At 41.3% G+C, this 278,576-nt stretch overlaps 4 protein-coding genes across 5 annotated transcripts in view; 1 reads left to right on the top strand and 3 right to left on the bottom strand.

Annotated features, from left to right (window-relative positions):
- SCRN1 (secernin 1) overlaps nt 1-22,786 on the top strand; it is a 39,963-nt gene extending 17,177 nt beyond the window's left edge. For both annotated transcript variants that reach the window (XM_072330670.1, XM_072330671.1), the window contains exons 3-9: nt 6,073-6,254; nt 10,122-10,324; nt 13,350-13,544; nt 15,120-15,285; nt 19,323-19,503; nt 21,617-21,776; nt 22,043-22,786. In XM_072330670.1, coding sequence (XP_072186771.1) covers nt 6,073-6,254; nt 10,122-10,324; nt 13,350-13,544; nt 15,120-15,285; nt 19,323-19,503; nt 21,617-21,775 — 1,086 coding nt within the window. In that variant the 3' untranslated portion in view covers nt 21,776; nt 22,043-22,786. The remainder of the gene's footprint in view (nt 1-6,072; nt 6,255-10,121; nt 10,325-13,349; nt 13,545-15,119; nt 15,286-19,322; nt 19,504-21,616; nt 21,777-22,042) is intronic.
- Nucleotides 22,787-24,367: 1,581 nt separating this feature from the next.
- On the bottom strand, nt 24,368-62,427 carry WIPF3 (WAS/WASL interacting protein family member 3). Its single transcript, XM_072330669.1, has 9 exons — nt 62,310-62,427; nt 51,872-52,071; nt 46,109-46,280; nt 33,394-33,526; nt 32,206-32,334; nt 30,219-30,944; nt 29,114-29,260; nt 28,366-28,467; nt 24,368-27,917 (listed from the first exon to the last, which is right to left on the bottom strand). Exons 3-9 carry the CDS (start codon nt 46,193-46,195, stop codon nt 27,877-27,879), a joined length of 1,365 nt encoding a protein of 454 aa, XP_072186770.1. The 5' UTR covers nt 46,196-46,280; nt 51,872-52,071; nt 62,310-62,427; the 3' UTR covers nt 24,368-27,876.
- A 34,852-nt stretch (nt 62,428-97,279) lies between these two features.
- PRR15 (proline rich 15) lies at nt 97,280-99,648 on the bottom strand. Its single transcript, XM_072329710.1, has 2 exons — nt 99,303-99,648; nt 97,280-99,146 (listed from the first exon to the last, which is right to left on the bottom strand). Exon 2 carries the CDS (start codon nt 99,128-99,130, stop codon nt 98,783-98,785), a length of 348 nt encoding a protein of 115 aa, XP_072185811.1. The 5' UTR covers nt 99,131-99,146; nt 99,303-99,648; the 3' UTR covers nt 97,280-98,782.
- Nucleotides 99,649-105,278: 5,630 nt separating this feature from the next.
- Nucleotides 105,279-270,276, bottom strand: CHN2 (chimerin 2). The gene is made up of 13 exons (XM_072328614.1): nt 270,043-270,276; nt 199,620-199,658; nt 191,463-191,518; nt 176,920-176,951; nt 173,782-173,895; nt 171,637-171,922; nt 129,921-129,998; nt 123,357-123,441; nt 120,418-120,591; nt 118,206-118,283; nt 111,570-111,707; nt 110,102-110,207; nt 105,279-107,203 (listed from the first exon to the last, which is right to left on the bottom strand). The coding sequence occupies exons 1-13, from the start codon at nt 270,089-270,091 to the stop codon at nt 107,032-107,034; spliced, it is 1,407 nt and encodes a 468-aa protein (XP_072184715.1). The 5' UTR covers nt 270,092-270,276; the 3' UTR covers nt 105,279-107,031.
- Nucleotides 270,277-278,576: the final 8,300 nt, after the last annotated feature.

Here is a 278,576-nt window from a genome sequence, read left to right as displayed (position 1 = left end):
TCATACAAGCACACACTCACATACACACACACTCATACAAACACACACTCACATACACACACACTCATACAAACACACACTCACATACACACACTCATACAAACACACACTCACATACACACACACTCATACAAACACACACACACACTCATACAAACACACACACACACTCATACAAACACACACTCACATACACACACACCCTCATACAAACACACACTCACATACACACACACTCATACACACGCACACGCACTCATTCACATACACACGCACACACACTCATACACACGCACACTCATACACACGCACACTCATACACATGCACACTCATACACACACACACTCACATACACACACGCACTCACATACACACTCACACACTCACACACTGACATACACACACACTCATACACACACACACTCACATACACACACACACTCATACAAACACACACACACTCATACAAACACACACACACTCATACAAGCACACACTCACATACACACACAATCATACAAACACTCACATACACACACACACTCATACAAACACACACTCACATACACACATTCATACAAACACACACTCATACGCACGCACACTCACACACTCATACGCACACACACTCATACGCAAGCACACACACTCATTCGCACGCACACGCACACTCATACACACGCACACGCACACTCATGCACACTCATACACACACACGCACGCACACTCATACAAACACACACTCACATACACACACACCCTCATACAAACACACACTCACATACACACACACTCATACAAACACACACTCACATACACACACACTCATACACACGCACACGCACATGCACTCATGCACATGCACACGCTCTCATACACACGCACACACACTCATACACACACACACTCATACTCATGCACACGCACACTCATACACACACACACACACTCATACACACACATACGCACACTCATACACCCACATACGCACACTCATACACACATATGCACGCACACTCATACACACATATGCACGCACACTCATACACACATACACACACACACCCACTCTCACACACTCATACTCACACACACTCATACTCACGCACACTCATACACACGCACACTGATAAACACACACACACTCATACGCCCTCACACTCATACGCCCTCACACTCATACGCCCTCACACTCGCACGCACTCGTACACACACACTCACATGCACGCACTCACACGCACATGCACGCACACAGACACGTACACTCACACTCACGTGCACACACTCACGCGCACACACTCACGCGCACACTCACACACACACACATACACACACACATACTACTGTGTGTGTCCCTGAGCACTGCAGACAAAAACTCAGATGAGGTTAACTATGGAGTCTGGTTTGATATTAGAAGATGGATATAAAATTTGGTAAGTAGACTGATTATGTTCAAGTTAGCTTTGCATTACGTGGATTTTTGTAACATAATCATCAGGTATCCTGTCAGTGCTGTAGTTCTGTTCTGTAGTACAGTTCTCTTATGCCTGCTGACTGGGAGGTTATCTGTATTATATCTGGGAGTGAGATTTTCAGACTGTGGTAATATAAACCAAGCAGCAACTGAATCTACTGAGAACTTGCTTTGCAGGTCAGATCAGCAGTGCAACACTTACAGTTGTGTCACTGCAGCTATGAACTTAAACTTGGGTGTCCCAGTGTGATTCCTTCAGGGGTAAGTGCTGGCCATCAGGGAGTCTTCATAAACATAGCAGTATCTGCGCCCATGGTAAAACTTTTAATTTACTTTACAGAGGTGCAAAACATTATGGTCTAAAGGGTTACAATTCAGATGCAGTTTAGGAAGCTGCTTTTTGCTTTTCAGCTGAAAGCCAGTGACTGTATAAGCAGTTGATCATGGCATGCAGTCAGACAGCTTATCTCAACCCACCCTGTTTAAGCTAACCTTTAGACTTCAGAGGGGAAGCACTATGCAGGCAGACAGCAACTAATGAAAAAGAGAAAGTGGTTGATGCCTTCAGCAGGGTCTGTTGCTTGGCTACTATAAGCCTTTTCTCTGTTCTGCTCCATTGCAAGCCACTGGCCTTTAAACTAATGTGTTTGACTATACTTTGTAACACCATGCGTGAGCCAGCAGCAGTTCAGAGTTAGAAGTCATAATTTCTTGGATGCTTCTGCCTTTTCAAAGCCTGTGTTTTGACTGTAGGAGTGCTGCTGCTTTGCTTCCATTTGTTACCGAAACAAAACTGGTTAGCTCAAGCTATGCGTTTGTTTCTGAGGGGCAGAGAAGAACTTATATCCTGTTTTGGCTCAGTATTTACTTGTGGGGAAAAAATAATAATGAGATTGTGTGTTTCAAGGAGAGCAAAAATAGAAATTAATTTTATGGTATGTGGGAATTCTAAGAATCTCTCTATTATTGCTTTGCTGAAATCTTTCTTATCAGTTTTAGAAATGAAGTTAATAAGCTTTGACCTACTCTCAGTTTTATTTTTGTTTAGAACCCATGAGAGTGTTAGATTTGTACCTTAGAAAACAAGAGATGGATTCTTGATTGCTAAAGCACTTCTGACGTGCAATGACACCCAAGGCTGAGAGCATGCTGGAGATGTGCTGCACTTGTTGAGTTGCACAGTGCTGGGGGCTCTGGTGGCTTGGTAGAGTAGGTCAGAGTGCATGTAATTCTGTGCTTTGCTAAGAGGATGGTTCATCTTATTCTAACTCTCTTGAACAACCATATACCATCTTTCCAGCCTCCCCTTCCCCATGCATGGGAATGCCCAGGATGCCCGTATCATCTGTGGAATTACTTCCTGCAGCTGTATTGCAGTAGAGTAGAAGCTGCACAATAATTTCTTTTCATAATGAAAGGAGAAGTGTTGGCTACATCTCTTGCACGTGAAGTCCCTATTCCTTACTTTGAGATTTGCCATTGGAAATTCACTGTCACAGGACATGGTGCAGTTATACTGCTTTCGGGACCGGAATTCTAGCAAATCAGCAGAGCCTGACAATTGACTCAGCAGCAGCCAGTGCCACCAGCTGTGTCACTAGTCTTGTGGTTATTAGCAGTCATGCTGTAAGAAAATTATTAGTGTTTGGAAATCCTGAGGCCGGTTGCTTCAAGAACTTAAGGACAGGATTGGTAGCAGGCAGACTCACAGCAGTACCTTCCGTCTGTTGGATTTGTCATTGTTCAGATTGGCACAGCTCTCGTTATGACAGGCTGCTATGCCACTGTGCTGGAGGGATTTGCCAGATCAGAGCAGCTGAGGGAAGGGGCTATGCTTGTTCTTGAAATCTTGTCTTCACCTGAGTTCAAGTTCTTGAGATCTAGTAGCCACTGAGATTTTCTGTGGATAATGTTGTCTTCCCTTAATGCTTTCTTCCATGTCTCAGATGTTATGAGCACATGTTCTGATTTGTGTGGAATAGAATGGTTTTCTGTACTGCAAATCCAGCGACTGGTTTTAACTGACCTACCTTTACGACTGGTGCCTCTTGGGTTGAGGTGGATAGCCTGGTTCCTCTCCTTCTTGTACCTTGTTTCTACCATGAAGATATTATTTCATCCAGAAAATAGTTTTCTGATGTTATTTTAAGGGGTAATATGAGTTACAAGGGGGGAAAATATTTAAGCTTAAAACAAACAACCTATTGTTGTATCTGGACCTAGATTTATTTATTTATTTGAAAGCTCATAATATTATTAACAAACATGAACCAAACTCCTGTTGACTGCCTACTTCTATCTGGTGAGGAGCTGCCTCAGCAGTGTAGAGTACAGAGGGATGATCATTTCCCCGCTCCTGCTGGCAGCATTATTTCCTGATACAAGCCAGGATGCTCTTGGCCTTCTTGGTCTTCTTGGCCACCTGTGCACACTGCTGGCTCATATTCAGCCAAGTATTGACCAATACTCTCAGGTTTGTTTCCCCTACATGATTTTCCAGCCACTCTGCCCCAAGTCTGTAGTGTTGCCTGGGGTTGCCTTAGGTCTTCTAAGACAGTTTATATAAATAAGATATAAACTTTGTGTATCTGTGTTGATTTCTTTTTTTTTTTCAAGCTGAAAATAACACAAAAATATGGCCTGTGTTTGCTTGTTGTGGGATGGCGGGTGTGGAGAATCAATGCAGAAAGTATTGATGTATTTTGTTTGCTGTTTCACATGCTCTCCTCTGTGCTTAGCCTATCGCCTTCCTTACAGACTGAAATATTTCTAAATGGAGGAGGTGCCTGGACAGGCCTCTGATTACAGTTACAAAGCAAAGGCACTTTCTTTTTTCTCAGGATTCTCTGTATCCTTTCAACAGAAGCACACAACTTCCTCTTTCTCCTTTACTGACTGCTACTGTTGACAATAAAATCTTCTTAATGAATTGCAGCTTTGGAAATGCTTGGTTTGGGGATGAAAACCAAAGTAATAAGTGTTTGGTGACATGGCATACCATGGTTTGTGAAGAAAAAATTGCAGCATTTTTCTCAGTGTATCACTTTTCAGAGTGTTCATCATTTTTTTTTTATCTAGAAAATTAAAGCTCTGATGTGTGCACAGTTCTGTAAGAGAATATTCAGTCAGTGAATGTTCACAGAGCTTACAGAGCACTGATATCTCCTCCTCACTGCCTTAGGTTTTTACTTTCTCCTCCAGAGCTGAGAAGGTTCATGTACTGTATGGCACTGCAGGATGGCTCCAGCTTGCTGACAGACCATCTTTGAGATTTAGGGAGTCAGAAATTGCCCTGTGTATGGATTGAGGTACCCCTGCCTGCAGACTGCCAGAAGTTTGCTCATCATGTCTTTGTGTGTTACACAGGAAGGTGCTTGGCCCAGCCAGCCCCTTTTCATACCAAGGCAGCTCTGTGTTCTCCTTTGCATATATTCAAGAGATACAGCTGTTCTCTATTCATCCTTGTGCATATACAAAGTGCTTTTCCAAATAATAGTGACCTGTAGCTCTGGATAAAATTGCCTAGACTTAGTTTTTGATGTAGACACATTATGTATTTTGAAGAGAAGCAACTCTGAGTTCACAAATCTTTTCTGTTTATCTTATGTTTTAACAAATATTCTTGTAAAATGGTGTGAATTACTTCCATCAGGGAAGGTGTTGCACCAGGAATGCTAGACATAAAGAGCTGTCTCATAGAAGTGACAGTTTCAGTTCCCTCAAACAAAAAATCTGTGGTCCTTGAAGAACTTGATGTGGCCTAAGAAATAAAATGTAAAACCCATTTCTTTGCTTTCTACAAGCCAGCGATCTAATGATGGATCAAGCATTCTTCCATGCTGCCTGGGAAAACAGTGCTTGTTTTTATATGTGGAAGATAATGAATGATTTCTTTCTTCTCCTCAGTTTCAGTGACTTCTGTGCAGCCTTCCTCTGCATCTTTGACTTGTCAGAATGTATCCATAGAACTCAGATTACAGTAGACCATTTCAAATAGCTGAAACATCGGTTTTAAGCAAAAACAATGCCTGTGCTTTTCTTTCTCTGACTGTTTATCCACTGAACGCTGTCAAGTCTTGGTTTTTCTCAATCAGCAGACTTAGACTTGATTCGGGGAAAGCACCAAGGAAGATGGGAAAGCTTTCCAATGTGTTTTGTCCAATTATTGTTATTACATCATTTTCATAAAATATAGGAGATGGTATTTAAGTGAGATGAGAGAATGTTTTGATGTTGTTATGCACAAAACATGGGCTGTACTGTTAACACTGAGAAACAGACCACCTAATTCTGCTTTCTACTGCTTCTAGCTCTTGGATTCTCTATGACTATCTGAAGCCTTCAGCTATCGAAATAGATGTCTTCTCCCAGTCTTCTGTAATATCAAGACATAAAGGTTCAAACATAACAAATATTGTTTTAAAAAAATAATCCAGCTCACACTCAAGAGGTGGATTTTTCTTTTTTCATGATGTGTATCTTGTCTCTACATTAAATCTTGTGCTAAAGATTGAAGTCTGTGTTAAGAGTCAGAAGATTAAATCCAGTGCTTGCAGCTGTTTTACGTTTTCTCTTCCTATTCTCTCTGCCAATGCAGTGCACATATATTGAGATTGAGCAGGTGCCAAAGACTCATGCTGTCGTGCTGAGCAGGCCTTCCTGGCTTTGGGGAGCAGAAATGGGAGCCAATGAGCATGGAGTATGTATAGCTAATGAAGCTGTCGTGACCAGAGAACCAGCTTCTGAATCTGAAGCGTTGCTTGGAATGGATCTTGTCAGGTGGGTGGCTTGCTGAGCTGTGAACATCCTTTTAAACGCCAAACATTTAGATGATGATAATGGGTAATGGCTTTAGTGGTGTTGGCATTAGAAGATTTTGAAACAAAAGGCACCAAATGAGTTAATGCTTTAAAGCACTTGGAATCTGAAGTTGGCTCCTGTCTATGTGCTACCTGTGCCTAAAACGAGTTTACTAAACCTACCTTGCCTACCTACTGTACAATCTAGCAGTGACTATTCCATTACATTGTTAGTTAGGAACTGCTTATTTGTAGCATCAGATTTGCTGATGCACCCTTCATTCTCCACCACTTTAAAACAGCTTACTCTGACCTAAAAAGCTTATTCTGGGCTTGTAGCCAACTGTAGGCATAAACAAACTACCATGCTTCACTACAGCCCATGCATTCCAACACAAACTATTGCCCTTTTTTTAAATTCTGGCAAACAAAACTCCATGGAAGTCTGTTCATTGAAGGCTGTCTGCCTGAAACGCTTGTGCTGCATTGTATGTCTCAGTCTGCATGCTGCTGCTACAGTGAAGAGAATTTAAAGAAGAGTTAGGTGGAGGAAGAAAGCTGAAAAGGAAAGAATTAGAGAAAATGGTGCAAATCCATCACAAAGAGCAAATGTTCAACTTAATTTAAAGGTAACATAGGATAACTGCTAGTTATGTAAGCAAATCAATCTCAGATCCAGTGGTCCTCCTGAAGTTTTTCCTAGGATGAAGCAGATTCTGGATCACCGGAAAAGGTTAAATGTTGTGGTATACCTAAAAGCATTGAAAAGAGCTGTTGGTGTAGGCCAACATAACTCAAGGGAAAAAAGGCAATTGCATATCAAGATGACAAATGTTCAGTACTGACTATTAGTCATGAAAAATCCTGTCAAACACTTCTACTTTGCCCCTGTAACAAGTTAACAAATTTTAATGGTAAAAGGTAGGAAATAGACACTTTGACTTTTACAAGGTCATTAAAACCTTGGAAGGTGTTCTCATATGTAAGCTGTGAATCGTGAGTCATGTGAAATTGCTGCTAGATGTATAGCTGCCTGAGACTGTAAATGTTCTGACCCTAATGTCTCTGCAGAAATACAATACTGGGTTCCAGCTACTACAGTCAAGAATAATGTGAGCCAGCTTGGGGGGAGGCAGTGAAAATGGGAAATACGATCTAGAGAATCTGATCAGTGGGAAGTTCGAGAAGGGATTGGTGTTACCTTCTTCTTTGGTACTTCTAATTTCTGTGTTACTGCAGGAATCTACAGAGAAGCTGTACATAGGTGGACTAGTGAGTTTGCTTTAAGGGAGATAAAATAGACTGGGGAGCTTTTTTTAAGAAAATGTATGACAAGCTTTTGTCAAGAGGAGGGATGTGGTAACTGATTTTCCAGCTCCACCTTTATTTTTACCCCTCTTACTATCATTCTCCAATTTTAACAAACCGGTGTTTTAGGTGCACAGTTCTGTTTATTTTGTTTGAGGTTATTGCAGTCTGGTTTAACACTCAAGTATGTGTGTTATCCAGTATCTCTAGGTTTATCCACTCTAAAATATTAGGAGATATCAAAATACATATAAATGACACAGCCTACCAGCGGTCCTCACCTGGAGATATTACTCTCCCTCTCTTCCTTCTTATCTGCAGAGGAAATTGTTTGTAGCTGTAAGGCAGAGAGCATTTGAGGCAAGGAGAACTAGGGATTTTGCAGACTACCATCTGTCTCTTGTTGCAGCCAGAGTGGTTCTTTCTTACTGCAAAGACTTGGCTGGTAGCATTAAGCTTAACTGTTCTGGATGCATCTCATAGAATAAAGAGAGTCATCAAGTGCAAAAATCAATCATACAGGCTGCAGTGAAGCAGCTGGCACCAGCTCTTCCTCTTGGTACCCATCTACAGAAATGGCTACCTCTGTCACTCAGGATTTATTGGAATGAATACTAGAGGAGGAATTTTAAGCTCCATTAAGAAGTGCACACGTCTGCTGGTCTTCCCCCTGCCCTCTCCTCTCAATGAAAACCCTACTGGGTATCTGTGAAGTTGCACTTCACAAAGTTCTTATCAGCAGCCATGCACTTAACAAGCTATAATGACCAAAACCAACGTGTTACCTACTGTACTGCTGTATGTAAGGGTTAAGACACACCTGCAGCTTTGTATCTTGACAGTATATCACAGGGCAGCATGTCAGAACATAAGAATGATTCTTCAGGAGCAGATGGAGTTTGTGCAGCTGACCTGAGGAGTAGAAGTTGGTTGTTCACACAGGCCAATCCCCATCCCAGTTTTATCTGAGTGGAAAAACATAAAGGTAGTTTTGACAGATGGAAATCGAGAGAAAATCGATTCCAGCGTAACTTCTGAAGAGATACTGTAAATGAGAATAGAAATTGAAAAGCTTAAGATAAGTTTTGACAATCTTATGTTTTTTCAGGATAGCACTGAAGCAGTAGGCTGTACTAAGTTGCAGAAAATTTCTTAATGGGTGATTCAAGCTGTCCAGTCTCAGTGCAAAGTGGCTTTAAGCTTTTCTTACGGTGTCCCTTAACGAGTGCTCTGAAATGTGTTAGAGGGAAGGTTATGCTACGTTGTGCTAGAGTCAGCCAGCGCGTTGATGCCAAGATAAGTAGCAAGACCAACAGTTTTGTAGAGATGTGTGGTTGCTGTGTTGTTTTTTTTTTACTCTTTATTTCCTCTATTCCTTGCAGCTGACAAATAGGAGCACCCAAACAAAAGCAAAGCCTAAGCCTTAGTAAAGTGGAAGTAAATGTAATATTAAAGCTATTTGCCATACAGTGATCTAAAAGAGATTTCTATAGCCTAAATCTCTGCTGGAGTTTTCAAAGAGAAAGCTAGGATAACTGTCTCAGAGGGAAAATTGCAGGGAGAAGTTAAAAGTTTTAGTGTGATGTTGTGTCTCTTGCCAGGTTTTGATCTAATTATAACCGAATGCTTTTGATCATAAGACGAGGAGAGGAGAATAGATTATCATTGAACTGGGTGACTGTAAGGGCATCAAAGTAGTAGTTATCAATCCATTAATTTACATGGATCACGGAAAGTTTGTGGTGTTTCTTTTAGAAAATAAGTAAGACGTGCTTTTGGACTGTCTTTTATTAGATGACGTACATAGTGTATGCTAAGATTGGCATTTCTGTCTTATGTAAATATGAAGTCGAAGGATGATAAGAGGAGAAATGGTCATTTTTAAGCTAGGATCTAAAAGTTTAGTTGGCTTTCCTTTTTCACTGAGTAAATGCTGCTGAAAGACTTGAAATTGTTGCTTTCAATAACTCAGACCAAATCAAAGCTAACAGTGGACTCTGCACAAATGCCTCTGTCCTGTGTGTAATAAACATGGAAGGATAACACACACTTAGCTTCCATGGCAAATTAAAAATCAGAGCATTCAGGAAGAGAGGTTGCAGGCAGGTGGAAAAACTGATTGCAGTCTCTTATCTCCTGTAAATCATCTCTAATTTCCCACTGTTCCGTCCAGAGCAGAGAAAACCTGTGTATAGATGTTACTTTAAAAAGGCCATTTAAAATTATTCTTCATTACATTCTGTCTGAGTGGGATAGAGCGCTGAAGGATTATAGTGCTTATAGTGCAGCTGAGGTCACTGGTTGGTGGCTGGACTTCATTGGCCAACTCTGATACTGAAAATATAGAAAGTGGAGTAGAAAATAATAGCTTGAAACAATATGTATTTTGTCTTATAGTTCTAGTACTTCATTGAAGTGAGAACTCTTATACCAGGCAGGCTGTGTTTTAATACCAAATCAGCGCTGCTGTTCAAAATGAATAACTTAGACATCTCGCTGTTATTTGTCTGCTTTAAAATGTTTTGCTCTTATCATACAGACTCGGCTTAGAAAGAGGTTCAACAGCCAAAGAGGCACTGGATGTAATAGTTGCTTTGTTGGAAGAGCATGGGCAAGGAGGAAATTACTATGAAGATGCAAGTTCATGCCATGCTTTCCAAAGTGCATTTTTGATTGTGGACAGAAATGAAGCCTGGGTGCTGGAGACATCTGGAAAGTACTGGGCAGCTGAAAAAATCACAGGTCAGTTCCATTAAAACATTGTTAATACCACACTGATGTTTATAGTTGCTGCTAATGGTGTGGTACAGAGCCAAGGCCACTCACAGTGAAGGGCCCAAGGAACTGGGATTGAACAGGTTATGGCAGCTGACTTAAACTGGCCAAAGGGATATTCCATACCATATGACAGCACATGGAAGGAGTTTTGAAGGGGGTGAATTGGGCTCCCTTCTGCTTCTCAGGGTCTTGCTGGGCATCAGTTGGCAGGTGATGAGCAATTAATTGTTCATTACTTATTATGTACACTGATCTTATAGTCATAATTATTTTCCTTTTTCTTTTTTCCATCATAGTAAATAGTTTTATGTCAACCCATAAGTTCTACTTTGCATTTTTGACTCTGCATTTTGACTCCCATTCCACTGGAAAAGGGGAGAATAAGTGAAGGGCTGTGTGGTTATGAGCCACCTGCTGGGTTAAACCACAACAGTGGTAAATTGAACGGTCTGCTCCTGGTTGCTTTACTGCAATAGATACAGACCCCTCATATTCCCATTTCTTATCTAACACTGCAAGACTAAAGCTTTTTTTCTCTTTAATAGGTCACTTGTTTTTCCCTGTGTGTGAAGCCAGAGCTTCCAAAGTGACTTCTAAATTTCATTAACTTTGTGGCTGCACTTACTTAAAACTCTGTAGAATGTATGTGCTGTACCAAGATCATCTAAAGCATATGGTTTTTTGATCTGGGTTATCATTTTTAGTTTTGAAGGGATTTTAAAGAGTTTTAAGAAGAGCTTTATAAAACTCACACGCACATTTGAATGAATTTAAAAAGAAAAAGCAAATGGTTTAAGAGGATTTTTGTCGTATCAGCTTTGAGCTATGACACATCCAGTTAGTTCTCTTTTCAGAACCCCTTCGTTGAAAGCAGGAGGTAGAAGATATGGAGAGGAGGGAAGTTTAATGCTATTGGATGTACGAAAGCAAATTAGTAACACCTGGCTGTGTAATGTTGTATGGTGGCCTGTTGTCATTTCATACCGTTAAAAATGAATCAGCTTATTTTGCAGGGATGATGTTTTGCCGAGCAAAGCTTGCATTTCAAGAATAGCTACAAAATGGAGGAAGTCGTCCTCCAGTGCAAACAGATCCCAAACCTGGAAGAGGGAAGATTGATAATGCTGCCCTGATGAAATCTGAATTTTGCACAGCTGTCAGCTGTTACTTGGGTTATGAAATGACAACCGTCTTCTATTGACCTACCTGGCTGCTGTCTGAAGTGTTTTTCACTTAGTCTTTTTAGCTACATCAGCAGTATATAACCTTCGTGCGTTCCTTGCTTCTCAGCAAGTAAACTGTTGACTTCATCTGCAGCTTGTGTCTTTTTGAAGTGGTACTGCAACTCTGTTCTCATTTTTACCAGCACATTTCTCTTCCAGGGGTCCTTGTGAGCAGCAGATTGAATTGACTAGTTTCCATCTCCTTCCTGCAGCCTGCTGAGGCTGACAGGATGAAAGGGGATGGCTGCTGGCTATGGAAGAACTGTGTATTTCATACGTGGTTCAGGAGGTTCTTTTCTGCAGCCATATTTATGCCTTGAAAAATGAATGCATGGATGCTGTTAGAACAGGGAAAATGTGTCATTTCTCAGCAGTGGGAAGGGATTTTTTTTCCTGACTCTTCTCAGAATTATTCTTTCCTAATTGCTGTAGTTTTGTAAAGCTTAAAGCACATGTTTGTCAAGCAACTTTTTGACAGAAATTTAAGGGTAAACACTTTAAAATTCATCCTGTTGCTATTCTTCAGTCTGAACAGATAAATTAATCTGCACGATAAACTTGTCCTCCTGAAGGGGATCAAAACCATGAAGCACTATTTTACATCAGTTACTAAGTGTAATAATTAAAGACCTAGAAGTAGCTTGGCTAGCTTGACATGAACTCATTTTTATCACAGAAGTCGAGACAGTTCTCTGAAAGGTAATGCTGCTTGAAAGCACGAACACGCTGTCAGTGAGCTAGTACAAATCTGAACTGAATAACAGTAACTTTCTCAGACTTATGCACATAACTTCCTGCTGTAGCTCCTCCTGATTATTTAAACAGAACGTATGTGACGTTAGGAAGGCAAGCTTCCTTTTGTGGAAGGCAGTATTAATTAACAACTTTTAGAAATACTGCTTTGGTTTCTGTTAAAGAAAAAGCTTGTGCCAAATTCCAGAATCTGGCTTTATTTTGGTTTACGGATTTGCTTTGTCAGCTCTTTCTTTGGCTTCCTATGCATTTACTTTATTCTCTCTGAGGCATAACTGCAGCTAGCGCCATTTGTTAGTCATGCTGTAGATATATGGATATGAGCCCTGCAGTATTTTTGAGCAAAGCTGTTTAAAAAAGGAAAATACAACACTTGAATATTCTTTGAAGGTCGCTCATGCTTCCTTTCTATTTCATGCCATTTTAAAATTTAAGATTAAAAATGGACTCCCTTAACTTAAGCTTATCTTTTGCTGCTTACAATAAAATTACTTTTCAATTGGGAAGCTTAAAGCAATCGGTAAGCTTTAAAGCATTTTCCAAATTATATTTTCAGTTTTAGGGTAGGAGACAAAGAGGGTTTATTAATCAAAATGAAGCTTGGCTGACATAGATTTTTGAATCAAATTAGGCCTCAAGTCTTATTGCAGCTGTGTCACTGGACAGCAAAATAAGGCTGGCATCTTCTTGGTGTTTCGGCATGCCTTGTGACATCTGGAGACCTCTTTCACTTCATGGTCCATGTATGTGGAATATGGAGGGACTGTGAAACTGCTGTCTGACTGAACAGTGCTATTAACCACGTGGCAGTGTAAATATCTCAATAGGGCAGAGAGAATTGAGCTTTGCAACCTGCAGTGAATGGTAACTGTATGTGTAATTATGCAGTCATATTAAATGTACATCCTAACTGATGCTTTCATTTGTTTCCTAATTGCAATTACTTTGTTTTTCTAGCAACTCCCATAAGAACTATATTAATACTCTCTTGTAATATGTGGCTCTTTCTGTAGAGGGGGTGAAATGCATTTGCAATCAGCTTTCACTAACTACAAAAATTGATGCTGAGCATCCTGAACTAAGGGATTACGTGAGAAGTCAAGGCTGGTGGAACGGAGACACAGACTTCAATTTTTCTGAAGTGTTTTCTCTTGCCGATGACCATTTAGCCTGTTGTTCTGGAAGGGAGAGCTTGGAAAAGCAAAGTGGTAAGCATGAACCAGTTTTTTGTTTGTTTTGTTTTCCATATATAGCAGGAATTTTTTTTCACTACTGCTTACTTTCCATTGTCTGTCCAGATCTACAGGTGACTGAAAAGGATACTTCTGTATGTAAACCATGTGGAAAGGAAGACCACAATTGAAGGCGATTCTTAAACTTGCCTCAGTTTAGAATGAAACCCTTAGTGTCCCTCACAGTTTTGTTTTAAGAGGGGGTTGAGATTACAAAATAGCTTGCTTTGCTCTTGTTCCACTGTGCATGATGTGCTTTAGTGCAGATACAGTGGCCTCATTTTATTTGTTTACATACTGTATTTATAGTATTATGTAGTCTCATGTATGAAAGTTTGATCTTAGGGAATGCTGTGTTTTGAGATATTTCGGATCCTGGGGGAGCAATTCAGGACATAGCTTAAGGAAGATAAACACTATCTAATAGTGAACTGAAGTCCCTTTTCCACTGTTGAGTGGAACTAAGCTGCCAGAACAACGTGCCAATTGCCTTCAGTCAAATAAAATGTTTATTTCCAGGCTGAAATTAGTGACTGTAGCTGGTCAAAGTAGCTAGAATATGACCAGCCTGTAGCAGTGCATAGCTGACAGGTGTCTGCTCTTTAATGTATGAAAAGTTGTACAAATCGTCATTTAACAAAGATTCCTTTAGTGAAGATGTGAGTTTACTATTCTTCTAGCATTTTCATATATTGACGAGTGTCAAGAATCTTGTAGAGTGGAGATGAAATGCTTATTGCAATGTAGGTTCCTGCTAACATTATAGAATTACTTGGAGTATAGTTTGAGTGTGAGAGGCAGATAAAACAAGCATGAAGGACTGTAGGCGAAAGGTCTTAATAAGCCTGGACAATAGTTCTGAGGATCTTGATGGACAGATGGCTGTGCCTGCAAATCTTGCAGCCTTGCTGGGACATCCCATGTCTCCTGGTGGACTGAGGCACTCACATGCATAAGGGGGAGGTTTGGGAAGTTGATGCGTAAAGAAGCCCTGCTTGCTTCTAGTGCAAGTTAACGTGGAGTTGCCATGGGGAAAAAGTTGTGATAAGGCATGTGTAGAAAATAACATGAAAATAGGAGTTTTTTGCAGGTTTTGATACAAATCTGTGTCTAGGCTAGACCTAATGAATGTAAGATAATTGTTCAAAATTTTGAATGAGACCTAATGGGAACTGATAAGAAGTGGAAGTTGTTACTATTCTGCCTGAGCTTGGATAGGTGTGGCTTCTTAAAGGAAAATTAGGTGTAATATGCAAGTAATCTTTTCACAGTGATTGCCGAAGCAGTACTACAGACAAGATAGCCTTCCTGAGAAATACCTTTAGATGAGATTTCTCCCTACATAGTCATTGTAATGCCTAATTAATGCTTGCTGATGTTCTCTTTTACTGATAGGTAAGCTCGTTCTGAATTTACATTGTTAAACTGTTAACTGGGATTTGGCCATACCAAGTGTCACTGGACAAACTAAGCCAAACCCCATTTGGACTAAAATCCTTCCCTGTGGTCCAAGCCACTGAACACTCAGGAATTTTTTCTTCTCTCATCTAGGTGATGTTTCTGCACGAACTATGATTGATGTCCTGCGTGACAAGGATAGTGGTGTCTGTGTGGACTCTGAATCTTTCCTTACTACAGCTAGCATAGTGTCTGTTCTGCCTCAGGACCCTAGTTTTCCCTGTGTTCATTACTTCACTGGCACGCCAGACCCTTCAAGGTAAGCTACAGCATTGGGGGTGCAGAGTAAATGATGGTGTGAAAGATATTAAACAAGCTTTGTTTCCAGAATCGGAATTGAATAGAGAACTATCTGTCTTCCATCCTGTCCTGTTTATTTGTTTGTTTCCAGAGACATTTTTAGCCAATAAGATTCCCAAAATGGAAAGCTGAGTGAAACAATAGGGTTGTTCTGAACACTAGAAGAACCCAAAGTTACAGTGGCACAATGGCAGCTTTCACAATAATTGTCAGTTCCTATTAGCTACTAGGAAGGTACATTTTATTGCACTTCCCTTCGTGAGAAAGCCAATGTGAAGTTATTTCCGTCACTTCTAGGATAGGAAAGATGTGTGCTGCCTTTTCAGTATTAGGAGATTTTCCATTGATTGGAATGTTTCCTGCTGCTGAAGGGTCTCTTTGCTGTCTTCCCTACCAGTTATCTGAGGTTGGAAGAAGCAGGGATGTAATGAGAGGAGCACCAGGTCAATAGTTGATAACAGAGAGGCTAATTAATGCAACTTCCAGGCTAGGCAGGCAGGATCGGAAAGATATCATGCTGTTACATTTCAGCTTGGACAGCACAAGGCTGGGACTGATGAATGCTCTCTGGAGACACAGGTTTTTTAATTTTTTTTTTGGTTGAAGATATTGAAAGATGATCTATTAGAATATAACCTTCAATTAACAGAGTCCATAGAGGACTCTTCAGTTTTAAAGCTTTCCTTGTGAAGATGATGAGAAACATCCTCTATACCAGACTGCAGCATGATACTTCTTTCTCTCTCTGTTCTTTCTGCTTCAAAAGAAATAATTTATGAGTAGACCTGGGGATTATTTCACATTGGAAGATTTCTAGGATGGGAGAAGGGAAGAAGGAGTAAGGATTTGTAGATAGCAGGTACCTACCTGGTGGCACACGGTGTTAGGACCGCCACTTGCAACACCAGAGGCCCGGGGTTCGAATCCCCCCTGTGGCGCAAGTGGTAGAACTGCCGCTCTGCTACACCTAGAGGGCTTGAATCCTGGGAGTTGGACTCGATGATCTCTAAGGTCCCTTCCAACTTGCATGATACTATGATACTATGATGATACTATGATGATTAGGAACCACGAGCAGCAGCCTTCTGACAAGGCAGAATTGCAGTGGATTAATTCCTCTCTAACACCCTGCCCATCATCTACTATATACTCATTCTGGTTTATGGTCAGATTTTGGGGTATATTGATAAGATTTTTCTGAATGTAGATAAAGAAGAAATTTGGAGTAGACAGTGAAAAACAAAAGGTGCTCTGGTTAATTTTTGGTGCATTCCACCCAGTTAGTCTGTTGATAACTTTTTATGTGACTTGATATTTCAACTTGTTTAGTGGGGCTGTCTTTGGTCATCAGAAAGGGATACATAATTGAAGCAAGGCCTTTTAGGATGATATCTTCATTGTTAAACAGGTGAATAAAAGACGTTTTCCTCCAGGTATTGATGAGCATCTGAATTACTTTGTTTGTAGTTTATAAAGTAATTAGTTTTTCCTGACTTCAAGGTATTTCGTTCTTAAAGTGAAATGAAAATAACCTAGGTGGTAACTCTGAGTTAGAATTACTTGCTTATATCCTGGGTAACTAATTGTACTTAACTTTTCTTTTGTCAGTTTTGTCAGCATGAAGGGGGTAATACACATAGGAAGAATATAATAATGAAAGATTTGCATGCAAATAAACTCAAGCACAAGAAACAGACATCTAAGTACAGAATGCTCTTGGATTAATGTGACACTTTCATTAGCTATTTTTGACAGGCTAGAGGGAGGAGATGGATGTCCTTGGAAAACCTTTAGTTTGTATCTGGCCTACAGACCAGCCAGTTAGGTCTCTGTGAAAAGGGTGTACTTTTGTGCCATCAGGTTAAAATCTGAATGTTTCTTTATCTGAAAACTAGGCAGCACTTTGTTAACAGCTGGTTTTTTTGGGTCAGTTTTTGGTCACTAGGCTGAAAGTACACCATGGTTACAGTGCTGCTTAGGAATGTTACTGTTTAAAAAGGCAAAGCAAATCTTCATGTGCATTTTCTAATATGCACCGCATGGTGTTTGTGTATTTATAGTATATGCAAGTGCTTCAAGAACATGGTCTAACCACAGATACAATCAATTATCAGTCATGTGCAGTTCAGACAGTCCAGTTACTGAACTGCATCTCACTGAAGGTTCAAATAGACCCCTGTGTTAAAAGGCCAGGTTTGAGATGGTGCTTGAATTCAGAACTTCTGGAGTAAACGCATACTAGGGAAGACCTAGGAGCTATTGCTCTAGTTGTTACAAGCCAGCTGGGTCTTGTTGAGACAGGAAATCTGTGGGGCCATTTACTGCTTCTCTTGAACAGATAGGTTTAAAACTGAAGAAAGTGCCTAACTAGTGAAGATGGGAGTTCTGTAGGTAGCCTTGTATGGCATCAAAAAGTGAACAGAACATATATAACACTCCCAAGCTGCTCCCAAAAAGTTACCCCCAAAAATCTTATTTTATTGGGAGCTTGAATTAATGATGTATTTTCTAGTTGGATGCATCTGAGAATACAAGGGAACTCATGGGCTGGATCATTAGAGAAATAATGTATTTATCTTCTGTTTTAAACAGAATTCACCTGGGAATCTCAGATATTGATCATAGAATCATAGAATCACCAAGGTTGGAAAAGACCCACAAGATCACCTAATCCAACCATCCTCCCATCACCAATAGTTCTCACTAAACCATGTCCCTCAACACAACGTCCAAACGTTCCTTAAGCTGTAAGCTTTAAGATTAAGCTATATTGCTTCAGTTATTCGGAGATTTGCTTCTTGCATTGAGGTAAAGAAGCTATAGGGAGAAGTAAATGAAAATGGTGTCCCCAAACAGATGATGGTCATTCCTGTAAGTGTGGTTAAGCATTATGTGCCACCAAGTGCTGCAGAAATCATTTGTGCCAAAGGCACTTTCCATCTGCCTTGCATTATGCAACTCAGACATTAAGGTTTAAGAAAATAATTCTAAGCTTGATCTCCAAAACTTTTATCTGACTTGATGCAGATTGTTTGGGATTAAAAGGAGCAAAGGCTTCAAATAGGTTTAGTGAGATTTCTTTCTTTTTTAAAGAATGAGAGTCTGGATGTTTAAAAACGAACAAAATAACACTGTAGAGGCCTTTATTGCTTTCCTTTGTACTCCAGTGCATCAAAGTGCATTATCTTTACTGTAGGTACTGAGTCAGGCCTCATGACATTGATGGGTAGAGTTGCAGCAATGAACCTGCTGAGTGTATGCAGGTAGCACTATCACCATTTTTGCACGTCTTGCACTTCTCACAGCTTCTCTGCAGAATGCAGGATGCTGTTTTGAGGTGCATATAGAGGGAAGGCATTTTCTCCTTGCATGTGAGAATACATTCTCCGCTCAGATTCTCAGGAATTAAGATCCTATTTCTTTTATTTCTTGTCTTTCTGAAGCTCAGATCCAAATGAAGTAGTTGAAGTTGCTTAAGGTGTGTCACAATATGGGTAGCCATGTCTTTTTCTTTTCCTCCTTACATAAAATTCACCAGTGCTGCTGGTCACATGCCAAGTCCTCTGATACTGAGCAAGCTGTGTAACTGACCCTGTTACACGAGGACACAAATGACACACACATCTGCATCTGTGTGATTTTAATGGAAACTCTGTCTGTAGGGAAATGAGGGATGGTAGCGTGAACAGAAGAGAAAAAGCCGATGTGGAGCTGAATGCTGAGATTTTTTTCACCAACTTAATACTACTTTTCTAAAGCAGCAGCAGGATTGGTGAGAAGGAGACCAGCTGTAGGTGAACCTGCTGAATGAAGTCTTGCAATAACTGGCAAGCTTTGCTTTTTTAAAAGCATAGAGATTTATTTTGCTTCTGGACAGCACCAACTCTCTGACCTAGTTTGTGGATGGTGCAGGTGAATTATCTATGCTGTGCCTGGTAAACATTTGAATGATGTTACATAAAATCCGCTGCAAACGGTAACTCTCGTTTCTTTCAGGTCCGTGTTTAAGCCTTTTATTTTTGTTGATGATGTAAAACTAGTACCAAAAGTACAGTCCCCTTCTTTTGGAGATGATGATCCTGCTAAAAAGATACCTCGATTCCAGGAGAAACCTGATCGCAGGCATGAATTGTACAAGGCACATGAATGGGCCCAGTCTCTCCTTGAGAGTGATCAGGTAAGAACTGTGGGACCTGGAAACTGCTATGATCTTGTATAGATCTCCTTAAAACTATGAGCTGATGGCTTATTTTGAGTTAGAGCACCACGAAAGTTTTATGCTCCACTCTCATCCTTTCTTGAAAACGTTCAAGTTTGAATTTAAAATACTAGCTATCTTTGTATAGTGTTGTCTAGGTATATGGAGAGGAGGAAGACAACAGTGGGATCACCAGGGCTTGCCAGCCATGGTGGCATCAGTATTTCAGGCAGTTTGTGTGAGATGTGCATAGTCATGCTGTACTTCCACAGAGGAGTTGCTTTTCTGCAGTTTTCCTCTGCAGTAGTCAGCTCTGCAGATTTGCAGTAGGTCAGAGTCTTGCTAAGATCATTACAGCATTCAGACTTGCTTGTTAGGGATTAAGGTACCTATGGTAACCTCTGCTAGTACAAAATCTATTTAAGTGTAGTTTTGGCTACATGTGGTTTTAATCCCTTGGAATGGTTCAGTTAGAAGCTGTGGCCTCTGTGGTAGCACTGACTCAGTATGCTGCCTCCTTCCATAACATTCATCAAAGTCTGTTCTATAAGGTGCTGATTTAGTGAAGACTTAGGAATACGTTTGTACTGAAATAAGAAGTCCCACAGTGTGGCACCAAAAGTTCCATTAAAAAGAATGTGAACTTTTAGCCACATTCATGGTATTATAACCGACCACCTGAAAGCTTAAAGCTTAGCTTAGGTGCAGTTTTTCTGTACAAATAGCAGTATAAACCCTGGAAACCCTCATTCATGCTAAACCACTTTTGTTTGTGGAATTCAATTTTGAAAGCTGCAAGCAAAACAAACCTCATGCTTCCACTAAGTATAAATCAATGAATAAGAGACTTCAAGCAGCATCTGGATAAAACAAAATGATACCTTCAGGAGTGAATTTTCTGCCCAGAAGCATATTGAGAAGTAACCCAGAATGATGCAAGCAGCCTTTCCTGCTATCTGGACTCTTACATTGTGCATTGTTTCAAGTCTAGCCGTTGTCTTGCAGGTGATGATCTGAGGGACAAACTTGCACATATCTGTATAATGCTCAGGGTTTCTGGTCTTGATTCTATATGATTCTGTATGAGCCGACAGTGTGCCCGGGTGGCCAAGAAGGCCAACGGCATCCTGGCTTGTATCAGGAATGGTGTGGTGAGCAGGACTAAGGAAGTCATCCTGCCCCTGTACTCAGCATTGGTAAGGCCTCACCTCGAGTACTGTGTCCAGTTTTGGGCACCTCAGCACAAGACAGATATGGAAGTACTGTAGCAGGTTCAGAGAAGGGCAACGAGGCTCATGAAGGGCTTGGAGAATCAGCCCTACGAGGAGAGGCTAAGGAAGCTGGGGCTGTTTAGTCTGGGGAACAGGAGGCTGATGGGAGACCTTATCGCCCTCTTCCAGTACCTGAAAGGTTCTTACAGCGAGAGTGGGGCAGGTCTCTTCTCACTAGTGACATGTGACAGGACGAGGGGAAATGGCCTTAAGTTGCGCCAGGGCAAGTTCAGGTTGGATATTAGAAAGAACTTCTTTACAGAAAGGGTGGTTAGGTACTGGAATAGGCTCACCAGGGAGGTGGTTGAACCGCCATCCCTGGATGTGTTTAAGAGCCGTTTGGATGTGGTACTCAGGGATATGATTTAGCAGAGGTTTTTTTTTTAGAGATGGGGTACTGGTTAGGCTGCGGTTGGACTTGATGATCTTCAAGGTCTTTTCCAACCTGGGTAATTCTATGATTCTATATTCTATGATTCTTCCCATACAGATTTGTTCACTGGTTTTCAGGCATAAGTTGCTTTACATCTTTCTCACACCATATACCTTCTTCCTCTATCCATCTTTCACTCCATCTACCTTCCATGCTTTAAACTTACCAACTGTTTCTTGGCTATTATTTGTAAAACGTCAAGTATCCAGCCCTGTTCCTTTTAGCCTATGACCATCCAAAAAAGCTATTAATGGAAATAGACTATAGTTTAAACAGGCTTTCTTACTTTGACAAGTACTTGGAAAGACCTCTGCTACAGAAGAGAATGGTAAATACTTTAATGAGCTGCTTTACTGGTTAATTCAGTTTGGTTATTTCATGCTTTTAGGAGAAGGGCCAGAAACTGATGAGCATTATGTTAGACCTCGAAAAGCAAGGCTTGGAAGCAATGGAAGATATCCTTACTCGTACAGAGATTCTGGATCCTGCTGAAGTAGTAGATCTTTTCTATGACTGTGTTGACACAGAACTAAAGTTCTTCAAATGAAGTAAGCAAGCACTTTAATTCTTTAGATACGGAATTTCTGGTACCAGCTGGTCAGTGAATGTGAAATATTGGATCCAATTCTGTTCATCCTCTTTCACATGAAGTTGAATGTTTCAAAATCAGGTCCAGAGCTACCTTTCCAGCTCAGTGCATCTAATTGTCTCAAAATTGACTCTTTGCCCTGTATTGAAGTGCAAGCATTTATATTTATATTTACGTTTCACTGTTGCTTGGAATGGATTTTAAACCAATTTTATCTCGTTTCAGCTACAGTGGCTACTGTTAGCCTTTTCACAGGAAGACTGCAAAGTTCTTCAAGCCTTGAGAGAAAGTCTTCACACTTATGAATTTGCAGGAAAGACATTTCTAGAGGGGAGAAAAAGATGTAACCCACTAGCTATATCTGGTTAACAAATTGCTTTCCTTTGTTCAATCTTGTGGTGTTCCTGTTTGTGTATGTATATAGTGAAAGGAGAAAATCACTGACTGGTCCGATTACTGTGTGCATGCTGGCTAATCTAGTACAGAATGTTTTAAAATGTATGCTGGGCAACAAATTAAAGCAAAGATTAACTTCATCAGGATAACTACCATATTGTCTTTGAAAGCAATCTGTTTTGGCTTTTATTTTTCCTCTGCTGCTCAGGTCTAGGCTTGCAGCAAAGCTGTCTTGCGTTTTTGTCTTTTTGCTAATTCATACCAAGAATAATAGATGTGAAATCCCAGTTTTGAGGGGGCAAGAAGGTAAGTCCTGTTTCTTGACCTTGTTGTACCGGTCTCATTTTAGCAGATCTGGTTACAGTGACTCAGCGTCTCACATGATTATGCCTGCACAAATAACCAGAATTAGGTCCCCCAGGATAAGTTTTGTCTTCATCTGCTACCTTGTTGTTTGTAATGCACCTGGCTAATACCCTAGTACTGAGGTGCAGTCAGGCTGAATGCCGAAGACATCTGAATATACCCTGTTGACTCTTAAGACTCTTAATAAAACAATGTACTTGTATACAAGCTATAAACTTGGAATATTTTGAGGGAATCGATGCTGGACATTCATCATAACTGTTTTTCCTCTGGGCCTTTGTAATGCTGAACAGTTACCGGTGATGTCAGTGATGAGTATACGTGGCTGATGAATCCATTAAGTACCAGTGAGTTACTGGTGGGTGTGGTTAAGCTTAGAAATGGTTGTGTTACGCTTCTTTATATGACAGCCTTCCTTTTTGGGTATTTTCTTTTGGAAGTCAGATGGGAGGAATACTTTTAAGAATTAAACAAGTAAACACTGCTTCCCATGTCCTATTAAGACAGCTGTTTTAACAGGAGGGATAGACAAGAAGACATTTTTCATAAGTGGACGTTAGCGTTTGGAGATATAAACGGTGTGTTCAGGGAAGGGATAGTGATGAATCGCAGGCTTTTGTACTGAGAAAATGAAAGCGACTTAGAAGGCAGCAACCCCTCAAATTGAAACTAAAATTGGGAAAGTTGCAATATTGGCACACTGGCTTCTCAGATTTTTAACTTTTTTAATGAATTTGTTCAATCGATCTCGTTCCCTTGATATTATACATTGACATTATACAACGAATGAGAATCGGGAAAATAAAAAACATTGGACTTCCACGTGTAGAACGTAAACGTGAGTTTTCTCTTAGAACCTACCTAATCATCTTCCTATTCATATTGTATTCCTCTGAAAGGTGCTGCCATAGGAACAGCTCTACCTGGCTAGATCTTTCTCCTTTATTTCAGCTCCTGTGCCTTGCTATTATAAAAATGGATAAAGAGGAATGAAGAAATAGCCAAGTAAGCTTGAAATTTAACTTCTCTCTTCCTGGCAAGAATAGTGACCGCAAGAAGCACACTTCATTCCAGAGACTATTGCACTGGATGAAGATGATATAAGAACGGTGTGCTTTTCCTAACCGCTGACAACTCAGGTAAATGGATTTCCCATGAAATCCATGTGTGAAATGAAAGGGTGCTTTGAATGAAAACACCCCTATCAGAATAGACTTAACACCCACCAATTGAACTTCAAAGCTGCTTCTATAGCTGTTGCTTGCAGAGCATTGTGTCCTGAAAGGAGAAGTTAGATATTTGTGAAGAAGGGGAGACCGGTGATAAAATGCTTGTCACAGCCAGAGGGCAGAGAGGCAAGATAGTGTTCTCGCTTAAAAAAAGTGACACATATTTGTCCTTTTGAAGGATCACAAATCTGCAATTATCTTGTGGGAAATTATGTATGCACTGGGAATTGTTTTTTATGATGATGTTTAGAGCACAGTGATTTAGGCAGTGTTTCTAATAGCTGAAGCAAAAGCAAGATATGTAGTAAATTACAAACAAATAAAAAAATCAAGTGTCTACAGCAACAGGCTTGGTTACAATCACTTAGAGAAAACCAGAGCAGCTCTGTGGCTTGGAACTTCCAGTGGTCCTGAGCACACCTGGGGTCTAGAACAGTGCAAAGGCACAGTGGTGCTAACCTGGGTCATTCTTTGTATCCAAGTGCTAGAAATTACTGAAGCTTTAATAGGTCTTGAACAACAAGGATTTAATATGTATTAAATAACTGCACCACCACTTAAAAATATGCAGGCTTTTTAGTTTAATTTCGATGTTTCTTTTTAAAACACTCCTAATCATAATAAAAACAGGAATAAAATTGGTCTCCCATTAGATATTTTCTGGCATGTGGTCTGAGCCATAAATAGCTTTCAAATATTTATGAAGATACTTATTGCAAAGTAGTACACAAGTTCCAAACCATGAAAATCAGCAGTACATCAACTTTTAATAATAATATAGCAAAATATTCTTTAATACAGTATTAAACTTCTTTTCCAGTTGTTTGAGAAGCAGTGCTGATTCCTGCTTATTACTATAGCCATGCATATTTATTAGTAACTATAATACTGGTAACAGAAAGCATTGTTGGTCAAAGCATTGCTAATTGGTTTTTTTTGTTTGACATGAAGAACAAGGTATCATAAAAGGCCAGAAAAAAGACTACTGATGCTTCTTTGGAGTCCTACAGGCAAGATGTTGAGGTGTTTCTTACCCTTACACCACCTCCACACTGTAAGCATGCATGTGTGTCTGGATGAGGTGCTATGAGGTATGATTTAGTAGATTATTGGGTAGCAATGGTGATAGGAGAACAGTTGGACTACTTGGCCTTGTAGGTCCTTTCCAACCTTGGGATTCAACGATTCTATGAACAGGAGTCACATTATAACTGAGCTGTTACAAGAACTAACAGAAAAGCAGAGATATCTAAGGGTGTAGTTACCTGTCTTTTCTAAATACTGTTGCCCAAAGGAGTAACCCAGGGGAAGGATCTTTGCCTACCACCTGTAATATTTTTTTTAACAGCTGCAGGTGGGGTAAGTTGTGGTATTTATAGAAATAAATAATAAAATACCCATAAATCACCTGGATGTTAAACGGGAATAGCAGTGCCGTTATTCACACTGCTGAACCCAAGAGAACTGTAAGAAGGGAAAATCACAGAACAGTGGAAGAAGGAAGGGAACTCTAGAGGTCATCTTGTCCACCCCCACCCGTGCTCAAGCAGGACCACCTACAGCACAGTACCTAAGCACATTCTGAAGACTGCTGACAAGGAGATCGCACAACCAGTGCCAGTGCTTTTTGTAACCCTTGCACTAAAGAAGTATTTCCTCGTGTTCCAGTGGAACCCCCCATGTTCTGATTTGTGCCCACTGATCCTTCTCCTGACGCTGAGCACTACTGAAGAGAGCTTCACTCTGTCTTCTCTGCAGTCACCCTTTAGCTATTCATGTACAGTGGTAAGATTCCCCTTGAGCCTTCTCTACTTCAAAATGAGTAGTCCTAGCCCTCAGTCTTTCCTTATAGGATCACAAGGGTTGGAAGGGACCTCTGGTTATCACCTATGTCAACCCCCCTGCTAAAGCACAGTCCCTAGAGTAGGTTGCACAGGAAGGCATCCAAGCGGGCTTTCAGTATCTCCGGAGGAGATTGTAAGCTGTTCCAGGGCTCTGTCACCCCCCAATAAGTTCTTTTTCATATTCAGATGGAAACTCCTGTGTTCTACTGTGTGCTTGTTACCCCTTGTCCTGTTGTTGGGCACCACCAAAAAAGCCTGGCCCCATGCTCTTGACTGAATGTTCCCAGGTCTCTCATCCTTTCCTCATTAGGGAGATACTCCATGCCCCTCAGTTCTCCACAGAACTCTATCCAGAAGTTCCCTTTCTTGATCTGGGGAGCCTGGAACTGGATACAGTACTCCAGATGTGGCTTCACCTGGGTGGAGTAGAGGGGGAGAACAACCTTCCTCAGCCTGCTTGCCACACTTGTCTTAATGTATTCCAGTATACCAATGGCCATCTGGGACACATGGGCACACTGCTGGCTTATGGCCAACCTGCTGTCTACCAGAACAGGTAGGTCCTTCCCTGTAGAGCTCCTTTCTAGAAGGTTGGCCCCTGACCTGTACTATGTGTGTGGTTATTTCTCCCCTGGTGTAAGACTCAACAAGGGCAAGCGTAGAACATCATCAGGTTCCTCTCTGCCTAACTCCTACTTGCTGAGGTCTCACTGAATTGGCAGCACAGCATTCAGGTGTGTCAGTCATTCCTCCCAGTGTCGCATCATCAGTAAACTTCCTGAGGATGCACTCTATCCCTTCATCTGGCTCACTGATGAAAATGTTAAGCGAGACCTTGGGAACACTTAATTACAGGCCTCTGACTAGACTCTCCACTGCTTATCAAAACTCTGAGCTCTGCCAGTCTGTTGATTCTCCATCACCTCACTGTCTACTTATGTATCCTACACTTCCTAAGCTTAATGGTGAGGATGCTGTTTGAGACAGTCGGAAGCCTTGCTCAAGTCAAGGGAGACAACATCCGCTGCTCCCCACTCATCTACCCACTCAGTCATGACATCGTAGAAGACTACCAAGTTGGTCAAGAATGATTTCCCCTTAGTGAATCCATGTTGACTACTCCTGATAAAAGACAGAAGATTTCTGACAGTAGAGGGAGAATAGACATAGATGACTTCTGACAGAAGAGGTGCTCCAGACCCTTCATCATCATGGTGGCTCTATGCTGGACTATCTCCAGTATGTCCATATCTCTTTTGTTCAGTGGAGCCACTGGATATAACACTCCAGATTTGCCCTCAGCCACTGCTGAGTAGAGGGGAGAGATCACCTCCCACAAGCTGGCGGCAGCTCTTCCTAATGCAATGAAATGCTGCATGTGTGTAATTCCTGCTGAAAGTAAACCCTGTGTGATCTAAACGTCAGTGAGCCAAACAAACATCTCACTACGGGCCACATCTTAAAAGCAGGAGCTCAAGTCTTGTCTCTGGCTGCATTGATTTTTTTTCAACCAATTTATTTGACAGGAATCACTACCTTAGGGACTCCTTATTCTGTATGGTGTGCTTTGGACAATGCATCCTTACCGCTGCTATGGCTTAACAGTAGTAGTAGCAGCTCTAGTTGCCTGTTTACAAAGCAGGCAACTTTAAATGATTTAAAGGCCTCTTAAATGTTGGGTAATGAGGATTATTATGGGTCTGCCTGTTCTTGAAAGAGCCACTCTGTTGCAATGTGAACACAGGTAGAATATAAGAAGTGAATAAGCGTACAGAAAGACTAAACATGTCATGTTAGTTTCTGAGAGCACATAGAAAAAAATGCCTGAATAATAACTGAAGGGTTACTAACATATTTAAAGATGGAAGAGGAAAAATGAACTATAGGCACATCATGCAAAACGTATTCTTTGAGGTAACACCAGCTTGATAAGAATTGTTCGAACACTCCAAAGATTTTAAACGTTATGCTTCTTCATTTAAAAAATATCCACATATATACAATATTTAAAAGCCTGTGCTAACACTTTTGTGGTGCGTCTGCCACAAAGTACTTCCAAAAGTATCATTTACATCTCTCTTCCAGCTTATAGAAATGGTAACATTGCAGCACTTGCGATTCAAACGTAATTTCTATCACTGTAACGGGGACCCTTCAGTTTCGTATATTATCTTGATGTTCTCCATTTTTTAATACCAGTCCAGAAAGCATCAGATGATTCTTCTCATCTCACGTGTGTTCTTAATGGTGGATTTTTAGAGGGATCTGTAAATACGTAGGACAGGTTAATTCAGAGGAGAGAGATAGTTGCATATTTTGAGAACGCATTTTGAATACAGTTCTACAGCAGTTTAACCAACCTAAGTTGTGTTTATCACCTACTGTTAAACGGCTACATATTGCTCTGTAGGCCTTCAGATCCAAACAGTGTTACGTACAGATGATGATTTAGGCAAACTTAATTGCTATTTGCTCCACAATTGCAACAGTCTGAAGAACACAAACTGCATGCAGAATTCTCTTTCTTTTTTTTTGCTACTAAGTCTTTACAGTATCCTTAATATCTCTTACCACTGTAACAAATCTCAGTCCTATCTGTCCTATGCTTACAGCCCAACTTTTCCACTTACTGTTGGTTTCTGCTCATTATTTTCTCTTACCCTCTTTAACGCTATTGGATAACTCTATGACGTTCCCATGTTTACACACTTACCTCTAGCTATCTTGCTGGGATATATTTTCTGAAATGGCTTGAATTCATCAGGTGGGGGGAAATCCTCCACAGAATGGAAAGTAAATTTAGATTCAAAGTCATCTGGGAAGTTTCAGGGAAACAAACGTTAGTTACTGTTAGACATTTAAAAAAAGAAAATAAATTGCCGCTATTAATCCCAAGGAAAAATGCCGTCTGGTTTTCCCTGGGATAGTGGCTTACTCCAAATAAGCAGTATTGAGCCAGTTGTGGGCCATACAAATTTTCTGGCTTAATTGCAAACACTGCTAGTAACTGAAGTTAAACTTCTGGCTGCCGTTCCAGTTTTCTGCACTGGTGATGTTGTGGTAACAGATCTATTCCTCCGTGGTTTTCAAGCAATTTAGCAAGACTGAATGGCCAATTGATCAGACTACAAAAGTAGCGTTTAGCAGCCTTTGCTGCATAGGATTGAAGCTACCAAATATCTGCAAACTGTTGTGAAGAATAATAATGTGAGCACAGTACAGCAGGTTCTCAGAATCTCAAATAGTTTTGCAGGTAGTTCCTGAGTTTGTCTGTTGAATTGTTCAAAACCTTTGTGGAAAGAAAACACCTTCATTTTCTCCTGGCAAAAAAAACCAACTATCTATTGGTCTAGTTATACTACTACGCTGTTATGAGAAAGATATGAATGAGGTTTTAAAGTCTGAGACACAAAGGCTCTTGTACTACAGTCTTCAACTAAAGCTAGTTTAGATGACGTTACCAATAATATGCATGTTTCCATTTTTGTGTGGTGCATAGGGCTCATGAACTGTTGCCCAGGCTGAGACTCCAGACTTGCTTGTGAGTTCAGTCGTTGGTGACCTGGCTGGTGGCTGTGGAGGAGTGGCCAGCTTCCCAGCACCAGCTCCTGAAAAAGAGGAAGCAGACCAGCGTATAAAGATCATCACGAATTAAGGACACTGACAGTAAGCTCTGCACTGAAGTGGAGAGTTATAAAAGGGGGTGCAGTATCTGGGACAAACATATCCATGTTGTAGGTGATTTCACACATCTTCTGGACAGACTGTGTGTAAAACAGAGGAAGCCTGAGGCCTCCAAGTTAGCTGCTAGATAATCAAAATGGAAATCTCAGAAGCTGAATGACCACAAGAAAGGCATCTCCATAAAATAATGGTTTGTCACACAATTCCCAAGCAGCATTAATCACTGTCACAAAGCAGCTGATCTGCTGTACTGAGAGCCTTTCCCATGGCTGTCGGAGGGAACCAGCAAGCTTTCTCTTGACATGTGGCTGCTGAGATACAGAGTACAGAACATTCTCTTCAAATGTTCCTTATTAAGTAGCTGTCTCCATTTCTCAAGCCCACACAGATCTAGACTCATTTTTTATTATCCTCATTATATCATGTCTGAAAAAAGTTCCTCCTATCATCTGCTCAGGGGAACATTAGCCAATATCCCCTCTGCCCTAATATGCAGGAGCCTCATGCTCTACAGCATGAGGTTGAAAAGCAGAGGTCTACATCCAAATTTGCCTTTACGCATCTATGGCTGAAGCTATACCATATGCATTCTATTCTCTCCTGTAAAGTTTCCCAATATAGCTCCAGTCTGCACAATTACATCAGAAGAGGGAAGTTAAAAGCAGTCTGGAATTTGAATAACTGCACATTGAGCAGACGTTATTGTCAGAAGAGCCTGAGGTCTGGCATGCTCATTACACACTGTGCTGATTGCATTCCTCCCACATTATGGACTTCATAACTGTATACTGTATCCATACCCCTGTGAACTCTCCAGCCATCAGTGCCACTTCCCTGCTGGCCAAAAAGCAGAAAACTGTGTCAAACAAGCACTGCTCTCACCTGGGCCTCGGCCTGGTCTCTTCTTCCTGGTCTCCACCACTGCTGCTGGCTGAGGGATGGGTGGGGTGGGAGGGAGAGGGAGCGACTGAATATTACTGGGTTTATGCAGATGGGACAGCAAGTGGGGAGACTTGGGGGGCAGTGGTGGGGGCACGTCACCACCGCTCACGGCGCTGCTGAAGGCTGGGGAGGGTGGGAAGGAAAGTCTGTTTGAGGCTGGGGGAAATGTGGGGAGTGGAGGAGGAGGTGGCGGGGGTGGTGTGGGTGGCGGATAATCCCTTGCTTCTGATGGAGAGGAAGCAGCAGTGGAGAAATCGGTCGTCCTGGCTGGAAATCCACAGGGGGGTAAGGGAGGAGGAGGAGGAGGCAGGTGCGAAGCGCCTACTGGTAACTTGGTGGGCTTGTCGGCCTGGGGAGGGAGAGGGGGAAGAGGAACAGAGTTGGAGGATCCTCCCTTGGAAGGCCTTTCTGCCGGAGGGGGAAGAGGCGGAGGAGGAGGGAAGGTGAGGGAAGGTTTGCTGGCAGCCGGAGGTGGCGGAGGAGGTGCGGGCAGGCTGGGCCGTGCGTTGCCAGCCCGGGAGGTGCTGGGAGGCTCCGGTGGGACGGTTGGCCAGGAGCCGTCGGATGGGTTTGAGGGGCTACTGCCTGTCTTTGCAGTGCTGTTCAGTGGGGCTGCGGCCTTGGGAGCTGCTGCCCGGACTGCAGGAACCTGCCCAGTCCTCCCTCCTGAAAAAAGAGATATCACACCTTACACACAGGCATTTTGTTCCGAGTCATCAGACAAAACAGAACAAAAAGCATTATTTATCTTCCTTCCCCAGTGGTCACACTGAGAGATTAAATGAATCCACTCAAAACACCTCATGTCCAACAAATCGTCCACGGAGCAAGGGGCCTGGGAGGTGATGTGTTGTAGAGGGCACTATGGACTCTGCATAGTTAAATGCTGACCTACTGAGTGGCCCTGTTCCCTTCTCTGTTCCTCAGATTCTGCAGCATGAAGCACTTGAAGGAGAAGTGTGTTTTTCTGTGGTGGCAGGTGGTCCTTCATAGTGACTCATCTGCCTGGCACAGCCAGCTGGATGTGAATGATCCATAAGCTTGAGGGCATCGAGGGTTGGGGTGAAAGGCCTCAGGGAACACCAGCAGATTGACACACAAACTCCTGCATCCTTAAATACTCGCTTATGGTTAAAAAATTCACACAAACGTTGCATAAATCTCAATCCTGTGGATTTTTAAAAGCTTTCCAGAAGATGCAGGTTCAAATGCTTTCTTTTCAACAGTAACTGCCCAAAGACACTTGGCCTTACGTTATTTGCCTAAGCACAAGTCCAGTTATTTCAGAAAGCAAGATGTCAAAAAGGTATCATTCTATATTCTGAGAAGTGTGGTCCTAGTTTAACAATAACTCAAAGCAGCTACTGCAGCTTTGTGACGAAGCCCTGTCACATGCTGTGCTGAGCATCTTGAGCTTGTCTTCCAGAAACAAACAACAACAAAACAGCTGCAGGTAGAGCCAAGTGCTATTTTTCCCTGCAAATGCCTGCTGCTCCGTCCTGCTCGAGCAGGTACCAGAGGTTGCTGCTGCCACTCCAACTCATCCCTTGCTCCTGTCCTTGTGAAGCATCATTTGCCTTCTTCTTCAGGTCAGTAAATTACCTTGCTGGATCAGAACTGTCCTTTATAAAACAGATGGCATAAGTCTTAAAAATTAAATTCTGAAGTAACATACAAACCTGTAACATCAAAGAAATACACAGTAATGGAGGGAAGGAAGTGTGACTTCTTTTTGCCATCTGTGTTGAAGGTGATAAACAGAGTATTGAAATCTGAGGTTACCTGAGGCACAGTTACAAGTTTACGTAAAGCTAATGTAAAATATACCCAGGTAAAATTCTGCAGAGTCTACTGAATCTATTTCTTACCCAGTGTACTAGAATTGCAGTTCCCCCCAGCTGCTCTTCAGTGCAAATGAAGCCCTCACCTGCCATGTCTCTCTGGCCTGCTGGTCTGAGAACGGGAAAGCCGCCAGCAAATAAGCCTCCCAGGGGTTGCTGAGAGCCACCCTTATTAGCGGCTGGGCTAACTCCATCTCTGTTAGTTCCTTTGGGTTCTGTTATAGGAAGAAAAGAAAGAAGAATAGCAGAAAGCCATTTATTTCATCAGTGCTCTCAGGCTGTCAAGACAGCACCAATAAACACAGTCAAGACCAGACTTCTTCCCCATTCCATTGGCTCAGTAAGGACAGTTACCGTTAATACAGTAAATGACCATTCTTCTGAAAGCTATCTTGAAGCACTGCGCCCTCTGGTGCTTTTTAGTCTCATGTCAATGATGGCGCCAGCAAAACATTGCTTTAGACTACATACAAAGATCTTCAGATCACAGATACTTATGTAATCCTTGTTGGAGATTCTCCAACAAACCTGTCGGGAGTGACGTAGGGTTTGGCACACCGAGATCTTTATATCCTTACCTTTGTGTCTTGACTCTTCCCCCCACTACTCCCAAGATACTTTCTTTTAGCATTATCACACTAAGGTAAAGAAGAAACTAATAATAAATGAAACAACTAAGCAACAACAGGGTTCCGCCATTAGCAATATGCCTGGGGAAGGGTTCAGGTGAGAATGAGCACCAAAAAGAAAAGGCTCTGGCAACTGCTGTAAGTTGTTAACAGCCTTTTCTTCAGTTTTAAATGACCAGGCACGTGTTTTCAGCTAAAAGAGGTTAAAAAGGTAAACATTCCTGTTCCAAAGGAACTAAGTTTATGCATCCAGGTTTTATTTATGTATTTATTTATTTATTGCATCTTCTGTTCCTTTTATCTAGTAATGAACAGCTCTTCGGCTGGAGGCAGTAGTTCCCATTTAAACAATCATTTCAAAAAGAAACTCTCATGGGTTTCATCATTCCTGGCTTCATTGGTCTTTTTTTTTTCCTGGAATGAGGAACGCCTGTTAAGGTGACACTCAGGTTCAGCCTTATTATGAAGTATTAATAGCTGTTGATCTCAGGACAAGATGTACGTTTAGAAAACTGAGCTCTCCCCTTTCACATCCTAAAGGTGTTGTCCATAGTTGAACTCCAAACCCACCCAAACCCTGCCCAGCTGACCTCCACCAATGGGGCTTCTACAGAGCTCACCCAGGGCCCTCCAGCAGGAACTTACTTTCAATCTGTGGTGCACTTCGGTCATTGATTTGAGTCACTTTTCTTAAGCGAGTTCCCTGCTGGATATCGGCCAACAGCGCGTTTCTTGCTTTCTGCTCATCCTTTTGCAATTTGGGTAGCTCTGAACTCACCTGGTGACGATACGAGCGTCAGACAGCAGGTACTGATACAAATGCATGCTTTGAAAGGACACAAATGTGACAGCAAATTTGAAATAAACCATCTCTGGCAGCTATCATTCCAAAGCCTTTGGATTCAGCCAACCAGAAGTGCATTCAGTTGTACAGAAGGCAGGAATCCTGAAATTTTAACCATAACACACATCTAATATCAATGAGGTTAGTACTGTTGAAAGGAAATTAAGGGGTCATGCTTATATGAAACGTGACCCCTTACTTGGTCATTTGGGGTCTCTGCCCCACCCCTGCAGCTTTGACTGTCTTTACCTCTTTTCATTCTATTTACAGGGCTTTGCAACTAAAGTTTTATATGCCTCCTCAGAACAAACATCCTTCTGTTTTACTTGTTTTGCCACAGAGAAAAAGACTATTATTTGCATATCAAACTTATAATTGAATTATTATTATAATTGAATAATTTAGATTCTCTGTACTGGAGAATTTAAGCAGTTTAAGTAGACAGTATTTACAACAACGCAATTGTATTCATTTCAAACCTATCACGTTGGTAACAGAGCAGTCTGACAAAGGGAAATCTTCGTAGCATCAATGTGCTGCATGTTCCCACATCTATTACAAATTCCCATAGGTTTCCACAGGTTGCATTTTCATAATGTGTTCAAGAAACATTTACATGCTGTACTGAGGGACATGGTTTAGTGGGGAAATATTGGTGGTAGGTGGATGGTTGGACTGAATGATCTTGGAGGTCTTTTCCAACCTTGGTGAGTCAACGACTCTACGACAAACCCTAATCTTACCATCACAGACATAATAAAGTACAATACTGTCATGTTTTAAATAAGCCAACCACGCACAACCTGGTTGTAGCATTCTGACAGCAAAACAAAAGCTTGAAAAGCAGATGCTAAATCATTAAGAAGACTAACTTGCTAATTCTAAATGAAAATTTGAGCTGTTATTATTTGTAGTTATGCTAGCTTAAAAATACTGCCCCACTAGATGGCACTCCAGATCGCTGCTGATGCCAGCTGCATTCCTGACATCTGATGTAAAAACTCTGTATTATACAATCTTGTGACTGATAACGTAACTATATATTCGTTTAAAATATAATGAAAAAAAACCACACCTTTTTACACAGTTTCCCAATCCAAACCAGTGCTACCTCCCCTTGTGCTTTAAAAGCAGAGAGTCTCATTTGCCCTTATGACCACCCTGAAATGCTCCACATACGGCGAAAGCAACATTAAGACCCTGGACGAACCAGAAGCCCTTTCCACTCACATTTCCTTAAAGCTGATAGCACTTACTGTGAAAAATGGAAATACCATAACTGGAGCAAGGACGACTTCTCTTTCCACGCAGCTTTTTACCAGTATCTTGAACTTCACGCCTCTCTACGGTTACGCGACAATTAGGATTGAAAGGGATCTGATCAGGAGCTATGTTTAAAATTAGCTCCAGCAGCTGCTTTCCTTTCCAGGTTCAAGTGTCCGCACACTCTGCCAGCTGCCCACTCCATCTCCCCAGCCTGCGTTTCTCAGCAGGTAGACTCTTGGAATATAAAAAACCATTATATCCACACAGCTATTAGATGGAAATGCCCCGCTTGTGGCAACTTATATTTGCAGCCAACGCAAGAGTTGATAGCATTGTAAGAGGGAGCAGATAGCAATTTTGTTCACAATTTATAACACAAGAAAGGAACGCTATGTTGGAGGCCCAAAAGACAAACCCCTCCCTTCAGGTCCCACTCCGTGCCTGGCCCCAGCTTCCTCCTGCAAGAGACACTGTGGTCAGCCTGGGTGGCTGATGAGCTGCTGAGTAGCTTGATACGGATTCTCTTTTTCCATCACAAAGTCAGGATGCTCTGGGTGTAATGTTGCCTGCCTGCAACCCGGTCAGAGCTCCTGCAGACTCCTTGTTTGTGGCCTGCTCTTTCACAGGGTGCCACAGTTCTTGTCAAGAAGCATTTCACCAGGGATCTCATCCACCCATACACAGCCCTGTCCTTGCAAATTCCTATTTTCACCACTAACAAGAACTCTTATTGGTGTTAAACTTCAAGTCTGAGCACATGAAATGGAAATAATTAAGCAAGAAGACAAATCTATTTTGAGTCACCGAGGGAAAACAGCTGCAAGATGTAGGGACATAAGTAAGTCTCAATCTTTTTCCCCTCACTGAAGGGCAGCCTCTCTTATTTACAGAAACACCTCACTCTTTCAATGAAAATCAAAAGGGAAACAGAGAATGCAAAGATAATTTATTCTATCAGATGCTAGAGCTGCCTGAGGTAACGCAGATTGAAATCAGATTCTATGCTTTATTTACACGAAGCAGTGGAGGAATGGTGGGTTCGCATTGTTTTAATAGCCACTGGGTTATTCTGTTACTAATTCAAACACAAGCCATGGCATATTCAGTATGTACTTTGAAATAGAAAGGAACAAACCACACATGTAACTAAATAGCCTGAACATAACGGAAGTACTTCCTCTTCATCTCAAACTCCACTACTTCTGTCTTTAGTGTCCTAAAATCAGGCTCTCTGAAATGTATAGGACCAATATAGGTCCCCATCCCTGGAGGCACACAAGGCCAGGTTGTAGGGGGCCCCGGGCAGCCTGATCTGGTGGGTGCTATCCCTGCTCATGGCAGAGGGTTGGATCTAGATGGGCTTTAAGGTCCTTCCAACCCAAACTGTGCTATGATTCTGTGATTCCATCAAAGTTTGGGCTACGTAACATGACACCAAAGCACTTATAAACAGGAAAACGCCATGAAAAGTTATGTTCCAGTGTATAAATCAACAATAATGGAAATAAACGTCTCAGAATTTACAGGTGGTAACAGACCAGCACAGTAGTAAATAATGAGGATAGGATACAGAGGCTTAGAATCACTGCAGGCTGAGGCCATTCAAAAAGAACAAGAATGCAAAACACCCTTCCCACCCAGCGGAGACAGTGTTTGGTGATTTCATGTCAAACACAGGCAACCTACAATTTGAAAGCAGGCAATTACAGAGTGACCATTCCTTGAAGAAAACAACTGGGGGCAACAGCAGATTATTTCAGTCTCAGTTTTCAGATTAAGGCTGGCCTCTCTGTGAATGACAGCTTTTTGTGAAGCACAAGCCATTGGGCTTTTTTAAAACCATGTCTTTCATCCTAGGAAAGTCACTTTATATCTTGCAAGCTGAATGGAAGCACTGACCTGCCCTCTGGGCTCCTACGACACTTAAAATATTTAAGAGGTGTATGTGCTGAGATACTAAAATGATGTAGATGAAGAAGGCACCAGGCACTTGGAAAAGTTCACTGAAGTACTAATTATAGGGACATACTAATTCCTACCTTTCAGATGTTGAAGAGCAGCCCTGCGCCCAGAAAAGGAGAAATTCTCTGGACAGGTAGCTCAGATCACAGCGGATGCATAAATTGCCCCATAAATGGCTTATATTTACTCTGATCTTTAAATATGTTCCTTATTGATTTTGAAAAGAAATTTGGGATAGTGTAGATCTTCATAAACATGACAGCTGAAGCACAAATGCATCTCCAGCCTTCTACAAATCCAGTAACCAGACAGAGGTTGACCTTTAATTCAGAACTAACCCATCACCTGATGGGGAAAAAAGGATCCCGTGCTCCATCTCTGTAGTGGGTAGGAGCCATGAGTAAGATAAAATAAAGGATAATTCCATGCAAAGACACTGCATTCTCTATTATTTCAGAGAATTAATATTCTGTATCCATATTCATAACATGCAATGAATGGCATCATCACACTATATTCCCTTTCTGGTCACTTTCCATAAGTAATACGCTAAGGAGAGACATGTAGAAAATGTATTTATTTATCTGAATAGGATATTAAAGAAAATCAAAATATATTTAGCCTATCCTTAACAGTATCTATCAGGTAGGATGCATGGCAACAAAATTAAAGATCAATCAATCAACTTGACACACAGTCTTTCATTATGGGCAGAAAGACAGCTCTCTCGTTTGCCGACAATTTCATTTATTTCTGTGAATCTGCTGTCAATCTTCCTTACTCTCTCCCATGCCTCATTTTTCCCTCGACAAAATAGAATCTGATGCAGAGATCAAACACAGACACTGGCTGGACACATGCGCACTGTGTATTTCAGTGAACGAAGAGCTGGAGGACATCCCTTAACAAATCCTTGCCTTCCTATTGCTCTCCTATGGTATTCCTAGCAGAACCTGTCAAGGCATATTCTGCCCTGAGCAGCATGTAACATCGTTCTTTCACCCTGTGAGGAAGTGGAAATGTATTGCAGCACCAAACAGAATGCTTTAGGATAGGGGACATCTGATCACAAAGACATATGAAAGAGCATAGAGCCTCCTCCAGCACCCAACCAGACATGATTCACAGACCAAACTTGGAAATATGAAAGAAAAAGTAAGGCTACAGATGTAGTAATGCACAGCTAACAGCAGAAGTGTGAGCAGCAGATGGGGTCACATCCAGCTCCAGCTGTGCAGGCAATGCATCCAGGGATGCACAGTGCCAGTCTGGGTGAAGGAACTTTGCACGTGCACTGCCAAACAACTGCGGCATTGAAACCAGAATTCTAGGAACCTATGAAACCTGGGGAAGAGTCGGAACAACCAGAGATACAACCAAAATAAATAAATAAATAAATAAATAAATAAAGCACAAATATTGTTCCTATATCCACAATAACTGGAATCCTAGTGTGGATGATACAGGCTGTTCAGGAAGGATGGCAACGAAGGTTAAGCTAGCTGCGTACATTGTGTATGCACAATGCTAGGGACAGCCAAGAACATCAAGAGGAACAGACCACATTTTTGGGTGTGTTGATTCCACTGAGGAAGGACCATTGGTGTTCTCACTGCCCATATGGCACAACGAGGCTCTACAAACAGTTGAACACAGAGAGAGGGGGGTGACTACATCCCCAGCCAGCTCTAGAGCTGCTGTTGACAGAAAGCCAGGCACAGGGCAGGTGCAAGCACAAAGGGCAAAGATGAGGTGTGATGGGCTGCCTTACAGCTAAGGTAAAATAGGCATAGCACAAAATTATGAAACTCAGCTATACTTTAGCAGTACAAAACCTGAAACACCTGAGGAACTTGTTTCTCTCAAAATCTATCTCCTGTTACCAGATCAGGATTATGCCAGGAATTCATGATGTTAAATTTGTAGCAGCAGCGGTTTGCTCGGTGGGCAGGAACATTCCTTTTACAGAGCATTCTCTGATGGGCAGCTGAGGTCTCCCACAGGAATTTGCTGGGAAACACAACTGCAACAAAACCCAGGAGCTTATTCAAATAATGAACCGAATTTCTAACAAGTTGCAAACAGAAGTATGGTAGAGAAAAATGCAGTCACCCTTCTCACGCTTAACTGTGCACCAGGTGTGGTTTTACTCGCACAGGGCCAAATGTAAAATAAGATAACCAAAGCATCTCCCTTTTCCAGCTTGAGGAAGAATCCAACATTCCTCAGGAACAAAACATAGCCTCTTGTATTTTAGGTATTCTAAAGTGTTGACTTACAGTGAAGTTCGTGAGATCCAGTACTTGCAAATTTTCACAACAGATCTTCTGATTTCAAGCTTCTTGATGAAGGAAACCTCACCATGGCGCAAGTTCCCCTTGTACTCTCAATGACAAGGTCAGAGCTACTCCTTGTACTCCCGCTCTGCAGCATAGTGTGAAACCAATTAATTCTTGGCACTGAGTCTACCTGCATAAACATGGCGATCTCACACACTTGCAGCGAGCTGAGCTCCAAGCACACACGGTGTGAGCGGTCATGATCCAACCCCCATTATTTCTGAGGGAACCCACAGGAGGGACCCGCCAAATCGCTTCCTGGCAGCTAATCAAGTCATTGTTTCAAGAGAATGACAAGAGCGGGGTTTCGTGATTCCATCTACACCCAGCTAAATAACGATTACTGTGATCTTGGCATTCATCACGCAAAGCTCTGCAATCTGAATCTGCAGGGTTGAAAAGGTCATCGAGCAATGTGTGTGCATAGATAGGCTGTGTCTACACCGCTACACCGTGTTCGATCCTCAAGCAAGGGAAGCACGGTGCAGATGTTTACTCAGAGACCTGTTCCAGTGCTTTAGCCACAGCCTAATCCCAGCATTAGCAGATCTCAGTAATGAAGTGTTCCATTAGCGTTCCATTAGCAAAGCCCTGTGCTCTGTGCTAGCATCCTACCTCCTTGCAAGGTACCACTAGATGCAAATGTGCTAGCAGACACAATGGTAAGGAACAAAAGACAAGAAAAAGCACAGTGGGAGTTACTCTCTCCTACCTCTCTATTCCAGTGTTCATTTCAATGGCCACCTGCAATCAATGCCACTGCGCCCCATAGAAACCCTCCTCGCTTTATGTCAGTGCTGCTCCATCAGACAATAACAGATTTTGCATTCTTAAGAGTTAGATTGATCCTGCTATGAACGAAACCGTGGGTTTATTAACGACGGAGTACTTAAAGTTTTCCTGTGTGGGTTGCTAAATTTTGTACCTGAATGCAAAAAAGGCAGCAAAATCAATATGACGATTTATACCTGCTGAGCCATTCAAACTTTCATGTATTTAGCTTCTCGACACCCACATTTTCAACACAAATTCTTTCACTGAAACAAAATACCCAGGAACATGAGCCACCAAAACGGAGGCACTGTAAAATCAAATTACCATTGAAGTGTTTTCCCAGCAGCTCACAAAGATCATGAGTCAGATTCCAAAAATACCCTGGGTCTGGCTTCAGAAATTCACCTTCTGATATTATATATAAATTTTGACAAATTTTTGGGGATTCAAATTCTCAAGTTCTCCTCTGCATAAGTTAATAATAATAATAATATTAGTGAAAATTCTTGTATAAAGAAGTAAACCCAAAGTCCTGGCACTACAATAAAAACATCACACTGCACAAGGCTGAAAATACTGCAGTGGGAATTGGTGAGACCACCTGCCCTACCACGATGGAGCGTCCAGAATGACAAGGGCTATTCTGAGTGGTGATAACAAAATACTCAACAACAGGTGGCAAGCTACACGTATTGCAACTTGACCTTACTCTGTTTAAGAATGCTATGCTATCCATCCAACCCAACTACCTGGGTTTGCATTTTTGCATCAATGCAGAATTATGGTCAGCCCAAACTGGAACAACATTGAGAAGCTAAGGTTTCTTGCCATGTCACATTCCAGCACAGGTGTTGCTGTAATTCTGGGTTCCATTTTAATTGAGAGGCTACAAGTGCAGCATGGATTGACGGATGGAATTTAACATGCAGCTACTGCATATATTACAGATGTGATTTTTCAGGGCGGTAACACCATGTGAGAAGAATGGTAAATTAACCCTTAGATCTCTGCAGCTTCTAGTGCTGGGGATCAACCAGTTACATCTACTTACGGCGCCTCTGTGACACACTGCAGTTTTCATCCTTTTAGCCATTAAATACGAGAAAGTGGTACACAAATCAAATGTAAAAAAACACAAAGCAAGAGTAAACTTAAACACTGTCCACTGCATTCAGACAGCATGTCTGACACAAGGCATTATGAAATGTACTGCAGAACAGATCTCACTGCAAAAGCAGTGACCAAAGAAGTCTCAAGGAAAGCAATGAAGAAAATTAGCACACAGGAGCACGTACAGTGCTCCTGTCCCTGTCCAGATGAAACACAAAGAGCAATGCCAATGTAGCACTCTGTGTCTTCCCCATCTTCCACAGCTCCTACAGATTGGTTCTGTATTCATTGCCTACAGGTGCAGAAAGCTACAGCAGCACAACTATGCGACACCATAGCTATGTAATCTCATGTTTACCACTCTCTGAAAAGAAAGTCAAATAAACCACATACAGACAGAAACCTAATTGCCCCTCACTTCTTGATGAAAGTAGACTGAAGTGAGATGCAACACATTATTAGAACATTGTAAATCAGTTTATTTTGGAACAAAGCTGGAATGAATGGCCGGAATGAAGTATCCTCAACAATTTCATCCATACCTTGTCCAGCCCTTCACACAGTCCCTGTGGTGGCCAGTCAGCAAATAGATCATCAGGCACGAGCTCCCTCTCACTTAGCAGCAATAAACATGATGATTTACTATCCCATGACCTAGGGACTTCATGACAAAGTAGCAAGTATCTTCTTACTCAAGGCTCGCAGAAAATTTTAATAAACACATTCCTAAACAGTTTGTAATTGGCACTATGCACGATTCTGTTAGCCATTCAGCATTATGTTTGCACATCTCAGGCTCTGAACGAAAACCTGAGAAGCGGCCTTCACTTCTATGATCAGGGATTAGCAAGCATGCATGCAGATCGATGCATACACATACACACACGTGTACATTCTTTTTCTCATGCTATTGTATTTGGTAGGACCAAATCAAAGTACCACCAATCATCATTATCTTCAGCCAAGCTGTTTTACATACGTTGTTTTTCTCTTTCCAAAGAGCAGTAGAACCAAACGTCACAGGAGCAAAACTGTCTCCCACACTCACTCAGATAAGCATTGTCATGCTCTGAATTCCATGGGAAGGTTGGGGTAAACAGCTCTACAAGGTTTGTACTCCAACGATTGCACAAAAGTGGGGAAAAAAGCATCCCCCAAAGGAAAACCATCAGCTGATGTTTTCCTTAATGCTGCAAACTCTATCTCTGTGTAAATTATACAGCTATCATGGTGTTATACCATGAGGAATTCTTCTGAGTTTTTTTTATTACAATAGAGAGTACGGCCAGAATAACAAACCTGGTAAACACTGACATGTGTTCATCCATAGCAGAAATTCTTTTTAATTTAACTAAATGAGAAAGCAGCAATCATTCAGATTAATTTACATACCAATTTTATATTCTGCATTATTCCAAATTTCACATTTCTCCCACTGACGTCTACTCTCTATATTTCTTTCCTCTTCTTTACTCCTATTTTTTTAGTAGGCCACTACGGAAAACAGGCTCTTGGTGCTGATTTACTGGCTTTAATCACGTGATCCATTGCAAATTCTGGGGTTCATTTCTACACTAAGGCTTTGTTAATAACAATTCTAAAGAGAACAGAAGTATTTTCTTAAGCTACACAAACACACAAATCATTAAATAAACATCTCCCGTGAATAAGTCTTGATTCAGCAAGCCCACAACATACACACACTTCCTTCAATATTAACATTTTAATATGTGATAACTGAACATAACTTTGAGAATTCTTATATACAAAGGCAGCACAGCACTGCACATAAAAAGTGAACGTGGTTTATCAAAGCAAAATTCTCTCTCAATCATCTCTTGGGAGCTTTACCTGAGAAATTTCTTGATCTGTCTCAGTAGTGGTCTCTACTTTTGGAAATATGACAACCTAAACTCACCAGAATGCCTCGTACAACTAAAAGGCAAAGGGGGTAAAAAGGAATTAAAAAAGAGATCTGAATTGTGAAAGCCAGCGCCAGCACATATATTGGGGCACAGTTTTATTCTGCCTACTCATTTCTCTCCTCTTTATCCATGACCCCCTGAAGGCAGGCAATTGAAGACATGTCTAATTAATCTAATTAGCTATATTTACATTTTGACTCAGCCACCTACATCTGCTATAGCAGATACATAGCATTCCCTCCTAAAAAATCCACTTGGTTTTCTTTGAAGTATGCTCTAGCAGTCAGTAGCTTTTCAGCTGTTGGGCACAGGTGGCTCTGAGCATGTCCAAAATACTATCTCCAAAATCACTTTAGTACGACCTTGTAACTATGTAAGAAGTGAGAATTCAGTACAAATACTTCTGGATATCTGCAAGTTCAAAGCTTCGAAAATAGCTGCATAGAACCAAACTTTCTTTTGTCTTAAGAGGGAATTAACAGTACAAGAATGTCAAAGTGCTGAGGCTTTCAGTGAAGTAAGGACTGCAAAATCATCTGGGATCAGGGCTCGCTATATATGCTAAGAAAACATGCAGAAAAAAATATTACTGCAATGACTATTTCTCTATAAATCTCTTATTACCGAAAGCCAAGGGAAAGCACAACTAATACCCATACAATTAGTAAAGCAACACATATCCATGGTACCCACGCAACTGTATCGTGCAAAATGACCATGTTCTAAAACCTTAGTCAACACGCTCTTATTTCTCTTTTAGCATAAAACAAGCCCATTAAACCAGCAGACTGCCTACACATCAATACAGCAATTAAACTCTAACTTTTATTTGCCAACATCTAAGTATTACTGTGGTTTAATTATATCAATATAAAAAAAATCACAAAAATCACAGTGCTGTGTACTTTGAAACATCTCTGGGTGTTGACCGAGTAAAACTTGCTTGTTTTGAAGCTCTGCCTATGAGAATTCTTATGCTTCCATCCTCCAACTGTAGATTTAGCAGCTGTAACAACAGCTGTGCGCATCAGCAGCTGTAAAAGGCAGATGCCAAGATCTAGAAAACAGCTTCACAGTAAATGAAAATAGAGCCTGCAGCAAGTTCTCATGGACTCCTCAATTAGAAGATTTTACCGTGCAACTTAACACCAGCTGGAGATATGATTATTGTACAGTGCTTCAGCTGAACTTGGACTACAGATCTTCCCAACATTGGCTCTCTCTGATTCCATTATGACAGTAAAAAATCCTTTTGCTGTTAAAGAAAAGCAATACTCTGTCACACTGGTATACTAACTCTCTACGTTGGCTCATGTGCTCAATACTTCCATTGGAAGGAAGGCTTTAATATCAAAGAATCATAGAACCCTTAGGGACCTTTAAGGTCATCTAGTCCAACTCCCCTGCAATGAACAGGGAAATGAATTAGAAATAAGTATTACTGGTTTGTATTGCATCAACAAGATGAAATTGAGTGTAAATTCTGTGCATCTTACCAACAGAAGATCATTTTAGTAAGAGAATCATCTAAATAAAATATGGAAATACTGTACAATTTTATCATAATGCTTATACCAAAACTCTATCATAGCAGTGGCTTTGGCCATCAGCAAAGGAGGATGAAAAAAAACAGAACTTGCTTGCACTGGTTCTTAGGGGTCCCTTTAGCTTTCTCAAGGCATTTACAATTCGGAACATGTTTTAGGAACCTGAAAAGTTCTCTAGATTCTTACTGAGCTAAATTTATTAGGATAAGAACACTTGCATCTTTGTTGACTTTGACTGCTGATGTGGGCATTAAGTTACTCACAAGATGCAGCCCACTTATTTCAGTATCTAACTATAGGTTGTGTACCAGATCAGTGAGCTAATTGAAAACACTGCTGATGGTGCTCAAAATTAAAGCAGAATGATAAAAGGAATCAAACGCTGCTGATTTAATGCACTGTCTCTGTCTTCCTCCTCTTCATCTCCACAGTTCATGGAGAGTTCTACAAAATGGCTCAGCCTGCAAAGTAGTAAAGAGAAACACGCAAGAAAATCTTCACCTGGATGAAGATAACATAAAGACACCATTTAAAAAACAACCAAACAAAAAAACCCAGGTCTTTGTGGGAACAAAACAACAGAGACACTGGAGAACACAAGACAGAAATAAACCTCTTGACCCTCCCGCAACCCAATAGATTGTTTGTTTCCCAAAAGAAACAAACAAAAAACCTTCTGAAATACATTTGAGGCATGAAAAAGTACTGTTCTGCTATAGGAACTAATGTACGTGACAAATAATTAGAACAGTGACAGAAAGATACATGAAAACATAAGGAGAGATGTCACGTCTTGAGCATAACCACGCCAGCTTTCACTTCTTCAAAAATAGCCTACGAATTTCAGTGCAGAAACAGGTTATGAACAAAAGATTATAGCATGCAAGGAACAGCTTAACCTTGTTTATTAATTGTGAAGCTCTGAAAATGTAATACCATGAAACGCCAAGCACAGCATCCTTCCCTTACTGCAAATGTGCTGGCAGGGCACATGTTCTACTTCATGGCACACAGAGTAATGATCTGTTACAAGCAGTAATTGTTCCTGCACGTGTATAAAAGCATATTGTACTGTATCCCCAGGAAGATGGCATGTGCTAGAAAGAGAAACAGCAGCAGCTGAGCACTTTGAGTCTTAACAGAAGCTATATGAAAGCAGATGAAGAAATTAAGACCTACCACCTGCAAGTTACCAATACAAAAATCAGTTCTCTGGCTGAAGAACTCACAAATGCCAGATTCTCACCACATGTACTTTAATGTAGGGCTCTCCAATCTTTTTAACTTTTTGTGATCATTCATTCCTACTAATGAGACATTTTTCAGCATGTACAACCAGTATACATATATTTACTGATTTATAATTGACACACATGCACTGCTGAAGTCCTGACATTTTCTTTCCTCACCTCAATGGACAGTGTTACTTACCTCACTCTGAAGACCAACGCTGTAATAGACAGAAGAGCAAAAGCAAGCAAAACAAGCTCTTGTCCCAGGTACTTGCTATGAACATAAACACCGAATTCCGGGAGCTCTGAGCTAGTTACCATACCTAAGATTTTGCTAATGGAGATAAAAAGTCAGCCTTACCGGAGGTGGTGGTGGTGGAGGGGGCCCTCCAGAAGGTGGTGGAGGTGGTGGAGGAGGAGGCGGTGGCGGTGGTGGTGGCACAGGCATCCCTTAGGTTTCTAGCTTCACACAGTTAAGAAAAATATCGCCAAAGTCTGTGTCCTTGACGGGAAGGAAGGGAGGAGAAAGAAAACTGGAAAAATTAAAAAAAAAAAAAAAAAGAGAGAGGAACAAATGTGTTTATGCACTGTAAGCTGAAGATCAGCCAAATTTCTAGCTCTCAGCAGACTGAAGACTTCTGCTCTGCACCGCTTCCAAGACTACAGTAAGAACAGCCTCATTACAGTTATCTGATGACAACAAGCATATAAAGACCAAGCTCACATATTTGGACAAGCGCCATGCATACCAAATGCATAGATGCCAAGCTGTCCAGCTTTAATTATTATGCCTTCCCTTAATCCAGCCCACAGCTCCAAATTGCAATTCTGCAGAGAACTAATCGCAGTCGACCAAATGTAGACACTCCTACTGGGACAAAAACTCTTGATGCCTTTAAATCAGAGGTTTGATGCTCAAAAGATCGAGTAATGAGCTTTGGAGCAAGTCCAGTGACTCTCACAATGTAAAAAAAAAAAAAAAAAAAGAGAGAGAGAAAATGAGACATGGTTGAATAATAAAGAAATAGTTCTACAGATTAGTTTCATTAAATATAGTTCTATTACTACATGGCAGCATATAGGGATCAGACACGTCAAGCACTAAAGTCAAACGTATGTTGTTTTCTGCCATTTAAAAATGTTAACTTTAAACAATTCCTTATTAATACACTGACTAAAAGGACAAATGTTTTCCAACAGACACTAATTTACAAATAGGAGATGGTGAGTATCAACACTCAAAGCTTGTGCAAATGTACCTAAAGCAACACTGGCAGACAGATCATTAACAGTTTGCAGAGTTTGGGTTAAGGACAGAGTTAAGGACTGTATTTCACTTTTGATACAAAGATCCTATAACCAGACTGTATTCGAGGCAAATTTAACTGAATTGTATTGTTTGAGGAAAGACGCAATTTTGCACAGTTTTAACTTTATTGTTAGAGTTTAGATCATTATAGAATCTTCTGTACATACCAAAATAAGCCTGAGTAGCTATTCAAGCTATAATATAGCAAAGACATCACCCAAGACTTCGGCTATCCTTACAACACTAGAATTCACAGTTACTAGAAGCAAGCACTATTAGCCATAATTTTACATAGTACTTGAAAAATTGATGAGACATTGCCACATGCATTGCAATAAATCATAAAAGTCAGGTCAAATGATCCCTGTTCTCTCCTCTTTCCCTTTTCCTCCAACACAAATATACATACATTTCTTGCTTCATGAAGAAGCACACGCTATATTATAGAATCATAGTCATTAAGGTTAAAAAAGATCAATGAGATCACCTAGTCCAACCACCAATGTATCTCACCATGCCCAATGACCATGTCCCTCAGTGCCACAAGCCCACGGTTCTTGAACACCTCCAGGGACAGCGAGTCCACCACCTCCCTGGGCAGCCTGTGCCGCTGCCTCACCACTCTATCTGAGAAGAATCTAACATTGAAACTGAACTTCCCCTGGCAAAGCCATTACCTAAAGTTTTATTGGTAGTTATCTGGGAGAAGAGGCTGACTCTTGCTATAACCTTCTTTCAGTCAGTTGTACAGTGGTGAGGTCTCTTCTGAGCCTCCTCCAGACTGAACAACCTCAGCTCCCTCAGCCACTCCCCCTGAGACTTGTGCTCCGGATACTCCAGCAACAGAAGCGCATCAACTTTGTTGCCCTTTTCTGGATGCTCTGCAGGGCCTCAGTGTCTTTCTCATAATGAGGGAACCACAACTGAACACAGTACTCAAAGTGAGGTCTCAGCAGTGCTTGGCACAAAGGGACAATCACTTCCATGGTCCTGCTGATGGAATAATACTGCATACTGCTGGCTCACGCTCAGCCAAGAGTTGACTAGCATCCCCAGATCCTTTTCTGCTGTGTATCTTTCCAGGGTTCTTGAGACCAAAATGCAGAACCCAGCATCAGGTCTTGTTGAACCTCATACAGGTTGCCTTCGCCTATCGATCCAGCCTATCTAGATCCCTCTGCAGAACCTTCCTCCCCTCAGGCAGATCGACACTTACTCCCAGCATGGGGTCACCTGCAGACTTCCTGAGAGTGCAGTCAGTCCCCTTGTCCAGATCATCTATAAAGATATTAAACAGGACTGGCCACAGAACTGAGCCCTGGGGAACACCCCAGCTGGTGACTGGTCATGCATGTTTTAACTCAGTTCACAAACACATATTCTGCAGCATCCTTCCAACACCAGAGAGAGCTTCCTGACCCAGATGTGTTCTTGTTTTCTTGAAACTCTTATTCACTTTGGACAGATAAAAGAATACATTCTTAGAACTGGTTGCCTCTGTTCCCTGCAGCTCATGTATTTAAAGGCTTATATCTCCCATTTGAGTCATCTCTACATTATGCCAAATGCCCTGTTTTTTAAAAACTACTAGTGGGTGATATTATTCCAGCCCCCGATCATTCCTGTTGCTCTCCTCTGAATACCTCCTAGCTGTACTTCTCGAGTTCTTCAACTCAACTCAAGATTAGGAGAGGCAACAAAATCAAAAGATACGTGCAGCCTTGTTCTCTATCCTAGGAAGTATATGTGAACAATATCCATACAATATGTGACTGTTTTCCTTCTGCTACATCTTGCAAAATCCCTTATGGGAGATCAATCGCAAATTAAATATGCAGAGCCTCTGCAACATTTGCTTTCACCCATGAGAGAATTCTATGCAAAGGACTAACATATCAAAGCACTTAGGAACTGTAAGAGAGTTGGTTGTAATCATTTTAATAATAGCTCAGTGAGGCTTTCCAAGAAAGAAAGCATCACCAGCATCTCCACTGTTCCATCTTCGTCATTGGCCTGTGCAAAATGCTATTATCAGAAGATATCGCTTTTCCTCAATTAAGTCATTCAAAAACATGGACATAAGGAGAATGAGTCTTCCCTCTTAATAACATGTTTCGGGTTACTATCTTCCTACCCTGCAGTACAGGCCTTTGGTCTTCATTAAGGATTTAGATTGGGAAATATGCCCTTAAATCAAATAAGAAAAAGCCCACAGCCCACGCTCCTGCAGCAGGCCATGTGCAAGGCAGCAGGAGGCAACGTACACTGGGGGCGAGCAGCAGTGGGAGAGAGGAAACGGGAATCAGATCTTGGTATTTAGAAGTTGCCCTCTGAAATACAATCCGATGACTTTGCTAGCTGCTTGTCTCACCAGCCCCAACACCAGAACTGATTCCATATGGCCACCAGCAACCCAAAATTCAGGGATTTTTACCATTCACCTCACCGTGTGTCTCATTCACCCAGCCTGAATTCTCTTGCTGAGTGACACAGGAGAAGAATACATTTTGGGGGACTATAATGCATGATCCCTGAATGAAATATTGGAGATGCCATACAGATTTCCCTCCCTCCATGCTGTTCCAAATCCCCTACAAATGAGCTATCCCTTCTTTCAGAATGCGGTGCATGGCATTAAATCCAGCTGGTGACTGGTCACAAGCGGTATTCCTAAATCAGTCAGTACTGGGGCCTGTCTTATTTAATATCTTTCTTTATTGATGATTTGGATGAGGGAATTATGCACACCCTCAGTAAGTTTGCAGGTGACACGAAGTTGGGGCGGAAAGTGCTGGTCTGCATGGGAGTAGGAAGGCCCTACAGAGAGACCTGTATAAAACAAATCAATGGGCTGAGGGCAACGGGATGAAGTTCACCAAGACCAAGAGTAAAAGTCCCGCTCTTTATCCAAAACACCACCAAGCAACGCTACAGGCTTATTGTAGAGTGGCTAGAAATCTGCACGGAGGAAAAGGATCTGGGGGTGATGGTCAACACTTGGCTGCACCAAGCAGTGTGCACATGAACCAGCAGTGTGCTCAGATGGACAAGAAGTCCAATGACATCCTAGCTTGTATCAGAAATACTGAAGGACCAGGGAGATGATTGTTCCCCTGTACTCAGCACTAGTGAGGGTACTCCTTGAGTGCTGTGTTCAATTTTGGACTCCTCAATACCAGACTGACATTGAGGTCCTAGAGGGTGTCCAGAAAAGGGCAACAAAGCTGGTAAAGGGTCTGGAGTATAAGTCTTATGGAGAGTGGCTAAGGGAAATGGGGCCAGTCTGGAGAAGAGGCTCAGGAGAGATGTTATTGCTCTCTACAACTACCTGAAAGGAAGTTGTGGCGAGGTGGGGGTCAGCCTCTTCTCCCAGGTAAAAGCAAGAGGACAGGAACAAATGGCCTCAAGTTGTGCCAGGGAAAGTTCAAGTTGGATATTAGGAAGAATTTCTTCCCAGAAAGAGTGACGAATTGCTGGAACAGCCCGCCCGAGAAGCAGCGGAGTCAGTGTCCCTGGAGGGGTTTAAGGAAGGGGTAGATGTAGTACGAAGGGACCTAGTTTAGTGGGTAGTTGGTGATCTTAGATGTCTTTTCCAGCCTTAATGATTCAATGGTTCAGAATTTGCTTACATCTGTAAAACTTTCCTCTCCCAATGAAAAAAAAAAACAACTTATTAAAAATATCATACGTGAACAGATACGTGAACATGCTGGATGAACCAATCCTCCTCCTTATTTCCACATTGCTACCCAAACTGCAAGAGTCAGGAAAGCTTATTTTAAATGTAGATGAATTTGTACTTGGAAGCGTGGAGTCTGATTTATCCCTGAGGGACATAAATAAAAAGATAAAGTCATTTGATTTTAAAAAGTTGGCAATAAGTAGAGGCGAGAAATCACGAGTGATTAACCTCACTTGCTCAGGCCAAAAGTAATGTAAATCCTCCCTTCACTTCCATGCCATCAAACAGAATCAGGCCCAACAATCTCAAAATTTATTGCAAAAAAAAAGGAAAACCTCAAGATCTGCCTTTTCTAGTCCACCTCCCTACAAAAGCAAGGTTGTACAGTTTTATAGTGTTTTCTGAAGTCTAATTTTAGATGTCCCAAATAATGTAGCTTGTATTATTTCCCTTGGGAAGTTCATTCACAGTCAAATAATTTTCAGTTGAGACTGTCTGACATTCAGCCTAATTTCTGCTTTCCTTAATTTGATCCTGTTTACACTTCACTGCAGATGGCTCTACCCTGTAACAAGCAAAAGTTTCCTCTACCCCTCAATATCAGTTCTGTGAAACATTAGAATTATAATTCAGAAGCACATTTGCAGGTACTTGTTATTCTTTTCAGCTGTTTTGCTCCTTACAAGTCATCCCATCAGTCACTGAGCATTATTACTGTTCTCTGATCTATAAATACTTGCTCTTTCTTTTGTCCTCTTGGTAATGCTAACACTAAAGTTGGTAATTTCAGGTGTCACAGACTGTTCTCTTCTTCTTTTCACAGTACATGGTTGAGTAACTGCTGGGTTTAGGAACCACAGCAATCCTCAGTGCACCAAATTCCTGATGTCCCAAAGTTATCACCCAGATTTTCCTTTTGAAATGGAAGACAAGACAGAGCAGATGCAGATTTTCCTTCTTCAGTACCTGCTCTCTCAGTTCTGTGTTAGGTTCACCTGCACCCAACTCAATGCACCTGCCTATGCTTTTATACAGATTTGGTCTCACTTTGCCTGCCAACCAGACATATGCAAGCTCTGATTCAAAAGCTTCCCAAAGATATCCTTCTAAAGTATCGCTGCCATTGAGCTCACCTTAAGCCAAAGTCCTCCTGGGATCCTGACACCATGAAGGGCAGCAGCGTGGTGTTTGGAGAGCTGCTGCCACCCCTACTATCACACTGAAGTCCTGCAGAGCATCATCATGGGTCTGTCCACAAGGACTGTACCAAAATATGTCACTGGTCATAGAAGGGCGAGGCGCAGAAGAGCCGTAACTCCACTTTAGAACAATGCTGAGAAGCAGAAAAGATAAAGGGAAAAATAACAATTATTTCAATATCTGTGGTACGCAACATAAAATTATTTCTAAATTAGTACCTTTTCCTTTTAAAAACAAACAGTGGTTATAGCCTTTCAGTGGTAAGGTCATTGTGATACAACAACACGGCTGGATGAAAATTCAACCCTTCCAATCAATATGGGAAAGAACTGAATAACAACAGAGTTACTATTACAGGACTTACAACCATTGCAACTGCGCATTCTGAGTTAGGAAATTCAGATGGGGGGAAATTTACAGGTTTTTGCATAATAATGAAAGCTAAGTTGAAGACTATATTGGTGTGTAGGAAAGTTCATCTATGACATTGATCTTTCTTTGTTGATTAAAAACCGAAGCATAAATGTGGACCACAAACCCTGCCTCTAACTTTTAGCCATCATTTACGCAGTCATATATGATTTCTCAACCATACTGTTCTGAATTCAGTCTTTTAAGTCCTCCAACCTCAACAAAAAATCACACAAGAGAAACAGCACCAATAAGCATCTGTTCAGCTTTCATGATCTGTGAGATGAATCGTGCCCACACTTGTTCTTCTCAAACATCACTGAAGAACAGCTGAAGTTCCTGGTACAAATACACCACAAATGTTTTAATTCCAGCGTAACACATGTAGAGGCAGAACAGGGAGGGAACAGAGAAGAGCATATGTGTGCTACAGACATTAATTTTTTAGCTACTACTATCATGCAATTGGAAATTACTCAGAAAAAGCTTCAGCTTGGGATGAACCATGTTAGATTTTAATTATGACCAAAATCAAACCAAGTCACACCAGTTCTTCCTACCGTTCTCAGTGTGAATGACTTTCTGTGCTTAGAAGACAAAACTAAAAGAGAATCAAAGCAGAGCCTCTGAGTATCCTCACAGCCTCTGTTCTCTCTGCAGAAACAAACCTGCCTGCAAAATACTCAACGGGTTCTGCTTTATTTGAGAGATTTAAGAGCTGCACAAAAGCATGAAACTTACAGTTTTCTTTTGTACCTTACTAGAAATGCAAGCTCTCATATGCATACCTAGCAGCTTACTATCCATACTTTAAGACAGTCAGAGGTAAATTTCCACAGCTGAATTAAAAAATACTTGAGTCTTTAACCATTTCCTAACAGACCATACCTTGGATTGTACAGTTTATGAGAAATTTTTGCTCCCCATCTCCATTTACTTTTATGCAACCAAAAGGAGAATCTGGCTTTTCCACTTACACTGCAATGCGCTAACCATGGGGACTCTTCCTCCATTTAATACCTGATGAAACACTCTTAGGAAGCATTTGCCTATGCAGGGTCTGTGGAATTGTCTGACTGCACATAACAGTACTTGGAATTTAAGCCTAGCAATGACAGTAAATCCTCCTCAGCATGGAATACTTCCACCAGGCATGATCCAAATAAGTGCTACATTCCAACCCCCAGCCCCCCTCCCCCTCTTCTTTTTCCTGCCCGAGAAAACAAACCTACAGAGTGCAACTCTTGTCCTGCCAGGAGCCTGATAACATTGCAACTAACCAGCCAGGACTGAGCTAGTGCAGATTACAGGAATCTGAAGACGCCTTGCTTCCATGTGTGCTGAGGGCAGATATCTCTGCTGGGTTCCCCATGGTGCTGAGGCTACAAATTAAAGTGCTGTGTCTTGACAAATCTTCCTTCATAGGCAAAGCTGCGCGTATGACTTCATATTCCCTATACATGACTGTTTTAGGGTGTAGTTTCCTGTGCTCCGTGGGGATCTACCATAGAAGAATGATTGCTGTAATACACCAGAATATGAGAATTTGTCATCCTCTTTAAATCTGGAGTAAGGGAACAGAACTATGTTTAAGAACAAAAAATGAATTATGCTCACAGTATTACTAACCCCAGGTTAAAGAGCTCAGAGAGACCAAGGTAGATGAGAAGCAATTAGGACTGGCACAAAGACTTAACTTTACAAAGGAAGCAATTTATACAAAGGTTTCCTTTAAATGCACTGTATCATCCACACAAAGACAGGCCGTATTTCGCTGCCAGATTTATAAACAATGGTGAATTTGATATACAGTCATTAGCAAAGTTAATCATTGGCCTAAGCTAAATAAAGAAAGTGCGACTCAGTTGAAGTTCAAGGTCAATGCCACATTATGAAGATGACTGGTTACTTTTATACTCTCCAAGTGTTTCAGTATGAACAGCCCTGGAGACCTTTCAGTACAGACAACCTCATGTTCCAAGTTACACCTCAAAATTCTGTGATCTCTGCAGAGAAGCAAACTCTATGTTTTAATAATATATATTAATTTACAATTATTCACGTAGTATTCAGAGATTTGAAAGGTAAACATGCATAATAAATGCTTTCCATCAAAGAAATTCCTACAGTTGTTTAATCAGTTCTCCTATCAGAAGAAAGTTTGGCCTTCTAATTAAATAGTTAGCATTAGAATAAAGGGCAGTATTTATAATGTTGCTTATTTAAAAGATTTGAAATATACAGCTCAACAAACATCTGTTTTCAAGCACCAGTCAAGCGAGAAGAATTTGCAAATGTGGATGCTAGAGGACTCCGGGATTAAGGAAATCCATGTCTCAAATCAATCTAAAGTTTAGTGCTCAACCATACAATCCTACAACCACCTAATTGTTAAGGTTGGAAAAGAACGTTAACATAATTTAGTCTAACTACAGACTTATTCCTCCACGCCCACTGACCATGTCCCTCAGTGCCACATCCCCACAGTTCTTGAACACCACCAGGGATGGTGAGTCCACCATCTCCTTGGGCAGCCTGTGCCACTGCAGCACCGCTCTTTCTGAAAAGAATTTTTTTCTAATATCCAACCCAAACCTTCCCTGGTTCAACATAAAGCCATTATATCTTGTTTTACTGCTAGTTACCTGGGAGAAGAGGCCAGCTCCCACTTTGTTATAGTAGAATCACAGAATCACCAAGGTTGGAAAAGACCTAAAAGATCATCCAGTCCAATCATTCAGCCATCATCAATAGTTCTCACTAAACTATGTCCCTCAACAAAACATCCAAACACTCCTTGAACACCTCCAGGGTCGGTGACTCCACCACCTCCCTGGGCAGCCCATTCCACTGCCTAACCACTCTTTCAGAGTAGTAGTATTTCTTAATGTCTGGCCTGAACCTCCCCCGGCACAGCTGGAAGCCATTCCCTCTAGTCCTATCACCAGTTACAAGAGAGAAGAGGCCAACCCCTAGTTCACTACAACCTTCGAGTAGTTACAGAGGGTAATAAGGTCTCCCCTGAGTCTCCTCCAGACTGAACAAGCCCAGTTCCTTCAGCCGCTCCTCATAAGGCCTACACTCCACATCCAGTGGTTCCCTCTTTTCCCTCTCTAACCTATTTTCAGTGGTAAAAATGCTAGCGCTGATGCACTGACCAAGTGAACTGCATTCTTACACATTCTTCCTTTCCTGCTCGTTCGCCAATCCTGCTGAAACCCCTGCTTCATTTTAATGACATAACTGACAAACTCATCTTAGATATTCCTCACAGCAATGCAAGGCTTACATACTCACATGTAAAAGGTATATAAACCCCCATGTTACTAAGGAAGACGAGCTAAACTATGTTGCAAAAGAGTTGTATTTTACATACTTTAATTCAGTGTCCTAAAATAAATAAAATGCAAACTGTTTTATGTCTCGTAAAGTGTCATGACCATATTTTTTTATAAGGAATAACAAGGTGTGAAGTCAACTCCCTGCAGAACTGCAGATAAAGGACACTTTGATTTGCCAACCCAGTTCTGAATTCCTAGTCAAACAAAGTTCTCAAAGGAAGCAATCTGAGTTTTATTAAATTGAAGATTTAGCCCTTCAGTTCATGAAAGGGCTTGAGTTACAACTCTTCGTTAAAAACATCACATTCAGAGCGGACAATGCAACGGATATCTACACATACATACAGAATAAGCAATGAATTCTAGACATCCAAAAATAGTCAACTTCCTTTGTTGCCTGCTGAGGAGGGAAAGTAATTGAAGGGGATTAACTGACAGCTGAAGATTATTTGAAATTGCACCTTCACAGGAATGAAGGAACAGGGTGTTTTTTCACAGTTTTCCCTCCTCTGAACAAGCAGATTCATTTACAGAGCAAAAGACTAATGACAGAAAGAGCTCTCATGAACACTTCCAGTGCAGCCAGTATCTCCTACCATCACTGTAAGCAGGAACAAGAGAGGACTCGCTTAAACTAACTCTGGTATCAAGTTTTATGCTGATTTGGGGCTCCAACATTTGCTTCAACCACTCTGGATCTTTTCTCTCTTGTTTTCCTTCTGCGAAAATCTCTCTTCTTTCCTAGTGGTTTACTGGTCTCTCCATTCCCCTCCCCACTTCTATCCTTCTTTATCTTTGCACCCTTCACCATTCACCTCCCCTGTTGCCTGTTGCTGATGCCCACCAGACAAACGGAGCCAATTAATTTACAAGGTTGAGTTGTCTGCCTTGGAGAAAGAAATACGGCACACGTTGCACAAGTAAATAACCGTGCACTGGCAACATCAGATGTTTGGCACTGATTGCTAATACTGAGAAATACAGAAGAAATGCAGAAGGCTGACCTGTCTGTGAAAGGGAAAAGTGATCCTGTCAAGTAGCAGAAATGTGATTTCTAGTGAGGAAATGTATCCTGAGTACAGTAGATAAGTCTTAACGCCAAATACAAAACTTTATGTGATTGTCCCATAGCAGATTGGAATACAGGAAGGAAAAACAAACAAACAAACCCAGGAAAGAAACACGCTGGGCAAAACAACTGAGACATACACACTGCAGCTATGCAGAGCCTCTGCAGCTCCTGCTACACTGCTACAGCTTTTTAAAAGCAAGCTCAGATATCCCTACAAAGCATGGCACTATTCTTCCGCCAGTTCAGTCAATGTAGATTCATGATCACTTGATCCAAGTTTTTTTGTTGTTGTTGTTGTTTTGTGTGTGTGTTCTTATTTTTCTCACCCCACAACCTACTTCTGTATAATCACTTTGCTACGTCATTATTTCAGGGCTAAAGAAGATTGCCTTCTGCAGTAAGGATCCTGTTAGGTCCACACCTGTCACTCCCACAGTACACTACAGTCTCCATCCACTCTGTCAGTTTACTGATTTAGGGACTAATCTATCCCTGGTTAATTTTTATGCTCAATTTTCCACTGTTTTCAGTAGGATTGATGTCAGTTCTTAAGGCTTCATTCTGAAAACCCAAGCAAATAACAAGCTGAGGTTGCACAAGTAACATCCCTAAGCACGTTGTGTTGTTTGTGCTTGCACAACTCATCATTCAAAGCATCTTTCTGACCAAATCCTAGATAGAATTGGGCAGATGTTTTTGAAGTGATTCATGCATCCCCAAGAGAAGCAAACTTTCCTCCCAAAAACAAGTTACTCAAACATGCGCTGTTTTCCTCATACGTAAGCCTGGCTTGCCTTCCCTCCTCCTCGTGATTTTCTACTCATAGAATCAAAGAACCATTAAATAATTCAGGTTGGAAAAGACCACGTTGGTCTAGCCTAACGGGTGACCCTCCACCACCACACTCACTAAACCGTGTCCCGAAGTGCCACATCTACTATTCAACTAACACAGCAGATCTACAGGCTTTGTACCGATACTGTGCTTTTTTACTTTTCTTCTTTAGCACACGATAAAGGCATAACTGACTTGGACAAAAGCCCCCAACCTGCCATGGGTATTTTATATGCAGTCAGCTGTGTTGGTGTATGAAATTTTCACTGTACAAAATGATGCCAGATAGGAAAGCAATAACATAATACCTTTTGGACACAAAGATTCAAAGGAGGAACAAAAGATCCCAAGACCTCCATTGTGAGCTGCTGCCATACTCTGCACTCCTCATTCTTCCTTTTTTCTTTTTCTTTGTTATTTATAATGAAGAGAGTACATGATATACTAACAAGAAAAAAGCTAAATGGTACCAAGTCATTAACAGAGCTGCTTATAGTTAGTGAAAAGGAATGACACAAAGGGGTTAGTATCTCTAAACCCATTCATTCACTTTGTTCCTCATTTGGAAGGAAGCATTTTCCCCTTATCTTATGAATCAAGCACAAGCACTGTAGTTTCTAGCCAACTCTTTAGTTTATGGAGAAGGACAATTGCAATTGCCACAATGTTAATGATGGATAAAGCATATCCATTACTTAAGAACTGCACGACAGACACGGGGTAGTTTTCTTAGTGTCAAAACTGAGCAAATGTTTTCCTGCTGAACTGTCTGTTTTTTGGATTTTAATGAATTTTATCTTGTAGGAACCACCCATCCAGTTTCCCTATGTTTTTCACTTTGTATTATCACTCATATTGGAGCTACAGAACAGCTATTTTGTTACTCTCCTCTGCTCAGCTGGGCTACAATATCACACAATCATAGAATGGCTTGAGTTGGAAGGGATGGCAACCATCATCCTGTTGCAACCCTCAGCCACAGGCAGGGCTGCAACACACCAGTTTAGGCTGCCCAGTGCCCCATCCAACCCGGCCCTGAGCACCTGCAGGGATGGGGTAGCCTGTGACAGTGCCTCACCACCCTCTAAATAAATTCTAACATCCAACTTAAATCACCCCTCATTTTGTTCAAGACCCTTCCCCTGTGTGCTATTACTGCTAGACCATGTGAAAATGCAGTCCTCCTCCTGCTTATAATCTCCCTAAATGTACTGGAAAGCTGCAATGAGGTCTCCCTGGAGCCTTTTTTCCTCCAAATTAAATAAGCCCAGCTCCCTCAATCTTTCCTCACAGGAGAGGTGCTCCAGCCTTCCAAGCATCTTCATAGCCCTCCAAAAGCTCTGCATCTTCCTTGAGCTGGGGACCTCAGGCCTGGATGCTGTTTTCCAGATAGCATCACCGATGTCACCACTCTCCTCAAGGTGACCTCTTAACAGTGGTCAGCAATGACACAGGGTCAATGCAAAGAAAAATCAGCTTTCCAATGATCTTGTTCAAAGGAGAGCTATTTCTGGTAATCTAAAGGAAATCCATCTCAGCTGTTGTCTGAATTACCAAGGCACGAAAACATGCTTTTCACATCCTTATGAACAGTCTTTAGTTGTCTCACATATTTTCATAGCAGTCCAAAGGTGTCTTTACAGCTGTTGTGTATAATACTGAATGAGGTCGCTTAATGATACTCAGAAGTCCACTTAAGGTGGACATATTCAAAAATATACAAATTGGTCCAAACATTCACAGTTGGTGATACAAAAGTGCAAGTCCAGAGAAGCTGTGGTGCTCCATCTCCAAAGGCACTCCAGACCAGGTCAGATGGGGCACTGGACAGCCAGAGTGTTGGTTGGCAGCCCTGTCCATGGCTGGGGGTTGGAACTGAGTGATCTTTAAGGTCCTTCCAGCTCAAGCCATTCTATGATTCTCTATGATATTCCCTTTCTGAGCCGGAAGCCCTGAGGACATCTTTCTGCTTGCTAACACAGCACAATTTACATCACCGGTCACCCTGGTTACAAAGGCACAGGACAATCTCGATGCAGAGATATCAGAGATTAATAAGTAACTGTGAAGTCCCATTAAGGTTCTGCTCCTATCATTTCATTTTCAGTAAGCTTCAGTCTTTCAAGGAGCATAACTATTTCCTGTAAGAGCACAGGCTGAGGAAGATCTCTAAGAATAACAGCAAGTACTGAAGACTTTTAGTCAGAAGAATTTATTAGATATTATATTTAATGTATATATTTAACTATTAATTTTACATATACTTTGGAAGAAGTCAGAAATTTACATCAGGGCACAAGAGAACCATTTCTCCACCATTTTCCTGAAGCAATCACCTGCTTCAATTTTTCAGCTGATTCATTAGACCTCTAAATGAATGGCTTCAAATACCTACATAACAATGTTCAGTGCTTACACACATCCAGGATCAATCAGCTACATATGTCCAGGGGAAGAGAGCTGAAGTGACCAAGACCCATCTCACCTGAGCAGAACTTGCTACCAAGCAGAGAGACAAAAAGCTTCCAGAGTAAGAGATTCTACTGAAAACCATCCATTTCCTGTAGGTAGGTTCTGACTTATGAAACACACAAAGAATTTTGATGCCAGTTCTTTCTGTGCTTCACTTTGGAGCTGGAATAAGCTTAAAATATTAAACCTCGGTTGATATTTTAATATCATTTAACATATTTGAAGTTAAGATATTAAATCACGTGTTACTTGGCTTTAACACTTTCACCACTCATGTCTTAAAATGTGCCAATACTCTATTTGTTATGACTTCCATACTGTTTTTAGTTCAAGGTCTTCCTTCCAGAGGACAATTATTTCCCAAAATACTGACCTCATCACCCCCTCCAAAAAGTGACTCTTTTCAAGTACAAAGAGCATCTATTAGCATAAATATACTAGAATCTGTTAAGATGAGATATTCAGCAAGCACTGCTGACTTTTATGGTGTGGTTACTGCCATGTTTTGATTTTACAGCTCAAAAAAGATATCTAATTACTTTGTGCAAGTCTAATAGTAATCATAAACACATCATTGCATGGCCCTTCCTGATGTACTGCAGCAACTGAAATGCTTCAGGATCTTCACGTGTTAGTTTATCTATATTTCCTTTTGGAAGAGCCATTAGAGACAGAGAGAGAGAAGAAAAAAGCAGTTGCTTTGTATTATACTCCATAGTTTGATAAATGCAGTGTATGCTGCTCTTTCCAGTGCAGAGTCAGAACTGCAAGTGCAAGTTGATCTTTCTCAGGAACAGAGTCAACCCGGGAACGATCTGAATGTTGATTTCAGCTCTGTACCTATCCTCACATGACCAAAGTCTGAATCTCATGACTCTAACTCACATTCTGGCATCATCTAAAGCAAAACATCCAAAGCACTGTCAGTGAAACAACACACACTTACGCAATCCTTTAAGCATCCTACACTGAGCTTCTTCTACATGGAAGCTGGTAACTGTCAGCAAAGCAGGCTGCATCCTTCCTCCTCAGGGCAGTCCCACAGCCGTGGGCAGCAGCAGAGTCTGCACCGCCCGCGCATTCCAGCCAGGACTGCTCGGGTCACAGGGCCACAAAGGAGCAGGATCTGTAGAGACACGTACCTAACGAGTGTCCCAGATCACCCTGCTCTAAGCAAGCCTGTGTTCATCTTCCTCCCTGTGACTTGTTTATCAGTACAAAGTAAGCGAGCTGAAGACTTTTAACAACGATTTCAGAAACAGTGGCACACTGTTAAATGAGTTTGTGCTGGATATAGAGCTGGAGAAACTGAAAATACTGATAGTATTGGGGGCAGCTCAGCATACTGTGCAGCACACGCAGTAACAAGGATAGCTGTTAGCACAATTGCAGCACTATCTCACTGTCTGAATCAGCAGAAGCACCCAGAAACTTTAGCCCATAAATCCAGACTGTTCCGTGTTGAAATTGCCAACCCTTATTCTATACCTCCATGCCTTTCCTTCTTTTGCTACCTTTCAGCCCTCTCACTTCACAACATCCTGAGTTCTGTGCCAAGCCCAGTCCAGCCCATTGGTCTGGGTGTGTTCTTCCCATCCCCAGAATCTCGAAGTCCACCTGCAGCCATGCTGGCTCTTGCATCCCTCCGTTTCTCCTTCCAGCCCTCCCTGTAGGGAGGATTCCTCCCTACACCGGTGGGCCGCACCGGACACTCCCACATGCCCTCTGCAATAAGTACACAAGCATTTAACACAGCGCACGGTTTACGCTTATACAAATCCCCCTCTTCCCGGCTCATCTATTCCTACACATTTACTTCAAGGGCACCAACCAGGAAAAAAAGTTCTTCCTGCGTGCAAACAGCCCTTTTGAGGGCGATAAACAAACAGCGCAGCACCGCACGAGTCCCACGGCTCACATGCAACCGCGCTCTTCCCATCCACAGCCCTCACCGCATCCCGCAGCCTGGGGCACCCCGACCCCCACCCTCCCCGGCCCCGCAGCTGCCCCTCCGGCTCCAAGTTTGCATGAGGAACCGTCCCGGCCCCGCAGAGCTGGGACAGCCCCGGCCGTCGCTCTTCACAACCCCCGGCCCCCCCGGCGAGCTCCGGCTGCCGCCCGGCCCCGATGCCGGCCCCTTCGCCGGAGCCTCCCCGCCGCGGCCCCGCGCTGAGTGGAGCGGAGGGGAGAGGCGGGACGGGCCGGGGGCTGCGGACAGCCCTCGCCTCCCTCGGCGCCCACCTGCTCGCGGTGCCGCTGCCGGTGCCGCCGGGGCCGGGACGGAGAGGCGCGCTCCTCCTCGGGCAGAGGGCGCCAGGTACGGCGCCTGCCCTCCTTCCCTCAGGGGAGTGGGGGTTGGTCGGGAGGCGGGGGAAGGAGGTGTGTGTGTGAGGAGGGAAATCTGAAATCTGGAAGAGGAGCTCGTCGCAGTCCTCAGGAGGGAACAACAAACGATCAAGTAACTAAATATTAAGTAGTCATGTAATACACACATACACGTGTACTGAGTGGGAGACAGACAGCGGTAGGCTGCAGCCAGCTGTTTCTGATGCCAACAGCCCTTCAGCACCAGGTGCCACCCTTTCATGTCGGCCCCGGACGGCAGATAGAGGCTTAGCACTGAGTACACGGGGCTTGTCCTCAGGAGGAATCCATGGATGCCTTCCAGGCCCATTCCTCATCCCCAACCCCATCCCCACCTGTGAAGCACCATCCTGCAATGCAGTGTCCCATTACTCAAGCGCACACCTTGGCTTCTCTTTTCAAATGCCCACATGGAACCCAAAACAGTGCCCAACAGCACAAAGGTGCCACTACTCCATCCCATCACCAAAGGCCATCCACCCGATGAACTGCATCCATCTGGGAAGGGGCTATGGGTGCAGCCAGATGTCTGCCTTCGTTCCTCACCCTCAAACCTCAGACTGTGTACACAGATCATACACAAACAGTCTTGGTTTCTTCAGGATTATTTAAAGGCAGTTTCCAGCTGGAAATGCCATGGCTTCACCTTCCTTGTTTCTGTTGAGGAGATAAGGATGTGACGCGGGACCATATCAGAGGCCTTGCAGAAATCCAGAGCTGAGAACTTGATTTAATATTTTGAAAATATCTTCCTGATTGCTTGTCTAAACCACTTCTAGTCCCAAGTATCTGTCCCAGTTGTTTCTACAGTGGTCAGGCAGCTCTAAACCCATTTCTGTTGCCCACTAGTTTCAACACAAAAGCACAAAGCAAAACCCAGAGGACCATAAGTAGTGCACCAGAAAAAAAAATAAATCTAAGCATTTACTTAAAAAAATATGTTTATACGTATATGTTCCAAATTTGAAAGTAGTCTTGTGCCAGTGTGCAGGAACACGATCTTGTTCTTCGGCCTGGTGATCAGTTTACTGAGCTTTTGACACCCTCTTTATTCATGCAGTTTAATCTTAGTATTCGTTTTTAGATTACTAATGCTGGAAACCTTTTGGTTTATATCAGAAGTGGATTTCAGAGGAACAAGCTGCAAGAAACACACAAAAAAGTTGACTTCTGTTCTTATGACTTTGCTTTTTGGTTCCTAAATCCCACTACTTACCAGCTAGATCCAACTAATGGCAACCAAGTTCAGCAGTGACCATTTCTACCTGTGCAGTTGCACTCAGCTGCTAATGTGTTTATGGGCTGGTCTAATCTGAAACAGCTCTACCCACGGGACACCATTCACATGCATTTATTACACTGAAGTATGCAATACTTGCCACTGGGCCAGTGGTAGCATGTTACAGGAAACTGTGGTTCAATAAATTGAATTTGAAGAGCCCTTTGGGGCTGCGTGCCAAGGGGCTGTAAAAGTCTTGCCTTTCATCTTTGAGGGGCATAGGTGGAAACTGCTCACTTCCCGGTACTGTACCCAAACAAGGACACTCCTGGAGTGAACAGAACTACTGGAAGAGGCCACAGACTGATATCCAAGCTGTTTTGTGAAGGCTGCTGTGATGAAGCCCAGTTAAAACAAATGAAAGAAAAAATGTGTATCACTCCATAGAGGACTCCTCCCATTCTTAATTTTTTACAATACCAGATTATGATGATTATTAGTAAATATATAATTGATCATTTATTTAAAAATATCTAGGAGCTAGGAATGTTCAGACTGGAAAAGAGGAGGATCAGGGGAGACCTTATTGCTCTCTATAACTTCCTGAAGGGAGGTTGTATTGAGCTGGGGGTCGGCCTCTTCTGTCGTGTCATTAGTGATAGGACTAGAGGGAATGGCTTCAAGCTACAGCAGGGGATATTCAGTCTGGACATTAGGAAATATTACTTCTCAGAAAGGGTGGTCAGGCACTGGAATGGACTGCCCAGGGAGGTGGTGGAGTCACTGATCCTGGGGGTGTTCAACGTTTGGACACTGTGTTGAGGGATATGGGAACTATTGGTGATAGGTGAACGGTTGGACTGGATGATCTTTTAGGTCTTTTTCAGCCTTAGTGATTCTATGATTTTATGATTTTTCTACACCAAGACTATGCTTATGGTATGGTTATCTTCAAGACTTCCTGATAATTCCACACAAGAAAAAAGAACACTTGAATTAAGTCAAACAGTTTAGGAGGAGATGAAGGGTATCCCATGCAGGGGAAGATGCTCTTTTATTTGGCATCATGGTTCAGTTTTTGAGTAGAAAGATCTTCAATAATGTGTGTCAGTGTAAGTACTTGCCAAATAAATTACTCTGAAAGATGTATTCAAGTTATTTGTTCTTTGTTGTTGTTGTTGTTGTTTTCCATATCCATAAAAAACCAAAAATGGAGGGTTCTGTTTGATTCATTATTTGGATACTTTTACACATTATTGGTTCTTTAAGTTGTTGATAAGATCCTAGCTACTAGAAGATTTATTCAGCACATGAAGGTGACAGTACTGCTCGTACAGATAGCCTCAGTCCTGCTACAAAGTAGAACACCATACACCACTCTACAGAGTAAAGAAAAACCCTTCCAAGGACCCAAACTGAGCAGGCAGTTGGCTTGCCTCAGCTGAGTTTTGTGCTGCCTTAGATCTGCTGCTAGCAGCACCCAGCCCAGATAGCCTAAACCAAACTCATTTCTCCTTCAGAACTTGACCCCAGAGAACTCTGAGCTCTTGAGAACAGCTGATGTTCCAGCTCTAGCTCAATGTCACTGCCACATGGGCAAGGTTTTAGGGCTGTTTTTGTTGCTGGTTGGTCAACAGAAACTGTGAAATCAGGCTTGATGCCTGCTGTGAAAATCCTCAAGTAAAAATGTCATGTTTCCACATTTCCTTGTCCATAAGCTTGTACGTTACTTAAAATCAATGGAGAATGTACACATGGGACATATTGAGCAGTCAGAGCAAACATGGTTTCTACTGGGTTTGTCTTTTGTTGTGTCATTTTAATTGCTTTAGGGAGCATAAATTTGTTCCTCTTTAATTAACTTAAATATTTAACTCAAGTACTTAAAATGCAAATGTGTCTGGAAGTTACTTTACAACATTAAGTATTCCCTCAGCTTTACTTCTGGTGTAGCTTGTGTTGTATCTCTTGATCACATCAGTGGTAAGTATCAATGATAATAATTTACCCTAAATCTAGGAGAAATGCAATACATTTAATACATTAAAATACCTTTTAAAGACATAACAAAAATACTGATAGGTGAAGGCATTTGTGCATAATCTGAAAATAGCTTTACATTTTAGTGCATAGAACAGAAAAGCACTAAGAGTAGAAGTAGAAATGTTCCCTGCTTTCTGCCTGCCATTTGATTACACTTCTGAATAGCTTCCAACACTTGAAAGCTGTGTTTCAAGAAGTCTCAACCATTGTGCTTGATGACTATGTTCACTCTGGTTCCACAATTAACAGAGACTTTCCCTTGTATTAACAGAGATATTCATCTGTATTTGTCTCCAAATCTTGATCTTTACCTTGATACCTGTACAAATTCTGTACTTTATTTTCCATATTTGCTCTGATATCTTTTTGCTCTAATAAAATCACTTTTCTTCTATTACATTTTGGCAGGAAATTTCTAAACGTGACTGGATTACTTGCTATAGAACAATGGAGCCATGTTTACAAATGCTTTTTAGACAGCAATAGTGAGGAAATCTGTAGACAAATAATTAACAGAGATGATTTCCCTAGAGGAAAATATTGGTGTTTACTTTTTTTGGGTGTTTTTAATCCAAATCCTAAACCTTTGCTCCCCATCTTGTTGATCAAGTTGTTTGCTGAGTTCTTTGGAAACGACATCTAAGTTTGTTCAGGCTCATAGTAAGTAATTAGTACCTACTGTGAATTCCTCCCATTGATTGTATTTATTTTGCTTACTTCTGTTTGTGCTGCATGATGTCTTAAAAAGTATCTGTTAGCAATAAAGCTTTGCATTTTCTTCAGTGCTTGGTTCTGCCATTCATTTTCTGCATGACCTCTGCGAAAGTACTTAATCGCTCTTAATAGCATGAGTGGAACAAGAATGCATTCATTAATATTTGTGAGGCTGCCAGACACTGTGCTGCTGCGAGCATTTACAGTACCTTACAGAAATTATAATTGCACAACCCAGCTGGTTAATGTTTATCCAGTTACCAAACAGCTAAACAAAAAGCAGAGAGGCAGGACTGCTCTTTTCTCTTGATCGGTACTGAATTTTAAAGGAATTTTTCCATGTCAAAGCTGTAGAATTAAGCACTGGATGAATTACCATTAGCAGGCCTCTCTGTAGAGAGTAATGAGCTGAAAGCATGCCCAGTGCCAGTCTGCAATTAGAGTGAGAAGTGAAATATGGAAAGAATCAGAACACCATTTGCAAATCTCACTTTCTGGAGCATAACATTTTCATCCCCACCAGGGGGAGCGTACTTGAAGATAACAATTAGCAAGCTTAAATGCTGTATTTGGAGCTGATGGTGTCCTTTGCCTCTTTCTTGAAATAGAAAGACACTTTGTGATCTTTGAAGAAGCAGTGCTAGTGTTTTCCTGCATCCTGGGCTTTGGACATATTTTGAACGCTATTTTTTTTGAGCATCGATGTTAAGAACAAGATTTATCTCAGGATTTATCCAGAACAGAATGCCAAACAGGAAGAAAAGTCTCCTACATAATGGCATACGCATCTATTGACATGGCACATGGAGCGTAGATACTAGCATAGTCAAAGAGCAGTGTGAGTATGCATCTGTTGGTATCTGAGTATCTGCTGGTCTTGGGTACAAATACCGCAGTACTCCCTGCTGTTTCTGAAGGTACTGCAGGCATAGCTTACTTTTCTCAGCAAATTACTGTCCTTTGCACACACAGCCTCTGGTCTGATCTTCTGCTCTGTCTAGTTCACACCAGTCAAAACTGAAATACTTTCAGCTATGCAGTCCTTAAAGTCATGCTGCTGTAGAGGCATCATTCCACACTGCCAGAAAGCGGAAGATAAGACAGGAAACAGGTCTCATAATTTATGTAAGCAAGCTTGCAGTTTCCCCGTGTGGATATTTCATTGTAAATACCTGAGGTATTCTCTGAAATAATTGGCGCTTTGTGTCTGAAGAAAGACACTGTCTCATTTGACACTGAGATTTGAACATATTTTTAGTAAGCGCCAATTCAGCTTTTCACCACCTCACGAGAAAAGATGAGATACTTTACAGCCTGCAGCATACGAAAAATATGCATGTAAGTCCCATTGGAACAAATGGATCCACACACAGTGTTTACAAGTGGTGCTATCAACATTTTTATAGGTATTTAAAACCATTTTTCTCTTTGAAATGCAGTCAATATCTCTCCCAGCCCCCGAGAGCACTTTAAGTACTTGAAGCCCATTGTGGGGATCTGAAGAAGGGAGTGCCCTCTGCTGCACTGTGCAGATAGGATTTTCAATCCAATTGTTAGCAAGGAAAGACTGCACTTGAAGGGCTATCATCACATTCACTATCAATAATCTCAGCAGCAGTTACTGATATTATTACTCTCTGGTTTTGTCCCAGATGACATTATTATTTTCAGTCATTCAATAAGATGAAATTAAATAATGATTTATTATCATGGAATACTTCTAAGTGAGGAGTTTATTCTCGGTAAATCTGAAGCAAAAAAATACAGTTTGGGGTGTAACATTCAACTACTGTGACTAGCCACCATAAGGTGAGTCTGAAGAAGATTATAACGGATTATTTCAGAGGAATGGCTGGTGAGGTGGAAATACATAAATATCATTGTCAGAACATGTATTGTAAGCTGGAAAATAGGAGACAAACTGTCAGCAAGAGAGAATTTTGCAGCTGGGAATACAGCACTGACCGTGACCTTGTAGCTCATGAGGAAGGCACTGACTTAGCAGAGTGTGGTGTGGTGGTAGGAAGACTCAAAGGAATGAGCTGCTGAGTACAGAAACACTCATGCTGGAAACCTGAGTGGATAGGACATGTCTAGATACTACTGGGAGGAACATTTCCCGTACATTTAGGTGGTTGCTGAAGGCACCATACTGCAAATGGCTACTGGGAGGAACGTTGTTGGAAAAGGAAGGCAATTAAATAAGCAAATGGATGGAAATAATACCTTCTGATTGTGATATTCATAGCTGCCCTTTCTTACTCTGTAGTTTTATCCCATTCAAACTGAACTTCTGAAAGTACAGAGCTGGGGAAATGTAGAAATGTAACAAATATCTACGGACAAAGATATTTCCATCTCCTCCGCCAATCCTGAGTTCACTTGTGCTGCAGGAAGCACATGGAGATCAGCACAGAGCAGCCTGCTGTGTGCTTTTTTCTATAACACCCTGTAGAAAGACTTCAGAAAAGATGTTCAGGGTCTCAGGTCTGTGGTAGGAACAGCGTCTGTTCTACTGAGATTTTCATCTCCCTACATGAAAACACCCTTTTTTTTTGCAGAACAAAATCTGACAGTGTATTAGAAATTAACATCAAAAGGAGAGGAGTGGATTCTCCTATTCATTCTCTTTCGTCTGTAATTTTTTTCCCTTCTATTTCTCTCTCTCTTAAAAAAAAAATAAATAAAATTTTCTATTTATGGCAAACTGACACGATAATTTCTGGGAGTCGGTGGTGTTCCCATAGAAACAGCCTTGATTTGATGATATCACTGCAAGTTGCTACAGTTACTCTGCTGTGTTCTAATTAAAACAAAATCTTCCTAGATAAACTGCATTTAAATCTTTGAACGTTTTTCTATGTAATTGGACTTCTATAATATCCATTTTTCTTTTGACTGTACCCGTGTAAGGGCCAAAAACCTTCTGTTGACCAAGACACCATTCTTTATGAAACAGTCTTTTTGTCTCAGGTCTCCTGTGTTCATAAAACCCTAGCGGGTTTTTATAGCTAATAATAGTCTATGTAAGTGGCTCTAAGTGATTTGTGGAGTAAGAGCTGTAACTATTACATGCCACCAAAGAGCTGCTTCTTTTATTCAACATTTAATACTTTGCAATAGCAGCAATCTTTATTTTAGAACCTCAGTGCACTTCCTGTTGTTATGTCTTAAGGCGTTAATGAATTCTGTATTAAAAGGCAGATATTTAAGTGACCAAAATGAAATTCTCCAGATGATGCTTTCAACTGCCATGCAGTAACTGTCCAGAACATTCTGTAGGGGGCACGGGGTGTCAAAACCACGCTTTTTTGTTTTGTTTTCATACGTGTCCCCAAACTGCAGAGAAAAGGCTTGATTGCCAGCTCACATTTTCCAGATGAGATATTAGTAAAATTCTGGACTTTTTCTTATTATGAAGTGCATGAAATGAGAGGATGGAAGGGCAAACAGAAAGAGGGATTGTAGCAAATAAGTTTCTTTGAGTCTGTATGAGCTTGAGAGAGAACCCCTGCAATTCTTACTGGTGCAGATTGAGGCACCTCATCTTCTCTAGCAAGAGAAAAATGCTGTCATGAAGTTTGCTTCTTAAGGAGACAAAACACACAGAGAATAACTCAGCTCTATATCTCAGACTTCTCATCTCTGTGGCAAATTAAGCCACACAACCATAACCGTCAGACATTCTCAATAAAAGGTGACAAGATTAATGCTACAACTTTCCCATCTCCCTAAGGAAATTACGATTACTTATAGTAAGTTATGTAAGTTGTGATTAGTTATATAAGTTATTTGCCAAGGAGATGGTAATTTACAAAAATGTAGAAGTCTCACCAATAGAAAACCCAGGAACAGAATTTGGGGCAAGATCTTCTTTTCCATTTCTCTGATATAAACGTCCCTTTCAAATCCCATCAATCTTTTCATCAAATTTGCTTTTATTTGGTGCTATTGTTGTGCTTTGTCACTTGCTTTTGATCATATATTTATCACATTGTTATGCTTATCCTCAGATAAACTCTCATGAATAAACTTCACATAAACACGAAGCGAAATGGATCAAAAAGACAAACACTTTCTTGAAGGATAATGGGATATTAAATGTGCCAGGACAGAGATCATCTTTACCTTCTGAGGTTGGAATGTGCTGTTTAAAAGGGGTCAGGAAAAGCTGTCTGAGCATCCTGGACATTGCAGCAGTAAAAAAACATTTTTAGAGGAATATTTGTTCCTCTAGAAAGTACTGCATTACCCATAGCCCTCCAATCAGTTCATTTCATAAGAACGACGTGCGCTCTAACTAAAAAGTGAAATGAACAAATAAACAACAAAAAAAAAACCCCACAGATTAAATCATTTCTCATTGAGCTTCCAAGGTTAGCAAAAACACACTGTGGGAGGAACAGCTCAGCTCTAATCTGACTAATTATTTTGGCATTTAGCATGAGTGGGCTGCGGAAAAGTCATCCCAAGAAGTCAACCTGGTTGCCCATGGTTTCCCGTCCCTCCAGAATGCTCCACAGCAGGGCAGTGCTGGGCTCTGTAGTTGCTCTGCAGGATCCCCCAGATGCCATTTTGTGCCTGAGCCAGCCCCAGCATGGAGGGCAGCACGACCCTATAGAGAAAGAGTAGCTAGTGCTGCTAGCAACTGTGCCATTTCTATTTACCCAGCAGGCAGCGACTTCATCTTAACAGATGATTTCGACTGTTCTGTTCCCTCTAGTTCTTTCCACTGTACTGAATACTTCCCTCTTCTCCAGTTGGAGGCCAATTTGAAGTCACCTCTAAAAAAAGGGATCTGGATGTAGAATTCACCGAAATCAGAAGTTTCACACCAAGAAGAATCTACCACAGCTACTCCTTTTACTGCAGTTAATGGACGTTTCACAGATCTCTCTATGCAGCTTTGAGGTCAGCTATGCTTCTTTCTCATTCTGATATGTAATAGATTGCCCACTCATCACTTACTGGGATTTGCAGGTTTTTGGTTTGGAATTTGTTGCAAAGATGGAAAAACAAAATCTTTTAGGTTGACTAGAAAACTACTTCTCGAATGAAATATTCACAACTATGTTGTGAATTAAACACTGCTTCTTTCTGAAAGGTGGTATATTTCCTCAGGAGTTAAAAAAACAAACAAGCTGTAGATGGTTTTGAAGAAAATGAAATTTATTAGGCAAAGTTATTGTACTTTCACCATAGTCAGCTCAAAACATCTTTGCAGTACAAGCAAAACTGAGTTTTTCTGTCTGGAGAAGAAGTTTGGGGTCTTCCTACCACAGGAAGGGAGGGAGGGAAAGGAAGACAAGAGTTACGACAAAAAGCAGAAAGGACAGTTCAGGAGGGTCAGACATGTTGCCAGTGGAGTGGGAGAGTATAGCATTCTGAAATGGCTCAGTTTCTGTCCTAGCCAACAGCCATGATATCATCATCATCATCATAGTATCATAGTATCGTGCGAGTTGGAAGGGACCTTAGAGATCATCGAGTCCAACTCCCGGGTTTCGAGCCCCCTGTGTAGCGAAGAGGCACTTCTACCCCCTGCGCCACAAGGGGGATTTGAACCCTGGCCCTTCGGTGCCGCAAGCAGCACTTTATACCACTGCGCCACCGGGGGCACATGATATGGTTTTCAGTCTCTGCCTCTGAATAAATTGGAAGCAGGGCCATGGATGTTTGCTGCCCATGTAGCTCTCGTTGTCTGTGCTGCTTATAAATTACCTAGAATCACCAAGTCGTAGAATCATTTAGGTTGGAAAAGACATTCAAGACCACTCAGTCCAACCATCAGTCTGACCTGCCAAGTCCTGTCACTAAACCATGTCCCTTAGTGCCACACCCACACATTTCTTGAATACCTCCAGGTCTCCAAAACTTCCTTGAGACGCCCATTGCAATGCCTGACCATCCCTTACATGAAGAAATTCTTCTTGAAGTCCAATGTAAGCATCCAGTGTAAGGATTCAGTTCCTCTCCTTGCCTAATTTAGTGAAAGGAATTATATTTAAGTCCGATATTTTAGGAGAGTACCTTGGTCACTGACTGCAGAAAGTGAATTTCTGCTCTTCTGAGTGTCCACTTTATTTCACTCCAGACATTGGATCTGGGACTCGAAGTCACAGATAAGTGCCTTGAACAGCACTTACTCACTCTTCAGCTCAAAACTGCATCTAACCTGTGAACTATATGAGGTACCTGTGTGGTAAAGGCTGTGAGGAATGTCTTGTTGCTTTGACTTTGGCAATGGATGTGGATGTCATTCCTGGTTTCCAAAGCATGATGTTATTCTTGATTCTCACAAAAAATCCATATTCTTTTTTTTTTTTTTTTTCATTCTGATTTTCACCCAGTTCACCACACAACTGAGATTTATATTTAGTTTTACATTATTTTAATTATTATATTTTCATGTTATCAGCTTTCACATTTATTGTTTCTGCAAGGTTCAGGTGTTGCATATTTAAACTGAAGCTTCCAAAGACAGAAGAAAGTGGTTTTCTTTTTGTTTCTGAACTGGATTCTGTTTTCTCTTCCTAGTTTTAATGTTCTGCATGTCTTAATGGAGCTCTGCCAGCCTGATTAGTCTATTTAGTGTCTACTTATGAAGCCTTAGGACTTAGACATGCAATTGAGAACGGGAGCAGAAGTTACTGCATATGAGTCAAGCCATGGCAACTGACCCGTGCTCAGGCATAGCCCACAGTAGACGCAATACAGTATGAGTTATCTTAAACCTCTTTCAGTGATGGGTTTATCTCCTCTATACCTTCCTGGGATGCTGCTGGGTATCATTACTCCAGTTATCCTGATTTATCTGTTTGGACTTTCCATCCCTCTATCCTGTTAGTAATTAAACTGCCTTTTTCTATACACTTAACCTTCAATATCTTTTTTTGTTTCACTTTAGTTGACAGTCACTGCAAATAACTTACCAAACTTCACTCTGCTGTGGATGTCTTTAGTAAAAATTATAGACTGATTAGAAACAGGCTTTCAGAGCAGGATTAAAAGGAATGAGAATGAATGCCAACCAGTCTGTACACAAAGGCACTGACTCCCTTTCTAAATGAGCACCTGCTGTATAACAGACCTCTCATCTTACCTCAGTACTCCAAAGGACTAACCAAAAAGGGCAGACAAAGGAGAACATATGAAGGGGATAACCAAGAACTATGAGAGATATGAGACCAGACTGTATGCCTGTTGCTTGTGATGACCTCGAGGCAGCCTTTCTTTGGTTATGGGGCAGATCTCAGAGGCAGTCAGGGCTGCAGGGCTGCGTGTCAGGAGTATTTGTATTGCAAATGCTAGAGATGCAGGCTCTGCAGGGAGTGATAGGTTAATGCAATGCAGAAAGGACCTGGAAAGCAGCAAGTCTAATTATTACAGTTGTGCAAGTAAAGGAAAGAAAAGAAAGCAGTGAGACTACTGAGGGCTCAGGTACCACACAAATAAGCAGGACGTCTGTAGTTCTTCCAGGGACTAAGAATGGTCTTCAAAAGATACCTGTGGTGTCACAGCTGTAGACAGAGACAAGCGCAGCTACAGTATTAATAGTGAGTACTCAGTATGCTCTGTGTACCCACCATCAATAAGGCATAGAGCTTATGTATGTGCATCCTTTAACCATTTAGAAAGCATGTGATGAAGGAAAATAGCCAATGATACACAACGAGATATAAGGAACAAAACAAATGTATGCATAAGAGACTTGGAGCTTGAAGGTTATGGGATTCAGGTAGATGGACAACTGACCGCTGCTTGATCTACAGTAAGCCATTGCTACTTGTTATCCTATCCTAATAAGGTAATTCTGATGACAAAGCTGGTGTCAAGTTGAGCTCTGTGGCAGAGCAAGAATGTGAGTTAATATAGTTCCTGGAAAAGGTAGAATTTGAAGTCAGTTTTTGGAGCATCCAATTGTGGCTGAGTAGCTGCACTGTAGAGCCAGGTATACGAGTGAGACCTACATGTGGGATGGTCACGGTGAGAGGCTGCAAGGGCAAGCAGGTGAGACAGCTTTGTTCTCATGGCATGGAACACCATGGGCCTGAAACAAATCAACAGGAATCTTTTTAAACCAGAATCTTCCATCCACATGGTTGTTGTATGGGGCTTTGGCTTACCCTGCTAATACACAGGGATGGAACTAAAGCAATCCTTACACCTAGTCTTTCTTCAGAATCTGAACTTGCTTTCCAAAAATGAGCTTAATATGGACAAAATGTGAACTAAATTTTTGCATCTCAGGGTCTTTCTTACAGTTACCTCTAGGAATGTGGCTCCCCCATCGTTTGTGTAACAAAATGCAACAGTTACTGAGTATCCTACCATAAAATGAAGAACAAGACCACCCACTCATGACTGGTGGAGCTGGGTACAGCAAAATCACCCTGCCAAGTCACCAGGAGGCTGCCACATGTTCAGAAGAGATTAGTGCAACCACAGGACACCTACACAATCTGCCTGGAACGTCTGCAGCCAGGTGATTGCTTTCTGCAAGTGTTTTTCTCTCTTTGACAGATTGTGCATTACAGCACTGGGTGTGCAAACGGAAGGCAGTTGGCCTACTTGACTATTTTATTACATCAGCATTAATGAAAGAGTATGAACACGTTATAATAAAGGCAGTTACATACATTAAATGGAAGCAACCAAACGCTGCCTTTGAAGTCATAAGTGGATCTTTCTATTTCAAGATAGTTGTCAAAATTTTTACTATCTTCATAAAGTTCTCTTACATGGAGCAATAAAATTGGTGCTTTATATATTAAATTTCTATGGATGTATATAAATATGTAAAAAGGAAAACAATTTGGTCTGACATAAATGCGATTGTTGTTACTGTGACAAGATATACACATACTTACGCACAAGAGGACACTGGTAAAAGAAAGCTGATCCTCATTTTCTACTTTAGTCTCTCAACACAGAATCATAGAATCACAGAATCATAGAATGATCTGGGTTGAAAGGAACCCCAAAGATCATCCAGTTTCGTCCCCCCTGCTATGTGCTGGATTGCCGACCACCAGACCAGGCTGCCCAAAGCCACATCCAGCCTGGCCTTGAATGCCTCCAGGGATGGGGCATCCACAACCTATCTGGGCAACATGGTTTGAGCTGACAAAAGGATTAATAATCTTGTCACTTGACAGGGATTGGAAGTCACAAATTGATGCTGCTCCTACTGCAATTATTGTTGAAATAAGAACAAAGGCAAAGAGACCAAGAAATCGTTTTGGAAGTGTTGATCATAGCTCTTTATTATAAAACCAGTAGAAACACACCAACTCATTGTTCAAACCATTGGCCACATTTCATCTGCTTGAAGTAGCAAAGTCTGCCTGAACTGAAGTGCACATCTCTTCGTTGCATGTGATACAAATCCCATCTGTGCTGAATCCCAGTGGTGTATTACAGCTCACAGCTGCACAGCTGTGACTCTTCAGCTCATAATGCAGCAGCATATAGAACCTTGGGGTTGCTTCCTCCAAGGTCCCCGGTATCAGTTGAGACAGCAGCCTGCACACAAGTTTCAATTGCAAACAATAAATTGCAGGCCATATAACTGAGAAAATAGCCTACTAAATATAATTAGACACCACATCCTAGACAGCCTACATCAGCAGGTTTTGATGTATAAGTTGCCCATGTAGTGGACTGGGGCATCAACTTTGGATGATATTTCTACTAAGCCAAGCTTTACACTAATCAAGGAATTGCAATTTTGTAATGAATTTGCAAAAACATTTTTACAACAATGTGAGAAAATCAGGCAGCTTAACATACAAACAGCCACACAAATAGAGGACAAATAATACAGATAATACATAGATACTGAGGTGCTTTATATTGTTATTCCCTACAGCTGGCCATCTTATCTCTAGATTTTATACCGCATAAACTATACCAGCTTAAAAGCAAGTACAGTTAAACCAATTAAACCAATACACACTAACCATCATCCAGGTAAAATAAAACTCATCTAGCCAATTGAATTTAGAAGTTATTCCCAACCAGTGTCCATCCACACTAAGACCACCGTCATAATCCAGTTTAATCCTTGCCAATTTGTATGAACCATGACTGCTGGAGCCTTATGTTTCCCACATTCTGTATGACCACATCTTGCTCTTTACACAACAAATCATCAGCTACACCCTGTTCCTTAAAGCAACAGGAAGCAGGAAAGTATAGCTCTGGCATTCCTCCCAGGTCTTAAACAAACACATACCTGGGTAGATGGTTTACTGAACATATTCTAACTATGAGTAATGTTTGTATACAGTGCATGATAAAGCACTGGACTATTTCAGTTTTGACACAGTATCTTCAGGACAGGAATTGTACATGCTGCACAGTGCAACTGTGACACTGGTAATGGCCATATCCTGAGCACACTCTGCTCAGATACTTACATGACTGGACCTGGAGCTTCCTGGAGGTTTGAACTTCCTCTTTAATTGGCAGAAGTTGGGCTTAAGAGTGAGACCTGCCCCGAAAGATAAAATGTCCACTGCCAATTCAATGTAAAATTTCCTTCAGGTTTGTTCTCAAGAGTCCTTTCAGCATTCCTCAACAGGAAGCCTGTTGGTATCAGCATCATGGAGAATGGCCTTTGCTGAGACACGAGCCAAGGCTCCCAAGTCAAGGTAGGTCATGTTGGATCATCAGCTCAAAACAAGGTGCAATACAATTACAAGAAGCTCTTTATTCCATGAAGAGAGGAAAAAACCATCTTGTATATATGTGTATTTTTCCATTTTTGCAGCTGATTGAACTGAGTGATATATGTGGTTGGTCACATCACAATGAATTACCTAAAGGAACATTTCATGATGATAAGGTTCATGGTTCACTGGAGACATAAAAGACTTTCTTTGTTTAAGTGCCCAGAAAGAAGTTGCTCTTTGGCATTTTTATTTTTCATTGAATAAATCATGTGAAACTGGAGACTTGTCCCCCACCTCGTGTGTGACATTTAAAAAAACTGGGATAAACAGGAGAGGATTAATGATTATGTAAGCACTGCATTTCACAAAGGGCAGGATCCCAAACATCCTCACTTTTGTCAGCTTGTTAGCTGGCAGATCTCAGCCTGCAGAAATGGGGGATAAAATTACTTCTTGCAATGTCCAGCACTGGGGGGGAGATGGTGGGGGGGTGGGGATGGGGGGGGTGTGGAAAGGAAGAATGCACCATGGACCAGGAGCTGGCCATCTCTGGTTCTGTAGCTGCTTCTAACCCCAGATTTTCTTGGGATCATGTTTTCCTTCTGTATAGATGTGTAGCTGGCTCTTATGAACAGCCAACAGTGTGATATTATAGAAGGACTGGTAGTTGTAGAGCTTTAATTCAAATTGTACTGAGGAACAAAGAACCAAATTGGTCTGGAAAAGCTACTTAAAGATGACTCAGAAAAAACTGCTGGTTGTAACCCCGAACATGAAGATAATCTAAAAGTGATATGAAAGTTGGCCAGCTATGTAGAACTAAAGGTACTAATTTTGTGCTTGATGTTGGCAGAGACCTCTGGGTCCATCTGTCCAACCCCTGCTCAAGCATGAACACTCAGAGCAGGGTGCTGAGGTGCATGTCCAGGTGCCTTCTGGAGATGTCCAAGGAGACTCCACAGTACCTGAGCAGCCTCTGTCAGTGCTCAGTCACCTGCACAGTAAAGAAATTGTTATGGATGTTTAGAAGGAGCCTTGTGTGCTACAGTTTGTGCCCACTGCCTCTTCCTGGCATTGGGATTCACCAGAAAAGACCTGCCACTTTCTTCCTTATACCCTCTCCTCAAATACTTATGCACATTTATGAGACCCCCTCCCCGAGCCTCTACTTCTCCTTGCTGAGCAGTTCCAGCTCTCAGACTTCCCTCATATGTGAGGTGCTTCATTACCTTCACCAGCTTTGTAGCCCTCCCTTCAGTGTGTCCATGTGTCTCTTGAACTGGACAACACAGAACTGGGAACAGCCTCATCAATGCAGAATAAAGGGGAAGGCTCACACTCCCTCATCTGCTGGCAACAATATTCCTAATGCAGCCCAGGGTTCTGTCGACCTCTTCTGCTGCAAGTGCATCTTTCTGGCTGATGTTCAACTAGGGTCCACCAGGACCCTCCATAATCCTATTTATGCTACCATCATACAGCTTACAAGTAACGTTAATTAGTCCAGAAAGATTGTGACTGAATGATAACATGCTCGCTTTAAAAAGACTTCGCTGCTTGAAGCTCAACCAATTAAAGAAGCGTTAATAGAATCATCTCTACTGAGTTTTATGAATGAAGATAAATACAGCCCAGGTAGCTCTTGTCTTCATAATAACCAGTGCCAATAGTTCAAATAAGAAGGCGCCTGCTTTCTGCTGTTTCTCACAGCAAGGCATAATAATGAAAGTTACATCATTAACATTTCAAAGACTTTAACTGCTTGATTAATCCCCTTTTAAAATTATTGATAATAACAATAATAATTACATCTTCCTTAATTACTGCGTTTACTATTACGGAGATATTTTGATGTGCGCAGCCATTGCTAAGCATTGCTGCACGTTGCTTCTGCCTCCTGGAACTGAAAAATGGCATCGATTCGCTTCTACCACTGGGTGGCGACCTCTTAAAAATTATGAACACCCGAAGTCTCTCCTAAGCTTTTAATTTCAGTGTAACTAAAGGAAAATGCAGAAATAAGACCTTACTACTTCTGTTTTGCAGCAGTGAAGTCAATGTAGAGGAAAGTAGTACCTAAAAGACTTCTTTCTAAGCAGATGACACCAAAGCAAATCTGGCCATATTGAAAACAACTGCATAATTTTATATTGTCGTATTTTATGCTATATGGAAATCAGAAGAAGGAAAGGGTTTTCTGTGCATCCACATGTAGCCCACAGTCTTAGAGAAATGCTTTCGGAGTAAATCCTCGTTGGCTGACATCCATTTTGAAGTGAATCATAGCTGGTTTTAATTCACTGGGTGTGAATTTGCTGATCCGGATACATTTACATGCAAACAGAACTTTTCTACATGCACCCTCGAGGGACTTTGTCATGTCTGCAAGCCCCAATTGCATACCTATTTATTACAAAGATTAGTGAGGATGCAGACACACCTAAATGGAACCAAGATTTCTATGTGCACCATTTCACACTAGCTTTAAATTTGTCTTTCCTTTTTGCCTTTTGCAAATGTTATAAACATAAGAGAGAACTGTGGCTGTCCTCTCACAAAGTAGTGCTGCTTCCTAAAGTCAAGGCCTTTCTGATTTTTGCCCTATTCGTTATTTACCCTACCCCTCTGCACCTATACCTACTCCTTTTGCAGTGGAGTAGGTGGTAAAAACAGATATTTCATAGAATTATAGAATCATAGAAAGGCCTGGGTTGGAATGGACCACAGTGATAATGGAGTTTCAACCCCTCTACTATGTGCAGGGTTGCCAGCCACCAGGCCAAGCTGCCCAGAGCCACATCCAGCCTGGCCTTGAATGCCTCCAGGGATGGGGCATCCACAGCCTCCTTGGGGAACGAAGCCACTAGGAAAGGCATTACCTTCAGCAGAAGCCTAGCAAGTGCAGTTCTACATCCAATCCTTTATCATGTCCTCAGACATAAAAATGGAGGTAGCAATGTAAGCAACAAGGCAATTAGGGGATTTAGTATAAAGAGTGCAAGTGTTGTCCGTGGACAGAATTTCTAAATGGGTTCATCACATAGCCTTAAAAACCATTGTCTGTATTGCTGAGCACTCCAAGTTCTCTTAACAAGTCGAACTGACACATTTTTTAAACGAGAATTAGGTGTAGGTTAGATACAAAGCTAGCTGCTAGTCCTGCAGCCCTAGGGTAGAAATCTGCCCTGCACGACAAGTGACAGTAGCAGGCATTATCGTACTGCATCTTCTTGAAACAGTTCTTGCAGCTTAAGCTTCTTGCAGCTTAACTTTATTGCTGACTAATATTAAAATAGGGCTGAACAACTCCTTTATAGTTACTCTTCTGTTACAGCTTTTAGACGCACTTTACAAACCCCTTCAATGAGCAGATCCACATTTGACCTGGACGATGCTGTCCACCAACATTTAGTTTTCTTATGAGGTGACCACTAGTTTTTCGTCATCCAATCAGGGGCCACAAGATGTGCCCAAGTCCTCCTGGGGACAATTAAATACAGAGATATGGTTTCCAGAGAATATGATACATAGATGGAGCCTGGACTCTGACAAGTGCAAATAAAAGCACATGAGCAAAGGTTGGCACCACACCCTGCTACCCTTAGTCCTTTTATTTTCACTAAGTCAGCTTAGTTACAGCTGAACAGCTTGTGATAAGCCTTCCTGCACTCACAGGACACACTGAAGAGGTTAACAGGACCAGGGTCTTTGGATCTCTACAGTCTTCCTTCTGTTGCTTCCCCTAATGAAATAAGTCTTGTTTTTGGATTCCATGCAACAGTGTTGGACGTGTAAAACCATAAGAAAGAAGTAAGGTAATCAAAAAGCCCCTAGCGTAGCTTCAGGACATTAGGAGTGCAGCTCTTCTAATGTTCCCAAAACAATTCTCCTTATGCAACGTATTATTAAAATAGTCACTTCTGCCATATCGCAGACGCACTCCTTCCTTGTTGGCTTTAGGATTTCAGCAGGAAACTTAACCCTCTGGGTGCTGTGGAAATGCACGGTCACCCTTTTGAGCAATCTCTTGGCCTATAGCCAAGACATTCTTGCCTTTGCTTCGTAAAATGGAAACGAATTATGACCACAATAAAGCATTCAGCTGACTAATTGCTATTTCATTGCCGCTCAGAATTTCCAGTGTGTTCATCAGCAATGATGGTGTTACATAAGCTCCTGAAAGCATCAGCTGAATCTTTAGGATGCAGGGAAAGTCAAAACCTGCGTGTGAATGTGTGTGTGCCCACGGGCATGTTCAGAGGTGTGTGTATGAGGAGGCTGCCCTGTGAGAAGACAAATCTCTCTCCAAAGGAACAGCCACTGGTTCCCTCCTGCAGGCTTGTTGTATCCAAAGGACATTCATATGTTCCCCTACCAGCTGTACAGGAACTCTCTGACAACAGCCCACCATTTTTCAAGTGAAACTCCTGGCTTTTTTTTGCTTCTTCCCACACCCAGATACAAACCCTTCATAATAGTGCGCTTCATTAGACGTGCACTTTGAGAAGGAAGACTGAAGAAAACAAAAACAAAGCGGAGAAGAATCATCATAGAAAATTGCTTGGTCACCTGTGGAAAATCCTTCCTGTCACTCCATCTTTTCCTTGTTTATGGCCGCTATGTGCAGACTGTCCACATGTGCAGAGTGGATCTGGAGGTGTTGTAGGCTCAGAGCAGGTAAAGATGCTTGCAAATGTTGTGCTGGTGAATGCATGGGATGTGCTGTACACCCTCCCACCCCCATCTCCTTGCAGTGCTGCTGATGCACAGGGAACTGCACATAAATGTGCTGTATGTAGGCATTGTGCTTCCTCAGCAGAATTCAGTCCTCGTAAGGAGGGAGCCCATATTTCTGCTGGCATTAGCACGTTAATAGCTAATTCGCACAACGTGAATCTGATTTTAATGTCCTCTGCAGGCTCTAATAAAAAGAGGGAACACTGATCCAGAAATCCCATCAGCATTGTCCCATCAGCAGCTGCAGAGTTGCCTCCCCTATTAACTGCATGCCTACACCAGTATTCGTCACCTCTGTGCACTTCTCCATCACCATCCTGCAGCACATGGAGTGAATCATCAGCATGGGGACATGGCAGAGGTCTCAAGACATACCCTCACTCTGTAAGCACATAACAGCAGCACGTCTCAGTGAGATGTGGATGAGATTTTGTTTAAGACTGTGCTAAGTGCTCTGCGTATTCAAATCCATTTTCTGCCACAAGCTTCCCATCTGACCTCAGCCTGATCACTTCATCTGTAAAATAGGGCATGAGATAATTTTGTTCAGAAAGTCTTTGTGGCATAGACACTGTTTTTGAGACATGGCTGTGTAGTATTGACTACAAAGGACTGTGGATCTTCTTTAGAGTTGATGGGCATGCTTGTAACGTATAATGAAATAATATCAGAGTAGTCCTGGGAAATCTTGGTAACCCAGAGATTACCTTGTCTGAGGGAATATTTCAGTTATTGAATCTGACTCCATTAGGAATTCAGAGGTTTTCATGAACAAATTCTTGCTTGAACCTAGAGCCTCTTTTCTTTAAGTGATCCTATGGCTAGTTTAAAATTTGAGTGATTTTATAAAAAAATTACATCTTATTTATAATCTGAGTTTGCTGCTGTCCCGGATCTTGTTACATCTTTCTTAGATCAAGAAGCCTGAGATCAAAGTTTTGTTATGCTGTGGCTCTTTTGTTAAGATAAATTGATTCAACTCCTCTTGTCTTACATTATGAGGGATATTTTCCAGTCCTTTAATCAGTCTTGTGTGATCTTGTAAGATCATTCTTCTCTCTAATCATTCTCAGATAAATGAACTAGACATTATACTTAGATGTTATTAGAAGTGGCTACGCCAGTGGAAAGATGGAAGCAATATGCCTTCCCCGCTTGTTCTCACACACACATCAAGGTTTATATTAAATACTTTGGTTGCTGCAAACTCACAAAGACGGCTTTCCCTTCATGCTCTGGTTGCCCTATGATCTTTCTAAGAACCCATTTTGGTGTGCTCTTTTGGATCGACCAGAAGGCTCAGTCTGGCTTCTGCCCATAACACATTCACATCATTTTGTACCCACACGTCCGGCCTTTCAATCACCTCAGGCTTTCAGTAATCATTAAGACTGGGAAATACTATTTCTTACACGTCACTAATAAAAATGCCAAATTACATGAAAATAAGAGCCAATTCCTGTGAGACTTACTGCCATCATAAGCACTCTTGTTTCCTACTGAAAATGATATTCTGATCCTATCAAGTGGTAGCTATTAAAAATATTATTATGCATACTTTCGATCCTTAATCAAAGACCAGTGTCTCCCCTTGAGGCAGAGGTACAGTTCAGAGAGCACAAAGATAGGACTCAAGCCCTTCTGTCTAGCAGGAAGATTGGGCATGTCAAGGGCATCTGGAAGAGTGCTCTTCTTATGCACTCAGTGATACCACATCTGTGCCAGACCTCTCAGTCCTTCTGGGAGGGATGTACCCTTCTGCACAGGGATGTGTTCCTCTGCCATCTCCCTCTCACTTGACAGCTTTAGCTTGCTCTTGTGCTATTGCTAATGCCACAAACAACTCCTCACCCTTGTATTTTGAAGTCTTCTTTTGGTATCTGGACAGAGCACAGATTTGTCCAGACAATTTTCAATCTGTTCTCCTTTTTGCAGATAAGAAGTGAGGAGTCTGTGAGGCCTGTTTACAAGTCCAGCAAGAGCTTTTCATCACAATGCTTTCAGTGGCCCAGCCGCTTCAGGGGCACAGATGAACTTCCCCCAGAACCAAATGGGTGGACAGAAAGTGCTGGTTCTCTCTCTAAAACTTCTCAGCCAAAGCCTTTCACTGCTATTTAATCACTGAGTGTTTGTTGCTAATCCCCAATCTGAGCTGGCAGATCTGCTGCTGCAAGGCTGTGCCCACTGCTGACAGCTATGAGTGTGAACGTTTGCTCAGTCTGCTCGACTTCATGCAGCTCAGGGTGGGTGGTGTGAAGGAAGCATCCAGTGGCGGGCACTCTTCTGTGTTGATACAAGCTGGTTTTGTGGTTTTCTAGCTGCAGACCAATAAATGAATGGCTGATGGTAGAAAAGGTAGTATTTGTGGGCAGCAGTATTTGTGGCTCAGCGCCCCCAGGGCCAGGTGGCTGCGCTCCTCAGTCAATGCTGGAAGAGTTTGGACTTTGGCATCCACAGCTCCTTGCAAATCTGAGTGCTGAGAAAGATCCAAGGTCTGCCTGGTAAGACGCTTTTCTTTACATTGCTCTGCCTTCCTCCAGTACATGACAGATAATGAGAAGGTGTTTATGGTCCTTGCTGGTATCAAAATGATTGCAGGTCCATATGGGGGCTGGAATTGTTCAGCATATTTACCAGGATGAAGCAAATATTTTCAGCAAGAATCAGTTCCGGATATATTTCTTTCCTCAGTGGGGTTGCCTATAGGAGGGAGGTTGGAACTAGGTGATCTTAAAGGTCCCTTCCAACTGAACCCATTCTATAAATCTATGATTCTATGTACTATGTAAGAGACTGAATGATGAATAATTATTGAATTATTGTGAATAATTCTACATTTCGTTTTATGGAGAGCATAATTCAGTCACACAAAGAGAGAAGGATTTTGAGGAGATGTGAGTTCACACTTCTCAGATGCATTTAGATCAACTGAAGATCCACATGAACACTTGGGAGCTAGGACTGAGCGTGCAGAAGAAGGTGCACTTTGGTCCTGTGTGGCCCATACCAACACACAGGCATCACGGTGTTGCAGGGACTGGAATGACTCAGAGAGGGAGGGAGACAGTGCTTACACTCATCTGGAATGGACTGCAGTCCTTTTCATTTCATTTTACCTCCCAGTGATTCATGATTTGGGTACTCAGGTTGAAAAGCAATTTAAAGGGACAACATTTTCAAAGAGGAGCTCAGCTGAACACCAGGGCTGCAGGAAGAGGCAGAATTTAATATTTCAGTCTGCCCTGTCAGCTCTGTGCATGTCAATGTTAAGTTCAGGATGGTTTTCATAATTTCTCTTAGAAGTACCCCATCCAACTACTATGAGGCCATATTCATTGCCACTTTGCACATCCCAGCAGACCACAGGTAGAGCTGTGTGGCTAAATGGGACGAGCTTTATCCTGTGCTCTCATCCAGCTCTCCCTCTTCCTTCCTTGTCCTGCTTTTATACTTCACATTTACATTCACAGCCTGCTTCTGCTTCTACAGAAAGGTTTGTTAGGTGATTGTAGTCATTTCCTCCTTCCTTCCTTCCTTCCTTCCTTCCTTCCTTCCTTCCTTCCTTCCTTCCTTCCTTCCTTCCTTCCTTCCTTCCTTCCTTCCTTCCTTCCTTCCTTCCTTCCTTCCTTCCTTCCTTCCTTCCTTCCTTCCTTCCTTCCTTCCTTCCTTCCTTCCTTCCTTCCTTCCTTCCTTCCTTCCTTCCTTCCTTCCTTCCTTCCTTCCTTCCTTCCTTCCTTCCTTCCTTCCTTCCTTCCTTCCTTCCTCCCTCCCTCCCTCCCTCCCTCCCTCCCTCCCTCCCTCCCTCCCTCCCTTCCCCTCCATCCCTTCCATCCCTTCCATCCCTCCACATCTTCCCTTTCTTTCTCCCTTCCTTCCTCTTTTCCTTCTTTCCTCTTTTCCTTTCTCTCTTTTGTTTCCTTCTCTCTCTCTCAGTTTAACGATTCATTGTCCCAAACCCCAATTTGCTAAACCTTCCCAAGTTTCTGATACTCCAGGTGAACCAAAACATGCATTGCATTTTCAGTAGCTCACAGCAGTGCCTGCAGCAGCCGCCAGCTTTGCTCCACTGTGATTGCCAACTTCCAGATTCCCAAAAACACTACACCTTCTTTATCCTTTCAAAATGTTGGTCAATGAGTAATGGCTTTGTGACGGCAGGTACGTGAACTTAATTGGTGGGAGATATTCTGGTTAAAGAGGAGATTTCTAAACAAGCTCTTATGATTTCAGAAGGTGGCACTGCCGTGACTCACAAGCTGACGGGGAGTTATTTGCAGAAGTGGAGTTTGGAAACAGGAATATGATTATGAAGAGGAAAGTTCAGCTGAACTCAGCTGTGGCTATGAAACTGCCTATTTTGCTACAAAATACAGAGTACAAAATGTTATACCTGGCAGTCAGATATCCCACCTTAAAACACTTATTATTTTCTTAATTAAAAGGAAAATGCAATAAAATAATGTGAAATACACCACAGCTGAGGCAGGAATGTTAGAGAAAGTTGGGTTCACAAAATTCACTTTGACTTTTAACAGAGAAAACTTCTTACAGCATTTAAAATTTTGGCAGTGAAGTCTCACGATAAAAAAGCAGTATTAAAATATTTGCCCACTCTGTAGCCCTCAGCAAATTAATGTTTATAAAGCACTTTGACTTCCTCAGATAATGAACTGTACTACAGTGATGGGAAAATGTGCTTGATCTTTATTAAGAATAAATCACCATCTAGTCTGGACTTCTCTATGATCATAGAAAAGAAAAAACACCTTTTCTCAGCTCTCTTGAACACACAGGCTCAGCATATGAATTCATTCAGGTTTACTTTATAAACTCTTAGTTCTTTGAAGACGTGTTTTATTTTCTGAGATTTATCTGAGACTGTGAACTCTAATGCGTCCCAGACCCATGGTTAAGTTTAGCATATCTAAGTTTATAAGATGATGCATATTAATTTATTGTTGAACCAGACTGATTGGTAGCAAGACCTTGATCTCAAAGCAACTATCTGACTTTCACAGAGAGATAACCTCTTCAGCTATCACAAATTCTGGCGCCAAGACTCTGTTATAACCCGTGTTATGAAAATAACATAATCTGTGGCAATATATGAGAACTGAGTTACTACTGATAGTCTGATAGAGCGTAGATAACGAGCACATCATGTCATTTTATAGTAGTTCCCCTGTAATTTATTTGCAGTAGAATGATAGATTGCTTGTATACTTTTTATGGGACTCCCATAAGATAGAACATATCTTCCAGCACTATCTGATGCATAAACTTCATTTCTGTGTGTTTGCCTGTCAAACAGTCAGACTTATGGTGCCTAGGAGGGTGTCAGCACAGTCACACTGGGTTGGAGCAAAGGTCCATCCACAACAGTAGCTGGCCTCTGATGGCAGCCAGTGACAGGATTGGGAGGGAAGTGTAAGCATAAAGCAAGTGTACTGCCAAATATGAATGAAATACATACAGCTGTCACTGCATATCAACTTAAAGCATTGGTTTGGCCACCTAATCTTACAGCCCAGGTAATATAGTCTGAAAATCACAATAAAGCACTCCATATGCATACTGATAACCATCTGTTTCCAGAAGCAGCAGGAAATCTAGATTTTTCTGCATACAAAAAGCAGACATACCTCATCATTTACCTGAGCTTGAGGTCAGCAGGAATTACTGGTGGTATACTTGCTAAATATCAGATGTCAACATTAGAGTCAGAAAGCTACTCTGTCCTTAGCTGATTTTCTCAATTGGGAAATGAAATGTCCTTTCATTTGCCAGCCAAGGATCAGAACCAACTATAGTGCATCATCACTTAAAATCCCAATAAAGGATGTGTTAACAGGCTTTGAGTCATGCTGGTATGACACAAAACCATAAAACATAGGCTGAGCGTTAGCCCTGCCCGCGGCTCCTTGCTGGGCTATTTCTTGGCCTGTACCAAGCCAGGCTGCCTGCCTACCCGCGAGCACACAGCATGCATAAATATTTACACCCCAACTGCTTTATAATGGATGTCACTTCTGAGGACATTCTGTCATGTCTTGTTCCTTTGGGGAAGGTTACCCTGCTGCCTCTGTAAACATCCCAGAGCACGGTATGTCCTGCTTCTCTGCTGCCATCATTCCTGCTCCATGAACCTTTGCCTGGCACAATCTGTAGTTCAAATTCAAAAGCATTTGCAGCACTCATGGCAAGTGGGTAAAGAATGAGCTCTGGCTGTGGGGAGAAGGAATCTCCCCTGAAGGCCTCTGGCTCCCATCTCCAGGTACCATTTCCAGCAGCCAAGCGTTGCAGGCTGTGCCCACTGTGTCAGCCTGTCTGTGGAGCTGGCAGAGGGTTGGTACAACCATCAGGCTTTCTCAGCCAGGAAAAGTAAAGCCGCTTAGCAAATAAAGGAGTCAGACCCCCTCACGTGTGGAGATGAGAAAGTAAAAAGCACTGTGAAGAAAATCAAGAGTTTAGAGAGAGTGACCTTTTATCCCAGGCCAGCAGGCCCCATAAAGCTGAACTGAGGGCAGCAGCAACCACATGAGGGGAATGAAGCTACCAAGGAAGGTGACTGAGCAGAGATTAAAAACTGTTTTGGTGCCGCTGAGATTGCTTCAGGCTGAAGACAAAACAAGGCTGCTAGACTGAACTGGTGAGAGGACAGTGTGCTATTGCTTAAAGCTCTCACTTCTTCACTTTTGGCACGGTGAAGTGTTCATTTCAATGCTTTGAGCACTCAGACATACTTTTCCAGAACATCAGATTAATTCCCTCTCCTTGGAATCTAATAAAATCATAGGCTGGTTTACTTGTGACTTAGTTACACAGAGAACTAAGCTAAATTAAGCTATTCCTACAATGTATTACTACCTGTGGGTAATATGTAGAAGAGAGCTGTAGAGAAGTCTGTGTGCAAGCTGTGGACTTTGTCAGGCTGTCATGTCCAGAGGAAGTCCTACAGACACAAAAATTGACATTCACACACCCCTGTTCTCCATGATTGGAATATTAGGATATTTATATCTAATACGATTAAAAGTCTGATTAAAAACTCTTGCCTTCAAAGTACCAATATGTGATTTCCACATGCCTTTTCAGACCCCAGAGGAGAAGGGAATGTTGCGACTAATGCATCAAAGAGCAGAAGCTTTAGGTGTTACAGAGAGCTTTAATCTGAACAAGATCACACTTGGCAGGGTTGGAATCAATAGCAACACCTATTGTCAGTACCCAACAAATACAGCTTGCAAACTGGTTTGTAACAGACGACAGGGTGAGAGAAAACTGCAAACAGTGGGTTGAGCCTGGGATTCCTGTGGAGCCATGAGACTCTATGAGACTGAGGCTGCTGCTGAAGAATATAGATTATAAATTACTGTTCCAGCTCATGACATCGCTAAACAATTTTATGTGTACAAAGAAGAGTACTGTGTAATGGCCAGCCTTCTGTAGTTGGAGTTCTAGAGGTAAGATTTTCACTCTTCTCACAGATTAAACTTTTACCAGGACATGTTAGGTGACCTTAAGGTTACACCCTAAGCGATATAAAACATACTCCACCTGGTTGATAAGTTTAAAATCTGGAGTCACTAGAAACAGTGTAATCTCTGTTAATTACTGCAAAAGAAAAGCCCCTGGAGCTGAGGAGGAATATCCTTTGAGAAGGAGGCTGAGGGTACAAGTTCTTTGCAAAGGATGTGGGTGAAAGGCTGCGCACATCAGCCCCTCCTATCAGTAGGAAGGCCATTTTCTATTGCTCTGTAATTGTGAATATTTTATTGTTTGAACATTGGACAGTTTAACTGCTATAAAACCAATCTGTCATGTCACCCTGCATGCCTGCATAGCTGTTTATTTCATGTTGCTTTTTTTTGTTTCCAGATGTTGAGTGCGGCAAGGCATTTTAAGGATACTTTATGTTTCCCTGCAGGCAGAGGCAGTCCTGCCAAGCACTTGTTCCCCCTCAGGAACACAAAACCGTCCTCCGTCAGTTCCTGCACAGAGGAATTCCAAAGCATTTTGGTGAGGATTTTCTGTATAGAAATGAGAACAGGATGTGTAAAAGTACAGTCACAGTTAGACAGAGGACAGCAAAAATTCAGCTCGTTGCAGTAGTTGCAAAAGGTGCCTCCCAGTCTGAGCCACAGAGAAATCAGCTCTGACAAATGCAGACAAATGAGTGACATTGTACTTTTGTGTAAAGGGCCCCTGCTCTGTTGTGAATGAAACACATAACTTACGGCCTGACTGCAAAGTGCAGATTCACTGAGGAGCTTTTGGTTTTGGATTCCATCCTGGGCCATGGACTCCTCATAGCTCAAGTGCTCTGCTCAGGTGGAAGTCCTGAACTTACTGGGTCAGCACAAACATCCATCTAAGCCTGTACCCCCTGACAGAAACTGATAGCAAATATTTCCCTTATTCTTCTGGACAGGAGAGACAGATATTTCCTCTGCTGTGCTGTTCTAAGAAGAGATCAGGGCTTCCTGGCAGAGCAAAATTCCCATCTGGGAATTGTAACCAAATCATTGTGCTAACAGCTCCTGATGGATTTTTTCTCACAGGAATTTGCCTAGCTGTTTTTAAACCCCACCAACAGCACTAAGATACTCAGGCTGAGATAAGAAGTACTTACCAAGGAAGGTGAATGTCTTAGGCCTGAGGGGACCCTCCTAGAGCAGAGTTACCTGGGGGTACAAATCTTCCCAGTCAGTTAGCTGGGCAGGTTTCTCCAACTACCTGATAAAGTAAAGCACCTTCATTCTCAGGAGTATTTGTAATAGCTTCTGGACAGATTCACAGCAGATTAAGAGCACAGAGTAATAGAGCAGCTGCCCAAAGATGAAAGCAATTAGCTGGCCTAATGAGAGAGCAACCACAAATGCAACTGATCAAAATGGCAGAGTTGATACAGTGCCATCAGCTCAAATGTGTCAGCATACTCTTGTTAAACCAATAATTTGAGTGAAAATAATATGAATACTGTTGGGATCTAGCAAGGGTATCAAGCCTCATTTGTAAGGCCCTCAAGGCATGGACCACATCCTCCAGACAAGACATAATGGTCTTAAGTTGTGTCAGGGGAAGTTTACATTGGATATGGGGAAACACTGCTTCTCAGAAAGAGTGGTGATGCATTGGAACGAGCTGCCCAGGGAGGTAGTGATGTCGCCGTCCATGGAGGTGTTTAAGAACTATGTATATATGGCAGTGAGGGAAATGGGTTAGTGAGAACAGTGGGAATGGGCTGATGGTTGGACTTGATGGTCATAAAGGTCTTATCCAGTCTTAATGACTCCATGGTTCCATGATTCCTGCTGGAGCAGAAGGGTAGATCAACCCTCCACAGTGTCTTCAGATAGGATCCAACAGCTCTGTCACTCAGTTTCATGGGTGTGCTTGAGGACTGATATGGACCTTTGACAGGAGGATCTTGCTCCATAAATTTATCTAGCTAATTATTTTATCACATTAAAATGGCTCTCATCCAGGTTCTTTCATTAGTCAAGCCTTCAGTGAACCACATATCCCTTTTCAAATCTGTCTAGCATATCCAAATGACAACATTTCCACACTGCTTAATGGCAGGTGAAAGCAGGTGACCGAGCTATGACTGCAACAGGCATCAATGCTGATCACACAGGCCGAAGCACAGGTAGCATTAATTGGGAAAGGTGTGTTAATGAAGATGTGTTCCTCCAGCATTCCTTTGGCATTAACTCCTCCAGCAGAGGTTTCTCCTTCAATTTTGCTCACTGAGTTCTTGAGGGCTGCCAAACAGCTGTCATGCGCGGTGCCACTGAGGAGCCTTGTGGGTCATGTAGTGGCTCTCCATACATATCTACATCCCCCAAGCCAGACGAGAAGTGCAAACATTGCCAAAATGCTTCCCGTGCACAGTATCTTATGTTGATTTGCACAGGCCTGCGCCAAAATGCAAATCCTTCATGCATGCAAGTGACATTTTGCGAGCAGATATCAAAGGCTGTGTGTCATGTACATCCTGAAAACACCACATTTGCTAGTTTGTACTGGGCATTCACATGCTTGGCCTCAAGAAGTTCCATTTGTACTGCTACTTGTAACCCTCCCCCCATAGCTAAAACTTCCCAGTATCACTTCTAGAAACTGAAATAGAGCATGCAAATGTCAGAAAGAACCAGCAAAGCCGTGGAAATGACCTTTCTCAGTCTTGAAAAGAAGCCATGGATCTTTGTGGCAACAGTTCAGTCCTACAAGTGAGTTAAAACCATTTTGCTGTTTTCTGCTCTGGATTGGCAGCTTTGGAAAGGTGTCGTATGACTGCTGCTTGACACGGGCATTTGTTGAAGCAAACATTCAAAAAGAAAAAAAAAAGAAAAAGCAGTTTGAATAGCTCTTAATTAAATGGGTTTGTATTGTGTTAGGTGAGGGTGTGCCCCATCCTGGCTGGCAAAGCTGAACAGAGAAAGGCCAAAGCAGTAACCAACACCGAGCCATGGGGAGGGAGTGGGGGCTCACACACCTCCGGGCTTAAAACTATCCTCAACCTTTGGTCTTGTTCTCAGTACATACAAAAAGAGAGAAGGAAGATTTCACTGGGGCTTATAAAGAAGCTGTTTAGAAGTAAAACTGATCTAGAGGAAAAGAACAAAAGAACAATGGCTCTGTCGAAATGTTATACTAGTCTGAAGTGAAACCACTTCACTGAGAGATTCTGTAAGGAATAATTTTGAGTCAAGACTAGAAAAGATCAAATAGCCGCTGGAAAGCAAGAATATACCAGTGAGGAGGGGAGAAAGGAGCTATACCGCTACAGCGCAAACAGATGAAAAGACATAATAGAAAGTGCTTTTGTTGTTACACAGTCCTTTTGCGTTCTTAACTCTGTTTGTCCATGTAAATATACCAGAAACTTAACATTTAAAATCCTTAGTTTTTGTACAAATTTTGATAGATTTGTGTGACTGTGCTCCTTTCTATAAGAGGTTTCACAGAAGCACAGATCCACAGGGGTACTGAACCACCACTGGAGCAAGTGGAATTAGATACTTCAGTGCTTTTGTTGATGTTACCCTTTGGTCACACTAGAAATCTGCAGCTAGGTGAGGGGAGATATGCCCCAACACAATGACACTGGATTAGATTCACAGCTGTAGCACAGTATAACAAAATTATTTCTATATGTGTACAAGTGGGATACCAATGTCACAAGCACAACTACAATACTTGGAGACTTCTGCCTGTCTCTTCAGATCCTTTTAATGTTCCATGCATGGTTTACAATGCACAGCTGCAGCAACTGTACTGGAGGTAGCAGTGCAATGATGTGCAAGTTTATTTAAGTGTTGTTCTCTGAAGGTTCCTATCAGGGACATAAAATTTTATTGCACATTTGAACCCCTTGTAACTACTCTATACCACTTGCTTTTCGTGGGCAGCCTAATTTCTGCTCCCTGAGCAGATGCTTCATTCAGTTAATGTATAGATTCAAGAGCCTTACTTAAGATCTTTATCATGAATTTTCTATCCTTAAGGTCGGAATGATGCATGCTTCTTTTGGGGAACACGATCTGCCTTCTGTGGTGAGCCTACAACTGCAAAGTATTGTTATTGAGTTGAGGTTTAAGTAAAGAAGGGTCACAGGAATGTCTGCAGACTTTGTGGAAACCTTTTGCAGAGGACAAGTACAGACTAATTTCTATTCTAGAGCAACCACAACAACAAAAAAAGGAAAATCAATAAAACCATCCAGGGAGTTAACACATGGCATATAAGATTAGTCATTAAAAACATAACTGTATGGTAAATTACTACAGCAGGAAAATAGAAACACGTGAACTAAGGAAGAACAACCGTCCATAATGTACTTCACGTGCTGCAAGTGATCACTTAAAATGCGACCTCAGCTTTCCAGAGGTTACAAGATTTCAGCCACAGACAACAATATCTGCTATTCTAATGTGACTCCTCAATTTCTTGCTGTTTTCCATTCCAGATGTAATTCAGCAGATGTTAATTAGCAGCTATGACAGCTAGTATATCACCCAGAGGCATTTTCCTCTATAACGCTAACTGGTTGAGAACTGAGCCAGCAACAAACTGTAGCTTTCTGGCCTTGAGGAAAGAGTTGAACTGTCTTTAAAAGTGTGGTGTAGTGTCTAGGCCTTGGTTTGTCTCCTCAAGAGAGTGCCAGTGCAAAATGCTGTCCTTGTGTATGCTGTACTTGCGCTGACTGCATGAAGTCTACATGTCCAGCTGCTTTTGGGGCAAGCAAGGAGATTGTTCTAGTGCTTTTATGCCAAGGGCAGAATCCCAAAATAGAGAAGCCAGAAAATACAGCTCCTGTAGGTACTTTCCTCCTCCACATCGCACAGCATTTCTAGGAAGCAACATTGGAAGGATTGCTCTTTTAAGGTTATGCCGTGTTCCTACCCCTGAGCCCAAGGCAGTTCAACAGGACAGGTAAACCAACTGATTTTTGGAATGCTCTATCATTGCAAGCACATGTCAAGTTAAACTCAACAAAGACGTGCGCTCTATGTTTCTCAGGCAGTGACATTTCCAGAATCAAGATCAAGGCTCAGTTCTGCTCCAGATCACAAAACTGAGTGGGAAGGTTCCCAGAGGCACATGCGAAAATGGATTTGCCCTGTATTTTCTTTTCCCCTTGGCCACTGCTGCCCCACTCTTCTGTCACTGAGCAACACTCATGAGCTCAATGGAAGTTATCTGTCCAAACATTTGCAGACTGAGCACAAAACAAAGATCTGGGAAACAAAATTCACTGGTGGCAGCAGAGCAAAAAGAATGTAAGCTACTGAAGTACAAGGGAGCACAGTAACACTGATTTTTCATTTCAACTGACATACGTAGGTGTGGTTCTTATTTTCAGTAACATAGAGGCAGAAAGAGTCACCACAAATAGCAGCTTTGCACCAGGAGACCTGAGGTGTGGCAAGGAGGCAGCAGAAGTTTCCTGGTATTGAGAATCAAGCCAACTCCAACCCTTCCAAAACAAGGCTGCTAACTAATACCCCAAAAAACATTCTAATCCTTTTCACTCATCTGAAATACGACATCTTGCTCTAATGAGGATTATACACAGGAGTAAATTTTTACATTTAAAAACAGCCCTTGGAGCTTTTATGAAGAGATTCTCTATCCCCAAAACACGCTATCTGATATTATATTGCTTTATCTAGATCAAGTGAGTGGCAAATCAAACTCTTAAGCTGCAACTGCTTATCAATATGCTTCATGTGAAGGTTGCATCTAAATATTGTTTCTTGGAGCTATTTGTGAATTTCATGTGAGTCTTTAAGGCTAAAACAGATAAACTACTTCTGTGGTATATAAAGCAGAGCAAATTTATCCCTTCTGTTTTATTCTGAAATGAAAAATCACAGCCAGCAGGTCTCCCATCCTATTTACAATAAATTAGTGATGAAGGGGAAAGGTTTGTTTTTCAAATTGGTGTAACTGTATGCTCTCAAATATCATTCTATAATTGACACTCTCTTACCCCACTTTTGAAATGGCATCCTAGAAAATACCAGGCCTGAGTTTCTTTGTTTAGATAGGATCCCCAAAGGCTACAAAACAAGCTTCCAATTTGCACCTGCACTTGGAACAGCTTTGCATCCAATTAGCTATCAGCTGTTTGAACGTGCTAAATTAAACACAGGCTTTAAAGTGAGATATCCAGATGTATTGCCCAAGCCAAGGCTGTGAGTTCTGTCCTTCAGCTCTTAGCCTTCCTGTGGGATTATCTTGTCAACAGACAAAGAGACTTTACTACATCTCAAATACAAAACTATCACTGTTTGTGCTATAGTGAAGACAAAACTTGCACAAATAGATCTGTGAGGACCTCACATAGTCCCTCCTCTGTTCTTTCAGTTCAGTTCAAGCAACAGCATGATCTAAAAGCTGAGGTTTGAACTGCTGATGCTTTCCAAGTATTTATTCCAGCATTTGACCCAGGCTTTCCAATTTAGGATCCTTTTCTGCAGGTGCTGCAGCAGGTTTCCTGCTCCCTATAATCTTTGTTGAGTGCCAGACTGACCAGCCTACAATAGCAGGGAATGATTCACCAGACAGCCACTCAGAGCCTTATTTTTGGCTTCAGCAAGTTCAAGAATAAGTAGGCATATAGTTTGCAAGTGTATTGGAAAAGTTCATGCTATTTACTAAGCATTTAGTCCTGCCCATAACCTGTGATCCTTAGCAATTTTGGGAATAATTTCAACAAAACTGCACTACAGCTGATGTAACCGGGGTTAAACCTCATCTGCTTATTGCTCTTTATTTTGTCAATAAGCTGCTTTTACATTTAAAAACAAGCAGCAACTACTTCTGCCATTGCCTCGTTTCTGAAACCTGCTTTCTGATGCATTTTCTTTATAATAAGATGAGGAAAATATGTACACTAAGAATGCCAGATGAGGAAAACAAGTATACGAAGAATGCCAACAGCCTTTTAATAATTCACTGCATAGAATTACACTATTGTTATAACTGAGCAAGTATTCCAGTACAAAAGAAAGTTCAATCTTCCTTCAAGGATTAAAAAAAATAATTCAGATGTTCCATAAAATGTCGTGTTCTTCCTGTATCAGCTTAATTCATTTACAGACACGTGCATTGCTTCTATCTTCATCTGATGCTCAGGCTGAGAAAGAAGAGGATTGTTTCTGCCATACAAGTTGGCCATGGCCAGTGGAACTCCTTATGTTGAGCCAGCCCAGGTCAGCACTAACCTAAAGGCATTGCTGAGTGGCCATTGCACAGAGGGTGTGGAAAGTGAGACACGGCAGGCAGCCAGTTTTCTCATGGATCTAGTTTTTCAGTGGCTGCTATCAAATTCATTGAAGCAAGGATTTGACTGAGCAGGAAGATAGAGTTACTTCTCCTTCCCACAGCTCAAGGTCACAATTAAGATGGAGGATGGTTGCTATCAAGTCATTTTATGTGTATTTGTTAACTTCATATTCTGACCAAATCTCCAGGCCATAAGTACCAGTCATCAGGACTTCAGATATGACTAATAGGTAGTCACATATTAACCTGTATGCGTATCAAATCTTAGCAGCAACCACCTGAACATCATACCAGAGTTCTTCTCAGATAAAACCATCATTTGTAGATACCCTGTGCCCAAGTAAGGACTTACATCCAATGAACCTTCAAACCGATTTCCAAAGAACAGAGGTTCACTGTAGAAACAAGTAGCTTGGAGTGGAAATGCTATCTTTTCACAACAGTCTTGCTTAAGTTATTTTTGTCATTGCTGCCTCCATTCCGTTTTAAACTACATCTCTCTCAGACCCCTCCGCACAAGATGGGGTTTGTTCCATTAGCTTCTCATTCACGGCTTTAGCAAACAAGGTCTATGTCAGAGGAGCATCGCCAAGGAGCAGCAGTGGTGGCTTCCAAGAGCTGCCCCATCCTCGCTCTGCAATGTCAGCATGTAGGCAGGGCAGTCCAAAAGCAATCAGTGCTTTGAAGCTTTACCTTTATGAAAATACGTTTATGGCGATATGGTCCCACTATCCTTGGATTTAGGAGGCTGAAGAAGGAGTTGAGCAAAGGATTGTTAACTAAGGCAGCAAGATTGTCTTAGTTTATTGCACAGGAGCTTTCAAAGTTCATTATAGACCATTATGCACAGTGAACCACAGGGCACCAGTCCTGCCTCTACTACATCACTTCGCTGATTGTCAGTGACAGGTTCAACCCATATTTTCACACAGAATTCATCTCTCTTTTTCCTCGCAGGTCACTTTTTGTGTTGACATCCCCTTAAATAATTCATTACAGCAACCAAACAAAATCATAACTGCATCATACTTGACTGTTAGGAGATTATTTTCGGTCCCTGCACGATGTAATATCTTGCATCACATTTAAAAAAAAAAAAAAAAAAAAGGCTAAAACTGTTTCAATGATATCAAGTATATTGCAAATTCGTTTAAAAATAAATAAGGCAGTTGCAGCTACATCATCTACTATCAAGAAATGTGTAATTGCTAAGTATTTTTAGCTGAGTTTGCTCTGTAAGGCACAACACCAGTGCAAGTCTGGTAGACAGTTTACTCTGTCCCAAGCTCCTGGAGCTGCTGGGATGGGGCTGCCCAAGGCAAAGCGTGCCAGTGAGAGGTCTCGGGAGCTCTGCAACCTCGCCCCAGGAGCCTGGTACACAGTAAATGTTAAAGAATACTTCCAGTGGTTCCAAAGCCAATCACCATGCTTAAAGTACCACGCGACACACGCTCTCAAGGGCTGGTCTTGTCTTCCGCATTTCTTTACCACAGCTTTGTTACGGCAGTTATCATCAATTATAAGAAAACGGCGCATTCTCCGGGTAGTTCATGAGAGCTGTTAGACAATAACTGGCCTCTCTCTGTAACAGAGCTATGGGAGACTAACCTCTTGAATCACCTGCTTAGCACTAAGAGCAGGAAACAATGCACTCCTGCCTTTGCATATTTAAATGCGATGCCTGAGAGCACCTGAGCACCTGCACCCCCAGCATCTAAACACAAACAGGGCTTGTTTCCCTGCACACCCACCACCAAGAGCAGTTCGGAGGCACTGCTGGAAGATGCCTGGCCCTGAAATCAGATCCAAACATGCCGTTCCCTCTTCCTTTGAAAGGCAGCGGTGAACCTTTGGCTGGGGGCTGCAGGCCAAGCAGGAAGCGCCGGCTCGCAGACAGGCCCAGGGAAGGCACAGAGACCCCGGGATAGCACCTTTGCGCCTGTCCACTGCAGTTCAGGGCGGGGGGGTGTCCATTGGTATCATCGTTAAGGCAATCACGTCATCCCTGGATTGGAAGCGTCGCTCCTCATCACACACACAGTCCCATAGGCCTCCGCTAGCAGCTGGCTCCACGCCGCGTACGAGGCTGCCCCGAGGCTGTGCCCCCCGCGCGAGGGCGAGGAGCGAGACCAGCCGTCGGGGCTGCTTTCCCCGCCCTGGGACTACTCGCCCTCGGGGGCGGCGCGCCCGGGCTCTGCTCCGTCGAAGACCTCGGGGCCGTCGGCCAGCAGCGAGGCGCGCACCTTCCGCCGCTCCTTGAAGCGGCCCGAGTGCGACACGCGGAGGCTCCGTCGGGCTCCACCGCCCGCCCCCGGGGGCTCCCCGCTGCCCAGCGCGGGGGGCGACTCCTCCGGGGAACCGGGGCCGTGGGGAGCGCCGGGGGGTTCGGCGGGAGGCGGCGGGGCGGCCGCGGTTTCCTTGTGCTTCTTCTTGCCGGTGAGCGACTTCCACCAGTGCCCCGCCGAGCTGCTGCCCTTCACGGCGGCGGTGGCCGCGGCGCTGTCCGCCATCGCGACGCGGGGGCTCCTGCGGGACAGAGGGCGGACGTCAGAGCAGGAGGGCTGAGGGCGAACCGACAGCGAGCGCCGAGCCGAGCGCAGGTGGGCAGGGGACCGACAGCGGGGAGGCGGAGCGGAGCGATGCCTTGCTGGGGACTCTCCCTCCCACCCTACATCCACTGACCTGAGGAACGCTCTTCTCCTCCCGTCGCTACGCGTCCATGGCCGGTAAGCCGGGAGCTACGGCCGTGCGGCTCGGCCCGGAGGTGGGAGGGCAAGCGGCAGGTGTGGGCGGGGCGACGGCCCCGGGAGGCGGCGGGAGCCGCGCACCTGCCCCGAGCTCCGGCCCGACCCGACCCGGACTGCCGCGAGGGTCTCCGGGTGCGGGGCCGGAGGGGCGGAGTTTGTCCCGCAGTGCGGAGTGTGAGCGACTCGCCGCTTGCGAACGGCGTTGGTGGCACAGCTGAAGTGAAAGGGCAGCAAGGAGAGGGCACTGCGGAGCGGTTCTCAGGTAAGGCAGCACCGCAAGAGTGTAATGAAATACACGGCTACAGGTGCGGCGTTGGCAGGGCTGGGGCTGTATGTAAACGCGTCCAGAGGAACCCGGTGTGCATTTTGTTTGTGCACGTGATGGGTGTGTGCAGATGAGCACCTGGTAGGCTTAAAGAAAACGGAATTGTCTTTAGTTGGGCATCTTTAAAAAGCGAGTGCAGTAGTTGTAATGCTGAGGTGTTTATACTTATTATATTTATGCGGGACTTTGAATTGTTGTATGATGCTGGCCCAGAAATAAAGATTAGAATCATTAAAGTTGGAAAAAAAAAACCAAAAACACTATGAACATCAAGTTCTCTCTGTTACTGCTGTTCGTGGAGCAGTTTGTGAAGTAGTGACCTTTCAGCCTTCTCTTCATTGCAGCTCAACCTCTGCCACTGCCTGGCCCAACATGATGAGACATCAAGACTGGAGAATGCAGGTGATTGCGCGAGGAGACAGGGTGTGCACTTACACTGGCTCTGTAAACCGCTCTCTTCAGACACAGAGGGTTTGGGACTGGGAGATTTTTATTTGAAAGCAAATAAAGCAAATAAATAAATGAATAAATTGATCAGGAATAAACCAGAAATTTCTACCAAGAAGAGAACGGCATCCTCTCAAGTAAACAACTTCCATTTGCTGAGATTCATAGCATCAGGGTATTGAGCCCTGAAATGGCGGGATCCAGTTTTCTATGTTTTCTATGAACCTTGCAATGAAGGAGATTTGTCCTTTTTGGCACGTTATTGAAAGCAGAGTCTCCTGAAAGGGAACAAGGCACTGGGAAAGCTTTGTAAGAGATGGTGCATATGGGAGGGTGTATGGGGCTGAACAAGAGAATGGCAAAAACTTCTCAGTGCCTGAAAGTCACTGCTCTGCACAGCCATAGGGCAGCTGAGATTGTCACCAAGATTAGTGTTTATGTGAAAACAGCCCTGACAGCGTTTGTTCTGCCCCTTACTGCATCCGTACTTGTAGCATTACTTCAGTATGCATATTCTTATCAAACTGATAAAAAAAAGAAAGCAAAACGGTCTAACATTCTATCCATACTTGGAAGTTAGATAGTAGTTTCATTTTATGACTGTTGAGGTTAAATAACTAATATGGCTTGGCGGTCTCAGCTAGGGTAGATGTGCAGGTTTGTAACAGACAGCCCAGTATGTTGTAAAAGTTAACTGTAGGGCCTATTCTCCTCTGCTGTAACATGCTCCTTTTGAGTATGATTGGGCCATACTGATATGTCAGCCCACTAATTATGGTTAATTATAGCCAAGGTACAGGAAAAGGCCAGTAGAAGACACGGATGTGTCACTCTTCATGAGTTTGAAATTTGTGACTCCTGAATTGGTCTTAGTGCTCATGGTGACTCCCTGGTTTGCTTTTGGCCTAATGTCATTTAATACCCACTGCTCAGACATGGTTTTGGGACAGTAAGAGCAAATGTTTGCTTCCTCTACACAGAATAGACAAAACGACATCAATTTGTCTCCCTCCACAGCACTTCAGCTTTATTGCAACAGGTTATGTGCCCTCAACAGGCCATCGTGCAACCATTCCTCATGCTACAGTCCAGGACGTGCACTGAACAACCTCAGCTCCATGACTGAATATACCAGTTTGATGAGCTGCAACGTGGCCCTTTCAGTATTAAGGCACTGAATGACATTCTGTTGATTCAGTGTCTCTAGAAAAAATAAATACTTTCAAAGGCCACAGGTGATACCTTGGGCTCCTGAGGGGACCTCAGTTAAGTCCCATGTAATGTGGACAGGGAAAGTCTGTGCTGCTTAACTTGGGAGAAGTCCTTAGCCCTGTTTTATTGATTAACACAGACGTAGTCTTAATTTTCCTAATCTCACTTCCAGCAATAGCCTGCGCAGTATCCTTACATGAACCCTGTTGGTAGCTTTATGAAGGGAACTAGCCCTGTAGGTGAACCAAGAACATCAGCTCTTGTTAATACTAGTGATCACTGTCATTCAGTGGAGAATTCATGAATAAATTCAGCTCAGAGCACAACAGATTCTGAAACTTCACCCTAACAATTTCCATGTCTAAAATGAAGGCCCAAAGCTTCAGGAAAACAGACCATAAAGCACTAATGCCTGTCAACATAGTGTATGAATACAGATGTTACTCCATAGATACTGGCGTTAACCCTGATTCTCTTCTTAGAGATTCTTCAGATTTCCTAAGTTTAACCTTAATTCCTACCTCAGTTGTAACTGTTAGACTTTGGTCTACAACACTCTTGCTCTCTTCCCTCTTGTTCCCTAGTTGTCCCTTATTAACACAGCTGTTCCTAAGATTGAGGGCTGCTCAGCATCTGGTAACAAAACAAGTTCCTCAGTATTGGATTCCTAACCAAACCCTAACCTCATCACCTTGTTACAAATACCTATGTACCTAGGCTTCTTTCTAATGTTCTTGGGCAGCAGCATATAGTAAATTGGACCTTCATGCACACTGGTCATACACATGCCTGCCTGATAGTAGAACGGAAAATGAGGTATCTTCAAATACTGTCAGCAGCAATTAGCATTCTTCAGGATCCACAGCTCCTAACCCTAAATTTAACCCTAGTCCTCATCTTAACCTTCCTATTATACTGACAAATGGCATTTCTTTTGAGAAAAGGGATAACACTGACTCCTTGTCAGGCCCAACAGGACCATGCACTGAATGCAGCTTCCAATGTCTAGAAGTAAGCTTGGTTCACAACACCCCCATAAATAGCGTAAACAGAACCCTGACAGGTATTTCACTCATAACCCCTTGCTTATTTCTACTGCAGCTTAAAAGGTACAGGCCGCAGTGGACACATTCTTCCTAACTGTAGTCCTTACACCACCCTGCAATGATCCAGGTCCTTCAGGCTGAATTATTTGAACTCCCCATCCCAGCTTTAGTCATAGCATCAGCATAATTACAAGCAGAAGACCACACCTTCAGGGTAAGAGAGTATAAGGTATGGGCTTAGTAAGATCCACTGATGTTGTAAATACTCAGGCCCTACAGTACTCAGCAATAACCACCATTTCTTGAGGTTCAGATTTCTGAATTTTAACCTTGATGTTTGCTTTAATCGAAGAATTGATCTCTAATAGCTGAAGAACATAAAATGTACCGATGCTTTTACTCTTCTTATCTCAATGAGATAAGAGCCTCTTCTTTGGCTTTAGATAGCCTGGGAAGATAGAGCAACTTAATTTTGCTTTGAGGATCCAGTTAGATGGCATTCTTCTTGTGTAAGTGTGAATTACCCTCCTGCTCAGTTTTCATTAGTTCCTGGCTATTGGCAGTGGGGTCTGTCTCTTGGCACTCAAATCTTCTCCCTCCCTTTTCTGCAGACCTTGAGTCTGTACTTGTCAATAAGGAAATATGAAGGATACTGGATAGGTTCTGTCCTGACAGAGTTCAGCTGTGTGTGGGAGCAGCTTGGGGTCCCATTGCTGGGGCTGTGGGCTGTCTTCTCCTCGAGGTGGGATGGGAGATGGGAGAGCAGCTGCCAAGGTGGGCTCAGGCAGTGCCCTCCCTGCAGATGTGTGAGCCCAGGCAGTGCCCTGTGCCAACAAGGTTAGGCAGCTCACAGTGTCCTGCCTGTGCAGACCTGCACACAGTGTGAGTTTGAGCTTATCTCAGAAGGCATGATTTCTCCACGTGCTCTGCAAACTGCTTGCAGTACCTATACTCACTTTCACCTCTTTGGCTATGGGACTTTAAGCATTCTTTCAACCCAGGGGACTATGACCACAGTCACCTCTCTGAGATCTCACTAACACCAGGGTTTTGCAAGATACTCACCCACAGTTTTGTCCAAAATCTGTCAGTCACACACTGCTCAGGTCTCTCCTCAAGCAGCTCATCTCAGAAGAAATCCCAAATCTGATATAGCCCTTCCTGTTGTCTCAGGTCATGTGTCTGCCTCCTCATCTCTGTGTTTTGAGGCTATGCATGCACGGGAAACCACAGTCTTACTTTTTGCTTAGAAATAATATTAAATCACCTTTTCTGTAGCTTAAACTGGCATCAGCTCACGGAGCAGCGGAGTTGAGAGCAAAGCTGTTTCCTTTGTAACTTCATTTGTAAGTTTTCCCATAGAAAGTGTCTATAGGCTCTGGTTCTCTTTTTGCAAATGCTTCCCCAGTAACTTTTGAATGTTTTGTCCAGTTTCCAGTTTCATGACAATTGACATTGGGAGAGAGGAAGAATTAAGTTTCATGACAAATGATGTTTGAATAGAAGAGCCAAGATTAGAGTCCCCGACCCAGCATCTCAGCTGAAGAAACCCCTGGGCAGCTCCCCATCCAGCCTTGCACTCAGTTTGGAGGGAGGCACAGCATGTGTTGCCTCTTGTCCAGCATGGGGTGGGCGAACTGTGCAGCAGGGGACTCCACAGAGGGCAGAGGATGGAGACCATCTGGTGTGGGTAAAAGGGGGAAGGCACGGCTCTGCAGTGTGTGGGACACAGGCTGTAAATATCAGACTGCACTGTTCTCATGAAACATTTCCTTTAGTTTTCCCATCAGATACAAGATTTTTAAATCAGACAGCAGTGAGTCTCACAGTGACTCTGCCACAAAGAAGAGACTCCAGCAGTTCCACAAAACTGATGAAAGTGACTGCCTTATAAATCATTAACTCCACACAGTGTTTTATTAGCACGACTAAAACGTTTCTGCTGTATGGGAGGTGAGTCATCTCAGTGTTATATGTGCAGCCACCAGCTTTGTTGGGGTGCAGGGCAGCTTGCACCCTACGAGGAGATGGAGCTTGCTGACTGGCAGAAAGCAGCCCTTGCAGCAGCCCACCAAAGTCTTTTTCAATGACCTGGAGAAGAGTGAGGCTCTGACACTGGGCTGTGCTCTAGTGGCTCGCCTGATTCCCAGGCCACGTAGCTGTGTCCTGTGTTAGGTGAAGGAAGCCTACTGTCTCCACAGCAAGTTCCTGAGGACACTTGCCCCACGTGAGCCAAGCAAACATAGACAGTTCATTGGATGTTTGGGCTTTGAGGTGCAGAACTGTATTCAGCACTCCACTGAACATATGAGAAACTCCAGTCCCTCTAGTGATGCTATTGCTTGGGGTATTTCTGAACGTACTGATCCTTAGGCTGGGATGTGTGTTAAGATTCCCAGACTGTCAGACATGCACAGACTGCCAGTTTGCCAATCGTAGAGGGGAAGGAAGGAACAGAAACAGAACTGCTTGTCTTCCTGCAAAACTAAGAATAATAGCACTGGAATACTGTTTCTGCCTTTACAATATAACACAGTACTGAATAGGCTAGAAAAAAATAAAGAAAATCATTGCTAGGCAAATGTCAGCATTCAAGGGAGTGGAAAACTGCTATGATGACATTGATTTTTGGAAAGCATTGAGATGGACTGAATTGATGTTTTTGATTCTATGCTTGCTAGAAGTTTTACACAGAGGTGGTTTGGAGTGATCGCAGTAAATCCTGGTGCACAGAGGCTTGGCTGCATGGGCTTCTAAGCACCCATCTGAAACTGCTTGCCTCAATTAAGCTCCAAGTGTTTTCCAGCCATGCCAAGACAGTAGTTAGCAAGTGATTGATTTTCATTGGGCAGTTTGCCATGTAGTCAGTGACAGACACCAGAACTCTTTAACACATTTAATGGGATTTTCCTTCCATTTACACTATCATAAATTACAAAGCATATTTCACTTCACAAAATAAAACCATTTCCAGATCATTTTTATGACAGTATTAAGTAGTACATAACCTACAACAAATAGTCCTGTACAAGTCAGGAGGATCTATAGAAGTATTGGGAACTCAGACTATTTAGCATTTGCTCTGCAATCTGGGTTAATCTATCTAGCCCTTAGTTATTTCTCTAGAAGACAACAAATTTACAGTAATGCCCTCCACTTCCCTTCATTATCATAGTTACACATATGTTTTTTTTTTTCAATTTGAATAGAAACATGTGCTCCCTGAAATAATTCAGGAAACTGAGTTACCCACCATATCATACAAACGATCAAGATGAGGGATTATTATATTTTCTTTTGTATTGAGAATTGAGTTTGGTAGTAAAGTATGCTGATCTTCTATACTTGCAGAAACATCTCATGCCGAGAAACAGTTTTAACATTAGGGATAAGTTGCAGTTAGACTATGAACTCTGTAGTCAATGTTTGTGAGGGGAGAGAAATATTAAAACTTGGTAATAATGAAAATTACCAACTTCCACGTTTCCATATTCTCGTGTTTCTTTTTGTCCTTGAAAAAAAATAACAAACCCACAAAACAAACGAACAACAAAACCATCTGGAACACAGTCAAGAGAAATAACCGACATTTTCAGCGTATTTACTGTACATTTATAAATACAGAAACGTGACAAAACTCAGCTTGATTTTTACAGAAAAAACCAAATCCTTCATATTGAACGTCAAAGAAAGTGCTAACTTTTCGACAAGGCCAGAAAATATCCAGTGTCCCAGCATCACTTAACTTACGTATTAATGAAATAATAATTAAAAATATATATATATCTGGCATGTGAAACTGATCCTAGCACCAGGACTACTGAAAATTCTCAATATCATGTTTTATGTGGGAGTAAAGAAAAAAAGACAAATGAGAAAATACTGTATGTTTTGGGAAATAGAAAATGGTTAGAAGTGGTACTACGCAATCTCGGAACGCTAGTGCCTAAATGCAAAGGAACCTAAGGAAAGTTGGAATACACACAAGAAAAAGATTCTCCTTTAAAACATTTGCCATGAAAGAGGTATGTCAGGATAATACTGCATTGGTGGTAATTGTTTTCAATATATCATAGCAAAAATGCAGGAAAGAATTATGTGGAAAACAATCAATGCACCGCATTGATTTGTAGTTTGCTAAAATAAAATGCCATTCTTTCAGCTAGGTAAAGTAAAAATATCTTTATAATATAGGTTTTGTTTCACAATTGACATATATAATTATGTCTTATGGAGAGGGAAATGTATAGCTGTATACAAATAACGCTGATTAAGTACCTTTTTGCTTCTCTAGCCATATTAAAATATGTTTTGTGTTTCTTAATAAGTTAACAATAAAATTGCTTGCAGCTTCTCAAAACAAATATACACCCGAGGCAAGGCAAAAGACACAAGGTGAGAGGATTTTTTCTGACCTTTTTTGCCCCCTTCTACAAAGAGGCATATGTCTATGAGACACAGGCTTTCCCTAAACATTTTGGCATCCATCTGCAGCTTTTGCAGAAATTGAAGTGCAGCCAAGGAACTTTTCCTATATTTATTTATTTCTTCTTTTTTTACCTTAAAGAAATGTTGTTTTCCCTTCAAACTAATTATTTTAAAACAAGTTGTTTTGACGATGTGCCCACGTTTGTCTAAAAGAGAACGTCTTCATTTTCTATTAAAATTTGCACAATTAGCTTCTGGTACCGCATGTCATTCAGAGTAGCCAAGGTACTGTCCTCTGGAGGTCTCATTAAGGTAGGCCCAAACACTATTCCCAGGTTTTCAGCATTCATGAAATTCTCCTTTTCATGCAAAGTAACCCTAAAATAGAAAAGTAAGTAAGCAAATAGTTGTTTACTTCCCCGAAGAAAAATACATATTGCATCTTAACCTGCAGCCTTGCTTCACACCCAGCATTGCCCAATAATGGTATTTTTCAGTAACAGTTTTAACTCTCACTCAATGTAGTACCTATTTCCACAGTAACTATTTCCAATGCAAGTATGATGCAATTATGGTTGGGCTGTGTATTCCAGAGCCTTTAAAAACTCCATTCCTCCTGCAATTCTTCAGTGATTATTCCATTATTATACCCTTTAAGGTATAAGAATTAGTTGCAACTGCTTTTTTGAGAGGCATAATCGTGGTAGAAAATATCACACGTGCAGCAGTTCCCCACTCTACAGTAATTACAGTGTTGTGCTTGGTGTATGTCATACTGATTATGGTCAGCACTTGTGACCACCTCTGGAAATAGTAATTCCCAACTGGATTGCAGCTGGGCAGTGGATGCCTCCTGGGGAGCACAGAGACTGAAACCAGAAGAAACGTTCTGTCCTTCTCATTCACAAGGTCCATACATGATCAGGTTTTCCATCTACCACCAGCCCTCTACAAAGAGTGACTGTCACTGAAAAATACAGTTTCTCTTTGCTTTCAGATCAGAAATCCACTAGTACACCTACTCACAGAAGCACCACCATATTCTAACAGGTTAGCTGAGCTTTGCAAGGAATAAAGGCAAAACAAGACTGCTTATCTCCAGACACTGATTGTGCAAGTATATGCCCAACACTGCTTTCCACCTGTGCCTGTATGCAACAGGAATGTTGAACAGCTGTGCAATAACACATACATCTCACTATACATCTCACCAGCACCTCTGTTCAGGTATATAGAGCTTGCTGCCAGCAAAGCCTGGGGTGAGCACGGATGAAATCCAGCTGCACAGCTTCAGTGTGGATGGAGCTATATGTGTTTCACCACAGGGGGGACTGCTCATTCTACTCTATTTCCTCCAATTCCGAGTAAAATGTTACCAGAAAGAACATTCTGATTTGATTAAAGATAGCAATTAATTAATTGGCTGACAGACTCATTCTTCATTACTGACATTATCCTCTGTTGTATTTTCCTGAATGTGCAAGGCTATTCTTTTGATGGAGGAAGGAAAAATGCAATAAACACAATACAAGAAAGGTAGTTCCAATTTGACCGAGCTCAATTTTGTGTCCCTTTCAGTTGATAAATGAGTATGAAGTATTTCTAAGAACTCAACGCAGTTTCTTTTCTGCTAATAACTAAAGCTAGTATAGAGGCTGTGACCCTACTGCCTTTACATAAAAGACTTCTTGAACAGTGTATGTTTTCTTTATGCAGAAAGGACTCTATGGATGGAGTTGGGACCCTATGTTTAACCCACAGAACAGCATAGCCTCAACCTAGAACCTTCCCTCTTCCTCATTTAGATCTTACTGTCAAGTTCTCCATAGGAACTGACATGCACTTGATTTTAGTGCAGATGCTGAAAACTTAAATTTGGAAAAGAAGAGCAAAAGTACTGTGTGGCTTCCAAGTATTTCAGAGTTGGATTAATCATTTGGTTGAATATTTTTTGTCTCATCAGTAGTTCAGCTCAGCAGTTGAAAAAAAGACTCTACTGCATTTCACAAAAGAGAAAGAAGACAAATAAATTCTTGGCTATTAAAAAAACTGCTTCCAGAATATGAAAACACTGATCCTATATGTGGGGCCCTGGCTTGTCTGCAGCCTCCACAGGCCCTCTTAAAAACTGGTGTGGTTCATCCTGAATCACGTCCATCCTGAACTACCGTCCAGGCAAATGTGCTACAAGGATGGGTGTTTACACATCTCATTTCTGCAGAGTCCCCAGGAGATCCTGCATGCCCAGGTAATGTCTCATCAAAAGGAAAAATTACTCTGTGTAATGACCTGAGACAGTGAAGAAAAGTCTCTGCATAATGGGAACCTGATTAAACATGAAATGCACTTCACACAAGCTCTCTGATGTGATTTTACACGAGTTGATATCTTTTCCATTTCACTTTGGTATTAATAGTGCAGAATATGCAGATGAAAATCAGAAAATTCTCCAAAGGCAAGTAGTTTTACTTCTCCCTTATCCCCTTTTCTGTCATTTTCAAGTAGCATCACTGACTTTAACCAGAGAAAAGGGTTATATATTCTTAAATATATTCAGGCAATATATTCTTAAAGTGAGGCCTGCTTTGAGATGATTGTGTCAGTATCTACTCAGCCTCAGTTTTTAAACACTTGCAAACAAGACTTTCTGAGGCATGAAAATGCCCAAGGTAGCTAAGTGGTTTTAGCATAATTTTGAAGAACATTTTTGCTTGAAGTTAGTGAGAGTGAGGCATCCTTTCTCTTTGTATTTTGAAACAAAGGAGATATGAAATACTTGGAGAGAGCCTGTAACTCCTTCGACTATTAGCATAAAATAGGGCTGCTTGATTTGTGGCTTTAAGATGAAGAGAGCAAACAACCACTGAGAGACAGTGCCTTCCTTTTAGGGGTAGAGTACCAGAGGACAGAGCAGGAGGTAAGGGGAGACAGAAGGAAACCATGATCAAATGACTTGCCACAGAACATCTAACACTTCTCTAAAGTACCTATCATTCTGGTATTTTTTTCAGATACAATCAGTCTCCGAGAAATGTGACAGATCTCAATTAACTCTTCAAAGGCTTGCAATGATCTGCCAGCAGAAAGATCTACACTATATATATGCGTTGTTTATAGGCATTTATACAAACATAGCTTGTCTGTTTGTTTGCAATGTTGCTGCTCTAGTGGTAGTGCCAGAATGGAGGCTTTATTGATATTTTCTGTAATACTGATCTTTCAAAGCAGAAAATTGTAATGCTTTTCAAGAATTATCCTGCATGCCAATTAACTCACTTTTTGAGATGAATCATTAGGTATCTAAGTGTCTCATAGTGAGCAGCAGGGAGTAACATCAACACTTCATGTATTGCTTCTAGCCGTTCATCAGGATTGGAGATTTCTGTAAAACACCAAACAGATTAATGTTAATAGAGCCTTTCATTTGTAAACAGCGATAATTCAGGAAGCCAAGTTGTCATTATGGAGTCCTTCACAAGCCGCTGATTGTGCTTGCGGGGATAAATATCAAACTTGTAAACAGGGAGCACAGAAGCAGCTTCTCAAGAGAATGGCTTTACAAAGAAATCAGCAACAACTCCCCCCTCCACACAGTCATAAAATCATGGAATCATAGAATGGTCTGGGTTAAAAGGGATCATGATCATGTAGTTTCAACCCCCCTGCTGTGTGCAGGGTCACCAACCAGTAGACCAGAACCACATCCAGCCTGGCCTTGAATGCCTCCAGGGATGGGGCACCTACAGCCTCCTTGGGCAACCTATTCTAGTTAGACACTACCCTCTCTACAGTCTGTAGCTCTAGCTACAGTAGTAAATACAGTACTTGAGCTTCATTAAATTCTTCATAATACACTGTCTGGAACTGACTCTTTAAATCCCACATAAGATGACTTCAATTAGCCATCCAAAACAGACAGGAGTGTGGATATGTGCTTCAGAGATAGTTCTTGAGTATACTGAACTGTGCTGAAGTTTATGTAGAGAGACTGAAGTGACATGGAATTACACAAACAAGGTGAGACTGCTGAACATATTTAAATACATTGGAATAAGTGATGGGAGAACATCAGTGCTTGCTTAAGACTGGCAGTCTCCCTAAAAAACTGACTGGTTTTCACATGTATTGCACATGAAAAGTATGAAGTGAGTCAGATTTGTACCTGTTGCATGACTTTCTATAGAACTGGTATCAGGAGCACGAAATTTTAGATTAAGAATCTTTATGCCCTGCATTTCACAATAGAAACTGCTTCCTCTGAGCATGTCACTTATGAGTTATAAAATCATTTTAAATATAAAATAATTATAAAATAATTTCTCTGCCTAAGGAGGAAGAAAAGAGCACAAAAGCTGCCTGTGGCTGAAAGGGCAGTGCAAGGTTGGGTGACCAGAAGGTGAACCCAGTTCACTGGTGACACGGTCCTCTTGCTCATTGATAATATTGCTATTTCAAAATCACTAAGGATACTTTTAAAAGAAGAAAGTGTGCTACTCCTTAGGTACCACAGATCTCCACATTCTTTGCTAAGCAGTCAAGTATTTTTATACTCTACATTTATTATGTTTTGTTCTGTTTTGTTTTTTAACTTGCATGATGCTCCTTCTACAATAACAGTCAGGCAAAGCTTTCATTTAAGATAAATATATGCCCGTTTCCAATTTGTTGTCTGTCTTTACTGTGAACAGTGCTATGGATGGGAAATGTAATTGAAGAACAGCTCAAATTACTATGCAGTACTTACTTGCTGCCTCTATGAACTTGGAATAGGTGTCATAGGTGATCACAGGAATTGGTAAGTCTCTGAAATACAGTTTCAGCGCTCCAGCAATAATGTTTATGTCTGGATAAATACTGGCAGAAATATCAGCCTTGTCACCATCTGGAAAAGAAATAAGAAATCTTTTTGGCAAACAGTCTAATTCTGATTGAAGCAAGGCAGGACTTAATTCAGATTTACCGTGCCCAACCTGAAAAGAAAAAACAACCTGAAAGCATCTGGAAGGCTTAAATGAGAATATATTGCTACCAACTTTACAGTGTTTGAATGAGGAATGGCTGTTTCCATATCACTTAGTAAATAATGTATTAGCTGACATCTTTTGGTGAGGCTGGTGATTGCATGAACGGTGTCTGCAGTGTGTCATCTCACATAGGATGTTTAATGTTGGATGAATAAGTGATGTTAATAATGCATTTGTTGAATTTGGCCAATTTATTACATGTCAAAACTAAGCAATGAGCAGCTTGTCTTGCTGTTGTATTTTGTATCCACAGATCAATACACAGGAGTTGTGCTCCCTACTCTTATTTGCATTTAGGGAAACAGAGGCCTAGAAAAATAACATAAATTTGCAACATCCCTCAGGAGACAAGCAGCAAAAATCAGAGCACACAACCAAATCTTTTGAGTCCTGCACTGATCCAACTATGCTGATTAGCTAGTCAGAAAGCCTTCTTATTTTCCAGATGCCTTCTAATGTCTTCATATCTGAATTATTTATTTGTAGCAAAGATTTGAATTTAAATAGACACGCTATGGCATTTAGCTACACAATTTATTCCCAAATGTGGATTGCAATTTGTTAAATGAATATGGATAGCTGTAATGGATGAACAGCTAAATAGTTGAATTATGCAACCCTAATGAAATACTTTTTTTCCTTTTTCCCCCCTATATATATTATAAAGCAGTTATTCAAAACTCCATTATGGAGCACTTTTTAACATGTGAGTTTAAAATTTCCATTGCTGCTGGTCAGCCCGTGCCCAGTACATGGCTTGCAATGAGTGAAGTTACAAGTGATACCAGCAAAACTGAATGGCTATTGTTTTCAAGTTCAAGTGTCCATGTCTGTTCTGTACTGCCTAGCACCTTAACACCCTGAGCAATGTTGGTGTTCTCCCTCCCTAGAGGAGATGTGCCCGTTCCCCTTGCTGGGCCTGGCAGCAGAGGGACAGGACAGGGCAGCAGTCAAGCAGCTGTCTGGATTTAATCCCCAACTTCACCTTGGGATTCTCTGAGATCAGTTAAACCTTTGAGCTCTTTAAGGTGAGGATAACAGCACTTCGCTTGCCAGAGGCAGTGAAGATAAAGCCAGCAGCAACTTGGGACCACCTGATGACTGGAGCCATGCAAGGTTGTGCTTGCTGAAGCAATGGAAGGGAGTCTGCTTGTGTCTGCCAGGAGGTGCAAAGCACAAGCTCTGACTGTTACTGCAGGGTTGACACACTGTAAATCCATTGCTGTGCTTGTCTCACAATTGCTGGTGCTTGTAGACGTGCCCTGATGTAGACAGATGAGGGGCTGTGTTTGATGCACTGCCTCTAAGATGGTGATAAAGGCTTTCACAGCTGAGTAAAACAGTTTATATTGATTGTAGATGTTTTATACAAACCTATGGCATTAATCTTGAAGGCATACGTCCTGTCCAATGTATGCACATAATTCTCATTAAGACTAACAGCCCTACATGTTCTCATCAAGAGGAGATTATACGCTTAAGTGTTTAAAACAAGCAGCCTTTCTTGATGCAGCTGAGCAGTCTGAATACATCCATCAGCATTTAATTTAATACACCATCAATAACCCCTCGGAGAATGTTTACACTGCCCCAATCTTTTGTTTAATCCACGCGTTCCAGGCCCAGTAGCATTAGTCCTATGAAGCGTTGTGTGGAGAGCTCTATTTAATTGATGGACGCTGGGCGCTCAGAATGCTGCGCTGAAAACAGATACTTTCAAGGAGACAGCAGCTGTATCTGCACAGATATAGCAAAGCAGAAGGTTGCATCTATTATCCAGGTCACCGGTACACTAAACAGAAGTGTTATTTATTTAGTACTTTTGCACAGCAGCCCAGCACGCTTCCTTAAAGGGGCACTTTGGCTCGAGGTACTTCAAACCGCAATGTACTTCAAACACACCTCTGCCCACTTACTGTGGGAAAAAAGGCATTAATTCCCGAGTCAAACATCTCTCTCTTCACTTCAGAGACAAAAATACATCCATTGGAAACACACTGAAGGTTTTGGTTTGAGATTTTTGTTAATAATAATAGTATGTCTGTCACAAAATACCTCCACTTCTGCAGTGGTTATTTACGGGAAGGTGGAATTTTTCTTTTCCTTCAGTAGATACTGGATTGTCTTTTTTTTTGCTTTCATTTGCAGTCATTGAAGGCCCTCTGTTAGGCTACACTCTTCTCTACACCAAACTCCTGCATTATATTTTTACTTAGGTATGCTTACAATTCAAAGCACTACACATAGAAGACTGACCCACCGCAGGTAAAGCTGTGACACCTATTTCATAGCAGTTCATCTGCACCAACAAATTGCAGGAAATACATGCATTTGGTATGGTACCTTCTGCATTATCACAGCTGCCTTTTTAGCTCTTCAGTACAGGAACTTTCCTCAGATCACTGCAGTGATACTGCATGTGATTACATATGTTAATACCATCCTTTTTAAGCAGTGTATTGCAAGCACTGCAAGCAAGTTCATTTAATCTTTACAAATCTAATTCTTCCTCAAACCTGACACTCTTTTTTCCTTCTTGCTTTGACTTTCAACATATTTTGTTGCACTATGATGAAGTTTTTTTTTTAAGACAAGAGAAGTCTTTTTTCCTTTCTTTTGATACCACAGAAATAGATCAGTAGTTTATTAGAGAAGGAAATGGAGTACGTATTACATTCTTAAAGCCTCAGCTATGCCCTCTGAATACTGAGTCATATTTCTACCCAAGTTCCTTCTCCCTTAATGTTTTCTTCTTTTTTTCTCGCACGGCCTTTGCCAAGCTAATGTGCTTCTTGGTAGCTATTTGGATTTTCAACGTGACAGGTTTTCAGACACACTGGCAAAGGAGTGTGAGGATGAGCTAGGATGCCTCTGAGTACTCATGTAATATTAAACAGCAAAATATTTTTAGCAAGTGTATTGTACCAGCCAGTCATACAAACAAGCTGGAAGGACAGAACGCGTTTAATGACAATGGCAGCTCTGTGGGTAATGCGCACAATGGGAGTTTCGTGGCTCTTAGAGTGCCACAGCTCAACAATGCTCACAGAGAGCAACTGTTGTTTTACAGCACCAACATTCACAAGGACAAATAAATCCACATTATTCCCCCCTTATTCTCGTTACGAAAAGCACTGAAATGGAACATTGTCAGTGCCCCGGCGAGCCCAGCCCTTCCTGACAGCAGGAGTATTTACACCGCTTTCGCTCTAGAAGGCAGCCTTCGTTTAAACAAGAAGAGGACCGACTTCTCTCTGCTTTAAAAATAACAGTCACAGCTTTACAGCCAAAATAACATTCTGTGGGATGTTATTCTCTTCCTGAGATGTTAACTTTCCAGCCTGACTTCTCTTTTCAGTCCTCACTGTAATACTCTGATAGCAACAAGTCAGTGTCCCTTTGGTGGCACTGGGACAATCAGTCACGGGGAGGGCTGACTTCTGTCCATTGTACACCCTCAGCTGCAAGTGGAATAACTGGAGAGGGACCCTATGGCCGAGTCAGCCCTGTGTGCCTAATCCATACATTATTCTGTCTTCTCCTTTCCAGGGCTTGATGAAGGAAAGCTGTGAAACCAGAAGGCTTCCCAGCGTTATTTGAAGCACACATCCCGTCTGTTAAAATAGCAGGAATCCTTTCTTGTTTGTTTTCAAAAGCAGTTATCAAGAGCTGTATTTCTAGAGATGCAACAGCACATCATAGCCCAGGGCTGGCTCAGACACAAAGGAAAGGAGAGACCTCTGCAATCGCTGAATGTGGCACTTTGCAATGACAGGCATCACGAACTACCATCCTTTCAATAAATCATTCAGCTTCCATTTTAAAAACTAGCTAAGGTGTTTACTCCTACTTTTATTAGAAGCCCCTTTCAGAGCCTTGCTTTCAGATGGTTAGAAAGGGACCTCTAAATTGTTGAGCACCTGGCCCTCAGCTCCCCTCCCTCCCAGCTCTGACACCTACTGAAGAGATCTGGGATATGCCATGCCCTTGGGATGTTGTGCTCCTTGCTGCTCAGACTCTGAGGGTGACACAGGAAAGGAGATGCAGAAGAAAGGTGAGGGTCCCTGTCTCTCTAGGCATGGATCTGACAGGGAAGTCAGCCCTGAGCTGTCAGGTTGGAAATCTTTTGCCAGTGTAACCTTCTGGGAGCTGACAACACCTTCAAGCTGTGCAGCCCACAAGTCAGGAAAGAAAAGATCTATTTTTGTTTTCTTTAGAGCCCTTACCACAAAACAATAATAATTATTATAATTCATAATTAGAATTAATTATAATTATTATTATGTTATATGTGTATATATATATATCTTTCTGTTTTCAATCTCAATTCATGGAGAAAACATATTCAGAAGCAGAAAGTGAAGTTTTCAGCATCTGGTCTCTGTAATACTGTAGTCATACATTCTCATAACAATCTTTTGTGTACTGTTCCCTGCTTTTAGCAGTACTCAGGGCAACACAGTAATCCTACCTTTCCTTTCTTATCCCTTTTCCCTCATGAGATTGTCAAAGGAAAATGAAGACATAGCTTTTTATTAACTTATGCCCAATAGGCTTCCTCATGGTCTGTGTATGCAAACTTGGTCCTTGCTTTCTCCACTTCTGTGTTTATTCATACTTTTTCCTTTGGAAATCTGACACTGCCAGTGACTTTATTCTTCCTGTTTACAGATGCTGCTTTTTCCAGTAAATCACACTATATTCCCTGCTGTGGCTCCAAGTCAAGTTATGACAGGAATATCAGCAACAGTAATGGAATATGCTATAAAACTGAGCTGGCTCTGATGGTTAGAAGCACTCACGAATGACAGCTTCTGCAGCATGCAAGTCACACTTAGACACAAATTAATGGCTATTTTCTTTAAGCCCTTCCCTCCTCAGCCTCAACTTCCCCATCTGGGTTTTGTTCAGGCTAGTATACATAGAAGAGAGCTAATACACAGAACAGAAGAGTTAGCCAGGCTAGATAAATTCCGACAGGCAGAGTGGGACCTATGTGACCTGTGATCATTTCAGTAATGCTGCTTAATGCAGCACATCTGCAATGTGCACCAAGGTATGATAGCAGTCATAGCATTTGACATCTCTTTCACCCAAATGATGTCTGACCTACGTGTGTCTGTTCACAACTGCAGCATCCAATACATTTCTTGTATCATTTTTAAAGGATATTTGAGTATAGAATGAAAACAATGGAAATTCCCACTTACATAGTTGGACTTGTTTGCCAGTGAAGTCTTCATGACACACTGTCTCCAAACAAAGAAGTATTCAGGCACAGTAAGTGTGCTGTGTGCCAGGCCTTGAGGGCACCCACAGACCTTGCTAGCCCTGATCAGCCTCGCCTGGAGCCTGCCCCCACACCTCCTGCCCAGGGGACCTGCAAGCTTCAGGCCCCAGTTCCTGCCTGAGACTCTGCACCTGCCTACAGCTGCACCGTGGCCATGCCTGTGCCTGGCCATGCACCCTTCTGACCTGTGTCCAACCCACACATTGACTGCATGGCTTGACCTGGACCTGCCTTGTCCCCATGGATGACTCAGGTTGTGTCTGACCCTGGTTACTATCACAGCTGATACTGATCTTGAATCATGGACTGACTGCTCAACCATGCCACCAGGAAGGTGTCCAGAGATGGGGCTTGGGCTGAACCTCAGCTGTTCTCCTCCCCCACCCTCACCTGATCCTGAGGTTGTGGGACAGGACCTGGGTGTGAGGTCCTGACCTGCTGAACTGCTGCATGCAACTGTGTGCAAGACCAGAACCAAAGGAATCAGCCAAATCGATTAATAACAGCTACAAGGCTAATCATGGTTAACAGGCAGTGTTTCAATTAATACAGTTTTTCAATAAGCCGTGCAATTCATCTCTTTCATGCACTTTTCATCTGCAGTGCAGATACAGCATTGACAATCACATGCGTGGTGGTGTGTTGCTTCCTGCAAGGCTGCATTCAGAATGACTGTTCGGTTGCAGTTCCTGCTTCTTGAGCTCATAAACAGATTACCATAATAGAAAGCACTGAGTATGTTAAAGATAAGGCCAAGAACTTTTCCCTGGCAGAGTCTAGGCTTATGCTTGAACAAGGTTGTGCTGCTAGGTTGTGCACTCACCCAGTAGCCTGAGCACTTAGCCTTCTGCCTACCACAATTTATTGAGTGTTTAGTTAATCTTTCCAGCTTTGAAATACATTTTCTTCTTATGAAAAGTACTTCAAAAAATGGCTGCTTACCGTAGTTCTGCTTTTACGCCAATTTCATTACTGTGATACCCACACAAACACAAAAGAACGGAGAAGCTCTCAATTGGAAAGTTTAAACAAAAACTGTATTTAACTGAATTTTAAAATGCTGTACCTCGATCAAAGGCCATTTTCACATCTTCAATGTGCTCAGTGAAGCCTGAGACTCTGTAGAGGCCCTCAGACTTCAAACCTGAAACAAAAAAGTTCTTGGTTAACTTTGCTTCCAAAACCACTAGGTTAAAAAGCAACAGACTTAAAAACAACAAAGCAAAAGCAGTGGTGGGGCTGATAAATACAGCAATGTATCAATTGAAATGTAACAATCTGGAGCATTTAAGTAAAAATAAAGGCATTTTTAAATAGCTTTTATAACAGGATTAAAGATTTTTAGAACTTATATTTTCCATTCTTGTAACAATCAGAAAATAACAAGAGATACACAGCAGGTAATGCCAGAAGGAAACCACAGAATTATAGAATGGTCTGGGTTGAAAAGGATTACAATGATCATGTAGTTTCAACCCCCCTGCTATGTGCAGGGTCGCCAACCACCAGACCAGGCTGCCCAGAGCCACATCCAGCCTGGCCTTGAATGTCTCCAGGGTTGCCCCATCCACAACCTCCTTGGGCAACCTGTGCCAGTGTGTCACAACCCTCTGTGTAAAAAACCTCCTCCTAATATCTAACCTAAACCTCCCCTGTCTCTGTTTTAAACCATTCCCCCTTGTCTTAACATTGTCCTATCAAATATTGTGCATCGCTAATGGCAGGGTGCTACTGCCATGATTTACACATTTATATTGGAGATTTTCCTCTATTTGTCCATAATTAATGAAGCTGTTGAGGCCTTTTTTTGCTTTTACCATTTGCGTAGTAATAAATAACAATGAAAGTAAGAGACTGCCTTTCCCTTTGAGCACATTTGTTCCCAGTTTTGCTGTCAGCCTACACTTATATACAGCTCATATATGTGATGGATGCTGTTCTCCATGTCACTATATCCCTTCTGCAGTTCTTCTAGCACAATAGACTTGCTTTATGCCCTCCCACCTTTACTCCAAGGCAACATGAAATGAAGGACAGCTCAGCAAATCAGGTAAAACTAACTACAGTTACATTGATGTTACTTATTTTAACCTTAGAGCTCCTTATTCTGCCCATGCACAGTGCTAACCTATCTGTAGTTCCCAACACACTTTGTTTTCCTAAGAACAAAATCAGCATCGTAAAACAAAAATGATGTTCTACAACAATTATGGAAAGATATGGAAAGATGTTGAAAAAAAAAAAAAGAATGGGCAGCAGATTTTCTCTTAATCAATAAATGTACAAGTAAGTGATTATATCTCAAATGCAGTGTAGCTGACTGTTGTATCATCTCAGTAAAGCTCTTCTGTCTTACCCCAAGCTATTCTATTTGTCCCTGCAATGATGATATAATCCTGGTAGAGCTTTACAGAGCAGTGCAGGGGATTTACTTGTAAATCTTTCATTCATTTCAGGAGATGATGCGTGGCTTTGAAATCCCTATGGCTAGTATCAGTGTGTGTTGCTATGCAGATTACTGTGATGCCACGAACTCAACATTATGAGATTTCTGTGCTAAAGCTGCGACTGACAGGGAAATTTGGCTTATTGGGCAGCATAACACACACAACTGCTATCCAAAGCAAAACTACACGATCCTTCCTGTCTCTGGTAGATGTGCTGGGGGAGAGATGCTATTTTTCTCAATTTGGCATGCATCTCTGAGTAGCAAAAACCTGTCTCAAGCTGGATGGGCTGTGATGGGCTGCTTGAGCCTTGGCATCCATCAGTCAGCAGGTGAGTGTCATGCAAATATTCCTCATCTGAGCAGTTTGCAAGACACCACAAAATGCCACCATCTGTGACCTCATTCGCCTGAGTCATTTCCATCCATTTGAGTGCTCTCGCCCAGAATGCCCTCAATGGTTATTAATAATGGGTTTGATTTAAACTGATTACTCTGAAGCCTGAAGTGTCTCTAGGTATGCTAAAACAAAATGATGAAAAAAGACACATAAACATGAACTTAAAGTTCACTTTAAAGTTCACCCCTTTCAAAAGTGTAACATAATACCTGTTTTGACATGTTTTCAGAAAGCATTTCAGCAAATTGCATTATGAAATGTCATGATTTAATTTTACTAGCTAATGCAAAGTAACGTATCACCCATACTAAAAAAAAAAAGCTCTTCTCAAATCCTGTCCTTATGGTACAAGAGCATACTACTATCTTATCTTAACGTGTAATTCAAGTCATTGTCATTTTATCACGCCTGCTGCTTTTGAGGCATACAAACCTCTTGCTTCAATCTCTCGGATGCAGGAATCCACCACCATCGGCCTCTGGGTGTTGTGGGCTTTTACCAGTGTGGTCAGATCACAGCAGTAGACACGTTTTATCCTCTTGAGGTCGGGCTGACAGTCATTGGGCACGTACTTGGAGCACTGTTTGTGTACGTTCAGCCCACAGTCTGTAAACAAAGTTAGCCAGGTTCACTAATTAATACCATGCTGAGAGGTTTTGTCTCACGATTTATTTCCTTAGCACAACCAAGAGGCATGACTTTCCCATAGAACAGATCACTTGTTTCCACATCAATCTCTATGAGTTCGCTGGCCTCTCAATGTGCAACACTGACAGGGCTCAGTGACAGTTCACTGTGCTGCAGAATTCCCAAAGACAAAAAGGACGTGCACAGAAACGCCCTGTGACAAACTTTTGCTGGTCAAAGCGAACCCCAGCACTGCTGCTACAAAGGCTGTAAGACTCTGAGCATTCCTCACCTCCCAGCCTGGTGGGGACAGCCTCTGTCATGGCTGGGTCAGTTCACTGCTGTGAGTGGGAATGCTTCCCCTCCCAAATCCCCACTGCACAGCATTTTGACTTTGCTCAACAGTTTCAGCCTCACCATCACCATCCCACCACTTCCCTGGTGACTAAAGTATCCCCTCTGTTTAGTCTATGGGTCAGTTTGAGCATATAAAACGCCATGACAGGCACAATGTAAACAAGAGTGATACGTGTTACAAATTGTTCTTGGTATCTTATTCCAAAATCAACTCGAGGTTGCACTGCTGAGTTTCTATTAACTTAAGGTGACTCCTTGATCACCACAAATTGAATTTTTCTAATAGACTCAAGCACTCAGCCAAATGAATTTATAAGCCTCAAGAAAGCAAACACCGCAGTGAGTTACATTATCTCACAGAAATGTGGTTCCTGTTTTAATGCTTTCCCAGTCATGCCTGTCACCCAGTGCCTTCTGGATACTTCCAGTGTCATCACTAGCAAGTTGCTTACTGTTTTTTCCTGCTGGCTTACTGCCCAAACTATTCAGAATACAAATGCGTCTCTACTGCTTGAAACACATTTCAGTATTATTCTTGATAAAATATTAATCAAGCAAAACCAGACCATCACTACAAACGCGCTGACACGTTTAATGGAATTGGTGGGCTCCTCTATGTTTCCTCAAACAGTTGTTGCTGCATAATGAATTATTGTTGTGTGAAATCCAAGCACATGAGAGCAGCTGCTGTTAGGATCCTCCCCGTACTGTTTTCAGTGCTGCTCTTCAAGTATGTGAAGTTAAGTCCAAATGCGTATGTCGAAGAGTTAATGTTGGTAATTTAATGAGGGAGAGTATTATGTTTCATACTAGATAAATAAACCTTTTCATAAGTTCACTATTTTATATGTGAACAAACACAGCTCTGTGCTTGTCAGCTTTTGAACACTTGTGTTCAAGATCATATTGGTTTAAAAGCAAACTACTATTCACTTTCCTTTTTCTGTACTTTCCATATTCTTTCTGTTACCGTTTTTCATCTAGAGATAGAAAAGACATAACAGTAACTTTGCATTCCTGAAAGCTATTTTAATCCTTCAAGCTGCTGTCTACATTCTATGTTACAATCACCTCCACTCGTCTTGAAAGGCAGAGGTCAGGGCAAGTGTGTTTGGTGCCAGCCTGAGTTCAGGAACACCCTGGGGTCAGGGCAGAGAGAGTTATGGCAGAACTGTGTTATAGAACAGTTTGGACTGGAAAGGACCTTAAAGATATTCATATTCATCTGAGACATGGAAGACATTGGAGATCTGTGGAAATAAGTTATGAAACCCCGTTTGCCACACACCAAATACAGCTTCCTTTGCTGAATCCTGAAGATTGTGATTCAGCGATTATTGTATTTTTGTGACATGATTATTTTTCACAAGAGAGCAAATTTGAAGTAATTAAAATGCTATTAAAATTCTAATGCAGTTATAGAGGCATCAGGAAATGAATCTTTCTGGGAAAATGAAGTCATATTATTTGCCCTCCCTTGAGGTGGGCTATTTAGGGCTTGCAGCAACACATGGTATTTTTACAGGAAACAGGTGATGGGTTGTTTTTTTTTTGCAGACAAGGGCACTTTTCAACAATTGGTGGCAAAAAAGACAAACTATGAAGCCTGGCTGCTGGCTGGCTCTGCTGTTTCCAGAGCTCATTTCTTAAGATGTAAAAACAGTCAAGTGAAAACTTAATGACATCATAGAGGCCAATTCTTAATGTATACACCAAACCACACATTCCCAAGGCACCGCTGAATGGATGCCACCAAGAGCTAATGGATTCTTCCCAGACTAGCCAATGTGATAAGACAAACAGGACAAAATGCTGTGTTTGGGCATCTAGGATTGTTTTTCTAAAAGAAAGCACATTAAGGCTTTCCTTCAAGAATATCCATTATGGTAATTGAAAGGCCTGCAGTTCCATTTCTGTTAGTTCTTCATGTGGAATTATAGAATGGTTTGGGTTGGAAGGGTCCTTTAAGATCCACCCCCCCGCTATAGGCAGGGACATCTCCATCTAGACCAGATTGCTCAAAACCCCATCCAGCCTCCAGGGTGGAAGCATTCACAGCGTTTCTGGGCTTGTTCCAGTTTCTCACCACCCTCACAGTAAAGAATTTCTTCTTAATATCTAGTTTAAGTTATGCCGCACCAGAGACATCCCTTTTCTAATAGCAGATATTTACTGTGGATACTGCGTACATGTGATTTCGTTTTAAAACTAGTCTGTGCTTTCTGGGACAAGAGAAAATAACAGAGCTCCAATTGACACTGGAGGACTTCTTGGCATGTTTTGCATAAGGACCCCTGCTTGTCCCTCCTGCAGGGCATACAGGCTGGGATGGGTGGGATGGATGCCCGAGCACTTCCCAATAAAGACTGAAAATGTTTTCAGGCTACCTGAACACCTCACTCCCTGAGCGATGAGACCCCACATGAAGTTGGCACAGTATTCACACCAGTGTGGACCTCGAAACGTGTGGACCTGCAACATAAAGGAAGGAGAAAAAAAAAAGAAATGGGGTCACTGGGAGGCAGATGGTCTGACAGATGGAACAACTAAACTGGATAAACAACAGAAGACTCAGTAGGAGCAAATCGTTACCACACAGTGCCCACATCTTTCCATAGTCTAGAGGAAATAAACCACAGGCATAGAAATTTGCTTTGATCTCAAAGTTTATCTTTCAATAGGCTTAACGTAAGATAGAACTGGGCTGTGTGTAACACTGAAAGCAAACAATACTTGCTAGCTGATGTTTTAGTTCTAGTAGAGAGGAGGAAACCAGGTTTGTTAGTCAGAGGAGAAAGAAGTAAAACCAATAATCCAAGGAACTGTAGTCAGTGCTTTTATTTGCTGAGGTCAAACCAATGAAGCGTGTTTCAGAGGTTCAAACATACTTCAGCAGATCATTTGAAACAATGAAGTGACAGAAGAGGCACAAAAGCACCCCATTTTGACTTCCCACAGAGCCATGTACCCACAGATCTGGTGCAAAGCCAGAACAAGAGCACCATGCATGTCTCTGATGATACTGTTACCTCTGTATTTACCTGCAACAACACTGACCAAAACTCATGGTGATTGTAATAAACTTGTATTGGGGATGACAAGGAATGATTTTTTCACTCATTCCAGGCAGTGCTTGGGTAAAGATCTGATTTGTCACACTGGAGTCCATCAGCAATACAAGCAAACTGTATCTTTCCCCATTGCAGTATGTAAACTAGACTCATTCAGGCAAAATACATCACAGGGGCCCTTCTTGGTGCAGCAAATATTGTTCTACTGCAGCACAAACACCAGTAAATAAGGAGAAATAATGGAACCTGGGTGCTGAGAGAGAGATCAGTGTTTTTGCACACAGTTGCTGCTTCCTCAACTGCATTTGCAAAGGCTGGTATAGAAAAGCTTTTTGTTTAAGATGTATGTTTTTGTAAAACAAGCATTTCACTTTCACTGAAAAAAAAGTAAATAGTGAGGTCTATGCCCGTGTGAATGGATGTGGAATGAGCCGGTTCTGGTCAGCGGCTTAACTGAAGTTAGTAAAACATAAATCATGCACACTCAGGCTGTTAATGCTTCCTTTTCCTTCAGACGTGTTTGTGTTTACTGATGGGGCGGATTGCTGACAGGCCGCTTCCGCCCATGGGATGGGAAAGTTGTTCTTTTCATAGAACAAAAATTGGCTGCTGCCCTTTTTGAAATAAACTTTGTGAAGTTTGAAGGCAAGCATTTGTCTTGCTAATGTTTTAGCCACGGTTGTCTGCAGGATCGTGCCTAAACAATTCTGTACTCCCGAGCAGGAAAATACTGTCATTTTAGTACAGACCCCTCTTCCTGCCATAGTGATAAAATGTGGTATTATCACTTTAAAGAGCCTGACCACAAATTACTCCAGACCAATTGCACACATCCAATAATTATGTGGATGAGCTTAAAGCAATAGTAATTCTTCCTCCCTTTTGATCATAGTCTCAGCTGGAGAATCTGACAGGTCAAATGTTCTAAAATGCTGTTTTGCTTCTCAGTAAAAATGCACATCTCTGGGAAACAGCACCTTGCAATAAAGTTTGAAATATCTCATATACACACATCATACACTCATTTATTTATTTTTATTTTGAATGAGAAGTAGCATGAAATTTCAGGCAAGGCTTTTAGAGGCAGCATTTGACACCAGCGCGTGACCTCAGTTTCAGGCATATATTCTATGTGACCTTCAGTGGATAAAAAGACTGCAGACAAAATTAATTATGCCTGCGTCTTTGGACTGCATTTTTAGACTGATAACCCTGTAATTGGTAGGTATGCACCTGCATTTAATTGTGGGTGGAAGTCATCTGCTAAGGGAAGACAGCTATCCACATCTTCTGCTGCGCAATGGTTTACAAAAGCTAACCTTGTGAGAAGGGGCTGTACCACTTCCATTCCACATGAAGCACTTCTCAGTTGCTAGGATATTTGCGGCCTACTTGCTGGCTTTACATAAAGCTTATTTCAGCTGATCTTGCTGTGGCATATTAAAATGGGAGCTGATTATTCCTTGATTTCTCCTGTCATTAACAGCAAGCAGTCCTCAGAGCTCATGGAGGGCTCCAGCTGAGAAGTGCTGACCACACACCCTGCCCTTGTTTTCTTCAGCTTGGTGGCCCTCAAAGGCCTAGCTCTATTTATGCATTCATCACTTCAATTTTTCATGGCTCTGCATTTTAGCTCAAATGGCAAGATCCCAGCTGAAATACCCTGAGAAAAGCTAGTCTTGCTGATTTCTGGTCAGGCTGAAACAGCAAAATACTCTCTATTCCAACTCAAAAAGGAAGACTTTTAGAAGTTTCTGGATGAAAGTACAAAAATATCCTAAGGTGCAGATTTGAACCAAGTCTCTTATTCTTGTCTTGACACTAATTTTAAAGAAATACGGAATTGTGTCCTTGTGAACTCATCACTTAAACTCAGCCCAAAGCTTGCATCTATCAACTTCAAGTGGCAAATAATGGGAATTTTGCCTACAAGGAAAAGTTAACAGGAGGTCTTCAAGTTTTTGAGATGGCTCTTTAGTTTTTGCCCCATTCTTTGCAACTACATATGGACTGGATTTAGATTTTTGATAATAGGGTGAAGACATAATTATTGTTGCCACTCCATTCTGCAGTACTGGGTGGCCTTTCTGAATACACACTGCATAGGCTTGGGCTGATTTTACTACAGTCAATGAAAAAGTCCAATTTACACCAATAAATTCTTCATTAAAGACAAAACTGTACTTTTCCTGTACAATTTCTCTCCATCTTTTCTCAAACTTTTCATGTATTCATTTTGTTTCCTTTCCATCTCTACAACTTTCATCAAAACGTTCCTCCTTATGTTCACTTTCTCTTCTCTGCCAGCCACCTTCGGGTTGTCACCCCAAATCCCCCTGCATGCCTTTTATTAATGCCTTCCCGTCCTACTTTTGCCCTTCAGTTTTCCGGTGTCCCTATTTCCAAATGGAAGAGCTTCCCCACGGGCACTATTTGTCTCATTAAGTTTGAGTCCGTGCCTGGAATTTTACATGAACTGTGTTCACAGAGGGAGAAACTAAGACCAAAGTGAAGGACTTCCAGTGCAGTGACAAGAAAAAGTAACCTCCTTAGCAGAAAGAAACTAAAAATTGTCCTAGATTGAAATGTGTGGTTTTAATGGGATGCTGCTGTTTCTGAGATGATTTTGTTGTTTGTGCAACTGGGTTTAAGACTTTTCTATTTGCAGGCAGATAAAATAGTGTTGTTTTTTTTTTCAGACTATCACCTGAGCACATGTGAATTCGTACTCTCCTGTGTACTCCTGCTGAGCTGGAGCTGTTTGCAGGGAAGACAAGCTGACTTTGTTGCATTTTTTGTTCAGATACACAGGTATAATAATCACAGTGCCTCTAAAAAATACCTCTCTTTTGTTTCCGAGAAGCAGTGTTTGTCTGCTGTGATTAACACAAGGGGGGAATTTAACCCAGAGCTTCCTTTCTCTTCCAGCTGAGCTCCTGCCTCACAAGTAATCAACTGCCTTTGCTCTAGTAGCAAATCCTGCTGTGGGGTTTGCCCATGCTATCATGGCAAACAGGAGCAATATTGTGGTAAAAACACATTAATCAGCTATATTAGCTCCCTTAAAGCATCACAGAGCCCCTATCATGAATTCCCAGGGGGGACACAGCCCAGTGGGAATGGTCAGAATAGGCTGATGATTGGATTGATGGTTTCAGAGGTCTTTTCCAATCTTAACAATTCTATGATTCAATGATTCTATACTGAGCATCCCCAAACTCCACACAAGTACTTCAGGCATAAGTCTGACCTCGTCACTGACACTGGTGGGTAAAAACACACCAAAGTCTTCTAGATCCAAATCATGTTGAGATACAAGGAAACTTCGCAAGACAGTTAGGCTGAAACCCAGAAGTACCTCTGTGTTTTTATAAACAGGGCTCCAGAGATTTATTCTTCTTCCTGAGTTATGGTATGTCTACCCCAGATTATGCAAAGCTGTCCCGCCAGACAGACGCCAGCTCCAAATCTAAATCCATGTGATTGTGTTTTTTGCTCATAGGACAAACCCAGGTTAACAAATCAGGCTGAATTCTACATCTTTCTTCTGCTCATTTGCCCTGAGTGCCTTGAAATTTGGAAAAAAGTCTGAATTAGAAAGCAGAGATGCTCAGAATGGGATAACCTGGTGCCTTCACTCCCCAAACTCCTGTGGTCCTTTTTAATTTCTGCACTGGTTGTAAAGGCTGGAGGGAGATCCCAATAGAAATAAGATCCATCAGTTTAACATGAATTTTGGACTTGAGATTCTTCAAGACCAAAGAAAAAAAGCTACAGAGTTTCTGTTTGTTCATAAAGAACAGCCTATGATAAGATTCAGTTGAACCTTGTGATATGATATGAAACCTTTGTCTCTGTAACTGAACTATACAATACATGGCAGTATTGACCTGAAAGCTCAGAAAATGACTTTGAATGTCTGCAAAACAGCATCCTCATCCAGAAAAAACTGCAAACTTCCCAGAATGCCATCAAGAATTTTGCTCCAAGTCCCACAAAGCCATTCTTTTTCTTTTATATAATTTCTTGATATTTTTTTCTAATGAATATGAGTTTATGCTAAAGATTGACCCGAATTTATCTGTCCTTTAAATCTAAATGTTCTACTCTAAGCATTCTATCCACTTTTTTTTGCTCAGCAACTAGACATGTTTTCATACATTCTTTTGAGAAACTAACTTTATTTGTATAGTGATTGTGTTTGTTCCTTAAGTAAATATAACACTTTCGACTGCTACTTCTTTCTTGACAGCATATGGTTTTCAATGGTTCTTTCCTGAGATTTTTGCATGCTCTTACTGGAAGAAACCGATAATTTTTCTGTTGTCGAGCTTTTAAATGCATACATATTTAATCATGTGATTTTCCAGTTAAAACTATGACTCTTCTGAAACAGAAAGGAATAGAGGCTGTACAACAGCTAGATTGTGCAAACACAAAGTTAACTGGGCACACTTCCAGTTCTAAATCAAAGCCAAAACAAGGGGAATTTTGAAGAGGAAAGAATGCACGGGTCAAAGTGGAAAAAACTCTCAGCCATGAGAAAATATTTTCTTGTTAAACTAAAATAGTTTTGATATTAAAATGATAATGAGGGCAAAACCCAGAAAGAATGAAAGATGTTTTAATCAAGCTAGGCAACACAGAGTACTTCCCCTATTTCCTTCAGTGTGAATCACTGAAGTAAGTATTGACTTTTCTGTAGACTGGGTTGAGGAGGAGGAAAGAGAAGAGGGATGCTATCATTTGCTTTGCTCACTAATATTAAATTATTGATTTACTAACTGCAGCAGAAGCACTGCAGAGGAGAGCAACATCTGCAAGGAAGAGCAATACAGAAGAACAAGAAGTAGAGCTTTTTCTGCTAAACCACAAAATCAGTGAAATCATTTTCATTAGTGCTTCTCCTTTTTTGACAGGCCAGAGATGAATATCAGTACATTTTCTTTCTGCTAATGAGTTGAAACGCTCTGACAGCGACCCACATCAGTATCCTCAAGGAGCATGAAACAAACTGAGCTTTCAAAGCTGAGATGCAGTCCTTTCTTGTGGTGTTACTGCCTCTAGGTCCCTCTGTATCCATTCTGATAACCATCAAGCCACAGTCTGATGATATTAGATACAGTAACTGTCTGGCAAGCTCTGGAAGGGCACTGTCCTCAGGCAAAACAGCCTGAATTGCCTGGAAATCTATTTCCAAAGCTGAGTCACTTCCCTGCTCCTCTTGGGAAAAAGCAAAAAAAATCTGATTTTGTCTGCATCAGACAGCAGTAAGATGCTATGCCTAAACATCCCCAGCTATGTGCTTTTGTATGACAAGCAAGCACAAGCTCAGGTCCCATGGCTCAGTGGGGCTCTAGGGTAAGAGCATGTCCTTAGCATACAGTGCTGGAACAAAAGCTGGGAGACAGAACCCCTCTGCACTCTGCTCTGTGGGTGAGCACCGGAGCACTCTCAACTTCTTCAAAGCAGAAAGTGTACAAAACATTGCTGATGAAGTGCTGGTGGCTTCTGGTAGCAGCTGCATTTTTTGCCATTTAGCAATGGATACACTTTAAGGTAATGACAATCAATATGAAGTATCCCTTCTTTCTGAACAATAAAAAGAACACTGAAAAAAAGAACTGGGGATAAAAAAGAACTAATATACCAATCAAGTAGTCAAGCAAGAAGCAAAACCATTACTTGGATTAAGTAGGTACCCGAAAGCACATTGGGAATGCAGTCAGCAGAACTTTAGAAAGAAAAATACACATTTTTCAACAGTTTTCTCAGAGCTAGTACAGACAGTTGCCTAAAAATCCACAGGAAAAAAAGCCCTAAATCAAGAGGTATCAAAACATAACTTTTCAGCTGTGAGTAATAAGAAGCTGTGCTTACCTTAAAATTGTGTGCTTTTTCATAGTTGAAATGGTTGTCGTTTTGAGTTAAGGCTGCTCTTCGGACCAAGGAGGTGATCTGTGAATAGGCAAAGAGTTTGAGAGGTTGCCACAGGAGTGCCCCCTTCACTCCCACCTTCACCCCCAGGGCCACAGCCAGGAGCTCTTGGCGCTTCCTTCCCCGCTTCGACTTGTGGACAACAGCGCAGCTTTTCTCATTTTCCAGCCACAGATCCTCTGAGAACATCGTGCTCGGGTCCCAAATCTTTTCCCTGTCTTCCCCGGCACCCGGCAGGCTCGCTGCCGTCAGCGCAGCACAGTTTGTCCAACTGCTTCTGATGTTAGACAGCAGATTTGAAGCAGCTGCAGCCCATTCTGCTGAGACCTCTGGCATGTGACTCGAATGGGCCGGCTTGTGGGACGGAAGGAGCTTCTGCATCTGAATAAGTAACGGCCTGTGCCGTGCTATTTCTGAAGGCAGATGTGCGCCTGGAACAATAGCCTGAATTCATGCAGCGAGCCGCAACCCCCCCCCCCCCCCCGCCTCCCTGGGCAGTGGGATCCAGCGAGGTGATGCTGAAATCCCGGCCGGGGGCACAGCTTTACAGCTCCATGGCCAAGAGCCTCCTAAGGGGAAGAATGCTGCTGCTCTGCAGCCTGCTAGAAATGAACAAACAAACAGAAAGCCCCGGAGAAGCCCACACATCTAAATGTGATGCTGCATCCAATTATACTTGGAGACTTATAAGCCAGCAGCCTGCATGCCAGAAGATTAAGCCCATAAAACCATGATGATTGTTTAATCTTACAGGGCTAAAAATCTCTCTTTTCTTTCATATCCTGTACAAGGGGAAAATCCAGCAGCACTCCAGGCACTTTGATGCTGTTTAAAATCAGAATATTTTGTCAAGTATACTTAGTAGCATAGAGTGAGCTCATGGTCAAAGTTAGCAATTTAGCAGGGGGAGATGCAAGCTAGGAAGCCCTGTAGTCCTATGCAGTGTTTGAGTGTGGGCAGGGGACTTCATGCAGATGTAGAAAGCCCATGGATGCAGCCCTGTTTGTAGAGCAGCATCTGTGAAGCAGAAAGAACATTGTCCTTCACTCTGCTTGCACACAGATACAGATAGGGGAGGAAAAGTGACTTTACAGACCAGCGACAGAAGAGATACAGAGCCCAGCCAGCCTGTTTGCAGTGCTACTTTGGGCATGTGATTCAGGTCTTTAAAGCCAGATAGGGCCCATCCTGGGACACAGAAGAGGTGTGACACGAAGCTTCCCTTGGGAAGAACTATCAGCCCCATTTTCCCTCCCTCTAGCTCTCATCTCCTGCTCCTTTTGTGAATGTTCCCATTCTCCAAACATAAGGAGGACAGGAGTTACTGTCAGATGTAATCCTTTGAGGTGTGCATAATGCTTGTTATGCAGAGGCAGAGCAGACCAGTGCTCCTGGGAAAATAGGCACTCTGACCTAGAGATACTAAAGACAACGTGAGCCTGTTACAGTCTGCCTCATTTCAACCTGCCCAAAAAACATGTGAAATTGTTTAATTTGCTCATGTTAAGTTGAGCTTGCCTTTTCCTAACCTTTTTTTTTTAGTCTGCTCTTACCTCAAACTGAAAAGTCAGAAGGTTCATCTAATTTACTTACTGAAACCTTCACGCCATAGACTGCCTGCCCTTAGTAGAAATGATGCTCTCTTGATTTGAAAGCCCGTGGGGACAGATGGTTGGCCGCCGGTAACAACAGGCCATGCAATTTCATTTAATGCCCTACTTAGGGTTTTCAAGAAATTCTGCAACCTGCAAAATCAGATTTTCAGTTATCAGATTTTCAGTTATCAGACTATTTCTACATACAAGGCAATTATTTTGGGGGCAACTTGTAGAACCCCTTTTTATGATCTACTGCTCTATAGGTAGGATTTCTCTCCTAGAGCAGTTGCTGACTGGCCAGCCTTTCCCCAGCACGTGCACTGCTATTTGACCACCAGCGACAAGCAGCAGTGATGTATATATTAATATTGCCCTGCCTGGAGGAAATCCCTGCTGCTCTCCCATATGTCCTCCCACTAAGTCCTGATTTCTGCCAGCTCAGGACTTTCAGCAGCTTTCTAGCAGAGAAAGGCAGACAACTCTTCCCCAGATGTCTCTCACTGTACTTCAAGAGATGATGAGCTCTTGTTTGAGGGACATCCCTGACTCCCCACAGCAGCAATGGCTTCAGTTTGGCCACCAAGAAACTTTAGAGTAGTTTGAAGTTCTCATCGCGCTTCCATTTCCATTCTCAGTACCATCTTAAATGTATTTGCATTTATCTATAAGCAAGGAAGTCTACCTAGCTGTGAGTTTTCAGACACCTCTGGAGCTACAGCATATAAATCCACATATATAAGTGACTTTCAGTCTGACTTTCAGAATAGCACATCCAAAGTCACGGAGAGGTTTGTTGCCTAATAGCGCTCTAATATTTGTATTTATGTCACCAGACTGATAAAAATCCCATTATATAACCAATATTTCTTACATAACATGGCAGATTTGATACTCAAGCTACAAGCTTACAATGATACATCTCAGAATATTTATTATGCTATTTTTGGAATATTAGTGTGTCATCCTTGGGTCAGATACACAGTACTGTATTTAATGGAAACTCTGACTGTTTGCATAGAAGCATTAAACTTAATTGACTTGGAGAAGGAAAAACAGCCAAACTACTTCATATGACTAAGGCAGATGAGTATTTAATGTTTATTGTATATGAATTTTTATTTATCCATTAGTTTGCCTTATCTGCTTTCTTGGGCCTTGTTTAGATGGTTGTTTAACAGGATCCCTTGCAAACACTAGATGTGTACAGAAGGCCAACTGTGGGTGCATTCTCTTAAGAACCTTAATCACAAAGCCCCACCAGGTTTGCTGTCTAAAACGATGCTGTGAAACAGAGGTGAGCTGGACTGCAATACAACCCTTTCCTTCCCTAAACCAGGATCAAACGACGGCATTGTCCAGTTCCCAGCAGCAACCAGTTTTAATGCACTGATACCGCAGGCCAGCCTCCGTACTGAAGCACTTTCTTTTATGTATTTTCTTTTTGTTAATATAAAATCTACTGCACAGGACATGGTGTCAGCTTATTTAAAGAGTATCTCTTGATCAAGTTAACAAGTCAGCCTGCAGCTAAGAAACAGAGCACCAGTGGCTAAAAATATTATTGCTGGTTGTGACCAAATGTCTGAACTAGTAAAGACTGAAAGGCAAATACAAGCTGTCTGCATTTTCAGACGAAAGGATTTCTATGTAACATATGATTTCAGTTTATTAGCCTCTCTGCAAAATACAAATACTATACAGAAAATTGAGCACTTACAGCAAAATAAACGTCAGTGGACCAGAATAACAAAATTACAAGCGAGAGGAGAGTGCGACTCAGCTGCTGTGACATTTCCAGCACGCCTCTGTGTAATGAGCTGAACTGCACAATTGTCTCTTCCCTAAGACACTGCCATCTTGTTAGCTAACAAAGGGGCTTGGGGGCAAGAAGGAATACATTTTAGTATGAAAAGCTTTCATTTGTGTACACGTTGAGTGATTTCAGTTTTAAGCTTGTAGGCAGCTCTGAGGGCTGGCTGAAAGATGCATCTCGCACTGTGTGCGTGGGGTGGCCTACTCTTTGGTGGCCCTTCTACTACATAGTGGAGAGCAATGGCTCACTTCCTCCATCCCCAGCTGCTGTCACCCACATGTGTGGCTGGTTCAGATGGGACAATGACAGTTATGAGGGGAAGAGGAGTGACACAGTTTGTTTCCTGGATAAAAGACCACCATCAAAGGAAACCTGCTCCATGATGGAGAATTGCGACAAACCTGCGGCCGATCTCTAATAACATTTAACAACTCACATAAACACAGTCATAGGTCAAAGAGAGGCCTGTTTCTTCACAGGCACAGCACACTGAGTCATCTGCCAGACAGACTGCATTTGCTCAATTGCAAGCACAACGTGGAGATGACACATGGTGGAGGAATCTTGCAGCAATGGACTTTTTCCTGATTCTCTCCCACCAAGTTCTTCTCACGGTACACTCAAGAGACAACTCCAGAGGAGCCAGTGAGTAATACCATGGTCTAAGTGCACTCTTAGTACAACACATGGCATGAGAGGGACATAGCCATGGAGGCCAGTCAGTGAAAGGCCTTCATACTACTGTACTGTGGCCAGCCTGTGCCTCACTCTGTCACAGCACTAGGGCTGACACCGCAAGGCTTCTGTGCTGTTGGAACAAGGGAAGGAAATGAGCTTCATACAGAAGATGTATGAAACACAGAGCAGAGCATAGTGCAAAGCAGCACTTGTGAATCTGATTTTGCAAAACATGCTTTTCTAAGAAATTCCCCATTTCATAACAAGTCTTTTAGGTGAATAAGGAGGGGTACAGAACCATGAAGCCTCACATAACATACCTCAGTGTTAAGGAAGGAGCCAGACCACACAGAAATGATGCTACTCTCACATTTGCTTTGGAGAGAGAACACAGTCCATATGCTCTCAGGAAATAAGCATACACAGAGTAATTAGCATTAATTGTCTGCTACCTTCTGCTAAACCTCTGCTGCAGCTGCAACCAGTGACAGCTCTTCCAAACATAGGTTTGTCTGAAGTCCTTGAGGATGTAGTTTTACTCTCTGAACACTCAAGCGTCTTGTTTTCAGCATACAGCTTCCTGTCAGGTGAGCTGGAGTTCAGTAAATTGAGCATCTTCAAGTTTGTGCCCATTAAAAAAAGCATGTTTTTTTTTTTTTTTTTGTTTTGTTTTTTTTTTTTCCTTTTTATGAGTTTTACAAACTGTCAGTAATTCACTGTGTTTGTGGCAGCAGATTAATTACACCGACCAACTATTCTGGAGAGCCTGGATGCACTTCCATCACCACCAAATCCCACCACTCCGCCTCGTACAAACTAGGTTTATATGTGCTCCTTACCACTGAAGAGTGAACAGAGAGATTTTGGAAGGTCTCTTGAGGATTGCTGCTGGTCCATGCAAATCAAAGCAGCACCAGGAATTCCTGACATCAGTCAAGTACAAGAAAAGAACAGTTCCCCACTGGTGGCTACTGCCACCACTAAAGTCACCATATTGGAGAGACTGCCCTCACTGATAACCTTTTCTTTTGAAGGCAAACCAGTTCAGAACAAAGAGAAATGCTCATCTTGGAGGACTTGTGCAGTAAATGCTCTGAAGTTTTGAACTGAAATCCTTATACCTCTCAAATTCATGTGACTGTTTATTAGCCTCACAGTGACCGACTGTCATTTATATCCACCTCTTTCTGACAGGGTACTTGCTCCCTTCTCCTGCAGATAAAAGACACAGTTTACCTATAGCAAATGGAAATATAATCTCTCTTAAACTTCAGACTTCGCCCTTAAATCCTTCTCAAGCAGATTTTTCTGTACACATCATGATTATTTTTCTCGAAACGATGTAGTGAACCAAAGGTGAAGCACTGTAGATTCAGCAAGGCACTAGGGAGACTGTTACTAAAAATAATAGTGGATGAAAGCCTCTTATGGAGTATTAATACACTAAACTATTGTCTGTTTTGGAACAACAACTGGAGGTTACATTAGTGGCAAGCAATTACGTACTCATCTCCAATTAAAAATAATGGGTGGACTAAACCCTTCTATATTGTCAAACAGCTGTATCACAATGTGTTAAATTGTGCATTGTGCCTTCCATTGCACTTAATATGTCTAAAATAGTACTTATGTCTGTCTTTTTTTTTTTTTAAACTACTATGAATATGTGTAGTATTATAAATCTATTGTAGGTATCAAGGAAGAAATACACCCAGAAATAAGGAAAGGATCTTGGTATGGGATTAACTAATTCAGTTGTTTCCCCAAATAACCCTGTAGAGATTAACATGGTAACAGCAGGCCTGGCCTATTTATTGTCTCAACTTCCTTTCCTCCCACTCTCTCCTTTATCCTTTCCAATCCATCTCCATACTTGTCAAGGTTATTAATGACGTTTTCCTGGCCAAGTTCACAAGCCTCTCCTCTGTGCTTAGTATTCATGACCCAAGAGGTAGCAAAGGGATAAAAGGGTGGGGGGTGAAGGCTAAGCAGAGCAGAGGTGAGTAGAGCTAGACATTGATGCCATTTCTGTCACCACAGAGGAAGAGAAACACCAAGGCGCTAACAGTGGGGCTAGAGAGAGCCACTTCTTTTGCAAAGATAGCTTTCCCAAGGGAACTGCACTGGATCTGTTTCTGAATTATGTACTTCTTGTTCTCTTTGTGGACACAGAGAATATGACTGACTGCAGTGGACACGAAAGAGTACTGTTTTCACACCTATAAATCTTACAATCATAGAATCACGAGGTTGGAAAGTACCTACAAGGTCATCTAGCCCAATCATCCTCCCCTCATCATTGCTACCACAAGCTACTAAACCATATCTCATAGCTCCTCATCCATCCAATCATAAAGAGCAACTATGACAAGATCTGGTCTGTAGTCAGACCAGAATTTAAACAACCTTTATCCCAATTATTGTCAAAAATCTGCAGTAATCATGTTATTTGATCAATAAAATTCTTCAGAGAACAAAACTGACACAGTATATACATATATATGTATATATATATGTGGATGGAAAGATGGATGGTTGAATGGCAGATGTGTAATTTAAAAGTTATCTGGACTCTCTTCACAATACATGGAGAAACACACAAACCTGCAAACAATGACTCATCCTCCTCTAAGACAGACCAAGTTTCTGCAGCTATTTTATGGATGATAGAAGGAAATTAGTCGACTGAGGTAGAAATAGATAGCTTACTTTAAGTTATTAAAAATTAGGTAGGATTAATTTATCTCTGGGCTCTTTTGTATTTCTATTTTTCTATACTCTATTCAATTTTAGAACAAATTGAATAAGGTATTCTTTACTCTTTCAGCCTGAACTATATCTATGAATAATTATAGAATGCTAACCATACTTCATTTAGGATATTAATATTTCCCATGCTTTAGAACTGGCTAAGACTGATAACACAAAATACCCACCTTTCTGCATCATTTGTTAATCAGATGTATTTACCTTTATAAGTTTATCTGGGCTCACTGGATGAACTTTTTCAGGAAGTATTACTTTGGAGGAGTCAGTATGGAATTAATACAATTTTCTGATGCTGACCATACAGGTAGCCAGCATTTTAACATTTCACCCGCAGAGGAAATAGCCTAGCAACATAATGAACTTAATATGATATACAATGGCTTCTCTGAATTACGAGGGAAGTGACTCATGCTGTCTGAAAGATACAGGGCATTAGTCAAGAGAGTCAACAGACAGAGACATTTTTTTAAAGACTTAAGCATTATAGTTTTTATCCAGACCCTGGGTGGATACTGTTTTTTCAGCATCTAACTTATACACATACATGACCTGTGCATTACTTTATTTTTTTGCTATGAAGCTCTTCTTTCCTGAAGAAATACTACTTTGCCTAAGAAAGGCAGCTTTCCATTGATTAAAACAATCATTGCTCTGCAAAGAGGCTGCAGAGTTTGAATGAAAGCCAAGCCTGCTGAGCTACCACAATGAATTGGAGAAATTAACACATTTACTTCCCAGTCTGGATTGAGAGCAAGGCAAAAATGTCCCCTCTGCGTAAAGCAACATAATGTGAGCATGATACAGTGCCCATAGAGGGTTGGGAAAGAGGATGGAGGTGCCATGAGCACAGATATTCTGTCCTTGGGGCCTCTGGCTTGCTCCCGTGCTGTTGCTGAACTCAAATGCTGGTACATTGGAGCTGGTTGGGCTAAATCACAGCAGAGAACCATGCTTTGTACCTCAAAAAGGTCTGTTAGGTCTGTTTAATGCCAGGACATTAAATCAATGAACTTGAAAGGAAATCCCACTGCTATACAGCTTTTATAGCCAATGGGCATAAGGTCCCAAACACACGAACACACACCCAAACACAGATAGCAAACACATACCTGCCTACTCGCTTTTGTCTCAGACTGTACTATGCCCTACATGCAGGTCCTATCTCATAGGAATACAGTATCAAGCTATCTGCACCACACGCAGTGAAACTGAACATACAGAAACAACAAGTTCTTCCCTTTCTCACTTTGAGTTCTAGTATTGTTATACAGTATAACAATGGAAGTGAAATTCTTTCAGAGGGAGACCTTGCAGCATATGCTCCAGGCTGAATCTTAAGGGCCATAGTCACATCTTCTTCTGTTTTTATAGAGAAGCAAAACTCCAGTCCCATGGGTCTGAGACAAAACAAAGAGGAAAACAGTTTTCAAGAAAGTTTCCCAGAAACCACAGAATCAGACAGAAATGGCATTTGTGTTCTGAGCCACTAACTGCTAACAGAGCCAGCTGATCTCTGGAGGGACTGCAGAGCAATGCCGAGAGCAGAATGCAAAGTATGCTTTACATTCTCAGGCAGCCTCAGAGGTTAGCAGGGTTGTCACAAGCTTTGCCAGAGTTTAAGACAGCTTAAAACAAGAGACTTTAGTGCGTGCTGAAGAAGTGATGTATGTAAGTGAAACAGAACAAATAATTTGTGAATCGGTGATTTATGAGCCAGTGATCATCTTGTCTAACAAACTGTCAATCCCTGAAACGTAATTGTTCCTGGAAAGTAACAATTCAGGACTTGATCCTCAACAGCTTGGTGCTCTGTTTGTTTAGAGCTCACAGGGAGATGGAGATGATAGGCAATTTGCAAGGAGGAGCGTGCCAACAACAGCATCAAGCAGCTAACCGGGTTCTTCTCTGGTTTTGTCAGTTTCGGGCTGTCGTGAAGGAACTCTGCAGTTTCAGTCTCAAAATTACTAACAGCACAACCAAGTTACAGAATTGCTCAGCAGTCACAGCACTGTCAGGTAAAACACACAATGCAATGAGATAGAAATGGACTAAAATATCTTCCATCATTAGTAATACTTCTGTTTTATTGCAGTACTTTGTGACTTCTTCCTGCAGTAACACATAAACTGAGTTGACAATGTAACGAGGAAACAAAGATTTATTCCAATTACATCTTACAAGAAAATAAGAAAAGTGCACACTTAAAGGTTGCAAGAGTAGTGTAATAAGCCAGTGCATTTGACAGACAAAAGAAGAAGAAGAAGAAAAAAAAGACATGCTTGTTTTATGAAAATGTGTTTTATGGCTGTAAACTTGCATTTCAGTATCCTTCGTGAATGAAATGGCAAAAAAATAAACTAAAATGAGGTAATACCGACCTGTTTCCCATATGCGTATTGGGTTTGGTGCTGGGCCAGCCACAGTTGTCCTGTGGCTAGAGATGAGCTGTACAACCATGAATGGTTCCATGTCCCAAAACAAGTGTTTACAGCTCACCCAATTGTGACATACATGCTTATGTCCCATCAAGCTTCAAGAAATGTCATGCCTGAAAGACAGGGTCAAATCTCTGACTCTCAACCCAAACAAGTGGTATTGCTGTACGACCTTTGGCATTTTTCTGACTAATGGCTCTAAAATGCATCTTTGCTGGGAAGCAGAGCAGGAATCCATGCAGAGAAAAGTAAAATGGGGTTAATGAGAAGACTGGAGGCTCTGCTTCCCACTGTGAATTTTTACTTATTTCCTTAGAGGCATGAGCTTTATCCCATATATTGCATTTACCCTTGGTATATGAGAAAAATTTCTACAGCTCAAACCTGCTTATGTTCTCCATGTGGACATAGCATGAATATGAAGTGTTCGGGGTAAGAATTTGTCCATTTGCTAGATGGACACTGGAAAGCTACTTGCAGGAATGGGCAGTTGTATCCTGGAGAGTAGGCAGTCTCCTTCACCTTCTTCCAGTCCCCTCTGCTGAAAAAGCAGCTCAGTGCATCACCAACATCTTCCCCTGAATCAAAAAGGATGTAGCTAGCAGGACTGTGTTGGTGATCATCCCTCAGTACTTGGCACTATTGAGGCCACACCTTGAATACTGTGTTCAGTTTTAGGCCTTTCACTAAAGGAAAGACACTGAGGCCTGGGAGTGTGTCCAGAGAAGTGCAACAAAGATGTGATGGAGCACAAGTCTTATGAGGAACAGCTGAGGGCACTGGGATTGTTCAGTCTGGAGAAGAAGAGCATCAGGAGAGACATTATTGCTCTCTACAGTTGCCTGAAAGGAGGTTTCAGTAAGGTGGGGGTTGGTCTCTTCACCCAGGCAATGGTGACAGTAGGAGAGGTAACAGCTTCAAGTTGAGGCAGCGGAGGTTTGGGTTGGATACTAGGAAAAATTCCTTCTCAGAAGGAGTGGTGATGCACTCAATCAGCTTCTCCTTTCCCACAGAGAAGCAAGGGAGCTACAGTATGCTGCAGGCTGAACATGAAAAGCACGGTTCACTGTGCTTTTCTGAGGGCACGTTATAGGATACTCAAGCCACTTGAGATCCTACACTTTGAACTTGTATAAAGTACCAGAATGTATTCAAGTTGTTTTATTTTCCATTTGAAAGAACTGTTTTGTGTCATGTTTGCTTCGCCTGCTGCTTGAAGCTATTTTTGTTTTGCTTTCACTCCATGGCTAAGTAGCTGTGCTGCTACCCTTGAAAACACACATACACATTCCCATGGCTGTTAAAGAAAACCCCAGACAAAGACTGACCCTACTTCTCTGCAGTGAATGAGCACATAAAGGCTGTATAATCCCAGTTTTATCTTTCTGCACAGCACAGCATCAGGTGTCACCTGACCCCGATACCCTCCAGCTCCCCGTGACCTGCAGACTGTGGCCCCCTGGTATGGAGTGGTGGCTTTTGTTGCTGGGACACAACTCACACAGCTGCTTCCATCATTGTTTGGAGGGGGACAGATGGCTGCTCTCAGCACAAAAAAGAGATTAAAAACTGGAGGAGGGAATGACAACACTGCTCAGCCCAAACTTTGCTGCATAGGACTATCTCCACTTAAACTCGAAGTGTAGTTGAGTTTGCCCACTCAAAGGAAAAAGTATTTGCAGAACAAAATACGTTTCTTCTGAAATCTGTTAATCTGAATAGATACTGTCCAACCAGTAGCAGCACTTTTAAAGTACTCAAAAAGGAAGGCTGATGCTGTACCCCACCTCTCTCCATGTCTGTAGCTCAACTGCAGTATGCAGCAAATTGTTTTGTAGTTCATTTATTTGCATTGCTTGTGATGAGAAATTGTTGGGGAAAAAAAAGAATGAATGAACTTTACTGTTAGAAAAAAATATATATTTTGTATGGGAAGGATCACATCCATGTTTCATAACTCCACTAAATTTAAAGGAACTAAAGGACGACAGCCATTGTGATGCCCTGGGAGAAACTCTGGAGCCCTGAATGAGCTGTGTGCAGTGATCTCACCCAGCTGAAGTATTTCCTGCAGTTTACCTGGATAGTGTTTCCCTCAATTTATACACTGCCTGAAGAATGGCATCTGATTACGATTCAGGTTGATGGAATTTGGCACCTACGTGTATTTTGTAGTTGGTGCCATCTTGTTTTTCTACAGAGTATAGGCTTTTGCTTTGCAACAGATGAAGCTTCCAGCAAAATAAAACACAAGTCTCCAAACAGGACTTTCCAATGCATGGAAAGATCCCTGAAACAAATGAGCAGTATATATAAAGTGTGATTTTTGATATAAGCTGTCATGGCTATACACTATGTCACTGGCAATCAGAGCTGAATTTCTGAATTCTGCTTCTTGTTACACTGCTGGCCACACAGACTGGGATAAAATAATTAACCTTTCCCTGCCTCTGTATTCCCAGCTGTAAAACTGACAGAATAAAAACCTGCCTATGCTACTCAGGCTGCTGTAAGATGCCAGTACTCTGTTAGAGTGTATGGGGAACGGCACAGCAAGGAGAAGTGTAGTTTTATAAGGAATAGTGCAGAATTTGGTAAAATTTTAAAATAAAACTGCAACAGGAAAATGCAATGTTCATTTCTGATGTGCTAAGTGGGTTATTACAGAGAAGTGGTGTTACTGCATTGAGGAATGTCTCACTGAAGACGATTATCGAAGTGGTGACACAGCTGCTATTGCACTCTTTATGTTACCAGCTCCACACGCTGCCAAAAGGATCAGAAATGATTTTTCCAATCTGTTTTATTTCACCCTCCCTCTGAAGCAACCGACAGACACGTGTGAAGATGAAAACACTCCACAAAGAACAAAAGGCAGGAGTATTACTGAGATCAAGAAAGCCTCCAGCATCCTTTGCCACCAAACTATTTCTTTTCTCCAGGGACAGGGTACAGCATGGAATGCCCAAGCTGGGGCTGGGGCCTGGAATCAGGCAGTGCCCCATAGCCACTCATCCCAGCTTCTGAGCCAGGAGGGTGTTTTTACTGATAAAGCACAGCTCACGTTCCATGGGAGACATCACTGTCTCTCTGTGGTTTTGCCCAAAGAGCCAAGTTGAGTTTTTTCTTCTTGCATATGACTACAGAGAATAAGGTTCAAATTATTCCCTCCAGCACAACTGTACAAACCAGCTCCATCTGCAAGGCTTCTGGAATAAACCCATGGCTTTCAACAGATTTGCACAGCTGCGCCCAGCGGATGGGAGTGCAGAAAACTATTATGCTGATGAGACAAGAGATGTAATAGCTCCCATCAACCCTGCTCTGAGTCCCACTATCTCAGCAATGCTGACGGTAACAACAGCATACTCTGGAGGGGCCCAACCCGATGCTGTGCTGGGTGTCTTCCACTGCCTCTAATTCAATGAGAGCCAGGGCTTTCAGCACACCACGGTGCTGGGTCAGGGCCTGTGAGGGAAAAGAGGGAGGATCCATTTGCTTCACTAAGTGTCATCAGCTATTAGTCTGCAGGTTTGAGCTTGGGCATGGGGGAATTTTCAGGGAGACTGTTCTTTGCAGAATATGTGACTCACCAGGTTGGGAACTTTGCACAGGGAAGTTCTGATCAAGACCCAGATTCTGTGCATCTTTTTCTAAGCAGGCTAAGCCTAAGTTTGAAATACCTTAGCAAAGAATTTTCTGTTTCCATCTGGAACCATTTTTGGTCAAAACGGTTTATAAAACATTAAAAATAGTTGGAACGGTTTTAGGTAATCTAACTCAGATCTGTTTCTGCCTTTTTTCCTGCTTCCTCGTGGCTAGTTCATAAAAAGCTGAGGGTTTTACTTTTATCACAATTCAGAACAAAGTAAAAATAAATGTGTAGAAATCCCCCATTACTACTATAACTCTTCACTATGGTGTTTTGATAAAACGTGAGTCTCAAAGGTGATACCCCAGCAAGGCAGGGCTGTATTCCCCTCTACAAGCTCATGACAGAGACATGGGGGCTTTGCATTCTTTTCCTTCTGTTTATCTGCCAGTCTCCAGTGCACTGTTAATCTGGAGTGACAGCCCCAGTCCCACCACGAATGACTTTTCCGCTACTAAAACCAAAGACACATCTCTAAATACTTTATCATTTTAAGCAGAACAGAACACAGTTCTCATAGTTGAAATGGAAAACAACAGAAGATTTGTGTATTCAGCAGACTAGTGTTACCACTGACTGTTTTCCACTTTAATTTTTGCTCTCAATACTACAAGTGAAAGACAGCATTAACCCAGACAGCACAAAAAAGAGCCATGCCATGTCCATATCCTTGCACAGGCTCATTCAAGGAGACTGGCCCTGAAGGAATGCTTTGGAGAGACTCAGCTGCTTGAAAGCACTGTGCTTCAGCCCGAGTGGAGCAGAGATGCACTGAATATAGACAGCATTAATGAAGGATTTACTTAGCAAGGAGCAGACAATGCCATATTCTAAACCCCATGTTTACACAAATTGCTTTCTAGAGCATATGACAAAAAATAAAATCAGGCTTCATTGCTCCAAAAGAAAACCATAGCTCTACTCACATGACTTTGGGTAGTACATCTAATTTGCTTTAAAATGTTTAACAAGTCAGCTTATGATTGTTGTAATACAGGGATGTTTCATTAAACAAACCGCCATCTTCTATCAACATCATCATGATTACCTCCCGCCCTTGTTTTGTTTTAATTTATAGCATTTCTTTGCAACTTGCCAACATGGGCTCTTAGTAATTTAACATAATTACAAGACTGGCATTGCTTTTGTTTTGCCTGTGCTCCACATTTCATTCACACACCACTTTCACAGCCTTCTCTGCTGCATGGTGAAGCCATAGTACTCTGCAGAGCAACAGATTTCGATGTTTTTGTGATGCATAGGATGAGCCCTTCCCACTGAGGGACCTTTTTGCTTTCTTACTAATCTTCTTCATTAACTTCAGCAGTGGCAAAGTGCAGCAATGAGTAAGGCTATATTCACAGGCAAATCACTTATCGCACAGACCTTCACTGGTCATAATGAAACATCTTAGATTTGTTTCTAAGGAAAACCACTGCAGTCAACAGTTAGATGTAGGTTAAAAAAATAATAATAAAATAAACCCCTAACTAGATACAACTGCATGTAAATGCCAATGAGCAGCAACATCCTCAGCTTCAGTAACAAACACAAGGGAATTCCCTTGGTCTAGTTACAATCCCCCGTAGACTTCCAGGTTGCTCCAGGTCACTCAGTTTCAATTCCAGCTAAGCTAGAGCTGATTGGAATCAGGGCTTTGGGTCATCTTCCAAGCTGCTTGGCAAGGTTAGCTGGTGGCTATGATATTGATGTGCACCTTGTTGCTGCTACCCACATGACGTAAATCCATGGGACCAAGCAAGATAAAGTGCTTCACATGACATAGACTCAGCAGGGAAGAGGCACGGGGGAACATCTGTCTGAGGGTCCCTGGGACAAAGAACAACTAGAAATCATAAAATCATAGAATCATTTGTGTTGGAAGGTATCCTTACAAGTCATCTGGTTTAATTCCCCTGCAATGTACAGGTACGTCTACAGTGAGATCAGGTTGTTCAGAGTCCTTTCCAGACTGACCTTGGATGTCTCCAGGGATGAGGCATCCACCACATCTCTGGGTAACCTATTCTACTTCACCATCCTTACTGTAAAAGGCTGCTTAATTATATCCAGTCTGAATCTCCTCACATTTCATTTGAAACCATTTCCCCTTCTCTTGCCAGAACAGACCCTGCTGAAAAGTCCTCTTCTTTCTTACAGCCCCCAATCTCAGGTCTCCCAGGAACCTTCTCTTCTCCAGGCTGAAAAGCCCCAGATGTCTCGGCCTGTAATCTCAGGGGAGGCGTTGGCTCATGTCTATCTGCCATGCACCAGTAACCCCAGATACTTTTTGGCAGTTCCTTTTTTACTGTGCTCTGTCCTTACATCTCCCGCTTGTACTAATGCCATGATCGAGGTGCAAGATCTTGCACTTGGATTTGTTGAACATTATGAGGTTCACCTGGGCCCACTGTCTAGGTCTCTCTGAATAGCATTTTGTCCTTTAGGTGTGTCAACTGCACCACACAGCTTGGTGTCACATGCACACTTGCTGAGGGTGCACTCAATCCCACTGTCAATTTTGCTGATGAAGATATTCAAGAGCACTGGTCCAGTTTCTCCCAGCTAATGACAAGGGCACTAAAAAGCAATTATAGCCATCCCTTGAGCTGTTCACAATGATTAGCAATATGTTAGCAGTAGCGTGAAATAAGTACATGCTTTCTGCCAAGAGAAAGAGTTAGGAACCATCCAGGCATCAGCTACCTATACCCAGGAACCAGATTTTGACACACTGACTGCCAAGAAGTGAGATGGTGGGAGGCATCACTTAAAAACCATAGCAAGTGCTTAGCACCAAATGAGATCCAAAGAGCCTTAGGGATCAAGCCAGGATAAGGTGATTAGCTCCACAGTTTAGCAGAGAAAAATGTCATGGTATGTTAATGCTGCAAGTGAGAAAGAACTGTGCAGAGTCTGGTAGCTTTTCCATGGCTGTGACTTAGAAGAAAAACATCAGCTGGTAAACCAAGAAGCTCTTTTGAGCAGCCAGAGCTGCTATTTAAAACACTCTTCCTCCAAAGGTACAACTCAGAGCAGCATTGCTTTTATGACCTGCTGTTGAACAATAAATGTTCCCCTTGAAGAATTCAGTGAACGTTCTGCAATACCATTCTGCTGTGGTTTAGGCCCAGCTCTAGCCACGGATCTCTGATGCCTCACAATGACAGCCTTTACCATGCGTATTATTATTCAGCTTCTGATTCCTGCCCTTGTGTAATTGCCTGTCTAATGCTAGATGTGGGCCATCCGTCCTACTGAACACATCTGGGCCACCGTTTTCAAAGCAGTTTTGCTTCAGCTATTCATACTATCAATATTCCAGTCATTTCTTGCACATATTCAGCTGAGATGATTCTCCTCTCACAACTGCAAGAAGCATCAAGCAAGAAAAATACTTACCAAGCTAATTCCACTGGTAACATTTCATTTTTACTCCCTAAGATGTCTCAAACCAGTAATACGCATTAACTCGTTGCCTGGAGAAACATTTGTTTTAGAAAAATGAAATGTCCTCTATGGTTAACTATATGGTAATTCACGTAGTGAACTGAATGATTAGGCAGTCTAGATTTGCTGAAGTACTTCCCCATATACCTTAGCAATTCTGCAGCTTACAGTGATTTAAACTGGCAGGATTCCTATTGAATTCAATTTTATTTTAAATGGTGAGTTTACAAGATAAGAAGCATTTCCCTTTGGTAAATCTGCACAATATCACTATTTATTGTTAGCAAGAAATGTCATTATGTTTATCATCAACAAATCGTCTGAAGTCAGCGTACTGCATAGCTGATTTATAAAACTCCTTACTATTTTAAGTTGTTGCTATACGTTAAATAGCACCAAATGGATAGCACTGACTTTGACACCTCATTTCCCTACGTTCCTAATTAGGTAAGACTCCCATTGACTGAACAGACTCTTTGTTTTTCAGTAGTTTATTATTTACCTTGCAATAGTGCACAGGAGCATGAGCATTTGGCCAGCATTTGACAACAACGATGCTGTGCAAACAGAGAAAGATTAATCCCTGCCCTGAAGAGCTTACAGTCTAGAAAGCTGCCCCACCTTCATAACAAGTCCTTTTTTCCTATGTAAGAAATGGGACACAATCACAACAAAGACATTCACTTTGAAGGCTTATGAAGAAGAATTTGCAAATGTCAGAGCAAGGACCCAACAGTAAATCCCCGGAGTGTTTTAAAAGTGCACTATATATTATATCCTAAGTATTAAGGCTCATAACTCTCCTTTGGTTAAATGCTGAACTTGTGATAAACATGCAAACAAAGAGAAGGAAGGAATTGGAAACATCCTTCCAGTCCACTATGAACACACTCTTACAGGTTTTTTTTTCCCCCATGTTTTGCCCAGAATAACCACTCCCCTGCTTCTTCAGAGAACAAACTAGCACAAGTTCAAGAGAGAAATGCATACAACAAGGACACAATTTATTCAACATTTGTCAGAACCTAGAGCTTTCCTTGAATATTATCGTTTATATTGTCATACATCCAGATGTCTCATTTTGTAGTTTCTAACCAACCCCAGTCTGCCTGTAAAACAACCCTTGCTGTAGCAAGTCCAAAACACACACCCAACCAGACCAATCTATACAAAGAGAAAATATTTATAAAGCATCTACTGAAAAATTACTTAAGTTCAAAACAAGCCCCAGTTAGACTTTCCATTAAAATACATCTTTAAAATAACTTCCTAAAGATATAAATAGACTGAAGTATTTAGGAGCCAAGATACAGCATCATTAAGAACTATCTGAAGAATTCCAGCACTGCCCTTCTGGGCACAACAAAAAACCTACCTACTTATAGGCAATATATTTTGTCTAATTCTATATATGTGCACGTGTGTATTAATAGAGTCTGTCATTCCATGGACATAATAGGAAAGAGGCACATATTAAGAAAAAGGTGGTGTGGATTAATGTGATTATTTATCCAAGAGTGTATGTGGACTAGATTTCCCCATAAAGAAAGGCATTTGTTCTGTGTAATACTTCTTGTCTTTATTTCTCGGATTTTAAAACCCCCAGGAACCAGTTGGCATTTGGTGAGAGTAATTTTCTGGGGAAAATGACAGTGTTTCAGATCTTCTGTGTCTGGGGAAGATCTGCCAGCTAGCCAGGGGGCTATGTTTTGGCTTCCCAGCTCAATAGCAGGCTGCCTAAAGGCCGGGGATCATTAACTTCCAGCATAATTAGCCAATCTATCAGGCAGATTATACTAAGGCTGGGGACACTCAAAGAAATCCAAGGACGTGTGGAGGTGTGATCGCTGAGGATGTAGGTGTGATGTGTGAATACACAGTCAGTAAAGTGTTTTTTTTTTCTTTTTACTGAAACATTTTCAGGCTCAGATGTACACTTTCTGAAAAATAAGAAAGAAAAAACTAGGTGTTGATGGAGAAAGTCCAAATCTCCCCAACCTGGACCTCTGCCGAAGGAGATAGACTGTGATTACTGGAAGAACCAAGACTAATTTAATGAGCAGTGGGTCTACTTTTTCAGCATTGAAGATAAAAATAACTATCGAGCAGCTGCCTACTTTACTATGCAGCAGCCACAGGCTTTAATCTATTTGATGGACCATAACTTTGCATAGAAAACAAAGAATAGAGGGAATATTTCATATTTATGAATCTATTATATTCACATACTACAACACTGCACTATTTATCTTCAGTATATCTGCATATGTCTTTTGATATGCTATTCACACATAGTATATGGGTGTATAATACACATGTCAATATATATAAGCATCCCCATATTTAAATTTAATTATTTGGCCATATTTGAAAAATGTATTACAGACAAAAGAAAGACTCGGCATGACACGTGGAGCCATGCATGGTAAACACCACACTCACGTACCCAAACTCTGTCTCTAAATCAGAGAAAACAAACTGCATACAAGGTAAAATATAACTATCAAGATATTTCATTAGAAAAATGTAAATATTTGGAATGGCAGAATTATTATTTTGGATATTACAGTGCCACACTACTGCTTTATGTACTAGTGGATATACTGGGAAAAAGTACAGTAGTTAGAAAGATTGCACAATTCCTCTTATATAGGCCTAAGCTCAGAGCAAAATCAAAATAGGAAAGCTTTTATTTCAAGCCAAAAGCACCACCTGTCCATCTTCCTGCATGCCTTTCAAATGTTGTTGTCGAAAAAAGGTTGTGCTAGACATTGTACTATTAAAAAGGCTCTCTGTCTTGAGCAGCTGTGTACACTGACTGTCAGTAAGTGTGCTTGCTATGTGAGAACCCAAACCATTTACTGAGGGAAGATAAATCACCTTCCCCTAGTATGATATCAGTGATTAGCAAAGTTATTTGAGACAGCATTCCTTCCCAGACATCAGGGACGGGACTGCAGAACTCTACACAGTTAATATGACAATGAGGCCATTTATTTTTTCTCTCATGTAGACTTTGCAGAAGACTTCCTTGCAATACCACCTTCAGGATGAAATACTTCCATGCTCTTTGCTGAAGCTCAAACTTGGGGCCCACTCACCAAGGGTCTGCATGACACAGGCAGCAGCAGCAGTCTCCTTGTAGCCAGGATGCTCAGAGCACCCAATGTCGTGCTGCAGGCCCTGCTCCTGCCCCTACTGCACACCCCTTCCCCCCCCCTCCTTCATTGTCTGAGCACACTGATGCTTTAGGAAAGCCAGCTATAATATTCTGACCCTGGCTTCAGACTGGAACTCCTCAGGATTCATTTCTTCCCATTGAGTTCTCTGTCTACACTCCTGTTATTCCTGCTATTCCTTCTAAAATGCACATTTGACAGTCTACGGGAACACCCACTTGGCACAGTTTCTGAGATGGATGGGTTTTGGAGTGTGAACTGGAAGAAAAAGCACCAGGCAAGACAGACCTGTGAACCCACTCTTTGTTTTTCTTGATGTATCATTTCAGCCTATAGCTTAGGTTCTGCTGTGGATCACCTACTGCACTTGTAGGTTTTGTGAAACAAGAGTCATCACAGCCAGGCACACAAGATAAATCATTACCAGTAAAGTATGCATAAATGCAGCCCAGAGATGCTCATCCTACAGAACATCAGGCAAAGCCCTACTGATGACAAGTTTCTAGGAATAGTAACTTGCTTCCTTATTTGTCCATAAAGTGCCTGCTCCACATGGGTGCTTTTACAGAAAATAGATAGGAACGAGAAAATAAAGTATTACTAGTAATCCTCAGGATACCTGCGAGATGAGCAGAGATCTGCTTCTGGGTGATGGAAAGCAAGTGACAACTGAGGGATTAAGTGTGGTCTTGGGAGAAAGCCTCTGAAACACTTTCTGGGAAAGATGTCTGATTCATTTGCTTTCCTTTCTGTTACAATATTGTGACTAAAATTTCTGCTTGCATCAGCCACAAAGCCGGCAGACTATTGCCTTATCCATTCTGGTAAGAAATGCTTTATTCAGCCACGTTAAGAAGGCAAACCCTCTCTGCGTCACTTGTTTTATTTGCTTCTTCCCAGAGCTTTATGGGACAAGCTCATGGCTTGTTTTCCATTGTGCTGACTAGCACTTGGAGAACAGATGATTACTCACTGTCATGCACGTAAATCTTTGAAGTGCAAAGAAAAGAATAGAATGTCCTAATTTACTTCTAAAGAGAAATCCCAGCATCCAGCAGAATTTAAAAACTGATTTTTCTAGGGCGATGCTTCTTTCATCTTCTGAACACTAAATATTAAACAAGAGAGCTCTATCTTAATTCAGGCTGAGCTCTGACCCTTGAAGTCTTATGATGCCGTCTGTGTTTACATGAGTGCAGACTATATTCCTCCGAGCCAGCTCACATAAGGCACATTTCTCTCAAGTTCTTCTCTGAATCTTGAATGCTCATTCCACTCCCTCACCCCCTGGCTCACTGGGGAATGGGACGCTGCGAGGCCTGAATGCTGCACAATAATTTTCCCCAAAACACAGCGAGAAGAAAGGCTGGTATTATGTCCATTTCATTGACAAGAGGCTGACTCATTATATTAATCTTTCCTCCTTTTTGGTACCTAATTGTAGTGGCAGCTTGCATTTTTTAATAACATTTAATACGCTGTACTATTTTCTATACTCAGGGAACAGATCCCATTAGTTTCACCTGCATTTACTCAATACTTCAGCAGAATCTAATTTGTGCACTCAGCAGCAGAAGTAGCCTCATTAACCTCTGAACATGTTCGAGCCGCTTGCCAACACCAAGTGAGAGCTCTGGGCAGAGATGTAATGCAGCCCTCAGTGCAACTTTCAACCAATTTCATCGCTGTAGTAGTAGACTTCCTTTTCATCACATGCCTTCTATTTCCATAAATAGCAAGGAAAAGATGTTTAACCACAGCCACCCCCTCACCCACAGCTATGACTTAACAGTCATCAGGAAATAGAAATAATAGAAATTGTAGTCAACTATAGCTGTGGCATTCTGAGAAAGGCAAAATTTGGACATTCTCTTTGGTTTTAAACTACCCAAATCCAATTTGTGGACAACAGTGCTTCTAACCATGCAGCCACGCTTCTTCAAGTGAGCAAAGTTTCTTCAGTGCAGTGAGTGAGGCAGGGGCCCCACAGAAAAGAAATGGGATCACATAACTAAAACTTGTACCAAGCATTTAAACGTACAACTGGGGTTGTGCTGATGACCCTCTGTTTGGCTTTCCCTAACTTCCAAATACTTAGTTTTGCACTTTTAAAGCTCTTCTTGTGCTGTCTCTCTCTCCTCTAGTCATTTTTTCTTGCTATTGGAGCTATATGAACTCCTTTCTCCAGGCTAAAAGTCTGACCTGGGCAACCCCACTGACCCCAAAACTGTTGATCGCCCAAGGCTGGACAAGCAAATCAGACACCAAGAATCACAGAATCATTCCACATTCCAGTGTCTCAACATCCTCGCAGTAAAGAACTTCTACCTAATATCTAGTCTAAATCTATCCTCTTCCAGTTAAAAACCATCTCCCTTTGTCCTGCCACTACCTGCCCTTATAAAAAGTCTTTTCCCAGAAGTAGGTTATGACTTAGTGCACAGGTTAGTCGTAGAAAAGCATGCAATATCAGTTTGATTTTCCTAATTATTTGCTGACAACAGTGCAATGATGAGACTTCCTACATAGAATTTTTTAGCCCTATAAGGTCACGGGGTACAGACACCATCGTGCCAGGCACTAGCTGGAGCCTGGCCCCTTCTACCTCCAGCTCCTACAAGCTGTCTCTGTTAAAGTGAGTTATTTGTTGGAACTGACCCTCCTCCACACGGAGCTGGCATTTTTCAAAAGAAAAAATGCTGTACAGAAAAATTCCCAGTGAACTCAATTAGCTGGAATCTTCTAAATGCTGTCAAAACCTTGTACTTCCCCTCAGTCTCATATGTGCAGTTTTCTACAGCTGGAGAAGAAAAGCCAGTGTGACATATGATACGGAAACCTCCCAGCCAAATGGCTGAGGCTGAGCAGAAGTGTAAGCCTTTTTTTGTTGTTGTTTTTTCTTGCATTTTTTCCTCCTGGCCTTTTCAAAAGGAGAAAATCAGGCATTTATCCCTCTGTACAACCAAGACAGCAGTTCGCTGGGATGAGTCTCATTACAGAAGTAAAGCAAACTCAATTACTCTTGGAACCGGAGCAGTCATAAAAACGGAGGATGTCTTTTAGAAGCTGCCTGCTTGAAGAGTCAAACCAAACCAGAAGAGACCACATAGAGCATTTTTTTGGGGGGTGAGAAAAGTTTTTAGTATTGTTAAGCACACATAACTCTGAGAAAAGTCATGGAAAACAGATGCTGTAAACGAGCTTGAAACATATTATCCTGAATGATAGAGTCTATTCAGATAAGAATACAAGACTCTCTCTGGAGTCCCTTTCTTCCTATCACAGTGAGGGCTCTGTATGTGTCCTTCAGCCAGGAACCTAAACGGATGGTGGAAGTGTGATGCTCCTGGTTCTAGAGCCCTCATTTTGTGCAGTGGAGATTTAAAAGGGCAGGATCTCAGGCACCTAGGCTTTAGGAGATCAAGATAAGAGAATTCCTCCATTTCATCCTATCTAGCTCACAGGTAAGAGCACTATGCCGTGTCCAGAACTGCTATTTTTGGGTGCCCAGGACAGCACCTATTGTTCTCCTTTCTTCAGTCTATCTGGAAAGGGAGAAGGCTGTGAGTTATGTATTTCTCAAGCATGAAGAATAGCTACAGAACAGAAACCTCCTCCATCCTATACAGAAACATCACCCTCTCTCCGCACCCATCTCTCAGTTTCAGATAGGTCTCAAATGGTCACCAGCTACAGCAGTCAAGGGAAGGCCAAAATTGAGATTTTATTTTTAAAACCACTTGAATCCGGTCTGTGGGATATAATAAGCTGGCATGTTGCAATGTACTTTGCTAGTGTACTATAAAACCCCAGAAACTCTCTGCATGGCACTGGTGGAAAACAGCAGAACTGTTTCAGCCAGGTATTTTGCTAAGGGGCATGTTTACAGAGAGGTGGATCTCATCCATCACTGTCTCCCTTGACCAGCTGGCCAGTTCCATCCAAAGCTGATGGAGGAACAGCTGTCTGAGTGTCATGAAATCTGGTAGCTGGATGGAGGCAAGTGCAGCCAGCAGTGTGTGTGGGCCACTGAGCCCCAGCACTGCTGCCTGCTTGGAAGGCAGTGAAAAGGAGATGTTGGAGGGAGAAATGGGTGAGGGAGAGATGTGGCAAAGGTCCAGAGGGACTGCTGGGCTTAACAAAGTGAGGAGTGCAGGGAGAGAGAGCACAAATCAATGGGGAACCAGGCATTACCGATTCCACTGTTCACAGAAAAAAACCACCCTGTATAACTGGCCCCAAGTGTTGTGTGCCAACCAGAAATATCTGGACTTACAAAGTTTTATTCTCATGGGGATTTGTGAGTTTTAGCACTTAGAATTTCAAGGCGTTGCAAATTTTTGCTATGGGACTCCCTTTAACCCCTTTGCTGCTTGTTCTTCTTGCATCTTCTGTGCTGTGGCAGAAGGTGACTGTTTTCCTCTGCTGTGCCGATGCTCCATAGGTAGAAACCAGGGTATCTGTGCTGGGGTTTCTGAAGCATAAAGTGGGAACAAGCCAAAAGAAAGACTTTTTCTTGTCCTGGGAAGGCAAGGGGAAATAATAAGGAAAAATAAAGGCGGTGCGGGGTGATTTTCTGGATGACAGCTAAAATAAGAGAAAAAAAATGAATGAAGGAAAACCACAGTGTGAGGGGGTGGTATTCCAGTGTACCAGATTGGAAACAAGTCTGTTAATTTCTCATGTGAACTTTTCCCAAATTAGATCCCTTTTCTTTTTTTTTTACATTTTTAAGACCTTTTTGGGCAAAGTCCCTGCTGGGGGATACTTTGGGAAGGTCATTTTATTTATCAAACAAATTTGCAACCTGTTGTTGCACTGTCCCACAGAAGGCTGGGCAAAATGTCTTCTACGTCACTTTTCCCAAGATCTCTCAGAGCAACAACTGAACGCTTGTCAGGCAGAGTCCAAAAGCAGGACCCTGCCCTGTGGAACATGAAATGTTGGAGCCTGACCCAGGGAGGTTAAATGCTGTCATTGAACGAGGAGGGCAGAGGCAGCCCAGAGGCAGAGGTTTGGGACTGTGCACCGAGAGCAGCTGTTAAGAAGAACCCTGCTCCACAAAGCACCCTGTGTTTTCTGGAACGCCAGTTTTTCCAGCTACCAGGGAACAGGTGCAGTTTTTTGTTTTTGTGTTTTTAATTTGTCAAAGAGCAGTTTAGAACTGGCTTTTTTTATCCCTCTGGATCACTGTTATTACCAGTCCTACACCTCTCCTATCCCCATTCCTCTCTTCCAAAAGAAGCAGAACAGCCAGGCATGCCTCCTTACAAGCCTCAGGTATGAGGAAGGAGATTCAACAACACAGTGGGGAAGACCTTTCCTATGTCCTTCCTGGGCATCTTTCTCTTCAGATTCCTGGGAAAAACCCCATTTCCAGTTTGACTTAGGTCAAAGCCTCCTAGGTAGCAAGGGCTGACTCACAGTGCTGAACACCCTTGTATTGATGGTCTGTTCTGATGTTGCTCTGATAAATCTGGCCAACAGCATGTAATGTCCGTAGTTCCTCTTCCTAACAAGGGAAAAGCTGAGATTTCAACACATGTGATGTAAAACTTAAAAACAGTCCTCAGTGAGAGCTCTTCATGACAAGCCCAGATGACTTTGCTGGGGGAGGTGAAAAAGAGTAATGATGACAGCAACAATGCTTTTTCCCTGTGCATCTGTGTACCTTAGCATATGTCAGAAAAAAAATAGTTCTTTTGCTACAAAAAAATAGAGAAATGTTAGGGGGATGGAATCCCTTCAAAATTACTCTAAGAAGAATATATGTATACATTTAACAAGATCTTAAAATAATGCTTCTGAATTTTAATTTCTGTTCCTTAGACAAAGAGTTAATTTCTGTGTTCATTCTCTGTAAGTTCCTCAACAATTCACAACTTGAGAAATGTGTCTATGTTGTAAAAGAGAAGTCAACAGAACCAAAAGTGGTCAATGGATTGATCTCTGCTTTGTATTTTTGATGCTTTTCCCTTCACTGCACCTCTGGAAGTGATGTCACTTGTCAGAAGAAATTACTAATGCTCTGTTCCCCGGCAGCAGCAATAGGAACCTACATTTCTTACCACATGCTCCTCTTTGCAAGAATCCGGGTAAATCTGCATTTCCTTTCTTGCAAAACTTATTCCTGATTTCATCCTGAGTGAGAGATTCACACTGCAGAACAGGGACTGAGGCTGAACTCCTGCCCTTCAGGGTGGTATCCAAAAGCAGGGAAAGATTTACAAATATCCAACTGGAAGAGGTATAAATAAAAGCTGGTGCTACACCTCCTTCCCCCTCCGGCATTAGGATAGATACCACAACACAGCTATGGTTTTTATGAAATTTGGTCATCCAATGGACAAGCAAAGGATGAGATAGTAGGACAGAGCTCGATATTGCCATTTCCCAGGGCACTCAAATTTCTTCCTTGAAATATCAGCAATGGCCTGCTGCTGGAGTACCCCTCCACTTAAGCGTGGCAACAGCAGCTTCCAAGAGCGCATTGCTTCATTCTTCAGTAACTCAATGTATCTTACCCTGGGGCAAACTGGTGGTGAATGTCTGAAGTAGTCGGTATATGGAGCTTTCTAAATTCCTGCAGGTTCCTTGCATACTCCTGTTGTTCACCAGCTCAGGAGCTCAGGCAGGCCAGTTACAGATCACTGCCCCTTCCCTCCTGGCTGGTGGAAGAGGAAGAGGCTGAGGAGTTGCTGGAGGTGACTGCAGTACTGGAAGAAGTTACATTTTATTATTGCTTCCCTTGAACAGAGCAGCAGAATCTCTCCTGATGTGACAGCACAATGCCTGGATTTTTACACAGTCAGTGGCAGACTTAAAATGGAAAAATATATTGATTAGTGGGATGGCACATGCACTTCCTTACACAGCTACAGGGTCAGATTCAGCAATGCTTCTTTTCCTTCAGGTGATGGCTTTGGAAGCTGTAGGATCTAACCACACTAACATTTTTAGTGCTTTTAGACACTTTATTTTAATACCTCTCTCATCAGCTTCTGGCTCAGACATTCTCCTTTGCCAAAACAAGTTCCCTGGACTTCTTTATTATGTCACCAAAAGTTCTCAAGCTTGATTTTGAGAGTAAAAAGTGAAGTCCTGCACAAAGCAAAAAAAAATTAGTTTGAAAGGAAGGGCCCAAAGCTAAAGAAGGCAAGGCTTGAAGCACCATTACTTAAGAAGCACCATTATTTAAGAGAGGTTAGAAGAGTCATAGAGAGATGTGAGGTGTTTAACTGAAGAAAGGACACCTTGCTTAGGAAGCCTCTCCTAAGCACACATTGAAATCTTCTCAGTGCTGAAGCAGTGGCACCTGTGGAGCCGAGGGGTGAGCCAAGAGCCCAAACCTGCAATGTCCAAACCCAGGCTTCATCTCTGCCTTACTGTCCACCATCATTTCACCCAAAGGCTCACTTCGTGTCTGCACTGCTAAGGTGAGATGCAAACAACATGCTTATCATTATCTTTTATGAATCTGTGTAGATAATTAAAGCTAAGGAACTTGAAGATTCAGGTTTAGGTAACTAAATCTGATGATGTTTCTGGCATTTTCATTCCTGTATTCAATACTAGCTTACAAATATACTAAAAAATGTTCCAGTTTTTGATCTGATACTTTAAGCTATCAAAACATCATCTTTAAAAATGGTTAAGGCAAATTATCACACAGAAGGATCTTCAAGGAAAAAGCCTTATGACTTAAAAAAGCAAACTTTTAAAAACGCTTTTAATGCTGATTCTGTGTTTTCTTCTGTCTCTCATGACTTTCTAGTTTCTTCACAGTAGCTGTCTTATCTGCATTTGCTACTGAGATCAATAAAGAGATGCTGATTAAAAGAAAAGCTGCTGGAGATTTAACTTGTCTGTTTAGGATTTATCTCAGACCCTGGCTGCAGGCTGTGAACTCAATGCCAAATTCGGCCTAGTCCAGTCTTCTGGTACATGGGCACATGCTCGAGTAGAACTCCAGCCTTCACCAACAGCTCCACTAGAACAAAAGTGCCTAAAAAATATGCCTTCGAGTTAGATATTAGGAAATTTCTTCTCAAAAGAAGTGGTAATGTAATGGCACAGGCTGCCCTGGGAGGTGGTAGAATCATGGCCCCTGGATGTGTCCAAGAACCATGGGGATATGCACTGAGGGAAATAGTTAGAGGGCATGGTGGGGGTGGGTTGATGGTTGGACTCGATGATCGTCTTCTCCAACCTTAATGATTCTAAACTCAGTCTCAGCCACTCCTTAGAAGTCGTTTGTCAGACTATTTTCTTTAAAATGTGACTTTTAAGGGTAGTTAAGTATATATAAAATACACTGTGTTTCAGTATTAATAGTCTAAACAAACCACCATGAAAACATAATTACAAAACAACCCTAGTTACCACAGGTGCCCCAGGAGCACATTATTGTAAATGCCAGAAAGAGACAGATCAGCATCTGTGTTCTGAATTCCCTATTGGGAAAGGACTTCATAAGCTGCTGGAATACAAAGATTTTCTCAATGGGTCTAGCACCTAACATTGCAGTGGTGGATGTCAGATAGAGAAGAATATCCAGCGCTTTTGACTAGTAAATGGAGAACACAACATCAGCACTCACTTCTTAGTATACCAAGTAATGCAACCACTGATGGACCAACCACTCTACATAAAAACATTGAGACAGACCATCAGCCTCAGCAACAGGGATTCAAGTCCAACACTATGCACTACTAACGGAATGAAAACTCAGAAGGACAGACAACAACGACACACTTTCCAGCAGTAACAAAAAAAAACAAACAAACATCCTCTGTTGCTTTCTGTGACAACAATTTTCATTAGATTTGGTGAAAGTGAGCCAAGGAAAAAAGGCATCATGCTGAAAATAAAACAGGCAGTTGGACACTCGTTATTGTGCCATTTGCCTGCACCTCTGTGTAGGCTGAGAAGCCTTTCTGCCAGGTTTCTCACTTTAAATATATCACAGACATACGCACAGACGAATTGTGAGGTATAGACCTGTCAGGAGGCAGACTAATGTCAGCACTTCAGCCTCCTGGCTGTCAGCTCTGATTCCAAATAACCTTTTGTCTTCTTGTTCCAGCTACTAAATTACAGATCAAGCGAAAAATGTAATTATACTGCAAAAGGCCATGGACAGTCTTAAAATACATGGAACTGTGAACAGGACAACAACAGTAAAAAGATAAAACTAGTATTACCCATGGTGCATAGCTAATCCAAAACATTCTGCAGTCCCATATGGTCTATTACAGACACACTTCCTCTGCCGACTTCTGCTGTACAGGGACAAGCCCCATTTTTAGTATAATATTGCTACTGGAAGTCTCATGCAAGACACTTCTCTCCTATTGCAGTAGATACTCTGTTATACTGTTACTGAGTTCAGTTGTGTTTGTCTTGGTTTTTTCCTTCTTTTTTTTTTTTCCTTTCCCTGAGATGCAGAACTTAGAGTTGAGCACTTGCGTTTTTTAAAGTAGCATGAGGTTGGCAATATTGAGACTTATTGACTATGCACTAATTTAGCTTCTGAATAGAGAGAAGTAAAAAACATCCGCAGCCTATAGGAATATACTATTCTCTCAGGTAGCTCTTTCTATGTTATGCTGGATTGTAAGTGGTATCAAATACCAAACTGCTTATTTTTTATTTAAATCTGATTATTGTAATATTAACTATTCGATGATTTTTCCTGGATTTTTGTGTCTATAAAACATAACTACTCAACGCACAGAATTATTCTTAGCAACACCTGTCAAGGTAAAAATTATACTGTTGTCACAGTGTAAATCTCCACAACAGTTAACTCTATCTGCATACAATCAGAAAGACTGCCCGTGGCTGAAATATTTAATCTCCTCTTCCTTAACAATGTCATGATTCTTATCACACTCAAGAATTTGAGAAAGGTAATAAAATGAGAAAGCATTAACACTTCAGTCACTGTCCATTTATTTGTAATCTTCTTCCTCAAACATAATTTGCATCAAATTTGCCATCCACAATGGTTTGCTGTGGGTATTTCTGTATTAGAGAAGTAACAAACATTTATTACTCCATGGAGAGCTCAAGCACTATTTGATACAGTGATCTGTTCCTAACTCTGATCTTGAAATTTGCTGTGAGATGTACTACTTGTTTAGTAGAAACTCTAGATACTAAATGGAACTAAAGGGATTGATTTATTCTCAATGGAAAATATCACTTAAAAGGCACTGAGCAGGTAGATGTCTCAACTCCAGCAGTGCTCCACTGTGCAATCCTTTAGAGTCCCCGCTGGTGTCATCCAGTGAGGTGCAGCGAGCAGGGTGAGGAACAGAACAAGTGAAAGTACAGATGGTTTTGTGTTTTCTTGTGAAATGGAATGTCTATAGCTGAATTGTTCATAGCTCACACATGGAGAATAGACAGCTCACTGAACTGAGAACTTATTCAAAAACCATACTTGCAAAAACTGCCTACAAGTCTTCATAGGGAAGTTATACAAATCCCACATTGCACACAGTGTCTCATAGGAAGCAAGTTATATCAAATGATGACTTGGCTTTATTTGGTCTGGATCCTGCCAGCCCACAAAGAAACCCAAAATCCATCTCTTTTCCATAATTTCCTGTATTTGAGGTCTACAAGAAACCAAATAATGTATACAAAGAGCTTGAAGATACATTCTTTTTATTCCAGTCTCTGCCAACATACCTCATTTTCATCCATCCTGGAAGTGCCTTAAGCATTGCCTGTAAATTCACTTGGCCTGACAAATTCAGCAATGCATTATAGACCAGATGGATATAGGAAACTGCACTGATTGAATTAATCAAATCAAAGGGACGGGAAGAGGGGAATCAGAGGAAACTATTTTTCTCCTACTTCCTAAAATGTATAAATAAATAGGAGTAATTTATTTGAGGTGGTTGGAGTTGATCAGATATCTCTGTATGTTATCTACTTGTATTTAAGAACACAGCTTTGAGAATGCAGCCCAGCAGTAGATAAGGGAAACATCACTTCACTGTCTGAATGATGTGCTAGTCTACCAGTATTTTCTTGTGGGCTGGCAAAATAACAGATTCAAAAACCTTATAGAGTATGGACCTCAAAAGACACTACTGAGAATAGTTATAGATTTCATCTCTGTGAAACAAACACAAACAGATTCTCCTGATGCCAGAGCAAAGATGTCGTGGACACATTTTCTATGGCCTAAAGGAAGCTGTAAGATGCTCAGATTTTACTCCAACACATTCCCTGGCGTCAAATAATGCCATGGCTACAGCCTGCTTCTTGTGGGTGAAGAGTAGACAGAAAAGGGATGGAGAAAGTGACTTTCATTTCAGTGTGAACAGGACTGGCCTGTCTGGTGTGTGGTCAATATTAGGCAGTCTGACAGGAAAGGATTTGCCCCCATAATTCTGCTCTCATAGCAAGATCTCCTTTCCCACACTCCTTGGTATTGTCAAAATGAACACACTCCACTTCAGACTCACATATTTAGCTCCCATTTTGCTTCTAAGGGCTGGAATCAAATGGCTATAAATAGTCAAGATGAACTAGAGGTCAATACACGACTTACAACAGGGCAATGTGATGGAGGAAACCACTGGTTTCAGAAACCAGGCTGGTAGTGGATGCAGGGAAAGCTGCAACATCCTGTGCAAAAAGCACTCCAGATAACTCTTACACTTCCTAAGAAGTTTATCTTTACTCTAAGGCATCTGCAGCTACTCCAAAGGATATATCTGTCTTCTTAAAATATCAGTAGGAAGAACAAAGAATTTTTAGAGCAGCAAACATGGTACATTTGGTAGGGGCTAAGTGCTCTGCCAAAGTGCTGGCTATGGCACCAGCATTTCTCAAGGATGGGCTGTGAGAAAGGCATTTCTGAAAGCTTACTGTGTTTGCTCTCCCACAGATGGAGAAGTGGCAGCATATGGAAAACTGCATCCTGGCTGCCCTAACAGGTGTCACACAAACAGAACAAAGGCATATGTTCTGCCTTTGACTAGTTTGCCCTAAGCACTGGGCACTGTTACCTTAAAATACCAGCTCTAGGAGCAAAAGCTGTGCTCTGCATTCACATATGGAAAAAAAAAAATAGGCTTCCTTCATCTGAGTTTTTGAAACACAATAAACATTCCCACATTCAGTCTCTCAGACAAAGAAGCAAGTAATACCATACATGCTTGCATTTTAACCCCTGTCAGTATTTACCCAGTTCTGAGAGTGGAGCCTTCCATAGGGTCATTATCATGCACACCCACACCTTAACACACAACCTTTAATAACCTAAGAATTAACAGAGAAGTTACTCTGAAACTAAAGAATAACTTTGAGGCTGAAGTAAGCAATTGCATCTTTGTCTTACATTTTTTTAAGAAGATGCCAAAAATCTGTTGCTAAAAAGAAACACCAGAACACATTCCCAGGAGCCTGCACTGGGGTATTGCTGCCGTCACACGAACACAAATGAGTGTCAACTATGGAAGGCACAGTAGCACAGTCTCTGGAAAGTCTTAAGTAAATATGCCACCTAGTGTTTAATTGCGACAACTTCATTCATAAATCATCTTAATAGACCCCTCCGAAGCTGTTCCCTGCAAGTCTGAGTGGTATAGAGTTCAGCAGAGGTAGCACAAGGAGTCTTCACCCCATCAGCCTCCCCTCCAAAATACCGCATCATTCAGGATTATAATGAAAGAAGTGTCTTCCTCCCTGGGACTGTTCAGCCCCAGCTGACTGACAAAGGGCCAAGCTTGGCTTCAAGCTCACCTTTCCCTTTGGAGAAGCCTGTTCCTCAGACTGCCACACTGAGAGCGAATCTGGGGGTGTTCATTGACCCCACTGCCAAGATCCCAAGCATGCCCAACAAATGCAGGAAAGGTTGACTTGCACTGCCAGCCAAATGGCGCTTGGGCCAGCACACAGGCACAGAGCAAAGGGAAAGAGCTTTCTGCACCTCCCTACAATTACTTTGAGAAACTGTTGAGAAAATCAGGGACAGAGGCTTTCAAAGTATAGCAACCACAATTTTTCTTGACATTTAGTGGATACGCAATTCCTCCTGTGGCTATGACAGTGTTCCTCCTTGCCTATAGCCCCAGCTTTAATAGTAGCACGCATGCCTAAAAGCAAACAACCCTGTCAATTCTCAACAGGAGAGACACTCAAGGTATGGATGTGACTTGACCCATTTTCAAGTGCACAACACATGTCAGATTGTCTTCTTAAAATTTTGAATCAAGATTCTCTTGATGTTTCTGCCATGAACACTTGTTATGTTTCCAAGGATTAAATCCCTGCACTGAGCAACATCACAGCAGAAAACATCTGATTTTCTGGTAATGTCTTGTTCACATTTCCTGATCAATACAAATCTGAAAAGAAACTGAAGTCCCTGCTTCATCAGCTCCCTCTCCCCAGATCATCAAGTTTATCTCTACCCTTTGCTTGAAATTCTTCTACCTATTTTCAATCCATGTGACCATGTTCTTGCACCAACCAGTTTGAATTAATGTCAAGAGTATGATTTCAAGAGACATTGCACTATTATGCTAAGAATCCAATTATTCTGCATCTGCTGCATTCTTTTCATTCTTTACTTTTGTAATTCTATCAAAAAGGCAATCAAGTCTAACTGGCAGTATTCATTCTTTTTAACCCATGCTGACGACCGTGCACAGTCCCACTGTTCTCCAGGGACGAGAATATCTCACAATAAAGAGCTCATTGTTACAATTCATGCTTTTTACACTACTGTGTCCTCTTTCCCAAATATTAGCAGCTATAAAAAGCCAGGGTCCCTGACCTCTGTAACCACGCTTCAGACAAGAAAACTTTCAATAGCAGGTCCGTCTCTGCATCCATTTACTAGTTGCCCACAGCTGCCAAATCTCCTGTGAGCTCTGCCAGCCCTGTGGCTGAGCCCTTTGCTACTGACTGGCTGCTGGCTCTGCCCAGAGGTGACCAGGAGGATCCCTTGTGAACAAGACATTCCTTGGCTGAACATCTGCAAGGCACACAGTACATAGCAAAGGAAGAATTTAATTCCTCAGTGAAAAAGCCATTCAAAGGGTAAAGTGGATGTACCCTCCGATCTACATTACACACAGATGTTTTCTAATGTGTTTCTATGTCATATGATGAAACAGATTTGGTAACCCCCTCAGTCATTCCATCACTGCATGTCGCCTTTATTTTTTTTTCCTCCCTTACTACCTTGCCTGCAATGTTCATCACTGTATTTTAGGCCTGTCATCTCTCGTCATGTCCAGCATGAACAGATGACAAGCTATTGTTTTCCTAATAAGTAAGCAAGCCCACATATGAGCTAGACAAACAATATTACTAAAAGTACTCCTAATATATAGTATATATATGTATATATATGTATATATATGTATATATGTATAGATGATTCAAATATTTTCCTTTTGAAACTAATTTCAGATCATCCACCAAAAGAAATCAGTGCGTCTTTTCAAGAACTCTTGCCTTCCAAGACCAAAATGTGACAGTTCAGAAGCACATGTAAAAAATTTAACACCTACTCCTATACAGCATCCCAAGATTCATGTGAGATAATCATCTAAGGGCTTTTACTTTAAAAATGGCATTTTATTTTCCAGTGACTAGATAAATGCAACATTTGTACCGAAGGCTCCATCCCAATCCCTACGGAAGCTTGTTTACACTAATTTAATACCATCAAACTGTTCAAAGGCTATAAAAGTCAGGACAAAAAAGTCCTCATATAAACATTTTATTCGTAATACATCAAACAAGGCATGTTTTTTTAATGCAATAAACATCTAGCTTTATGAAAATTACTAATTTGTTCATAATAAGAAAATACCCAAGAGAAAAAGATTAATTTATGTATGCAGCAGAGCCTAGCTGCAGATGTAGGACTACACTTGAAGAAACACACAGAGCCAAATCGTGTTTGCTTTAGCACTACTATAAACACTTCTGGTGCATCTAATCACTGCTGGTACCGATCTGACATTCTCATTCTACAGTTCTTTCCAGGTCAGAGCTCTTGCACCATTTCCATAAGGCTATCTTACCAAAACTGCACAAGGAAAGGCTTCTCTTACAGGAAACTTCAGCTTTGCTACATTTGCTTTGCAATATCCTGAACTGCTCAAGACCCTGGGAAATCACTGGAGGTCTCCCCATTAACATCAGTAGCATTCAGATCAGATCCTATCTATCGCATCATGTCATCTGTGTAAATTGGTGATGCCTACAATTTACAAGCTCTCTTCAGGCATAATGGTATCGCTGATTCTGCCTAAGGCAAAAGACATGAATCGGAAGGCTGACGGTAATAATGTAACAGAACCCAGCATCCTAGAGAAATGCTCAGGGAAGCAATGTAAGCAAACACTTTGTAATAGAATCTCTCTTTCTCTTCATTCACTCCATTTTCATTACTGCCAGCTAACATGAGCCCACGTGATTCTTCTCAAAAATCCCTGCCTAATCAGAAAAAAACACTGGCTATCACTCTAGCTGGGTATGCCATGGTCAAATACAAAGAGCCCCTTTTCCTGTGCATAGACACCCAGTAGGGAGGAATTAAACATAATTTCCATGATTTCACTTTGGAAGTTTTTATTTGTATTCCTTATGTACTGCTAGTGGGCTGAGTTTTGGATGGCTCTGTGTGGAGTCAGGAGTTGGAATGATGAACTTTATGGGTCTCTTCCAACTTGGGATATTCTATGACTGTATTTTATATTTATGATGCTTTATAGAAATTATATAGATACATAAAAGAAGCTAAAAGGAGACACACAGAAAAATTCAAACGAACGCCAACATTAAAAGGCAAAAGAAATTATAATCCAGACAAGTTTTCCAGAAGATGGTATTTGTCATTCCAAATATAAAACTGTTTACGGTCAGATCTCCTGTCATTATATAAGCTCCCCTTTGCTGTAGTACAACACCAAAGAGTATCTGGGTTAAATCAATACCAAATGCTAACAGTTATTTAAAGATGACAGTGGTGTATGTAGCTGAGCACTTGTGCCAGAGGGCGCCACAATTCTGGACTCCAATGGGTAGCCGTTGTGCAGAACTGCTGCTCAGGACAGGCTGGAGTGATGGATAAAAGGAATTAACTATTCCCAAAGTCATTCTGATGTGTAAGCTTGTTGCTTCTTGCAGCAAAAAAGGCCACATGCGTTTTATTGCTGTATGTCTTACTGAGATCTGCAGATGAAGGCCACCTTCTGTTCACGCTTTCAACTGTTACTTATCAGTGTGGGGCCTGAGCACCTTCCATGCAAAATCAATCCCTCCATGGAGAATTCCATCTGAACACGGTGGACATGCATGCAGGAGTGAGACCTTAACCCCTAATACAAGCGGGTAGTGGGGTGTTAATTTCCTGTAGCAGTGAGCATCTGAGTTTGCTCTCTAAGCAATGTTAAAACACGTCTGGTAAAACTGCCAGTGCAGTTCTAGCCCAGAGCCTGCAGGAACAGATGTTTCTGCTCACTATCCCCTTAACCCCCTGCTCTGCTGCCAGGACATTGCTGTACTCTGCAGCCCTCACCTAAAAGGCAATGCTCAACATCTGGACATACATCCCAGCAGAGGGTTAAACACCAGCTGGTAACCTGTAATGGGATCATTAGAGGTTTGGAGGAGCTGCAGATTGGAAAGAATAATGAATAAATTAAAGACTTAAAAGATTTCTTTATCACTGGCTAACAGCAGCACCTGGAGAAATTCAGGGAAGAGACAAAAGACGGAGAGGTACGATGGGGCTGAAAGGCCTTCAGAAAGGGACGTGGTGTGAATAAAAATGCAAAAGTGTAAATACTTATAAAGATTGAACCAAGCCAGAGATTCTCCTAAAATTGGCTGTCTCCTGCATAGGTTTGATGTAAGAAAAACTCTACTGCCCCTAACAAAATTTAGCTCCATAACCAGATTACATCTCTAATTAAGGGATGTTAGAAAACAGACTTTCCTGGAAGTCCTTCATTTCATTCTGTGGGAAACAGTGTGAATAGAGTGGCTAATGAGGACAGTAATAACAACTTTACTTCTAGCAAAGTTATTCTTTCTTTCCTGTCACTTCTGCCTTAACAGGAATAGCTTTCTTATCTATCTATTATTTGTGTGGAGTTTTCTCTTGAAGAAACCTACAATCTTCCAGACTCTGCAATATGCTTATCTTTCCACTTCCTTAGTTCTAGACACTAACACTAATGATGGACTATGTCCTTTGCACATAGATGCCCATAAAGTCAAGAGCTCCAGCACAGCTGACTGGGAGGTTATCATGCCAAGAAGCCATACACAGCTGCATTCACTGTCCTGCTGCTAAGCAAAGCCTTCACATACAGCTTCCTTGGTTTAGCTCAAAATGTTACACTGTTCTTCTTAGACTATCATCCTTGCTGGACTCTTGCTGCTCCTGGCATGCACTTGCAGCCAGAAAGCAGAGCAGAGTCCAAGCACACTCATATTTCATGTTTAACTGGAATGCTTAAGCTGAATGAGCCAGGTCCTCCTTGGAGAGAACAGGACAGGAGTTTTGCCAGGATCTGGCACTGACAGAACCTTCCTTAATTCCTACTGTGTTTACCAGCAGTCTGTCATCCCTCAGATAGGTATCATCCCTTTTGTAAATATTTCCAGCTCCATTGCCGCCAAAGATTTTCTGGAACTCTAGCGTCTCATTCTCATAACCCTTCCTATACTCCCATGAGTATCTGAGAAACTACAGGGCAGCCCAAACTGAGCAGACAGGATGTTTTTTTTCCAGCCTAGAGTGGTCCTGGAACTCCAATTTGCATCTCCTTCCATGATTTCAATCCTTCAAATGTATTTTCCCAAATTACTCTTGCCAGTGTAGGATTACGGAGGAAGAATTTTTCTCTCCTTGCCAGAGATATAAGGATGGCTGTCGCTGTAATGGCAGCAGTTTCCTGATAACATGATATGTGGTACCGATAAATGCTTCAGAAATGACATATTTTACAGAGGGACTACTGCAATTTTTTCTCTCCCACACAGCGATTAATTGCTCACTGCAAATTACACTTCTGCTTTCATAGCACTGGGTCCTTATCTTCCCTGCAGCTTCCACACACTGATTTGCTCCACAACTGGAGCACAAAGTGGGGATCATGACCTGCCCGTGCTTCAGTCCAGCCCTATCCAGATAACATTCAGGGCCCCAAAGTTCTTCACACAAAAACTGTTTTCCTATCCAGAATCCCCTTTAAACCTGGGTCACTTTAAAATGACAATTGCCAACACTTAAGTAAGTATATGCAACATGCTGCTTTCCTGCAACACTTTATTTCTAAAAGGCATCGTGGCTCCTTTTAGATTAAACATCTTTCAAACAATTCAGCCTAAAATACTGGATTGATGTCTACAAAACGAACACCTCTTTAAAGTTCTACAGAAATAACTTTTGGATAAGATGTCAGCGTTAAACATCTGAAAGCATAAACATTTTTTAAAGCCTATTACAAAAGATCCTGGGTAGAAAGGTCTGAACAACAACAGCTTAATCTGGCCCACGCCTCACACCTCCTTTCTGGAGAGGGCACGGCTCCACTAATTACAGCCTCCAAGAGACGATAATTATGGGAGCAGACAGGTACCCCAGGCAGCATCACGACACTTCCTTCAGCCGTTTGCTTTCCCTTGCAGTTGTGCCCTGGTGGCAACCTTCCTCCGACCTCCCCAACAGGGAGTGCAGCTCGGCGATGACTGAGGCATCCAGTAATTCTGCTGTCAACACAGGACACAGCAAGACAGACCGATTCCCTGTGTGCTGTAACAAATCTGCTAAAGAGAGGAACGCCTTCAGCTGCGGTTTCACACTCTGCAAATTGGTTTCGGTATGAAACAGAATTTCACTTGTAAAAAAACTAATCTGGAACAGAAGCGCTGATGCTTAACCTCAGCAGTGCTAAGTTCTCCTCTGTGCAAGCTTCTGTCCTGCATGTAAGGCCTCCCCCCCGCCATCATTTCTGAAACACAAAATACTCCTGGCAGCGCTTTCAAATAAATTATTGAAGAATTACCTTTTACCTGTTTGAGTGAGCTGAGAAAACACAGCTTACAAAGAATTCAATTATGTTTTCACACATGCAGCAATGAATGTACTCTGCAGAAATATGTCAGACTGAATATTCATATACTTATTACCAGCAATCTGAATTTCACTGCAGCAGTTGGTGAGGGTGAAGGCTTTGATCTGTGGGCAAAGCATGCCCTTTGTCTAAATGCTGTACAACATGTGGCAATTACAAGCAAAACATCTGATACATCTACCAATGAACTACCATGTCCCAAGTTTTACTTTCGTATGTTGGAGGACATCTAAAATTTGTATAAGAACATACATTAACTTCCCTTTAGTTTCCCTGTGTGCTTTTGTTGACAAGCACTCAATATTTCATTGATTCATCCCATAGCCCAGTCCCTGCTTCATCTGAGCTTACTGTGAGGAAGAAATGGCAACAACAGTCCCTGCATCTTCACCTGCTCTACAAATCCCTGTGAGCTTCCAGGGGGAAAAATGAACCAAAAGAGCAAAAGCAAACATGGTAAAAACTGCACAGTCTTCTGTGACTGTTTCATTTGCTAGTAATTCAGCTAAAGCAGCATTTGCTTGCACAGATTTGCAAGAGATGATGGAAAGCTACAGGTACCAGTGAAGAAGTCTTAATTACCAGTGGATATGGCAGGCCTTCAGACTGTGAGCAGAGCACCCTGCCTACCTAGCCCCATTCCTCTTGTCGTTGTGATGGCTTCTACTCCTCCTGGCAAGGAAAGTATGTTAGAAACAGCTGCTATTCCTCCTTCTGCTGCTTTCCCTCAGTGGGAGGATGGCAGGAGTAGCTGCCAGCAAGGCAATGGCTCAGCTGATGCCAGCTATTTTTACACGAGAGCGCAGTCTTGCAGGCTGCTGCTGCCCACCTGCTCAGAAATCTAGATGAGCACTCTGCAGGAGAAGGACCCGTGATACCGCCTTTTGCACCACAAATTGCCTCCAAGGTAACTAATACTTTAAACACTTCAATTTTGTTCAGCTGAAGTACAAGAAAAGACTTAATCCAACTACTAATGAGATCCTGAGGCGCAGTTCCACTGTAATCAGCAGTGGAAGTCACATCAGGTCCAAATGTGACATTTTCACGCACAGGTACCTGGAAATAAGGATGCAGCTCTCCAGTCACTTTAAGCTTCTATTATCTGGTTTTTTTTTGAGCAGCCATCAGATGAAAGTCTTGCCCTCTCCTTTGTACTGCATTTCCACTCACATGAGGTGGATTGAGTGGCAGATCTGGCTGAGAACTCACCTTATGGCTGAGTTACTTTTAATCTGGAGCATTCTAGTGTTACCCACTGTGTAGCTGCATAAAACCATATGGCAACAAAAAGGAGGTGGTGAAGGAGTGAGAGCAGGGGCTCCTTCAGCAACAGGCACCATATTATTGTTTTAGAAGCATTTTTACAGTTCTTCCCCCAAACTGCCTAGCTGGAAAAATGACATCTAACCCCAAGCAAAAATAAAACAATCAGTTATGAAATACGAACTACTGCAACTTCCCTGCGAACTCTTTGAGAGTACTGCATTATACAAAAGATCACCGGTATTCCACTGCAAAAACTGAAATAAAACTAAGAAAATTTTGAAGCTTTGAATACTTTTGCTTTTCCCTGTACAAAAATTTCATAGCACGATATTCAACTTTCACAATTGCTTTACAGTCATTTAAAACACAAAGTTCAATTTCTTGCACCGTTGTGGCATTCACAGCCAGCCAGCAAACAACCACAGGAATCAACCAAACCAGCATGAAACCTGTCCCCATATTGCATCCAGTCCCCTCACTTATTGCAGTACCAACCAACTGAATCCAAAACCTATTATCAGTGGGCTCATTTTGAAATAAAACTTCAACAGAGGACCCATTGCTGTGTCATTCTCCAAAGGATTTCCCTGCGGCAGCATGCCTTTCCTAAAAGATGTCATTATTAACAGAATTAATTTCTTACAGGGGTTTACAAGTCAGGTCAGTTACTAGAGCAATTATCATCAAATCCAAGCCAGCGTATTATCAGTCAGTGCTAATACGTGAACCCAACAGATAATAACTATCCTAGAAATGTCCTAGAGTAATGAGGATACACATAAAAAAGCAGATCTCCATTCATGCTCAGAATTGAAGTATAACAGCAAATTCACCCCTTGCTTCAAAAATACAACCCAGCTTTAGTTTCCATCTAGCTAGCCAGCACAATGAGCATTAAGAGCATTGGTCATACAACAGAAATATGCTTACATATGTCAGTAAATTGATTCACCACTAACATCTGCCTCAAAAAAAGTTCTGTTGGGCAGTTCTTACTGCCTTACCACCTGGGAAATGAAAATATCCACCTGTCACTATGTACAAGACTGCTTCTCAAATGTAAAAGAATTTCTGATTTTACACCTTCAGCTGGCTGCAAACTGCACAAGATTCTCGATTTACTATTATGTTAATAACCCCCAGTCCTCTCAATGCTAAGGGATATGAGCACATGAAAGGAGGAGATCAAGAAAAGCTGACTCAAATGAGAAAAGTGAGAAGAGCAGAAGGAAACCGCACAACACCCCAGTTTCAGACCCATCCACCAAGGCCTTGGCAGAAGAGAGGAGCTTTGCGCTGTGAATGGAAAGAACAAACTTGAGCTATGGTGAACAGTAGATGGGAACCAGTTTCATAACCAGAGACCTACTGTGGAATATGCTTGAGTACGCATGGACAAAGAAATGTAACTTGTGAATAATTCTAGATGCAGCTAGGTAGTGCGTGTACAGATATTGACACTGCAAAAATACTTGCATTTGGTACTTGTTAGAAAACTTTCACTGTCAGCTCCAAACAAATATTAGTTTGGAGCAAAGAGTACGTTAATTGGACACAAACATTTCAGCAGGACGGCAATATTTGATGAAGTATGGGGAAACATATTAAAAAAGCCAGTAGATATAACGCTTTTTTTCTTAAGACTTAATAGATTGTCTGGTATCAATTGCCCAAAATTTTACTTACCTTCTCAACCGGGGTATTTTCTTCACTTGTTACACTTGCTTTTCTTGATTCATTTTTTGTTCTGCTCAGCCTCCGGGAGACCTTCTCTCTAAGCAATGTAGCGTATCCAATGTGTTCGTAGATGGGATTTGTCGTCATTTTGGAAATATACTCAGAAGCCTTTGTTTCTATATACAACGTAATCAAGCCATCTGTTACTAGATCATGGATTGATTCAAATCTTTTCTCCCCAACGAAGTGCTTCCCGTCATAGAACAACCTGTAGTTTAAGGTCTGATTGCCAAATCTGCATATACCAGAAGAAAAGGAGGGAGAGGACAAAAAGACAGAGGGAAGAATGTCAGAGGGAATTCACACTGTCAAAACACTTTAAGAGATCATTTTGCTGACATGCCGAACTGTCTGGACTGCATATGGAACATGCACATGGTACAAATGCATCTCTGAGGTGCTCCAACTCAAATTAAAGCCCAATCCTACCTGTACCCCATGGAGTAGGCTACAAGCCACATGACTCAGATACACATGGGTTGAATATAAATCCTGAAGGGCCGAGAGAAAGCTGAGAGAAAGGCACATTGTCACTGACATAAGCTTATGTGGGATGCATAATTGTGTTGAGGGCTGGTCTGTCCTGAAATGTTTCTGAGGTCCTGAAACTGGAGAATTTTAACAATCATGGCCATTATTTACAGCCACCGAAGAGATGGACACTGTAAGCAAGCAACTCAAATCCAAAGGTCTGAGCCACCCTCTGGTAGGAAGTCAGGAGCTTCTAATCCTGGGAGGTGTAAACTATGTGTAAATTCATGGCAGCAGCATGTTCTGCTACAATACCAATGTGAAATTCCACTCTCAATTAAACAATTCACTGATACCATACTGGCTTATGTGGCCCCATGTTGTACCAAATGTGCACATTTTGTACACTTCGTAGGGCATTCAAATCAAATGGTGTAACTCTCTTATTTTTTCACCCAAGTTTTTCATACAAATTCTCAATTTTGAATCAAATTCATTATTTGAGTCTACAGTTATTATCTGGATGGACTTGGAAATCATGCAGTTGTATCAAAGCAAGGAATTTGCCATAATCCCCATCCTCTGGTAGTTCTTTTTAGTCTTTAAATCTCTCTCCAAAACCTTAAGAAATTACATTTGTCCTTTTTCAGCTGACAAAAGTTGTTTTTAATTTACAACACTTTGCAATTGGCACGACTCACCAGCTTTCCAACTCTACCATCTGCACATCAATATGAAGTCTCAGAAGGATTTCAGCACCATTTCACAGCCACTTGGGATAAGCAGTTTTGCTACTGGCTTACTAATAGAAGGGTAAAAATGAGGATGTATGTCCCACAGAAAGAATAATGCTATAAGCACTGTAACGTATTGCCAAGGAGTTTGTTTTGTCAAAATCCAGTAGAATATCTGGTCCTTTTCACATTAACACAAAATACCTTTAAGACTGTCACATGGGAAGGTTTTGGATGGCACAGCTAAGAAAGGAGCAGCTTCATCTTCAAGAAAAGTCACCTGTGAGGGGCAGTGAGGCAATAGCTTGGGATCTCATTGAATTTTGAGTTCAGGTGTACAACAGTCTTCCTTCTGTGAGCATCCCATGCTTCATACTGTATTCTACAGTAAGCCTGAATTTCACTTGGGGGAAGAAAACTGACTTTTGATCTGCTGCTGGATCTCGTTATTTTTCTAGGCCCGATTCTTTAAATATAAACTCCTATTGCTGGTGTTGGTGTAAAACACACCACAGAGCTTAGAGAAAACCTAGCTGAGTCATCTGTCAGGATATTCTTTCTTTGTCCTCACCTACATACTATAGAGTTTTCAAGTAAAAGCTTCATGTTTACCCCACTGCAACACTCGATTCTAGATAGCACAAATGCTGAAAACAGGCATTTCAGTCGCTTCTGAAAGTGATCTCCTAGCCAAGTGCTAACATACAGACATAGTCAACTGTGGTGTCGCAATAGTCAGGCTGCTAACAAGAGGGTGCAAAACCACCCCCAACACCATGCAGTGTTTTACATACCCGTGGGTGCAGATATCCCTCAGGCAGGACTGACATCACCTCCTCCACAAACACCTTTACATCTGAAAGTAAATCCTTATTAAAACAGCATTTACCTGAGAGCAAGTGTGTAGCAGCCGGGTTGCCTCTGGCTTTCTCTTAGAATGTATGCTCCTTCTACACCAGCAAGTATCTCATCTGCTTGCTCCCGAGAAATGATCCCATGGAACCTAAGGGAAGATGTTGAGGCAATTTTCAGAACAAGCCAATCAGAAATGCCTCTCTACTCTACTGAAAACCACTGAAAAGCTTCTGAAATGAGACCGCAGATGCAGCAGGACACAACACTGTCTAACATCTGTGTGAGGACCTGGTAAGTGCGAAGCGAAGAGCAAACAACATCCAAGTGTTCCCCAAAAATCTTTTTCCATAAGTATACCATGTTTTTTTTACAACTTTTCTCCTCTACCAGTCAATAATTCTTTTCTGTAGAAGCTTTGTGGGAATAGAATAGAAAAATGGGCAATAATGGTAATATTGTTATTTTAAAACCTGATGATTTCAAAAGAAGAGGTCATTCTTATTCCTAGTTTGCTTAACTTTTAATACCACTTCCTTAAGATTGTAGCTGAAACTGAGAAGAAAAATGGAAACTGTCACTCAAAATTCTTTTCTGTCCATACTGGAGTAGAAGATATTTCACATCCTCAAGAAAAACACTGTTGTCTTTATTTCCGTCAAGTTCCTGGTTCTGTGTAGCAGTACTTCTGTGATTCTTTTGCCACTGTATTTTATGAAAGAAAGAGGCCAGGGGATGCATAATAAATAATTACACTTACAATAATCAATGCTTAGTTGTGATCCTTCTGTAAGTACAAACATCATCTTTACAGCAGTTTCAGTCTTAACTCTGACACACATTTTGTTAGCTGATAAGTTTCCAAATGTCTCCTCAAAGGTTTCAAAAGTTCCTATTTTTGCCACTGTCTCTGAAAAATGGCACCAAATTGTACTGGCCTGAAGCATTTTCTCTTTTCTGACAATACATTTGAAGTGGCATATTTCTAACACTGCCTCTGGCATGGTAGTGGAAAAGAAGAAAAACACACAGGATGTAAATGTGATTGTTGTCCTATTCTCTTAAGTTGTATTTTCACAACTAATATATGCTGGAAACATTAGATTTTGGTGATTTTACCATAGTAACTTTACATTCAAAAATATGTAAATTGAGTCATACTTTCTTTCTGCTGGCGATACAGTAATTTCCTGCTGCATCCAACTCAAAACAAGCATCCACTAGGTGACATAATTTAAGCACGTTTTTACCAGTAAACTCATGGCAATTTGTACACCTAGTTAAAAATAATGAGCACCACCAGAAGCTTATTATAAAATAAACCAAGCTTTAGTGTAGATAGTAGGAAAAAAAACCCTCTCCTGGTACTCAATATAAGAAACTAATGGGACAGGATGCCTGGGACTGCTGTGAAATTTCTTTAACCACAGGTGTTAAGCACAGGGTAATCCATGCATTTCTCATGTATATTTTCAGTAAATATATGTACGAGCATAAAAGCAGTTGTGCATGGTGCGAGATTGCCTGGGCTCAGCCTTCTGTCCATGACAGCAGCAGATAATAAATGTTCATGAAAAGAGTACAGGAAGCAGTCAAACACTTCTTTCACTTCACATCTCTGTCCATCCACCTATCACTGGTAAAGCCAGAAGTTGTGCCATCAGTTGTGACCTTACCCTTCATGAATCAGAGTCACACTTGGGAAAACTTCAATATCACTATGCTTATGGCCTCCTCAGCATCACATGGCAATGAACCTGAGAGGGACGCTGTGAACTCCCCTACTGGGCAATCACTGGAGAAGGGCTGTTTGTCTTCTATATACTGCAGTCCATTACTTCTATATACTGCAGTCCATTACTTTCATTTGTTCTATACTCTAAATACAAGGGAGAAGGAATGGAGAGAGGGGGACCTGCACTGCTTAAAATGCAGCCACTCTGTGGATTTATACAATAATATAATTTCATATCTTCTATTTCTTTCCCTAGGAGGTCCTGATCCTCTTTCCAAGTAGTACTGAGCACTGAGTCAATTGCTGGCACAGGGCCGTCCCCAATGGTTCTGAAATCATTCTGAATTGTAAGAATGGATGTGATATCCTAAGGGATATCCTATGGGATATCACATCCATCCCTGTAGTTCTGCCAGCCCCACACACACCCACGGGATGCCAACTAGCATGTACTGCATGGGTGAAAGGTTGTTGCAATGGTTTTATAAGTCTTGCTTGAGATAGTGTGATGGCTTGCTTAGCTGGATGCTGTCTTTGACTCCGTTGTACTGCCATGGCTAGATCAAAATTCCCTACTGTCAAAGATAGTATTAAAAAAAAATGAAACTCAGTAATTAGGGGCAAGCTGCTGGCTCTTGAGCTTCTCAATAGCAGAAAAGGATCGTTAAACACAGATGTGTCTGGGATGGAAGGAAATAAGAACAGGGGATCTCAGCAGTTTAGGCAGTGATAAGATGTTAAGCCTCAGCAGATTACTCCAGTAAAGGCCAATTGCTAGCACTGCACGAGGTGCTGAACAAGGAGACCATGGTGGCTTCTCCTTTTCAGCTTTACCTGCTGAAAAATCCTTGCAAATACTGAATCCAGCTCCTTGCGAGTAAGCTATTGACAGGTAGGAAAGCTGCTGAGCTTGACCTCTAGCAGTCCCTTATTTTCCTTACAACAAAAATGCACCAACACTTGGGAGATTTTAGATCTTGTAACTTTACCAGGGTCAGCAGTACTTTGACATGCAGCAGAAGTTGTGCACACTTCCATATCCAGGTGTGAGTGTTAGGCAGGAAGAAGCATAAAGACACCCTTAAAAAGGCACTAATGGAGGCAAGCTGCACATCACAGGGTGGCTAGTAGGTTAAAACAACAAGAATAAAAGGAAAAACCACTCAAGACAATATCCTTTTCCCCCCAAACTGTCCTCGCAAACATAATCCCGCAGGCTCCAACAGTGTCACGGATTGTGAGCAGCAGAACTGAACTGTAACATCAAAACACTGATACAATATTAGGCATTCAAGATACTTAGCTTCCAGTTGAAGCAAAAGGTAAAAGAAATTATTTGCCAGAACTCCACAGCATTTTTTTGTTATTGTGGTTGTTTTAATTCTACAAGAACAACTTTCAGCTACACCCAACAGACACATAAAAGAGAAGGATACTTACTCTCTTCCATAATACTTTGGTCTGTTCTCCACCTAGATTTTGAAAGAAAGAAAAAGAAATGTTTCAAACAGTTTTAAATAAGCAACATAACAGTGAATTATGCTTGATTATTAACGAGGACTGCCGTGCGCCCATCTAAGTGCTGATTCAAAACTGTGACCAGAACACAACGACCAGAACAGAAGAGGAAAATAAAAGGAGGTGGTTTTACTGATGGATTTCTAGAAGAATAGCATTTCCAAGAGGTTAGAAAAAAACCACACAGAACTATATCGAATTGCATTCAAACTGATCAGTTGCATAAAGGATATCTACTAGTACTTTTGCCAGTCTAATAGTTATACAACAACTATTCCCAGCTATTCCAAAGATCTTTGGACCACGTTCTAGGAATGCAATGTTTGCATACAGAAACTTGGGGTACTCTGATGTGTGCATTTATTCCTCAAGCTCCAATAATTGTTAAGTTCTCTGAAAGCTAACGTCAGCCTCGTTAGCCCCTTATTTCTTTCGCCTTGCTTTCTGAACTGCCTCCCGACTCCTGGAAGGGCTCTGCAGGTGATGCACGGTCTGGCGCGCAGCAGGCAGAGGCCGGCAGAGGGCATGGCTCCCCCAGCTGAGACCCACCCGATCCATCTGCAATTGGTCCGGGCATCCTCATTTACAGACTCCAGGACATTCACACGCTCGTTCTTGTTTTGATTAAGTCTCATTATTTCACTCATAAAAACTTTGAATTCATGGAGGTCCTTTACTTCTAAATAACAAATGCGTGTCACTACTTTTGATTCAATAATTTATACACTGTGCACTAAATTGAAGCAGCTGCCTTTGTACCCTACAGTCGCTAAGGCTCCAATGCAGCGCAAAATGAACTAAAGTCTGTAGAAGATAATGAGAACCTTCAATGGAAGTCCTATGGGATTTCAATCAAGTCCTGACTGTTCTTCTTTTCCAGCCTGATGTTTCTTTCCCAGCACAGCTCTCACAATAGCAATATCATACCCTTGAAACTCCTGCCCAGGAATAATACTCTGACCCAAACATTTTGGAGCTTTGAGGGGCAAGATTAAAAGCAAAAGTGAAACACAGAAGGGAAGAAAGACCAGAATCAGATAATTGCCAAGTGCAGGTGCTGTGTTACTGTGTGTAAATTCGGCAACTAAGAAATAACAGTACATGAATTCAACTTCTTTTTTTAACATTCTTTGTTCACTTCTCATATGACCACTGGAAATTTGAAAAGAGCATTCAGGCTTTATGTAAAAAGTCATCCACATCACATAGAAACTAAAAGAGATCGAAGAGGTCTTCAATAAAATGGTTACTATTTGAACCAGCTAGCCCTATCTCTGAACAATGCCTCATTTTTGTAAGTAAAAGAACTCAAGAAAAATCTGTGTTGCCTCAGAAAGAGGTGAATAATAACGTGGTTGATATGCTCACAGAATCACAGAATTGTCTGAGTTGGAAGGAACCTCTAAAACTAATCTAGTCCTACACTCCTACAATGATCAAGGACACCTACAGCTATGTCAGGTGCTCAGAGCTCTGTCCAGCCTGACCTTGAATGTCTCCATGGATGGGGCATCCACCACCTCTCCCAGCAATGAGTACTTTCATTTTGAGTAGCATGACTTGGCTTTATCATCTTGGACTTGTCATCCTTATGGACCCGAATGACCCTCCAAACTATATTTTTATTTGGGAGCTTAATCAATAAACAGATATCAGAAGCTGGGTTAGGTTTATAAGACCACCACATTCAATCCTCTCTATTGTGGAAGAAAAGGCCAATTTTCAGTACATTGAAAATGGTGACAAAGAACAAGCAGACAAAGTTTCACTCCCACAGAAAGCCAAATAAAACCTTCACAACACAGAAGGTGAAGTGTGACTTTCATCTTGGATTCAGAACCTGCTTCTTTAAAAAAATAGTGATTTGCCTTTGCCTTGATTCTATACACAGAACAAACCTGAATGTTTTCAGCATACCTCAGAAAGACAGAAAGGTGGCACCTGCCATCAAAACCTCCTGCAAGCACAACTTCCCCCACAAATACAAAAAATATAAAGTATAAAAGAAATCCCTACGTATCCCTGTCGGCAAATGGAGACACATTTTGAATCCCTCTCACAACAACTTTTTATGCCAAAACCCAAATTTGTCTGTGACACTTTTATCATTTAACAAGCAACCAACTAAAATGCCCTGCACTCTGTGATTTTCCTTTTTTCTGCAGTTTGCAAGTTAAAAGATTTGTTCTTATGAGAACCCACACAAAGCCCATCAAATCTTCTCTCCCTCTACTCATCCCTAAAGCAGAAATCCCAGCACCTTTATAGCATCCATGTGTCTAAAGCAGCCACAGTGTCAGCACTTTGTTTTAGGCAAGGAAGATATTGCAGTGCTCTGTGAAGTGAAGCTGCACATCTGCCAGACCATCCAGGAACACAAATGAAAGCTGTATTGTGCTGGAATTGAGAGAGACTCTTCTTCTGTGCTCGCTGCAAACTTTGGCCTGAAATAATCATTAAGCTCCTAAAACCAACTTCTCTGCTAGGAACAAACACAAAGAAACAAAGTTACAGAGAGAAAAGATCAAAATGACATCAGGGTCTCTAGATCAAGCCCAGAATGCTGTATTGAACTTGGAAATAAACCAAAAGCCAACACAATAGATGTAGCAGAAACTCAAAAGTATCAAAGCAGCCGGTAGTTCTGCTTTGCACTGACAGCAGACTCTGTACAGACTTCAAGGAAAAGCCTGTATCCCAAAAGGCAAAGGTGACTGGATTCAGTCGGGATTAGCTTTTCCTCTCCTACTATAAATCAGCTCGTGTGCACGCACACAAAGCCAGACAGATCTGACACAGAGAATCCTTCAACAGGGACAGGACAGAAAACCCACAGGTAGACAAGCAACTGCTTCCAAGTTGCAGGGAGCACAGAATAATCAACCTTATCCTGAGGACATGAACACCTAATTTTTTTTTTTTCATTTATTTTTCAATAGATAAAGGACAACAAAGAATTCTTTTATCAACTATCACACAGTCCACACGATTTCTTTGTTGAAAAAGTGACCACATTTCCCAGGTGGTTTTATACAACACTTGAACTCTTCTCCCTAAACATTCAGCATGTGAAGAAATCTGCGAGGCTAAATCATTTAGGACTCTCACATAGACAGGCAAATAACATATGGCAAATAATAGGTCTGCACTAGTGAAAATATATATTTACCTTAAAGAGCATTGTAACTTGCTTTTATTACTCCCACACAGAGGGCAAACAAAATGGATTCTGTGTCTTCACTAAAAGTGACAGCTTTCAAGTTAAATGTGATATAGTAATTTTCAGGCTTAGGAAAAGGTATTATTGCCAAACAGGTTGTTGCAGAGCAGGCATTTCTGGCCACTACTCCAGAAATCTGTGGAAAGCAATGAAAATTAATACTGAATGCACAGTTGTATGAATTATGAATTATCAGTGAATGTCAAAATTGATCAGGAAATACATGTTACAGTGAAACAGCCTTAAATCAATAATAGTTCAGTCCTACAAAGCCAGCAACATTTAACAGCATCTAATATTGAAGCACACTCATTGACAAATGAAACTTGGCCCTCCAAAGGCGTTTGTTTGGAAGATTGTTCTGAGAGGCTCTGCACAGTCTATCCTTTGTCTATCCTTTACTCTGAGCCTGCCAAACCTGCCCCTCCTCAGCCTCCAAAAAATACTCATTCCTATGTTTAATCTATTTTTACAAGTTTATTACAATGTTACAGCATATTCTTCAAGATATGGAATCAGTTGTGCTGGAGCTCAACCTCAATACTGAGAAAGAGCTAAGCTTTCTATATAAAAACACACTAGCTATCCAAGCTAATCCAATATACTGCCTTCACATAATTTTTAAGTTTACTGAATTTTAATGCTCTGGGATTTGTGGCTTCTCTTTTGGCCAGGGTGGTTTAGCCTTAGAATGACATACTCCTGCTAATGTGCAGATTATTGTATTAAAATCCTACAGCACTCTGCAGATAACTCGTAGCAAAACTACTGGGAATCACACAGGCAGGAGGTGAGTATGTCCTAATGTAATAGATTTTTATTGCAAGCATCTACATCCAAGCCACACTGCACTGAAGATCTGAGATGCCCTGAAAAGTACGATCACAGAAATAAGACAACTCTAATTCAAAAAGTAAAAAATGAATTCATTTCTCTTCAGCTTCATTGCACAAGACACATTTCTTTATCCACTGGCCAACGCTGAAGTCAAGAAATGTTGTGATGAAAACTGAGAAATCCCTCTAGGACAGCAATCTGTCTAATTCAGAAGGGCCAGCATGATATAACATCATAGGCCTACCTATTTCAACCACTGCTTTAATACAACCACAAGGAGGATATGAAAGGGGAAAGGGAACAATGAGGTGCATAGCTTTTTGTTCATCTCCCCATTACGCAGAAAGAATATAGAAACAAGATCCAGGAGTTTAAAATGTCTGGTCAATCAGGACAGGCAGTAAGGACATTTTCCCAAAGGAATTTTAATCAGATACAGTTTTTGTTTGGAAAAAAATCTTATTCATTTTTCAGTAATTCTAGCTGACTAGCCATAAATACGGTTTTCAACTCAACAAAAGGCAAATAGTAGTCTGGAAGAGAAGCCTTCAAAAGAATGGAGACTCTACAGAAAATGGAGTTTAATGTCCAAATTGTTCAGCTTTTGGCACAATTGTCATAAGTCAACTGCAAAATTCCGCCTCAGAATCAATGACAGAAAAATATTAAGAGAAATTTTAAGCCTTCATTGACAGAAAAATAATAGAGTAAAAAAATGATGCTGTGTTTATTTCCTTCTGTAATATGTTGGGTTTGGTGTTTTTTTTTTTCCTAAAAATTTGTCTTAAATAAATTTCCACGTAGATCAATTAGAATGTAAATTACCTCTGAATGGGAGAAATTACTTTACATCAATGCCTCTTAATTTAATAAGGGAGACAATTATTTTTTCAAGAGAATATTTATCTACCTTTTTAAACACCCTTTCCTTACTTTCTTGCTACCGTTTTTTTCAGGCCTGCTGTTTCCAGAGCCTTCAAAGAGAAGCAACACTTGGTTTTTGAGAAAATCATTATGTCACAAAGCTTGTTTCTAATCATGCTAGTACGAATAGCAGCCATGTAATAACACATGCATTCTCTGGCCAAAGACAGGCTAATTACAGGCAGTCACTAAGTGCATACCTGATGAAAAGCTGCTTTTTCCCCCTAAGATTTCCAGTCAGTGGCACTCAGCGTGACCAATGGGACATGCTCCAATGAGGAGCCCATACAGACCATGTAACTTTGTGAATATGTTCAGATATTTTCGCCACATGATCATAGAATATCCTGAGTTGGAAGAGTCCCATAAGGATCACTGAGTCCAGCCCCTGGCTCTACACAGGACTATTCACAAATCAGACCATATGTTTGAGAGCACTGTTCAAATGCTCCTTGAACTCGAGTAGTTTGAGGCAATGACCACTGCCCTGAGCAGCCTATTCCATACCCTTCCATAACCCAGAACCTGACCCTTCCCTGACATAGCTCCATGCTTTTCCCTTGGGCCCTGTCGCTGTCACAGAGAGCAGAGCTCAGTGCTTGCCCCTCTGCAGCATATAAAAACAAGCGTGCAGCCAACAAGACACCTCTTGTAATCCTGGCTTTGCAGTTTCCATTCAGAAGGCCTCCAGCTGGAATCCTCAGTATAGCTTTGAATATCATGTCTCAAGAAAGTCTGAACCAAATCAACAGAATGATCAGGGACTCAACAAACATAACAGATGTGAAAAGAGATCGCCTAAAAAGTAGACCGAGGGGGCTGTAGCAGACATGTAGGAGAAAGGCAGCCTTCTTCAAGAGGAAATAAGAATTCGTTTTCTGGGTGGTTAGTAGAGATGACTAGAAGGAATAGACTTAAAATGCATAAAAAGATAGGATTTAGATATCAGGAAACTGTTAAAAATAATCAAGCAACACATAAGCAAACAGAAATATTCATGAAATCTTCAGCTGTGGAAGGCTTTAAGAAGAGTATATGCAAACATCTCTTGCTGCAGAGTTGTGATTCTCCTCCAGCCCTGATATGCATGATACAGCTGGTTCCTCATGTCTGCTTGCTCAGGCTGATAGGGATCAACAAGGATCAGGAGGTAGTATAAATCACATATAAAGCCACAGCAATACCACATTCCTACCCACCTCAGGACAGCAGGGAGAAGGCAGTGGACAGAATGAATTACTCCAGAGCAGAAGGCTAAGCCATCAGGTGACGAACTGGTCACTGCTTACCCAAATAGCATAGAACAATGAAGTGCCAAACCGTGCTGGCTATCTTAAATATATATATATATTCTTCTGTAAAACTCACAGTATTGGGGATAATGTAAGACTGGAGTTTTTCACTGCAAGGTAGAATATAAAAGTTAAGGTAGAAGTGAAGAATTCAAAAAGCTGCTTTTATTAACTATTGTTCTAAGCTGCTTAATCTGCAGCCTGATGGCTTGCTGTAACCTGTGGAGAACACAGATGCACAAAGATCCCCCCCCAGCACATCAGAGGGAAGAGCGGGAGTTCAGCAGATCTGATTGTTTCTATGACACCTATTGCAGGCTGATTTCCATTCCACCAAGGTTATTCCTGTCATCTTCAAAGACAAAGAATTCAACAAGAGTCAGCTTGCGTTGTTTGCTTTCTTGTTTGCTTGTACCAAACTTTCAAAACAAGTGCGGTAAAGAATCTCTTATGAGGGTATTTTTAACTTGGGTTAGTTTCCTATCACCCGTGACCTTGAGCAAGCTCCCTCAGCCCACCATACAGTAATCAATACAATCAAAACACTTTAAACTCCAGAAGGTTATACAGTTTTCGCCGACATTGACACTTGCCACTGTAAGTAAAAGGGAATACATTTCTGTATACATCCTGCTTTGACATGGAAAAGCATAACTGAACAAGAACAAAAAAACAAATATTTTGTTACCTAATACAATAATGCACTTGTGAACACAAGCTAAAATAAACTGAAATAAATCTTAATCAGCGAGGCAGCTGCTAAATAGTCAGGGGAGATGAGGTCACGATCAAACAACTTTGATAATAAAACCAGGAGCCATTTCTTTTGTTACATGGTTTCCCTCACACAGTAAGGGCATCATTACATGGAAGAAGGAAGATCAATGTTACCTTGAATGTTAGATAAAAAGTTTAAATATAGTATTTAACTGTGCTCCTTTTTTTCAAGATTGACACGTTGAGTTATTCAAAAAGGAGGAAAGATATCCCTAACAGCAGCAGATAAATGCAGAAAGCAGAAACAGTGTTATAAATGCTGCTTGAGCTTCTATAACCACTGAGAAGCACTAAAACCATCATGTACGTATACAACCCATCATAACCATCCATGGTACAGCCTCACAAATGCACTGTGTTACGTTATCTGCCTTAGCACATCCCCAAAGGCCATGTTCCTTTACCAGACCACTGTTACTATTTGAAGTAAAAACATGTCCCTTCAGCAAAGGACCTAGAGAAAGTACTTGCAAATTACTCAAAGAACATTTGCCAGTCAGTCTGTCAGAGACTGACTGGAAATCAGTCAGGAGAAACCAGTTCAAAACCAGGGACTGGGGGTGAGGAAGGAAAATCAGGAAATAGGGCATGTAAACTAAGAGTGACTAAGAATAGGTGGAAAACTCAGAGGAGGGGGCCTTGATTAAGCTCTATCATGAAGTGAGATATGTACTGTTACTTCATTACACCAGGAGAACACCTGTCCATGGAGACAGCAGAAGGATGGGAGCAAAAACACTATCATCAACTTAGTTATCTCCCATCATTGACTCTATTGACATTTCTGCTCTGTACCCAGAAACAGCAGACATCTCTCATGTCAGGTTATCTACAAGGTCTGAAGAGGAACGAAGGATCTTAGCTACTGCTAGCTACGCTTTCCAGACTGGAAAAATGTAGAGGTCTTATTGGATTACCTGCTAAATACCAAGTAGGAGAGTATAGTTGAATTATGGCAGAACAGGTTAAATTATCATATTTATTTCTAACAGTTAGCATATATTTTGTAAACAAAGTTATAAACAAAAAATTAAATTGCAAAACTTCTGAATTTTCATTTTGAACCCTGAAAACTCAGGAGTTCTTGTTTGAAATTAATACAGACTTCGCTACGATCACACCTACTTCTCTGTGGTATTTCAAACAGAAGCGTGTAACTAACTGATTTGATTATTCTTTATCTAGCTATATACATGTGCGTATAACCAGACTAGAAGTAAGATACACAGGTGGATACAGACAAATAAGTAGTTTCTATATTTACTCATCTATTCAGACATCACACAAAGTATCAATCAGAGTGCAAACACAGTGGGACCCTCTTCTACATATTATTTCAACCAGAAGAAGGAATAGTGGCCTAAATAAGAACTGATACATAACTGAAAGCTACTTAGATTTGACATCGTGTCAAAACAAAAAGAACTAGATAAAAAAAAAACTAGATTAAAAATTACAGCAGTGGCAAAATCACAATGCGCTACATTATCAAGGGGAAATGGAGGGAAGGGTGAAACTTCCCAAGTAAACTTTCAACCAAAAGGGAGGGATAACTAGCAAGCTCATCATTTCATTATGACAGCTGGTTATTACTTTTGCTTGCTGCCACCTGTCTTCCAAAAAGATGGCTTTACTTGTTCCATTTCAGTATGGTCCATAAACACAACTGATTCACACAGTAGTTCTCTGGCAAAGAGTGTCAACAGGCTAATTTGGAAATTGTAACCTGTAACGTCAGTAAATCAAACCTGATTTAATTTGGAATAGACAAACCTATTCTAATTTTGTTTAGTAGTCAATATTTCCATGAAGTCTTAACAATCACTCCCACAGAACACTTAAAAAGCTTTCCTTTGCTCAGTAGTCAGTAGACTGTTGTGGTCAGGATGATGTGGCTTCTACTGCTGGGGAGCGAGACTTCATGACTTTTCTCCAGATAGAGGAAAAATGACAATTTTGCCTGATGTGATGAATACAAGTAAATTTTGGACAAGCAATATTTTAGCCAGATTTTTCCCAGCCTTCAATTATTTTCATTTTCCTCCAATGCAGCCACACTTTCTACTTTCACTACACATTTCAGCTGAAGAACATTCTTCCTTTTGCCAGTGTCTATTCAAAATACTCCTTAAGCTCCACTTGCAACCCACAGACAACTGCTGTGTCCTCTTTGTTGATTCTATCATTAATACAGGATTTTAAAAACATAATTAAAGCAGCAGCAACACTGTAAGAACATGAAGGTATAGGCTCCATTAAGTCTTATATATACAAACACTTTCATTAATGAAAATAGGTTTCAGAACAACTTTGCTCATTTTCATTTAATTGCTGGCTAATGGGGTATCACGGTGTGTCACTGAGTGTGTTCTGAGGTTTCCTTCTAAGGAAAAGATAATGTAATATTCTGAATAATTCTAGACAGTAAGAGACACCATGTTATGGCTCTGCCTGACTCTTTGCAGTAGAGTGATTTGAACAAATGCCATAAAAATAACCATTTACTCTCATTATTTACCACCAATTTTACAGCCAGTTTACAGTTCTCAAGTACTTACTTCAGTATGGACATTGTTCTTAGAAATACAAAGGCAGAGGAGAAAAAGAAAATAGTCAACTTGTAAAGGTCATTAAGTGAGCAAGGTAAGGAAATTCATGAAAGACTTATTGCAATGATTAAATACTTATTATGCAGTCAGATAAGGTTTAATTTCAATAACCTTGCTCAAGTTTACCTAATTATGGAACTGACTGCTTTAAAGTTTTTTTTTCCTTTTGTACAAATATAAAATATTTTCATACCTGAAAGGTGGACTGACAAAAGCATTCTTAAGGCATTTTTCCATACTGCTATTGCTTAACTCATACTCTGCTAATTGCTGTTTACTAGCTTAAATCCCAGCATCAAGAAGACTCTTTGCAGATAGCAAATGAAGAACAATTTGCAGTAGTTGAATTTTGGAGATGCATAATAATTCTGTATGCATGTAATACAGTGAGATGGCAATATAATCATAAACCTGCTAGTGACCATTTCAACAGCAATGCTCTGTGAAATGCCACTAACTATACACTTGTTTTGATGAATCTGAGTAATGGATATCAAAAGGGTCAAAATGAGTTCCTGACCCTCTGGATGGTTAAAGATTCTCAGCAGCACTTTTTGGATATATAATTATTATTTTGTCTCTTAGAATTACTTAAATATATATATATATATATATATATTGAATCTTTCCACAGTAAAGAGTTTTTTTGTAATCATATTTGCTTTTAAAAAGACAACCATAATTTTGATGCTTTAGAGGCAGAGAAAATCATTTCTGCTTCTGATGCAACCTATTTGTAATTCAGAACAAGGAGGAAGGCAATTAACTGACATCTTTCTACATAATAATATAAGTTAAGGCTCTAAGGCTTTGCCTACACTGGGGAAATTCAGACAAGTTTCTCACTGCTGCTGACACTGGCGTGGCCAAAACACTGTTAGGAATATTAAAGGTCTAATGCAGATGAACTCACCAGCCTCAAAAAATGCTGTCAGCAATTAAGACTTTCCTGGAAAAGGAGTGGCATTCAGAGGTGCGAGTAACTGAATGATGCTGTACAAGTAACCTGTGCCTGTTGTTTATCGGTAGTTATCAAATATGTTCCCACCTAACAACATCAGCCTTCTTTCATTCTTCTACTTCGCTAAAGCTTCTTTTTCTTTAAAATACTTTACTTTTGAATAGACGACTACTGAACTGTTTCTTAAAAATAAATTTAAGAAAGATACTTTATAATAAAACTCTGGGTGCCATTTTCAATCTCCACTTCCATAGGCAAAATCCTAACAGATGCATTATAATACGGCCTTCTCACAAAATGAATCTGATCCTTTGGCACCTATCACCACACTCGCATCTGCAAGCACAATATTTAAGAGCTACATTCCACCTGAATGGTGCTTTTAAACTAAACTTTTTTTTTTTTCTGTTTAAAAAATAAATCATTAAAACACTGCTGGGAGGAATATGGTTATAAATGAGGATATTGGCAGGAATCCAGTGTTATTGGGAAGGTAGATATTCACACCACTTGTGCTGCCAGTGGTGATTAATTAAAAGCCGTTAGATACCTGAAGCCCTAACAGTTCATTCAATATAATTCCCATTGCAGGAACGACCTGCTTTTGCTGACGAGATATTTATGCAGGCAGAAAAGGAAGAGAAAATCATGGTAGCAAAGCACAAAGACACAAAGATATAAATGTTCATGTTTTATTTAAGGTCCTAGCTTTTAGTCTGGTTGGTTGCATATCAAGAGAGGTGATTTCTGTCTCCACAGTATAGTTAATCAGGAAACCCACACAAATCAGATGGTAAAACTGCAGAGATCTGAGGCTAAAACCTTTGTGACTGCAGAGCAATGAGGAGGAAATGGGGGAGCAAATGAATGCAGAAAATGTGGAAAACAACAGTAGAAAAGACAGAAAAAATGATGAAAGCACCAAGTGGTGAGAGCAAAAACAACCAACGCTTCACAAGTTTCTCTTTTGGTGCTACAGATATTGTTTTCAGCAGATGCCCGAATTTCCTTTAGAACAAGCAGAATTCAGCAATTATGAATGAAAGACACCTTCCCATGAGCATGAAGGGTTTAAAATAATTTGCAGTTTTTACCACATTTGCCTGAAGTAATTTGAATCCTAAATTACACAAGAGAACACCCTCAACAAAGTCCAGTTCCTATATTCACATGGAGAGAGAGATCTTTTCACTGTCATTCACACATCCTGCTGACACTTGCTCTCCAGATGTTGGTTGCGCATTATGCTGCATGCTAAGTAACTATCATATTGCCAATTATGATATTTTCTCACTGATGACAATAAACTGGATTTTCAGATATTTTCTACGCAACGGACAGAAATCCAATATTAATAAGATAGCTTTTAGTGAGGCAAGCCTGAGCAATTATTAGAAGACACTAACATCAAGCTCAAATGAGGAAAAGCAATGAATACACTCACCCCACAATCTGTATGCTAAGGAGATGTTAATACGTTCTATGAGAATGTAGTGCTGAATTTTCTCTTTAAAATAATCTGTGATGCTCTGTAACACTGATATACAGCTCTGCTTTATACAGAACCAATAATAAGAGCCACAGGGAGCAATCTAGACATCAGGACCCAGTCCCAACTTATAGAGAAAAATAAACATGGAAAAAGAAAGCCAATCACCAATGAAGCAAGAACTCAAAGATCATCTTTTGAATGAAATTTCTTATTTTTAGGCAAAAAAAACCCCAACAAAAACAAAAACACAAAACAACAGCAACAAAAAAACCCCAGCAGATCAAAATAGGACTGCCATCAGAGTGAGCCACTAAAATGGTTTATTAGTCAGAAACAAACCCACATACATGAATCAGACTTTCTGTACTTTACTTTGCTAGGCACCGCTTTGCCAACTACTTATTCACTTTGTTTATACAATATAATATGAAGTAAATAATGTATGATCTTCAAACATCAGTTAAGGGAATAAAAGGATAACTTCAACTGTACATAACATGTTCTTGAACATAAGGAAGCAATTTCAACATAGTATAAGGGAGAAGATTTCACTACTGCACATCAACTCCACTTACTTATATAGATACTTCTGTTTCCAGAACAAGAATGCTACCACTATTATACTTTACAGTCACAGTTTACCTTGATCCTTATTCTCACTCATGCAGGCACAAATGTTTTAATTTGAGTAGGCATAAAAAATTTTGGATGAATTTCCTTCAGACTAAGTCATTTATATTCCTATAAAAATGAGTTCAAATGGTAGTTACAGGTTCCTCAGCAGTCTATGCTTTTCAATCAGATTTTCTGAAGACAAGTTCTTTCTCAAAGCATTTGCAGTGTGCAACTTAAATAAGATCTTGGATAGGCTATTGACTCACACAAAGCAAGAAACTCCTGTAAGCCTGCAAGGAAATAAAATCTTTATCTTAAATATTTTCAGCTAAATCACTAATAGTTTAATACCTGTCGTGTGATACTCATTTAGTAAAAACCTTTTGAAAATACCACAGCCAAAGAGACCTTCCTGTTGCTTTGACACTAAAATTCTGGAGAGGAAAGTCTTGCTAAAGCCCTGCAGCATATGCGTGCAGAACTCCACATGGCTACAGCATGCTCGTTCTCCACGAGCTTTGTTTTTGCCAGGGAGAAGGAATGACAGGAGTGTTCACCCACTCCAAGTTTTGCTTGCCTTTCTGACCATCCTGTGTGTGTGCCTTGGGAACATCCAGAATAAACAGAGCTTGAAGACCTTCAGTCTAAGGCCAAGATCCTACTCTGAAACAGATGTTATACGACACTTGAGAAAAAACAACGCAACAGCCCTGTAGTGAAGGTGTTCTGTGGACTTGGGAAAAATGGATTCAGTTCCTGACTTTGCAATGACCCTGGGAAACTCACTTCATCTACCTGTTCCTTGGTACAAAATCTTCTGCCCCCCACAAAACTGCCCTGAGTCTGCAGCCACTAATATTTGATAGAGCATTGTGGTAGGGCTCTTCTTCAGTGGGTACACAGTGTGGGAAAACAGGTCAAAACTCGGGATAATGTTTTAAAAAAAGAGCTATATATCATAGCAGCGATTCACAGTTTCCATCTCCTTTCACGAAATCTTTTATACCTCATGTAATCACTTTATGCGTTCAGTATTTCTATTACAAGTGCAACATTTCTATTTGCACAAAATTTGTCCATGACATTATAGAAGATGAGGCTATCACAGCTTTATTGATTGAGCAGAGAAGCATCCATATGTTTTCAATCACTATTACACAGGGCATTTGGAGGAGATGACACATTTAACTAAGAAGAGATGGAGAAATGCAGAAAAAGAAAACAGGAGACAAGACGACCCAGTAAAACATTCACTCCTATGTATTTCTTAATGTTTTTTATGACAGAGACAAATTCTCCATCTATTTTACCTTGAACTTATTTTTTTGCTTGAACTTGAAGTTTAGCAAAATGTATTCAACAAACTTAGCAACACGAGTCACAGTGAAACACATCACATGCACTTTAGTATGTGGATGCTGGAAGAAAATATACCTGCTGCTCCATTTTGACAAGGAAACAAAAAATACTTGAGGTACTTTACAGAAGAGTACAATAAGCAATGGATTAGGAGTATTTGTCCAATAAGGCGCTTCTAGTGGTAGAATGAGTCTTCTGTGCCCAATTAGCAAGTGTTAATCTGCTTCAATTAATCAACTTCAAGGAAAGTGATTGTAGAAAATAATGGCTTAGAAAAATTAAAGAGAATACTACCCTCAGACTGTACAAAAGATTTTTTGGTAATGATGCTGCTGACAATTCATCAGATTTAACAAGGTGTAGTGAAAGAGGAACTGACCTCCCGAGGACAGATGATTCTCTTGGGACGTGGTGCCTCCTGTTGTAACTGATACACTGTCAAAGACAAAAATGTACAGATAATTAGAAGACGGCAACATACACAAACTTTTATTCAGACGAGTCTTTTAGCCACAGGCTATAGAGAAAAATGCAAATGCAAAGACAGCAAACTGAGTTATTTAGGGATGCGCAAGTCATTTATATGAAAACATGACTAGTTTGCTGACCTGTAAAACAGTAGAACTGAATATTGTTTTAACTCTTAGAATCATTATTTCCTTTTAGAATCGTTATTGCCTCTATATCAGAAAAAAAAGAAAAGAAAAAAGGCTAGAAGGATTTTTCAAGTTTATCTCAGGATGACATCTCACTTCCGCACATATTGCGTCTGAAGAAGAACAGAATGCTTACTGGCAGTACTTGTGCTTTTTGGATAGGGCAAGTAAACATTCAGCCCATTTGAAAGAGCCCACCGTCATCTTGTAATTTCTTTCTAAGATTTCCTGGTGACTATTTATGAGGAAGTGAACAAAACAATTATGCCACATTCAAATGGCCCAAGATCAATTTTGCAAGTCTTCTGAAAGCTGCAGGAGAAAGAGCTGAGGCCAGGGGTAGCTGCTGAACCCTGGCCCCCAGCCTCTTTCCTTCATGTATCTAATGAGATCCTTCCCCTCCTTTCCACTCAAAAGTCATGAGAGGGAGCTGACATACAGTGACAGTAATCAATTCCAGTGCAGACAGACTGTCTCTCCATAACTCCAGTAAAAATCCCAAAGGCTGGGATTGACTCCCTTGAGAAAGGCCTTCTGTATACTGTATTTGGAAAGATGATGTTGTGCCTTGGAATTTTTTTCAAAGACTGAGTTCCTAGGGAAGGGTTCTTCATGATGCTTGTGAAGCTCTGAATTATGCCCTAAAAGGTGGTAAATTATGGAAGGAAACTAATGCTAGTAGATTTGGTAAATACAGGAATCCTGTCACAGAAAAGGTATGGAAATGGTAGGTGTTGCTCTTCAGCACCTTCTCTTCTGCATCTTCTCTTTAAATAGGGCTAGAAACAGCTGCAATTAAACACGAGAAGTGAGAAAGCCCTCAGCTTGCACATAAGTTTCTCTTTCAGGGGATATGAAAGCTTTGGGGAGTTTGTTTTTTGCTAATGTCAAGGTGGAAAAAAACCATATCCTTTCCCAAACTGATCTCTGCATCCCTGGTTCATAGGAGGGACACAACAGGAGAGTTCGTAACATCTCATATCCCCCATCAGTTTTAACACCTATGTATGAGCTCCAGCTCTGAATATGTTCTAAGAATTTAGACTTAACCTGTTTCACTAAGCACTGCCAGACCTACTGCTACTTTTGCAGAAGATTTATCACGGCTTCTGGGCTTTCTTACCTCTTCCAATTGTGTTACCAAGTAAAACGAAAAGCTTTCCTTTCACTCCTTTCTGATCAAGTTAGTTGTGTATCCAAAAAAACTGTCAAGTAAAGCACGAAAAATATGCTAAAAAAATCAGAGACCGTTCCTTAATACCCTGATTATTCTGTATCTCAGTATTACAGTTTTAAGAGACCATTTCTGAATGTCTGAAATCAGCATAACAGCTGATTCAGCAAGGTACAGATGCTTACCACCACAATGCTTAATACTAAACATAGTAAAGAAGCATTTATTTTATTTCCCCATACTTATCCAGTAGGGAAAATGTACTCTATGGATTCAAAATATTGCAAGTACAAGACTGCTTCCTCGCTATTTTAAATGAAAGATGTATTTCCCCATTTATTCATTTAAATTTTAATTGAAAAATTATACTTTATAAAAATCCCATTTTTCAGTAATCAAAACTGTTAAATATTAACTGACAGAGCAAATTAAGCTGATGAAGCTGTTTCTAAAATAACCTTGATAGCTGTGGTGCTGGAAAAATAGGTCTGAAGAATACATATGAAGCCTAACTTATTACATGCTGCACTCAGAATAAATGAGAAGAGTAAAGAGCTCTTTGAAATGTCTGAAAGGATTGCCAAGGCTGATCACAGAATCCTAGAATGGTTTGGGCTGAAAGGGACCTCACCTAGTTCCAATGCTCCTGCTGCACGCAAGGTTGCCAACCACTAAATCAGGCATTAGTTTAGATTGTCCAGAGATGATATTGCTATCACTGGAGAAGCATCAGCATTTCACAAAACAAAGGGAGGAATGAAACAGTTTATTCCAGATGTTCTTTCAGCACAAAAGTAAGAAAAGAATGTTAGCAGTCTCCAGCATAGATTCACCAAGGGGAAATCATGCCTGACCAATATAGTAACCTTCTAGGATGTTATAACTGAGTGGGTAGATGAGGGGAGAGCAGTATGTGTTTTCTACCTTGACTTCAGCAAGGCTTTTGGCTTTGTCTCCCATAACATCCCTGTAGGCAAGCTTAGAAGTGTGGGATAGATGGGTGGACAGTGAGGTGAACTGTGAAGTTCCACAAAAATAATACCAAATAATACTTCTCTATTTTGAGGGTTATGGAACACTGCCCAGAGAGGCAGTGAAATGGTCCTTCTCTGGAGATACTAAAAACCTGGTTGAACACTTTCCTTCATAACTTATTTAGGGAACCTGCTTTAGTAAGGAGTTGGACTACATGATCTCCAAAAGTCCCTTCCAGTCCCTACAGTTCTGATTCTGTGAATGTCTAACAAGAGAGGGTGGTTATACAAAAAAAATTTGAAAGCAAACACAGAAAAGCAGATATTGATAGAATGCAGTCTAATCAATCAGTTCAGGGATTCATGATGGGTATGAGAAGGACAAACCATCCTAACAACTGTGTTTCGCACAGCCTGAAGAAGACTGCCATCATTCTCAAGTAATTAATCTGCACAATAATCTGAACTGAGAAAGATATCTAATTTAGAAATACAACAGAGGAAAATAAACTAAGATTGCTACTATACAAATGAACAATAATAATCTACATGCTATCTTAAGTGTGCAGGATGAGAAAAGGGCCCCCAGGTAACAAGCACAGCAGAATCTGTGACTGTTCATAATCACAGAAAACACTGCGAATGAATGAATGAATTCAGATTTGGTTATATTAACTTTAAGCAGAAAGGCAAACTGACAAAGAGACAGCCCAGTAGAACTACTGGAGAGAGATGCAGAACCATTAGAATGAAGGAAAGAAGACAAACTGGGAACAGAAAGAAAGGACTGAGACCCATCACTGGCATGATGGTGAGAGATACCAAGCAGTTCAAGGAGAGAGAAACAACAAGAACAGGCACGAATACTCAGAAATGATGCTCAGCAAGACAAGGGTGGAGGAGACGAAAACAACAAAAGGGCAGGTAAGTGAAGAGCTAGGAAAGACAATATTCCACAGAATGGGGCATTACAGAGGAAAGCAAATACAGTGGTCTAGAAAGCTGTGCTCTTCTCCAGGAAGGTTCTCTCCTGTTACTACTTCAAATGATTGCTATGTGAAAATCTGCAGATGAGATATGAATACAAGTGAAATATGATGGCTAAGGTGACTCGATAAAAACGTGCCCTAAAGCTAAGTTCCAATGAGCAGACACCTCATTAAGTGACCTCATTTCAGAAACACAGAACATCCCACAGCTCTGCCTGATTTCATTATATTTGCTGGGCACTCACCGCTTAGACTGACACACTGCTGAGACCTCAGCAGAGTCCAGTGGATGGTCAGAAGTTCAGAAAGATTTTGACCCTCCTCTATTCACTTCCCCCGGTGACATCCTAGCCTTGATTTTCTGCCTCATTTCTCCCTCATCACTGCTGAAAATCTTAAAAGAGAATCCAATTCATAAGGATATGGTTGACTGAAATAATATAAAAACATACTTATTTAATACAGTGGTAAGCAGTGATTGACATCTGACCCAGTCTATCTCAGCATTTAGAACTGTCAGGCAGGTTAGAGACAAACTCACTTTGCTTATAAAAAGGATTACGCTTGATGCATTGTTATTCTAGCCCAGAGAAAATTAACCTCACAAGAAGTCAACAGCACCCAAAAAAGAACAGTGTATTATTACTGCTTAGAGAACAGCATCAGACTGGAAGTAACTTTCTGGTCCAGCATCAGATGCAAGTGAAATGCATAGCACTACTAGGACAATACATTGAACCAAAATGCAGCAGTGCAATAGGAAAAGAAAAAAAAAGAATCTTTTAAATGTCCCTTGGACAATTTTTATCAGCTTAATAATTCAAATAGCTTGCCAACATTCACAGTATCATAATCACCTGGGAGTGCACAAAGGTAGCAAAACTTTAATTGATTATAGAATATCTAAGGGAAAAATTCTTTGAGATATAAATTAACTTGTTAGAATACATACAGCTCTTCTGTTCCAGAGAGAAGCTGAGACTCGTCTCTCAGAATAAATAAGGTAAATTCTCTATTCTAACACTGGCTGATAAAATTAATGCTTCCTGTTTTATTATGCCAGCCACAGTGTCAGAGGCTGATGCTGGTGGCATGGCAGCAGAGGTTAAAAATTCCTGATAGTGTTCCATTATATGTTGTTGCCACATGACAGACGGCAGCAGAGGGGCAGTCTGACAAAATGGTGGCTGACATGAAAGTGCATATGAAGCAAAAATGTGACACTGAATTCCTCCATGAAGAAAAAATGGCGCCCACTGACATTCACTGACACTTTCTGAATGCTAATGGAGACCAAACAGTGGAAGCAAGCACAGTGAGATGGTGCGTTTCAGCAGTGACAACAGCAACATGAAAAACAAACCATGTTCTAGATAACCATGCACAGCTGTCATAGCATGAAATGAAAACTATCACAACCAGCCCATTCACACAAATCAGCAGGGATCTATGCATGTAGCTCAATAGCTGCTTCATTGCATTGGAAATGTTGGTTGGAATACTGCAGTTTGCACCAGGTGGCTCCCACAAACGCTGACACAAGAGTGGAAAGAACACTGTATGCAGGTTTGTTAGGACCTACTGAACTACAGTGAGGCTGAAGGTGGCAGTTTCTTGGATCACATTATTACTGTTGAAGAGATGTGGTGCCACTGCTATGAGCCAGGGTCAGAACAGCAGTCCATGGAGTAGCAATGTGTGAATTCCCCATTGAAAAAAAGTTCAAGTCACAGCCCTCAGCAGGTAACATGATGTGCAATAGGAAAGGGGGATCCTTCTGGATTTCCTGGGACCCAGACAAACCATAAGCTCTTAACACCACACTGTGACTCTGATTCAGCTGAAGGCTCAAACCATAGAAGACAGCCTTTCACTTGAAACATGATAACACCAGCCCTTATATCAATTTGCAGACTGTGAAGCAGCACACCACCTGAATATCTGGATTTGGCTACTTCCAGTTTCCTTCTGTTCAGGCCAAGGAATGATGGACTGTGTGGGTAACATTTTCTTAGCAATGCCACTATCATAGCAGGTGTGAAATAGTGGGTCACTTCTGCTGGTGCAGATTTTCAGAAGCAGGGCATGCAAGCCCTTTTTATTCATCACCGGTGAAAATGTATAGCTGATAGCATTGGCTATATCAAAACAGTTTCTTAGCCGTGAGTTTACTATATTAAACTCTTCATGTTCTTTGTATCTGTTGTAGTTTCCACGGAAATAAACAGTAAGCATTACTTTTGGAGCGACCTAAGTATTTTAGACAAGAACATCTAATTATAAGATCTGCTCTGTGTAAGCAACATAGAGGTGACATGCAGAAGTCAACCTCTTCTGCCAGAGAAGGCGGACTATCATCACCAACATCTTCATACCTTTTTCAATCTGCAGTGTGCCAGCAACTTGAGCTTTCTATTTTAACTCATCTATGACTACTGCTCAGTGACGCTCCAATGGAGAGGAAAAAATCCAATAATTGTTTTTATAAAGTAGTGAAGAAATGCACTGCCTTCTGCCTGACAATGCCTTATAGAATTCCTTAGTTTTGTGGCTCTGCACCTTGCCATACTACTTTACAACAGAGCACAGATCTGTGAAAACTACATTCCTTCTAACAGTTATTCATAAACAAGTGAATATCTTCTGAATTAGAACTGTGCATCTTTTCCAAATCCAGCTGAAACAAGCGAATTATACCAAATGAAACACTTGGATATTGAAAGCTGTTCTGCTTTGACTGGACTTTGCCCATGGATACTGTTTAACTGAATACTTTGCCTGCACAAACTGGAAAATCTGCCTTTGATTCAAAGCTGGAAGAGCTGAAGCACTGATAATTACGTCAATGAAAGACCACATAGCGCATCTATGCAGCTGTTTTAAAAGAAGTCTAAAGTATACGCAAAGTATTTTAATAGTATATTAGCAAACATGGAAAAAAAGTCACTAGCCAAAATACACATAAAACAATCGTTAAATAGGCAGAAAGCATTGACTGCTAAGAGTAAAATGCATGTACTCATCTAAACTTGATGAGACAGGAGGAGTCTGCATCACAGAATAATGCTATCGTTGGTCATCATTTCTACAATTAATTGAACAGATGATTTTTCTAGAGGAGCAAAGAAGTGCATTTTATCCAATATTGCAATGAAAAACATTAGTCTGTGTCTAAGTAGTATCAGCAATACATCTCTGTAGGCTTAAACTACTATGTGAATTTTGGAGCTGGGCAACCTTTTCCTAAGTCATTCATGCATGGTGTTGAGATGCTGACTTTGTCATTGCCACAATATTGGCACCCTACTTACATCCAGATAGGAAATTATACACTCATATTCTGTTAGTTCATCCTGTTGTGCTTTTGTTGTTGTTTGTGTATGTTTTAAAGTATTATCTGTAAACTCTCAGGCAAATGTAACCAAACTTTTTCACTGCATGCGCTGACCTGCCTGCTGCACAGGTGAGATGACTAAGATAAGGTATATAAAGGCATGTGCTTATTCCCTGTTAGTTTTTGCCAGTTTTCCTCTATAGAAAGCTCCCTTAGTGTCATTTTACATCCTGATCTCATCAGAGTCAATGACAGTTTTTCCACTGACTTTATGTAAGCTTGGTTTTTATACTAAAAGAACATACTCAAGCATCTACTTTTCTCCAAATACTCTTCAAAGTACACCAGGCAGGTCCAACTAAAATAAATACATTTCTGTTGACTTTTAAGGAAGTTTTTCTCATATATTTAATATACTGGAACAACAAAAACAAAAGTCTCTGGAAAACAGTTTTCTGAGGAGCAATCAATCATTGTAATTTAATGGTATACTCAAATTGCGGATGAAAGAATCCCAGTCTACTATGAGGTAAAATGTCATTCTCATGTAGGCGGTGCCTTGAAGTATACTGCAATGTGCACGAAAGCCAGCCAACAAGTATTTAGAATTGTACATGTATAGGCATGTAACTACTGTGTTCCTTTTTATTCTTCCATTTCCGTAATGGTGCTGCACTGTTTGAAGTTGCCAAAATAAGAGGGTCAGCTTTCATTTAGGATAGCTATGCATCTGAAATCAGTGGGGAAAAAAAACACACCCAAAGCTACATTTCCACTTAAGTTTCTGTAAGTGTCCAAAATAAGATCAAATCTAAAATCCATCTTTAACAAGGATTTAAAAGGTAATATTCTGTCTTAGATCTGTACTGATTTATTAAAACATACAAAGCAAAAAAGGGCATAAAATATTCATTTCTGAATTGCACTCTATGTAGATGACTACTCCAGTAGCAAACAGGAAGGTTCTCAGAACTGATCATAGGGTCACTACTTTCTAAACCACTTCAAAAAGCATCTTATATTGTTCAGGATCAAAAATATTATTATCTTAAAGTGAATCGACAACTCATATAGAAAGACAAGTACACTCAAATCTTCTGCTTAGTAAATGCATGAAGCATTAACCTCTACCTTTGGAGCCCCCAAAAGAAAAGCCACAAAACACAGATTTACACATCAGCGAGGCAAACCAGAGAATCTGTCACTCAAAATCCTGCTGTATTTGCGCTATAGGGAGGGACCCAGAAAGATTCAGATTTCACTGTTGTCTCATTTATTGTCCCATTTAGTAATTTCTACAGTCATATTGGACATGTATGGTTTCCCCCCCCTGCCAAAGAAAGAAAGGAAAAAGACATAACAGTGACATATTGGTAAGGTACTATTATTCCTTTTACTGGTGTACTTACAGTACGATTTCCATATTGGAGGCTGGTATTCTTCAGCATCTAAAATAGAAATAAAAAGAGAAATAAATCAGTCAGTTGGCCACTGGGTCAAGCTGTCAGCACGCATTTTTCTTTTGAGAGTCCTCAGTTTGTCAGCAAAATTCACATTTCTTTCCCAAGAGAGATGCTAGCTCATTTAGAGAACAGTTTTCTATGTGAGAGAAGAATATAAATTTCAACCACTTGTAGATCCTCTGCGCTTTTTCCAAATCAGTCAAATACAACAGGAATTAATTTCACTCCAATTTGCATATTGTTTCCTGACTCACCAGTATTTTTAAAGTAATTAACTAAACTGGTAGCAACATTCTTTGTTTACTTTACTCAGCATGATTAAGACTCTGGCTTCCACTACTGGCTTTCAATCAGGCTTCTAACCCCACTATTCAGATTTTAGAGTAAGTATCAGTGAACAATATATGCTTAACTAAAAAGATCCACAGCTCAGGTTGGACACTGATTTGACAGTTCCAACAATGAGATTCAATTAGACTTCTTCAACTGACTATAGGATGCAATTTGCATATTTTTTTGCAGAAACTGCATCAGCAAATATATATATATATAAATAAGAAGTTAGAAAGAGGAAGGATTGCAAAAACTGCAGCTGAAGACAGACAGAAATTGTCCTTGAGTGTCATGTTGAGTACACGAGACCACAAACCTCACTCCAGAGGGAGCTTTCTAGGCCTTCCCATGTGTCGCTTACACATTGAGAAATCACAGCAGAGGCCAGGCTTGAAGTACAAGATTTAACTAAGCTGCTGTACATCAGCTACAAAGGGTGGGGTACCATGAATTAGCTTGGCTCTGAACTGCCATGTTGCCAAACACTTTGAAGAATCGTTTGTAGCAGGAGTATATCATTAACCTCCTAATACTGTGTAAGTTAATTAAGGTGTTTGGTATTTACCAAACCTACTTAAGTTATGCTAATGTAATTCAATTATACTTGCATAGCTCATGCTCCCTGTCTATTTATATACACACAACCGCTTTAAATATATCCATGCAAAAGTTTGTTTACTAGGAATGTTAATCATTAACTACCATCTGCCACTTCTAACTCTATTGTTTAAAAAAAAAAAAAAAAAAAAAAAAAGAAAGGATAAAACACAGCAGTTATCACAGATATTGCCTGGAATAATACACTGCAACAATCTGCAGATATATTGATTAGGAAACCCGTTCAGTTCTGGTTTCAGCTGGATCCACTTCACAACTTTGGCAAAATTTTCAACACTTCCAGACTGACAGAGTTATATCACACAGTGGCAATCCAAGAGCAATTAGCTTGCAAATTCATTATACAGAAGGATTATTTTAAATTCTGTGAAGCTATTCATGAGACCAGTGAAATTTATTCATGCAAGAGCAGGTTAATTTTTTCTCCTCTCACACTATAATGGTAATACATCACTCAGGCTTTTTTTTTTATACATCTGTTGCTCTCTATATAGTTTACTATAAAACCATAATGCCGTGTATTATATTCCTATTCCACACTTCCATACTGCTGCAACAGGATTTCTGAATTTGCTTATTAACAGGTTGGGTTTGTTTTTTTTTTCCCAATAGGAGAAACACCGAGATAACACAAATATTGGATTATCTATACTTGTGACTCCACAAAGAAAATAATAGTGGGATCAACAATGAAAAAAAACTATCAGCTGTTGCTATCATCTTGCAAATTAATTAGAAAGAGCACATAAAATTGAACAATGGAATCTGTTCTACAAGCGGCCATAAAGTACTTCATTAGCTTCAGACAGACTGATGGTGTGGAAACATCACAGCCTAGGTAAAAAAAACACAATCGTTTTGGAGATAGTCATAAAACAAAACTGTCAATGGTTATGTTAGATCTGTCATGGTTATTAATCTGTCAGCCCAGAGCAGACAGAAACGAGTAACTGTAAAGGGCAGTACACTTGGAGGAAGAATGTGGGTCACCAGCTCCACATTCTCCCTCACCAGGTACTGCAGCATCCCCTCCAATTCCTCCAACTGATAGCATCTTAAAGCCCAGAGAACAAAACAGAGCTCAAGTGGCATTATTAATGCTGTTTATTGTCAAGCTATTGTGCATGGCATTTGACGGCATCCATTTGCCAGGAGATAAAAACAATTAGCTTAAATACAACCTAGAGAGAGAGGTCATGCTTAAGGATCAGGGAAATGTTTAGTGAGCTTAGTTACTAAGGTCTTGCTCCCTTTGTGGAAGAAGACCACTGGGCACCTCTGCAGGCATGGGCTGGCTGCTTTTTTGTTGTTGTGTTTTCCTAATATGTCCCTCTTCTACTCTAAGATGGCTCTACCAATTCAATTGTACATCATTCTCCTTCACTAGGGTTAGTACAGCATGCTCAGAGAGATTACCAGTAATAGTTGCAGCGGTCACTGCAGAAAGTACATGACATCTCAAACCCCTCAGCTTCTGTCTTCAGTTCTGGATGTGGTAACGATCTCAAGCAAGGGCCACATGCCTCAGTTTTGATCTACATACTTAGCCAAAATCAATCAACAAAAAAAATCAGACTTGGCACAAATGACAAGTGCCCTGAGTTATTATATTATATTCCTAATGTGAACTTCAATCATAACACTTACCCTAACTGTGATAGGCAGTACATGAAAAAAGGTTTAACTGACATATTCTTAGGTGATAAGACAGGTAGGTTCTCTAAATCACTGCTCTCTTGAGGGGTTCACACTTTCAACAGTGATGTCTAAATTCAAGAAGGAAGACTGCTAAATACAAGGTCGAAAGCAGCTGCCACAGGAGAAACTGAAAGCACAAAAGGAGTTTCAGTTCTGATAAGCTCAACCAAACGTCACATGATACACCTCAGTTTAGAGAGACTCTCTGAATGAACTATACAGTTTCCAGAAGTTTAGGCCACTTTTCTTATTTCAGGTCTTAATACCAACACTGTATCAGACATGCAAAAAAACCATGAAAATCCAAGGAGTCCTCACACTGCTCCCATACTGGAAAAATCTGAAGTAGCAAGATGGGCATGAGAGACTTCCATGAAGAGTCTTAGAGGTGATACCATTAGCTCAATCCTTCGAAACATAACAGTTGAAAAGGTCAGTACTTATTAGGCATGAGAAAATAACTAGAAGTTGGTTATACAAAGTGGCAATAGGAATGGTGAATGCTTCCAAGGAAGACAGAAGACTACTTCTGTAAAGGATGCATGATAAATGGTCTATACTTTACTTATATCCATTCTTGAGCAATTTATGAGGAACAAAGCTTATATTAATTACAGAGCAAACAAAGATATCCATAGACTTCAAGCCCTGTAGTTCTCCACACCTGGCTCTGAACCAAACGTGTCACCTTTCTGGGAGCAGTTGTGAAAGACACTGGAGTGGCTGAATTCCTCTTTACTGCTTCCTTCTACTTTGTGCAGACAACAGTGTGATACCATCGTTTGTGTTTTCATGTTACCAACACTGAGACTGACCTAGAAAAAGAAGCTCTACTAAGCTACCCATTAGAAAAGCCTTTAGACTGCCAATAAAGGTAATGCACTGGAAGGAGGTAACTGTTTTACAGGAAAGATCACAGATCACATCACACAACTCAAATATTTTTGACTTATAAATACAGTTTCCAATTACAAGGGGAACAGTAACAAATCTCCAAATGTGCCTTGACCAGTCCAGAGATTTCAAAAAGTACTGATCCTTGTAATACTAAAGAGTTGCATAGACCACAGGGGGACAGCTGCTGAAGGGTCAACATAACTCTCTGCTAATTTATTCATAGTCAGTATTAAAAAAAAAAAAAAAATTTAAAAAAAAAAAAAAGGAAGGAAGAAAACACTTTTTTCCCCTTTGCCTTTAATATAATATTATTTAAAAGATAAAATACATCTGCAAGCACTTGGATTTTCTGCCACCATTGTCTGAACTTCAGATTTCCTTTCCAGGAACAACTAATTTTAAAACTATGACCTGTGCGTGCAAGGAAAGACCCTTATCTATGAAGAAGAGCCAATTTGGAAGAGACTGGCTTGCTGGCAGTGCACAGATAAATGATTAACCGGATGAACAAGTCTAGTTACTAATTTCTTCATCTTCTATTGTTATTTTCAGTTCCAAGACTAAAACCTAGTAGTACTTCACAGCCTTTTAAATGCTTCCCTGAAAGAGGTCTTGCACAGTTTCACCATATACCACACTTCCATCATGACAGCTTTGTTTCCAAAACATTAAATGAGCATGCTATTTTTCTTATTTTAGATATAATTATATGGATGTAAGAATAACATACAACTCTTGACTAAAATGCCATGTGAAAGATCAGTGGATTTGTATACTTAAATGCACACATTTGTACTTTTCATTTCCCTTCGTACAACCAGGGCTGTATTGTACAACTGACTAGCACTGAGATCACAGAGCCACAGAATGGCTGAGGTTGGCAAGGACCTCTGTAGACCACCTCATCCAAGCCTCTACTCAAGCAGGGCCACACAGAACTGCTTGCCCAAGAGCAGGTCCAGATGGTGCTGAGCTGTCTCCAAGGAATCACAGAATCACAGAATCACAGAATTATAGGGGTTGGAAGGGACCTCTAGAGATCATCGAGTCCAACCCCCCTGCCAAAGCAGGCTGCCTACACCACGTCGCACAGGTAGGCGTCCAGGCGTGTCTTGAATATCTCCAGAGAAGGAGACTCCACCACCTCCCTGGGCAGCCTGTTCCAGTGCTCCGTCACCCTCACCGTAAAGAAGTTCTTGCGCACATTCGTGCGGAACTTCCTATGCTGGAGTTTCAGCCCGTTGCCCCTAGTCCTGTCCCCACGCACTACTGAAAAGAGACCAGCCTCGCCACTATAGCTCCCACACCCCAGGTATTTATAAACCTGGATCAAGTCCCCTCTCAGCCTTCTTTTCTCAAGGCTAAACAGACCCAGTTCCCTAAGTCTCTCCTCGTAGGGGAGATGCTCCAGGCCCTTCACCATCTTTGTGGCCCTCCGCTGGACTCTTTCCAAGAGATCCCTGTCTTTTTTGTACTGGGGAGCCCAGAACTGGACACAGTATTCCAGATGAGGCCTCACCAGGGCAGAGAAGAGGGGGAGGATCACCTCCCTTGACCTGCTGGCTACGCTCTTTTTAATGCACCCCAGAATGCCATTGGCCTTTTTGGCTACAAGGGCACACTGCTGGCTCATGGCCAACCTGTCGTCCACCAGGACGCCCAGGTCCCTCTCAGCAGAGCTCCTTTCCAGCAGGTCTTCCCCCAACCTGTACTGGTGTATGCAATTATTTCTACCGAGATGCAAGACTCTACACTTGCTTATGTTAAACCTCATCCGGTTTCTTACTGCCCAGCTCTCCAGCCTGTCCAGGTCTCTCTGAATGGCCGCACAGCCTTCAGGCGTGTCAGCCAATCCTCCCAGCTTCGTGTCATCAGCAAACTTGCTGAGGGTGGCCACTATCCCCTCATCAAGGTCGTTGATGAAGATGTTGAACAAGACTGGACCCAGCACAGACCCCTGGGGGACACCACTAGTCACAGGCCTCCAGCCAGACACCGCACCGCCAACGACAACCCTCTGCACTCTGCCAGTCAGCCAATTCTCGATCCACTTCACCGTCCACTCATCTATCCCATACTTCCTCAGCTTTGTTATAAGGATGTCATGGGGGACCGTATCAAAAGCCTTACTGAAATCAAGGTAGACTACATCTACCGCTCTCCCCCCGTCCACCCAGCTAGTGACATCTTCATAAAAGGCCACCAGGTTGGTCGAGCACGACCTCCCCTTGGTGAACCCATGCTGAGTACTCCTGATAACCTCCTTTTCTCCCAGTTGTCTGGAGATGGCATCCAGCACAAGCTGTTCCATCACCTTCCCTGGGACAGAGGTGAGGCTGACTGGCCTATAATTACCCGGGTCATCCTTCTTGCCCTTTTTGAAGACTGGGGTGACATTGGCCATCCTCCAGTCTTCAGGCACCTCCCCAGTTCTCCAAGACCTTTGAAAAATTACAGAGAGCGGCTTAGCAATAACCTCCGCCAGCTCTCTCAGCACCCGCGGGTGCACCCCATCAGGTCCCATGGATTTATGGACATTAATGTTTCCTAAGCACTCACGGACCACCTCTTCCCTGACTAAAGGGAAATCTCCCATTCCCCAGATTCTCTCATCAACCACCGGGGACTGGGATTCCTGGGGGAGAGCCCTTTCACTAAAGACAGAGGCAAAGAAGGCGTTCAGTATTTCCGCCTTCTCAGCATCCCCCGTTACCAGAACACCCCCCTCACTTAGTATGGGGCCCACATTCTCCCTAGCCTTCCTTTTGCTGTTAACGTACTTAAAAAACCCTTTTTTATTATCCTTTATCTCCTTAGCTAGATTCAGCTCCAGGTGGGCTTTAGCCTTCCTGGTCGCATCTCGGCAGTCCCTGACTACATTCTTATATTGTTCCCAAGTGGCCAGACCCTTTTTCCACATATCGTGTACTTTCTTCTTTCTGCGGAGCTTGCACATGAGTTCCTTACTCATCCACGCAGGTCTCCTGGCACCTTTTCCTGACTTCTTAGTTACAGGGACAAGGTTTTGTACAGGAAGGTTTTGTATTCAACATGCCGTCCATCAAGACCCCCAAGTTCCCTTCTTCAAAGCTTTCTCCAGCTGTATGGCTGCTAGCAAACATAGCTGCATGGAAGGAGTAGTGAGAGAGCTTCTTTGCTAAGGGCAGTTGTTTTTCAACATGCAAAACATCTCTGCATTATTTAATTTCCACTAAGTGCTTAAAACGTAGCAATTACAGAAGCTCATTTTCATCTTATCGGGCCCCCTAATGGCCAGTAAGTTGGTTAGCAAATAGCTATTTTCATTTGATTTACCCTGTTGCAAATTAATATAGATGCATACACAACTAGCTCATATTGCATCAATTCTGGCTATTTTGAATAGGCACTTTTATGTGTGACTGTTGCATGGCAAATACATTTGGGTGTTATGGATACTTCTGTTCCATACAGTAACTGTCCTTACTAGCACACCTTTGACTACCCTCTGAGAAAGAATGCTCTTATTTTCCAAGTTGCAAATAATCATACTGTCAAACGAGTGTCTCTTTGACTCCTAACAAGCCAGTGTTCCACTGAAAAACAAACTTAATTCTCTTGCAGTTAATAATTAGTGATGCAACTTTTGAAAACACTTCAGTGTGTCAAAAGCCTTGTTTAATGTTTCATTCAGACATACATTTGCCACCAGCACACGGAGACTAAAACACGGAAAGATACTTCAACTTTTATCTTAATGAGATAGTTCACCTTCCAGTCTAAGACACCACAACAGAAGCAATCACACTATTTGTAACATGCATGATAACTGGCATATTCATTCACATGGCGAGTACTTCCCACTCTGTTATTCTGTTTCTAAAAAATTAAGCAAGGAACGTGTGATTTAAAATGTCAAAAAAACACATGTAAAAGGGATGGAGGTGTATCCTGCACAGTGATCAGGCTGAAACAGTAAGCTTGTAATACACACAATATAAACTGACAGCTATTTTGTATCTTTTGCTTTTGTATACCATAAACCTGTGATCAGAAACTACTGATGTTGCAAATGAAACTCATTTACTCAATTATACCAATCAGTCTTCCTAAATTGTGCTCTCCTGCTTTTCAGATTTCAAATTATTATCTTCTGTAGACAAGTGGGCAATCCATAGAAAATTTGGTTTTACACACATATCTAGGTCACTAAAATAAAAGATCCAGTGCGTGGGTAAATGGTTTAGAAGAGTTATCAAGTATTAAATAATACTGTGAAATAGATGATCTCCAGCACATTACCGGGAACCTGAATTATTTGAACACACATTTAAACTTACAACGAACAAAAAGCTTGAAGAGACATATTCTGCGATTGGTGAGTGCTGTTCAGGCTGCTACAATCATCCAACTATAGCAGTGTTAGAAGTTTAGTTATAGAAGTGTTAGACAAGTCAGAGAACTAGAAGCCCATCTTTCAAAATCTCAAAAGGGAGAGAACGAATAGGTACAGCTCTCAATAGTAGGAGAGGGAAGAATATCTGTATAAACCTATGTTTAGAAGTCCTTCAGGAAAGCAGTTTTTCTTGGGGATACTCGGTGAGGCCCAAGAAATACAAGGAAAGAGGCTCTTCCAGATGGCAAATCAAAGAACCCGACAGGCGATCTGAATTAGCTGATACGAATATTCTGAATGCCTTGAATATTTTCTGGGAAATCCCTGATTTATAGTGTAGGGTGGTATCCACACTGCCTGACCTCAGGCAGGCTTTTTTCATGCTGAATCACTTCTAATCTATTTGATTTTGGATGGCAGTTATGACCCTCCACGATTTAGGTGCTTTGAAGCATTTCGCTCACAGAACAACAATTAAGAATTTCATCATTCAAGGGATCACAACATTGAGTGTCTAAAAACTAGAAAAGGAAGATGCTGGGAAAAAACAACAACAACACAACAAACCAAACACACACACACAAAATATCTCCTTCATGCCTGACTGCCAAAAAATCTGTTTTAGTTAATGGCTGCCATTAAATTTAATCTGGTCACTAAGAACTAAGCCCCAGTGCTTGCTACCATTATCCAATTTAATGCCGGTGTAATTAAAATCTAATAGTTATTTTCACATTTTCATGTTTTTAATCTAGAAAGCAGAGGTGTCCAGAAATTAAAATGGCACAGTCAGGGCTCTGCCTGACCAAGAGATTGGCATTGCTTTGGTAGGAATAAACACAGGACATAAGTTAAATCACATCACATTTGCAGAGCTTGTTTCTCACTCAGATATATTTTAGCATCTAAGTAATGACCAGTTAGTTCCTGGCTAAAAATCAAGACCAGGTAATCAGTTGGCATATATGAGAATAGTTTCACTGAAGCAGTTTTATCACCGTGCAGAATGTGACAACATATTTCCTGTCATTTACTTATAGCAATTTAAATAAAAAACAACCAGCAACCCTGCAAGTTGGCAACCTGGACTCAGCAAAAGCAACCCATGCATTATATGAGAAAGCACATGACTGAAATAACTGCAATGATGCAAAGTAAATAAATAAATAAATGAATAAATAGCAATAAAAGGGTCACTGTGATTACAGTGAAATATTTCAATTAGAACATTTATACTGAAATAGTGTCAGCACGTTCCCTGTTCCAGAAATGCACTCATAAATTGACATGATGCCCATTTATCTGGCTTGTCAAAAGATTCAGTACATTCCCTGAAAACTTATTAACCTTTAGCAAAATCCAAATCGTTGCTTTTGGTAACTGTTATTTTTGATATGCATCTTTTCATAACCTCTCTGACCCTCCGGGACAATGGAAAGACCACCTTTAAAATAACATGTTAACCAAGAGCACAGGTAGATTTAAGCTGGACAGTAAGAATGGGTTCTCCCCTCAATTCACTTTCCTTTGCTGTAAATTTTCAGCTATATAGGAGAATATTAGAATTGCACATACAAAGGATCCTGAATTGCCTCAGTTTACAGGTAGTATGTTTTAATGTAAGTAAAATACATGCTGATTACTTAGATTTTTTGGCCACAATGTCAGTTCTGCACTGGTTCATGTGTTTTAGCTGTCCTGCAGAAGACAGAAGAGGGGTGGTGAACAGTGTTTGTTAAGGTAACAGCTTTGGTTCTCTGACACTGTGTTCAAGAATATGTAGTCTTATATGATATATACAGACCCACTAAAATCTTAGATGTACATTATTCCTCAAGTTCTTTAAGCAGATACTGGTCTATTGGTAAAGAGTTGTAATCGGGTTATCTAGATTTATCCGTGATAGAGGCTGCTGCCCCTAGAAGGGGAGAAATGAACAAAAACAACGGCAGCAATCTAAGGAAAGAAATTATTTTACTAAATACGAGACACAATATGATACAATATAACTACAACTACTATATCAAACAAGGCAGAGAAAAAGAAAGAGAGAAAAAGAGTCCCGGAGAACCGGGGGCCTACTGCAATCTCTAGGCGACAGGCTGGAACGTTGCTGATAGAGCGAGACGGCAGGGATGGAGCGCTCCAAAGCGAAAGACAGGGCGAAAAGAGGGACGTTCCAGCCTGGGAGCGAGATTATATGTGTGTCCTCCTCCTCTGGTGATTCATCTCTGGCCGCGTTGTCCCCTGGGATATGTAGTTTCCTCCAAGGGCTGAGTACTCGGGATGCTGCCATTCCACAGATCTGGAGCATGAACCTTCCACACTTCCGCATACCCTCTGTTACACTTCCACATACCCTCTATTACACTTCCACATACCCTCTGTTACACTTCCACATACCCTTTGTTACACTTCCACATACCCTCTGTTACACTTCCACATACCCTCTGTTACACTTCCACATACCCTCTGTTACACTTCCACATACCCTCTGTTACACTTCCACATACCCTCTGTTACACTTTCTTATACCACCAAAACAGTTCATACCGCACATGATGTCATGATGTAGAATATTGACAGCACAAAACCATGACATTCCACCCCTTATTCTACATTATTACATCATGGTTACACAGATACATGGAATTACTGACTGCACTCCCCCAGCATCAATTTGCCCTGTGGTACACACTGAACATCCCCATCCTTCTGCATCACCCACCAGGTGCACCCAGGTCCCTGGGCAAAAACAGTTCCACGGACAGGTTTGCCATTTCCAGAGGCTGGAAGGACCCAAACAGCTTTTCCCAACATGCTCTTCACATGCACAACAGGGACTTTATCTCCTTCTATGGTGTGTAGGGGACTAGATCGGCTAGGACCATCGCGATTGACAGATCCTCTAGTATTGACCAACCAAGTGGCTTCTGCCAGGTGCTTCTCCCAGTGCTTAAATGTTCCACCACCCATTGCTTTCAACATCGTTTTTAATAACCCATTATATCGTTCAATTTTACCAGAGGCTGGTGCATGGTAGGGAATATGATAAATCCATTCAATGCCGTGCTCTTTAGCCCAAGTATTTATAAGTGAATTTTTGAAATGTGTCCCATTATCAGATTCAATTCTTTCTGGGGTGCCATGCCGCCACAGGACTTGTTTCTCAAGACCCAATATGGTGTTTCGAGCGGTGGCATGGGGTACTGGATATGTTTCAAGCCACCCAGTGGTTGCCTCTACCATGGTAAGCACATAGCATTTACCACTGCGAGATCGTGGCAAGGTGATATAATCAACCTGCCACGCCTCCCCATATTTATACTTCTGCCATCGCCCTTCCTCCCAGAGAGGTTTCATCCTCTTGGCTTGTTTGATTATAGCACACGTTTCACAATCATGAATAATTTGCGCAATAGTGTCCATAGTTAAGTCCACCCCTCGGTCTCTGGCCCACTTATATGTTGCGTCTCTTCCTTGATGGCCCGAGGTCTCATGGGCCCATCGAGCTAGAAATAGTTCGCCCTTATTCTGCCAGTCCAAGTCAATTTGAGCCACCTCAATTCTGGCTGCTTGATCTACTTGGTGGTTATTTTGTTGTTCCTCTGTTGCTCGACTCTTGGGCACGTGGGCATCTACATGACGCACCTTTAGGGCCATATTCTTTGTTCGGGCAGCGATGTCCTTCCATAGTTCAGCGGCCCAAACAGGTTTACCCTTCCGCTGCCAGTTGTTTCGTTCCCATTGCTGCAGCCATCCCCATAAGGCATTGGCCACCATCCATGAGTCAGTATAGAGGTAAAGCACTGGCCATCTCTCCCGCTCAGCAATGTCTAGGGCCAGCTGGACAGCCTTTACCTCTGCGAATTGGCTCGATTCTCCTCTTCCTTCTGTGGCCTCTGCAACTTGTCGTGTAGGGCTCCACACAGCAGCCTTCCATCTGCGATGTTTCCCAACAAGGCGGCACGATCCATCAGTGAACAGGGCAAAATTCTTTTCGTTTTCCGGAAGTTCATTGTATGGTGGGGCCTCTTTGGCGCGTGACACCTCTTCTGCTGGTGATGTTCCAAACCTTTTACCTTCAGGCCAGTCCATGATTACCTCTAAAATTCCTGGACGATTGAGGTTCCCCATTCTTGCTCGATGTGTAATCAAGGTAATCCACTTGCTCCAGGTGACATCGGTAGCATGATGGGTGGAAGGAACCTCCCCTTTGAACATCCAGTTCAGCACTGGCAGTCGAGGTGCCAGGAGGAGTTGTGTTTCAGTTCCAACTACTTCGGAAGCAGCCCGAACCCCCTCATATGCGGCTAAGATCTCCTTCTCAGTTGGAGTGTAGCACTCTTCAGACCCCTTATACGCTCGACTCCAAAATCCCAGGGGTCGGCCTCGGGTCTCTCCTGAGGCTCTTTGCCACAAACTCCAAGTGGGACCTTTCTCTCCAGCAGCAGTGTAGAGGATGTTCTTTACATCCTGTCCTGTCCGTACTGGCCCCAAGGCCACGGCACGGGCTATCTCTTGTTTTATCTGCTCAAAAGCCTGCTGTTGTTCAGGGCCCCATGTGAAATTGTTCTTTTTCCGCGTTACGTGATAAAGGGGGCTTACAATGAGGCTGTAGTTTGGAACGTGCATCCTCCAAAAGCCCACCACACCCAGGAAAGACTGTGTCTCTTTCTTGTTAGTTGGTGGAGACATGGCAGTGATTTTGTCGATCACATCTGCTGGGATGTGACGACGTCCATCCTGCCACTTGATACCTAGGAACTGAATTTCCTGGGCAGGCCCTTTTACTTTGCTTCGCTTAATAGCAAAGCCGGCTTGTAGAAGAATGTGAATTATTTGCTTTCCTTTTGTAAAAACTTCCTCTGCTGTATTGCCCCACACAATAATGTCATCAATATACTGCAGGTGTTCGGGAGCACCACCTTGTTCCAGCACAGTTTGGACCAGTCCATGGCAAATGGTTGGACTGTGTTTCCACCCCTGGGGCAAACGGTTCCAAGTATACTGAATACCCCTCCAGGTGAAGGCAAACTGTGGCCTACATTCTGCAGCCAAAGGAATGGAGAAGAAGGCATTAGCAATGTCAATGGTGGCATACCATTTGGCTGCTTTTGACTCCAGCTCGTATTGGAGTTCCAACATGTCTGGCACAGCAGCACTCAGTGGAGGTGTTACCTCATTCAGGCCACGGTAGTCTACAGTTAGCCTCCATTCTCCACTGGCTTTACGCACTGGCCATATGGGGCTGTTAAAAGGGGAATGAGTTCTACTGATCACTCCCTGATTCTCCAGCTGACGAATCAAATCATGAATGGGGAGCAAGGAATCCCTGTTAGTGCGGTACTGCCGTCTATGTACTGTCTTTATAGCAATTGGTACTTGCTGTTCTTTCACTCGTAGCAGCCCCACAACAGACGGGTCCTCTGACAGGCCAGGCAAAACAGACAGCTGCTTAATATTGTCTGTATCTACAGCAGCTATTCCAAAGGCCCATCGATAGCCCTTAGGATCCTTGAAATGCCCCCTTTTGAGGTAATCAATACCCAGTATACATGGAGCCCCTGGACCAGTCACAATAGGATGTTTCTGCCAGTCTTTACCAGTGAGACTTATTTCGGCTTCTAACACAGTCAACTCTTGAGAGCCCCCAGTCACTCCAGAAATATGGATTGGTTCTGTCCCTTCATGACTGGAGGGCATTAGAGTGCACTGTGCGCCAGTATCCACCAGTGCCTTATATTCCTGTGGTTCCGATGTGTCAGGCCATCGAATCCACACAGTCCAATAAATTCTATTATCCCTGTCCCTCCCCTGACTGAGGGTAGGGCCCCTCTATTGGTTACCTGTGATAACCGGAGCAGCTCTACTGGTGGTTAGTCTATTCTGTAGTTCTCTCACCCGTGCTCGCAGTACAGAAGTAGGCTGGTTATGCCACTTCCTCATGTCCTCTCCACAGTCACGTAGGTAGCGCCACATGGAAACACGTGGTGGAATTGTACTGTTATTCCTTGCTCGAGCTGGGAAGCGTGTGCGTCTAATTGCCGAGACTTCTGATCTTACAGGTGAGGAGTAGTGTTCATCACCTTTAATTAGTTTGATCAGTTCCTTTAGTAAACTTCCTTGATCGTTCTGATCTTCATTGGACACTGCTGATACCTGTATGGGTTTGTCACGATTGGTCAATGGAAATAGTTTCTCGTGCATCTCATCCAGCCGGTCTTTTACTTGTGAGATGGCAGAAATAGTGGCCGTGTACAGTGGGGACAACTGATGTTCGAAGTATTGAAGTGTCCTAATCAGTTCACTAACTTCGGGCCTTCTGTTGTGGTCCACATATTCTTTACACGTTGTTGCCAGTGATGACGCGTATTTCTCTGGTGCTGTACTTGTAAGTTTCTGCCATATGTCAGGATCGGTCTTCACATTCTCAGGATCACGTTCGTTTAAATTCGCAGGGTTGTACAACAGTTCCACCATGGCCATTTCCCTCAGGTACTGGATACCACTTTGGATTGTATCCCATTTAATAACGTTAAGCTTCAAAGCTGCCTTGTAGGGGTGCCTTACTTTCACAGCTGCTAAGAGTCGCTCCCAGAGGGTGGCATCTTCATCTGAACATCTGCTAATCTCTCTGTCGATAGCTGTGTCTCCGGAAATGTTTCCTAGCTGGCGTGCCTCATTACCATCTAGTGACAGGCTGTGGGCCCCGTTGTCCCAGCAGCGAAGCAACCAGGCAAGGATACCTTCGTTTTGACGCCGTATGAACTCCTTTCTTGAGCCTTGGATCTCAGTCAGCTTTAGAGGTCGACGATAAACAATTTCCTCCTCATCAGCCTCTTCTTCACGCCTCTTAGTCTTTCTTTTTGCCTTTCTCGGTGCCGATCCAGACGAGGTACCTTCTTCTGCTTCCTCTTCTTCTGCTCCTCCTTCTCTTCGTTCTAGACGCGTGGACACCCGTCTCCATTTCTTGCCTTCCACAGGGGCAACTGATATTGCTACTGATGCCTCCCGTGACTGATTAGAGTCGACCTGGATATTATCTTTGTTGGTCTGAATCTCAGATCGGAAACTCTCTCTCTCCAGAATAGTATTATACAGAGCACGGTATGCGTAAGCCAAACCCCAAATAATGTTTACCTCCTTAGATTTCTGACCCAAGTACTCACTTAATTTCTCAGGGTCCCTCAGGTGTTCAATAGTGAAATCCCACGACACTGCGGGTCCCCACGCTTCTAAGATCTTTCCTAAACCTTTCCATATTCCCTGCCAGTCAGCATTCTCTGGTTTTGGAGGAGACTTCTGCATAGAACGAATGTATAGGAATACATATACATTCACTGATATTGATAACATGAACATGAGTATGAGACCAAGAATTAATATTACCTCGGCTGTTGAAAAGCGTACGACAATCTGAGAGTACAGCCTGTACACTGGATTGAACATCGTGGTGTCTGTTAAATTAGCTATTCCATCTGGAATGTATGTGCCGACAATTAAATTATACCACACTGCATATAAGTACCAGGCAGGTGTCTCCATCACGGTTCTTATTAGGTTATATAGATACAGAATTCCGCAAAAAGAAAGCACGTATGGACAATATGTTGAGAGGATCATGATTGCTTTCAATCCCCTAAACAGAGCGACTGGAATGAAGAGTGGGTTCATAGCTGATAGTAGCTAGCAGGCCCTGTGAAAGTCAGAGCTAACTAGCTGTGCTCTGAGAGAGCAAGAAATCTCTTTGTTTTCTTTACAAAAGCAAGATAGTAATGCTCAGAGTGAGCAGCTAGCTCAGACTGTTGACAGTTCGTCTGGAATTTCAAGGTCACGCTCTCAGTGAGCAGCTATGAAAAAATAACACTCCTGTAACAAAGCTTTTAGAGAGCAAAAAGAGAGTTGTTGTGGAAGCTAAAAAAGCAGCAGATCTAATCGAATCAGATTGCCCGCATTCTCCACCAAGATAATGTAATCGGGTTATCTAGATTTATCCGTGATAGAGGCTGCTGCCCCTAGAAGGGGAGAAATGAACAAAAACAACGGCAGCAATCTAAGGAAAGAAATTATTTTACTAAATACGAGACACAATATGATACAATATAACTACAACTACTATATCAAACAAGGCAGAGAAAAAGAAAGAGAGAAAAAGAGTCCCGGAGAACCGGGGGCCTACTGCAATCTCTAGGCGACAGGCTGGAACGTTGCTGATAGAGCGAGACGGCAGGGATGGAGCGCTCCAAAGCGAAAGACAGGGCGAAAAGAGGGACGTTCCAGCCTGGGAGCGAGATTATATGTGTGTCCTCCTCCTCTGGTGATTCATCTCTGGCCGCGTTGTCCCCTGGGATATGTAGTTTCCTCCAAGGGCTGAGTACTCGGGATGCTGCCATTCCACAGATCTGGAGCATGAACCTTCCACACTTCCGCATACCCTCTGTTACACTTCCACATACCCTCTATTACACTTCCACATACCCTCTGTTACACTTCCACATACCCTTTGTTACACTTCCACATACCCTCTGTTACACTTCCACACAGATCTGGAGCATGAACCTTCCACACTTCCGCATACCCTCTGTTACACTTCCACATACCCTCTATTACACTTCCACATACCCTCTGTTACACTTCCACATACCCTCTGTTACACTTTCTTATACCACCAAAACAGTTCATACCGCACATGATGTCATGATGTAGAATATTGACAGCACAAAACCATGACAAGAGTATAACAGATCCTTCTAATTAGGCTTATTTTCCTTGTGCCTGAGGAGAGCATGAGACTATTCGTGTGCAGCCTAGAAAGCCAATCGTACTCTGGGCTGTATCAAAAGATGGGTAACAAGCAGGGTGAGGGAAGTGATAGCCCCCCTCTCTCTGCCTTTGTGTGGCCCTGTCTTGTGTTCAGCCCTGGGGTCCTCAACATAACAAGGAAAGGACATGGACATGCTGGAGCGGGTACAGAGGAGGGCCATGGAGATGACTGAAGGACTAGAGAGGGACTGAAGAAGTTAGGACTGCTATTTAGCATGGAGAAAGAAGGCTCTAGGGAGACCTCACTGCAGCCTTCCAGTACCCCAAAGGGACCTGTAGGAAATATGGAGAGGGACTCCTTATCAGGGAACGCAGTGATAAGACAAGGCATACAGACTATAAACTAAATGACAGCAGGTTAGATGTATGAGTGGTGAGGGACTGGCACAGGCTGCCCATAGGAGCTGTGGATGGCCCATCCCTGGATACACTCACAGCCAGGTTGGATGGGGCTCTGGGCAGCATGACTTAGTATAAGAGGTGTTCTTGCTCACAGCCAGGAGGCTGGAACTAGATTATCTTTAAGGTTCCTTCCAATCTTTACATGATTCTAAGGGCACAAATGTTTGCTTTTGACTATTCAAGGGTAGCAGTAGTTCTAGCCCAGCATCTGTCTGTGGCTGCTGTTCAACAGCTTTCCAGGGAACATCTCAGCCTTTGCCACTCAGGCCTACACTTGCATCTCTCTGTATGCAAAAACAGAAGTATTTTTAAAGCCAAACACTGAAGATTCAGAAGCAAGGGGAAGCCCAATAGTTCACATCAAACGAGAAAGCCATGTGATTTTAAGTTGGTAATGCATAAAGATCTCAAAATTACTCTCAACACAAGGGCTGCTCAGATACTCATTGAACTCACTGAACTATGCAGCCTACACACAATTTCAACACTCAGCAATGGGATCTACCCTTCAAAGCAGAGCACATGTTAGGACCTGCAGAAGAATAAAAGATTAGCAAATAATTAGGTCTTTCCTTGACTTCCTTTACAGGTCGCACAGCATTTGCTGCAATATTTGCTTTTATACTGTATTAGAGCATGAAAAACAGGAAAAACACCACCCACCTGCAAAGCATATTAATCATTCCCACAGCTTTCTGATAAAACTTGGAACAATCACAGCTCATAGGACAAGAAGAAATGCATTCTTTCAAGAGTATTTTATCCAAGTGTGCCAGTTACAATCCAGGCCAATTAGCTTATTATTTTATGTAACCATTATTATTCTTATTATTTTAAATAGCTTTGATTTACCAGTGTCAGACATTACCAAGGCACCCATCTTCTCCAAATGTTACACAAATACTTTGCAAGACTTTCTATAATACTTCCACACAGATTTAACAGCACTCCTAGTACTGCTCTTAGAGTTATTGATTTTTCATCTAATTAATAGAGAAATGCTTATCTTAAAATTAAGTTTCATAATATGTACTTCTATGTTGACACGGTACTTATGTCATAAAAACTCCACTTTTCTCCTGAAATCTCAGCAATAAAAGTTACTACCAGTATTTAACATAGCTAGAAAGCTATTATAAACCATTTCTTCTCAAATGAATATGGTTTGTGTATTGTTTCCTTACTCAGGAGGAATTTCAATTGCTTTGTGTAAGTTTGCAATTCTAACAAGATCTTTATAATACTGCCTGGCACTTTCACAGTTGATAATGAGTTCTTACAGTATCATATAACTTCAAAATACATTGTACAAAACACCATAAGATTAAAGATATGCTTACGTCTTCTACAACTTAGTTTGATCACAGTAGTGTGGCCATGCAAAACACCTTCATGCCTGGGCACAGGTGACAGTATTATTCATCTTTTCAGCTTCTAGCTTTGCACTTTCTTTAGTGTAACACTGTGGTCAATGTCATGCCACATTAGGCAAACCCTATGTTTCTATCATGTTTTAATTGCCAAAATTCAGAATGGTGCTCAGGGGAAAATGGTGGCCTCAGTTGTATCCATGCTTCTGGTGGCATTGAGTGGGAGGACAGAATTCAGCCACCTGTGATGTACAAAGGAAAATGTGACTGCAGCCTGGCTAACATGTAGATCTCCTATTCTGCAAATTTAGAAGAAGTGTAGAGCATGAGAATATTTTATGTAAGTATCTCAAAATACACCAAGGTTTGTATGCAATAAATATGGTGAAGGAATGAATTTACAGTATGAAAATGTATTTTGTTTCTGTGTGACCTGAGATAGGCTGGTTATCTCTGAAATTAAGTAGAAATCACTATTTTTCTTAATAATTTCTTTGGAATTGTTTTTTACCCTTGCAGAAGTAACAAAGAAAACTTGTTTCTCCCTTCTCTACACCCCACTTATTTTGCAGGGGCACTAAGAGGATAGCGAAGCCAGTACTTGAAAGCTCATACAGCAGATCGATGATCCTAAAATCTGGAGACTAAGAAAAAAATATCCTCTTTCCCTGAGTTACATTTAAAGATTTGCTCAGGTACCACAAATCTGAACAAATCTGCTTGCTCATACCACTGAAACAGTTTGTGTAAAGTCCATTAATTATGAATAAGGCTATGGCTCTGGCATGAAAATACTTATTTCACAACAGAGGTGCAGGAAAAAGAAGAAGTACTCTTAGCAAACATTAAACTTTGCAAATATGTTTGCTATGAGCTTAACAGCAGTTAAAAAATAACTGATAATCAGCCTAGAGAAGGGAAAGCTCTGGGAGACCTGATAGTGGCCTTTCAGTATCTAAATGGAAGCTGTAAGAGAGAAGGGGACAGGCTCTTTAACAGGGTCTGGTGTGATATGACAAGGGGAAACTAAAACTGGGGAGATTTAGACTAGATTTAAGGAAGAGGTTTACAGTGAGGGTGATGAGGGTGGTGAGGCACTGGGACAGGATGCCCAGAGAGGTGGTAGAAGCCCCATCCCTGCAGACATTCAATGTCATACTGGACAGGGCTCTGAGCAACCTGGTTTAGCTGTAAGCATCCCTGTTCACTGCAGGGGGCTGGACTAAATTCTGTGACAATATTTGATATGTTATCAGTAAATAGGTACACATTCTCCTGTGATTTATACTCTCCAAATGATGAAGTTCAGAAATCACGTATCCTCAATTTTTCTTCTGTGGAACAAAATCAGCAGCTAGTCTTTATGACCCAGGTCTGGCTTCCCATTTTGGAATAGCAAATGAGACAGAACTCCTTTATACATTTAGGCATAATCACAGCCTTTTAAACCAGAAAACCAGCTCACCATAATGTAGAATTACTAGAGATGCCATGGTCCCATGCCCAGATCCTAGAGAACATATGGAGTTATGTACAGCACACAGAAAATGCTTTGTACCAATTACTTCCTAGTCCAGAAGCTTTGTTCCTTGATAACATATCGGTCCCCATCTATCAGAACAAAGTTCAATTATTATTTATTGACATATAATTGAACGTGAGCATACTTGCTGAAAGACTCAAACCTGTCAGCTCAGTTAGACTAGTGGCACACAGGAGCATGGAGAAGGAAGAACAAAACAAATTCCAGTCAGTCCCTTGGAAAGATCTGGTAAATCTCCAAAGTGATATGATGCCTTTTTTTCCCCTTAAGCTAAAGGGAATGCTTTGTGCTGAGCAGGAACTGCAAGTCTTACCAGCAGACACCATCCTGCAGACCTGATCCTGTTTGGAATGAGTGAGCGCTCATCTCCAACACCACTACAGCCGTGATAGATATTTAATCTTGTAAAGAGACCAACAGGCGAGAAAGATCATCTTTAAAGATCTTTCTGCTTTTCCTCTATGTTTGTTACATCATAAAGGAGAGCCTGCCAGAACTTGTCAGATTACCCTAGCAGCTAAACTTCCCAAATACAAACCTTTTTGAGAATCTAGGGGCTGGTGCTGCTGGCTGTCTGCAGGTTTATTTGACAACACCATGGGTTTGTAACTAATTATCAAGTATGCTGCCCTACAAGCCACCCTTCTGAAGCTAAGCTTTTGCCAAGTTTTTGCTTTGTTTCATTCATATTACTTGATGCTCAGAGAGAGAGTGAGCAACAATAATAGCTTTGTGCACCAGGCACTATAAAAATATTCTACAGCTATAGAATATGTATTTATTTTAAAGTTTTGCTTCTTGGGTTTGTTATTTTCAAGGATAGTTGAAAATAAACCAGGTTGAGAGAGCTGACAGCAGAAAAAAGACCTGAATATTAAAAAGAAACACCTCTCAAAAGGCATGTACAGTGAGACTTAAAACCAATTTGTAAGATAAAAGCTCCAAACCACTTACTGTTGCCATCCGATAGCATCATTCAGTATTGCTTGAAATTCATTAATATGCTAGGTAATGTAAGTACCATGCATGTATACAGAATTAATTCTATTAATTTCTACATTAGGAAAATCTACTAAAAGAGGAGGAGAATAATTACAAGGCAGCCTTACCCATCTGTGGAAAAGGCACAGCAAAACCCATCTAAACCTCAGAAGAATAATTATCCCATGAGACTCACACCTCCTGGGAGTGCCCATTATTGTGTTAGGAGAACACAGAACTGACAGCTATTCAGAAAAAGCTCTGCAACAATTTCTGCTTCACTCTGCTGCTAATCTTACTTTGTCATCTTTTCGGAACATCTATAAGCTTCCAGCTAACTTACCAATATTACATTTTATTTTTACAGGTTAGAAATAAATGCTTCTTTTACAGCATATAATTTGTGTAACAAGACTGAATGTTTGAGAAATGCTTATGCATCTTAAATAAAAGGCTATTCAAATTTAAATGGTTTTACAGAGCAATAATATTTAATTTAGTTCTGCCGAGTAGCTGCTGACTGCTTAGTCAGATTAGGTGGAACACCAAACGAGGCAAAAAGCAAAGCACTTTATTATCATTAAATATTCCCATCGTGGTAATATTTGGAACCCAAAGTCAGGTCTGGTGTCAAGTCCAACTGCTAACAAGCACAGTTTAAAAATAAAACAGCAGTTTTTTAGGCTGACCTAAAAGTGCCTGTGATTATAGCATGCAACCAGCAGACACAAGGAAAATGGATGGGAAAGCAAAAGGAGGGTTATCCGTGTCACAGCAGTAAGTACCACTGCAGCCTCCCTTGACTACAACACAGAGATAGCCAGAAAGCAGCAGAAGATGGAGTTAAAAACAAACAAAAAAGAATCATGGGGCACCAACCACGCAAGGGATAACTCCACGTGATATATGATTACATTAGGAAGCTTTGCGTATAAACATTAAGAAAAATGGTGGAGATTTAGATCCCTCTGAGAGTGTGAGAAAAATACAACCTCAACACATTTATGATACATTTTTATTGAAGTGACACATCACATAAATAATACAATTATTCCGGATCAAGCTTTTGTAATAACTTATTTTTCCTGAAATGTGAATTATTCACAAGCAAACTGCAGCTGAGAGCATACCCTTCTCTGCTTAAGGCGCACCAGAGAATAGCACCTGGCTACTATATCTTCAGCCTGTACCCCGTTGCTTGGGAGTCTGATTTCAGTGCGTCATTTTATCTAATGTCAGTCAATTTACTTACACTGTTGCTTCACCAAGTCTAGTTTGAAGTCCCCAAACAGTAAACCGTTTCAATAGAAATGCTTCTTTCATTTACGTATTCTGAAAACCAATTTATTTTCTAGAATGGCTACATTTCTTCTCAGCTTCTCACTCATTAGGGTCCAAAAATCAGTCCCCGCTGGAATGAGCAGATTTGAGAGCAGTCATGTATATCTGATGAGGAAGACAAGGCACACTGTTAGTGCAACTGGACAGAGAAATTCAGGAGAATGCCAAATCAGGCCACAGAGAATTTATGATGATGTAACAGTTGGCTAAAGAGAGATGTGAAACACGGGTGTCCAGCAACAAAATTGCTTCTTGCACAAAAGAGCTAAGGAAAAAGAGCAAGGTGAGGTGGTGCTTCACGATCATTAGCCTCAAAGCAGACCTCCTCTAGAAGTTCATTACAGACACCTTTAATAAAGCAGGAGATGCCAATGCTAATCTCAAAAGAGTCACCTGAGAATACTCCAGTGGTATGATAACAAAGAAGGAGACCGCTGATTAGGTGCCAAAGTGGTTTGATGCCAGATCCAAAGAAAGCTTTTATAGCTCCTATAATTTCTTCTAAAACAGACTTGACTTGAAGTTACATTGTCCTGCCAAATACAGGTCTCAGAGGCATGCCCTGACTGCTGCTATACAGCAGTATCAGCCATGCAGACACATTACTTTTGTATATCCTAGAACTGTGTGCTACATTCCCACAACACTTGCTGTTAGCTGGCGGCTCTGGTTTATCCTTTACAGTCCAGAACTTGTGACACTGAAAAGGCAGCTGATTTTTTGCATACAGAAGAATTTTCCCATGTAAGAATTTATATGAACCACTGAGGTAGCCAATATTAACATATCCCACAGAACTACAGAAGAATACTCCTCAAATATCCACCAGCTGAACACAGACTATGCTGATAACTAATATAAACATACAATCTGATTTAAAAAACCCTGCTATCTCTCTTTAAAAACTAAGCTAAAAAGAAACAAAAATCCCAGGCTAGAAGCAGTATGAAACACTAATTCAAATCTAGTTAAATTCAATTCCTCCATAAACGTTTGAAAGATAATCTCATGTCAGAACCGACATCTGTATCTTTACCTATAATGAAAGTAAAACACAGTAGCTCTGACCAAAGATCAGTAGTATATAAATATTATAAAACGGATGAATTCTTGTCAGTTTATCTTATTTTATCTGAAAAAGTTCACTGAGGACCATCTCTTTTTTTCTCAATATGTTCATGCACAACATGAATCTCTCTGCATTCACTGGGGTTCAGTCCTTATTTTTGCAAGTGTGGCCTTTGTGCATCATCTCACACACACACCGCTACTCTTGACTTTCAATCACTGCAGATTTAGTGGATTTCTCATAACAGAATTTATGGAACAATAGATACTTTGTTTTTCCACTGACGTCAAAATTAAATCAAGTATTCTTACCAGTTTTCCATTTTATTTCGCATCCATCAATTTTTAAACTTGTCAATATAGAGTTTATAGGGTTTCACATACACAAATATACAAAAAAAAGCTGGACATGAGACTGCAGTGTGTTCTTGCATCCCAGAAGGCCAGTAATAAGCCTGGGGCCCCAAGTACAGGAAAGACACAAAAACTGTTGGAGCAGCTCCAGAAGAGGACCAGGAAGATCATCAAAGGGTTGGAGCATCTCTCCTTTGAAGATAGGCTCAAGGAGTTGTGCTTCTTTATCTTGGAGAAGGCAATGGGGAGACCTCACTGTTGCCTTCCAGTACTTGAAAGGATCCTACAAGCAGGATGGGGACCAACTTTTTATATAGTTGGATAATGGTAGGACAATGGGGACTGGCTTTAAACAAAAAGAGATGAGATTTAGGTTAGATGTTAGGAATACATTTTTCATTTAGAGGGTGAGGAGGCACTGGCACAGCTGCACAGAGAAGCTGTGGATGCTCCATCTCTGGAGACATACAAGGCCAAGTTGGATGGGATCCTGGGCAGCCTGATCTGGTGGTTAGCAATCCTGCCCACAGCAGAGGTCAGAACTAGATGATCTTCAAGGTCTCTTCTAACCTAAGCCATTCTATGATTCCAGCCTCTGCGGTAAGCAGCTTTGCTGGTGAGCTACCTTGCACTGAGTCCTCAGTTTGAACCCAGCCTTTAAATACTGCAGTAAAATAAGAAACAAATACTAGCAGAAGTGTACTAGAGTACACTTCAAAAACAAGACACTCCACACTGGCACAAAGCAAGGATAGGGTAATAAGAGAGGAAGACAGAAGCAAGTCTGACCTTCAGTGCAAAGTTGAGCAGAGTAAATATTTTGAATCCAACACCTATTGGATCCTAATAGGATGGCAGAGCTGCAGTGCTTCATCGGAGGCACAGAAATCAATTTCAGCTGCCGAGAGTGTCACTGGAGAGTGATATGGGCAAGAAAACTGCTGTTGCGTTATGAGCCAAAACCTATCTCAGGAGCTTTCCTTCCTCAATTCCAAACTGCGATGCCTGCAGCTTGATGCGAAACCAGCAGCAGCAGGCCGGCTCCCAGCCAGATCCCCAGCCTTACTGGAGTGCATGCCTTTTTCCTCCCCTTCCATTTCAGCATGCGGAGGAAAGAAGAAGCTGCAGGGCGCAGAAGCGAAAGAAAATCCATAAAGAGCTCAAGTGGTTGTGCTCACCTCAAATGTGGTGGCTTCCTACCTGCTCAAGCACCGCAGATGGCACAGCAGAAGACAAAGGACAACAGGAAGATGGTCTGCCTCAATTTCTTGCCCTTAGCACAGCCCTGTGAGAAAAGCCTCTGGGCCAGCTGCAGTGGCAACACATACATCTGCTGCATCATGGCCATTGTCTACCAGCTCAGAGCTTTCATGTGGTTTCTGATCACTCAGACTACTCCTTCTGGACAAGAAAGGCGCAGCTCAGTTCAGACAAACCTGCTGCTAAGTGTTTGTCTCAGCTGCTGCTTATTTATTTATTTACCTGAAGCAACAGGAGTGGGCTTCAGTGGTCATCATGGCTTCTCCACCTCCTGCTTTGAGTGCTCCTGCAGGCCAGGCAGTTCCCAGCTCACCATCAGCTTCCCAGGACCTCATGTCCTGACTGCCAAGGTGTGTATTTTCCACCAGTGTCTTTGCCACATCAAAGGGTTATTATCACCCTGAGTGCTCTTTTCATTAGCCAAATATTTCTCTCCACTCTTTTAGCTGAAACCGACACTTCTACTTAATGGAATAGCAATTACTTGAAATACTTAGCTTTTTTTGCTGCAATGCATCACTCTTTCAAAGAGCGATAAGCTAATAAAAATTGTATGCTAACATAATGTATAAAATATCTCTGATATTTAAACTAAACCAAAATTTATTGGCTTCAACAGTGCAATACTGATCTACCCAATGAATATTAATGGACTAACTGAGGTAGCAGTCTCATGCCACTGGGGAACTAAATCAGGGTGGAAGAGCACATGCAGCGGTGCAGTGGAAGCAGTCTCTGTTTTCTCTTTCAATAGAATCTCAATTGTACTCAAAGCTAAGTGCAGCTCCAGACTGAAAAGTAAACTTGACATGATATTTCTTTCGCTATGTGGCAGCTCTCAAACACCATAAAATATTCCTTCAGCCCCCTATTAAATGAATTAATTGGCAGACCTGCAGACAAAAATCCCTATTTTTATTTTTTTTTTTTTTACTTCTTCTGAAACATGATTACCAATTATGGGATGCTGGCAGAACAAATTATGCTCTCAGTTATATCTCTGCAACCCACCTCACTCCTGCTTATGCTCTTAATCCTTACCCAGCTCCACTAAAAATGCAAATCTTTCCAATTATGACTGTGGGGATAATGGTACAATATCACAGCAGTAAAAATGCCACTTTTCCTCAACAGTACTTAAACTCCAAGCCTTGCACTGGCATGGATAAACATAAATTAGCTGCAATGCTTAAATGTTTAAACCAGTGTTGAGAAACCACCACTGAAAAACAAGCCAACAAACAGCACTGCCAGATGTCATAGAGTGCTACACCCATCCATTTCATCTGAAAAAGGAAGTTGATGCAATGCAAGATGACATGAGAAAGTGATGATTGATTTAGTTCCTCATGTATAACTGAGTACTCCCCAACTCCATGAAGGACTGATAAGCACAGGAAGTAACTGAAGTACTAAGACAAAAGTTCCTAGCAAACAAACAAAAAATAATAATTGGAGCATGTTGGAACAGACAAAGTTATCCAGAATAAAAAACAAATCACGAACATCTGCACAGTTGAGGTGTCTCTTTTGATTTCAAGTAGTTTACCCTTTTCTTTTTTTCCCCCTGTTTGAGTTGGAAAGGCTATTTCTGCCTTGTCCTGTTCTAAAACTTATTGTTAAATATCCAATTCCAGCTCTATTCATTATTCATTGATGGATTTGGTATTTCACCTTGTAGTCAAGCTGTTATTGAAAATCTTTTGAGAAGTGTCTCCGGTGACCTTTGCTATGTCTTCTTAAAAGAAACATAATTCTGGAATACAATTGTGCAGCAGACCTTACACACTGATGTCACACCACGTAAACTGAATTAGGTCAAGGTCAACTGCTTTTTTGTTATATTTTAGTAGAGGAAACTAGCTCAGGAATAAGACATGCAGCTTAAGTAAGAAGTACAATTAATGAAATTATGGATACTTATTACTACATAATGGAAAATGCAGATATGCTATTCCCAACATTTGCTTAAGAAAAGAGTTTTAGAGACATTAATTGAGCTGGGGGAGGCTCCTTGCTACATAACAACACCAGAGCTGCATCCTAACTCATTCACTCTACAGTGCTTTGGAGCCTACAACATACATCAGTATTCACACTGAATAACCAAAGGAAAAGTTTATGGATGCATCATTTTTTCTTAACCCTGAAATACAAAGTATAGCCATCTGCTATTATTTTGCCTCTGAAGTAAAATATGTACAGACTGTAGACAGGCTCACTTCCTATATTTCAATTTAATGGCACTTTAACTCCACCGAAATCAAGAACAGTAACACTGCAGCATAACTGGAAAAGTATTATGTTGAACCAGAGCAATTCTTTAGAACAACATGGCCATTTATGCCAGTATCCTAATATAATACCTATCTATAACAGAGTGTGTTGTGAAATAAATTAGTCATACTGTAAATAGCCATCAGGGACACGGAAAGTAATAGTTTCTCATGATCTTCTATATGTATACAAAAGCAGGTGACTGAAATGATGTAAATAGTAAGATGGTATCATTAGCAGGCACTCCTCTGCCCTGGAGGGAAAGCAACAGGAACACTGCCTGTGCACTTCCAGCTTCTGTGTGCATTAATGAACGCCCACGCTGCAAATATACATCCTCTTTAACTAGCAAAACTGCTGCTTGAAAAGGCAAGAGAGAAGACATAAATGCATTGCTCTGTCAATAGGGGTTACAATCATGAAGGTCAAAGTCCAGCTACAGTTAAATTAGTCATATATGTATAGGGAAACTAGAAGGGCTTCTATAAACAATTTTCAGTACAAAAGGAACGTCATAAAAATGTGAGCCCACTGATGAATTGAATAGACAATCCTTTGACAGGAAATATACAAAAGCCTGATGCTAGACCTCTGAATGTACCACTGCCGCCTGGGAAAAGACTGGCAGTTAACAGCGGGGAAGTAGTTGGTTAGAGATTCACCAACAAAACTACCTGTATTTATTCAAATAGCTGAGAATGGATGAGGTTCATGCAAGGTGTTGAAATAGTTGGCCAATGCAACTGTGCGGCCATTATCCATGAAAAATGCACATGATCCAGGTAAGCCCCTAGCAACCAGAAAATGCTGATGATATGCCAAGCTTAAGAAAAGCAAGATGGACCAAGAGAATAACAGCCTGGTCACAGTCCCTGGACAGCGCAGAGAATGTGTTCCTTGGAGTCCACTTCCAGATACATGAAGGACAAGAAGGTAATCCAAAACTGTCAACACAAGCATAGAGTGCTTGATTAATCTGAATTTTTCCTACGACAAAATGGCCTGCTGTGTGGATGAGAAGAGAAAGACATACCTTGGTTTATTAAGGCTCCCAAAGCTGTGGTGTCTCCTCATACTCATTTGGGAGCTGAGGAAGTAAGGGCTAGAAGAGGAAACTCACTGGTCAGTCTTCCAGTTCTGCAAGAGGGACTGTCAATTTACAACTGTTTCATGGCTGGTAATAAGCAGAGTAGCCCAGCATCAACAGTGGGCTGTTCAGTATCTTCAATTTGAGTGATAAGATAGACTCCTTATCAACATTTTGGACAATAGTAAATTACTATATGGCTTAATTTTTTCTTGAGAGATTCAGTTCAGGAAGACCTTGATTAACTGACAGTTAGGCCAGGTTGAACTTCATGAAGTTCAGAAAGTGCAATGCCTGGTGGCTGAAGCAGGCTAACTCCAGAGAGTGACTGCCTGGTTGAGTAGCAGCCCTGTTGGAAAGACCCTGGAACCACGGTAGACTCCAAATTGAACATGAACTGACAACATGCTTACTTCATGAATAATAAACAGCATATGTTAACCACAGTGAGAGCTTAAAAGAGCTAGGCTTTGGCAGTGTGGCAAAAAGGAAGCAAAGGGTAATCTAATAGCAGCCTATGATTGCTCAAACAGCAGCTGAAGTGATGACAGGGTCAAACTCTCCTAGGTAGTAGCAGGTGATGCAACAAGTGGCAACCATAACAGGCATAGTTCAGACTGGATGAACATCTTTAAACAAAATTCAATAGCTGGGTAGCAGCAGAGAAAGCTGCCCAGAGCAGCAGTGCAATTCCTACTCCTGAAGGTGTTCAACACTAAGCTGGACAAAGCCATGGTCTGCCTGACGCACATTTTGATTGGAACGAGGTCAGGAAACAACTTACACAAGCCTATCTGTGGGAAAATCTGAGAGAACAGATACTTTCAGCAAGACAGCAATGATAAGCAATTGAGGATGGGCTGTAAAAAAACCAAACTCGTCAATGACATGTTTCAGCATTGGCAATAGCTGCTATAGAAGTAGATGCACTTTTCTTAGCTCCTGCCAGGATTACACCCTGAGAACACCAAGATCTCTTTAGCCTACTTACTTCACACCAGTCACTCTACAAATAATTCCATAAAGTTTTATCTTGTCTTCTTTTTTTCCCCCTAATTTCCAATCAGATGGGCTGGCCTAGCTCACTGACACATTGTGCATTTCTCAAACAGCGAAACTCATCATATCTGGAGTTCAAAGTTTATCACTTTTCCAAAGAAGCTGAATACAGCTTTAAAATCTCTGCCAAAAGTCTCCAATAAAAGCAGATCAGAAGCTGATTAACAAGATGCATTCAATTAGCTCATTAGTCAAGATCCAATGCCCATCGTTACACAGACTGCAAAGCTAATTAAATGGTGTCATGATGGTGGATGAAGAAGTAAGCACAGACTAAAGTCTTTATTAGATTCTGGTAGCTTGGCACTGGTAGGAATACTGTGGAGTAGAAAGCCAGAAAGAATAAGGCAAGGCTACCTTAGGATGAAGTGCTTTGCAAAGAAAATAATATCAGGGTTTTCTTCTGCATGAATCTGCCATGGGTCAGACTGATATGTAATTAATACTTAAAATCATTATATTAATCTGATCCAATCTCTACCACATTTAAGACATACTGGTGCACTGAGATGTTTGGACTTAAAGCCACTATTTACTGGAAAGCCACTGAGATAAACTGGGTTGGCTTCTCCATCATGGCTATGACTGTTCAAAGCTTGAACAGAGGAAATATGTTGCTATCGATTTATCTCAACTAGTGAGTCAAGTCTCAGGCTATTTTAATAATCAGTCTGGAGAGATACTGGAGCAGTTGTGTATAACAAGAAAACAATAAACTTTTGGAAGGAAAATTAATATGAAGTCAAATATGAACTCACCCAAAGTTATGAGGAGATCCTGAATGCACCCATACACAAAGGGGATGCACAACATATACATGCATATTCACGGACTTCATCTATATAACTCAGAGCAAGGCTTCACTTTCAGTCATCTCAAATTGAAATACGATTGCTCATATGAATTAAGAGAAAGTTGTTAGAGAAAAGATCGCATGGGATTAATTTCAATCCCTGGATGAACGCGCGCACATCAAGCTGATTTTAGCAGAGTGCAAAATTTGCCCCTCAAGAGTTTTTATTTATTTGAAGTCTCCACAGTACACATAGATTTTTGCTACATATTTTGCTACTGCTATGTAGGAAAAGTTTCTTTTCCTGCCAACAGTATGTGACCTTAAAAATGTTGAGTACCAAACATAAAGAACCCCTCCCTAAGCCTCCTATAATTTTGCCCTTCTTTGCATCTCTTATAAATTCAATGTTGGCCGCTGTGTACCTCTGTTCAAAAAGTAGCTGTAACCGTACTCATTTTAACTAAGAATACTTTCAAACCCTTTAAAACAAAGGTAGGAAATGGTAACGGGATTGTAAATAATTAAAATGATTTCTTTTGACACAGAGACAGGAAATCACTGTTTTAGTTTCTAAATCCTGAGTTTAAGAAGCTTCCTTCATAAGGAACATTTGAGAGACATTCATTTGGCTCATTCCAAAGGCATCTGCATATGATAAACAAACATTAAGTGAAAACTGAAGACCTACTTAATTGTTGGTTTCTTTTTACACCAAACCTCAGGAAACTGATATTTAAACACCAGCCTTGATGTGATTTACTCTCTTGTAGGCACGCAATAACAACATACGCCCTTAAATTATAGGCTACAATAGTACAATTGAGAAGCTGCAGTTTTAAAGTTGCAGTTCTTAATGTAGGTTTGTGGGTGGGTTTTTGTTTGGTTGTTTTTTTTGGTTTTTTTTGCCTATTCCAGTTAGATCTTGAGGGTCAAATTTTCCAAAAGCAAATGCAGGCTTCTCCATTCAAGGAAGACAAACATTCCTGTGCTACTATATAGAGACGTCTATATATTGCATCAAACGGGGGACATATATATCATATATATAATGATATATTATATCATTTGAGGGAAACAGTTTAGTTTCCCTCAGAAACTAGTGAGAACTATTGGTGACAGGTAGATGGTTGGACTGGATGATCCTGTAGGTCTTTTCCAACATTGGTGATTCTGTGATCTGTTCTGTTACACTCATTTGAACTACATTAACATCAGTTCTACCGTCACTAGCAAGAGGACTCCTTTTTAATCAAACGTGTTATATGTGCTGAGTTTTAGCTGTTGGGCAGTTACAGTTTGAGCTTCTTACATCGCTGTATGTTCCAGATAATCTCCAATTGCATAAATCACATTTAATAGTTTGTAATCCTCATTCCTTCTTTAATTCCTACTAATATTCTTTAAAGTATTTTGTTTTCCTGCCCGTACATCTTTTAGGGAAAACTACCTGTTGTGATCTGTTGTTAGAAATACTACCATGTGAAGCTCAATACTGACATAAATACTTCGAGCTTCAGAATTACATGCATTTTCTTTACTTACTATGTTATTCTTCCTCCATAAAGCACTTCTAAGGTTTCCTAATGATTTCTTTGAGGGAAACAAGATAGATCTACTTTTAACTATGGATATAAAACACTGCTTCCTTAATTTGATCTGCTCACCTTCTTTTCTGAGGAAATCAGTATTATTTTCTGCTATTTATTATTTATGTTAGGTTTGTATTATTACAACCGATATTAAGAAGCCAATAACAAAGAAAGTCAAGAATCATAGTTCATGGAAGACACTGCAGCTGAAGCAAGGTTTATTATATCTGACTTTCTTTACAGGGAAATCAGTCATCCTTGTCTTAAGAGCAAACTATTTCTAGGTGCACACACATGCACAAAAGCTCTCACCATCTTTCCCCTAGGAGAAGAGTCTAAAAAGTCAATGTTTCTTTATTGGACACACATGACAGAGAAAACTAAAAAAGCTGTCACTAAACACTGGTTACTAATACTGGTTTTGATAGCAGAACATGTTTTTCCTCACATGAACAGAACTGTGACAACACTGAAGTTTTATTTTTCCTCTCCCATAATACTCATTTAGTGCAGATTTTCTCATCTCTGTTTCCAGGCCTGAAATTTGTGAAGCTGTATTTGAAGCTGTATTTGTGACAGCCTTCATTCAGTTTCCAAACTGAGTGCTTCAGAGAAAAAAAAAAAGAATTGCCAGCTTGCAACTCATCCCACTAAGCCAGGGGGAAAAAACAAAAGGAAATACATAAGTCTTGAAAAGCCATTCACCTTCCGAAGCCCCCCTAATGACAGGGAGCAGGGAAGGAAACAGAAGATCATTCTCACGCCTAATCCAAACTTAGCTTTAAATAGTAGGATGGCAAAAACGAGAACAATGACGTGCTGCTTCACTTGACATAGTAAAACGGCAAGAGCAAATAGAATAAATTAAATACGAAAGCACTATACCTAATCTTGCATCAAACCCCACATATTACTGACAATTCCTTTCTTTCAGACCCACCCAGTATTTCTCCATATATCCATTCCATTAAATAGAACAGATTTCTTGTCTCTTTTGTACAGACCAATGTGCAAGGGGTACAGGTCAAGAGGTTGAACAGATTTCATTTAAAAACTGACTACGTATATAGTCTGGAATGTATAAATTCACAAATTACCCCCCATCCCAACAGATTCTTTTCAGATCTGAGTACAGCTAAAAGTGAGGGTACTTAGCACTTAACTAGAACCAAATTTGCCTATAAAACTGCTTTTAATTACAGCATTCATATTCTTCTGAAGAGGGTCCTAATCACCAGATGATTGGTATGCCAAGCTACCTCTTCCTTCCAGCAGGCATCAGCTGTGCTGCCTCACTGACCTCTCCTAGCAGCTTCCTTCCGAGGAAAAAAAGGCCATACAGAAGGAAAACGAAACTACAACAAAAGTATTAAGCTATATTTTAAAAATCACTCTGAAGACTGAATGGCAAAAAGACTCCCTAACTCTTAGAAATATACAGCAACTTTCATCAATTTACACCCAAAAGTCCTATAATCCTTGCTGAAAACTTCCTTCAGAGAAAAATAAGCTCTGAATAAACATCGACATTTTAAGAAGTTCTTGCAGTCATCCCACCAATCATCAAAGATTAATAGTCTAACACTAGCTATTTGAGAAAGCCACATACAAATGATCTACCTTTCATTATGAGTTTGCTATGAAGCAGCTGAAAACAGTGTGCTGGGAAGGATCTCCAGATTCATCTTAGTATTGTGTCACCTTCCAAACTTGGCACAAATCTTTGGGTCATGAAACCACAGCAGAGCTCATTAAGTAAAACTCCCATTATATAACACACTTTTCTACTGCAGTACACAGCAAAAGAAGAAGTGGTAAAAATCAAATGTCCATTTTGAAATGTCTAAGCAATGGAATGGATAGTTGTTCATTTCCCCCCTCAGTTAGCGAGAGTTAGTCAAAGGCTTCTCTGGAGACTTGGAAAAGCCATGGTGATTCTACAGGCCAACAGAGATTGTACATGGTTTCAAGATGCAAAATTTGCACTTGAATTCCAGATTTGAATATCTCAACATTTCTGTCAGTTAAATGGCGCCTAAAGATTTCATTTATCAGCTGCTTTTTCAAGATCATCAAAAGAGGAGGCAATATTATGGTTAGGGCAAGCATGGGATCCTGCTTTGAGTCAAGGGAGCACTGAAGACCATGGGAACTGTAGCTGCACATATGGTAGTGAAGCACATGGAGAGGAGATGAAGTAATACTGAGCAGTAGGTTATGTTATAAACCCATAGGTAACTCAGTTCTGCTCATGGAAAAACTTGTTCTGGATGAGGGTGATTGCCCAATCAAGGAAGTATTATATTCTTCCTCTTAGGTGTCAGACTTTACCAGCATAACTGTACATGGAGCCAAAGACTTCATTCATTGTCCCTTTATTCCTGCAAATATGAATCATCTCAGCCTTTGCATATTCATGTCTAAGCCTGCAATTAACCTGCCAGCCATGTTACTCATTGTTAGAAATTGCCGGGTTCCTTCCTTATTATTTATTTATTTTTGTTCAGGCAACGAAGATACGGTAAATACACATAAATTTAAATGGTATTCTACACACTGTTTAGCCTACGCCTGATTACTAAGTGGCAGTGTCTCTTATCACACTCAGATACCAAGTCAACATCCTATGACAGCTTATCTGAATCAGATAAGAAAGGATATTTAAGAATTAATTAAAGGTTGGAAAGAAATAAAAGGAAAAGTAACATGCAAATCTTTCAACAAGAAGCTTGTGTTACAAAGAATGTCTGTTTACCAAGCAAAATATATGTTAATACTTGCGTTTGAGTATCAAATATTAAAAATGAGATTGCCTTTTCTCCTAGATCTGTCTTCATCAGCACAGAATCACAGAATCACAGAATCACAGAATTATAGGGGTTGGAAGGGACCTCTAGAGATCATCGAGTCCAACCCCCCTGCCAAAGCAGGCTCCCTACACCACGTCGCACAGGTAGGCGTCCAGGCGAGTCTTGAATATCTCCAGAGAAGGAGACTCCACCACCTCCCTGGGCAGCCTGTTCCAGTGCTCCGTCACCCTCACTGTAAAGAAGTTCTTGCGCACATTCGTGCGGAACTTCCTATGCTGGAGTTTCAGCCCATTGCCCCTAGTCCTGTCCCCACGCACTACTGAAAAGAGACCAGCCTCGCCACTATAGCTCCCACACCTCAGGTATTTATAAACCTGGATCAAGTCCCCTCTCAGCCTTCTTTTCTCAAGGCTAAACAGACCCAGTTCCCTAAGTCTCTCCTCGTAGGGGAGATGGTCCAGGCCCTTCACCATCTTTGTGGCCCTCCGCTGGACTCTTTCCAAGAGATCCCTGTCTTTTTTGTACTGAAAAGAACTAAATGCTCTAAATGTAAGGGACCTGCTTTGCAGGCCTGGACTCAACTGGAGGTCCATTCTACCCCCTACAATTCTGTGATTCACATTTCTAAAATAACCAAGGACTTTGCACTTTAAATCTGAGGTTAGCTGGTACTCTGGCCATGTTTTCGGATGAGATTCTGAATCCTAACTTTTCAGCTTTAGTAACTTCCAGAAAAACTCTCAGAGCACCAAACTGCTCACCTGAAACTAGGGCATATTATTACTGACCAGTTTTTATGTCACTGCTCTATCTCAAGTTTTCATCTCCTTTTTATCAAGAGAAACACTACTTATACTTTCAGTTCTGTGCGTGAGTTCCCTGATGTCCCTAAAAGTTCAACTGCCCAGTTATTCTAGATACTCACACCAGAGAACTCCTGAAGGCTCGCCAACTGCCTCATTTTGGTTTCCCCACGCTATCAAAGTATGATCAATTGCAGCCTTCCAAATCTGTTTTGTATTTGGCTTTAATTCTTTTGCAGCTTTGCATTTCCTATCTTTTGAATGACTGTAGATGCTCTCTACCATTGAAGACACTTGAAGGCAGGTGATTTGAAAGTTACAGATAAGGTAACACCATTCTCTTACACCATCAACAAACACCGTGTCTACAGCCCTAACAACATTCTCATAAATGTGATTACTACATACAGTAGAAAGAACATGAATAGCTATGTTATGTACAGACTAACATTAAGATGTTACAGACTGAAAACAAAGAGCAGTTTCAAACAACTGCACTGCCAGAGGTAAAAAAGGCAAAGGGAGGCTCCTCTTGTACCTAAGACGCTTTGAAGCTAGTAGCATTACAGTCATGTCTAGACAAGCACCGAGCCCACGAAGTAAACAAAAAACCATGTAGGTAAAACTTGCGACTATCAACCCTGAAAGAATTATTTCACTGCTGATATGCTGCACTGCTTTCAGAATCAAGCTTCCTATAAGAAAATCCTTGTGTGCAGTGTAAACCAAACACACAGGAAACACGGCAACGAATCGCTACTGACTGTGCCGGGTTGATTATTTCACAATACCTTACACTTCTGATACATCACAGTCATATAGCAGTGCCTTGCTTCCTTCTAATAGGCATCAGAGAACAAATTATATACTCAAATGTAAGGGATGGGAATGAGAAGCCAGCTTACTACAAAAAAACATTCCCATCACCACATAGAAAATGTGGGAAACAAAAACTTCACTCCTGCAGTAAAACTACATGAAGGTATAAACCAGAATGCATGACTCAGTTTTGCTGATTATTTAGTACCGATTACCCAGATATTATATTTTAAAATGGGAATTAAATATTTTTTTCCACCCTAACTGTCCAGAAACAAGAATTACTTATTAGTGACTGGGGATTTGTTATTATTTGGCATCCTGCGCAAGAGAGCCATAAAAGATAGTTAGACAGTTAGGGCTTCATATATCCCAAAATAGTAAACAATATCAACAGTAAATCATCCCTGAACACAGAATGAGGCTGGGCCAAAGAGTTCTGAATTATTACTGAATTCAGCATGCTCAAGCTGAGGCATCCACTCAGAGATGAGGAACCAAGCAACCTCAGTCTCTTCAGCCTGGGGAAATGAATGCTGAGAGGGGAGCTGATAAGTGTTTATAAATATCTAAAGGGAGGCAAATGGATAAGGCCAGGTTCTTCTCAGTGGTGTGTAGCAATAGGACAAGGTGTAAAGGCCTAAAACTTGAACATAAAAAAGCCATCTTTTCTTTCTCTGCTCAAGCAGTGTTCTTGCACTGCTGCTTCTTTATGACATCGCTACACAGAGGGCTCGAAACCCGGGAGTTGGACTTGATGATCTCTAAGGTCCCTTCCAACTCGCACAATACTATGATACTATGATGATATAATCTCCAGGCTCATCTCCTTTTCAACACAAGATAATTTCCTATATCCCATCAGCTCCCATCTCTATAACTCATCTATTCAACAACTGTAGGTCTGCCCAGACCACAAGAACATGGCTGCAATGGCATAAAAATTTCTGCAGTGCCTCAGGATATTCAATGTTTGAACAACCTCAGTCTGAACAATTACGATAACTTATCTCAGTCCTTTATCCCTCACAGCATTTAGACTGTTGCTATTAATGTTGTCACAAGTAAACATTCTCCAAAATCACTGCAATTTTGCTAGACATCAAGTTACCCAACTACATGAAGCCAAGCTAACATTTTTCTCCCTACCAAGAACAAACTAGGGGAAAAAAAGGAAGAATGAAAGAAGAAAGGCCTCAAACGTAACAGCTACCACATTGACTAGACAGCTCATCTGAGGCATCAGTCACTCTCTGAATTCAGGGAACACAGGAGCCATTTCTAAACAGCACCGTAACATGCAAAAGCTATTTTTTCCACACACAGTTTGTGCATGTAAGAGCTGAAATCTCAAAATATTTAGTTGCATTATTGAAAGATCTGCAGCTTTTGGCAAATTTGTTCAGCAGAAGAGTTCTCACAGAAGCCATACTGTACAGTGCACGCCCTAATGACTTTGCTGAGCGGAGAGCAAATGAAAGCAAGAAACTTCATTTGTTAGAGGCATATAAATAGAACATGCATCCTAATCTGTGTTTTAAATTAGTTTGAAAGCTTTTTTTCCCTCCTAAATCAAGGGAAAAAAAAACAAACATCTAAGATGCAGAAGAGCGCACATACTGGGAAACATCAAGGTATTCTGTAGCTTCTTCTTTTAAGATAAGGTATAACTTTCTTTTTTTGTTGTTAGTTCCATCCATCAGATAAGAAACTTTATAGTGCAAACCAATACACCAGTGTTTTGTCAACAGTCTTGCAAAATGACGACTAATATATTGAAAATATACTTCCTTAGCCATTTCCTTTGCTGCAATCAGGTGCTGCCTTCGAAATTTGTTACTAGACTGTACCACTGGTGTCTGAGTGAACACACTATAGAAGTCCTGTGGTATCTCAGCAACCAAGCACATACTGTCTCAGATCTGCTACCACTCTACTAGTGCTGCTTACACATCCATGCCTAGATTTTATGGTTATGCAGCCTAACACCTAGCCTAACATGTAAGCAATAACATCAATGGGACTGCATATTACCAACTCCATTTTCCCAGAAAAACTCTTCTCACGTTCTGGATAATATGGGATATGCTCCATCCCACATGACAGAACACTTGCCTTCATTAAATGTCATTATTTATGAGATTGGAGCCATTCTGTTACTACCTCTTGCAGCACACTCTCTGTAAACTCAGAATTTAGCACTAAGAAGCACATAAGACTTGCAGCTACCACACCTGTAGATTTCAAAGGACTGTGAAAATGTAGAACCTCCCTCCAAGCAAACAGAAAATAAACAGTATAGGCTTAGGATCCTTTTTAAGTATATACCAGCTTCCTGCTATAAAAATGATATGTTCCTTCTTTAACTTCATTTGCTTCTTTCTGCTACTGTTCAAGTGTAAAAATATCCCTTGTTGCCCTGCTGTTTTTCTATGCTCTACTGGCTTTTTTTCCTTCACCAAATATTTTCATTCATTCACAGCAACACTTTTTCATGTTCTTAACCTTCTCCATCTGCTCACTGTTCATACCTCTAGGTCTGTGCCAGCCTTCTTCCTTTTAACCACCCATTAAACTGGTGAGTGTATTAGAATCATACAATTGCTCAGGTTGGAAAAGGCCTTCAAGATCATCAAGTCCAACTGCAACCTAACCACACTACCCTAACTCTAACTAACCCCTAACTCTATTGGCTCAGTGCTGCTGCTGGAAAGAAGTTAAGAGAATTTAAGGAACAAAATTACATACATTTGAGCCTTCCTAAAACTGCTGTGTGTGTTAAGATCTGAGTATTGCAAAGCTAAGTGCAAAAGTCCCGCATTTACATTAACAGGAGGCAAGATGTGCAAATGCTCACATGCAAAAGCTGTACCAATAAACCAAAATAGATTATCATATTGTTTAACAACTGAAATTACAGTTAGAAGTATGAAAATGATTTAGGGCTCAAAGACAGACTCCAAAAAGTGCAGTAAACTCCAGTTGGAAAGTGGGCCACAGTCATGAAACTTTTCTGCTTCTTCAGTACTTCTTTCGCTCATTTAATTGCATTCCAAACTTCAAATTTTGGCTTGCATATTTGCATATGCTTTGTACTTCAAAGGATGACTTGCTTATTAGCATAGCCTAGTTCCTATTAGTTATATAAATAACTGAGAATAGGAATCACATTGATCCAGCTGCATTTGATTTCTATTCTCCTTATTGGGAATTCATCAGATTTAGGCTCCCCTGGATATTTTTAGTCTGTTTGGTATAATCAATTTTTGATTAATTGCTTCTACAGGGAAGAAATGTTCTGCATTAGCAGAGGAAGAAATTACTTTTGTTAGGGAAGTTAAAAATGCTTGTGGGATCATGGGTATAGAAAAGTTGTATTTTTATTTGTTTTGACATCAAAGCGTTTATTAGGTTAAGGAGAAGATGGTATCTGCTCTGATTTTGAGTTACTTTAGAAAGAAGACTTCAGAGAGAATGTTATCAAAAAGTTTACTTCACCTAGCAAGACTTCACAAATATATTAAAACCTTTGCAATGAATGTCTGGTAGAGTGTCTAAACTCAGCTCCACCACAGAGCAATATGTGGGGCAGCAAGGCCAAATTTCTGCTGAGTATCATGGCTGCAAAAGACATAGCTACCCAAGCAGCTACTGAGCCAGACCTAGTAAGATGGCCTTTTACAAAGCACGGTGATGTCTTCAACTGGGCTTTTCTTCCACATCTACTCAGCCTGTGGCCGCTGCACTAACAAGGAACCTTCCTTCTGAGAAATTAAAGGCCTGCTGTTTTCAGAAAGAATCTGTTCTAAATGCTTTCTGATAACATCTCCACTTCCTGCGATCAACCATAATAGCTCTTTAAAGGGAGATAAATCTTTCTCAGGATGATCAGAACGGTTCGGTTTGGCTAGTGGGACAGGAAACTAGCTAGAACATTCTCTCTCAAGTGATAAGTCTAAATTCATATTCTAGATATTTCATGTTTGTGTTTTATCCCCTCTTCTTATGACATGCATTTACATATATTTCAGAAATCCTTCTAGTAACTCTCTTCCTCCACTTAACCTAGGGCCCAGTCAGGTACCTTTGTCAGCATCCTTAAAGGCTTTTAGGGATCTACGCTCTCCCAGCAATCACGTCTGCCTTAAGCTCAACCAAAATTGGAAGCCCTTTAGCCTTACAGCTACAAGAAACAGGAGTGACTACCAGCCCTCCTTTCACTACTGCTGTGAAAACACTAGGGAAATGGACATCATTTCCATTTAAATGCCAGAGTGAGAAGAGGCATTTCAATACAGCCAGCCATTAGAACTGTCATCCAGTAAAGGCTTATTAAGAGCCATTACTCAGTGACAGTTTATTGAGGCTGCTCTTCTTTCAAAGGAGAGCTCTTAAGGACGCTGGACAGATGTGAACACCCTTCACAAGTGCCATGGACTGTGCTGTCTGTTAGGGCCCAATACTTCCTCAGTATCCCCAACAGAATTAACTTCCTTCAGTTTACTCTGACCTGCTGTGGCCCTGGAGAGGCCATTTGGATGAGGCTGATCCAACTAACATATCAGGGCACGTTCTCCTCAGTAATGCAAAACAAGAGTTCACACAGAAAGTAAAGCACCTGGCAAAGTCAGGACAAACCTGGGAGTTTCTTGAAGTGTGCTTTTGACTTTCCTCTTGCCAGACAACAATGTACAATTATTCATTAATTTTAATACCACAGTGCCTAGTTTGTATACATCACATTTCCCATGTCAAAGCAAGAACAAAGAAGAAATTCCAGTTTCTTCATAGCTTCTACTGAGCATGCAATCACCACCAGCATTACTATGGAAATGAATAAAACATCCTTTTGGAAATCCATTGACAAGCATCTCTTTGAACTGATCTCTAAATTCAAGATGACGAATGGCAATATGCCCAACATCTTGGTGTGCTAAACCAGAAAACAAGCTTGTCATTCTTGCATTTTCTTCAGTACAATACTCCCCTGTGCCCTGGCTTAAAAATGATTTATTACTAATCAACTTAGAAGACTTAGTAAGAAGAAAAAAGGAATAAACTTCAAGCATTCAGAAATTAGCATAGATTTTGCATGAATAGCACTACCTGTTCTCCCACCCTACAATAGGTTTTAGCAGGGAAAAAAAGCTTTGTCTGATATATTCTTGTTATTAAAACAAAACAAAGCAAACAACTCTCGTGTTTTGAAGTGTAATGCAGTGTTTTGGGTTTGTTTCTTTTTATTAATACTTCATCATTTCTGAGCCCTAGTTTGACTTGCTCGGCTTTTCTTCTTTACTTCAGTTTTTATGTACATCAAACACTGCCTTCAGCATATATTCTTTCTTGGTGCTCTGAGAGGTGAAATAATATCTACACACATGGGAAAAATGACACTTTAAAGACAACAAATGACTAAAGACCAAAACACTACTACTACTGGAAGTAGTGGAAACTGCTTTTATAGACAAGAAATGTGCTGTCTTGACTTGACGTGACTTATTTCAGAAATGGCAAAAATATACTGGGGGAGGGATTATTTGTCCTTTAGCTGGCTTGCTACTAACAGCTGTGTGTGAAAGAGACCACAAACTCAAATTACTCTTGAAATATCTGAATTATTATCAGAATATTTCCTAAATGCTAATTTAGTTGCTACTTAAAACCAAATGTAAACTACAATGAGAACATGAGTTGGGTTCAATAATTAATAAGATAGGTTGAATCTAGTATTACACTTCAGCTTTATACACACATGGACTTATTTATGCTAGGTAATGTATGTTACTTTTTGAAAAGCAGACAGAAGCAAGCTTAGGTTGCACAGGACATTAGGTCTGAACATGGGTCCACACCCCAAGAAAAACTCAATGATTTCAATGGTGGCATTGAAATAACATCTTATTCTCCTCCTTTTTAATTTTTGCATGTCAGGGTATATAGAAAATTGATCTTATCCTGCTCACAGGAAACTAAGTTGTGTCCAAGAGTGGTCAATCACTATAGGTAAGGGACTAAGTTGTTTCCAAAGCAAACTCCTTCCCACTCTACACTCTTCTGCGTGACCCCAGTTCATGGATAACCTCAGACTATGGGACAGGCATAAGCACTGAGCCAAGTTACTTGAGAAAAGTCTGTTTGCAAACAATCACCTACCAGTCCCCTTGGCCAGGGGCTTCCATCAGCCCCAACAGCACAAGGCAGCTCTTGTGTCGAGATGGTTTCCTAAGGGAAACTGCTCTGAAGGCATTTAGTCTGGCTACTTCTTAAACAATGGCAAAACACCATGGATGTATCTCACTATAAATTAAAAGTTTGGATACTACTTTTTGATGTTTCTGTTCAGTGCTGAAACTCTGACCCATTAAGGGCATTGGGACTGGGACTGCTGCCCTTCCTCTGTTCAGTCTCTACTAAGGATTCATTCAGTCAACACTTCCGAGTCAGGGACCCCAGCAGAAGAGAACGTGGCTGAGAAGTATTGGTGATGGGTGGACTGGATGATCTTTTAGGTCTTTTCTTTTCCAACCTTGAAAATTCTGTGATTCTGTGAGATTCTGCTATGGAGGGCTTCTGGAGTAGAAAGTAAATGTTTTAGAAACAGACACTTGATCATACAAAACACATACAATTGTGTAGTTGTGCTGAAAAGTGGCTTTAATCCTCAAGCTCTTATGATGCCAGAGCTGAAATATTCTGAATGCTATGGAGCCAATTAGCAAAACTGCTTATGCACAAGCTTTGTATTAAAAACGAGAATCACCCACTGAAGTTTAGGGAAAGTATGCTGCCTCAAACTAGAAAAGCTTGTATTGAATACAATAGGTGTTCTGTCCGTATAAGGTGGAAAGGCTACCCTGAACAAAAATCCAGTAGTGACGGTAATCCCGGGCTGAATGACTAATCTCTCATTCACAGAAAAAGAGAGATCGTTCTCTGTCCAAAGGATTTGAACCCACCTTTTAAGGTGTTGTTAGCTTGGTGGCTATAATAAAATTAATATTCCATCCCTAAGATTTCAGGAGATGAGATGTAGAACATTTAATTCTATTACAGTTTTATCAAAAGAAGCTCCTTTCATTCAGTTAAGTATCAGAAAGAAAGCACTTCTAATCCAGCGACTCTTCCGTCTAATTTTAGTAATGGAGCCCTAATTTAATTTTAGACACGTAGATAAAAGGATACTCAAAAATGAGACATATCAGCAAAGGCGTTGTTACAAGCACTATAAACAACTGCATTTTCTCTCATCTATCTTAAAGCCCTCAGTGAAACTGTCTTCACTGAAGCTGGTTTCTTGAAGAGTAGGTAAACCATCTGAAATATGATAAAGCTCACACAGAGAGAGAAACTAATGGCGCACAGTCATGCTCTTAATTTCAAAGAATTTCAGGAGCAATTGTCTCATTTATAATAAATCTTTCAAACTGATTATTCGCAAAATAAAAGGAGAGCAAAACTGTAGTGGTGCCCATGAGATGAAATCTAGTGCCCATTTTTCTTTTCTACGTGTCCTACATGCAAGAGAACACCTGCACCTGCTGCCATCCTAACTGAACAGCATGTTTTATGCAAATTGGCTTCCCACATGCACACAAAAGAGAAAAAGCCTGCCAGCAGCTTGAAGACACCATCCGTCATGGAACAGCAGAAGCAGAGCTGGCCGTGACAATGGTCCCACATCTCGTGATGTGTTGGTACCAGTCCTACACACAGTGCTGGGTGAGGTGCCAATGCCCAAGAGCTTTACTCTGCTGAGTCTACAGACACAGTACTCGCCCAAGATGGACAATTGCTTTTCTAGTCTGATGGGCAGGGCAAGCAGAGGGATTATGGTTTGGAAGGAGTTCTCAACCCTCCAAATGCTCCTGGGCTTGAAGCCATGTGTGGGAATGTGTGGTTGTCATGCTCTGAAGTATTTGGAGGAAGTGGTGTATTTGTATCTTTTCCATAAGCATCTGGCAGCATTCACTGTACGTTAGCAGACATGTTCCCTTCTGTTCAGCAGCATCCCCAAGAAGTGGTGCTTAGAAGAGCTCACTTTGACACTTGGCTCTGCACTGTGCAGACCACAGACTGTCCCTGTGCCTCAGTTTCCAATTCATTTGGAATATCATCAGTCTTCCCTGTATGGTCATCACTCTTGCTTCTAAACCTCTCATATTCACAAACCATGTAAACGCCCTATGAAGGCACTAATTACTATTTTCCTGAGGTAATATTTCCTGTTAGTAACTTCATTTTGCACAAGCACAACTGAATCAAAGCAGCAAAAGCCCTAACAGACATCACTAGCCTGCTTCTGAGTTTTCAGGCTGCCTACATTTATCTCAGATTTTGTACTGTTTCACTGACAAATGATGCCTCTACTCTAGAGCTAAAACGTCATAATAGATTACTTACAACAGTCTGCACTTATGATATAGCCCGTATCATAAAGATACCTAAGCACTCTCAGCACCAAACCTACTGCTAGCCATGGTAAAACAAGTACCCTGTCAAGAGGAATTCTGACAATAAAATCAAGAAAGCCTTTTTTTCTTTTTAGATCAAGAGTTGATAACAGAGAATCAAATCTGCCTTCTTGTACCTATGTCCATGGAGGTGTTCAAGAAATATGTAGATGTAGTGGTAAGGGACATGGTTCAGTAGGTAATATTGGCAGTAGTTGGATGGCTGGACTAGGTGATCTCAGAGGTCTGTTCCAACATAGATGATTCTGTGATTCTATGAAAGATTAAGCCAAGAGTAGGAAAACGGAAACTTGACTCCCAAATAAAACAGCATCCCAATAAACAAAACTCTGAAAAACAGAACACTGTCCTCAAGTAGTTACGCTCACAGACTTTAGATATATGCATTCCTATATAGATAGCAGCTACTCTACAGCACAAGTAGTAACAAGAGTAACAAATTTATTCTTAGAAGTCATGCTGAATTATCCAATCCAAACTGTAACACACTCTGCAAAGCAGACCCAAGCATGAATCAAAACTGTGGCTTAGAAAGTCTTCACATTCTCCGGAAAATCAATAAAAGGGAAAAAAACAAAACAGTGGGTAATACAATTAATTGTTCCTATGATAATTTTGAGGGGTAAAATCATCTAGTTTTTGTACTTTTCAAACTTGCAGAAAGGAAAAATAGGCTCGCAGTTTCCTCTTAAATGCTGCTATTGAACGACTGTACAGTTCTGCTACCCTCAATTTACTCAAGCTTACTCCCTACAGTCAATGGTGCCTAATAACGAAGGACTAATGAGCTTAATTCCCTCTCGCTTTTATGCTTTTAAACAAACAAAAGCCCACGCTTTCTTCCTTCTTTTCAACAGCAGGGCCACGTCAGCAAAAGAAGAGAGCACCGGCAGCACAGAACCAGAGTAAGGGCAGATGAAAGAGTGGCAGATGGAAACCTAATCCTTAGCAACATTCCCCCCTCAGCCTCTTTTCCCCTCAATTTCCAGCCTCTCCTATTAATACCTTCTGGAGCTGACAACCTGCCCCCTCGTCTCCTCCCCCTACATGCAAACTTTGAACCTCACGAAAGCAAGGGACCTAGGGAAGGAATGTGAGGGGAGATGGGGGCAGAGAGACCGTGTAGCTGAACACAATGATGTCAAGACAGAAGGAAGAAAGGAGAAAAGGATGCAAAGAAAGGAAGGAGTAGATTGGTGTTTGTGCATTTCTAAGCAGAACAGTGATGGGATTTCTGGCAGAGAAGAACATAGGGAGCAAAAATGCACTTAGCAGCAAACTTGGTAAAATTATTTGGGAGCCAGAAACAACTTTGTGTAGAGTCCAAAAACAAATGTTTTGGAATAGATCATAAAGGGTGGCTGACAGCAAAATCATCTCCAGCTCCACCAATAAAAACTCTTAATTCAAAACACAGAGTAACTTGTTAAACTCAATGCCTTTAAAGAACACTGTAAGCAAGTTGTCAGAATCCTGAAACAGACAGCCTTGGGGAGGAAAGGGAATAATCTCTGAAACATCACCGCAAGCCAACATCTCTTCAAACAGCCCTAATTTACACAGACATTTGTTAATGGACATAAGGAATAATAGGAGGGAATAGCCAGAATGCAAGTCCACTCCCACTCTGTGGGCCACAGCTTCACTACGCTGGTGTCTGTCAATACATGGGGACTCATTTTCATATCAAATTGGTGTCATGCTGCAGAATGTAGTCATTCACTTTGAGAACTGCAATTACTGCTTTGCTCACATGCAGCAAGGCACCATCTGGCCTGTTCACAATGCAAACACAATGCAGGAAGAGTGAGAGATGATATAAATGGTTTCCCAGTAATACTGAATTCCTCCATAAAAAGCCAGTACCCTTGGGTTTCAGTGATGACTCACAGAATCAAGCACCCTTAAACACAATTTTTAAATGAATCCTATTATCACCTTTTGCTACATATTAGACAATATTTCAGGGACGTGGGGATTCACTTAATATCACAGACTGCACCTATCTGGAAGCAGAGATTCTAAAATCTCTGGACGAATGCACGACTCGTATATCCCTGAGGTATACTTAGGTTACAGAAGTATACTTCTATTTTTTATTCAAAGCAACCTACAGACTATTCAAATAGATAAAGCAATAGGTCTAATCCACGCAATCCATATAGCAATAAACTGCACGACTAGTGAGCACTTACCATTTTAGCAAATATTAGCATTTAAATACATGTGATCAAGTGCTACTATGTCAGCTATGTGTTCATGAACAGTGGATAATAGCATTTAAAATGAATAGCCCAGGACAACCACTGAACATATACTGAATTAGGCTGCTCAGACAGATGGCAGTTCCTCCTCTGCCCTTCCCTCCCTTGCTCTTTGGAAATACATTGAGATAAACAGTGATGTGATGGCACAGGCAAAGGTACACTAAGTTTGGATACAGACTTTGGTGAGTTTTACACTAAAGCTCAGGCATGGATCAAGCAGCTGCTTTGGAAACAAGAACAACCCAAGAAGCCAGCAAAGGTAGTAACTCCAAAAAAGAACTGTTGCCACATTAGCAGAAATCACACAGAATTATTTGTCCCAAAGATGTTTTGAAAAAATAAGATTATGCTGAAATCTTGGGAATGATCAATAGTTTTCCACCCAGAACCCAGAGAGAGATGCTACTTGGAGTTTGGATTTGTCCTAGATAAAAATGTAGAACTTGGGTATAAGGTTGGGGCTAAAACTGATTGTAATGCTTAGCAGAAAGCAAGTTGCAATGTACTTTGCAAGTTGGCACATTACATCTTTCTTATAAAGAATTAAACTTGCAAATTTCAGCATAACTTTGTTGTACGTGTGAAAAACAAGATGACAAAGACTACCAGACATAGATGAGTGGTTTGTATACGGAAATCTGTGTTCAAACTCCGATTCAGACCGCTCACCCTGAGCCATCTGACACCATTACAAAATCACTCACCACAGCTGTGGAAGAAATAGGTACCTTCTTTTACTGAGTGATGAACCCACATGCCAAATCACAGGCACGTGGATGAGACCCCAGCTGGTGAAAAGCCTGAGGCTCCAGGGGCACACATGGGGAGAAGAGAAAGGAAAGGGACCCTGTGGTTTGGATGTGCCAGCCTTTCTTTGTCCGCTGAGAAAACCAGTTAATGACTATTAAATCACAGTACATGCCACGGTACTCCAACAGATCTAATTTGATAGGGGAAGGAAGCCAGCGTTAAACTGGCTGGGAACAAGTACAACAAGTAACAGACTGGGGAAATGAATAGGAGATTTAGAAAGATAGCGGAGTGTGAGATGTTGGATATAGCTGGCTAGTCCTCCATTGTTCAGATGATGTCTTTGTTACGACAGTAATTTAAGTTTTTGTGTAGAATACAATATACAACATGGAGCGATAAAAGAATTTCATATCACCCAATTGAATTGTCTTTAACTGGCAGCAGTATAAAAATTAAGCTTGTACAGATAATTTCCATGTGAAAGCAAAACATTTCAAGAAATAGTTACACATATTAGAAAACATCTATTATGTTTACAAAGAGACACTGGAGGCTACTAAAGTTATTTCCAGGAGGTAAGCACCTAGCAATAACAAAACCACGTTAAAATGTTAAGAAAATAGTACTTCTGGAACAATGCAAAAACATCTGCTGAATGTCAGTGTATAACAGTGACAGGATAGAGTCGCTCATGTTTTGCAGAAAGAAGGCAACCAGTACAGTACAAGGGATGATTTACAAGTAGGCTCTGTTATGGCCATAAAAGGATGAGAGGAAATCTGATGGCCAGAAATAGAACCACTGTAAATTAACGAAGGCAAAAAAAAAAAAAACGTCCGCAGAAGTAGATAATAAATGAAAGGGTGGGTGAAAGATGCACAGGCAAAAACAAAGCCAAAGAACAAAACAGCAAATTTATAAGCAGGGACGGGGTACAAAAATACTCTGCAAAACGTGGTGCCAACCACGAACTGACTGCTGAGCCCCGTGAAACCTCAAATGGCTGTCTCAGTGCTGACCAACTCCCTGCAAGGCCAGGACCAAGCTAGTTCATCCTGCTATCTCAGTTTGCACGTTAGAGGCAACAAAACATATCCACCTCTTAGGGCAACGGGGAACCAATGGATGTCCTGACTGAGCTTCCAGCACTGTCTGCAAAATCCTGGCTCTGCCAAAGTCAGGGGCACTTTTAATGCTGACTCTAACACAACTAGGATTTTATCTACGGTAAGCTATAAAAATCGTTGCTATTATTATTTAAAAGGATTTTAAAGCCTTTATACTTTGTCTCAGTTATTTCCCAAATCAAATTTGCTCAGTCAGTAAACCAGGAAACAAAGCGGGATGTGGAAATCCCACTCCATTCTTCCCGTCTTGCCTGTCACTGCCTTCAGCAGAGAGTCAGTATTTGACCTTAGCTGACAGCTTTGCTTTCTGTTAAGCAGCTAAGATGGATCTTAATGTTAGCATCATACAAAACTTCAAAGAATTCTCTCTGAAAAAATACAAATGAAGACTTTCAGACACAAAAAGTTGGCATTTTTGCATTGCAACTTTTCCTAGAATAGTTATCCTTAAATATCTGCCACAGAAAACTTGTAACAGATACATAAAGGAGACAATTAAATAAATACAAGATCAGAAGGAAATATTTCATGATACAATTATCCCTTGTATCAAGCATTCTAAAATGCAGAAGAAACCATCAATTCTAGCATCCTGAATCCAAAACCAAACATGTAGGAAAGATGAAATTGCAGACAGAACACAAAGCAGTTCCCCATATTAAACAGTGCAGCAAAATAACACTCCACTGGCACACTTACTCGGAGATAAAATCATGCCAACATTATGGCTTTTCCATATGTTGGTTAAGAAGTAAGAAGACAGTGAGAACTTACAGAGTCCTTTGCTGAAAGCAGGGGAAAAAGAAAAAAGAACTCCTCCAGCTAATATACGCCAAATCCTTTTCAGAATAAATAATACCTCTATGGAAAATAGTACGTCATATCTGATTGCATTTGTGAAGTATCAAGCATTCAGAAATGTATGTGAAGAATAATTAGGAGCTTCAGTGCCCATACGCATCATTCAAGTGTATGCTGCAAGTAGGTATTTGTTTTAAAAGCACACCTTTCCTGCAGGGGAAGGTGTCAGCCCATTCATTAGCATCAGCCACCAAGTTCTGATTTCACCGCCACAGTCAAACAGTTCTGCAGCCCCTTCCCACAGTTACACCCAGGTGCTAACAGCCATATTTCTGTTTTTACACAATGGCATTGTTATTTGAAGACGCTGCAGCTAAAAGCATGTCTAGACAGAATAATGTGGATTCTACCTCCGCTGCGTGAATCAATGCCTTCTCAACTCTGAAAATGAAGCTAACGACTTCAGTGGTAATCACAGCTGCTCAGAAAACAGCTGGAGCAAGAAGTGACCACCCAGTTGCCACTCTGTCGTTTGGTTGGAAGGAGACAATAATGTCTTCCTTTGGATTTGCACTGATGTCCCAGCACAGAGTGAAAAGACAACAGGTTGCCTGGAGTGCCAGGTTTTAGAAGAAGACGTAACCCAGCATGCTGGTCTCGTTTCACGAACAAACAAAATGCTTCCTTTCATGACTCATTTTACAACAGAGGCAGCAATGACTCCAGTACCGCTGCCAAGTTCCTCTGGAGTGTTTATAGCCCCCTCAGCCTGCAAATTTCTCCTGCAGTGCTGACTGCTTCCTAACTTCTCCTGCCGACCTGGTCACCTTGCTTTGTGCTGCCAGGCTGCAGCAGTGGTTAAACCCAAAACTCTTCTTATAGAGTATTCTTTAATTTCCTGACTGATGAAGTACCTTACATGAGCATAAGCTGTTAGTACAAGTAATCCAATAAGGTGGTGTCTAACCCGGCTGCAGAACTTGTATCATCTTAGAAACGAATGAAAGGCTTTCACATCCAATCTCTTCACAAAGTAGATATAATTTAAAGATACTGTAATTACTGCCAGGGTAAGCCACAAAGAAAAGGAAACATTCTGAACTGAAGTCACAGGAAACTGAAGTTGTTCAGTCTTTTAATTAATCAGAAAGTTTGTAAGGCCAGTGGCATCCTGGGCTGCATCAAAGAGGGAGTGATCAACAGGGAAGAGATTGCTCCCCTGTGCTCTGCCCACATGAGGTTTCACCTGGAGTATTGCATGCAGGCCTGGGGCCCCCAGCACAAGGAGGATGCAGAGCTGCTGGAGCAGGTCCACAGGAGGGCCATGAGGATGATCAGAGGGCTGGAATACCTCTGAAGAACAGCTGGGGAGCTGGGCTTATTCAGCCTGGAGAAGAGCAGGCTCCAGAGAGACCTCAGTGTGGCACTTCAGCACTTAAAGGGAGCTTATAAAGCAGAGAGAAATAAACTTATTACACAGGCAGATGGTAATAAAGAACAGTTTTAAACAAAAATAGGGGAGATTTAGATTAGATGTCAGGGGAAATTTTCACTCAGAGGGCAGTGAGGCACTGGCAGAAGGCTGTGAGAAGCTGTGGTGCCCCATCCCTGGGGGTGCACAAGACCAGGTTGGATTGGCCCTGGGCAGCCTGAGCTGGTGGGTGGCAGCCCTGCCCACAGCAGGGGGTTGGAACTGGGTGGGCTTTAAGGTTCCTTCCATATCAAGCCATTCTATGATTTTATGAAAATTCATTAATATTGATACTAAATATATACTAATATTAATATTTCTGCCACAGATGTGCTTCAAATTCTAATGAATATTTCAAGGGGAAAACCCCACTGCAGAGGAAAACCCACCTGCTCAGCTCACCAGAAAGCAGGCAGTTCCTGGTTAGTAAGTGCATGTGTAACTACAGCAAAACCATCAGGCTTTTGGCCAATGAAGAAACCCCAACGTATAGAGAGTACTGCAATAAGGAACTTACAGATTTGGGAGGAGTTAGAAGTAACTAGGGAGTGCTGCAGGAAGTCAGGATAGAGGGGAAAACAGGAGCTAGGGTGTGGAAATGGCAGATAGGGACAACACTGGGAGCATTACAGGTAGGGTCACACACAGGATGTAATGAGCTGCTGTGGCAGCTAATTGAGAGGGCTCAGGACAATAGAAAGGGGATTCAGATGCTCCTCCAGTCACAGTATTCCATGTTGTCACACTTCCCTTCCCAAGCTGTCCACCAGCCATTCCCCAACTGCTGCTACTACTAAGTGCTTTCAACCCAAACCCAAGCGTGTGCTATCCCAGACAGAAAATGAAGACAGTGGGAATAGCTACACGAAGCAGCAGCAGAAACAGCTAATGGAAAGAAAATAACTGCAGGCCTTTATCCTCATTATTGAGAGTATCATGAAGCATTTAGCAAACCAATTGAGACATGCTGTCACTTCATTCTGATGATGCAATCAGCTCTGTGCTGTTGATCCATGGTCGATGTTGGGACCTGCTGATAACACTGATGTTCTGCAAAAGCAGAAATGACTGTCCATATGGAGCCCACTGTAAGAATGAGCATCTCTTTATGTTCCTGGCTGCATTTCTCACTTATTCTATGTTACTGACTATTCACATGGATCAAATATTCTGAAAAACAAAGCCAATTTCATTTTACAGCTCCCTACAGTATTTGTCCTGTTACAGCAAAGAGAAGCTAGAAACTGAAGCACAAAGGGCATTGAATTCCTGACAGAAATACTTAAATAAAAGTTCATTTTTCAAACATTTTTTTCAAGAATTTTACAAGAATTTTATATTAACATCTGAGTCTCCTTTGAAATTCTCTACAGGGCTATTTGATGTACAATAAGTTGTTTTCCAAGACTGGATGGGACCAACGTGTGTAATGTACAGAAAGATTTTATGGCCTATGCAGTTTTAAAATTCCAGTGGTGAACTATCCCTTTGTAGGTGTTATTTATCTTGAATGGCCCAAGAGGCTGGTTCAGATTAAGAAACAGAAAGCAAAAGGACTAGAAAGCTTCGAATTCAAGGCTTAATAATTAACCAGTTGCTAGTAACTGCTGTATTGAATTGGAAAGACAAACCATCAGCTGCATAGAAACTCACGGTATCTTTACAGCCCAGGTAGAATGAAATATTGAACCTGAAAATTGGCACTATTTCTCCCAGCAGAAAACTTTTCTTGGAACTCACCCAAGTTAATACAAGGGGTCACACGACGCTGCCGTCTCCAGTTCTCTATTTCAAAGGAACAAGAGAAAAAAATGATAGAAAAAAAGACTGCATCACAAGGGGAAAAAAATAAAAGAGAGCAAAGTAGGTCTCTAAAATGCTCACTGTTGAGTACACTTCTCCCCTGCCTCTCTCTTTTCATTTTAATCCTTTGCTGTTACAAGGTATTACTATATGTTTAATAAGCGCATTTCATCTAAACAGCTTTGTAGAATTTCAGCTCACACTTCTAATAAAACAGTGTTCCAAAGATGTGCCAATACTGCAAGCATGAACTATGTTATAATTTGCTTTTAGAAGAAGCGTTTCATTATGTGGCTGACAATTAAATTGTAATGTTCGTGCTGGCAGTGGCCTGTTAAGAAGTGCACCCAGACACTCAACTTTGGGATTTTGTGGCTTCTCATCACTTAGTAATAGGCTCTTACTAGCAAAATTTTTGCTTTGTTTGTAATACTGAGTATTATCCTTTCTCATAAATCTCCCTGCATGGTCAGATGTGCTAGTATTCAAAAACATGTCCAAAGGTACTATATCAAAACCTCAGAATGGCTCAGATACTAAGGAACTCCTTAACATTAGAAAGGGAGTTTACAAGCAGGAAGGGAGTGACTTTTATATAGTCTAATAGTGATAGGACAAGGGGAAATTGTAAAATTAATACAGGGGAAATCTAGGTTGCATGTTAGGAAGAAATTCTTAGAGGGTATTGAGGTACTGGCACCGCTGCCCAGAGAAGCTGTGGATGCTCCATCCCTGCAGGCACTCCAGTCCAGGTTGGATGGGGTCCTGGGTAGCTGATCTGGTGGGTGGCAGCCCTGCTCACAGCTGGTCTTTTAAGTCCCCTCCAACCTAAACCATTCTATGACTCTATGAAAATGTGCATGCAGTTAGCATTTCTTCCTGCATGAAGGGCATTGTATGGCACAAGCACCAAAACTAAAGGCATGAATGAGAACAGATGCACAACAACTACGGTCAAGAAGAGCACTGGACAGAAACCCACTCTCCTCTTGGAACATGAACTGGTGGTGAGGGAAACAGCACTCTGGAAAGCCTTTGGGTAACAGCTTTATGAAGTGCTTCTCAAGTGAGGGCATACCAGGCTGCCCGGCCTCCTGACCTCACCACTTCCACTGACCACTGCTTCCTCTTGGCAAGGTCTAAAAATAAATTGGCTTTTAGATGAAGTTCAACACTGGAAATCTCAAATGCATAAAGGTTCAGAAAGACAGCATTGAAAATACTGTATTGGCACAAGGGGAGCTCACGTTTGAAGTCTAAAGAAAAAAGTTAACAGGCTGAATTCCTTGCCTGGAACAGGTCAGATAAGGATTAAGGCTGCTAAAGCAAAAGCCTTTGAGTACATATATATATTTATGCCAGTTCTACCACTAACTTGAAGCAAGCTTCACCACTTTGGTTTAAAGAACAATGTGTGCTCAATTCCATCTCGTCTGATGTCTTTTACCTTCTTCTACTGCTACATTTAAAAATAACTAATCCTGCTCAGTTTTTCATTCCCTTGACCAGATGGTCAGCCACATGTTATGATGAAACCCAATTACCCTGAAGTTTTTTTAAACTCTGAAAAGTGTTTTCACTAAAAAAAATTAAAAATTAAAATTAAAAAAAAATAATAATAAAGCAAACAAAACCAGTGTTTAAGTGTCATAAGCTTGATTAGACCATTTTGGTCCATACTTAATAAAGGCCCTTCATTAATGCACGTTCGCCACTGACTGGATCAACCACAAATCCAGTTCAGACAAAAACATTTTGGAGAGCGCTCCCAAATGCTTACGGGTATAAAGTTTGCCTACTTTGGCTCCAAATGAGATTTGTAATTGTACAGGCTGTCATATTAACCGTATCTCAATCACAGTTTGATCACAGTCAATAACTCAAAACTGAAACGCCACTTTCCAAACACCCCAGACACAGAAGAAGCTGTGCTATGCTGCAAGCAGCCACAAGGGCTGAAGAAAGCAAAGTTACACATGAAGAAAAACTTTCTGCTGGTTTACAACCTTATAAAAAACAAACAGAAACCAGATTCTGCATTTAAAATTACTCTTCCTGTCAAAAACTATTATCTCTTCCCTATCTATGATAAACAGACACATGATCTTACACATTCACACAAGGTTTTTACAGCTTGGACATTTTTAATGGGTTTGTAACTGTAGGTAGTGTTGATACACGTACTAGGAAATTATGACAAGGCTGATAAAGCCTTTGAAATCTGATTTATAAGTCACTCTGGAGGATACATTAAATCTTGCTAAAAGGAAACTAAATGGGGAAGCTAAGAGAGTTAAACCTTTACAGGCTGCATGGTAAACAGAGATACGACATTAGAGGCCCAGAGCAAATACATGCTGCCTATTGAAAAAAAATAATTTGAGAAAGCAGAAAAGGAAGACAGCAGAGCTAAACAGCAGGGTATGAGGCATTATCAGAAGCAAAAAAAAAAAGTCCCTCTGAAAGCTGAAGTCATATTGAAATGAAGGAAGTTGACTATCGCAGGGTAAATAAAAAATACATACAGCCAAACCAAACTCAAACCACAGTAGAGTACACCAGAAGGCAGGCTGAAGAAGAAGCAAGTAGCAAGAAGACAAGTCTTCTGCTTGCAGAAGACTTAAGGACTAACAGCAAATCCTTTTTCATGCCTGAATGCCAAACCTGCCAGACTGGCCAATACATTGTCAAGGCATAAAAGGACCACTTAGAGATCACAGAAGAAAATAAGCATTTTGAGATCTGCATATAAAGAACACTGAGCCCAGAGAACCCCCACAGCAGAACACCTCTTTAGGGGAGACTGGTTGGATCACTTGCCTCACACTGAGCTTTCAGTGGGGTTTACAGAACAAACACATGAATGATAACAATTGGTATAGATCAGGTTATACTTATCAAAGACTTTGTAAGAAACTCAGGGTTGAAACAGAGTTTGACTGTCTTCCAAAATTCCCACATTATTAAAGAGTGGGAAGAGGGATAATATTATGTCAGTTTTACAAAAGGCTGCAAAGGAAAGCCAAGAAACTCCAAGTAGCCTGATGGCTGCACTGGGCAAATTTACAGAGACAATTAAAAAGAACAGTACTACCAGACAAATGGATAATATGATATATTAGGCAAATTTACAGCTCCTGTAAAAACTTGGAAATTTAGCCTAAAATTTGGTTTGGTTTTAAGTAATAAACTCCCTACAAAACTCTTCCTTCTCAGTACTTCAGAAAGCTGGTGCAGGCCTGAAGATGAGCTTCTCGTTCCCTCTTTCAGGTCCCTCAAATGAGAGATGGCATCTCTCATTACATGGACTGCAGGATCTGACAAATCACAGGGTACAGTAAACTGAGCTGACTACGGAGCTAACCCACAAGATCACATTTCTTCAAGTCTGTCACAACCTGGCAGATTATCAGAAAGAAAATGCCCTGATTCACAGGCTTATAGAGGCTTAGATGTACAAAAAATTCTGAAGTCACTTCTGCTTGACATTAAACAATCAGCTTCAGTATCTGCAAGCATGATAAATGCATTCATGGTGGGATAAAAAAATCTTTTAAAATAAAATATGCAAATGCTTTCAGACGTGCATATCATTGAGACTTTAGAAAGGTTTTGTCTGCCTACAATGTTTCTCCTTGCAAGGGTGGTAGGGGACACGTCCAAATCATTACCTCAGCAGCTGCTATTCCAAATGGTACTCAACAGCCTCAGTAACAAACAGCATCAACTTCTTCAAGTATGTAGCAATGATTAAATCTGTTCTGAAACGCTTCCTAGGGAAGAGTCTGATCATCAGGGATGGGGAAGCTGATAACAGACTAAGGAACTGTTGGAACACAAATGCAGAATTACACTGTTCCAATCACTGATGTCAGCTGGAGCCACTTCATTGCTTTAAGCACAGTTCTATCCTAACCGCAAGCCTGAGTGTGGTATAGATATACAAGAAGGAAAAAGAACATACAAGAAAGGAGGGATAAGCAAAAAGAAATATAATTTAACTGTAGTGGGACAAAGCATTTCCTACACGACCTTTATAAATGGAACAACAACAGAAAAGGCGACAAATTTGTGACACTGTATTTTACAAAGCAAAACAGTAAGGAAAAGAAGTTTTGAAATTCATCCCTGTCGTGGTTTTATCGTATTTGTTATCAATATTCCACATCATAACATCACATAAAGCACTGCGAGTTAAGGAGTTCATGTCCCACCTCCATGAACTCCCTATTTTCTGAATACCTGGATCACAGAAGAGAATTACATACCCCAGAGGACTTTGCATTCAGAGGAGAAGATAAAGGTCATGGCAAGTTGCAGGACTCTCTCCTCGCTGCCTGGCAGTGTGTGGGTGTGCTTCCCAGTTGTTTCGCCTTCAATTTTAGAGTAAGGCCTTCTGTTTCGGACACTCTCTGTCTCATTTTACTTGATTTATTAGCTTCGGTTCCAATTATATATTGTATTATATTGTGCTATGTTGCATTCTGATTTCATATTCAGTAAATCAACCTTCCTCCTCAGATCATTCCCACTGTTCTGTTGTTTAGGCTCAGCTCCCATCTCCCTACCCTTCCCCTTTTCCCCTTTCCTGGGGCATGGGTCCATGGGTCTGCTGCTCCATTAGTCACAAAACTGGGCTGAACTGGCCCATAAACCATTGACATCCCCTCCCCTTTTCTGGGCCTGCTGTCCCCCTGACACAGACAGATCTAGATGACAACTCCATGACAAGTCCCTAACATGGGCAAAAATCTATCATAAGCTCCCAGGGGGTCGTGCTGTCTCATGACATTATGGAACAGGTGCTTTGTTAAGAATGTGCAAAATGATGCAAAAAAAAGTGCTGCTGTTTGTTTTTTTCTTAATCTTCACAGAATTGTAGGGGTTGGAAGGGACCTCTGGAGATCATCGAGTCCAACCCCCCAGATCTTGCTGGTTACAAACTCTTAACGATTAGATAAGGCTAGTACATCCAGTACTCAGGAAGTTAACATATTTCTTGTACACCATAGAGAGCGACAAACTTTCTGTAAAACACACCACTTCCAGACTAATTCGTGTACACCCATGTTTCCTAGGCACTCTGGAAGCTTCCAATCAATACAGTGCTGCCAGGAGTCAGCGTGCAGTCTTCTAAAGCTGCTTAAGAGGTGAAGCTGAAAGCCTTTTCCTGTAACAGGAAAGTAAATTACGCTACTCGATTACACTTTCAATCGTCTCATATGGAGTTTTTCTCATCTTTAATTTTTGAGAAGTCTGTTTTGATAAGCTGATTGTGCATATTGATAAGACTGATCAATTATTTAAAAATAACTCAAACCGAAGCAGATTCCCCCTCATTTTCACCACTTGCCAATAACTGTGAATAATACAAATTTTAAATTACACCCTTCAGTGAATATATTTATTACTGTCATAACTGCACAAGAGGAAGCAATTGCAATGCCAAGTGATGACACGTACTCATCAAACCAAAAGAGATCAAAGGAAGTTAAACAAATACAAGACAGAAAAGGCTTTCATGAGCCAAAGCCCTCTGCAGCAGCTCTTTGAAGGTAATGTGTCTCCTCCTTAGCTCACAGAATTAAAGAAGAAACAGCCAGTGGGGGTGGGAGACAGATTCCTAATATTTTCCTAAATATCCCTGGCTGCTGGTAGCTTAAACCTACACGCACATACATGTGCACACCTACACGTAATCAATACATGCAATTAGTAACAGTGCCAATTCTTCACCCTTCTGCCTTTAATTCATACTCACTATGTTAACATCCTTGTAGCATTCTCCAAGTCATAAAATGCTGGCCTGGAACTGTCATCTATTCTACATTTCTACAGTCACCAACCTGTTTGCATGGAAAGGTTGTGGTCTCATTATTGGTATATCTTAGCAAAAATGAGAAAGCACTAGTTACAGTGGCTTGTTTAACAACATTCAGCATGGTAGACCTCCAGTCCTGATTGTACCTTTCACATTCATGATAAGAATACTTCTAAATATACTATGTAGCAAAGCTCTGCTGATGTGACTCAGATCAGTTTTTCTTCACGTTCTTTTTATACTCTTCTTTGTTTTCTTCATTTAACTACCAAGTGATCAGTTTCTGTGCTAAACAACACCAAACTAAATAAAAGAATAAAAACCTTTAAAGTGGCAGATTCAGTTTTTAGTTTCTGATGTCAGAAATGCATTTTCTCTCTGAAAAGAGGGAGCAACCGGCTTTCAAGAACAAATCCAGTAGAAAGGCAAAGAGAAAAAAAAAAAACAGGAAGCTTTGTGTTACTTGACAAATGAGTATAATTAATGCTGTATTTCTACACCTTTCACACAGCTCCTTTCAAGTCAATGCTTTACACACCACAGCCTAAGAGAATACTGCTCAGCAATAGCTATTCCAGAATACTTCCATGTACGAACACTTTATTTCGCTATAACTCTTAAGACCTTATGTTGAAATTATTTTAATATACAAATAAGCCCATATATAAACTGTACACATCTGCCAAATTCTGTAGCTCCAGTAGAAATCACAAAGTTTACGTATTCTGGTGCTCAAAGCTTTACTGTAACATTAATCATTAAAAATAATATCCTTAACCCTTTGTGGCTGCACTTGAAGTTTTGTTTTTTCTTCTAAAGTTTACTTTAAAAATCAATAGCAAGAGGCAATTTCATGGGTTTGGGAAGAGATTATGCTTTTTTCTTGGAGCTTATTGAATCAAGTAATCCATCACTTCTGAAAGGAAATAAAACAATTGCTTGGCAATGTGATGTACCCAACAGCAGGCACAGAGAACTTCTTCCTTTTGTGTTGGTAACACTTTTTCCAACCACAGGAAAGAAAATCACGCAAAGTGCAACACAGGAAGCCACCACGTTCTGCATCGATGGAAATGCAGCTCTCAGAGTTCAATACAAATCTTAGCCCTCCTGTTCCTGAAAGCACACTGTATGGCATATGTACCCAAAACATTATTGTTGCACAGGAGGCTTCCTCACTTTGAGGATCAGCTGTGGGTTCAGCCACAGAAAATAAGGAAATTACCAAGTTTTTCCATAAAGAATGTGTGATACTCTTGGATATGCCTTAGACCCCGTTCCAAAACGACCTGAATCCAATGGGATAACAACACTTAACATTTGGTAATACACCATCAACAACTTGATGTTTCTCTCTCACACATGCTGAGATGTACTCATAAGATATGAAGATTCCAAGACTTCCCATATTAAAAACCTATAGTTTCAATCTCTGTTCAGTGCCACGGTCTGGCACAGCAGTCAACTTTGTAAAGATAATCCAGAAATCTGTACTCCTACATAACCTAAATAAAAACATCCCATTCTCTTATCTGCATAGTTTCATAAATTCTAATCAGTGTGACATCTACTTACGTCAGTACTTCTCCAATCCATCAGTTCTATTTCTCAGGGACTTGTGTGTTTAGTGCTGTTGGCAGCATCACAGTGGAACAGGAGAAAACAGCATGCTTGTCGATCACTGAGTCCATAGCTTTAATTTGTCTCCAGGACCCAAGCGCTCACTCAGGAGCACTGACGTTTTATCCATGGCAGCCACTCCTATTTAAGTCATCACTCATTGTTACTGTCTAAACCTAAGCACAATTTTCAACACACGCTGATATATCAGACTCAAATTAGCACAGTCTAAGGAAGCTCAGAATTGAAATTTGTCTTCCCGTTTTGTTAAGACATCAAAGGGTTCAATACTCTCTCTGTAAACAGTTTCATCAACACAGAACAACCTAACTGCATGCTTCCGATTGCAAAATAAAAGAAATACAGAGCCATCACAGCACGATGCCAAAAGCTGTCCATCATCTTGGCTGCCTGGCAGGAGATCAGGAGTTATGGAGAGCATGCTCTCTCATGAAACAGGTTCTTATACAAATTATGCATGATTTAAACCTTGTACCTAATCCTTGGAAATTCATCATCAGTGAGATGACATGTTCTACATGTATGATGCAAATGCACCAAATATTAAATACATTACACACCAGCAATCGGAGGAGGGGAATTTTCTATGAAGTCTATCATAATTTGCCCCATCGTAACAGCAGATGGGAATCCCTTAATGGATGGAAATTCCTTTAATGGAAACAACATCAAAATACTCAGAGATGCAACCATCCAGCTCTGCAAGCTGCTGATTTACTATCACACTGCAGTGGGAACAGAAGGTACCAAGAAGCCTGAAGGGTCGGGACTGAATACCTTGTGCTGATAAAGGGATTTTCATTTGAAAAACAAACTCTTTTACAAAGCATTAATTCAGCCTTATGACGCTTCTACGTACTACATGAAAAATAAATAAATAAGTCCTGGATTTTACACAACTTTTAATTGCAACTTTCAGATTTTATTTATTTATTTATTTATTTTTATGCAGCCCGAAATCTTGGAATTTTATATGAAAAACTCTGCTCTAGCTCTTTCGAGTTCATTTATTATTAGCCTTAACACATCAATCAAAAATAATGAAATGTGATCAAACTTCAGCTGGATCATAAATCCAGCTGATTTGTATGCTCATAAAGCAGCGGAGAGAAAGTAAAAAGCTTTCCACTCCGAAGAAGGAGAGTTTTAGATAAATCTGATTGTTTGACTGCTTTTTGTGCACTACATTAAGAACACTGAAAGGGCTGCAGAAAAGAAGTTACTTTTTTCCCTGACATACTCTGAGCTGCCAAGGCAGAAAGCGATGAATGTTCTGATGTTCTTTGTGCCATTAACTATGTGCTGTTCTAAACAGCACACTGTTAATAAGATTTTCACATTAGATTTATTTGCAGCATAGGTGTGGATTTGTATTACATTCGAAACACAGGATGTCAAAATACCATATCTCAACCTCCAAACTTCTGCTATCTTTCAGGAGCTCTTGGCTGTGGCAAGCATGACCTAGAAGTCAGAGCATGTTGACTCAGCAGTAACTCTAACTGCTCTATGGGTAAAAATAGCAACAGCAGGTCAGATGGGTAAATTATCTCCCATGGTGACTATCAATGGATACCTAAAGGAAAAGAATACAGCAGCAATATAGTGATATACCTCATTGGGGCAGTTTCCCGGCCTACATACAGCTCAGCAACAGTAGACAGAGGTGATACTATTGCGCTTAACAGCGCTGGATGGATCCCCTGTGAATTCATCTAAATATCCTAAAGGCCCAAATCAGCCACTGTCATCTTTAATTGTTGCGTGTCAAAGAGTTTCATGGTTTGTATATGCCTTTAAGCTAAGCAGTACCTATTCCTGAACTCCTAGCTGATAGCTGGACCGTTTACTATTGACCTACACATGGTCATACACTATATGTAGAAACTACCTGTCCCACATTCAACCTGAGATGACAATCAGCAATTCTCAGGATCGACCCTATATCATATCTTTTCCCAAAGTGAAGCAGGACCAGCCACCCCAAGAGGCAGGGTTAAATACATCTCATGCACTGAGGCAGCACTTGAGCTTTTAACATCAACCTGATTCTTTGGAAAAGCTGAAAACGGAGAAATTGCCTGAGCTGCTCAGGATCCCCTAATCTCCTCATTGCTTCGGAGCACACTGCTCTAGATTAGTGGGGAATTAAGATGGATTCAGTCACTGCTTTACACAGTAGAAAAATATTACGGCAAAGATTCCATGTCTTTTGATGGGAAACTTCATGCTTAAAGAGCTACTGGACTTCTTTTGCTTTTGATCATGCATAAGCCCTCCAGCACATTGTTGGCACAGAACCATGTTACAGTAAGAACTTCTGCCTGCCTTTGTGATGGCCCTTTCCAGTATGCACGTACATGGTGTGCTTTTCATTTTTCTTTCTTGCCACAAAATGAAACCAAACATTTAACCAATAGATCTCTCGTGATAAGACAAATTTTTAGCAATTAAACATCTGCTCAGCAAGCTGAATCTCATTTACAAACTTAGTTCTCCAACTCTAGCATTCAGTTCTCTTCTTTGATGAAATAAAAGAAGTGTGGTGTTGCAAACACACTTCATAACATATTTTTTTTTAAGCCAAGAGCAACATTTAAGCAGACATCAGGAAGGTAAGAAGGAAGGAGAGGAACAGTGCCGTGACAAGCAAGTAAGAAGAAATCCAGAAATAAGACTTGACACTGGGTCACAATAGGTGACATGTGATTCACTGACGACATGAAAGGGCCCACCTAATACCTTCCAGACTGTCAGAAACAATACTCTAACTGAGACACCTCGTCTCAGGAGAATCCGTCTGCCTGATAAAGATATCCGCAGAACAGATGTCTTATTTACTGAACTAATTGTTTTGTGATGACCTTGATCAATAACTACAGAAGCAAAGCAAGACACGCTCATGCAATCTTCTGCATTTTAAAAGCCCTTTAACCTGTTCCTACCTCAACAGATGCATGAGACCACACTGCCAAGTTTCAACATTCACTGGCAAGCTTCAAAGCCTATCAGTGTTACAAGGGCGTTATTGCAGCGTCTGTTTCCTTGTACCAGGACTACACTCATCCCCAGCCCCAGGATTTGGACTACTGCTGAGTACAACAGGGTGATGATGAAACGACTATTGCTGAATTGTGCATGATTCATAGTTTGTAATAACTACCTTCAAATATAAAATTCAATTTCACATTCTCACAATCAAAGGTCAGAAAAAGACAGCAAGAATGGGTTATTAGGCATAGCTGCTAAAAGTATACATTTACACTAGCTACTGTGCATAATTCTTACACAAACTGTGACTACACCTGTGAAGAATGTGATACACAGGACTACTGATTTATTTCCTCTTGTATAAATCCTGGTACATTTCCCCACAATGAAAGCTCCTTCATGCAATATTAATGTGCCATTCCTTAACACAGGCTTCTCCAAATATTTAATCTCCCAAGTATCTCTTCCTTTTGTGGGAGAGAAGAGCAAGTGACAACAGACTGGTCCTCAGCATGAGAACACCTTCTGCCAGCACTCAGTGAGGCAAACGCTGCAATGGCCGCCCTTCAGCCAGAGGTATGCCTCCACTGTATATAAATACTGACACAAAAAAAAACCAACCATATTTCTCTGTTTAAAACAGTAGGTTAAAAACCCAACTATGCTCCATAATAGACAAATGATTATAATTTGAAAATTGCTTTGTAAAACACAATAGCCACAGACACAGAGAAGGACTGTGTGCGATGTCAAATACTCCTCCCTATCATTGCTCAGCATTTGGCATAGCTAAGCCTTCTTAAAACCATCAAACAGAAGGCAAGGAGTAGTCAATTGAACGGGTATCCAAAAAGGTCATCATAATGACAGCATGGAAGGCTGTTCCCTTGATCCTGCACATATGCCTCTGAGATGAGCAGATCCGTAAGAAAAAATAAGAATTCTGCTTCATTGCATGTAGACATAAGCTAAATGGTGAAGTGGAGATGTATGATACCTGTTTCCAACATGTTTTATCCTTAGCAATCACAGCTTACGCATCCAGTAGCTAACTGTTGGATCAGTCATTACATGAGGACGGGGTACTCTGCCATTTTTTTCAGTTTGAATTTCATTATTTTTAATAAGAATGAAAAGTTCTTTATTATCACCAAATACAAAAGACTTCAGCTTTAATTTAGAGCAAGAACACCCTGGCCCGTGGAAGCTGCATATAGGGAACAAGAACAAAAACAACCAACCTCTTATTGCCCTTTAGAAAATCAAAAGTAGCACTTTATCGGCACAACAGCAGCATGATTCAAATGGCTTTCATGTACCATTTTCCCTACACTATTTCTATTAGATCACTGAGAATAAACATCTGTTTTCATTTACTAATCTTTTTCCCAATTAGAATCTCTCTGAATCTGTGTACAATAGTAATTTCATTTCTTCTCACTTACAAGCATCTTAATTAAAATCAGCTTATGTTGACTTTCATTTTTACAATATATCTGCCTATTTCACATCATAGCACCTTTGTGACCCCCAGAGAGTCATGAGCCTTTAATATTTTATTTTGACCTTGTTAAGTTACTGGAACCATCAAAGATTTCTCTTCTTCCCTCACTGAGCCATTTTTTATCATCAAAATGCACAGTATGTGTGAAAATACATAGCCGGAAACTCTACTGCCTTTAAACAACGTATCTCTGTTCATTTATGAGAACACAATTTGTTGCTTTTCAAGTTATAGGAAGAATGAGTTTTCAAACCATAAACTTCATTATTAATTTAGGATGACTGGTTAAATGGAACATAAATGTCTCTATTTCCATGAGCTCCAGGACAGAAAACTATTGTTTTCTCTTTTCAATTAAAAAGGCAAAAAAAACCACCACCAAAGACTGGTAATTTTAGAAGAAAAAATTACAACAGCCATCTCCTACCTCTGAGTTTACAAAAACAGAAGTTTTGCAGGGAAGGGCAGTATCTTATTAGAGCAGCTAATTATCAGTCACAGACAAGACACGTAAACCCTTCTCAGGCCTGCAGCAGAAGACTTGCCAGTGTGCATTCAATGTGTTTCAACTCCACCATTTAGCCTAATGATTGAGGTGCACACAGCACGTGAAGAGGCTTTGGCTCAGATGGGAATGGAAAGTGCACAGTGATCCCTTCAGCCTTCAGAGCCTCTCTAACGCCCACAGACTTATCTTCGGAGCCTGGAGATAACTGTGAGCACATCTTTTTTACATCTGCATTATAAAGGCAAAGGTTCTGGCACAGTCTGAGTCTTGCTAGCAGAGAAAGCCTGATGGCATGCTGCCCTTCAGCACACTTGCCTTTACACTTGCCTTCAGTGCAGACAACAACACCCCCCTTACCTGATAAACACCCAAATTATCTCAGCCTCCTGCCCAACACCAGGAAGCAGAAAGCCTTTCAAGCAGAGCTCTTTTTTAGGAGGGCTCAAAGTCTTGAAGGCAGTTGGGATTCAAGAAATGTGTAGATGTGCCACCTGGGGACATGGCTTAGCAGGCACGGCAGTCATGGGTTGACTGCTGGACTAAATGATCTTAGTGGCCTTTACCAACCTCCATGGACCAGCCACCTTGTGTTAGCTTTATGTAGCACAACTCTGCAGAGGCTGACACTTCTGATGCCCATAAACACAGCTGTATAGAACCCAGCTGGGAAGCATGCTGCCTGTTTCTTTTGCTCCTCAGAAAAGCAGAGCAGACACAGTTGCCAAGGTGTCTTCAAACCAGGACTGAATTTAAATTCCAGAAAGTGGAGCTTGAAGTTTGTCAGTATTTGGCTGCTGGGTAGAGGAAGCTGGGAGCAGCTGATGGTGATGTGGGAGAAGTAAATGGTTTGACAGGAAAAACCAAAAAATTGCCATAAATAAATAAATAAAACGAAAAGTTCAGAATGAATAAGTGTCTGTACTAAGACAGAAGAGAATCAGTTTATCTTAAGGAAAAAGCAGTGTGAAGGATAGCACGGAAACACATACAGTCAACTAGAGGATAGAAAACAAGAAAAGATGCCACTTGTGGCTGAATCAGCACTTCATCCGGGAAGAAGAACAAAATTTAGGAGCTTGCAAGGCATAAAGCTAACAGATCGCCCGGGTATTCACTATAGAAGAGATTACGAGAAAGTTAAATGGAATTCCCAGGGGAAGTAATTATAATTTCTGCACTTCATTTGCTCTGCAGATTTACTCGCGGTCCAAAGAAGAAAACCTAACTGATTAGCAGATCCACCTTCCTCCCTCTGCATAGTATAGCCTTTTATCTCTCATCCACATTCAAACACAACTGTTTAGAGCCAATGAGTAGCTTATGTTCTGCCTCCAAAAGCAGAGTGTTATGTGTAGAAATGCAAGCACGAATGTCCGTGCTCACTCCTGTAGAGTTTGCTGCCACTAAGTGCAAGCCCAGAGAATAAAATCTGTCAGACTCAGGTCACACAGGGCCCACGACAAGAACCTAGCACTGCCGAACCTGTGATTAGCATCCTCACAGTAGCTGTTGGAACCAGCACTAAAGGACACCAACTCAGAAGAAGAGACAGGTCTTTGAGCTGTGAAAGCAAAGCGGCAACAGACTGTTAAGAACTAACCCCTGCACTAGCACTAGTTTATACGTCATAGCTCTCCACGTGTGTCAGCTTCCTATCTGCACGGTTACAATGAGTCACCCTGCTGTGCCACTGTGTAGCCTGCTCCAGGACAGAACTAACTTCTGGTCATACACAGGCACAAGTTAAAGTGAAGGCTATAATTCCCACTTGCACCTTTACAGACTGTAAGAGGACTGGCAAAATATCTACACCCTGAAATCCTTGGGCAGCTTTCTCATATAAAAATATTTTTGAATTATTAAGCATTGGACTTGTTTAACATCCTCACTGACATGAATAGGCAGGAATCAAAACAGAACTGCTATGAGGCAAATGGTCACTTGCAGGAACAAATTCTCAGGCTTCAGAAGTACCATTAATGAACTGACTTCCTCCTCCCTGGCCTTAGTGTGACTGCTTTGTTCCTACAACACAGCTGTGCCCACCACTGCAATGAATATGTGACTAAAGAGGAGAACTGTCTGTGTTTTAAGAGAGGTAGGTAAGAGATGGGAATTTTTGTTCACTTATTTAAAGGGGTGACTTTTTCCATCTGACATTCAAACACTAATTTCTCCTATTATCACTCAGTCAATAAATCCTTTTACTCCTTAGAAGCCAGATTCTTGCTAACCCTTGCCTTTCCATACATATTATACAGGCCAACCAACACTCTGATCTTAGCAGAGAGAACCTGAAAATACTCAGCACCACATTGCTCAACGTGTATTTGTGCACTTCCCCCAGCTATCACCACCACAAATTCCCAAAAGAAACTACAGAAAACTCATTAAGTAGAACATCACAGTGCTCAAAAGTAATCACACATTTGGGCATTGCAGACACTACTCTCTGGACATCCACTATTGCCTCAAAAACAGAGTAGACCCTGACAAGGGTTTCAAATTTGAATTATATACTCTTGAGAGCAGTCCTGTTTCTTCTCAGAATGCTTGTAAATGAACACATCTGCGAAAAACAAACAAACAAGAAGAAAAAACCCACGTGTTTTCCTGAAACTAAAAGTTCATTTACAAATGGGATACCTCATAGAAACACAAAATCATCAAGGTTGGAACAGACCGGTAAGATCATTGAGTCCAACCACCAACCCATCCCCATCATGCCCACTGGCCATGTCCCTCAGTGACACATCTACCCCTGAACATCTCCAGGGACACTGACTGTAAGCTGTCTGTAGATTACTGCAAGACCTGGAGGTATTATATGAACAATGCTTAAATTTGGCTTCTGAAGTTCTGTATAAGATGGATGTGGCTTCTAAAGATGCACAGATGATTCAGCACCATGATGTGCAGCTTGACCAGGCCAAGCATCAAGTCAGTGTTGGAATGGACTCCTGCTGCTTGCTGTTCTGCTATCAGCCATGAACTTTACTTCTATTAGTAAAACGTTGCATGATACTATAATCTTCCCTTTTCTGCTGAGTAGAAATAATTATGTCATTTGGAAGTCTTCATACTGCTAAATTAAACATACACATAAATTCTAGCAAATTAAATTTAAAAGCAAGACTGTTTGGTTAGATTATGTAAAAAAGTACGTTCTAAGACTTGCTGAGTTCTGAGAACTGAAACCGCAGACAGCCAAAATACAGCTGCACACATTCAGATATGGTGCGTTTGCTAATATTGGAAACTTCAGCAATGCTGCAGCAAATTCAGCTTCTGATTAGTACACACATAGGAAAAAACACAGACTGAACACACTGCAGAAAACAAAAAGCACTTCAAGGTTGTAAAGTATGAAAGTGAAAGGCACTCTGCTGTTTTATGAAGCACTTGATTATATTAGTTTTATCACTGTGGTGTCTAACAGCACCAAGTGTGGGCCAAGGCCTTACAAAAAATACAGAAAAGCTTGACCACAAAATGCTGAAGGCTGCAGCAGAGGGCTTCATACAGAGCATGGTGCTGGCATGCACCAACATAACATCCAAGAGCGTGCACCTAAAGCCCTGAGCTCAGCTCCCAGGCTGGATGTTCAGTCTGGGACAGGAGTCACTTTCTGAAGGAGAAGATACCTGGAGTCACCCATATCAAATGCAAAACCAAGGATGTACTCGAATTCCTGCTGCTCTCCACAGTTCAGGCATTTGAACAGAGACTGCAAGGGTTCAGCATGGGAGATGGAACCCAGAGGCTACAGCCAAAGACATTCAAGGTGGTGATGGGTCAGTGGTTGGACCAGAAAATCTTAGTGATCTAACCTTAATGATTCTATGATTCAGGAGTGTGCACGGAGAACAGTTCTCATGAGCTAGAATGGAACGTAGGGAAGACCTGCATTCATGGCGCAAGGAAGCGCATGGGAACATGATTCTTCACTGGTAGGCTGTTGTGTTGGATTGACTCTTGTTTTCATTCCGGTCCTGCAACTCTTGCATCATGAACACAACACAATTTCTCATGCTACTTCTTTTAGGTGCTTTCTAGTTAAGGCAATCAGGGCTTGCAGTGTTTGTGTTTTCTATTAAAAGGGTTGGAATAAATTCTAGTTTTAAGCAGCCAGTTCCTTCTTTGGATCTGGCAGTAAGTGGCGCATCCTGGAACAGTGACACATGCAGTAAGTTGTGTAAGCCATACACCATCTTTAAAAGAAATAGTTGTTCACTGCCTGTTACATATATATATGTTTTTTTCTGCGGTTGTATTGATAGTCAAAGGAGCTCGTCGGTTTTTCACAGCACATATTGCTGATCCTGAAAAGAGCTCTTACAAATTCTCAGTCTGGCACCTCCAATAAAACACTGAGTCACAAGTCCTTTGAACCCCAAAGTTGTTCATCCTTCTATTTACTTCCTCAGCCCGGTATGCGCCAGGATACCACTCTGCCAATTTCGTCGGTCTACTACCACTGAAGTATTAAAATAACCCTACGGGAGAAGAAGCAGACGACAGTACCATTGTATCACCGCTTTCAGTTTCAGGCTGCCTCGCTCACGAACGCAACTTTTCTCTTTTCCCGCAGCACAGCAGCCCCAGAACACGGGTCGCACTGGAAGCAGCAGCCGGTAACGCGGCGCCGGTGGGAGCCGCGGGGCTCGCCCCGAGCCCGCCCGGGGGCGGCTGCTCCCGCTGCGGGAGCTCTGCAAGGGGCTCTTCCACCCCGCACAAAGGCAGTGCGATGAAGAGGCGAGCCCGATCCCCTCCGGTGGGGCACCGAGCCCGGGCATGGGGCTTAGGGGGCACCGCGCCGAGCAGGCGGGACGACGAGGCGCAGCGGACAGGTAGCTCTCCGCTAAAAATGGAGAGAAGGGAGAAATTCCGGGAGAAACTTACCGGAGGAAACCGACGAGCCGGACAGACTGGAGTTGCTGGACGCTGCCATGGTCCCTCTTCCTCACCCCTTTAGCTGCGAGTCCCGCGTCGGCTCCCGCTGCTGTCCGGCTGCTGCCAGCCCATGGCCAAGTGCCGGAGCCGCGCAGCGCCCAGCCGCCGCAGCAGCTCGCGCTCGGTTTCCTCCTGCGCCTACGGGGAGCGGGGCTTCGGCACCGCAGAGCTACCGGCCGCGCCGCGGGGCTGGGCAGAGCCGCTCGGCGGGTCGGGAAAGGGGCCGCGGCGCTCCGGGAGCCTCTCTCCGCCGGGGAAGCAGGGCTTACCTTGCGGCGGGGACGGGAGAGCCGCCCTGCCCGCGCCTTCCCTCTCCTCCTCCTTTCCCTTCCCTTCCCGTCCCTTCCCTTCCCCGCCTCCTGGCGGGCAGCGCTGACAGCCCGGCGGGGGCACCGCCGCCGCTCCCCCCGCGCACACAAAGGAGGCGGCGGAGCCGTCGGCCCGCCGGGCGGAGGACGAACCGGCCCGGCGGCCCCACCGAGCCCCTTCCCCGCACCGGGCTGGAGGAGAGCGCGGCTCCTGCCATGTGCCGCTGCCCGGAGCCTGTTGAGCGCCGCAGCCCCGCGTCCCTGGCTGCGGGGCTGCGCACCTGGGGCAGGGCTTGCATCAGCCCTTTGTCTGCCTCTTTCCTCCGCTGGTTCCTTGCTGCTTCCCTGCTCTGCCTGGCACCTCTCACCTTCACTTTTATTCCCTTTTTATATTTTCCTTCCCTCTTTAATTATTTATTTATTTTTATTTTTAAACTTACTTTCCTTCCTTCCCCCCACCCGCCAGATTTCTTTTTCTCTCTAGCTGGCTTTCTTTTTCTTAAAAAAAGAAGCCTACACCGTTCTGCTCCCAGGCTCTCCCCAGCTGCCTGCCAGTCCTGCTGCGTGGCCTGGGCTGCTGCCCTGCGGCTTCTTAATGGGCAGCTGCGAAAGAGGGAGAGCCAAGAAAGCATCAGCTGAAAGCTCCTCTGTTGTCCGCAGGATATGGCTCCTCGCAGCACTTCACGGACAGCCAAAGCTTCAATCTCTTTTTATTAAATGAGGGTGAGAAGGCAGCAGGAAGGTGGTCAGCTGTCATGCGACTGTCAGAAGCTGGGCAGCATGGCGAGCCTTGCTGGCATGGGATCTGTAAGAAGGCTGTAACCCATTTGCCTTGATGGTGATTTATGAAAGCCTTCCATGTTTCATAACATAGAGGCTATAAAATAAAGTTTCTTTGGGACGAGCAGTGAATCGCAATGAAGTTTCTCCTGCGAGCTGAGCCCTACCCGCCCAATCCGCACAGCTTTCCAAAAGATCGCGCAAGATGCGTGCCCTCTGCGTAACCTGCACTCAGCTACTTCCCATCCTCCCTGAGCCAAAACGCAGCCCGGGCTCACCGCACCCTCCGCCAGGTCCCGCTTCTCCTCGGGAGAAAAGAAAGTGTCGCTCCGCCCTCTACCGGCCGGCGCGGCGCTATTGCCCGCCATCCCCGGAGCTGCGGCGGGCGGCGGCGCGGGACTCTGACCCCATCGCGCGTCCGGCGGGAGCCTCGCGGGCGCGGCTGGAGCAGCTCGCTTTGCCAGGCTTTCTGTTGTGATGGTACTTCACTCCGTACTAAGAGCAGCAACCTTTGCAACCGGCTTCGGAGCTAACTCTTATCTGACCCGCATAAAAAAAATACTACAGGTGTGTCGTTGTTTTTTGGTCTTTGGCCAACTGTTTTGTGTCATGTGCTTTAAAGATTAAATGCTGAGAACAAAATGAGAAAGGCAGAAAGTTCTTTTATCTTATGGGTTAGGTCATAAAAGTAGGCTGATACCTCAAAAGTATCAAAATATTGTTGTGTGCTATGTAATATGGTAAGTATATAATATGGAACTGGGGGTGTTTAGTCTGGGAAAGAGGAGTCTGAGGGGAGACATTATTGCTCTCTTCCACTATCTGAAAGGTGCTTACAGTGAGAGTGGGGCAAATCTCACTGGTGACAGGTGACAGGACGAGGGGAAATGGCTTCCAGTTGCACCAGGGTAAGTTTAGGTTGGATATCAGGAAACACTTCTTTACAGAAAGGGTTGTGAAGCACTGGAATGGGCTCCCCAGGGAAGTGGTTGAGTAACCATCCCTGAACATGTTCAAAATCTACATGGATGTGGTGCTCAGGAACATGACTGTGCAGAGGGTTGTTAGTTAGGATAGTATGGTTACAATGCAGTTGGACTTGATCTCAGGTCTTTTCCAACCTGAGTGATTCTATAATTCTATGAAATATCAAGATTGTGACAGTAAACTGTCCACTCACAGAGACATATTCACTTATCTCCAGCATAATTATTTTTTCTACTTCTCCAAGTATATCTTTCTTTCTAATATTTGTCCCATTACAATCTGTTGCATCTTCATTTTTCTCTCCCTAATCTTGCCCTTCTGTCTCTCCAGCAAGTCAGAAAACTGTCATATGAAATATGTGTAATACAGTGCTGTTAACAAAACAGAATCATAGAATCACAGAATCAGTTGAGTTGGAAGGGACCCTAAAAGGCCATCTAGTCTAACTCCTCTGCAATGAACAGGGATACCTACAGCCAGATGAAGTTGCTCAAAGCCCTGTCCAGTATGACCTTGAATGTCTCATATCCAATCTAAATCTCTTCTGATTTTGTTTGAAACCAAAATCTGTAGGAAAAGAGAATACCAAGAAAGAAAAAAACTAAACAGACCAACAGAAGGTGCTGCCTAACTTCTTAGTTGGAGCGAAGTAGCAAAGTGGATAACTAAGTAACCAGTAAAATATTGGTATTGGTTTGGGCTAACTATTACAACAATAAATCTACCTGCATATTTGTTCAAAACCACATTCCATTTTTACCACCTGGATGTATAGCCCTGAAGAGTTTGCTTTCTGTGAAAGTTCTGATGATAAATATTGGTGGGCTGTTCCTGGCAATAGTAAATAGCAAATCTTCATAACTGATCCTAAATGATCTTTCCAGCCATAAATCTGGATAAAGCAAGAGAATAATTTCTTCAGAGAATGACTGCTCCATGTGTTCCAATGACTGTAAGTGAAGTATTTTCTGTCCAAAGTCACTGAGTGTGGAAATGTCTGGTCATGAACTTGAGCACCTTTGAAGGATAGATGAATGTTGATGTCTTCGTGATAACAGAAGGTATGAGGTTAGGTAACTTCAATTTCTGCAACGTCTAAAGCTAAGTTATTAAAAGTAAGTGAAATATAGGGTAAAAGAAATGTACACATGTCAAGGCAGATTGGCCTTGGTAGTAGCAAAGAATATGAATATCCATGAAATTAGAGTGAAATTACTAGATCTAAAAGGAATAATGTTTGAAAGAAACACAAGTATCCTTGTTAAGTACAAAAGTGCAAAGTGAAGATGGGGCAGTTAAGTCCCAGTTCTATTCTGTAGAAATTGTGAACAGGTCCTGATTTGTGCAGAGCTTGGCGTTAACTGCTGCTCATAACAGAAATACTCAGATAACAGTAAGCTGTAAATTGTAAATTTACAGATATTCTCTTAAACATAGTCAATTCTTAGGCTTACCACACCTGTAGCCTTCATATGAATCTGATGCAAATCTCTGGCTTTATGCTCCTGGTGGAACTAAGTGATGCTGCTTGCTGAAGTTTCTTCACTTTCCAGAGAAGTACCATCTCCCCAAAGTTTTGGGTAACTCTCCTTATGTGGGATCTTAGAAAGATGGTCAAAGTCAGTATGGACACTGCCCTTGACATTAGAAGTGCCATGCAAAGGGAAAGTACTAGTCTGTATGCTTTGTATTATATATATGTTTTAGTGAAGAGATGAGGGAGATTGTCAAAAAGCAAAGATTTACCAAACTGGTTTTCTAACTCTGCCTAAATTCCAAAGAAGTGACTACCACGTTTGAAATGACATTAAACCTGCTGTGGAAGAGGCCACTGTATTCCAAAAGTTAATAAACATGGGAAGGCCAAAGTAATAGCTGGAAAATTACAGGAACCCCAAAGTACTACTGCTGCTTCCAAAGTAATCTATAAGAATATCTAAAAAGTTTTCTCAGACTTTCAGTGGATGAGGTTATTTCTATATCTTTCTTATATTACTGACTGTCCTACTTCCGCATGGCAGGGTTCCTGTTCAGGCTTGAATTTATGCACATTTTGTTCTCAAGTAACTGAAAATGAGTACTGTATATTTACAGCAAGGAGCAGAAGACCTCAAATCCAGCAAACAACTAAGTTATATATTTGGAAAGACTCGTGGTATGGTCCCAAAGGTATAAACATGGAGGTGTGTGCATCACTTTATTTTCACATTAACTATGGTGAAATGTGATATTTAAGTAACAGTATAGGCATGAGCAGGATAAGGATCTATGTTTAGAGATATATCAGTGCAAACCATTGTGAATTTGACAGCTGAAAATATGTCTGTACTTCCTTCATCTTATGGAGTGGCTTCAGGGGTGGCCCTGATTCCTCAGGCAACTGGTGCAGTCTGGTTTGTGTCCTGATTTCAAAATGAAGCTTTGCAGACAGGCCACTTACCTACTGCTCAGTCATTACTCTCGCAGCTAACTCACTGTAGTGACTTTGTGAGGCCGGGAAGGCAAATCCTAGCTGACAAATAGGTTTTTATATTTCTGTGAGATAAAAGCAAACAGAAAATCATTCTTTCCACAAACAGCAGGATTAAAACCTAAAAATAAGGTGGGACAGTTGTCAGATCTGTGCTGCTTTCCTTCCAGACCCCATTTTTTTCTCCTTTTAACTAAACTGCTTGTTGTATATCTAGGTATTCACATGTATTTAACACCCTGGCTTCTTCTTATTCAACTTCAGTTGAAGTAGGCACTTTCACTGCCGAAACAAAGATCTCTGCTTAGAAATTCCTTCATTTTACTGACTTGGTAAAGTTCTTCTGCTTTAGCTGTAGAAAAAGAGAGCTGAAACACAAGTATAGACCAAAAATAGTATTATTAGCTAGATCACTAGATGGGGCCTGTAAAGATATGAGGCTCTGCATCAGCCTTGCCTACTTAGTCTGAAAGCTTACTTAGTCTGTAAACAAGCATTTATATTGCCATCTTCCACCTGTTGATGTCTACCTCAGTGTACTCCTGACAGAATCTGGCCTGGAATTGTTGCACCTTGGGTCTCTTTAGCCACGATTCCTTCCCATTCAGTATTAACACACGAGATTCATGTTGACTCCTGGCATACAAGTCTCTATATATAATACCTTCATTACAGCCCTTCCAGCTTTACAGCTGGGGCATCTCAGCTTCTGTTTATGGTATCTTGCATAATCCACTACATCCGATGTCTAGGTTATTATCAGGGAGCAGCAATGATTTACTTGGATTGAAGCACTTTTGCAATACGACAGGAGTTCAGAATCTGGTTAGTGATTTTGTGTCAAGATGAAAACTGGCATTTATTGTTTCAGTGTGAGTGTAGATAGGTTGGCAAGAGTTGGCAATGTTGGCTTTTAATTAACTATGTAAATCAGAGGAAAGCAAAAATGTTTGGCCTACTGCTTGGATTGTGTAATAGGTATAGAAATATAAATGTTCTGCACAAGACAGCAAGACTTTTGACACAAAGATTTAGTACTGTTAAAGATATAAAATGCTAATCCTTCTTTTGATGTCTATATTGCCTTGCTGGAATGCAAAGAAATGCATTATTCATTCTTTAATGTTATGAAAGGGAAAGACCTTTATAAGCAATATATAATCCATATACTTTCCACAGAACTTAGAAATCTTATTCAGTATAAGCAGGAGCCATAATAAGAACCACTAACCCAAATATCAGTAAATAGCAGATGCACTCTGTGTTTTGGAATGAATAAATGATGTGAGTCACGATGGCTGCAACAGCAGGTGGTGGTGTAGTTCAAGACTATGTGATTTCTCACTTTTTTCCTCCGTACTCCAAAGAGAAAGGTTTGAGACTTCTGAAATCTGGTACAGTTTTTTGCACTGCACCTTCAATGGATGAACAAACTTGAGACATCTATTGAAGTTCATCAGCTTTGCCAAAAGACACGTTGCAAATAGGCTGATCGTCACTTGTGAGAGCTAAACCTGCTGCTATGACTAATTTATGAATGCTCATCCTATTTGTCCTTTCATCTTTCTTCCTGTCTTGTACATCCTATTTTAATTAAATCTCAGATTGGAAGTTCACTGGGGGAGAATTTCCTTATTATGTTGTTTTCAAAGTTTTTTTTTGTTTGTTTGTTTGTTTGTTTTCTTTCTTTTTTTTTTTTTTTTCCTGCAGAGCTCTAATCAATAATTGGAGGCTAATAAAGATTTATACTTAAAAATCAGCCAGAGCTAAGATCCATTTTTTTTATACTGAACCATAGACATTAATATTTTTGGACTCATCCATTGAAGACTTTTGTATTGGACAAGTACCACATATATGGGGAAAGAGGAATATTTTCCTCATGTTTTTTGCAGCTTTCTTCGTGTTTCTCTTTGAACAGAATGAACTGCACTTTACTGTGAATGTCTGCATATGTCTACATATGAGCTACTCTCAGTGTCTTTTCTGTGAATACTGGAAACCTTATCACTGCAACAGAATTTGATGTAGGTGGAAAGGTGGAAAAAGAAAAACAGAAATGATATTGAAGACCATAACAACACTCAGCTGGCTGTTCTGAATATTCTGAATCTCATATTACTACATGCTAATCAAGTCAACATTAAATATGAGTGTACTGCTACTAACTGAGATTTTCTTACAGAATTGTTTTAAGTAGATCATACTTAAAAATAGATGTGCAATGCACAGCTTTTATTAATTTTTGGCCTTCCATCTAGACTGACAAATAAATTCTTTTCCTCATAGCTGAACATTTCTTCTTTCTTGAACCTACAGTAAAGTCATCATGTTGAATTCACAGCTTCACAATTACCATAACAATGTAGTGATATCAAAGCCCCAGCTTTATTCTTTCATTAGGATGGAAGAAAGAACGGGGCTCAGAGCAAAGCTGATTTAACTGTTCTGTCATTTTTCCTTTATGTGTGAATTGTATGCAAATCTACAAGGGTTAAATTAATTAATTAGCTATTTCCAGCATTCGTTCTGCATTTCTTCATACTGGCAAATTTTGACTAGTGCACTTCTTTGACAACAGCTCTGTGCAAAAATATATTATGATGCTCAAAATTCATGAATCGTGGTGGAGCTATATGATTTGTTATCTAAATGCATTGGGTTATGAGGCTGTAGAAGCTAAATGGGCAGCTGTCCAAAACAAATTTTATTTCAGCTGCAGAACCAAAAACTGCACTCACCAGACTCTTGCAAAAACAAAGCTTTGTTCACTTATTTGCAGAGAGTAAATTAGTCAAAATATCTATTTAGAAATTATTTACTTCAGATGTTCATGAATTATTTATCTCATTGCTTCTCCTGTTTAACTGTGGTACAAAATTCTCCTAATTAGCTAAAAATATTTAAAATGATAGAGGATCAGCTACTAGAGAATGTGTCCCATATTAACTTGTCTTTGATTTAATAGATGTTTTCTGCCTCTTTATTATAATTCTGACTAAATGCAGATTTGCGTCCTTACTTTGCAATTTATTAATACAAGCGGAGATAGCCACAGGCTTGGCTGTTTCACTCATAAATATGCTCAGATTTCTATGTTCTGTATTATACATATAAATAGAACCTTACACAGTTTGTTTTTGCAGTTGCTAGGCTCTCCTTTGTTTGTTTGTTTGTTCTGTTTTCTTCATAGAATCAGAGGTCAAATGTAGGGATTTGGGATTTTTCAGTGAACCAACATACCATTCAACTATATAATGCAATTTCCTAAAGGCTTACTGATATTAAGCATCCTAGATTCCAGACAAAAGCATTTCTCTTCTCTACAGTTTTACCTTAGAGATAAAATCAATCTATGGTTCCACCTTTGTCCCTTAATGCCCAAAGAGTTGAAGGCAGTAATAGTTCTTCTCACTGACTTCGAAGAGGCTGGTGTTTCACCCTTTGTTTCTCAGCTGGATACTGCTTTTTCCTTTAAACTACCACATATCATAAAAAGCAAAGTGCTTTGGAAACCCTAATACACCTCAGTAAAAAGTGCAATGCCAAAAGGCAACGTCAGTATATATTTTTATGTAGCAGTGGGAGGAGAAAATAAACTAGGAGAGAAAACCATTCCTATTCTCAGAGAGCAGAGATTTGCTGTATTTATAAATGGAAATGCATCCTTGTGAGTAATAAGGAAACCCAGGCACTTGCTTAGTACCATTCCACCAGAGACAGCTGTCAAGTAAGTACGTTTACCAACATATCTACTTGTATAATCTCTCACTCACAAAGAAGGTTAAAAATGGGATTTTGAGCACTAGTGGTTTTGTAAGAGCAAGGCCAAAAGAAATTCTATGTTTATTAGCTACTGATGCATGATTCTGAGGAATCCCAGAGCTGAACTTAATTCTATGACACAATGGCATTAAGAAGTACCTTTCTTATTTAAT

This window comes from Excalfactoria chinensis, chromosome 2 (assembly GCF_039878825.1).
Source record: "Excalfactoria chinensis isolate bCotChi1 chromosome 2, bCotChi1.hap2, whole genome shotgun sequence".
NCBI lineage: Eukaryota > Metazoa > Chordata > Aves > Galliformes > Phasianidae > Excalfactoria > Excalfactoria chinensis.
This window is presented reverse-complemented; position numbering and strand designations above follow the sequence as displayed.

Bases quoted from the DNA above. Each gene is read 5' to 3' on its own strand.
- WIPF3 (XM_072330669.1), bottom strand. From the start codon at position 46,195: ATGCCTGTGCCACCACCACCGCCACCGCCTCCTCCTCCACCACCTCCA. The intron at 33,527-46,108 runs GTAAGGCTGACT...TATCGTCACCAG, and splicing joins CTCCACCACCACCACCTCCG to GTGAGTTCAGAGCTACCCAA. The intron at 28,468-29,113 runs GTAACGTCATCT...GAAACTTCCCAG, and splicing joins TGGAAACATGCATATTATTG to ATGACTTTGAATCTAAATTT.
- PRR15 (XM_072329710.1), bottom strand. From the start codon at position 99,130: ATGGCGGACAGCGCCGCGGCCACCGCCGCCGTGAAGGGCAGCAGCTCG.
- CHN2 (XM_072328614.1), bottom strand. From the start codon at position 270,091: ATGGCAGCGTCCAGCAACTCCAGTCTGTCCGGCTCGTCGGTTTCCTCC. The intron at 129,999-171,636 runs GTAAGTAAAATT...GCCTATTCACAG, and splicing joins AAAATACCCCGGTTGAGAAG to ATCACCTCCTTGGTCCGAAG. The intron at 123,442-129,920 runs GTAAGCACAGCT...TTTATGTTGCAG, and splicing joins AAAAAGCACACAATTTTAAG to GTCCACACGTTTCGAGGTCC.